We start from the raw sequence: 288358 nt of genomic DNA, 5'->3' as shown, positions 1-288358 counted from the left end.
CCCTAAATACCCAGAACAGCCAGTACTGGGCCGGGCTGAAACCAGGAGCCTGGAACTCAACCCTGCTCTGCAGCGTGGGTGCCGGGACCCAGCTAATTGAGTTATTTTCTGCTGCCTCCCTAGATGTGTGTTAGCAGGAAGCTGAACTCCGAAGCAGAGCTGGGACTTCAGCTAGGCACTCTGATACAGGATGTGGGCGTCCCAGAGCACTTGAACCCCTGTACCAGGTGCTTGCCCCTACCCTGACCTCAACTCTGAGTCTGACCCCCTGGTCCTTGGTTTGGACAGTGTGAAACACTCTTAGAGTTTCAACCAATGTTCTGAGACCATCTGACTTCTCTGTACCAGGCACTAGGATTATAAAACCAAGTGAACTAGACTCAGCCTGGGAGGACAGAGCGTGGCGAGGGCGTGACAAATGTACACACTGATGTTTAAGATGCAGGTTCGTGATGGGTATGTGCAGTCTTCACCAGTGGCTCTGGAAGTGCCCCGGAAGGGGTGATTAACTGTCAGCAGGCAGAAGGAGAAAACACAAACACTCAAGGAGTCCAGAAAGCTCAGGACCAGTTCACCACGCAAACCTGTGTTCGCTCAAACCTGGTCCTAACGTTCGTACGCAGGTACATCGTCCTCGCCTTTTCTGCAAAAATGTGATTATATCAGCAAACTCAGGGTGGCACACATCTTAGCTCTCCTCCATACTAGGTGTGTGGCGTAGGGGCAAGATTTGTGAATTTTCTTTCAAAGCCGTGTCTGTCTGGTGCCAGAAGTCCTGCTGAGGGCCCCAGCTGTGTCACAATGTGGCTGAGAGATGACATGTGCAGAAGAGGCCACGCAGGTGGGATGGCCTCGCTTTGCAACAACCCACTCTCTTGAAAACTAACTCACTTCTTGAGACAGCAATGAATCACTTCCACGAGGGCGGTGCCCCATGACCTTATGACCTTCCATTAGGCCCTACCTCTTAATGTTTCCACCACCCCAACCTTTGGGACCACACCCTGTGGCAACCCCTCAGAGGACAGCTATGCCCAGCTGGTCTTTTCAAATATGGCTTAGAATCGGATTTGTCTGCAGTGGCCATAGGTTGAAACTGCACAGATTTGGACAAGACTTTGTCATGAGCTTCCTCTAAAAGGACAGGCGACATGGCCCAGTGCCGTGAGTTCAGATCTGGGGACTCTGGACAATGAGTGTCTTCAGAATCATCCAGGTCCTGGATGACCTGGGGACCCACTGGCCTGGACAGAGGGCGGTTCTGGGGTTTGGCCCTGGAGGGTCCTCCCCTTGCAGGGGGAAGAGGAGGGTAGGGACAGTGCCTGTGTGTGGTTCCCTTAACTGCTGCCTCCGCATCCCCCTCCTTCCTCGGACTTCTTGAAGCTTTTCCTGCATTGTCTCATGCCTTCTGGCCTCCTCCTTTGAACTTGCTCTTGTTCTTTACTGTTCCAATAAAGCCCTCCTGGCAAAGGTTTCAAAGATTGACAATGTCTAGCGTTGGTTGGTAGATGAGAAAACCGCCTCAGTTCTCATTGGTGGGGGTTGGAAACAGTGTTTTCCAGCTGGAAGACGATTGGCAATATCTGGGAAAAGAGGATATGGGCAAGTCCATTGACTCACAGCTTCAATTCATGAAATTAATATGAAGATACCGGTACAGTGATGCAAAAATACTGGGCAAAAACAATCCAAAGCAGCATATCCACATCAAGATGCTCTACAGCCATTAGAATGGCAGCACTCTATACATTTTCATAGAGATGTCCAAGATGACTTACAGATGAGTCTGAGAGCAGCATACACATTCTCATCATTAACATTTGTTAGCAACACAGGGTTCTGGTGGGCCCTCCAGCCACCAGAGTCATGAGCCACATAAACCTCTTTATCGGGCACCCGCTCTCAGCTATTTTTTTTATAGCAACAGAAAGCAGATGAAGAGAGAGGCTCTCAGAACAGTCCAGTTCAGAATCTAGGCCCAGGGAGGTAGAGGATTTTGCCCTCTTCTGTGCTCAGATGCCGTGTCGGGCAGAGGGAAGAGCGTTGCACTGTGTGGCCTGGATTCCTAGACTCGTGTTAACGTTTGCAGCTCGGCTGCATCCTAGCTCAGTGACTTAGAACCCCACGTACTGCATCCAGAAAATGAGGCGAGCATCCTCCCCTCTGGGACAATCTGCTTGGGAAGGTTACATGCTACAGTTGACATCGAGGGCCGGGCTCACTCATGAATGTAAGCTCCCTTTCTCCTAAGCTGGAGTGGAGATGTGGCACTGGCTCCCTACAAACGCTTCTGAGCTGGGCTTGATACTGAGTGGGTTAGCATATTTGAATTAGACTTCTAGTAGAATTTTTCAAAAACTAACAAAATAACCATTGTCGATTTTCGAAAGCACTGTTTGTATTAAAAGATTGTGACAACTCTGTGAATATGATTTTAAAAATGAGTCATACTCTTTAAAACAAGTGAACTCTATGGTATGTGAAAAATATCTCAATGAGACGGTTCCATTCATAAAGAAAGCCTATCTGTGGAGATCAGTTTTCTGCTACTGAATTATTTGGCTGCAAAGGACCAATAAGAATGAAGTGTGGCTACACGAGAAAATGTCAGTCTTTGTGCTTTTCCTTTTTTATGTTTTCTCTGTCTTAATTCTCCCAAAGACACCTATGCCATTTTGGGGAGAATCTGGTTTATTGGTGCAAAGAGGAGAATTTGATACTTAATTCATTTTAACTTCCAAATTCTAAATTAAAGAAACTTGTTGGAAACCATTTTTTTAATTTATTTATTTATTTGAGAGGTAGCGTTACAGAGAAAGAGAGGGACAGATAGAGAGAAAGGTCTTCTTTCTACTGGTCCACTCTCCAAATGGCCATAAGGGCTGGAGCTTGGCCAGTCTGAAGCCAGGAGCTTCTTTCGGGTCTCTCTTGCAGGTGCAGGGGCCTAAGCACTTGGGCCATCTTCCACTGCTTTCCCAAGTCATAAAAGAGACCTGGATTGGAAGAGGAGCAGCTGGGATGCTGGTGCCACAGGCAGAGGCTTAGCCCACCACACCACAGTGCCAGCCCCAAAACCATTTTTTTTAAATTTATACATGGGGGCTGGTGCTGTAGCATAGCAGGTAAAGCCACTGCCTGCCATGCTAGCATCACATATGGGTGCTGGTTTGAGTCTCAGCTGCTCCACTTCTGATCCAGTTCTCTGCTATGGCCTGGGAAAGCAATAGAAGATGGCCCCAGTCCTTGGGCCCCTGCACCCGCGTGGGAGACCCAGAAGCAGCTCCTGGCTCCTTGCTTTGCTGGTTGTTGTGGCCATTTGGGGAGTGAACCAGCAGATGGAAGACTCTCTCTCTCTCTCTCTCTGCTCTCTCTCTGCCTCTCTGTACCTCTGCCTTTCAAATAAATAAATAAATCTTTAAAACAATTATACATGCAGAGTTCTACTAAAGGAAGAGGAGATGTTGATAACCCAAGGGGGCAGCTCTTCAGGAAATAAAACAGAGAGTTTATGCTCCTCATTGACAGGGAAGAGCATGGGTGGGACCAGACCACCGCATTTAAGTCCCCACCCCCAGGGAATCCAGGGAAGGGTCCCTTGGTTTGGAACTGGGTGGGAATGGATGGAGCAGGATCCTGGAGAAGATCAGGGGCCTGGGGGAGGATAAGGAGGGCTGGAAGGTCAGGCTCTTGAGGGATTGTGAAAAATGGAGGCATCTGCCTTGACCCCTTGAGTCTTCTCCACTCCCTAGACCAGACCTGCAGGCAGCCATCAGCCCTGGAGCACGCACAGGCTATGACGGTGCTGCAGAACAGGGCTGCATGTCACTGTCCCACGTGGGCCTTTCCCCATACCTGCCTGCTTGTCACCTGTGCATATGATAAGGGACATTTGCCCACTCCCCAAGACTTGGCTGGGCCCCATCTCAGCTGCCCCAAGTGCCCAATGCCATTATTCCCTTTTCAGTGGCCCACGACAGGAATAGGCCCTTGGAACAGAAATCCTTTAAGCATTGACTGGGCACGTACTCAGGTGGTGTCCAGCCCTGCCTGGCTTCCAGCAGTAACCAAAGAGCTACAGCTGTGCCTAGGTCCCTCACTGAGCACTTTTTCTAAAGGCTTTTTTGTGGGAGTCCCTAGCGATTGTTGGGCTTTTTCATCTTTTTTTCTTGTGTGGCTTTCCAAGCTCAACTCCTGCTCTGTCCAGTTCTTGCATCAGCCGCTGCTCTGCTCCCTGGCACCAAATGTAAAGCATGAAGAACCCATTCAGCTCACTTTCTGAATCATTTGATGTTTTCCAGACCGCCTAGCCTAAGGGTAGCCAAGAGGAGGAGACACAGGGATGTGACCCATATATGATTTGTCACCTCTGTCTTTACTTTGTCAGGAAAGTTTCCAGCTTGAAGAGTGGAAGAGTTGAAGGAAAGAGCAGATTCTCATCTAAAAGAAGAAAGGAGAATGCCCTGGGGAGGGGTGGGGGGCACCAAGTCTCGTTCTGACTCTCACAGAAGCCCCTGCCCCAGCACTGCCCCAATCCCCAGAAGCCTTCCCTGTCCAGAGCTGAGATTAAGATCGAGCAAAGATAAACAACTCAGCGGGGATCCGGGGCTGAGCTGCGTTCAGCACTGGCATTTATGTCCCAGTCAGACCCAGGCTTACCAAGCTGAGCCAAGCCTTGAGTTTTAAAATTATGATGAGGCTTTGTTGTGATTGTTTCCAGAGGAAGAGAGAGATGGGGAGGAGCAAGGCTGCTTTAAGTGTTCTTTCTTGACCCTGCAAAAAGTCCCCTGATGTCGGAAAGGGACACAGCTAAAGCAAACTCCTAAACAGAACATACCACAGCTGAGTAAGCATGGGCACAGCGTGTGGGTCCTCTGCAGAGGAGCCAGGGCTTTACTTGAGGGCCCAGTGTGGGGGCTGAGGTTGCAGAAGGCCACCTGCCACTCCATTTTGGATTTTCATTCAAGGGCAGGGCCTGGAATACAGAGAGAGTCTCCTCGGGACCCTGGTTGGTTGGTTCATGTCTGAACTGCTGGGTTGTCCTAAGAGAAGGTCTTCCAGGTGGCAGGCGTCCTCAGCTCATCAGCCAGCTCTCCCCTGCCCCATCTCTGGCTGATCAGAGTGAGGCTGCGAGTAGACATCTACTGTGTGTGCCTCAGCAGGGTCCACCCCCACTGCCCTCTGGGATCCCACTCCTCCAGCATTCTAAGCCTTCCATGGTTACAGCACCACCTTGCACTCCAGAAATGTACTGAGAGACTAGTTCTGAGACTTTAGAATTCTTAGGAAAAGAGGCTCATTTTCAGCTCACTTTGAAGCTGGGAGGAAGGGGACAAACACTGCTGAAAGCTACAGTTGGAAACATCTATCTGAAAGGAACATCAGCTTGGAGCTGGCTGAAAGAGACCCGCCTGGGTCCAACCGATCCTGAAGTAGGATCCACCCTCAGGACGAGTACCTTGGAGTTATATGAACCAATATGTTTCCTTTGGGTTTAAGACAGCGTGAGTTAGATGCCTTCACTTCCAACAAAAATCCTGAAAACCACAGGGCAACATCTTTGCTCTTACCCCCTGTGAAAGCTTCAGATTAAATAACAATCTTTGACTCAGACTGTACTTTCAGTTTCCTCCTTGAGCCTGGCACACATCAGTCAAATCCAGGACCCGGGACCCCTTGGGTTTGAGTGAGGCTGAGACCCTTCAGTCACCTCTGGGGGCAGGTGCCACTGAATCCCCGTCGTATCTCTGCTTCTCCCTTGATTTTGGCTATGCATCCTACACTCCCAAATTGCTCTGGATTCTTGAAATTTTTTTCTTTTTTCTTTTTTTTTTTTTTTTTTTTTTGACAGGCAGAGTGGACAGTGAGAGAGAGAGACAGAGAGAAAGGTCTTCCTTTGCCGTTGGTTCACCCTCCAATGGCCGGCGCACCGTGCTGATCCGATGGCGGGAGCCAGGTACTTATCCTGGTCTCCCATGGGGTGCGGGGACCAAGGACTTGGGCCATCCTCCACTGCACTCCCTGGCCACAGCAGAGAGCTGGCCTGGAAGAGGGGCAACCAGGACAGAATCCGGCACCCCGACCGGGACTAGAACCCGGTGTGCCGGTGCCGCAAGGGATTCTTGAATTAAGGGCCTCTGTCTACTTGTTTGGATGTCCCAGAGCTGGGCTTGACTTGGTCAGAGTTTGAACTTGCTATGAATTTGGGCACGTTCTGGCCACCCTTGAACTGCCTCCATATGGCCAAATCTATTACTCATGCAGGTGTAGCCCTAAAGACTCCTCTTGACTTCAGTGCAGTGCAGACGCAAATCCAAAGGGGGAAACCCACGGGGGACTAATCAGGATGGCTTAGAATCTGGAAAGTAGTCCTTGAAGCCAGATTCAGTAGAGTGGTGGTGTTTGGCCTAGAAAGGAGAAGATTACAGTAGAGGCATGATGTCTTTCTGCGAGTATTTGTAGGATTCTCATATAGGACTGCAGCCATTGAGTGAATGTCCCAAGGAAATGAATTTCAAGTCAATAGAAAGAGTTACTTTGAACTGATTTTGTGCACTTGAGAATTGCCCGTGACTTTAACAGGAACTTCTTGAATGTCTTCATAAGGTCTCCAGGGTCTCTGTGCAGGTCAGCAAACACTCATGGGTGGGTTCCTGCAAGTGACGTCTGGGAAGAGGCTGGGAACCGGAGTGAACCTGGGGTGAACTTTGTGGAGCCCATTACCTAGACCTAGAACAAACTCCTGGACCTCCAGAGCCAGGGGCTAAGAAGCATTGCCCACAGCTGAGCTCAGTGCCAGGGAGCTGAACTGTTTCCTTACTGGGGGAAATAAAAGGGGACTGGCCACTGTGCTAAATCGGGAGGCAGTCATCTTCATAGGACTGGAGGGAAATGGGAGCCCAGGTTTAATAATGGTAAATCTATCAAAACCAAACGGACATAGCTCACATCCTGTGGGCAATAAACATCCACAGGTGAAATTTTATGAGGTTTTAAAGGGAACTTTATGAGCTTTGAGGGAGCCTTAGTATAAACTGAAACCAGCCATGGAAAAACAATATAATGTAAACTGTGGAAAAGCAGTATCTGAAAATTCCTGTCATCGTTACCAAACCAAAGACACTGTTCAGGGGAAGAAGAAAGACGTGCTATGCTTTCTCCGTCTCTCTCGTGATTTCTGGTGGGGTAGACTCTCACCAGCCACATTTTTAGTTCATGGAGAGCAAAGGCTATTCAAGGTCTCCTGTTTCCCACGCAGCCCCTAGCACACAGCAAGTGCACATGTGTGCATATACAAACACAAATAGCATGTTTCTAAGAGCTGGAGAATAATATTTGTGAGTATTTCCACAGGTGTACATTCCCACAGGGAACCTCCCTGTCCTGGGGACTTTTCATATCACACGTAGTAAACTTGAACTCGAAGTGTTAAGAAGCTGTCCCAAGGTCACATAGCTAATAAATGACTGAACTTGGATTTGAACCCATGTATTTCTGTCCCAAGAGTCTAGGACCTTTCAGCAACATCTGTAGTTGCTAGATATTTGGATCTCGCCAACCAGTTCAGTTTCAAGAACACTCAAGAGAACCCTGATTTAGTTGTCAATTTTTTTATCGAGCAGTGTTAAAAATTGAGAAAGTTAAATCACAACAGCCTGGAAGGAAAGGCCATGATCTCCTAATGAATTGAGCTTTATGAGATGCTCCATTCTCTGACACGTGTGTGTGTGTGCATGTGTGTGCCATACTTCATGCTCTCTCTCTCCTGTGGCATCAGCACACTAGCACAATGGCCCACGTTAAGTGGCTGAATTAGACTTGTTATTGAAAGACTAACTTTATTTGTTCTTTTCTATGTGGTCCTCTGAACGCATGGCAATGATACAGGTTGTCACCTGGGTCACAGATCTGGGCAACTCTCTTCCTCTTGTTTAACCTTGATTTAACCTTTGGTGAAAGTCAGACTCTGCCACTGTCCCCTCCCCAGGTGTCCTCTTGAACATCAGACTCCTCTGCTGACAGGCCTTCTCAACACAGTTTCAGTTCTTCCACTACAGAGATTCCATCACTGGCTCCCTGGCCTGGGACCTCACTCTCAGGGGCTCCCTAAGAATAGGACCAGGCAGGGCTGTTCAGCCCCAAGAGGTGAGTAACTTGGCCTGGGAGTCTACGGTTGGAGAGTCTTCTCCCCTCGTCCCAGCTCTTCCACTGGGTTACTCTGGAGAATTTTCCTCTCTTGGGATTGCAGGTCTGTTTGTTTGTCTGTGTGCTTGTTTGTCTGTTTGTTTTTCATGTACAAGATGAGAATTTGGATAAGACATCGAAAGGGTGCTTCCAGTCTGGGCAATCTGCACTTCTCTCCCGTCTGCCTGCCCCCAGCTCCTCCCACATCAAGGCTCCTTTTGTCTAAGCAAGGCTGGAATCTGGGAATAGAGTCAATGGCAAGCTGGCTGTTGAGGAAGATGCTGTAATATGACCGTGCAGCTGTCTAGTGATTTTACATGAGTGTAGGCTCAATGCAGGGTGGGATGGCAAAGTTCACCAGACATTCTCTTGGACCGATTCTCCTTTTTCCATGAGACCAAATCATTATCCTCAAAAGCATCACTAATTGTGCGCATCCACCAGATGCTGGAAGACCCTGTCTGGGAAGCAGAGGACCCATGCTGGGGGCCCCCCACCTCACTCGGGGTTCTCCTCTGCCGATCTTCCACTGGAGGGCCTGGCTACCAGCCAGGTGATGCCCTGGGATAAATGGCTTGTCAAGGCAGCAGCCGTGGCCCAGGGAGGCGCTTGCCCCCTGCTTATCCTTTCATCTATCTTTATAGCAGTGAAACCGGCTTTCCTAGAAGCCTCCTCCACTGAGGGAAAGGTTAAGTTACAGGGTACAAGTTTAAAAAAAGTTTTGAAAAGACACGCTTGCCCTTTAATTTTAGAATAGTTACTCTGACAGCCATCAGAGCAGGGCTATTTGGTTGTCTTCTAGACAGAGAAGAAAAGGAGAGAGCTAGCAGCCTGCGCCGCCTGCTGCATAGACTTGGGTTGCTTTTTCACATACAGACCCAAAACTTCGTGAGCAGTTAACCCTCAGCAAGGGGGAGACTCCTAAACATAGAGAGGACTTAGCCAAAGCTGGTGCTGTGTATGCTTGCACTGCATTGATCAGCACTGGAGATTTCTAGAAACACATGGGTTCAAACCCAGGTTCAGTCGTTTATTAGTTATGTGACATTGAACGTTTCTAAGGTGAGCTTTGCCTACACTCTTGAAACATCCACCATAGTCCCCAGGATCTACCAGCCATTTGAACCTGTAGTGGGTGAGGCTCCCCAGACTTGGAGATTGTGTGGTAACTGTGGGCTGGGGGAGGAGGGGTTCCAGCCAGCATGTGCTCTTGCCCTTGGCGATACCATTCTGTGTTACCCCTGATGATCAGTATAAGAGCTAGAGTGAAAAGTAGAAAACGGAGGAAGGAAAGACTAAGAAGGCAAGGATACAAAGAGTCATGTGTCCAAAAAGGAAACTCAGGGAAAGACAAAATGAATATGAGTTGATTCAGGACGGATCTGCATGGAGTGGCCACAAACGAATCTTGGAGAGTAGGTAGGCGCAGAGACCCCCAGGGAGCTGACTTGGGAGAAAGAACGCCCCAAATTAGGGACACAGCCCTTGTCTTAGTCCATTTTCTGTTACAATAATAGAATCCCTGAGCCTGAGTAACTTACAAAGAAAAGAAATTGATTTCTCCCAGTCTCTGGAGGCTGTGAGATCTAATCCCGCAATGCCAGCCTTTGGCAAGGACCCTCTAGCTGCGCCAGGACGTGGACAAGGGCATCCCATGATGAAGGACCATGAGGGTGTGCATGCTGGGGTCCCTCTGCCTCTTCTCCCAAAGCCACCGGTGTAATGACATCATGGGTCTCACCCTCATGATCCCTGTTAGCTCCAATTACCTCCCAAAGGCCCTACTTGCAAGTGCCATAAACTTGAATTTGGGGGTTAAGTTTCTAACACAGGAACTTGCAGGAGAAACATGCAGACCTCTGAACAAATGTCTGTGAGTGGGAGAGCAGGAGAGAGAGTTCACAAAGCAAGTCCAGCCTGACCTCTGTCAAAGTCCAGAGATGCCGAGGGGGTCTTGCTCAGTGGTCAGCCATGGAAACAGCTGAAAAGCTGCATCTAAGGGCAACTGGGAGGGGAGGAGAGTGGGGCAGGGAGATCTGTTAAGAGGGGTTTGGGTTTGGGTGGAAGGTAAGGAGTCTAACCACCAAGGTGGGGTCCAGACTCTTGAAGAAAGAGTACCTTTGACCTGTAACAAGGCGTTATGGAGGAAGAATCAAAACAGGGAAAGGGCAGAGGGAAGCCTGCTCAGGAGCCACCTAGGCCGTCAGCTCCAGTGTGATGAGGCTGCCCCTTCTTCCTATTGACGGATTCATCCAGCTTTGAATACAAGAGTATGCCAGCATCCCAGAACCAGAGATCAACCCTGCCCCCCGCCCCACTTTAGCAGAAGCCCGGAGCCCACACCTCCTTCCCAAGCCCAGATTCCTCCCACCCCTCCATCAGTCTCTGGCACCTGAGGGCTGTGGGTCATGGGTGATGGATCTCTGTGCCCTGAGTCTCAGATCGGGCATCTCAGAGTATCCTGTGCTGTTTGCTCCTTTTTCTAGCCCAGAGTCTCCCACCTCGGCCCCTTGTGTACATGAACCCATGACTTCTCTGCTGCTGCCATTCCCTACCATCTGGGGAGCCTCTCCTGGCCTCCTCAGACGTACACCCAGGGGTGCTTCTGCTCTCAGGCCTACGTGCTCCCCCATCTGCTTTCAGAGCAGGCACGTGGAGGCCAGGGAGATGGTCATAGGGCAGACATGTGAGGGAGCAGGGAACTGCGAATGCCAGGCCTCCGAGACGGGCCGGTGTCCCCGCACATGCGCGGACACAGAGCTGCTAAGGACGGTCCTGAGCAGCTGCCGGTGCTGCTCGGCCCCAGGCAAGCATGGCACTCTGGGAATTGGGAAACGCATTTCCTGTGCCTCCAATCATTGTGGGCTCTCAGCTTAACCTGAAGCCTGTCATTTCATTTGAGAATGGGTTCAAGGTTAAGAGGATCTGTTCAACAGGAGGTTGAACAGCTCAGGTTCCATTAAATCAAGACCCAAGATGCATCCCAGCAGAACAATGGGAGGAGGCGGGCGGCTTCCTGGGCGGAGCTGGTGTCTGTCTGCAAAGGGTGAGCTGTCAACCCCTCACTCCAGAGAACCACAGGCTCCCCAGGGACCTGGGGACTGGGAGGCATCAGGGCTCAGAGAAATGATCGCAAAGCCTGGCATGAGGGCTTTGCTTAACTCTAGATTCCAAACACCCCTCCCTCGTGCTTCCAAAGGTGCCCATGACCCCCGTTCTCCTGCCAGGCCGCTCTAGGTTCCACTTATCTCTGTTCAAACCTGAAAGCCCTTCTCCAAATCCTCTTCTGTGTCATGCATCCTGACTAGGGCTTAGGGGGATGTGCAGATGAGCCAGGCACGGTCTTGGCTTTACAGAATTCGGGCCAAGATCAGGAGAAGTTCATCTGCCATAGGGGAAGTTCTACAATATGTCAGCAAAACGCTTGCTGCACATTGCTCTGCCTGCCCAGGAGCCCGACCCCAGGTGGTCTCAGGGACACATTCAGTTATCTCTGCCTGGGTCCCTTTCGCTTTCCCTTCGACAGCCAGAGCCAGGTGCTGAGCTCCCCACTCAGGGAGACGTTTCTGGTCTGAACTGCTAAGTCAGGGTGGGGAGGTGTCTGTGCAGCCTGGGGCCCAGCTTGTCCTTAGCATCCCCTGGGGAGACACAGAACTCGCCAGTCCATTTCTCTTTGTCAACAGCTTTCCTTAAAGTTAGTGGGGCTGGTGGGCTGTTGAACGGACCCCTGGGGAGACTTTAAAAATTGAAAGCCCGTCCTGGCCAGGGCCCTCACCGGATGGTGGGAGCACACAGGAGGAAACAAAAGTGCTTGTGTTAACAGAATGTCATTTCCCAACGTGATTCAGGCCCCGAAGCCGAGGCAGGAAAAGGCGAGCAAATGCCTTCCCATTCATCAGTCGGACACAGTTATTTTTAGAGCAACACCAGCTCAGCCCTGGGCTCCAAGGACCCTGCCGTGGAAGGAAATGAGGCTGGGCAGAGAGAGGCAGTCAGGAGTGGAAACCTTGCAGGCATGCACGGGGGTGGGGCGGGGGGTGGAAGATGGCAGGGCAGGCAGCCTGCCTCCCAGACTGCAGACCCTGAGCCACATCCCTTGCTGGGGCCAGACTGAAAGTGGACAGGGAGGTGATAACTTGTTAGGGGGTCAGAGGGGAACCCCTCTCTCTGGAACTGCAGTGGGCTCTTTACATCCCACTCTGGGCTCACCCACCCTTTCCTGAGTACACAGATACCACCCAACCCCACCACAGCCCGGGCTGAGGGTCAAGCAGCCTCATTCTAGACCTGGGAGAACACTGGCTAGTGCCCCTGGCTTCACTCTCACAGCCTTGAAGAGACCTGACCGGCATGGAGGCCTCCACGCCTGGGTGTGATGGGGAGCCAGCATCTAGGAGCCAGATTCTGTCCCGGTAAGCACCTACACAGCCTTTTCTAAAAGGGAAGTCTGCCCTGGGCATGGAAAGAGAACAGGTGTCCCATGTCTCCACCCATTCCTGGCCTTCTCTCCTCTCTCTGCTGTCTGTAAGGGAGAGGCGTGAGGTTGAAGATGGGGCTCGGGGTGTGGTCCCAGGCGGTGTTCCTGCCAGTTCCATTTCTTCCCTTCTCCTTTGCTCTTAATTGCCCTGCCCTGCTGCTTCTACCTCTGCAGATTTCCCAGGCCTATAAAAGATGCATAAACCACTCAGCCTGACCCTATCATAAAGCAGCCACAGCTTAGAATGGAGCCAACTCCCTTTCTTCCCACAGGGCTTTCTAGATGGGCTTCAAGGTCTATGGAAAAGCAGTTGGTCCATTACTGGCCAGGAGTTGACTCAGTTTCCATTGATAGCTCAGTTGTCTCTGAGGTTCTGCCCAGTGTTAAACCTCCTATGAGCAAAGAGTGTTGAGATAACTTCCCGCACAGTCACTGGATGGATTCCCTCAAGCAGAGGTGAGTGGTCAGGGCATTCCATTGCAGCAAGTCATCGCTGCTGCCTCCTCCCCACAGCAGAGAAAGCTCACCCAGAAAGCTGGATGGAGCCACCGGCACATTTGTAAGCAGAAGTCTCTCTGCTGCCCCCTGTTAGCACCCAAGAGACGGAGAATCTGGCTGCTTTGCCCTACAGCTGTGCAGGCAAAGGAATGCGGAAGGAAGAAAGGGAGAGACCGTTGGGTCATTTATTTTTCACCTGTACCTTTTCTCCTGAACCATCATCACAGACAAGGACTGTCTGGGCAGCAATTTTAGTGGGAGAAGTGCGCTTGACTATGTTCAAGAGCTCTCAGGATCACCTGTATAAATAGGTAAGCAGGTAGAAGGAGGTAGTGTTGCCTGGGACGTGAGGTGACCCAGTCTCAGCTCTGCCACCAGCTTCTGTCCATTGTGACATTGAATCAGTCCCTGCCTCTCCAAACCAAATGGATGAATGGCTTTGTTGGTTCAGCCTCTGGTGTGGTCCCGCTCAGCTGCATCGTAGTGGATGACATCATGGTGGAAGAGCTAGGAGAGGCCGAGGGCGGAGGGTGATACGGGAAGGCAGACAGCAAGGAAGGGCCAGACTTACTGTATTATAACAACCCGGTCTCTCAGGAACAAAGTGACCACATAAGAATTATGTTCACCCCTCCTGGAGGCACCCAATGACCTAATTACCATGCAACTAAGCCCCACCTCCTGCAGGTTCCTCCACCTCCCAGCCTCCAGCACAGGAACCTTTGGGGAATGAACACATCCAAACTATAGCACCCACTGTCCAGATGAAAAACTGAGAATCAAAGATATGAAGCAGTGGCTTAAGTGGCAATTAAGTAAGTGGCTCAAACCTGTATGTCTCAGTTGCCAGCAACCATATATTTTCCTCACACTATATGGATCAAGGACAACACCGCCTGTTTGCTTGTTTATTTTTCTTAAATGGAACATCCTTTCCAAAGTCTGTCCCTCCTCTGTACTTCATTTGTTCCCTTTCCTTAGCATTATTTGGTATTATAAAAGAGCTGCAATTCTGCCCACCTTGAGCCATGCTGGGGAAGGTAAGGAAGACTTTTGATAAGTGCCTGGCTCCGTATGCCAGCAAATCAGTCTTGTAGGAGTCACGACCAGATGATCTCATCTGCAGGCTTCTGTGTGAGCTGGGTGCCTGCAGGAGAGTGGGATGAGTCAGCCTCCAGCCCACTTCTTTGCCAAACTCCTGAAACCAACTGACTCCCGGCTCTTCTTCCCTTTGAAGCTCTATGTTGTGTTGTGCTTGGTTGTCCGGGGAGAGTCAGACTGCCCAGCTCCATGGCGAGGTCTGGGCGTAGCAGGTGGAGGCACCAGTGTGTGTTCCACTCTCTCTGCTAACCCTTCTCCCCTTTCTCTTTGGCTTGCCCTGTTATTTTCAAAAGCCATTACCCATTTCCCCATTAAGATGTATGCATTACTTTGGCTTCTTTCCAGGCTCTCAACTTTGTATCTCTGTCCTTTTTCCTCTGATCTCTGCATTCTTTTTTTTATTTAATGTCATTTTAAAAAATTTTTTTTTATTTTTTTGACAGATAGAGTTAGACAATGAGGGAGAGAGAGAGAAAGGTCTTCCTTCCATTGATTCACTCCCCAAATGGCTGCTACGGCTGGAGATACACCGATCCGGAGCCAGGAGCTTCTTCCTGGTCTCCCATGAGGGTGCAGGTGCCCAAGCACTTGGGCCATCCTCCACTGCCTTCCCAGGCCACAGCAGAGAGCCCGACTGGAAGAGGAGCAACTGGAACTAGAACCGACACCCATATGGGATGCCGGTGCTGCAGGCAGAGGATTAACCAAGTGAGCCACGGCGCCAGCCCCTCTGCCATTCCTTTCTTTCTCCTCCCTTGATGACCCATGGCTGACACCTAGGAGACAGACACCCAGCATTACACTCCCTGCAGACTGAAATCACCTTCCCATAGATGACAGCAATCTTCCTGACACCACAGGCACCAGGTGTGAGGGCTCTGCAGGGTGACTCACAAGGTACTCATTTGATGCCAGTATGACCTAGAGCTGAAAGAACTGCATCTTGGCCAACAGTGGGCATGTAGCTCAGCAGGTCAGCTGCTGCTTGGGTTGCCCTCATCCCACATCAGTAGTACCTGGGTTCATGGCCTAGCTCTGCTCCCAATTCCAGCCTCCTGCTCACACACACCCTGGGAAGCAGCAGATGATGGCTCAAGTAATTAGGGTCTTGCCACTTTTATGAGAGACCCAGGCTCCTTGCTTTGGCCTAGTCCAGTTCTAGCTTTTGTGGGCACTTGGGGGAATGAACCAGTGGATGGGAGATCTATTTCTGCCTTTCAAATAAATAAATACATTTTTAAAAAAAAAAAACCTGGTATTTCAGTGGCCTAGTCTAAGATTTATTTTAGAAATAATAAAAAGGAATTGACTCAAAGACACATTTTCTGGATATAGTCTTCAATAAGAGAGTTACCCAAGAAGACCTATTGGCTGCAATAAGTGACAGGAGTTTGCATTCCTGCTCTTTTTTCTCTGTTCTGGTACCTGAGTTAACTGTGGAGCTCCTCGGTCAAAGGGACAACAGTGGCGTCTCAGAGACTTGGCATGTGGGCAGCATTCCAAAATAAGCTGGCACTCTTCTCTCCCCTCCATTCATAAGCTCTGCTTTGGGAGAACCTTACCAAGAAGCCCCCGGAACTTACCAACCTCAAAGACTCCCATCAGTTTCCTAATAGCCCAAGAAACACCAGGTTCGAGAAATGAGGTTGGCTCAGCATCAACAAATGCCTCTTCTTGGCAAGTGGGTGAATGGCAATTGTAAAGGATCATTGGAGTAAGTAGAAGTGGTAACTAGATACACTCATCTGTGGGGGTTGGGAGGAGGCCCTTGTCTTAGCCTCAGTTACCCTTCTGACTCACCATATGACCTGTAACATTGGTGACCTGTAACATTGTTTTCATTTTCTGCGTCTTGGTTTCCACATTTATGAGATAGGCTTGTGACAAGGAGAAACTAACACATAACTGGAGAGAGAAAATGCTATGTAAACAATGTTAGAGACTCTCCTGCTGGTTGCTTGGTTCACTCGGAAGGCTCAAGATGCTTTTGATGTCAGATGAGAGGGACCAGCTGCTGGGAGATGGAGTCTGAGCTAATCCAGAGTTAACCTTCCAGAGGATCTTTGTAGATAATTTGTGATGCTTCTTTGTAGTCGAAATCCAAGACAGAGGTGGGGAATATGACCTGTGGCGTTGGCAACAGCCGTAAACTGTCCATTCTGATCAAACTGTTTTCTTTCGACTGTGTCCTTTATGTTTCTCACACTGGTCACTCTGGACAGCCTCCAGGAACCACGTGTCAGCAGGTGCTTCCGATGCTCCAAGGCTTTGCAGGTGCTTCCGACTCCTCAAGGCTTGCCTTTTAGCTGCCATCTATTTAAGCAAAGTAAGGAACGATGGCTCAATAGAGCAGAAGTTAGACAAAGTTCAGAAGGGAAAGTATTTCTGTCACCTGTGGATTTGCTGCTTAAAAGTATTGGGATAACATGACTCCCTAGCACCAGCATGGAGAAGAGCGAGCCTGGGGTGGGGGTGGGGGGTCACCAAACAAACTTACTGGACCTCGTACAACTGTCTCCCTGCGGTCCTCCCTCAGTCTCCACAGCCAGATTGGAGCAGCCTGTGGAAAAAATGCCTGTCTATTTTCAGAAACAGATAAAAGCATTCAGATTATGCAGTACAAATCTCAGCCCGAAAGCAGCTGGAAAAATCTGTTTCTTGCCACTGTCACTGACCCTTTGACCCCTCCAAGTAATGACACTCAGGCCCACTTCCCCTCCTCCCCACCTCACCCCCTCCCAGCACAGACTGACCCCTCCATGCACATCTGGTTCTTGTCTCCACTGTCAGGGCATGTAGTCCTCAGAGAACCAGTGGAGTAAGAGTTTACTTGGGTTTGAAACACGATTAGCAACTGGTTCAAGGACAAGTCCGTGTTACATCTATGTCTCTTTTCAATCTGGAGAGCCTATCACAATGCTGTCTTTTTCTCTACTCAAGGTTCACCGGGCAGGGGGCCCGGTCCCCAGCAGGCTGATGGGTCTCCTTTGCCATGAGCCACTTCAGGGTGGAACAATATTCTCTGCTGAGCAGGGCGGTCTGAGACCAGATGTCTCCCACTGCTGACCTCCCATAAGCGTGGGAGGTTTGGGAACATTGACTGGCTCGTCACTCTGGATCTCCGGTGCTGGGGATTATCTCTGGCTTTAGGGAGAAGTCTGCTCAGGGACGTCGCCACTGTCCAGGGCACTCATAATGCAATGCCATGAATCAGTTCTACTCTGAAGATGCAAAATTACAAAAATGCAATGCAATGAATCAGTTCTACTCCGAAGATGCAAAATTACAAACACAATAAAACAAGCTTATGCCTGGCGCACCAGGGAGCAAATGTCAGCCACACACACTCAGGAGGCTCACTCTCTGAGCGTATATGGGAGGGATTGGAAGCTTCACAGCTCCATACTGAAAATATGTCTGCCTTCTGCTGAACTCTACCCACAGAGAAGTTCATTAGGCACCAGACTCCTCCCATGGGAGCACTTGGCTCCCCACCCCCTTTGAGGCAATGGGCTTCCAATCCAAACTGAAGCCAAATGAAGCCACTTGCCAAAGGAGCCAGATGGCTGACTTCCCAAGAGGATGGGTCGGTCTCTGTTCCACCACCCTCGTTTCCTCCTCCAGCAGGCAAGAGCCTCTGCAAGAGGGAATGAGGGCCCATCTGTTTGGCAGGTGGATGAAGCCAAGAGTGGCTTCAAGCAGTGGAGGGACAGAGTGCAGCAGCAGAGCCGACGCCCCAGCCAAACATGTTCCAGGTGCTCAGACGTCCACAGGGAGGACGTGGACAGAAGAAGGGAACAGAGCAGACCCTGCCAAACCCTGCCAAGGCTCAAGAGTCATGTTTCTGTTTCTCTGCTTGTGCACTGAACGCTCAAATATTCTGGGAGACAAGAACCAAGGATCAAAGGGGATCATGGTTGTGACGTTTAATAAAAGCAGCAGCAGAGTGCTGGAAGGAGCGAGAATGCATGGCTCAAGTCAGGCCTTCCAGTAATGTGACTATCGCCGAGGGATTCAGACACCGGCAAAGCTTTGCTCAGGCTGCTGCACTGCCTGCAACACCCTTCACCTTCTTCTCTGCCTCTCAGCCTCCTGCTCAACCTTCAAGCCCAGTTCGAAAGTCCTCCCTTTGGTCAGGATAACCCACCAGGCCCACTCTGGCGCTGACTCTTCTGGCTCGCATCCTAGTCTATGGAATGTGGGTATGTCCCCAGCAGGATGCAAGCACCTGCGTCATAGGACAGGGCCTGTGTCTTGTTTCTGTTGTTCCCTACCCAGTCCTGGTCAAGAACCTAGCATTGAAAAGTGCTACTTAATAGTATCCTACCACTTATGGCCACAGTGGAGTCCCAAATGACAGCTTAAACCCAGTGCAGTGAAGGGTACAGATACTCCTTACAAACAAGTTAACATGAAATTTGCCATCTTAAAGTGTAAAATTCAGTGGTTTTTAGTTATATACTAAAATATCCATATAATTTAATATTTTTAAAATATTTTTAAATATACTATATTTACAATGTCATGCCACCATCATTGCCATTTAATACCAGAGCACTTTCTCCACCCCACCCCACCCCCACCAAGAAAACAGCCCTATATCCATTGAGCTCCTCATTTCCTTCTCCTCTGTCTTCCCAGACCTCCCACTAATCTATTTTCTGTCTACTCTGGATATTTCATACAAATAGAATCATATCATTTGTGTCTGGCTTCTTTCACTTAACATAATGTTTTTAAGGTTCATCTATATTGGAGCCTATATCAGTACTTAGCAGGTTTTTATTTGAGGGGGGAGGCAGAGGTAGAGGCAGAGGGAGGGAGAGAGAGTGCACTCTTATATCCTGGCTCATTTTCCAAGTGCCTGGAACAGCTGGGTCTGGACTGGGGCTAAAGCCAAGAGCCAAGAATGCAATATGATTCTACCACATGACGGGGAAGAACCCAATTATGGAGCCATCACTGCTGCCTCCCAGGATCTGCATTGTCAGGAAATGAGTCAGAAGTCAGGCCAGGGATCGAACCTGGGCGCTCCAGTATGGGACGTGGGCATCTTAGCTGCTGGGCTAAGTGCCTGCCTTCTAGCCCTTCCCTGCTCTTCATGGTCCAATAGTATTCCATTACATGATGTGCCACACACATGCTTCCACGAGTGTGCATTGGACTGCTGCCACTTTTGGGCTGTTATAACTAGTGTATTGGTGTACAAGTTTGTGTGCACATGCACATTTTCAATTCTTTTGCGTATAGATTTAGGACTGGAGTATAGGGTTGTTGGTATTTCTATGTGTAACTTTTTGAGGAACTGCCAAACTGTTTTCTTCAGCAGCTGTGTCATTTCATTCCTACCAGCAAGGTATGGGGGTTCTTAGTGCTTCAAATCCCATCAACTTCGTGACTTTTGGTTTACTTATTTTTATTATAGCCATTCTAATGGTTATAAAAACTGACATGAAATTCATTTCAGTTGTGAGCTGTGTTTTTCTCTAATGACTAATGATATTGGGAATATTTGCATGTGCTTATTGGACATTTGTTTATCTCCCTTAGAGAAATGCCTGTTCAGGTCCTGTGCCCATTTTTAAATTGGGTTGTGGTGTCTTTTTGTTATTGAGTTGTCAGAGTTCTTAATATATTTCAGATATATTAATCAGATATATGATTTTCAAGTATTTTCTCCCATTCTGTGGGCTGCTTTCAAGTTTTCTTGATTAGTAGCCTATGACATGGAAAAGTCTTTGCTTTTTGTGAAGTTCAATATACCTATTTTTTTTTGCTTGTTATTTTGGTGTCATACCAATTCAAGATCATGAAGGCTTATACCTATGCTTCCTTCTAAGACTCTCGGAGTTTTAGCTCTTATATGTAGGTCTTTGGTTTATTTTGAATTAATTTTGTATTTGGTATAAAGTGGGTGTTGAAATTAATTCTGTTTTATGTGGATATTGAGTTGTCCTAGCATCATTTGTGGAAAACACTATTCTTTCCCAACTGAATGATCTTAGCATTCTTGTTGGAAACTAACTCCTCTTTCTCTCTCCCTTCCTTCCTTTCTTCCTTCCTTCTTTCAGATTTATTTTATTTATCTGAAAGAGATAGATAGATAGATAGATAGAGATCTTCTATCTGGTGGTTCTTTCCCCAAATGGCCACAATGGCCAGGGCTAGGCCAAGCAAAAGCCAGGAGCCAGGAGATTCTTCTGGGTCTCCCATGTGGGTGCAGGGGCCCAAGGACTTTGGCCATTTGCTGCTGCTTTCTTAGGCACATTAGCAGAGAGCTAGATCAGAAGTAGAGCAGCTGGGGCTTGAACTGGTGCCCGTATGGGATGCTGGTGTTCAGACAGCGACTTTATTTGCTAAGCCACAACACCAGATCCTTCCTTATTCTTTTATAAACTGTTATTTCTTGAATTTGACACCTAAGATAAAGTCATTGGCTCATTCCTTGGATATAGACAATCTTATAGTTCCAGATTTTTAAACAAAGATTTATTTATTTTTCTAAAAGGCAGTGTGACAGAAAGAAAGGAGAGACACAGAGAAGAAGACATCTTCCCTATGCACTTCCCAAATGGGCACAACAGCCAAGGCTGGGCCAGGCTGAGACCAGAAGCCAGGAACTCCATCCCAGTCTCCCACATGGATGGCAGGGGCCCAGGCACTTGGGCCACACTCTCTGCCTTCCCAGGCATGTTAACAAGAAGATAGATTGGAAGCAGAGAAGACAGGACTGGAATTGGACTCTGATGTGGGATAACAGCTTTGCAAATGACAGCTTAACTGTGTGACACAATACTAGTCCCCAGATTTATTTTTTTAAATATAACAATATAAATATAGCATCAATCTGACTTCTTCCTACACATCCAAGGAAAGTTAACCACAACTTTCAACCTGAGAGTATAAGGCTAAAATGACTAGAAGATAAATTCATAAGTTGATTTTTTGGGAAGGAGAACACATAAATAGACAGGAGAAAGCCAAATGAAAAATGACTTTTTAACCCTCTGCAAATGGGCACATCTTGTTAGAATCCATCATCAGTTACACAAAAATGAGAGTCACTTATTGTCTGGAAGGTTGCTCAGCATTGGTAATGGGAGCAGCTTTGGAGAGAATTTCTTCTTCTCCTCCTCCCTGCCCCAATCCAGTGACCAGACATGGACTGAGCTCTGGGAGATGTGAACATGGGGTCCAAGAGGAGGGCATAGCAAGGGCAAGCTCTCGAAGGAGGGCGGAGAGGCAAAGAGCAGCAGCAGGTGCACTACGGAGGAGCACAGGAGTGAAGGTGGACTGGGCTGCTGGAGAGAGGGGCTTCTCTAGCAGAGCTGGATGTTTGAAAAGGAGTGAAAAGCCTGGGTCCTTGTTTTAAAAAATAAAATAATGTATTTTTTAAAAACACCCAGGGAGATGAAAAGTAGCACTCCTTATGCCACCTTGCTTTCTTTTGGGCCAGTCTTGACTACTGCTTTTTCTGAAGCTTCCTCTCTTCATCCCGCCCCATCCCATCCCATCCTTCTTGACCCCACACCAGCCTTCTCTGTAGAGCCAAGTCCCATTCATGCCATCTCTGAATTTCCAGATTAGACCAACACCCTCTGTTTCCCAAAGGGTAATGCCAGATGTCACATGTGAAACCTAGAATATTTGTATAGACAAAAGTCTTTCCCATCGGATAGCAAGCTCCTGAGACCAGGATCTGGGCCTTATTTATCTTTGTAAATAGTGAGCATGGACCAGCATCTGTTACTAAAAAATTGATGGACTGACTTGCAGGTACATGTAGTCAACTTACAGAAAAGAACAATGACTCAAGGTTGGCCCTAAGAAAGGATCTAGAAAATAGAGAAAGAGCTATGAAGGAAAGCACTGAATTTCTTCTGGTTGCATATGCTGAGGCTGTATTGGGAACAACTAGTCTGAACTTTCTTCCCACGTCAGCTGAACAGCTGACCACATGACAAAGGCTGGATTGCTGTGCTTTCTCCATCAGATAGAAAGAGGGGATCTGGGAGTCTTGGAACCATATTGTGATTGGAAGAAAGTGTTTCCTTCCTTCCTTGTTTTCTGCCAGGGTAGTGGTGACACAGGAAGCTACAGCAGAAGGCCGATAGGTAGCCAGGTTATCAGAATTTACCTTGTGATGGAGTTAGGAATGGGCACAGCAGTAGGTCAAAATAGAGATAGCAAAAACTAAGGAGGAGTACACACAGAATTCAAGTTCAGATCAATGAGAATTTTCCTCTGCTTATTTTTAGTATTTTCCCTATTCAAAATATTCAAGAGCTAAAAAAAAAAAAACCTCAATACCAAGAAAACAACTGAGTTTTAAAAAAATAGGCAAAGTAAAGGGGGATGTTGTGACGCTGACATCCACCAGCTGCTCCACTTCTGATCTAGCTCCTGCTAACGTGCCTGGGAAGGCAGCAGAAGGTGGCCCAAGTTCTTGGGTCTCTGCCATCCATGCTCAAGACCAGGATGGAGCTGCAGACTCCTGGCTTCAGCCTGGCCCAGACCTAGCTGTTGTGGCAAAGCAGGGAGTGAACCTGCAGATGGGAGATCTGTCTCTGTCTCTCCCTCTCTCTTTGTTGCTATGTCTGAGAGAGGTCTTCCATCTGCTGGTTCACTCCCCAAATGGCTGCAACAACCATGACTGAGCCAAGCTGAAACCAGGAGCCAGGAACTTCTTCCAGGTCTCCCATGTGGGTGCAGGGGCATTTGGGCCATTCTCTGCTGCTTTCCCGAGCATATTACCAGGGAGCTGGATCAGAAGTGGAACAGCTGGGACTCAAACTGGTGGCCATATGGGATACTGGCACAGCAGGCCTGGGCTTTAACCCACTGATCCACAGGGCCAGGCCCCGTAGATACAATTCTAACAACATAATAACGCTACCTTCCTCCCTCCCTCACTCTGCCTTTCTCCCTTTCTGCCCTCTTTCCTTTTCCCTTTCTTTCTTCTTCTTCTTAGTTTTTGATATAATATATTTTTAAATTACATTACAGTAGAAAGGCTTAATACTGCACAGAATAAGAAGTCTGACAAAGTAAAAAGCAAAAAGGCCCTAATTTAGTGGGAATATAGACAATGACTATAAACAATAGTTGAATGGAAAAATGACCATTTCACCCATATACAGTACATTTTAAAGTAATCACAGATCATAAAAACTATAGTAGTATAACATTCTTGACCAGTGGTTTGACAAAATTATAAAACAAAGTTTTACAAAGCTATATTTGATGCAGTACTGCTACACACAGCCATTTCTTTCTTCTTCCTTTCTTTTTTTTTTTTTTTTCAGTTTTAGTTCCCACATATAAAGGAGAACATGTGGTATTTGTCTTCCTGGGTCCAGCATATTTCACTTGATGTGATTTCCTCCAATCGCATTCATCCTGCAGCAAATGGTAGAATTTCTAAATTTTTATAGCTAAATAATAGTCCATTTTGTATATACACCACATTTTCTTTACCCATTCATCTAATGATGGACACCTTGGTTGGTTCCAAACTTTGCCTATTGTGAACACTGCTGCTATAAACCTGGCAGTGCAGGTATCTCTTTGAAAAACTGTGTTCAAATCTTTGGGCATATGCCCAGTAGTGGCATTGCTGGGTCATACGGCAAGTCTATTGCTAGTTCTTAAAGAAATCTCCACAGTTTTTCACAGAAGCTACACAAATTTACAGTCTCACCAACAGTGTATAAGTGTTTCCCTTTATCTACATCCTTGCCAGCATTTGTTACTCTGTGTTTTGGGTTTCAGCCATTCTGACAGAGCTGAGGTTTTGAATATTAAAAATGGGCAAAAGACTTGAATGGGCATTTCTTAAAAGAAGGCAGTGCAGTGGAGGATGGCCCAAGTGCTTGGGCCCTGCACCCCATGGGAGACCAGGATAAGCACCTGGCTCCTGCCATCAGATCAGCGCGGTGTGCTGGCCGTAGCGCGCTGGCCGCGGCAGCCACTGGAGGGTGAACCAACGGCAAAGGAAGACCTTTCTCTCTGTCTCTCTCTCTCACTGTCCACTCTGCCTGCCAAAAAAAAAAAAAAAAAGAAGAAGAAGAAGAAGAAGACACACAAATAGCCGAAACATATATGAATGAAAAAATGCTCAGCAATGTTCACCATCAGGGAAATGCTAATTAAAGCCTCAAAAAGATATCACCTCACACCTGTGAGTGTGATAATACTATCATATCTATCTATCTAGTAGCATAATAGTATGGGTATTACCAAAAAGACCAAAAATAACAAATGTTGATGAGGATGTGGAGAAATGAGAGTCCTTATACCTGTTAATTGGAATGTAAATTAGTACAATCATTATGGAAAACAGTATAGAGACACCCAGAATTTTAAAAATTACACTAACATGTGGTTCTGTAATCCCACCACTGGGTATATATCCAAAGGATGTGAAGTAAGAGAGACATTTTTACTCTCAGGGTCATCGCAGCATTATTCACAATAGACAAAGCATGAAGTCAAATGAGTGTGCATCAACAGATGAATGGACTAAACAATTAAAGTGTATTTCCCAAAGGGACACTATTCAGTCTTTAAAAAGAAGGAAATCCTATCACTTGTGACAACATGGGTGGACCTGCAGGACATTTTTTTAAGTGAAATAAGCCAGGTACAAGACTTCAAAGGTCCCATGACTTCATTTACATGTAGAGTGTTAAAACGTCAAGCTTAAACAGAATGAAGTGGTGTTGACCAGAGGCTGAGTGGTGGGGGAATTGGGGAGCTACTGCTTAAAGGCACATAAGTCAAGAGCTCCATTGTACACCATGGTGACTAGCCTTAATAACAGTGCATTGTGCACCGGAAAGTTGCTAAAGCAGTGGGTTTAAGTGTTCTCAATATGAAAAAGTATGTGAACTAATGCAGATGTTAAAGAGCTTGACTTAGCCATTCTACAGTGTATACATATGAATATATCAAAATATCATGCTGTTCACCAAAAATATATACAAGTTTTACTTGTCAATTTTTATTTTATTTTATTTTATTTTATTTTATTTAATGAACATAAATTTCCAAAGTACAGCTTATGGATTACAATAGCTTCCCCCCCATAACTTCCCTCCCACACACAACACTCCCCTCTCCCACTCCCTCTCCCCTTCCATTCACATCAAGATTAATTTTCAATTATCTTTATATACAGATGATCAATTTAGCATATATTAAGTAAAGATTTCAACATTTTGCACCCACACAGAAACACAAAGTGTAAAATATTATTTGAGTATTAGTTATAGCATTAATTAAACACCTAAGAGTAATTGTGTATTAATTACAGAGTTCAACCAATAGTTTCAAGTAGAACATAAAAAATACTAAAAGGGTAAAGTATTAAGTTCCTTTTTTTCTATTTTTTTTGTTTGTTATATAGTTTTTTTATTTAATAAATGTGAATTTACAAAGTGCAACTTTTGTATTGTTGTGGCTTCCCCCCCACAACCTCCCTCCCTCCCATGGCCCTCCCCTCTCCCACTCCCTCTCCCATCCCTCCCTTCATCGAGTTTCACTTTCAATTACCTTCATATACTGAAGATCAACTTAGTATATACCAAGCAAGAATTTCAACAGGCTGCACTCACACAATCACACAAGGTATAGGGTATTGTTCGACTTTACTTGTCAATTTAAAAAATAATTTTTCCAAGAATTAAAAATGGACATAGCACAACTAAGGAGTTTTTTTATTAGAAACAGTCATAATCTTAATGCCCTAATAAAACATTTTTACATTTTTGCATATTCTGGTTTTGTTTAAATGTATAAAATTGCTCATTCTACATGATTATAATTCTTATATTCATACAATATTAAGCTTTATATATTTTATTATTCTATCATAAGCCTTTTCTATATAACAACCCTTTTATAATCATTATTTTAAGACCTGTGTAATATTCCTAAGGTTTCACAATTATACCACTTTTTTAGACATTTTAGTATCAATTTTGACTATTATGCAAATGTTTTAAAATGTCAACTGTGTTGTTTTTTTTGTTGTTGATTTTTTCTTTAGCATAAACTCCTAGGAGAACAGCATCTAACTCAAAGGGTATAAATATTTTTATGTTTTTTTTTAAAGATTGATTTATTTTTTGAAAGTCAGAGTTACGCCGGCGCCACGGCTCAATAGGCTAATCCTCCGCCTGTGGTGCCAGCACACCGGGTTCTAGTCCCGGTCGGGGTGCCGGATTCTGTCCCAGTTGCCCCTCTTCCAGGCCAGCTCTCTGCTGTGGCCAGGGAGTGCAGTGGAGGATGGCCCAAGTCCTTGGTCCCTGCACCCATGGGAGACCAGGATAAGTACCTGGCTCCTGCCATCAGATCAGCGCAGGGCGCCGGCAGCAGCGCGCCGGCCGCAGCAGCCATTGGAGGGTGAACCAACAGCAAAAGAAAGACCTTTTTCTCTGTCCCTCTCACTGTCCACTCTGCCTGTCCAAAAAAAAAAAAAAAAAAAAAAGTCAGAGTTACACAGAGAGAGGAGAGGCAGAGGGAGAGAGAGAGAGAGGTCTTCCATCTGATGGTTCACCCCCAAGTTGACCACAACGGCTGGAGCTGTGCTGATCTGTATCCAGAAGCCAGATGCTTCTTCCCGGTTTCCCATGCGGGTGCAGGACCCAAGGACTTGGGCCATCCTCCACTGCTCTCCCAGGCCACAGCAGAGAGCAGGATTGGAAGTGGAGCAGCTGGGACTCGAACTGGTGCCCACATGGGATGCCGGCGCTTCGGGCCAGGGTGTTAACCCGCTGTGCCACAGCGCTGGCTTTATGGTTTCATTTTGTTTTTAAAGATTTTATTTATTTTTTATTTATTTGAAAGGTAGAGTTACAGTGAGAGGGAGAGAGGGAGAGACAGAGAGAAAGGTCTTCCACCCACTGGTTCATTCCCCAAATCACCACAACGGTTGGAGCTGAGCCGATCCAAAGCGGGGAGCCAGGAGCTTCTTCTGGGTCTCCTACGTGGTACAGGGGCCCAAGGACTTGGACTATCTTCCACTGCTTTCCCAGGCCATAGCAGAGAGCTAGAAAGGAAGAGGAGCAGCCAGGACTAGAACCAGCACCCATATGGAATGCCGGTGCTGCAGGTGGAGGATCAACCTACCGTGCCACAGTGCCAGCCCCTTTTTGGGTTTTGATATGCACTGTCATTTTATTTTCCAAGAGAATTATAAGAATTCATACTGACCCCAGTAATGTGTGAGTCTCCAGTGTCACCCATAACCTAACATTACCAGATGTCATATTTTTACTTCTTCTGATTTAACAATGCAAATAGACATTTCAATGTAGCTTTAATATACATTTATTTGGCTATAAAGATAAGAGAGATGAGAGGCAGACAAAGAGAGCCTTTATCCACTGGTTCACTTGCCAAATGCCTGCACTGCCCAGAACTGGGCCAGGCTGAAGTTGGGAGACAGGAACTCAATCCATAGCTTCTTGCCATGTGGGTGGCAAGAACCCAATCACTTGACCATCACTGCTGTCCCCCAGGGTCCACGTCAGCAGGAAGCTGGGACCAGGAGTCAGAGCAGACGCTGAGCGTAGGCACTGGAGTATGGGAAGTGGGTGCCTCAGCCTCCAGGCCAAAGGCGTGTCCTCTTTGCTTTCCCTCTTATAAATTCATCTCAGTTGTTTTTTTTCATCTACCTACTTGAGATCTCAATGTGTCATTTCTATTTTAATAAATAATTTATAGAGTGTCAATATCCTTAATGTGGGGACAGAAATATTTCTCCATTTTATGTTGGAGGTGCCAGTTTTCATTCTTTGAGGGTTTAAAAAGTGTTTATCCATGCCTGTCAACCTTGGTGATCCCTTGCATTGCTTTGAAATTGAGAAGCTATTTCTCCATTGATTTAGCAATGCCTCTAACCTGATTTTTGTAGCTTTGTCCTATACTTTATCCATTTATATATAATTCTTAGCCAACTGATGCTTCCTTTATGAAATATTGAGTTAAATAAATCATTTTCCAAATTTATGACCAGTGAAAACCCTGTCTTACCCTCTTGTTTATCACATTTTAAATTGACATAGTAAGATGGAGTTCTGCATTCTTTTTTGCTGTTTTGATCTATTTACCTTTTTTTTGTCATAAGACTTACGGTATTTTAATTATTTCTTTTTTCCCCATGATATCTCTGATTTTAACTATCTTGACTGGCATGTAATATGTGTTCAACTAATCTTTATTGACTTATACTAAGTCTACAGTATCTACAAATACTTGCTATGTTTCAATCTCAAGCATTCTTATTTTTTTGAGAGGCACACAACAGAAAAAGAGGGAAAGAGAGGTCTTCCACGCACTCCTTCACGCTCCAAATGCCTGCAACACACAGGGCTGGGCAAGGCTGACGCCAGGAGCCTGTAACTCCGCCCTGGCCCCCCCCCCCCCCCGTCTGGGTGGCAGAGACCCAAGCATGTGAGCTAGCGTTCACTGCCTCCCAGAATGCACTAGCAGGAAACAGGTTCAGAAGTGGAGTAGCCAGGACTCAAACCTGTACTCTATGATGCCAGTGTTCCAAGTGGTGGCTTAACTATGCCACAATGCCTGGCCCTATTCTTTAATTTAAAACATCACTTTTCATCTCTTTACTGGCTGATTGCATCACACCTAGAAATCTTTTTTTCTATCTACAGAGCATCTAGATTCATTTATTTCTTCTTTCATTTGTTACCACCTCCTTCTGAAAGGGCTGGAAGCTGAAACAGTAGAACACAGGATAGGGAACTTTCTAGCCTATTTTCACTCATTTTTTATCTCATCTCAGTCACTGCAGCTTGGCTTTGAGACAAGTATTCTCTGCAAAGGAACAGGAAGCAAGGAACACAGTTTCACCAACTTGCCCAGGGCCACATGGCCTTATGGCTCATCACTAAGTCACCTGGCTCTCAACCCATTATTCTTATATCTCTTTGATTTTGTAGACCCTAGGGTTCTGTGCCATGGTTGTCTAGGGCGTACAGCTAGTGAGCCCAGGAATGGTTTTCAAGTCAAAACCGGGCATGATGAGATTTGTTTGTAAGGGGCCCTCTGACAGATGATGCACAGTGAGATCCAAGGGACCCAGCCCCCCCCCACCCAGAACAAACTCTGGCCACCACACAGGCTGTGGGTGTAGACGCAAGGCAGGATGGAAGGATCCCAGACTCAGAGCTGATGCATGGCATCCCAGGGCAAGGGGAGAGCCCTCAAGAGCCTTTGCCTTTGAGTTTCCTAAAGGACAGCTTCTGTGATGGGCTTGAACTTGAGCAGAGAACACAGGCTTTTCAAACGCAGGCCTTGAGCTGACCGCAGAGGTGACAGGTACAATGGCAAGCGGAGACAGGGCTATAAATAGCAGCTGCAGCTGACAAGCAAACAGACAAGCCTGACCTGTGCATAGGATAGGAAGACTCAGTCTACCCCAGGGCACCCTCCCCTGCAGAGAGACCCCTCCTCCCAGAGCAGCCCTTCCCCCACCAAGAATCCTCTTGCCAGCTGAGAAAGACTGTGCAATACCAGGGCAAGAGTTGTGAGTCTGCACGGCTTTCTCCATCCTTGATCTGATGGCAAGCAGGCTCAGGGTCTGGGGACAAGGCTTCTCTGGTTCATGCTGCAGGACCACAAGGCGCTCCTTTATTTATGCCTGGTTGTCTGTCTTTGTTCACTTCTGTCTGCTTAGCCAGATTGGAAATGGTTCGCTGGAAAAAATTATGGTGCTGTCTAACATGATGTAACAAGATGTCATCTTCTAACTCCAACGCATAAAATAGATTTACAGGAAGGAGAAGAGGGAAAAAAAAAACAAAGCCCCAGGGAGCACTTGACTCAGATAAAAACCACTAGGTTTTGTTTGTGAATGTCAAAAAGCTGCATGTTATTTTACTTAGAAGAACATGAGAACAGACTGACGATTCAGGGGACACAAAAGACATAGGCTACACAGCCCGAGGAGGAGCGTGCTGAGAAAACTGAAACAGACTCGTTTTCACGTGCCATGCGTGTACAGACACACCATACACCCCACACCCGAACCACACAGACACACAAAGCCTGTGCTGCAAGCACCACACACATCTCACACACACACGAGAACATCCCACACACCCCATCCGAGCCTCACCCAGACGCAATGATCACTCACCACCCCCGGGTATCATCATAGATCCTCCAGTGTCACCCCAACGACCTGACCACCAAGGCAGACACACACACTGCACACGCGCACACACATACACATGCACACACACACATGCAAACATGCATGCACACACACGCGTGTACACACACATTATTGTCAATCAAGACTCCTTTAATGCCTGTATCACTGAGCCAGGGCAGTGAGCAGGCATTCTTGGTTTCAGCTTTTCTGATGAACACCTGCAAGACAGTCATAAACTTCCCAGAGCTCTGTTGTAGGAAGAAGCACCCTGGGAAAGTCAGAGTGGCAAGAGGGTCCGAGGTTTTGTTGTTCTCCTTAAATCTATGGAGCTTTCCACAAGGGTGCGTTCCAACCCAGTCCTAATAGAGTGTAAGGATGTGACAGGAGTAAGAAGATGAGATAGGGCTCCTGGGTCCCTTGTAGTTTGTTTTTTAAGATTTATTTATTTGAAAGGCAGAGAGTTACAGAGAGGCAGAAGCAGAGAGAGAGAGAGAGAGAGAGAGAGAGAGAGAATCTTTCATCCACTGGTTCACTCCCCAAATGGCCGCAATGGCCATAGTTGGGCCGATCTGAAACCAGGAGCCAGGAGCTTCTTCCAGGTCTCCCACACAGGTGCAGGGGCCCAAGGACTTGGGCCATCTTCTACTGCTTTCCCAGGCAATAGCAGAGAGCTGGATCGAAGTGGAGCAGCCAGGACTGGAATCGGTGCCTATATGGGATGCCGGCACTGCAGGCGGTGGCTTCACCCACTAAGCCACGGCGCCGGCCCCTCCTTTGTGTTTTACAGAGCCGTGGCGACTTCTTTCTGTGTTTGCAGCAAGTTTCTGGATATCCTGTGGGGACTGTCAGCACCTCAGTTCACACACACACAGAAACACACACACACACACACTGAAAATAATGGCACAGAGGCGAAGGGGGGCACAGGGCAACTTCCAGTCCCTTTGCTTTCAGATCTTCCTCACTCACCAGTGAGCTAAAGTCAGAGAGTGTTGGTAGAATGTTCTGCACCAAGACATGAAATAAAAACAATTGAATTAGTTTCATGCAGAGTTTCCACTGTTCTGGTAAAAATTGATTCCATATGCACGCATGAGCCATGAAATATGAACTATGTGATGTCGTTAAATGCTCTTATTTTGCATTTAAAATTGGCATTGAATAATCAAGATGAATGCTAAAATTCATGATGATCATTTTCTGTTTTTTTCAGAATTTTTAAAGATTTTTATTTTCATTTATTTAATTGATTTTTGTTATGATGATTTTAAGTGATAATTTTTCTTAGGACATTAAACAGCAAGTTTTGACATGTCATGACAAGAAGAGGGAGGCTACAGAGAAAAAGAAAAAAGCTTTCTGTGTTGGTATCCCTAACGATGCTCTTTCCTGCTGGTTCAAGAAAAGACCCCACATCTCCCCAGAAATTCTGCAGAAGGCCTGGTATGTTGTTTCTCCCACCAGAGTGTCAGCTCTGCCTAGGCAGGAGGATCTGTATTACCACTGTTGTATCCTAGGGCCCTATCCAGTGTCTGCAACACATTGGTTGAATATACAATGGTCGAATAAATTAAGTAAGCCAAGATGCCACAGGTAGCCATTCCAGGGTGGAATGAGCTAGAATGTCTGGCATGAGCAGCAAAGTTCACTCTGGATCAAGCCTGCTCCCTCTACCGCACTGCAACCATATCTTTAGTCAGCCATTTATGCGACAGACATTCATTGAAAAGTCTTTTCTGTGCCAAGCAAGGACAGATAAGCTATGGTCCTCAGCTCTAGGGAGATCCCTGTCTAGAAGTGCAGGGTATGGTGAGGGAACTCAGGGATGAGTGGACAAAAGCAGTCGAGCATCAGTAGTAGCTCAGAGAACCGTGTGCAGGGTGCAGAGGGGACGCGGGTCAGTAAGACTGTGCAGGCGCCGGGGAAACACTGGGAAGGTGGGACACTGGGTTTCCTGGCATGAACCCTGGCTGCACCGGGGCTGGTCTTCACACAGCCCAGACTGCCCCACAAGGGGCTTACGCTTTCTCATCCTGATGCCTCTCACTCCCACCTCCACCCCTTTGTAAGTGTGAAGATCCTCGTCATTTCTCTAAATTTCTTGCATCCTTCAAGAACTTACAGCCCAAATGGATCTTCCTACCTCTGAAGGCCTCTGGAGCCGTGAGCCCCTGAATGTTGTATCAGGGGTCCCCTCAGGGCTTCATGTTTACAAATCTTTTTTTTTTAAAGATGTATTTGTTTATTTAAAAGGCAGAGTTACAAAGAGTCAGAGAAAGAGAGAGAGAGAGAGATCTTCCACCTGCTGGTTCACTCCCCCCAAAAGGCAGCAATGTCCAGGGTTGGGCTGATCTGAAACAGGAGCCAGGAGTTTCTTCTAGGTCTCCCACAGGGGTGCAGGAGCCCAAAGACTTGGGCCATCTTCTACTGCTTTCCCAGGCCATAGCAGAGAGCTGGATTGGAAGTAGAGCAGCTGGGACTCAAACCGGTTCCCATAGGGGATGCTGGCACTGCAGGCAACGGCTTGATATGCCACAGCACTGGCCCATGGTATTTATAAATCTTATCTGCTGTCCTTCCCTGTCACCAACACACATGCGCACACGTGCATACACACACATATACCAAACCAGGCTGTAAGCTCCTGGAGAATGGTGAGCACCTGCAGTGCACCACAGAGCATGTAATGTGTGCCTGCTGCATCCTGGGTAAAGTAGATTCCAGTGAGATGCCCTGTGGGAGCTTACTCCCCCAAATCCTGGACTGGAGAGGCCTTCAGGTCTGATGCTCATTCCTTTAAGGAAGAGCAAGCCAGCTCTTAAGTCAGCCAGAGAGGATGGAACGTGGCCTGGGAGGGACGATCGCCCACCTTTCCCACCAAGGAAATGTGCAGAGAACCAGGCCCCCAGGCCTTTGTGTGCAAGCCACTGTGCTCAGACAGAATCATCTGACGCAGATGAAAAAGCAATTAATTAGCTAACCAAAGCTGTTTCCTCTCCACGACTAGCCTGGGCAGATGTTCGTCCTGGATTCAGCTTTTCCACGACAATCAGAACGAGTGCCAAGGCACCGAGGGAAGCTGGCAGCCGCCTGCATGGCTGAGTCCTTGCATGTCCCCTCCCACTGTGGGCACAAGACTGAGTTGCCAAAAATGAGAATTCACCCTGTGCTTCCCCTCAGATTGGGTCATGGTGGCCCAGAGCCTGAGGCTTGGAAAGTGTTACTTCCTACAGCTCAAGGCTGGCCAGCTCTTTGCAAGGACATTAGCTGCTGAAAGAAGTGATCAGAGTGGGTATTTGCACAGTGGGTTAAGACCCTGCTTGGGACACCCACTGGAGCCCGGTTCCACCTTGGGTCCTCTACTCCCTAATAGTCCACACCCTTGGAGGCAGCAGTGGTGGCGCAAGTACTTGAGAGACCCAGATTGGGTTCCTGATTCCTGGCTGCAGGCTGTCGTGGGCATTTGGGGGAATGTACTAGCTGATGCAAGATGTTCATCTGTCTCTTTCACATAAAATGAAAATAAACGTAAAAGAAGCAAGAAGTGATCAAGATGAAATCCTCCAAAGCAGATTCTGGGTTCATAATGCCACTGAGGGAATTAGCAGGCTCATTTCAAGGACTTGCATCCTTGCATACATACTGAGCAAGTACTGGGTATGTAGCCCATTCCTATAGAGAAACTCACACCATTTTTGAGAAGCAGGACTGTAGCCTAATAGGTAAGGTGGCAGGCTCTGAATTGGATCGCTAGGTCAGCCACTCCCCATGTGTCTGATCTTCGGCAAATGAAGCCACGTTTTCCTGTTCTGTACAATGAAAATGGTCAATGGGGCTTCCTTGCATTTTTTTATAGCACTCATTTTCCATGAACTTTTTGAAGACCCCTCACATACATGGATTTCAAAAATGTTTTCCATCCAAACATCTTTTAATTCTATTTCCCACAAACTCTGTGTGATACTCTTGTATGTAATGATCTTGGGCTAGTTGAGTCACAAGAGCCCAATATCTGCTTGGATAATGATGATGGTGATGGTGATATAAAAGGAGGGGTCCTTGATTTTCTGGGAGCTATGAGAGAAGCATCTGCTTGTAAGTGCAGCCTACTCCCAGTCTTAAGTCTTATCTTCCACCTCAGTGTACAAACAGGAAGGTATTTACCTGGTTGTCACTAGTAAATATTCATTGGTATTGGAAACCGGGGATAGGACACCAATGGGTGGTCTGAGAGTGAAACACATAAGGCAGGATTAGAAGCAGCCGGCTCGGGACTGTGTAGGAAAGCGGTGATGCAGCGCCCAGCCAGGAATCCAGCAAAGACCTGCGTGAAGAGGAGGTGAGGGACTGGATGTCGAGCACTGTGTGTCAGACGTAGGAAGATTTCAATCCCTGCATACTCCTACATGCTCAGTTTCCAGGGATTAAAAAGGCCAGCGCCAAGTCTCATCAGCCGGTTCCTGGGCCTCCTCCCTCGGGGGCTGCATAGTTTGGGAGCCTAAGAAGCTGCCACCGTCTGTGGCACTTGATCGGGCTGCTGTTGGGCTCCTAGACCATCCTTGGCTTTTAGGGGTCCCGTGTGTTCACATGTGTTCAGGGACATGATCATATAGGCTGATGGGGTTGTTTTCTGGAAAAGGACCAAGAGCCCTGCGGTTTCCAGTTGTCCAATGTCTCACCAAATGTTCTGGTTTCTTGCCCCATCTACCCCTTCCCACCCCTTGCTTTCCTTCCCTTTCACACTTTCAGGGACACAGGTCTCCACCGTTTATTTACATTGTACCACCTCTGCCTTGGCCGACCCAGTCACTAAACGAAATAAATCTCTTTTTATTTGATTGCTTTGTCCTGCATTATTGCTTTGCCTTTGTTATCACGGTAGCATCAGGAAACCTGGATATGATGCATGAGCTGTCAGCCTCCGCAAGTCATAAAAGGTTGCTCTCCCAAATCTCTTTCCGGCAGTTCTTCACCCACAATCTCTTCCTACCTTGAAACGCTTGCTTTTATTACTCCCTTTCTTTCCTGCCCGCGGGCCAAGCCATGTTCTACTGCTGCCAGTTTTCCTCCTGCCCCTCAGATCTGACCTTAGAGGTCATTCTCATCTCAGCCCTGATTTGTGCCAGCCGCAAGATTATCACTTTACTGAGCTCCTGTTGGCTCTCATGCGCAGAGTCCCTCAGTGAGCTGTAACATTTCCCCTGCACTCTCCCAGCGTACCCACCAGTCTTTATCTTGATGGCTGAGCCCAGGTAATAACTACTCTGCTTTCTTTATCAAGATTGTGAGCAGGCTGCTTTATTACAGGATCACTCCCCTGCCTCCTTCTCTTCGTCACCTGTACAATTGCTTTTGTGTGTGTTCGGAGTCCTGTCTCGATTTCAGATTCTCTCTGATAGGATTTTTGGATTTGCCAGCGTATGCTTTGCAATTTGATGAATCAGGGGAGAACGTTTTGGTTCTCTACTTGCCAGTGGAGATGGGGAGACACGACAGAGGAGCTGCCTGGCTCGCTCACCTCCCTCTCTGACTTTCAGAAGTGATGCTTCATACTTCTGTTCTTTGCTCCCAGGATCTGCCATAGTTCCAGCCTGCCCTGTATTGTGTATTCCTTCCAATCTGAAGCTATCTCTGGGGTGTCAAGGGCTAAGTACCAGACATGATCTGTGGAGTGATTCTCTCATGTCAGAACTCAAAGTTCCAGTTCTACCTTCCTGTCCCCCGGGAATGTTTTGACAGATTGGAACTTTCCAGTTCCCTAAATCAAAATTGAAGTAAGTTTACTTTTTAACAGCTCCCAATACCCTCTGCTTCCTGAATCTCCGTGTGCTAAATCTCTGGCTACACTTCCTGAACATCAGTAGTTCCAGGACTCCTGGGATTCCTTTGACTCGTTCCAGTCTCCCTGTCTGGTGTAGACAGTGGCCACGGGGGCAGGGGTTGATTCATGCAGTGAAACCAGGAGGTGATTTCCAGCTTGCAGTGCCGGCATCCCATATGGGCGCTGGTTCGAGTCCCAGCTGCTCCACTTCTGATCCAGCTCTCTGGTACGGCCTGGGAAAGCAGTAGAAGTTGGCCCAAGTCCTTGGGCCTGTGTGGGAGACCTGGAAGAAGCTCCAGGCTCCTGGCTATGGATCAGCCCAGCTCCAGCCATTGTGGCCATTTGGGGAGTGAACCTGTGGATGGAAGACACCTTTCTCTCTCTCTCTGCCTCTCCTTCTCTCTGTGTAACTGTAACTTTCAAATAAATAAATAAACCTTTAAAAATAAAATGACCAAAATATTTGAATAGAAAGCTTACCAAAAACTGATATAAAATAATAAATAAGCACATAAAATGATACTGAACATCATATCATTAGACACCAAAGAGATGCAAACTAAAACCATGGTGAGGTGCCACTACTTTGATATGGCTAAAATTAAGAATCCTGACCATATCAAATTTGGCAAAAACATGTGGAAGAACTAGAACTCTCACTCTACCAGTTGGAATACAAGGGGTCTCTAAAAAAATTAATGGAAATTTACATTATTTTTTAATTCTATTTTCCATGAACTTTTTGGGGTACTCTCATACCAAATGATAGAAACACTTTGGAAAACAATTTGGTAGCTGTTTTTAATGTTAAACATGCATGCATCATATGATCCAGTTACTCCATTCCTGGGTGTTTACTTACTGGAAATAAAATCAGATGTCCATACAAAGCTTTGAACAACCAAACTAATGGGAAAAGTTCAAATATCCATTAGCAGCCAATAGACAACAAACTGTGATATGTTCACATGGTGTGCTATTACTCAACAATGTAAGGGAATGAACTCTTGATACATGTAATAGCATGGATGGATCTCAAAGTGATTGTTGAGTGAAAGAAAGAAAGCCAAAAAAGAAAGGAGATATACTGTGTGGCTCCCTTCTAAGACTCTAGACAAGGCTGAGTAACCATAGTGACAAAGGAGAGGAGCAGTTGCCCAGTTATGGTGGCAGGGAAGCAGTGTGGGGGGGCACTAAGGGGTGTGAGAACCCTGCGGAGGTGATGGATGTGTTCCTGGGTTTGATTGTGGTGATGAGTTCATGGGTTCATTCGACGACCAAATTTATCAAGTCGTGCACTTAAATATGTGTAGCTTATCTGATGCCTATTATAGCTCAATACAACTGTGATTTTTTTTTAATTTTTTATTTATTTTTTATTTTTTGACAGGCAGAGTGGACAGTGAGAGAGAGAGACAGAGAGAAAGGTCTTCCTTTGCCATTGGTTCACCCTCCAATGGCCGCCGCGGCTGATCTGATGGCAGGAGCCAGGTACTTATCCTGGTCTCCCATGGGTGCAGGGACCAAGGACTTGGGTCATCCTCCACTGCACTCCCTGGCCACAGCAGAGAGCAGGCCTGGAAGAGGGGCAACTGGGACAGAATCCGGTGCCCTGACCGGGACTAGAACCTCGTGTGCTGGCGCCGCAAGGTGGAGGATTAGCCTAGTGAGCCGCGGCGCTGGCCACAACTGTGATTTTTAAAAAGAGATCTACATGTACATACAAAAGGAGAGTTATAAAGTTGAAAATAGAAGGGTTTAGAAATAACAATATAAGAACAATATTTAGAAATAGGGAGCCAAGTGCCGGAAGAACTGAAAAAAAAAAAAAAAAGGAGTCATTGCCAGATCTGAATATGGGGTGAGGGTGGGATAGGGAGTTGGTAAGGGAGAAGCAAGTGACTGTTACTGTTCAGTCTAACCTCTCAGTCCTGTTCGATTTTTTAATGATTTATTTTACTTATTTGAAAGGCAGAGTGACAGAGAGAGAGATACAGACAGAAACACAGAGAATGAGATCTTCTATCCAGTGATTCACTCCCCAAGTGGCCACAACAGTTGGGGTTGGGCCAGGCCAAAGCCAGGAGCTCAGAACTCTATGTGAGTCTCCCATTAGGGTGGCAGGGGCCCAAGAACTTGCCATTCTTCGCTGCTTTCCCAGATGTATTACCAGCAAGGTGGATCAGAAGCAGAACAGCCAGGGTTTGAACTGCTACTCCCAGATGGGCTGCCGCCATCACAGGGCGTGGCTTCCCCCACGGCACCACAATGCCAGCCCCTCTGATTCTTAAAAACGGTCCAAGTATCACATGCTTCCTGTAAACTTCTAAAAGAGAACTTTTAAAATAAAATATAACTAGGTAAGTCCTTGGAAATTACTCTGAGTGGCATTTTGGTAGATGGATGGTTGAGGAATACATCAGGAAACTAAGAAGCCCTGTAATCATCTTGGTAAAAGGAACGAACCTAGAAGCTGTCTGAATTTGGCCTCCCTTTGTCTGCTGTGTGATCCTTACTTCTTTCTCTCTGACTCCCGTTGCTCTCCCTGCAAGCCTGCCTCCTCTCCTGGGCAGGAGTCATGTTCTGGTCTCAGGCATTGCATCTGCAGGAGTCATGAGATGGCCGGAGGGGCGGACGCGTGGGCATTTGGCCATTGTAAGACAGGGGGAGGGGGAAGACAAGGCCCTAAGGCAAGGCTGGGGAGCTTCCTGGGGTGCCGTTAGCTAGTTCCATCGCTGCCAGAACTTGAATCCTACCCTAGGTTCATTCTTTACACAAACATGTATTACATGCCTCGTCCTTTATCCCCTTCAGGGAGGGCGAATGCCTGGATTCTAATTTCTGAACCTCCATCCTGGAAGCTGGCGCCTTCTGGTCATTTTCATAGAGTTTTTGCCAATTACCCATAGTCTCTGTTAATCAAATTCTTCCCTTTTGAATTCCTACATTCCTTTCTTGCCTGTGCTGTTGACATTGGCTGTGGCAATGGAATTTTCCAGTTCCATAGAAACTGCAGCCGTTTTAAGGGTATGGTTGCTCCATAAACTCTTTGTTTCTGTTACAGCCTGAGCCCTGCAGCTCTGGATGAAACAAACACTTCATAAGATGCAGGGTTTGTCTTTCAGCAGACACCGCCGGTCAAAGCAGAGATCGCCACTACACCAGCTAGCTACAAAAGCCCTCTGCACCGCGGATTAACTTGGCTTCTTCTGATTTATATTTCTTGGTATGTAAATAACTGGAAGCAACTAATGGCTGCAGAAGTAGACACTTGAGAATGGAGATAAGCTATAGTGCAAATAGTAGTGCAAGATGACCATTTAAGGCAGTGAGGCATTGTTCAGGGGAAACGCAGGATACAAGCACAGGATGATTCCATTTTTCTGAAGATGTATTTGCACATACATAGAACTAAGAATGTAAACAGTGCTTCTCTTACATGGAGGGATGTAGGGAAGATTTGTACTTAATTTTTGCTGGCCTGGCTTTTCCAATTTTTTTTTTTTCAAACGAACATGTGTTGTTTTGTAATAATGAGAAAAACAAGTTATTTAAAAACATAAATAAAAACAGCAAGATCCTGGGCAAGCACCATGTGTTTTGTTTGAATTCCACATTCTCCTTCATGGAGGGGCCGGGGAGTGGCCGGGCTGGTGGGGGCCCTGAGCCGCTGGAGGCAGGGGGAGTGGGGGCTTCTCCCAGGTAGCAGCAGAGGACATCCAAACTGAAGAGCCAGCAGATTCACGTCCCTTCCCAGAAGCCACTCCACAGCATCAGATGGGTGGTCCAGAGGATTGCCAGAACTCAAAACAGCGGCATATGGTAAAGCTGCGCTCAGAGAGCCAGGAACTCAGGAGCACGCAGCCACCCGCCAGGTACCTCCTTGGAGCCACCACTGTGCTGGGTAGCCGGGGAGGGGTCCGGGGCGGGGCGGGGGGGGGCTTCTGTGAAGGCTCTCAGTGGGCGTGGCTCAGAGGTCCTTGTCCGAGTTCGTTCCGGCTGCTGTAACAGAATGCTGTATGCTAAGGGGCCTATAAACCGCCAACACGTGTTGCCCACAGTTCCGGAGGTGGAGAAGCTCAAGGTGGCGGCCCCTTTCCTGGTTCAGCGGTGCTGCCTTCTGCTGTGCCCTCACGCTGGACAGGAGAGGGCGCTCTCTGGGGTCTCCATCCTCAGGATCTAATGTCCCCCAAGTGCCCCTCCCCACCATCACCCAGATACCTTCCCACTGGGGATTATGTTCCCGTGCCTGAATTGGAGGAGGGAGTCAGGCACTTCAGTCTGTAGCCGTCCCCAAGCAGAGCAGCCGTGCTGGGCTGAAACTGGGGGAACAAGGCCACAGCCGGTAGCGCCAGAGGTCCCCTCATCACCGAGGCCCCGCCCCCAGACCCCACCTGTCACTTTCTGCATTAATGCACGTTTGGAGATTTGATGGAGAAACCCGTGGCAAGGACGACTGCTGTGTCTCACTTTTAAAAATCTCTTAAAATTATATCAGGTACAAATATGCGGAGCACTTCAACATTTGCTGTCTTTACGGGAGTTTTGTGCATAAGATAAAGCAGGTGCTACTATCCTCTTGTCATATGACTGATAGGAGAAGTCTTTAAAAAGTTTGTGAAAAAACTATGCACGGATTTCAAAATCTCCTCTCTTTAAATTTCCTGTTCTCTTTCACAAGCTTTTTGAGATCCCCTAGTATTTACATAGTAATTGGGCCACAGCTGGGAACATGGTCCAGTACTCTTTCTACTATACTATCACGTACTCATTTATTCAGTCATCTGTTTATTGATACAGTACTTATCCTACTTGGGGCCTGTCATGGTACAATTATAGGTATATTCAGAAAGTCAGGTGTGGCCTCAGTAAGGACACTGTAGTATCTGACCTAGATCCAAAAAAAGACAAAAAGCCGCTGTCCAGGCCCCATCCCACACCAATGCAATTCGGATCTCTGCTATTCTGAAAGCTCTCCAGCCGATTCTCACGTGTAGCTGACGTCCTTGAGCGTAAGCCCAAAGCGTGACCACTCGGTTACCCCAGGACAAACAGCAGAGACTGCAAATACTTGAACCAACGGATTCCAGCAAGATTGTTCTGAGTGCTGGTTAAACCCCTGGAGCTCAGAGGTTCCTCTTTTGACAGCCATGGTCTGGGAGGGGCGGGTAGGGAGTGGGTCTGGTGGATGAGGACTTTGTAACAGGATGCCCAGCACAGGGCGTGTTCTGGGCAGCAGCCACGGGCCTAGACCCACACCTCCAGCTCCTCTCTGGGCAGAACTTGCTTCCTGGGTAAGGGCTTTGCTTAGCTCTCCATTGCTGTTACAATTTTCTGCAGTTTTTTTTATTATGTGCATAGAGGTATCTGAGAAGAAAAGAGAACTGAGAAGAAGATGGGGCTTGGTGAGGATTTTATCCAAGCTCATGCTATAACTAGCTAGGAAATCGGATCCAAGAGAGGGGAAATGACTTGAAGCAATTAGAGAACAATGCAAAACAGGACATGATTCAGTGCCAAAACACGGCTGCAGGCCACCCCTGCCTACTCAGGGTGCTTTTGAGGACTAATAGTTCCTCACCAGTCACGGGTGTGTGAGCACTTTCTTTCTAGGTTCATAGGCATTCACATTTTCACCTCCCCTGAGGCATTTAGTTGGAGCAAATTCATCAGCCCTGTTAGATGATGAGCAGTGAGAGAAAGAGAAGGGAGAGTCGACTGTGCACCTGCTACATGAGTTAATGCCTCACAGAACCGGCTCAAGGTAGGGACTCCTTCTTGTCCTCGCCGTACAGATCAGAAAACTGAGACTCGGAGAAGTTAAACGTATTTGCCTCATAGAGTTGTTAAGTGGCAGCAGAACTTGATCACTGGCTCTTTACTTAGGAGTTACGAACCCATGAGTATAAATCATAAATTCACTTCAGAGTGGCGACTTGTGGGTAATAGCACTTTATGACCCTAGACTAAGGGTTGTGTCATCGGCTACTCTCTCCTTTCATTCTTACTGTATTTGTTCTTTACTCGAGTTATTTCTTCTTTTCGTAGTTGATTGATGTGGCTAACACATGCTACATATGATCATCTAACATGCGTGGGCTTAGTGGCGAAAGACGGAGACATCAAGAAAGAGGAAATGAATCCAAGGCGAACTCGATAGCATAAAGCAGAAGCCTAGGGCAGCCCCATCTAGGGCAGAGCCGTCTTGTTATAGTACATTCCGTGCAAAATTCCAAGGCAAACTGGAAATGTAGGCTTTTTTTTTTTTTTTCAAGACATTATCAGTTGGTTCATGCATAAAAGGTATCATTGCATAAACAAACACTTAGATGACAAATGATAGAAACACACAAACGATATTTTATTCTTTTGCAAAAACCCTGGAAAAAGACTCAGGTTTCTTGGCTGGCTTGGAGTGACACTCATTTCATGTCAACACTGTGGACCAAGTGTGGCGCCTAGGTCAAAAGGACCTGGGAACCCTGGGTACAGTCATTGTTTTATCATTGTTTGTAGCCATGGGGCAGCTTCTACATGCTTACTGCTTCCTGTTTGTTCTGGGTATTGTCTCTCCTCACTAGGCAACACAATGAACCAGCCTAGGTATTGGAGAATAAGGTATTTGTATCTGATCCTATGTGTCGTGGTGCATTTTTAGAGCCTGGGGCATTTATAACTGATGCTATCTGAGGGCAAAGCCTGAATATGACTTGGGTGGCTCCGTTTGGTATTTTCCCCAGATGATTTTCAGGTTCTGTAAGACAGAGCATGCTCTCACATACCCAGCAACTGGCTAGTCAGCAGGCCAGGAGGGGGAGCGTGGGTACTGAACACATCACTCACAGCCCACAGGGGAAAATGTTGTCATCCCTGTTACACAGGAGAGAGAACGAACGGAGGGCTGTGTCGTCTCAGGCATGGCTTTGGCACCCGGGCCTGCTGGGCGGGGCTGAGCGGGCGCCTGGGCTGCTCAACTGCCCAGTTCTGCGATCTTGACCACAATCTCTGGACTGCAGCATGTTTTTTTTATTTGGTTTTTTTAAACAGTTTTATTGAGTTTTAATGGACATCCACGACACATATTTAAAGTATGAAATTCAAGTTTTGACATACGTCAAAACCTGAAACCCATGAAGCCAATATCCCATGGAGATAATCATAACCATTACCGCTAAGCGCTTTGCTCTGCTCTTAGCCTCCCCTCTCTACCCGACTCCACACTGGTCCCCCGTGACCACTGAGCTGCTTTCTGAGAGTGGTAGGCAGAAATAATGTCCCCCCCCCCCCAAGGATGCTCACGTCCCGCTCCTCCAAGGCTCGGACTGGGTTACCTTATGTGGCCAAGGGGACTCTGCAAATGACACTTTTCTGGCGGATCCCAGGCCCAACTCTGGGAGAGGGTCAGGGTGAGAGAAGAGCCATGCAGGTGGACGCAGGGTTGGTGTTTTCAGCGAGAGCTGAAGATGCTACACGGCTGACCGTGATGGCAGAGAAGGAGCCGCAAAGCCAGGAATTCAGGTGGTCTCCTGAAGCCGGAGGGCACCTGCACGCTGGCCCAGGAAAACCCAGGGCTGTACCACATTCCCCAGAGGCTGCACAGTGGCCTTCAGAAATATCCGGGCGCTCATTCTTGTCACCTCGGAATGTTCTCTGAGATGCAAAAGCGACTTTGTAGCCATAACTGAATGAACAATTTTATGGAGGGGAGATCATCCAGGGTAATGTGGCAGGTCTTGAAAGTAGCCACACTAATCCTCCACCTTGCGGCGCCGGCACACCGGGTTCTAGACCCGGTTGGGGCGCCGGATTCTGTCCCGGTTGCCCCTCTTCCAGGCCAGCTCTCTGCTATGGCCAGGGAGTGCAGTGGAGGGTGGCCCAGGTGCTTGGGCCCTGCACCCCATGGGAGACCAGGAAAAGCACCTGGATCCTGGCTCCTGCCATCGGATCAGCGCGGTGCGCCGGCTGCAGCGGCGGCCATTGGAGGGTGAACCAACAGCAAAGGAAGACCTTTCTCTCTCTGTCTCTCTCTCTCACTGTCCACTCTGCCTGTCAAAAAAAAAAAAAAAAAAAAAAAAAAAAAAAAGAAAGTAGCCACAGATGTTCTTAGGAGAGGGAGGCCAAGAGAAGTTGCACTACGGAAGCAGAGAAGCTGATGGGATGTTGGAAACAGTTCAGAGTGATGTGCTTTAAATATGGAGAATGGGGCCACAAAATACAGAAAACAGAGGCCACTCAAAGGAGAAGAGGGAGAGGACTGGCACAGCACTGCCGACTCCTCCGTTATGGGCTGGGTTAGGGCCTGAATTACTTTCCTAGGTTCTTGTCTTTTACTCAGAGAAGAATTCTAAATACAGGCCCAAACACGACAGGCAGTGTGATAAACTTCATTTACAAAGTGAGAAAAATACACAGGCGCATTAGGGCTTTATTAAAGGAGAATGGGGCCAACGACAGGGAATTATCCTACCCTGCTCTGCTCGTCCTGAGTCCCCGTGGAGGAGAGAGAGCACACTTCCATTTTTCTTGGACTTTTATGCATTTGGGAAAAAATGGAGGTGTTTCTATGGTACCAGCCCCATGTTCCAGGAAAGAGGAGGTACTTCCTGGGGAGGGGAACCCTGATTGACAGATAGATGAATGTGATAACACAAAGCAAACTAGGTGTGGCTTCCAGCTCATGGACTTAAAATTATCTATCTAATCTTTACTACATCACCTTGATGTTAGTCCAGAGAAACTGATTTTGGCCTTCTGACCTGTAGATCCATAAGATGATGAATGTGTGTGTGTGTGTTTTAAATATATATTTATTTATTTGAAAGGCACAGTTACAGAGAGGCAGAGAGAGAGGTCTTCCATCGGTTGTTTCACTCCCCAAATGGCCACGACGGCTGAAGCTGCGCTGATCCAAAGCCAGGAGCCAAAAGCCAGGAGCTTTTTCTAGGTCTCTGTGTGGGTGCAGGGGCCCAAGGACTTGGGCCATCTTCTACTGCTTTCCCAGGCCATAGCAGAGAGCTGGATCAGAAGTGGAACGGCCGGGACTAGAACCGGCACCCATATGGGATGCCCGCACTGCAGGTGATGGCCTTAACCGCTCACCACAGCGCTGGCCCCGAATGTGTATTGTTTTAAGCCACTCAGTGGTGATCTGCTACAGAAGTGAGAAGAAATGGACACACCGGGCCTCAGTTTCACATCGACACAATGACGATAATACTGGTAGGCGATTTCTGGGGTTAGAATAAGACTAAATAACTTGGTTTGTGGCACATGGAGTTCTTGTCCCATGATGCCTCTTACTCCTTGCTCTCCCACCCCCACAGCAGGTTTGCTTTGGCATAACTGAAGTTGTCCTCTAGAGGCAGCCAGCTTTAGCAGGGAAAGATTTGTTTGTCTTGTAGGCGCTCCAGTGGGAGTGCTGTGGGAGACATGAGCGCTTCTTGGGAAAGACAGAGGCCCACCACGCAATGGCAGGCCAGGCCCAGCGACCCTCAGAGCTGCTCCCTGGGAAGAGAGGACAAAGGGGCAGTGGGTTATAGTGACGGGTTTGCTTTAAAACCTAGGTGTTATTATTCTGGCATGGTGAGGACAACAGAGCAGGAGGTGACTGCCATTGAAAAGGTAGTTTGCTACTCACAATTCCCAAGAGTAGGGTGTATATCAGGCCGTGTGAGGCCCCAGGGGAAGCCCCGGGGTCGGTCAGGAGGCAGAAGTAGGAGGAAGAAAATGTAGTTTCAGGAGGAGGAGATGGCAAGGCAGGGTGAACTCCCTTGGGATAGGTTACTTTGAATACTTTTAGCAGACTCCAGGGGAAAAAAGCTATTTCTACATTTCTGGTTCATGGCCCTTTTCTTGCCTTTGGATAGGATTGTGATATCTGGAATTGTGGCAACCATATTGTAACCATGAGGTAATAAGCATTAAAAACTTCGTGCCAAGATGCTAAGGAAATCAAAGCAGAAAAATGGATAGAACACGAGTTCTTGATATCACTCTATAATTACAGAGTCAGTGCTGAGACTGCCTATTTCAGTAACTTGAGTTAAGTAACAATAAAAGCCTCTGGGGCTTAAGCTGCTGTTCACTGAGTTTTCTGTTTGCCATAGTTTGAATAGGCTATGGCTTCCATACTCACACAGATGTTTAAATGCCAAAGTCATGAGGCAGGTAGTTTCAAGAGCATGGAAACATTCCCGTCACAGTGTCTAGGTGAGCCTAGCGGGAGGTCCTTAGCTCACTGGGGGTTTGCCCTCGGAAGGTAACTCTCACAAGAGGGTTGGTTATAAAGCCGAGTGGGGCCCAGCCATTCTCTTTGCTCCCTGGCTCACTGTGTGATGGTCCCTCTACCCGCCATGATTGTCCTCCAACCTCAGCAGGTTGGAGATAGACTTGCCCACTCTTGGACTGTGAACCTCTGAAAGTGTGACCCCAGAGAAATCTCCTCCCTTTATAAGTAGCTCCTCGCAGGTATTTGGCAACAGTGATGGAAAGCTAACACACTGTCACTTGTCGCTGGAGGCGCTCCTTACTGACGGGGGTGGGGGGGTGGGGGGGTGGGAGGTGGGAGGTGGGGGGTGGGGGAGTGGGGGGGTTGGGGGGGTGGGGGGTGCATTGAGAAGCAGCAGAACTGTTTATGTCTATATTGGATGGAGGCTCATTGCCAGGGTTTTAAATTTACTTTCTGGCATTTAACAACAACAACAACAACAACAAAACCAATTCTTTAGGTCAAGTGAAATGTTGGTGCGGCAATGTAATAGTCAGGGTTTTGGCCAGAAACAAATGGTGCGTTTGGCGCAGAGAGGGTGACTGAAGAGAACTGCAAGGACATTGCAAACAAGCAGTCAGGATTAAGGGGGATTAAGAGAGGGTAATGGAGCACCCTGAGGCTGTCACGCAGGGCCCTGCCTGAAGGGACACAGGGAGGGAGAAGGCCCCAGAACTCAGTGCCAGATGAGCTGTAGATAAGAAGCTGTGACCTTAGCGGGGTATAGTCACTGCCGCCTGCAACCCCACAGGGAGGGAGCCAGGGAACACCTTGATCTGCTGCTCAGCCCGCTCTGCTGACCCCTGCCTCAGCCACCTGCTGGCTTCGTCCTGCTGGAGACAAAGGACAGGGCAGCCAGGAGGCCAGAGCAGGGCAGGTCAGCAGAACACCAGGGGCACAGAGAGCAGTCAGGATCAGATGCCACCCCTGGTCCCTGCATGCACAAATTTTCTTCTCCTTCCAAACCATTCATTCCAGCACCCAGTCTCCCGAACTGCTAAGAGGTAGCTTACTTCTCAGGAAATAAAAATCAATTATTTCAAGTGCTGTTTGAACTCCAGCATCTCATGGAGTAACGGATGCTATTGGTGCTAAGGCTCAGTCATAGAGACTTTTGCAAGCAGGGAGCCCAAGGACTCCAAGACGTGGGCTGCCCTGGGCCCCAGGTCGGCCGGCACTTGGCTTCAAGCCCCTTCTGCTCAAGAGCGCTGGAGAGAGCTGTTCCGCCTCTGTTGGCCGCGGCTTCCTGGCCCTTTTCTGGGGCCTGTTATTACTGAGCACACACCTCACCCGCTACTGTCACATTTTGAAGAGGAGAAAGCAACTGCAGAGCAAGCACCCCAACACAACAAGAACGAGAACTTGGGGTTTCCGGCTTGTCTTTGTGTCTCCCTGAGCCCTGCAGAGTGCCCTGTTCTGTGTCACCTGAAACTGCTCCCGAGGTGAACAGCTCAGCAAGGCTGAGGGACTGGCGTAGGGGTCGGGAAGGCTCCTGCTGGCAGATGGACATGCCCTCTTACATGTGTCAGTACAGAAAAGGGGATTTAAATGTTTTCCTCGTGAAAATTCGGAAGGTGATACACGCCCCTGGGTCCACTCCCAGGGGTGCACAAGAGGATACAGCAATGTGTCGGTGTGCTGGTGTCTCGCTCCTCCTCCCAGAGGCAGCCGCTGCGCTGGTTTCCTCTGTAGCCTTTGCGGAGATTCTAGGCATGCACAAGCATACTTCAAAACGTTTGTGGAAAGTGAAATTAGGGGCCGGCGCTTTGGCGCAGCAGATAAAGCCACCGCCTGCAGTGCTGGCATCCCATATGGATGCAGATCGAGTCCCGGCTGCTCCACTTCCCATCCAGCTCTCTGTTATGGCCTGGGATAGCAGTAGAAGATGGCCCAAGTCCTTGGGCCCCTGCACCCGCGTGGGAGACCTGGAGGGAGCTCCTGGCTCCTGGCTTCGGATCAGTGCAGCTCAAGCTGTTGCGGCCACCTGGGGAGTGAACCAGCGGATGGAAGACCTCTCTCTCTCTGCCTCTCCTTCTCTCTCTGTTTAACTCTGACTTTCAAATAAATAAATAAATCTTAAAAAAAAAAAGAAAGTGAAATTAAAAGCTAAGTCTATTTTGGAGCAAATTTTACAAAAATTCATGCATAGTTTTCATAAGACCTATTTTCCACAGACTTATTGAGGACCTCTTGTATAATCCTAAACAGACTCTGAAGAAGCTAAGTGGGTTTAGCACTTACGGCGTGCTTGCCGTGGGTGCTGTTCGTGCCTGTCCTGGATGGGGCACCCATCTCCCCGCTGCTGATGCTCACCGATGTCTTCTTCTTCTTCTTTTTTTTTTTTTTTTTAAGATTTATTTATTTATTTGAAAGTCAGAGTTACACAGAGAGAGGAGAAGAGAGAGAGAGAGAGAAAGGTCTTCCATCCGATGGTCCACTCCCCAGATGGCCGCAACAGCTGGAGCTGTGCTGATCCGAAGCCAGGAGCCAGGAGCTTCCTCCAGGTCTCCCATGTGGGTGCAGGGGCCCAAGGACCCGGTCCATCTTCTCCTGCTCTCCCAGGCCATAGCAGAGAGCTGGATATGAAGTGGAGCAGCCGGGTCTCGAACCAGTGCCCATATGGGATGCCAGTGCTTCAGGCCAGGGCATCAACCCACTGCGCCACAGGGCTGGCCCCACTGATGTCTTCTTTCTCCAGAGGATTTCCCTCAGCCAAACAACAATTCACACCCTCGCCTTGGGTGGCCGGAGGTCAACAGCTGGTGGAACAGGAACCTGAGATGATCAACCCCCCTGCCGTGGTGGTATCAAGGTTGGCTCAGCTGGTGGGGAAATTCATGTTGCACTCTCTCTAGGGGGTCAAGGTGAAGTTCATCTCCAGCTGAGACCAGATTCTGGCTTCATTTTTTCTCTTGCCCCCATCTTCTGCTTTGTTCACTCCCCTTCTCCTGAAAGCACTTCTGCAGAAGAATTACTGGCGATGCTGGCTCTGGCTTCCGCCTCCAGCTTCCTGCTAATGCAGGCCCTGGGGGGCTGTGGTGATGGCTCAGGTGATCGGATTGACTGTGTCTCTTTGCGTTTCAAAAAATAATAATTAAAAAGAAATCCTACTGAAAAATCATCACAAAATGGATTCTTCTTCAAGTTCTGTTTCCAGGAGACCTCCCTAAGAGAGTTGAGCCTTGGAATGAGACTTGAAAGCTGGAATCTGAGGATAGAGCCCCCAGTGGCAGGTCGGCCACAAGGACCCACACCATCGCTTCTGCAGGTGGTGTATTGGTAGTGCTGCTAGGCGGTGGCCAACGACCTGTGCGGAGCCAGGTGAGGATGCAGAAGACAGGGGGTGGACCAGATGGTGCAGCCTCTGGTTCTGGGAGGACTGGAGAAATGGCTGACTTTAAGGATCACAGACTTGGAGGCCATTGCTAAGTAAGCAACAGGTGAGAGTCTGAGGGCCTCTTTAGCCACATTGAAAGAGTTCTCATCACCCACCCCAGCCAGAGCTGGAAACTAGGTGTAGGCCTTAGCTGGAAGAGGTGTAGGATTTCAGAGGAGGCTCAATTCCCAGCCTAGGCAACTCCCCAACACCAAAGGAGGCACCTTGGTAGGGAAAGAGGAGACACTGGAGACTTGAGGTTGAGCTATCTGAGTCCATTTGCAACCCTGCAGCCCTTGGATCCCACCGAAACTTCTGGAACTGCAAAAGCGAGCCTCTGCCTTGCTGGAAGGCAGGGATCAGTCTTTCTTGGAGACTGCACAGAGGCTTCTGGTAGGTCAAATCCCATCTTGATCTGACAGGGATGTTCTGGGGAAACAGAGGGAGGGAAAGGATTGTGTTCCTCAGGGACTACAGGACCTGGTTCGCAGCAAGAAAAGTGCCAAGGTGTGGATCTAGAAGGAGTTGCACCAAGGGAGGGTGACAACACAAACCTGGGTTAGGGCAACTTACCAGTAAGAGGCAAATAACACAGTTTTTTATACCAAGGCAAGAGTTCTGAGAACCAGAGCTAATACAATGCTAGAATAGTTCTTAGAAGCTGGGAAAAGCAAATGGCCACATTAAATAAAGTAGGGATGCTGAAACTGGCAGGGTAGGATGAGGCTGTAGGAATCAAAAACTCAGGGAAGGAATATGTATGCTACGTGCACCCACCAGACAGGACCAGAACACTCCCCAGCTGACTGTGTTCCTCAGCAGGGCTGGGGCGACACTCTCTTTATCAAGATGCTCATAAGGGCTCCGGTTAGGGGCACCAAGAAGCTCAGTGGTATCTGTCCTCTGATGGTGCAAGATTCTCAAAGCACAGGACTCCGTGATAACAACGGGGAGAAGCAGGGGCAACCGTGAGAAGCAATGATGTGCTAGTGAGTTCTGTTGCTCATAACACAGTCCTAACATCAGGGCGAATTTTATAGCAAAAAGGTTTATCTTTTCTTAAAAAAAGAAGAGAGAGAGAGAGAGAGAGAGAGAATATCTTCCATCTGCTGGTTCACTTCCTAAATGGCTACAACAGCCAGATCCGTGCCAGGCTGAAACCAGAAGCCAGGAAGTCTATCCAGGTCTCTCATGTAGGTGTCAGGAGCCCAAGCACTCAGGCCATCTTACACTGCCTTCCCAGGAGCATTACCAGGAACCTGGATCAGAAGCAGAACAGCTGGGACTCGTACCAGCACTCAGACATGCGATCCTGGCATTGCAAGCAGTGGTTTAACCTGTTGCATCACAGTGCCAGCCCCCAAGAAGTTTATTTTGGTGGACAGTTCTGGACATCCAAGGTTGAGGGGCCACATCTGGTGATGACCTTGCTGGCAGAGTCCTGAGGAAGTGCAGAGTGTCACAAGGCAAGAGACAGGGAGTGTGTGTGTGTGTGCATGAGCAAGCTCACAATTACACCTGCTGCTCTCTTTCCTTTTCCTTATAGAATCACCAGTATTCAATCATGGGGGCCACACTAATGACCTTGTCTAGTCCTAATCACTCCTAAATATCATATGGATCAAGTCTCAACCCTCATATAATCTCATAATGGGATTAAATATCAACATGAGTTTCAGAGGGAATAAATCGTGTTCAAAACATAGCAAATGGCAACTTAATTACCATACTGAACAAGAAGGTCAAAGTCGCAGCCGGGGGACCTGGCCTGACCCTATGCAGCTGGCTAATAGAACACAGTATTTCTAGGACAAGATATATGGGCAGCCAGAAAGGGCATGGCTGAAATATAATCAGAACAGATCAAGACAGGATGAGTAGAGGCTGGGCTCAGACATCCCTCTGATGGAAATCATAATGGAGAGACTTGTGCCCCTGAGGAAGGACCTAGAACTCTGCAGCAAGTGTATCTAGATTTCTTTCATTCTTTCTCCAAACCGATTTGTGGTTATTTCTTTGTGCGAGTATAGACTGGGAAAAGAAGAATACCCTGCTGTTTTGAGGGATGCAGAATACAAGGCTATGTTGGTGGGGATATCCAGAAGTCCTACGTGCCATCATGTTCTTCTCCGCCTTAGAGTAGGAGCGTATTGGATTCAGATAATAAATGGAGTTGTGCCCAGGTCTGTCCTAGTGGGTCCTGTACTTCCCCAATCTCCTGAATGACAGAACCTTCACTGTCATCCTTAGCTTGTGGAGGAACAGCCACTGCATCAGCAAGATGAAGCACAGGTCCCTGGACCTGCTGTCCCTACCTCCTCGCCAACAAGCCGGCAAACAAAAGCAACACCACACCGGGGAAAGAACAGTTGCATGGACAGGCAACTTTCTGCTCGTAGTCTTGCTTAGGGCTCCATGTGCTTTCTTGTTTTCTGGCATCACGTATTCCAAAGGGACCTGAACCATCTGGCATCGCATTGGTCCGCCACACTGAAATCTCTTGTTAGTTGGATCTGATGAACAAGAAATGCAAGCCCTCTGGATGCCCCATGAGACACGTACATCCCAGAGGGACGGCAAACCTTACAAAAACTCAGGAGCTTTCTAGATTGATAAAACTTAATAATTTATTTGGGAGGTACCAAGGTATCTATTTAAATAATACTTTTTTGTGCCAAGGTTATTTGTTTATTTCACTGATGCAATAATTGTGCTTTGGGGTATGAGCTACTTCAATACATGCATGTATTATTACTCAATGACCAAGTCAGGGTGATAGGCATATCCATCACGTCAATTACTCATCCTTTTTTCTTGTGGTGAGATCCTTTGAAATCCCCTCCTCTAGCTATTTTGAAATATACAAAATCCATTATTATTTACTGTAGTTACCACCATGTAATTGAACATCAGAACCTGTTTCTCCTATCTACTTGTAATTTCATAGTCGTGGACTAATCTCTCTTTGTCTCACTCTCCCCTTGCCCTTCCCTGTAAATGATAATTAGGATTTAATTTTTTGGATATGATTTTAGACTTGGGAGAGACGCAAAAAAGAGTACAGAGCTTTTCTGCATACCCTCTATCAAGGTTCCCTTTGTGCTAATCTTGTGTTACCATCGATCACCAACAAGAAAACAAAGAAAAAGTATCTCGGTACAACACTGTTACCTAGAGCACAGATTTCATCCGGAAGGTGAGTGGCCCAGTGTGGGATCTAGGGCATGGTGGGACACTTTGTCCAGGTGCACCTGCCACCTCCTACCACTAAGACAGCAGCAAAACACAGAGGTGATGCCTTCAGGTTTAGGAATCAGCATATTTTGCCCTTGGGGGTCCTGTTGCTCCACCTACTTGGCTGATGTGGAAGGTGCTCAGAGGATTAGGGCTCCGCAGCTGGCCCACAATGGTAGGAGCAGCCCTGCCTGTTGGGCCACATCACCCCACACATCTCCTGATAGCAGAAGTGTTTGTTTGCAGCAGGAAGGTCAGCAGAGCCTCTGGCAAGTTCCAAAAGAAGTCACAGGGCGGCCCTCTAGGGCCCTGGAGCAAGGCCAGGCTAATTGTGTTATTAAAACAAACACAAACAACCGAGAGACCTTTTTATTTCACCAGTCTTAAGGATAAAATGAAGTCGAAGTCACAGGGCTAACAGGCAGAATTGGCTTTGGTTCTGCTGCTCTTCACTCCACAACGCAATTTGTAGCACGGCTGAAATTGTTGAGAGCTCTTGACCAAAATTAGAGTCGTAAAAGCTGAGTTTGGAGAGGCACGCGGGCACCCTCGCCTCCCAGGGAATTCGCAGCCACAACTTCACTTGCCTGAAGCTACCCAGCTAACACCCACAGGTCTGTGCTGAGGGGCACCGCCACCATCTTCACACTCACTCCTCTCTGTACCCTGTCGGGGACACACACACACACACACACACACACACACAGGACGGAGCAGTGGCTCTCCGCGTGGTGTGTGGCTTTATGCTGTCTGTTCCACGAGAAGGGAAACGGAAAAGGTCTTAAGCTTAAGCCTCGCCACTCAGGGGCTGAGGCTGGGGTAGGTCCGGGAACAAACACCGTGTGGGCAGCGACGGAGACAGCTGAGGGCTGTGGTGAAACCGTGGCAGGTGCGGCGGGCACGCGCGCTGGGAAGGGCCGCGCCAGCCTGCTGTCCAGCTCTGGTCACGCTCCGAACCTGCCCTGCAGTTTCGCGCATGGAATCTAAGCTTGTAATTTAAATCTCAGGTTTGTTTTCCATTCCAGGCACCGGAGGGACCTGGGTCTAGGACCTCCTCTGCATTCCGATTTTTTTTTTTTTTTTAATTTCTCTCTTCCGCAGCACGCCTCCCTCCCGCGCTGCCTCTCCAGCAGGCCCGGCGAGGAAGTAAGCGCGGCCCCTTTAAAGCAGCCCTCCAAGACCTGCGCTCGGGGTCCCCCAGGGTTGCGCGACAGGGGCGGGGCGCAGGGGACCCGGGCTTCCCACGCAGCCGGGGACGCCGCTGCGTCACGGCGCCCGCAGCCAATCAGGTTGGAGCCTGCTGGGACGCATTACTAGGGCGACGGGCGGACGCCTCCTCGCTCCGGGATGAATTAGCGGCGGGTTCTAGCCGCAGGTTGTGACCCCAGCGGAGTCCGCAGCTTGCCCACGCGCCCCCCGCGACGTCCCGCCGCGTCTCCTGCCAGTCACAGGTGGGAGGCTGGAACTGTCAGCTGGGGGTTACGGCGCGAGGAAAATGGCGCCGGCGGCCGGGGGGAACCTCCGGGTTGGCGGAGGGGGAGCTGGAGCCCGGGATTTCCCCCCCTGAGCCGTGGGCCTCCCCCGCGCTGCGGCCCCCGGTAACGGTCACTTGGCCGGGAACTTGGGGTCCTGGCGCAGGTGGCGGTGTTGCCGGCTCAGGTGAGAGGCGCCGAGGGGCCGCGCGAGCCGGGTCTGCGAGGGCGAGGTGGCCGCGGGGCAAGAGGGCCGGCTGTCCTGTCGATGGTTACCTAAGGAGCTTGGGGACCTTGCTCCTACCTGGGTGAGTCGAGGAGCCGTTTCGTCCCCAGTACAGCTCGAGCGCTGCTCCTGTTAAAGTCCCATGTGCACAGACGTCCCAGGCGGCCGACACGTGCGAGGCTTGGAGGCGCGCTGTCCAGGGCAGGGGCCAGGCCCCTCCTTACCTGTGCGTCCTCCCGGTGCCAGAGGCGGGCCCGTTCGTGCCGGCGTGGCACTGTCACCGAAGGAAAGATGGGCCCTGGCCAGGGGCTGATGGCAAGTCTGGTCTCAGGTTGTAGCCTAGCCTCCAGTTGCCCATTTGTAGAGAAGAAATGAAACCATGGGGCACTTAAATGGGGCTTAGGAACTCTTCCTCCTGGTACTTAACCTGGTTCAGGTGGGGTTCCCTTGGAAGCATTGCGTCTGCCCTTGAAGTTCCATTAACTGAGCATTGCATGACTGCAAAGGGAACTGAGGGGTTGGAATTAGGTGTAAGCCCAAGGAAAATACTGAAGATAGTGTTGGTTAAGATGTTACCAGGATGAAGTATTTATTCATTCACTTCAGGCCCTTATCAGGGCAAAGAAACACCAGGTTTTGCAATAGGAGGTTAGTTCTCAAAGTTCATGAAAAATGGAATCAAAAGTTTATTTTGATGGATAAAAGTTTTGAAATCCATGTGTAGGTTTTTCATAATACACATTTTCCATGGCCTTTTGGAAGAGTCCTTGTGTGCATGGCTTTCACATTTTGCTTGCAGCAGAATACATTTTTTCTCTTAATTATGTTTCCATGAATTTTTTGCAGTTCCCTTGTATAACTTGTGTTGGTTCTTTTTTTTAAACTGTCTTGATGAAAGTGTTTCTCTCTCTCTCTCTCTTTTTTTTTTTTTTTTGCAAAATTTGTGTTTCTTGAGAGTTAGTGGAAAGCAAATTATTTGCTTTTTTAAAAACTTAAAAAATAATTCCTATAGTTGGGGCCAACGCTGTGGCTTAGTAGGCTAAGCATCTGCCTCTGGTGCCGCATCCCATATGGGCACTGGCTGCTCCTATTCCAGTCAGCTCTCTGCTTATGGCCTGGGAAAGCAGTAGAAGATGGCCCGAGTCTTTGGGCCCCTGCACCCACATGGGAGACCCGGAGGAAGCTCCTGGCTTCAGTCTGGCCCAGCTCTGGCTGTTGTGGCCATTTGGGGAGTGAACCAGCAGATGGAAGACCTCTCTCTGTCTCTGCCCCCTCTCTGTCTGAAACTCTACCTCTCAAATAATAATAATAAAAAATTCCTCTAGCCATTGTACTGTGTGGCAGGGAAGCATAATACCATTTTCAGTGGTAGTCTCGATGTTTATGGAGCGTCTCGTTCTGGAACAGACAGCCCAGCAGCCCTCTGTGTTGGGGTGGTGAACAGCTGCTGTCTGTGGAGTGCCCACTGTGTGTCAGGCTCTGGGCAAGTGAGGCTCCTCCTCCTCAAAGGTGGAGCAAATGGCATGGTTCCACCAGGTCTTTGTGCTGGTTGTTGCTGGCAGCTGGAGACAACCCGTGAGGAAAACGCAAAGGCATCTCTTCCAGACGAGATCTACAGAGACTTGGTCAGTTGAACCTAGCGTGGAGGTTTTGTGTGGTTTCTAGGGGCCAGCAGCATTGTCTAAGCAATCTCATTGCTCTGTTGTGAGGGGGGACAAAGACAAGATATGTGAAGAGGCCTTCTAAAGTTAACAGTTCAGCGACAGTAGTTAACATTTGTTACTGCGAGTTCTGCACAGTGCTGTGACCCAGAGCCTAACTTGTGCATGGTAACAGTCATCCCGCAGCACCAGATGCATACGTTTCCTCTCCATTTCACAGATGAAGAAACTGAGGCACATGGAAGTTTAAGAAATTTGTCCAAAATCCCACAGCTTGCATTGTGATTCCAGCCTGCGATCTTAGTCACCATGCTTACTGACTTCCTGTATTACACGGGTTTGTTGTATGTGGGGGAACTATATGAATAAAAATTTCAAGGGAGTTGTTTTGTTATCTTGAAGTTGTGTCAATAATAATTGTGATTCATTCCATTTTGCATCCAGTCTTGATTGCTGTGCTGGTTAGTATTACTCTAAGTGCTGTATTCAGCCTACTTTTGATGCTTATTACTTGAAAATGTATTTCAGAACAGAGTTGTGACTCATTCCTGCCAGGAACTTAAGTCAATAATTAAGATTTCAGTTTTTATTAAATTCTTTTTTTATTTTTGTCTTTTAAAGATTTTTTATTTGTTTGAAAAGTAGAGTTACAGACAGTGAGAGGGAGAGACAGACAGAAAGGTCTTCCTTCCACTGGTTCACTCTCCACAGATGGCTGCAGCAGCCGGAGCTAAGCTGATCTGAAGCCAGGAGCCAGGATCTGCTGGGTCTCCCACGTGGGTATAGGGGCCCAAGGACTTGGCCCATCTTCCACTGCTTTCCTAGGCTATAGCAGAGAGCTGGATAGAAGTGGAGCAGCCGGGTCTCGAACTGGCGCCCACATGGAATGCCGCCACTGCAAGCCAAGGCTTTAACCCACTGCCCCACAGTGCTGGCCCCTTATTAAATTCTTTAAAAGAATAATTTACTGAGTTACTTTTTTCTTTTTTTTCAAGATTTGCTTTTTTTAAGAAATTTATTTGAAAGGCACAGTTACACAGAGAGATCAATCAATCTTCCATCCACTGGTTCACTTCCCAAATGGCCACAATGGCCAGGGCTGGGCTGGGCTGAAGCCGGGAGCCAAGAGCTTTCTCTGGTTCTCTCACATGGGTGCAGGGGCCTAAGCACATGAGTCATCCACCTCTACTTTCCCAGGCACATTAGCAAGGAGCTGGATTGGAAGAGGAGCAGCTGGATCTCGAACCAGTGCCCATATGGGATGCTGGTGTTGCAGGCAGTGGCTTTACCCACTAGGCCACAGCACCAGCCCTACTAAGTTACTTTTTTTTTTTTTTTTAATTAATTTATTTATTTGAAAGGCAGAGTTACAGAGAGGCAGAAGTTTTCCATCCCCTGGTTCACTCCCTAGTTGGCCACAATGGCTGGAGCTGGGCTGATGTGAAGCCAGGAGCTTCTTCTGGGTCTCCCATGTCCGTGCAAGGGCCCAAGGACTTGGGCCATCTGCTTCTGCTTTCCCAGGTCATAGCAGAGAGCTGGATAGGAAGTAGAGCAGCCGGTACTTAAGCTGGTGCGCATATGGGATGCTGGCACTGCAGGCGGTGGCTTTACCTGCTGTGTCACGATGCCGGGCTTTAAGTTACCTTTTTTTTTTTTTTAAAAGATTTATTTATTTATTTTGAAAGTCAGAGTTACACAGAGAGATGAGAGGGAGAGGGAGAAACAGAGAGAGAGAGAGGTCTTCCATTTGATGGTTCACTCCCCAAATGGCTGCAATGGCCAGAGTTGCGCCGATCCAGAGCCAGGAGCTCCCTCCGGGTCTCCCACTTGGGTGCCGGGGCTCAAGGACTTGGGTCATCTTCCACTGCTTTCCCAGGCTACTGCAGAGAACTGGATATGAAGTGGAGCAGCCGGGTCTCAAACCGGAGCCCACATGGGATGCCGGCGCTTTAGGCCAGGTCATTAACCCGCTGTGCCACAACGCTGGCTCCCCTAAGTTACTTTTAAAAGAAAATTATTTTGGTTAGGTTCTTTGCTTGGACATACTTGTACTATTTTTTATAGTCTTTATAGAAAAAAAGATATTATGAATAAAAGTGGCTAGGACATTCACTGAACCTTTGTGCAGTAACCCTGCCAAGTCGTTAGGATATAAAGATTAATTTCTGACTTTGTCCTGGAGAAGTTCAAAGGGGAAGCCCAAGTCCAGAAGTTTGCAGATGAGTGAATGAGACAGATAAATGATTAACTACTGCAGTGTGATAAAGATTCAAATATAATTGTGGATACAGAGCACTGTGGGAACACCTTTCTAAGGGGAGCTGTGCTGCAGCTGAGGTGGGCTGGCCAAGAGAGGAAGGAGGCCGAGGAGAAAGGAGGGCAGAGTGGAAAGCTAGGAGGAGCAGTGTGCATAGCTGTCCAGGAGTGAGACTGGACTGTGGGAGGAGTGGCTGGGAGAGCAGCCAGGAGTTAGGGCCAGGCTGTGATTCTCAGGTAAGAGACAACTCTGTCCTGGGGGCAGTGGAGACCAGAAAGGTTTGAATTTGATGAAGAACACCATCAAGTTTTTCGTTCTTGAGAGGTGATGTTGGTGATAGGTTGAGAGGCAGAATGTAAGGAGACCAGTTAGGGACGGTTTTCATACAGCACACAGGAGTGGCCCAGAGCAGTGGCTGTAGCAGAGCAGAGCTGGGTTTGCACACACATTTTGACAGTGGAATGTGTGGGCAGTTGGGTGTGAAGACGGACAGAGTTGGGGAGGGAAGTGCCTACGCGGCCAGCAGAGAAAAGAGTGGGGTTTGCTTCTTTTGTTAACCATATGGTTGGGAATTGGAGATATTGTGAATTAATGTAGGCAGAAGGATAAAGCAGGGAGTTATTTGTGACTGTGTTTAAATAGAGTGGGAAGAAGTAATGTTTCAGAGGAAATACTAGGATAATGGGCATTAGATTTTTGTCCAGAAGTCATTTAATACAGAGAAGTAATCATTGATAAATTCTCTGGTTGTAAAACTGATCACTACTGAAACTGAATTGATAATGTTATTTTTGTCAGCACCTGATACCATAACATGAAAGCAGTGTGAAATTATGCAAAGTCAAAGCGAAAACCTTGCAAAAGATGCAAGGTTTCGGGAGTCAGCCAGGGGCCTGCTCAGACCAAAGCACAGATGAACGAACTCGTGAGCAGAGTAGGCAGAGATTGCCTGAGAAGGACTTAGAAAGCATTGACCATAAAAATGATTGATAAGTTTGCTTTCAGACTTCATTAAAATTGAGAACTTCTCTTCATCTTAAGTTGCCATTAAGATAATGAACCAAACACATACTGGAAGAAGAAATTTGCAATTCATATATCTGACCAAGGACTCATACCCAGGATGTCTGTGTGTGTAAAATCAGTAAGAAAAATAATTTAATTAAAAATGCATGAAGTCTTGAACAGGCACTTTCTCATGGAGGATATTTGGCCAGTATGCATTTTATTAGTCAACAGGGAAATATGAACTAAAACTTCACTGAGATACTCCTTTGCACCTTCTAAAATGGCTAAAATTTAGAAGATGGTCAATGCTTATGTTGGGATGAATTTTGACCAACTGCATTGCTTCTGTGCTGTCATACTGGTACTGTCTCTTTGGAAAACTGTGTCCTGCTACCCATGATCCAGTAATTCCATTCCTAACTATACCCAAGAGAAATGAATATGTATATCTACTAAAAAACATGTAAAATAACTTTCATCACACCTTATTCATATCCCCGATTGGATATAACCTCAGTGTATATCAGCAGTAGAGTGGATTAATAAATTGTGATATATTTATAAACTAAAACACTACAAAGGCCGTAAAGGAGATACAAACATTAATAAGGGTAGTTTTCAGAGACTTTATGAGTCAGACCTGAGACAGTATACTGCATGATTCCATTTAAATGAAATTCAAAAATAAGTGCAACTACTAACTGGTGCTAGTGGTTACTTCTAGGTGTTGGTGGTATTGTCATTGAGAAGGAGCACAACAGAACTTTCTGGGGTGTTGAAAATGCTCCATATCTTGGGAAAGGTGGTAGTTATATGGGTATCTATACATATATAACAACTTAATCTGCCCACCTAAGATTTGTGTACTTTATTATACTTTAATTTTTTTAAAGATTTGTTTATTTGAAAGGCAGAGTTACAGAGAGGCAGAGGCAGAGGCAGAGAGAGAGAGAGAGAGAGAGAGGTCTTCCATCCGTTGGTTCACTCCCCAGATGGCTGCAATGGCTGGAGCTATACCGATCTGAAGCCAGGAGCCAGGGACTTACTGTAGGTTTCCCACACTGTGCAGGGGCCCAAGGACTTGGGCCATCTTCTACTGCTTTCCCAGGCCATAGCAGAGAGCTGAATCAGAAGTGGAGTAGCTGGGACTTGAACCAGTGTCCAAATGGAATGCCAGCACTGCAGGTAGTGGCTTTACCTGCTATGCCACAGTGCCAGCCCCTACTATAATTTTTTTAAAAGGCTCTAATAAGAGTTAATTTGGGGGCCGGTGCCATGGCGCAGTAGGTTAATCCTCTGCTTGTGGCTCTGGTGTCCCATATGGACGTGGGTTCTAGTCCCGGTTGCTTCTCTTCAGATCCAGCTCTCTGCTGTGGCCTGGGAAAGTGGTAGAGGAAGGCCCAAGTCCTTGGGCCCATGCACCCACATTGGAGACCATGAGGGAGATCCTGGCTCCTGGCTTCTGGCTTCGGATTGGCGCAGCTCCGGCTGTTGCGGCTGTTTGGGGAGTGAATCAACAGAAGGAAGACCTTTCTCTCTGACTTCTGCCTCTCCATCTATCTCTGATTCTGAGTTTCAAATAAATAAATAAAAATCTTAAAAAAAAACAAAAGTTAATTTGGTGAGGAAACCAGTGGGGATGATCATGAGAGGTGCTTTGAAAGAATTTAAGTGGTGTGAGAGACTCCAGGAAGAGCAAAATGATGAAATCCAAAAAATCCAAATTTTTTTTTATAATATGACTTATGTAATTGTCTTGCAAAAGGAAAATGTGAAATCAAGCTTATCATATCGTACTGCTTTATAGTTTGGGCCTAAAATTATGCCCCAAATCCCCAACCAATCCATTATTTCCTGATCCTGAGAATTAGTATAGAGTTCTAAGTGTAGCCTAGTTTCATAAGGGCAGCATAATACATGATAGCATTGTGAAAGTGAATCAATAATTTTCATTTCTTTTTGGGAAAATTCTAATCAGTTCTTTTTCATCCTTCTGAAATGGGGCTCTTTTTTAAGACACAGTCATCACTGTGGCCTTTCCCCGTGACTCTAATTGCTCTCCAGTGACGAGGCCTGATGGTTGGACGGCAAGGTTTTGAGTGGAGTAATGAGCTCAGAAGAGCCTTTGGTGAGCTTGCTGCAGTGGTGAGGTAATGTCCGAGAGGGCTCTGAAGTGCCCCCTGAGGCCCGAGGGGCAGCCTCCAGTGGTCGCTGACAGCGGCTGAGTAACCCCTTCACCTGCAGTCTACCTCACCTGTGTTGGGTGTCGCTGTTCTAGGAAAATGGGCAGAGGGAATACTTGTGCTTCCCTTAGTTTTTCATCTCAAATAAGAGGTCGCATCCATTTTAAGTTTCTAAGTGTCTGTAATCATTCCCTTGGGAGCACTCGAGGAGCTGGGAGGTAGTAATGTTGTTGACCTGCTGTCTACTAGTGGTGTTATAAAGAAAAAGTGGGGTGAAAGCTGGGAATAGGAGAAAAAGAGGGGAGAGACGTGAACCATGGCTGCCATTCTTTTTTTTATAGAAAGCTTTTATTTAATAAATATAAATTTCAAAAGTACAACTTATGGATTATAGTGGTTCTTCCTCCCATAACCACCCTCCTACCCGCAAACCATCCTATCTCCTACTCCCTCTCCCATCCCATTTTTCATTAAGATTCATTTTTAATTATATGCAGAAGATCAACTCTACAGTAAGTAACGATTTCAACAGTTTGCACCCACACACACACACAAAGTATAATGTACTGTTTGAAGACTAGTTTTAATTCTCACAGTACAACACATTAAGAACAGAGATCCTACATGGGGAGTAAGTGCACAGTGACTCCTGTTGTAGATTTAACAATTGACACTCTTATTTATGATGTCGGTAATCACCCGAGGCTCTTGTCATGAGCTGCCAAGGCTACGGAAGCCTCTTGAGTTCCCCAACTCTGACATTATTTAGACAAGGCCATAATCAAAGTGAAGTTCTCTCCTCCCTTTAGAGAAAGGTACCTCCTTCTTTGATGTGGCTGCCATTCTTACTGCTCTGTGGCACTAGGAGTATGGGAGAAGAAGGTCATTAACCTGCTGGAAACTTCTTCCACAGCAGTGTTTAGGGATCTCCATGAAGGAAGCCGTGGCTCTTCCCATTTCTATTGTTGTCACACAAATACTTTCCTTAAACTTTTTAAAAATTTTATTCTGTGTAGCCTTGTTAGAGAAGAAATGGTGGCATCTATGAGTGGCTTGAACATTTCTACATGCCCACCCTGAGCTTCTTGATGGGGACGGCATTGAATAGGACATGTTTTCTGTCCTTGAGCCTAATGTCTAGAGGGGGAGATGTGTCAGTGAATCAATGCCTTCAGTGAAGAGACTTCATTACCTCTAGGCTTTATTTGATGAGAAGTAGACATGGCCACTGTGAAACTGTTATGAGGTCCATAGTTAGTAGTGGTGACCCTCTCCTTCATTTTTTAGAAGTCTTCTTTATTTGAGGGTAAGGGCAGAGAGAGAGTACCCATCTGCTGGTTCACTCCCCAAATGCCCACAGTGCCTAGGGATGGGCTTGGCCTGGCCTATGAGTCTGGACCCAGGAACTCAGTCCAGGTCTCCCCTATGGAGAGCAGGGACTCAACCACTTGAGCTATTGCCGGCTGCCTCCCAGGGAGCATATTTACATGAAGCTGGAATTGGGAACAGAGTGGGCACTGGAACCCTGGCAGTCCTTTGTGGGAAGTGGATATCCCAAGTGATGTCTTAACTGCCGGGCCGAACACGCCACTGTGTGCCTTTTGTTAAGTCAGTAATAATAGCAATGATAGCATCTAGCATTTTTTGAATGCTTACTACATACCAGGTTCTGTTCTAAGGGCTTTATATTTTTAACTCCTTTAATCCTCACAGCTTTCGCTATGATCTAAATCTCTTATTGTCCTCATTTTATGTGTGATGAAAGGCCCAAAGAAGTTAAATGACATGAATTTGAAACTATGCAGCCTAGTTTGAGGGTCTGCTCTTACCTGCTTTCATCCAGTTTATACTGGGCCTGTGAGGCTCTAAGTATGAGGGACTGAGTACTTGAACAAGAGTATGCTTTGCATTACAGTGATCTCCAAAGCATATGAACATCAATGCTGAGCATAGCTTTTGGCAGCTGCTTAGTCTGTCCATAATATGGGAATTTAAAATGAGATACCTTTCTTGTATTTTTGAAACCATTTTATATATTACCATGATTGGTTTAGCACTCTTTCAGTACTCTTTCATGTTCCCTTGTATCCTTCTGGAATTCAGTGAAAATTTATTAACAGGTTTATTGCTTGTGTTGTAAGCAAATTCAAAATGGTATCTTGTGATGAAGTGCTCAAACTGGAGTTTGTGAATTACTGGGATAAGATCCTTGTTACATTAACTGCATATTTGAACTTCAGTTGTATTTCAGCATAGTTGTTCATTAAGAATAATTGGTTAAAGGAAGATTTATGCTTGCTTTGTTCAGTAAGAATGGGAGGAGATTGGAGAAGTAGATTGAAATAATCTAGAATAGTCCAGGAAGTAGCAAAGTGACCTTATTTTGCTGAGTTTATTTATGGTAGTAATGAAGCCAGTACAATTCAGCTCCTCTTGCCTTCCAGGAGGACATATATTAAAAGTCATAGTTAATCAGGATGGAGTCTTCCCTTTGCTAGACCTGGTGTGATAAGCAGTTCTTGCTGTTGGGTGGGCTGATCCAGGAGGCGTTGGATGTGGTAGTTACCAAAGCTTTGTTTATTTCCCTTTTTATTTACATTACTTTTGCACTTAAGAAAATAGAAAGGTTGTATTATTTTCAATTAAGAACTCTAAAATTTTATCCAATTTTCTCTTTTGCAGTGTACTTCAAACTTCGCAAGTGCTTTTTCTATATATGTTTGTTAGTTTTTTATAACATTTCTAGGAGATGGGTGGGTATTGATATCAGTTTCCTAGGGCTGCTATAACAAATCACCACAGGTGGGGCAAACGTGTCTGAGGGCACACAGCAGGTGAAGGGGAGCAGGGTGTGGAAAGTCCTACAGCAGGTCTATGCTTTCGCAGTCCTTGCAGGTTCAAAGATGGCCTCTAAACCATCCTGGCTGTGTGTGTCATTCAGCATTATGATGAACTGGAAGCTCTGTATAGACTCCAGCTGTGATTTTAGATATAGCTGGTTCTATCAGGACCCTCCTAAAAGACAGCAAGTTTTAGTGAAGGCAACTATTATGGGATAGCAGGCTGACTATTGTGGAGTGGTGTTTGTTAGGCAGCTAAGGGAAGATGGCAATTAAGAGGAGAGGGATCCATTACTGTCCAAGGTTTCAATAGCCATGTCCCATGTTTACATGGATTTGTTACACAGTTGTGTTTAGAGATTCCTTTTCTTGTTAAGACTTTTTGTTTTGAGGTAACTGTAGAGTCACAAGAAGTTGTATGGAATAATATACAGAGATCCTATTTTTCCCTTTACCCAGTTTTTCCCAGTGGTAACATCTTACCCAGTTTTTCCCAATGGTAACATCTTATGAAACCCGTAGGTTACTACAGTCAGAATTTTGACATTGATGCAGCCGAGATACAGAACAGTTTTGTCATCAGGATTCCTTTTGTTGCCCTTTGATTGCTTCATATAGCTGGTCTCTGATCTCTGCTAGTCACTAATCTGTTGCGCATTTCTTTTCTTTTTTCTTTTTTAAGATTTACTTATTTGTTTGGAAGGCAGAATTACAGAGAGAGAAATAGAGCTTCCATCTGCTGGTTCATTCCCCAAATGGCTACAACGGCTGGGCTGGAACAGGTTGAGTCCAGGAGCCTGGAACTCTCTCTCTTTCCCATTCGGGTGGCAGGGGCCCAAGCACATGGGCCATCTTCCTCTGCTGTTCCTGGCACATGAACAAGGTGCTGTATTGGAACTGGCACAGCCATATTGGAACTGGCGCTCATATAGGATGCCAATGTTGCAAGCAGTGGCTTAACCTGCTGTGCCACAACACCCATTTCTATAGTTTTGTCCTTGGAAGAATGTTGTATAAGTGGAATCACACAGTAGTTAACTCTGGAGATTGGCTGTTTTCACTGAGCGTAATTTCCTGGAAAGTTATTGAAGTTGTTGCATGTATCAGTTTTTTTTATTATTATTTTTCATTCTTTAGTATTCCTTAGTATCCTTAGTATTTCTTGGTATGGGTATACCCATTGAAAGACATCTGGGTTATTTCTAGTTTCCATCTGTTAGGAATAAAACTGCCATTTATGTTTGTGTGCAGGATTTTGTGTGAATGTAAGTTTTTACTTCACTGGGGTGAATACTCAGCAGTGTCCCTGTTGGGCCGGATGGCGGTTTTAGAGATGCCTAGGTTTGTTTGTGAAATCTCTATTCTCTTCATTCATCTACATATGTATTCTCATGCAGTACCATACTGTCTAGATTACTATTACTTTGCATTGAGTTTTTTTTTTTTTCAAGATTTATTTATTTACTTGAAAGGCAGAGTTACAGAGAGGCAGAGGCAAAGGCAGAGAGTGAGTGAGCGAGAGAGAGACAGAGAAAGGTCTTCCATTCATTCGTTCACTTCTCAAATGGCCACAATAGTCGGAGCTGAGTGGATCTGGAGCCAGGAGCTTCTCTTAGGTCTCCCATGTGGCTGCAGGGGCCCAAGGACTTGGGCCATCTTCCACTGCTTTCCCAAGCCATAGCAGAGAGCTGGACAGAAGTGGAGCAGTCTGGACTCGAACCAGTGTCCATATGGGATGCCGGCACTGCATGCGGCGGCTTTACCTGCTCTGCCATGGCTTTACCTGCTATGCCACAGTGCTAGCCCCTTTATTAAGTTTTGATAATAGGAAGTGTGAGTCCTACTTTGTTCTTCTTTTTCAACATTGTTTTGTTTATTCTGAGTCTCTTGAAAAGTTCAAATGAATTTTAGAGTCACTTTGTCAGTTTCTACCAAAAATGTTAGCTGGAGGTCTGACAGTCAGTGGTTTATAAAGTCAGTGAGTTATTCAGCTGTCCCCACAATTAACTTTAGAACATTTTCACCACCCCTAAAAGAAACCCAGTATCCATTACCAATGCCACCTCATTCTTCTCTCCTTCTCACTCTCTCTTGCCCTAGACAGCCACTAATTTACTTTCCTTTCTAGATTTGTCTACTCTGAAATTTTGTATTTATGGAGTCATACAATATGTGGTCTTTTGTGACTGACTTCCTTCACTTAGCACAATGTTTTCAGGGTTCATCCATGTGGTAGCAGGACTTAATTCCTTGGATGAGTAATGTTTTATTGGATGGCTATGCCAGATTTTAGGCATGTGTCAATTGATGGACAAATTGTTTCTGCTTCTTGGCTATTAAGAGTAGCATGCTGTGAACATTCATGTAGAAGTTTTATGTAGATGTCTCTTTTTGCTTTTCTTGTTTATCAGGACTAGAATTGCTGGGTCATGCGGTTACAATGTTTAACCCTTTGAGGAACTGCCAGAGTTCTCTGCAGTAGCCATATGATTTTACATTTCCACCAGCAGTGTATGCAGGTCTCCATTTCTCCTTACAAATACCTGTTACTAACTGTCTGCTATTCATGTGGGAAACATGGATGAAACTCCTGATTCCTGGCTTCGGCCTGGCCCACCCCTGGCTGTTGTGACAATCTGATGGGAGAACCAGCGGATTGATGATCTCTTTCTCTATCTCTCTCTATATATATAACTCTTTCAAACAAATAAATAAATCTTTAAAAATTTTTATTTACTTGTTTTATTTGACAGGCAGATACATGCACACACACACACACACAGAGAGAGAGAGAGAGAGAAGAAGGGAGGGAGGGAGGGAGGGGGGGAGGGAGGAAGGAAGGAAGGAAGGAAGGAATGAAGGGAGAGTTAACCTCCTATCTGTTGGCTCATACTCCAAATGCCTGGGAGCTAAGAGCCCAATCCAGGTCTCCCACTTGAGTGACCCAATCCAGGTCTCCCACTTGAGTGACCCAATCCAGGTCTCCCACTTGAGTGACTGCTGAGTCATCACCTATCATCTGCTGCTTCCCAGGCTGTGCGTCAGCACGAAGCTGGGGTTGGAGTGGAGCCAGGACCCACACATAGGCACTCTAATACGGCATGCAGGCATCCCAGTGGGAGGCTTAACCACTGCACCAAATCCCCACCCTTACTGTCTTTTTGGTTAGAAGCATTCTAGAAAAATTGTCTTCCTATTGAGTGAGAGGTGGTTTCTCATTGTGATTTTGATTTGCATTTCTCTCATGGCAAATGACATCAGGCATTCTTTCTTGTATGTATTGGGCATTTGTACCTGATTTTACATCAGGTGATTTGCCTTTTGATTATTGGGTTTCAGTATTCTAAATAAAAGTCCTTTATGATAGATACAGTTTATAAAGCTTTTCTCCCACTTTGTTGATTCTTTTTTGAAATACAGTTTATTTTTAAATGTTTATCTTATATCAGCAACCTTGCTGAACTTACTTACTAGTTCTGTGAGACTAGAGGTAGACTTCTTTTTTAAGATTTATTTATTTATTTGAGAGGTAGATTTACAGACAGAGATGGAGAGGCAGAGATAGAGAGAGAGGTCTTCCATCTTCTGGTTCGTTCCCCAGATGGCCGCAACGGCCAAGGCAGGGCCAGGCCGAAGCTTCTTCCAGGTCTCCCATGTGGGTGCAGGGGCCCAAGGAGTTGGGCCATCTTCGTTGCTTTTCCGGGCACATTAGCAGGGGGCTGGATCTGAAGCCTAGCAGCCAGGACTTGAACCGGTGCCCATATAGGGTGCCGGCATTGTAGGCAGAGGCTTAGCCAACTATGCCACAGCACCGTCCCCAAACTCAGTTTTTTAAACATATTTTTGAATTCTTTTTTTTAACACTTTGCTAAGTACTTTTGTGGCTATATTCCAGTGTTAGCCTGCAACTTTTTTTTGCCCTCTTCTGATTTCTGGGTGAGATTATGTGGAATTGGTGTTAATTCTTTAAACATTTGGTAGCAATCACTAATGAAACAGTCTGGATCAGGACATGTCTTTTTTGGAAGGTTTTAAATTATGAGTTGAGTTTACTTAATATGTCCTTACCAGGCTGATCAAAAGGTCAGTTTTAATTGTGCTTTTGAGGAACTGGACCATGGACACACAAAACTAGACTCCCTTGCTGCTGGGCCAGACTGGGAATTTCTGTTCCTCTCCAGGCTTCCATGGACATGCGTGGCTTTTGCTGACACTACTGGGTAGAAGTCCTGGTTCTCTCTAGACCTCATCACTCCTCTTGCCCCCACCCATGGGGGCGAGAAGTAGTGTCTCATTACGGCCAAATGGGAAAGACATCTGTGCTGTCCCAGTGGTCTCTACTAACATTTCTGAGCAGAGGACAAGATCTTAGGACTCCCTGGCCAGGAACTGTCGGGCCTTCTCTGATCTGTACAGGAGGAGGGGTGAGGACAGCTGGGAGGCAGGTGAGGAGACACCGTTGCAGCTTGAGGAAGGTGGGCATTTAGGTGCCTTACTTGGCCTTTGCCATTGTGGGAGGGGTGGGCCATGCTTTTTTCTGTGGTTTTTGGCTCGAATGCAGGTTAATTGCTTGTTATGCTGCTCTTTTCAGTCCTTTGGCTTGAGAACAGGGAGTTTTCATTTTTTGTCATCTTCTATTGGCATTTCTGCATTCTTGCTTTCCTCAACTATTTGTGAGACTGGAAACCACCCCTCATCCCCAGGACTCACTGGGGCCTCCTTCCATGGGTCCCGAGGTCCTTCCTTAGCCGGTCTGCTGCCTTGTCTACTTTTAGAGGCTTCTTAGGCTTGTTTTATATATGGCCAGGGACTTAGTTGGCCTTAGCCATATTATCTGCTTGATCTTGCTAGAAACAGAAGTTGGACTGAGGTTACTTTTCTGTGGAAGAAGACATAGGGTGTAAGTTGGCCAGTAAGGCACTGAAAAAGTTGGGTTTTGGGTTGGTGACTTGGAAGTGACAGTTTAACTGTACCTTTGTTTCTTTCCTCTTCTTTTTTTTTTTTTTTTAATAGAAAGCTTTTATTTAATAAACATAAATTTCAAAAGTACAACTTATGGCTGGCGCCGCAGCTCAATAGGCTAGTCCTCCGCCTGCAGTGCCGGCATACCTGGTTCTAGTCCTGGTTGGGGAGCTGGATTCTGTCCTGGTTGCCCCTCTTCCAGTCCAGCTCTCTGTTGTGGCCCAGGAGTGCAGTGGAGGATAGGCCAAGTCCTTGGGCCCTGCGCATGCATGGGAGACCAGGAAAGGTACCTGGCTCCTGGCTTCGGATCAGCACAGTGCGCTGGCCGCAGTGGCCATTGGGCGGATGGGGGCGGGGGTGAACCAACGGAAAAGGAAGCCCTTTCTCTCTGTCTCTCTCTCTCATTGTCTACTCTGTCCAAAAAAAAAAAAAAAATTACAACTTATGGATTATAGCAGTTCTTCCTCCCTCCAATAACCACCCTCCTATCCACAAACCATCCCATCTCCTACTCCCTCTCCCATCCCATTTTTCATTAAGATTCATTTTTAATTATATGCAGATCAACTCTACAGTAAGTAACGATCTCAACAGTTTGCACCCACACAGACACACAAAGTATAACGTACTGTTTGAAGACTAGTTTTAATTCTCATAGTACAACACATTAAGAACAGAGATCCTACATGGGGAGTAAGTGCACAGTGACTCCTGTTGTAGATTTAACAATTGACACTCTTGTTTATGGTGTCAGGAATCACCCGGGGCTCTTGTCATGAGCTGCCAAGGCTATGGAAGCCTCTTGAGTTCCCCAACTCTGACATTATTTAGACAAGGCCATAATCAAAGTGAAGTTCTCTCCTCCCTTTAGAGAAAGGTACCTCCTTCTTTGACGGCCCCTTTCTTTAAGCTGGGATCTCACTTGTCTTTCATTTCGGTCATTTTTTTGCCACAGTGTCTTGGTTTTCCATGCCTGAGAAACTCTCATGGGCTTTTTAGCCAGATCCAAATGCCTTAAGGGCTGATTCTGAGGTCAGAGTGCTGTTTAGGGCATTTGAGATTCTATGAGTCTGCTGTGTATCCTGCTTGCCATGTTGGATTGTTCTCTCCTTTCTAATTCTGTCAATTATTATTAGCAGATACTGGTCTTATTTATGTGATCCCTTTGACACTTAGTCCTATCTTTATGATCAATTATGAACTTAGACTGATTACTTTAACTAGTAAGATGGCATTGGTACCTGCCAATTTAACAGGATTTGGAGTCCCATGGCACGTTTCTAGCTTTACCCTTAGAGGTAAGTCCGAGTGAGCGTGGGCTGAACTGTACATTTCCTTCCTCTCTTATTCCCACTCTTATTTTTAACAAGCATCAATTTTCAGTTGAATTTAAACACCCAAGAATAATTGTGTGTTAATTGAAGAGTTCAGCCAATGTTATTAAATAGAAAAAGAAAATACTAAAAAGAATAAAATAGTATGCTATTCCTTGACAGTCAGGACAAGGGCTGATCAAGTCATTGTTTCTCATAGTGTCAGTTTCACTTCTACAGGTTTCCTTTTAGGCATTCATTTAGTTGTCATAGATCAGGGAGAACATTTGATATTTGTCCCTTTGGGACTGGCTTATTTCACTCAGCATGATGTTTTCCAACTTCCTCCATTTTGTTGCAAATGACCAGATTTCATTTTTTTTTCTTAACCACTGTGTAATATTCTATAGAGTGCATATTCCATAATTTGTTTATGCAGTCTTCTGTTGATGGGCATTTAGGTTGATTCCCTATCTTAGCTATTTTGAAATGAGCTGCAATGAAGCTGCAGATAGCTCTTTTATTTGCCAATTTAATTTCCCTTGGGTAAATTCTGAGGAGTGGATGGATGGGTCGTGTGGTAGGGCTATATTCAGGTTTCTGAGGAATCGCCATACTGTCTTCCATTGTGGCTTTACCAGTTTGCATTCCCAGCAAAAGTCGATTAGTGTGCCTTTTCCCCCACATCCTCACCAGCATCTGTTGTTAGTTGATTTCTGTATGTAAGCCATTCTAACCGGGGTGAGGTGAAACCTCATTGTGGTAATGATTTGCATTTCCCTAATGGCTAGTGGTCCTGAACATTTTTTCATGTGTCTGTTCACTGTTTGGATTTCCTTTTTTGAAAAATGTCTATTTAGGTCCTTGGACCATCTCTTAAATGGTTTTTTTGTTTTGTTGTTGTGGAGTTTCTTGATCTTTTGTAGATTCTGGCTATTAATCCTTTATCAGTTGCATAATTTGCAAATATTTTCTCCCATTCTGTCACTCCAGACAGGACTTTGTTTCTCCAGAGAGGACTCAAACTGTGCAATAGAACCACACCTTCTTTAGCTTTAAATCTCTTAAAGGTCTGACAATCCAGTGAAGTAATTTATTTCTGCATTTAGATATAAATGCATAATAAAACCAAATTCAGGTTTAGTTTGTGGTAGAGAAAACTTGTCTTAGTGAAAAATTAGTTTCATGGAGAAGGATAGTTCAGTTTTTTTCTTGTAGTTGTCAGAGATCCTAGAGGTATTGATCCTTAGCCAACAGAAGGAAAAAAGGCACTGTGCATAATGGGTGGAATGTATGTAAGAAAAACTTGTGAAAGCCTGAAATGTACTGAATGGATTTGGGGGGTCTTCAGTGGAAAACTGAGTGTTGTCTGGAGCACTTTTCATGGGTATCTGATTCTGGGGGTCTGCAGCTTCCATTGCTTTTAGGATTCTGTTGGAATGAAGAGCAATGGATTTCTTTTCATTACTCCTCAGTTCCTAAATACGTGTCTGCTCTGGAACATTTTATTAGTTGCTTAATTAATGAATTAATTAACATCCTAATCATACTCATTTTATATTTGCATGAGAGACACTAAGTTATCCTTTTGTTTGTTTGTTGTAGTTATCCTTTAGCAGCTCGAATTCCGAGGAGGCCTCACTGGGCTTGGATGCCAGTGGTAGTATTTACTATCACTGTGATTGGGCCAAGGAATTTTGTTTTTAAACATGAGCCTATTTACACACTGTGAATAAAGAATGCAGTGCTATTTTCTTTCCAAGTATATTTCAAGTAACATACTAATCACAGCACCTCATGCATTCTAAGAAATCTGTTTTGTTATTGTTGTTATTATTATTAGAATGCTGTAAGCAATGATTTTTCCATCCTGAGGCTTAATCTCTTAATCTGTAAAATGTAATAAATAAATAAAATGAGGTGATTTTTCACTTAGTTGTTAAGTCATGTTTAACTGGCAATAATTGGAAAGAATGAAATGAAGTAGCTGACAATCATTACTCTCGGAGGGAAGGATATTTTTAATATGCAGTGACCTTGCTGCTCTGAGAAAGGAAATGGAGAGTTTGACCTGGTAAGCCATTGTTAGAACAGCAGCCTGGTAATTCAGTTCAGTGAACACTGATTGCCCAACTCTTGCCTGCCTGGCTTTGTACTAGGGAGAAGCATTAGGGCTGGTAGTGTAGCTTAACAGGGGTAAGAGAATTATCATCAATTGCGGTGAACCAATTTGGAGAGTGGATTTGGGTAGATGGAAGGGTTCTAGCTGCTAAGCACCTGGCAGATTTGGACATGTTCTTCAGGGAACAGGAACCAGAAAGCGCTGGATTTTGCTTAATTGAGAAATAACCCTTTTCAGTTTCAAGGGCAGTTTTTGGGTGAGCAAAGTGAGAAGAGGGAGGAACTGGAAGGATGTCTGTTATGTAAATTGAGATCCCCACTGTGTACAGGTGTTTTACTTATGGGCTTTTTTGTAGGGGTAGGGGAAAAGGGTGCTGATGGGTGGGAGTCCTGTTTTGGTGAATTGGTTTAGTTAGAAGAGGCCAGAATTTAAGTTCCCCAGAATTTAGCAGTACTCCAAGGGAAGACCTTGGTCTACTGTGCCCTGTGTAATTGGAGGGGGGACTTGGGTTCAAGCCCAGGACATTCTTGGCTATTGTTACATTAGAATAATGAATACAAGCCTCCATGCCCTGTGAGCCATAGGGAGTTTATATGTAGATACCTGTATTTATAACTAGCATCCATTTTGATGAGAGGAAATTACTCTAAACAAAAATAACAGCCTGCCCATTGCAAATATATCTTAGAGTTTTATGGAAAACAAAACAATCCCTGTAATTTGGCATTAAAGTCAGGATGTAGGAAGCAGGGAGGGTGTGATCAGGTCTGCTTGCTTTCTTTAGGGTCTTTGGGTTCCTCTAGCCATCTTTGAACTTTGAATATCCCACATGTCCCTTTCCCATTCCTGCTGAGGTTGGGATCTAGGCTCAGATTTTGCTCTTGCTGTTCATATTCTGGCTATGGATATTACTGTGAGGAAGAAGCAGCTCCAGCAACCTAGCCTGTGTTAGATTTCACTTCCCCCTCTCCCTGTAGACTGTAGGGGTGGGACTCCCCGTGGGCTGTGACCGCATTCTGGCATTCCCATCCTAAACACAATGACCAGCACAGTTCCCTGGCCTTGGTTGCTTGTATATGAAACCAGTCAGAACTTGAATGTGGGTTCATTGTAACCTGTGTGCACAGTGAACTATCCGCTGAGCCCTGTACGTTATCCCCAAAGTCTGCTTTCTCTTGTTTTTCTCCTGTTTCTCCTACTCACAGGCTGAAGGACGGAGTTGGGACTCTTCTGGGAAGCTGGCAACAAAGGATGAGATGTGTTTTCCAGGGAAAAATTAGCTGTGATACTTCTGAACCCATGGGCAATTAACACGGCAGTTTCTAGCTACTGAACGTAATTTCTGAAAGCAGGATTGTAAACGCTTTGGGTAAGTCTGTGTAATAGTTTCCAGGCTTGAGGTTTTTAGCTTTGTGTATCTGGACATGAAGCTTTTTGAATTGATCCTAGTTGCTCCTATTTTTATTGTGTTCTGACCTGTTCTGTGCTTGCTCCATAACCTTTAGTTAAAAAATAAGCATGTATTTCTGTTAGAAGTATTGAGGGTACTTCAGAAACTTCATGGAAAATGGCATTAAAAGATAAGTTTATTTGATGCAAAATATTTTGAAATTCATGCAGTAGAAGAGTCTTCGGTGGGCGCTGCGGCTCACTAGGCTAATCCTCCACTTGTGGTGCTGGTACTCCAGGTTCTAGTCCCGGTTGGGGCACCGGTTCTGTCCCGGTTACTCCTTTTCCAGTCCAGCTCTCTGCTGTGGCCCGGGAGGGCAGTGGAGGATGGCCCAAGTGCTTGGGCCCTACACCCGCATGGGAGACCAGGAGGAAGCACCTGGCTCCTGGCTTCGGATCGGTGCAGCGCGCCAGCCATAGCGGCCATTTGGGGGATGAACCAACGGAAAAAGGAAGACCTTTCTCTCTGTCTCTCTCTCTCACTGTCTAACTCTGCCTGTCCAAAAAGAAAAAAAAAGTCTTCGAAAAACTCATGGGAAATGTGTATAATGAAAAACCTGGGGCTGGCACTGTGGCAAAGTGGGTTAAAGCACTGGCCTGAGGTGCTGGCATCCCATATGGGTGCTGGCTGCTCCACTTTGATCCAGCTCTCTGCTATGGCCTGGGAAAGCAGTAGAAGATGGCCCAAGTCCTTGGGCTCATGCACCTGCATGGGAGACCGGGAAGAGACTCCTGGCTTCGGATCGGCGCAGTTCCAGCTATTGTGGCCAATTGGGGAGTGAACCATCAGATGGAAGACCTCTCTCTCTGCCTTTCCTCTCTCTTTGTAGAACTTGACTTTCAAATAAATAAATAAATCTCTAAAAAAATAATGAAAAAGCTGCATGGATTTTAGAATTTCTTTTGCATCCAAGCACTTTATTTTTTAATTATATTTTTCATGAATTTTTTGAAGTACCCTGTATAATTTTTCCATTGTTAGAAAATAAAATGGTACATTTCAGTCAAGGAACAAGATCCAGCATTTCCCTGTTACAAATTAGGTAACGTTTTGTTTGGAATCCAGAATACTAAATGGACAGTTTTGTACAGTTCAGCCCTTAGCCCTTCTGCTGTGTGCAGTAACTTTCTTTTCTTTGAGTCTCGTAGTACACAAAATGATACTTTAGTATCCCCTGTTGGAGTGGTGAGGACTTTATGAGGAAGTGATTGGATTATATGGATAATTACTTCTCACCATGTTGTTTTCCATCTGTGGGCACATGATCTCCTTGCGTGCACTGTTCATCTGAAATCCCTCAGTATTGCCATTAGCTTCAATTTTTTTTTAGGAGGTAAAATAGCAAGGTTTACTAGGGAAGGGACATCCGTAAGGACGGATGGGCACCTTTCTAGACAGGACCTTAGAGAGTGCAGTCACTCGGACTGGGGGTGGGGATGGGGCGAGGTTACATGATAGAGTAGAGAGAATACACCTGGCCAGACCAGGTGGGCGGCTCAGCAGAGAGGCAGAGGGCTGAGCGCTCAATTTGTTGTTGTTGTTGTTGTTGTTTTTTAAATTGTATTTCAGTTATACAAGTTTCATGTATTACATATATACAGGTTTAGGAACATAGTGATACTGCCTACCTTCTCCCTTCTGCCCATGCTCCAATCCTTCTTCTTCTTCCCTCTCCCATTCCCACTCTTAATTTTTACAAAGATCCGCTTTCAGCTTACTTATCATAAGGTTAACCCTACACTACCTAAACCAGAAAAAGATACAACAGAGAAAGGGAACTGTAGACCAATATCCCTGATGAACACAGATGCAAAAATCCTCAACCAAATATTAGCTAATCGAATCCAGCAACACATCAGAGAGATCGTTCACCTGGACCAAGTGGGATTTATCCCCAGTATGCAGGGATGGTTCAACATTTGCAGATCACTCAGTGTATTACATCACATTAACAAACAGCAGCTGATAATATGTCATACCTTTATCTGAATTAAGGCCAAAATTCTATTCATATGGAATTCTAGACCTTTTTAAAAACTCTAGCTATAAATTAGTGACATTAAACCAGAGATTACAGAGTCCACCTAGGGGGCTTATAGCAAGAGCTAACCTATCTCAGTAGATGCAGAGAAAACATTTGATAAACATTCTTTCATGATGAAAACCTTAAGCAAATTGGGTATAAAAGAAACATACCTCAACACAATCAAGGCAATTTATGACAAACCCACAGCCAGCATCTTATTGAATGGGGAGAAGTTGGAAGCTTTCCATCTAAGATCTGTAACTATACAAGGATTCCCACTCTAACCATTGCTATTCAGTATACTCCTGGAAGTTTTAGCCAGAGCCATTAGGCAAGAAAAAGACATCAAAGGGTTACAAATTGGAAAGGAGGAAGTCAGACTATCCCTATTTTCAGAAAGCTAGCTTTCTAAAATGATAGCTTGTACTGGTTACCTCATTTTTTCACTGACTGCATAAGATTCCATCATGTGACCATACCATAATTCAGATATTTCTATATTGATGGACATTTGTACTATTACTTTCTTTTTTTTTTTTTTAATTTATTTATTTGACAGAGTTAGTGAGAGAGAGAGAGAGAAAAGTCTTCCTTCCGTCGGTTCACCCCCCAAAATGGCCGCTACGGCTGGAGCCACGCTGATCTGAAGCCAGGAGCCAGGTGCTTTCTCCCAGTCTCCCATGCAGGTGCAGGGCCCAAGCACTTGGGTCATCCTCCCAGGCCACAGCAGAGAGCTGGATTGGAAGAGGAGCAACCGGGACTAGAACCTGGCGCCCATATGGGATACTGGCGGAGGATTAGCCAAGTGAGCCATGGTGCCAGCCCCCTGTACTGTTACTTTCACACAGTGTTTTAGTGAACATTTTTATATTTTCTTTTGTGAATACTTTTGTAGGATAAAATATCAGAATGAAATTATTGGGTAAATATGTGTACACCATTAGAAATTGACCAGCTGTGCCAAATTGTCTTTTAAAGTACTGTGTCTGTTTTTGCTCTCAATTGTAGTATGTTGAACAGAACCTGTTATCCTATACATTCACCTTTGCTAGGTAGTATCACAGTCAGTTACAAAAAAGTAGTAGTGGGAAACATGGTCACATTGCCTTAATTTAAATTCTTTGTGTGTTACTTTTAAGTGAGCCTTTTCATATGTGGCTGTTTTGGTTCTTTGCCTGTTTTTCCTGTTGTTATATTTTATTTCTAATTCTTTGAGGCTCTTATATTTAGCATGTAATTCTTTAATTCATCTGGAATTTATTTTGATTTTATGGAATGAAAACTTCTTGGTTCTGGAGTAGATTCAAGGGCTAGTGGGCCTGGAGATTGTGTGTCTGGAAAGATTTAGAGGATAAAAATAAGTTGGTGCCTTTGGAAAGTAGTTTGTCTCAAATTTTTGAAAACACTTAATTATTGCCCAATCCTGTAAAGTATGTTGTGGTAATAAGAAGATCCTGCCAACAAAAAGACCTCTCTACCAATATAGAAGAGAAAGAAAACTTAAGTTTTTATTGTGTTTGCATATCAAATAATGCATGTGGATAGTTCCGGAGAGACTAGAAAATTTGAGATTTTTCTTTTTTCACACAGTAAGCAAAGCTTTCCCTATAAGCTTGAGAGACAAATCCAGGTGCTTTGTGATAGTTTGCTGAGTTAATTTTAGTAATATGTGTTTACAGTACCCAGGGTCAGAAGGCCTGTGACCTTGTGTTGCAAAATCTGGAGACTAAGATGATCTGATTGCTCACCAAATTAGGTTTGACCTGCTTGCTTTTTAGGGTGGCACTGTATGGTAGGCTGCAAAGTGCTCTCCACCAAAAGGGATCCAAATGCAAATCTTAGTTACCAAAAAAGACAGAGGATCTTGTGTTGGGACAGTTGCTCTGGATTATCTGCGTGGGCAGTCATAGGTACTCTTAGAAAGAGAGGCAGTGGGAGATGACACATATGCAGACGAGTTGGGGGCGGGGTGACCAAGAGGCAGCGATTATCCTGATGGGGCCACAGGCCCAGGAATTCCAGCAGCCACAAGGAGTTGCAGCCACCAGAGCAGTTCCCTGCCTGGGCCCTTTAGAGGGGCGTGGTCCTTCTGACACCTGGACTTCAGCCCATTGATGCTGATTTCCGGCCTTTGGCCTCTAGGACTGTGAGAACTGCCGCACACCCTAAGAAGAGGGATATGGGGAGGGGGGTAGTAGTCTTCCTTTCACACACAAAAAGTTTGATTTAACCATATTTGCCCTTACGTTGCTACTACTAACTGTTGCGTCTCGCCAGCTCTTTGCCAATGACTGTCATTTATTGCTTCTTAACAGATTAAACACTCTGCCAAATTACTTTAAAAAAGAAACATGACAAGTGAACTTCAGTGGTGTTTGTGAAATTGATTGGGAAATGTTTTGACTGTTTTTAAATATGGAAAGTGAATGCTTTAGAATCATTTAGATTCTTTAGAGATTTGCTCTGAATAATGCCTGTTCAGTTCTGTTAGTGAAGCTGCATGAAAGATAAATGTTCTCTTCAACAGGAAGTGTTTCAAGTTCGTAGCATTTTGTTAAAACCTACCCCCTACTTTACAAAATCTGATCGTTTTCAACTGATAGTAGAGTGTGACCAATGCTGCAATTAAATTTTTCTAATTTTTATTAACAAAATTTCTTCCACATTTTGATGATTTTGATGTAATAACCATATGTAGATGGCTTTTGTGTTGCCTGGGAAAGTTGTATTTTTTCAGTTTGCTGACAATTTCATTACTTTTCATGCTTTCTAAACAAATAATTAATTTTCTTTTACAATTCTGCTTTTGTCTATTTGAGAATTCTTTGTTTTTTCAGAATTTTTAGTTCTCATCATCACCAAACTTTGCTGTTTTTCTGTTTTCTAATCATATTTTTACTGTCATATATTTCTATATTCCTGTATTCTTTAATAATAACTGTTAACTTGATTGCTTAGTTTATATTTTAAGTTAAATATTTTATTTTTTAACATATTTATTTGAAAGGCAGAGATACAGAGACAGACCTTCCAAGCGCTAGTTTGCTTCCCAAATGCATGGTGTAGCAGGGCCCTGGGGACTTAATCTGGGTCTCCCATGTGGGTGGAAGAGACTCCTCCCACTTGAGGCATCACTGCTTTCTCCATGGTGCACCTAGCAGGAACCTGGGATGGAAACCGGAGCTAGGACTTGAATTCAGTTATTCTGTTATGGGCTGCGGTGCCCCAACCATTGTTTTCACTGCCACACACCAAATGCTTGTGCCTGCATTTGTTTTAGACGGTATATTTGAGTACAGCTTTATATGAATCCCATACTTTTGATATATGATGCTTCGATGCTTTAATTTTTTTTCTAAATATTTGGTTATGTGCATTCTAAACTTTGATGTGTCAGGCTCAGCTAGAGGGCTTATTAATAATAAGCTATAATTACTGTGATTAATAGAGGCCTTATTAAAAATATAGTTGCTCTGACTCTACTCAAGACCTACCAAATGAGAATTTCTGGGTGGGAGGTTGAGCACTTCTATTTTTAACAAATCTCCTAGCTAATCTGAATGTACACAAATGTGTGAGAACTACAATTGTTGTAATCTTTAATATTTTTCATTAACTCGACAGTTATTTAGGGAAGCGTAAAAATTCCAGATCATTAGGGTTCTTTGTTTTGAGTTTATTACTAATTCTTAATTTTATTGTGCTATAGACAGAAATTACTCTGTAAAATTACTTGAGATTTCCACTGTGATTTAATAGATAATTTGTAATTAGTTTCATTCATTTGAGATATGTCTATGGATTTTTTTCTGATTGAGGCAAAATTCACTTACCACAAAATGGACCATTTTAAAGTGAACAATTCACGGTTGTAGTACTCCCACCGATCTCTAGTTCTCAGACATTTTCATCACCACCATAGGAAACTGTACCGTTTAAGCAGTTACTCCTTTTTTCTCCCCAGCCCCTGGGAACCACCCACCTGCTTTCAGTTTTTATGAATTTAGTTATTCTATATCATATCAATGAATCAAATAATAGGAGAATGGGACCTTTGGTGTCTTTTTTCACTTAGTGCAATATTTCGAAGGTTTATCCCTTGTTGCATGTTTCAGTCCTTCATTCGTTTGAATGGCTAAGTAATATTCTGTAGTAGGTAGCTATCACAGTTCACCCATTCATTCATTGTTGAACATTTCCATTGTTTCCACTTTTTGGCTGATGTGAATAGTGCTGCTGTGAACATTGGTATGCAGATAATTTTTGGAGTACCTGTTCTCAATTCTTTTGGATATTTACCTAGAAGTGGAATTTTCCACATCCTCACCAGTACATATTGGTATTTCATTGTGGCTTTAATTTGCCTTTCTCTAATGGTAATGCCATTGAGCATCTTTCTCATGCTTATCAACCATTTCTATTTTTTGGAGAAATGTCTATTCAAGTCCTTTGCCAATTTTTGAAAGTTGTCTTTTTGTTTTTGCATTGTAAGAGTTCTTTATATATTCTGGAAACCAGACCCTTGACTTTGAAAATTTTTCTCCCAGTCTCTGGTTTCTCTTTTCACTTTCTTAATAGTGGTCTTCCAACTGCAGAAGTTTTCAGTCTTGATGTTGTTCAATGTATTTATTTTTTTTTTTCTTTTGTTGTCCCTTCTGATGTTATATCTAAGTAAGAATCTCTTGCCAAATCTGAGGTCATGAAGATTCTTACAAGGATTTATCTGTTTTGTTTAGGTAGTTGATGCATTTTGAGTGAATTTTTGTTTCTGGTGTGACTTTGAAGACAACTTCGTTTTTTGGCGTGTGGCTGTCCAGTTCTAGCACCCTTTGTCACAGAGACTGCTCTTTCTCTATTGAATGGTCTTGGCACCCTTGTTGAAAATCAGTTGGCCATAGATGCCTGGGTGTATTTTTGAACTTTTAGTTTTATTTACTTGGTGTGCAAGTCTCTCCTCATGCCAGTAGCATACTGTTTTTACTACTGTAACTGTGTTATAAATTTTGAAGTTGAGAAATGTGAATCTGCCAACTTTGTTCCTTTTCGATATTGTTTGGCTACATAGACCTCCTTGCAATTCTGTATGAGTTTCTCTGCTTAAGAAAAAAAAGGCCTTTGGGATTTTTGATAGAGATTGTTTTGAATCTGTGGATTGCTTTGAGTAGTATTACAATCTTAACAGCATTATGGTTTTCAACCTGTAAACATTGATGTACTTCCATATTTTTAGGTTTTCTTTATTTCTTTTGTTGGTGGTTTATACTTTCAGTGTGAGTTTTCCACCCAGCTTTGTTGAATTTATTCCCAGCTATTTATTCTTTTTTATGTTACTGTAAATAGAATTGTTTTTTTAATTTCCTTTTTAGTTTTTTGTTGGTGTTTAGAAGCACAGTTGATTTGTGGTTGTTGATCTTGTACTCTGCAGTCTGCTGAATTTGTTAGTGCTGGTAGTAGTGTTTTTGTGGTTTCCTAGGAATTTCCTATTCATAGGATCATGTCATATACAAATTGAGATAGATGCATTTCTTCTTTCTGATTTGAATGAACTGGTCATGGCTAGAACCTCCAGTGTGGTGTTGACTAGTGGTGGCGAGAGCAGTTGTCCTTGCTGTGTTCTGAGTTCAGGGGGAAAGCTTTCCGTCCTTCGTCCTTGAGTGCGATCTTAGTGTTGTGTTTTTCACAAATTCCCTTCTTTTTCTTTTAAAACATTATCATTTTTCTATGTGGAGTAAATTGCTAAACTTTAAAGAAGGTAATGTAAGATTTTTGCCAGTTTATAGGAAGTAGTCTACAAATTGAGAAAGTCATTTTCACATGATTTTAATTTTTATATTTAGGGCTTACATGATCCAGAATATACAGAAAGCACTTATGAAAAAGGAGCTTAAGAAGACAACACTTTCTGGCCTTGTTGAATAGAAGGTTCTGCTTTCTTTGCTTTTAACCTTCTGAACTTGTTGGAGTTGAGTTACAGCTGCTTTTGAAGGCATCGCTTTTATTGTTTAATTTACGAGGCAGAGAGATAGACAGAGACATAGACCCAGATAGAGACACTGTGTCTACTGGTTTACTCCCCACATGTACATAATGGTCAGGACTGGGATGGGTGGAACCTGGGAGCCAGGAACCCAATCCAGGTGTTCCGTGTGGGTGGCAGGGGTGCAGCTACTTGAGCACTCACTGCTGCCTCCTGGAGTTGCATTGGCAGGAAGCTAGAGTCAGGGGCTGGAGCTGCAATACCCTGATACAGAATGCAGGTGGAGGCCTTAACCATTAGGCCAAATGTTACCCAGGACTTCGCTTTTTACCACTGGTTTGTAAAAATGGACAGTTTCCATGGATTAAATCTTTTAAGATTTTATTTTTCATATGTTTATTTCTGTCTTGATTTGAGATAAATGTTTATACCTCTGCCAGTACACCCCCTGCCAACCTTCCCCCAGGCCTACACTTATTATTATTATTATTAGCTACGTCAGAGGTTGCTTAGAAAAAAATGGAAACTTTTTCCTTTTCTTATAAAATGGAAGTACTCCTAGAGTCTGACTGCATATTCTTGCATCTGGTAAACTATATTGTTACTTTTATTTTTTTGGTGGGTATTTTAATGACATTCAGATAGGTTTTATGAAAAATGTTTCTCATAGGCTGGATTTCAGAATTTTTTTTTTGCAGGGACATAGGAAGTGATAACCTTTCATATTCATTTCAGAAATTTTCATTTTTTCCAGGATATTTTTAGGAGGAAAAACTCAAGAATTCTATTAGGATGATTTTGCCTCAGTAAGTCTTTCCAGTCCCCCTACACTTTCAACCTTGTAATGGAATCTTCTGTGCCATGTTCAGCTAATGCATTCACTGAGACTTTCATGTCACAGAGATGAGGAAGAGAAAAGATTGGCTGTTGACCAGTGTGTTGCTTGGCACTGTCTTTGCATTAAATAAATACTAATTACACCTTTCTCTCCATTCCCTTTGGAATTCAGAAAACAATAAAATGATTTCTTGTTCTTAATACATCTGCTATTTGGATACAGTTTATCCATGGCCTCAGCAGTTAAAGGAGCACAGATTTTCATCTTGGAAAGATAGCTTTCATCTTGGAAAGGTATTGGAAGATAAGAATTTTCATTTATGTGATGTAATATATATCAGAGACAGTTACACTCATATATGAGAGTCCGCCAAACCCTCATGGAAAATGTGTACTGTGAAAAAAACACATTTCAAGTTTTTTGCACCAAAATAAGTATCTTATAATTCCATTTTGCTACAGATGTTTTTCAGTGTTCTTGTGAATATAAATATGTATGAGACAGCTCTCAATAAGGAGGGCAGGTTGTCTGTCGCTTATTAGTAAGAGGAACCAAAATCTGTGATTTTTTTTTTAAATTAAAACATTTGTGTGTGTGTATGTCTTTCAGATAAAGTGCAGGTAGTTGGAGGAAATCCTGGTGGGCTTGGAAGCCACTCATTTATCCTAATTTGTTTCATCTGAAAACATCCTCGTTGACTATTATCAACACGTTTTTCTCTCTCTCTCCCCGTTATAATTCTCCATAATTGTCTTCTTGAGAATTTATGAAACTCAGCAAAAGCTTTTGGGTTTATTTATTCTTCAGTGATGTGATTTACCTCCTTTTGTGGATGAGTAGATGGGTAGGGATATATTCACAGGTATTGGACATTTTCAGAAACAGCAGATTCTACCTACGTGTGTGTGTGTGTGTGTGTGTGAGAGAGAGAGAGAGAGAGAGAGAGAGAGAGAGAGAGAGAGAGAGACACTGTGTTCTGTGGTGAATTATACTGTGGACTAGACCCTTTTCCTCAGTTGTTGTAACTGTTTTAAAAGGAATCACAGTGTGTATAGTGAGGGGGAGTGGGCAGCAGATTGTTAGTGTTGCTGGAGTTCACCAACTTCAAGGTTATCCATAGTCTGGGTGTCAACTCTGCACTTCACTCAGAGCTATGACTTAACAAACCAGAGAAACTCACAAGGGAGTTATTTTTCAGAAACAAAAGACTTGGTTATTAATTCACATTGGAAAATGGACCTTTCTAGTCTGATTTCCATTTCCTCTTTGGAGTATCTTTTTGTATCGATATCTAGGTGTGTCTTACCGATAGTAATAAAGTTATTGTCTAATGTATTACACAGAGTATAATGATTTATACAGTCATAAAAAACAAAAAAAAATGTTAAGGGTTTATTGAACTCATAATCAGAGTATCATCCAATGGTATAAATGGCTCAAAGGAAATGTGACAATGAAATAATTCACAAATTTATGTGGAGGAAAGGAATGTTGAAATACATTGCAAATAGAGACAAAACTGGTCTATTGGGTAGGAGAGGCTGGGAAGTCAATTGAATGCAGTAGCTGATAGGATAAAATTTGTATGCTTCTGGTTAAGATACCTCTTTGGGATGCCATTATCCCATATAGAGGCCCTTGGGTTCACGTCTCAGCTCTGCCTTTTTTTTTTTTTTTTTTTTTTTTTTTTTTTTAAGATTCATTTATTTATTTGAAAGGCAGAGTTATAGAGAGGCAAAAGAGAAGGGCGGGGAGGGAGAGAGAGAGAGAGAGAGAGATCGATTTTTCCATCTGCTGGTTCACTGCCCAGGCCACAATGGGCAGAGCTGCACCAATCCGAAGTCAGGAGCCAGGAGCTTCTTTCAGATCTCTCATGCGGATACAGGGGTCCAAGTACTTGGGCCATCTTCCACTGCTTTCCCAGGCCACAGCTGAGAGCTGGATCGGAAGTGGAGCAGCCGGGACTCAAACTGGCACCTATATGGGATGCTGGCACTGCAGGTGGTGGCTTTACCAGCTACGCCAGGGCGTGGCCCCCTTTGCTCTGCTTTTGATTTGACCTCCTCCTGGTAGTCACTCTGAAAGCAGCAGGTGATGGCTCAAGTAGTTGGGTCCCTGACAACCATGTGGGAGACCTGGGTTGAGTTCTAGCCTGGCTTAATCCCTGCCATTGCTGGCCTTGTGATGGGGGCCTTCCCGACACAGAGGAAGAGAAGAGGCCGATCTTGGATGAAAGGCAACCCTGTCTACTTGCTTATAATTGATTTCAACATCTGCCTGTCAGCATGGTGTGACGGTGCTAGCCAGTGCCAGTCAGTGTATAGCTTACTATGTATGGGGAAGAAATATTAGGTCCATTAAGGGAAACTAGTTAAACATGAACAGTAATGATGTTCCCTTGCATAATTATATACCTATATAGCATGAGAACATCCAGTCAAATGTGTGTATATAGCCATTTAAGGGAGACAGAGGAACTAAAGACATGTATAGAGAAATACTCAGTCCTTTTGGGTAGGAATGCAACTGAGCATTCAGGTATTGTGCATTACCCTGGCAATATAAAGACGGTTTCCTGCTGAAGCCTCAGTGTCTCCTATTTCTTTTCAAGTAGTCTGCTAGTTACAGACTTTGGGGAGTGAACCAGTGGATGGAGGCTCTCTCCCTGTCCCTTTGCCTCTCTCCCCCTGTCCCTCTCTCTCTCTCTTTCTGTCCCTCTTTCCAATTCTGTTTCTCTGACTTTGAAGTAATGAATAAAAAAAGTTTATAGAAAATGTATATTAAAAAAAATTGCATGTCAGTTATTTATGGCTTCCAGAATTGTAAAATAGCTTATATAGAGCAGAATCTGATGAAAATGGGTGTGCTAGTTTTCAGTTGTGTTTTCCTGTGCATATTACTGTGATTTGTAATGAGTAAGCATCTGGACCATGTTGGTACCTGATGAACTTACAGTTGTACTGTGATCTTGTTAATGAATGAGCTTGTAAAAATAATTTGGTTTTAGTTTATTATTTGGTTATACAAAGATCAAGAATTGGATTTTCCCATTCTAGTCTTAGAATTTTCCATTTGGCATTAAGTCTTTTGGGGTAGCTAGTGGTGACTTGGAGTCTGGCTTCAAGGAGCAATAATAAATGTTATTTGACTTTTATGTTTTTCTTTTATAAACATATAATTATTAAAATTGCATAAAATTATTGGGAGGCTATACGGTGGGTTTGGAAAGCGCTCAGGCTTTAGAGTAATCTGGATTATACACTAGAACATGTAAGCATAGTACTGTGATTTTATGACCTAACTCATCAAAATCTTTATTTTAATTCCTTCTAAAACTATAATGCACATCTAAATAGAATACTTTTTGAATTAGCATGCTTGTTTACACAACTGGATGCAATATTTCTCTATTAGCTAGAATAAATGCTGAATGATTCTTTCCCTTTTTTTTTTTTTTTTTTTTTGACAGGCAGAGTGGACAGTGAGAGAGAGAGAGAGAGAGAGAAAGGTCTTTCTTTGCCGTTGGTTCACCCTCCAATGGCTGCCGTGGCCGGTGCGCTGTGGCCAGGGCACCGCGCTGATCTGATGGCAGGAGGCAGGTACTTATCCTGGTCTCCCATGGGGTGCAGGGCCCAAGCACTTGGACCATCCTCCACTGCACTCCCTGGCCACAGCAGAGAGCTGGCCTGGAAGAGGGGCAACCGGGACAGAATCCGGTGCCCCAACCGGGACTAGAACCCGGTATGCCGGGGCCGCAAGGTGGAGGATTAGCCTAGTGAGCTGCAGCGCCGGCTGATTCTTTCCTTTTAATGGTTCTTTCTTACAGTTTCTCCCAATATTTGATGTCCTCTAGTGGCCTTTCAGAAACATTTTTCAGGGACAGTAATCCATATAATGCAATCTTCAGAAGGAACATCCTAGAAATTATAACTTCTATATGCTTTGTGGAAATGGCACATTTTTTCAAAAATGATTTTATATTCCTCTCTACGTGTTATTGTTGAATTAACTCAAACTGACATGTCTAATAAGTCTCCTTCAGTTTTAAGGTTTTGATTAGTTCTCAACCAATAATGTGGAGCACTAATTGGCTGTTTAGTGATGTTTGGGGTTGTATAGTATCAGCCATGGACATGATTTCAGGAAGCTTAAGCATCAATATGGAGAAAATAATACAACAGTAGCTAACCTTTGTTGAACATTTACTCTGTTCTTGGAGCTGCTCAAAATAGTTTAATTTGTCATTTAATCCCCACTATAATCCTGAAGTAGGTCCTATTTTTAGTACTATTTCACTAGTATAGATATTAAGACCCAGAGAGAGAGGTTAAATAATTTGCCCAAGGTCACCCAGTAAGTGGTAGAAACTTATGTAAAAATAGTACTGGGTAAGTTAAGTAATTTTCAATTGTTTATGGATTGAGAGCTCTCTGGTAAAGTACTTAGTTTAGTGTCTGTGTCAGGTTACTGTGCATTACTTTTTGGGTGCATTGCTATATGGTTTGATATTTAATAATTTGTACCTGAGTTTTGCAGTTTATTTGAGTTTTGGGCACACATTAGGTATTTATATAAAGACTTATTTGACAGAATCATAATCTTACCTTCTTACTTTCCTGGAACGTTTTACTCTTTGAGACAGAGACTTTGAGACTCTTTGAGACTTAGAGAGGCACATTCCTTAGGCTCCTTCCTGTGCTTAAAAATTCATTGAGGGTATTTGTGACTTAGGTTTCTCTTGGTCTTCTGAGTCATTTACCTACCTTTTCATTGGATTTGAAGGCCAGTTTAGTGCTTGTCCTTTCAGTTTTCATGATCTAGACTACGTGGAATTTGATCTCTTCAAGCATAAGGAAATTAATGGAACCAAATTAGAGCTGACTTTTTGATAGTCTGGATTGTGCCCGTTTATGGTGTATTCAGGTCAGTGTTGTGTAGGCAGAACACAGGATGAATCTTCAGTCTTATTTGGAAAGATAAGATGAGCCTTACATAACAAGGGGATACATATGGAATATTTTTCTCATTTCTGGAAGCTTGTCTGGTATCCATTTTTGCAACCAGTTCTTTGCTGCGAAGTATTTGTGTATAGCCTGTAACTTGTATATGGATTAATGGTGACCTTGATAGGCTGACAAGCCTCTTAGGTGAAGACTTGATGTTATCCATGTGCCACCATATCGTTGCATTTAGAATGTCAATAAAAATGAATGTGAGAAGACATCAGATAGGAAGCTCTCATAATGGAAGGAGAGACACTCAGAAATACCTGGTTTTGGATTTTTATAAGTCTTGAAGGATTGACCAGGACTCTGGAGAAGAATGTTTCATAGGAAAGTAGGAGCTTAGAAAAATCCTATTTGATCCCATGTAGCTTTTGTTGAAAATGGAATAATTTCTTTAAGATTTCTTGGAATTTTATTATTTTCTCCTGCTTGTTTTTCTTATTTTTTTCTCTCCCCTCCCAAAAATTTTTCTTGCAGTGAAAAATCTCAAAGAGGTATTTGAGGAATAGGGATGAGGGATTTTGTTGCGGTCTGAGTTCTGTGGTCCAGGATTTGGGAACATAAAATGAATTGCTGGTGTGGGATACTAAAACATTAGGGAAAAGCCTGCCACAGAGGAATCTGGGAGAAAAGATGGAGATGGGAGTGAGTTTGTGAGAGTTAATGCTTGAGATTGGAGCCGAGGATGTAGTTTGTAAATAATTATTCCAAGTTAGGTTTTTATTTATAGTGGTTAAAGACTGGTGTTTTAGTACTATTTTCAAGTTCATTTAAGTGAAGTTGGCTTCTTTAGGCTGATCAGAAAGCTGATCATCATGATCAGAAATAGTTCCTAGAAGTTCACTTTCTTTAGTGTTTAAATTTGACACTTTTAATCCAAATAAAGAGCATCTGGGTGGATGCTGATAGCATTTACTGAGATTAAGAAACATTGGGAGCAATGGAACAGGTAGAGGTGGAATTCTTTACGTTGACTTTGGGTGTGTTAGTTTGAGGAAACTACTAGACACCCAAGGGTCAGGTAATGCATCCGTCAGTCTAGAGAGCAGAGGAAAGGATTGTTTATAAAGATCCGCAGAAAGGCAACCTGGAGGAAGAAGATAGAGCCTAGGATGCGACTGGTGTCTGGGTGGTAGGAAGTGCCAGCTTCTGGGGGGCCAGTAGAGGAGGAGCAGCAGGGGGACCTCAGGGAGGGCAGCAGCAGCCCTGGAGGGAGTGCCCCTTGAAAGCCAAGGGGGGATAGCATTTCACGGAGGGACGGCTGAGCCTGTGGAATACTGCCAAGGGGAGAAGAAGCATGAAGACAGAGAGATGGCCATTGAACATGGGAACATGGAAGTAGACTTTTTAACCAGAATGGTTTCAGTGGAATTGTAGAGGCGAAAGGCCGACTGTAGCTGACAGAAGAGGGGATGGGAAACGAAGAAGTGGAGACTCTGTGTGTGGTGATGATGCACCTCTCTGCCAGTTGGGGTGTATACTTTGCTACCCTAGCATGCATGTATGGGAGTCTTACAGACTCATTCAGTTAGCTCGGGGCTTGATTATCCATAAGTGGTTACAGGAAGTTATCTTAGGCCTTTGATTCCCAATTATCATTTTTTCTTTGGTTAACATTTGTTAATTTAAGGGATTATGAATTTCATAGGTGGCTCCCATTTTAGAGTAAAATTGAATGTTCAATCTGTGTTAACTTCTAGTGTTAGTATTATAATAAACTAAAACTTCAAGTATTTACCTTTTCAGGAAAGTAATTATATGCCTTGAAAATTGTGCAAAGACTATTTCATCTTGAAACACTTAAAAATTCATTTTGGTTTTTTGTAATTACAGTGTTTCAGTAAGATAGGCATCTAAATAGGGATTGAATTTGGCAGTTATGTGCATGTTCTTGTTCTAAACTAAGCACTATTTCTGTGGTTTAGATTTTTCCTTTTATAAATAGATTTTAATCAGTGTAGGTTAGATTTTTTTTCCAGGCATGTTATAATTAGCACTGGCTACAACTTAATCCTAAAATCTGTATAATAAATCTAATAACATTTTATAAATACTCTTACCATTACATGAAAGCCAGTAGGAATTATTTAGTTTTAAAAGTCTGTAGTTTATGTATTTATATAACAACGTGGAAAGGATGTATGGCTGTTTAAAAATAGGGTGATATATAGCCTGCTTGGTTCTATCACTGGGATTAATGCTACTTATATTTTTGGATTCACATTTTGTTTTGGAGTTACATGATCTTATGCTTGTATACCATGACAGTTCATTCATATATCCTTTTGAATATACTGTAGTAATGCAGTTACTGGAAGGGAATATTACTGTGGGCTGTACTTTCCCACAGTGACACATCAGCCCACTGCATTGATAAGCACATAGGCCTTTAACAATTGAGGGACAAATTGTTTGGGTTACAGGAAATTATCTGGGCATGTGGTTAAGAACTACCCCGTTTGGAGTAAGACACACTGAAGGTCCAGTCTCAGCTTTTCATTTTTCTAGGCGATCAAAAACAAGGCAAGTCCAAGAAACTCTGATAGCTCAGAGGAGCCTGGGATGACATGGTGACTCCATGTAATAGGGTATCCTGATAGGCCCCTGGTGCAGAAGAAGGACGTTAGGTGAAAGCCGAAGAACAAACTTGGGTTAATAAAAATAAAATAGTAGTGATTCATTAGTTGTGACAAATGGAACATACTAATGTAAGGTGTTAATAGGGAAGCTGGGTGCAGGATATTTGAGAATTCTGCACTATATCATTTTTTTTCCCCCTGTGAAACACACTGTTTAAGAAGTTTGTTAAGAAAAAGGAGAATATATAAAATGGAAGGTATTTTTATAGCCATCTTTGGAAAATACAGCCTATTGAGCCTTGTGATTCTGGTTAAATTACTTAACCTTGGTGCACTCAGTTTCCTGGTCTTTCATATGAGGATGTGATGTGCCAGCCTTCACGGGGCTGTGAAGATTAAAGGAGGTAATGCAACAGAGTGCTTGGCATGGTAAAAGTCCAACAGGTACTGTTAAGCAGGGGTGATGACAGCTCTTCCTTGATTTAAAAGCAATGCTTTACAAAAGCACATCCAGGCCGGTGCCGCGGCTCACTAGGCTAATCCTCCGCCTTGCGGCCCCGGCACACGGGGTTCTAGTCCCGGTCGGGGCGCCGGATTCTGTCCCGGTTGCCCCTCTTCCAGGCCAGCTCTCTGCTGTGGCCAGGGAGTGCAGTGGAGGATGGCCTGAGTACTTGGGCCCTGCACCCCATGGGAGACCAGGATAAGTACCTGGCTCCTGCCATCAGATCAGTGCGGTGCGTCGGCCACAGCCACCAGCCGTGGTGGCCATTGGAGTGTGAACCAATGGCAAAGGAAGACCTTTCTCTCTGTCTCTCTCACTGTCCACTCTGCCTGTCAAAAAATTAAAAATTAAAAAAATTAAAAAAAAGCACATCCATATAGTTTGAGCTGTAAAAAATTGGCTTCAGAAGACAGAACTAGTTTAGATCCTGCCCGCTTTGGACCTGGCCTAGTGTATCATCCACCCTTTTCAGTGATTTTTTTTTTTTTTTTTTTGTAATTTTCCCCTGCTTTCTCCATGACAGTTGGAATTTGTTTCACTGAGTGTGTGTGTGTGCATTTTAAGATTAATTTGCACATTTTAATGGAATTTTGGAGATTCCTCTTTGTGCTAACTTGCATTTAAGACAAAGAACACTTAATGGGCTTTAAAGGGAGTCTGCTTTCCTCTTTTCAAGTCTTGGAGTCTGTAGGCAGTTAGCATGTGGGAAAGCACTGAACTAGGAATTGGAGGACATGGCTTTTAAACTTGCCACTGAGCAAAGTAGTGATTTGGGTCAACTTTTTAGCCCCGTTGGAAACATTGTTTTCCCATTGGTAAAATGAGTGTTGGACAAGATTTTAGTTGTACAATTGAGTTATATTTGTATCCAAATGAGAATCCTGCTTCAGAGAAGTTGCTGTGGGGGGCCTTGCCTTTCTAAGATTGTCTTCCAAGAAAATTAGTTTCCTTTTCCACCAAGTCCAGATGACCCTGCTTGCTGATCTGTCATCTTCACAGCAAGACCCTTGTGACTTTATTTGCTTCAGAAACTCAAATGCATTTTCTGACTTTGCAGATTTGTTTACCAATTATTGAGGATAATCAGTAGAATGTGCTGAAGGCTCTGTAGGAATTTGCCATAAAGGAATTTTTAAAATACTTTAAAGTTGTTAGAGTATTATAGCCTTCTCAAAATCAATCATTCTGAGGTGAACAGGTTTCATTCCAAAATAATTTTTTCATCTATTTACTTATTCTGTGATCCTAGTTGAGATTCTTAATTTAAATTTTTAGTGTTTGTTTCAGTGTCATAGATCTCTTGGTTTTGCTATTAGCCAGTTTTATTTTATTGTAATTGTAAGTTAATAGCACTAGAAGAGTGTTGTGGGCAAGAGCTGTGTTGTCCATAGTAAAATCCCTAATACAAATCTAGTTTCTGTTTCTTCGTCTAGAGCCATAAAATTTTAATGTGACTAAAGGTAGTATGATCAGGGCATATAACTATTTACACACTTGTATGAGAGCATAACATTTAGTAACATATTTACTGGGCATTCTTTTAAAAAGTGATTCCATCTTCAAATGATTAAATTAATCTGCTTATCAGATGTGATTTTATTTTTCCAAATGTGTGGTAAATTGAATTTTAGCAGCCTGAAATTCATTCTATTTATCTTTTACTATGCTCATAGTATGTGATATCAAATTTTAAAAAATCTACTAACTTCTACTGAAGCAGAAAGTTCTTTAGAATCTGACTAATTAAATTATCTGGACATTAACAGATTGCTATGTGGTAGTAGTGGTTTTTTAAAATAATAATTTCACTTAACTCAGCCTGATCTTCCAGCAGAGTACACTTGAATCTTTTCCATGGAAAGCTTTATGATAAGAGATATATACTACTATTGGAAACCATTAACTTTTAGAAATTATCTGCAGATGTTTTCCATGCGTGGTTGACTTCATTTGGTTTGGTCCCCCTTAGCTGAATAATTCTAAACTGACTGGAAAGCTGTATGGCTGACATTTACATGTGTGGTTGGCACTTACCGAAGCAGTACACCAGATTTCCGGTAAATGGAATTTGTAGCATTTTAATTTTTCTGACAGCTTTTTTTCTTTTCATTTCTAAGGAGGCCTGCAGAGCAGTATCATCTTTTTCAACCCCTGACATTAATGGCATGTAGAAGGGAAGGTAGAAGAAACAGTTTTCATGGAACTATGGTTTCATTATACTAGGAATTAGCTTTCTGCTTTTAATAAGCTCATATTTCCATTTGTCAGAAACAGTTTCTAAATGTTTGCTTTCTTTAGTCTTTAAATTTAACACTGTTTTATTCCAATAAAACTCTTCTTATCTCATAGTTGAATGATGGTGCTGGAATTTCTCAATAAAAAGAGCATTTTACATTTTTTATGACTATTTTTAATAGTAACTAAATATTTCTCCCTTTAACCTATAGTAAGTGATTGGAATGATATATTATGCCATTTTTAGGCTAAAAGTAGTTATTTTAATTGCTTAATGCTTTAACAGATTGTTTTCTAGCTTGCCAATTAACTGCTTTCCTAAATTCTCTTTTGGAATTTGATATTTGTCATATATGTTTCATTTTTATGTAAGAGCTTGAAATTGAGTTCAGGTAAGTCAAATAATTTTTTTCAATTTTTTGAGCATATATTTTATACATGTGAGCTGATAAGCCTTTCTGTTTACTGTCAGGTAACTTTTGCTTCTTATATTTAAACTCTTTATGAATATTTAGGAGCAAGTCTTTTCTAATTTCCAAAAGCAATAAAGGCTTGTTAGAAAATATTATAGTATTAAAAATATATAATATTTTATATTCATTAAATAAAAGTTAAAAAATAAAATAAAAAGCTATAATAATAAAAATATATATAATAAACTGAAAGGTGAAAGCATTAAAATATATAATAAACTGGAACGTTGAAGTCAATCCTTATTGCCTGCAGGGTAAAGACTGAATTTATAATAGTCAAGAAAGAATATTATCACAGAAAATACTGTTGATGGCCTTAACTGACATGTTTTAAAACATTTTTAATATAAAAAGCATGAGACTTTCATTTTATATGACATTATATGTAAGTCACAGAAAATTGATTTATAAAATAATACTAAGTTCGTATTATTGACAAGTTATGAGCTTGTGCTTTTCTCACTTCAGTGTAGACTGGTAGACATTTGGACACATATTGAGGATGGGTCTTCAGTTTAGCCTTTGGGAACCATGGCCCTGACCAGTCTACCTTGTCTCACTGTCTCTAGAATCTAGTCAGTTTGCCCTCTCACCCTGGTAGACTCTTGCTTTGCTTTGACTTAGCGGATTTTGTTCATATGGTTTCCTCCTTCCTGGTTACATTCCACCTGCCCTTCCTGGTTAGTTTAAACCCTTCTTGCAGCAGGGACTACCAGCTGTCACTAGCATTCCTTTTCTTCAGAGCTGGGAGCGAGTGCTCATTTCCTACCTGACTGTGCTTTAGATGGTGGAATGTGACAGGAAATGATGTTGTGTTCCTCCATATTCCTTCATTTTCTGGCAGACGGATGTGTACCATGAGGTTACACTAGGGGAATACACAGCTGTGCACAAGCCGCCTAAGTTCCTGAATGTTCTGTGGAAGGTTGTCCCAACATTCTCCTCCTTACTATGTGAGTGCTACATCGGCAATAAATAACTATGGAGGAGGGCGTTACACATTTGGTCCTGTTTGTTACCTCAGTTACTTGGACTCTAACAACATGACTTCCTTTAGGAAGTGGTTGCATACTATTCTCGTTCACTTAGAAAATCTTTTTTTTTTTTTTCTCTCCAAGTCTGTTGACACTCACTGGGTACAAGTATTTGCTGTCTACTTTTTTTTTTTTTCAAGTCAAATACAAAATGCCAGTATGCATTTGACATGTCTTGCTCACCTAGATGGTCGGCAGGTCTTTGGAAGTAAGTGACTGTCTTCTCTTTCTTTTGTATTTCCTATGGTACAGAGCTAAGATAACTTGGTAAAAACCTGAAGGAATGAGAAGTTGGAAACAAATCTTCAGAGCAGAGATATTAGGGTCCACAATAGTGTTGAATTTGGGTCGCCTCATTTATTTTAAGTTTCCCATTAGGCTTTCTTCATTGTAAAGGAGACAATATTACAGAAAACCCACAATTTAATAAATGGGAAACAAGCATTAGTTAGTGGACTCCGGAGTGGAGAAGCCGCTCCTTTTCTTTCCTCTCACTCCCTGTCTGCCTTCTGCAAACACTGAACTTTTATAGCAAGCCGTGTTGTAGGCCTGGGGAGAGGGGGACAAGGCACAGTAGTAAATAAAGCAGGCAAGACTTTTTGCCCTCCTGGAGTTTGCAGAAAATAAATGCAATGTTTGAGATGCTAAATGTGATTAGTGTCTGGAAAAATAAGATAGGGTGTGAGGTAGAAGGATGGTGGGGGATATGGATGGTGCTCTGAGTGTGTTCTGTGGGGTTGGTGTTAAGTTCTCGATTGCAGGGCAGCGCTGTGGTACAGTAGGCTAATCCTCCGCCTGTGGTGCTGGCATCCCATATGGGTGCCGATTCAAGTCCCAGTTGTTCCACTTCTGATCCAGCTCTCTGCTGTGGCCTGGGAAAGCAGTAGAAGATGGCCCAAGCGCTTGGGCCCTTGCGACTGTGTGGGAGACAGGAGGAAGATACTGGCTCCTGACTTCTGAACGGCTTTGCTCCAGCCGTTGAGGCCATTTGGGGAGTGAACCAGCAAACGGAAGACCTTTTTCTATCTCTCTCTCTATCCCTCTCGCTGTCTGTGACTCTATTTCTCAAATAAATAAGTAAAATGTTAAAAAAAAAAAAAAGATCTCAATTGCATGGTGAGGGGAGGTCTTCTGAGAAAGTGACCTTTGGGCTGAGACTTGAACCAGTTGAGTAAACCATGTGGCCCTCTGGATAAAGAGCCTAAGCAGAGGGGCACACAGTGCCCCTCAGCCCAATGGTGGTCTGAAATGCATGTGCTTGTTGGTTACTGCTCTGAGTAAACTAAAAACCCCTGAGCTGTATGCCTGAATGGAATGGGTTTTATGTATGTGGATTATAGCATACCATTTTCTGCTATGTGAATAAAGCTGTTAATAAGAAAAACATCCATGTTTTGTGGGTCTTCAGCATCCCCGCAGGGAAAAACCCTTCTTCTCCTTACTGCTCTCTGTAGAAATAGCTGGCTGTGTAGTAGTTATTACAGTAGGTCTCATGAACTGTGTTGCATTTAGGCCCATAGCCTCTGGAACACAGTGATGGTTATGAATATTAGTAAATTTGTGCAAGATTGCTTTGGCTGTAAGTTTTTAAAAATTGCAACACTAACATCTGGTCATTTATGTGCGATCCTCCTAGCTTTCTGCTAAAGAAACACTAGATGATTGGATTCGTGCTCTGTAGGGACTGGTTTGGAGTTGAGACAGCTGACTTTGCAGCCATATCCCAACATGACAGTTGTCTGACACATTGCCCCTAGAACCCTGCTTTCTTTCTGTTTCCTTGTAATGATTTATCTTCAAAACAGCATAGCTGCTATAGGCTATCTCCCTGGGATCTTGTTTTTATTTATTTATTTATTTATTTTTATTTTTATATTTTTTTTGACAGGCAGAGTGGACAGTGAGAGAGAGAGACAGAGAGAAAGGTCTTCCTTTGCCGTTGGTTCACCCTCCAATGGCCGCCGCGGCCAGCGCGCTGCGGCCGGCGCACCGCGCTGATCCGATGGCAGGAGCCAGGAGCCAGGTGCTTTTCCTGGTCTCCCATGGGGTGCAGGGCCCAAGCACTTGGGCCATCCTCCACTGCACTCCCTGGCCACAGCAGAGAGCTGGCCTGGAAGAGGGGCAACCGGGACAGAATCCGGCGCCCCAACCGGGACTAGAACCCGGTGTGCCGGCGGCGCTAGGCGGAGGATTAGCCTAGTGAGCCGTGGCGCCGGCCGGGATCTTGTTTTTTTAAGATTCTGACTCCTAGATACTATCTTTCATTTTTCCTCTGGAAATATTTTTTAGCACCCAATAACTGTTTTCTTCGTACACCTGATTCCCACCCAACCAGGCCGCATTTAGATCCCTTTTCCTAGATTCTGAGAGTTTTAGAGCTGGCAGGAGTCCTGGAATTCAGTTGTGTAACAAGTGAGTGCAAAGCTTGTTTTGGAGTCTAAGCAATTCTGAATTCTCTCCTCAGTCTTTTTCCAATTCCATCACTATTTTCTGCAAGAAATTACAAAATGCTGCTTGTTACAGGCAGCTTCTCATTGACCCTAAGGAGAGCCTTGAGATTCTATTCCATGTTTACAGTTATGGTCCAAACTTTTCTTTCAGTCTGTTTTCTCTCTCTGCCACCTGACCAGTTTACCATTGTACTGATATTAGCAGATGACCTCATCTTCATTTGGAGTTGAAAACATTTGACTGTCTCTAGATCTAGGCCCAACTCTGCCGCTGACGTGCTCTGTGACCTTGGTAAGTATCTTAATCTGATTGAAGATGAATTTTGTGTTTCAGAGGTAAATCTGGTATCCGGATTTTCCGTCTCCACATGTATGGTCTTTCAGCAGAGACGACTGAGCTTACAAAATGGGAGTAAAATAATAGGAAATGTAATGTGATCTTGCCTTCCCCACTCCCAGTGTGGAATAAAGGGAGGAATCTCCACTCTAAGAAGTGGAGCTTCTTCATGGCCTCTCCCCACAGAGGCAAGGTACAGGACAGACTCCTGCTGTCTCCTCTGGTCCAAGGCGGAAGAGGAACTCTGCTGAGAGTGGAGGTCTATGGAAGGCAGGGGTCAGAGGGCCCTTTGGTCTCAGCCTGACTTAAGAGAACCATCAGGACTGTCTGGTTGCTTGTGTATCAGAAACTTGCCATTATGCCTAAAATGTTGCAAAAAAAGCTGGTCACACACACACTTAGATTTCAGATGAAGCATTTGTATCTAAATCCAAAGGTGTCTTAATATACCTCTGTCAGTCTACTGTGAGTAACTAATAATGGCCAGTATGTACCAACTATATGTACTGTGCACCAGTTGCTGTTGTAAGCATTTTAAAAGATATTAACTCATTCAGTTTTCTTGTCTCCTTCCTTGATGAGTAGTTACTGCTCTAATCACCCCTGTGTTCATACCATGAAATAATAGGTTGGATATTTCACAGTTATTAAGTAGCCAAGCTCAGATTCAAGCCAGTATAATTTGAACATAGGCTTCAGCTAACTTAGGGGTAGTTTGGCATTGAAGAGGAATAAATTTCATTGTAGGAGGGCTTGGGACTCAGGTTTTACATAGTCCCCTACTGATACACTAAGTTATTTTACTTCTCTGGGTTTCATCATCTGTCAAAAAGAAAAATAAAAAGTATTTCAGGGGCCAGTGCTATGGTGCAGCAGGTTGTCATGGCCTGTGGCACTGGCATCCAGTATGGCTGCTGATTTCAGTCCCAACTGTTCCACATCTGATCCAGCTTTCTGCTAATGTGCCTGAGAAAGCAGTGGAGAATGACCCAAGTCCCTGGGCCCCTGCACCCACCCAGGAGACTTGGGAGAAGCACCTGGCTCCTGGCTCCTGGCTCCTGGCTCTTGGCTCCTGGCTCCTGGCTTTGGCCTGGCCCAACCCTATTCATTGTGGCCAGTTCTGGAGTGAACCAGCAGGTGGAAGTTCTCTTTGTCTCTGTTTCTGTCTCTGTCTCTCTCTCACTCTCACTCTGTTTAAAGATTTATTTGTTTATTTGAAAGAGTTACACAGAGAGGAGAGGCAAAGAGAGAGAGAGAGAGGTCTTCCATTCGCTGGTTCACTCCCCAATTGGCCGCAACGGCTGGAGCTGCGCCAATCCAGAGCCAGGAACTTCTTCCGGGTTTCCCACGTGGGTGCAGGGGCCCAAGGACTTGGGTCATCTTCTACTGCTATCCCAGGCCATAGCAGAGAGCTGGATCAGAAGAGGAGCAGCCAGGACTAGAACCAGCGCCCATATGAGATGCCAGCGCTTCAGGCCAGGGCGTTAACCCGCTGCGCTACAGCACCGGCCCCCCCCTGCTTTCTTTCTTTAACTCTTCCTTTCAAATAAATAAATCTCAAAAGAAGTGTTTTGAGAAACTAGACTCTTAGGGCAACATTGTGGCTCAGTGGGTTAAGCCACCACCTGTGATTCTGATGTCCCATGTGAGCACTGGTTTATGTAGCAGCTGCTCCACTTCCAATCCAGCTCCCTACTAATGTACCCGGGAAAGTAGAAGAAGATGGTACAAATCCTTGGGCCGCTGCACCCACATGGGAGATCTGGGTGGAGCACTTTAAGCATCCAATTTCTTTTTATAAACCTTTTAAAAACATTTATTTATTTTATTTGAAAGTCAGAATTACAGAGAGAGATGGAAAGACAACACAGAGATCTTCCATCTGCTGGTTCACTCCCCAAATGGCCATGACGGGTAGGAGCCAGAAGTTTCAAACAAGTCTTCCACACAGATGCAGGGGCCCAAGGACTTGGGGCATCTTCTGCTTTCCCAGGTGTGGGGAAATTAGGCACAGGAGGCAATTCAAAGATGGTGGCTGAAGGGAAATTAGGCACACATGGCAATTCAAAGATGGCGCCCAAAGGAAATAAGGTGGGCGGTGTTCAAAGTCGTTTACCACCAAAGCTGATTGGCCATGCAGCATCAGGGGAGGTAACAACTGATGATGAGTGTACAGACATATGGCTGGTCCTGTAAAAAGTCACCCTGTAAAATGACCTTTTAAGTAATTGGTTGGTCCTTAAGCCCTGCCCCAGTAATCATGTGGTCTTGTGCTTTAAAAGGCTTTGCCACGTGCCAATAAATGGAGTTCTTGCTTGCTGATTTGACTTCCCACTGCGTCTGATTGTCTCCGGGATCGGGAGGCTGGGGAACGGGCAAGCGGCGCACTTACCTTTCTTCGGACCCAGTCCATCCTCGTTCAGGTGGACTAAGACCCAGCACCAAGTACATTAGTAGGAAGTTAAATGGGAAGTGGAGCAGCCGGGACTCGAAACAGTGCCCATATGAGATGCTAGCACTGTGGATGGTGGCTTTACTCACTGTGCCACAGTGCCAGCCCCAATTAAGTTTACTTATTTATTTTTATTTGAAAAGCAGAGTTACAGAGACAGAGAGGGAGGGAGGAAAGGAGAGGGAGATCTTCCATTCTCTGGTTCACTCCTCAAATGGCTAGCTGGAATGACTGGGGCTGAGCCAGGCGAAACTGGGTACCAGGAACTCAAAACATATCCTTTATGGATGGCAGGGACCCAAGTATTTGAACCATCACTGCTGCTTCCCAAGACACATGTTACCAGGAAGCTTGATTAGAAGTGGAGCTAGGACTCAAACTCAGCCACTGAGATATGCAATGCAGGTATGCCAAGCATTATCTTTACTGCTGTGCCAAATGCCTGCCCCTCAACAAGCTTGCTTTAACTCAGCATAGAAATTTTGTAAGTTCATGGGGCCAGCTCTGTGGTGTAGCAGGTAAAGTTGCCACTTGCAGTGCCAGCATACCATATGGGCGCCGGTCCGAGACTTGGCTGCTCCTCTTTCAATCCAGCTTTCTGCTATGGCCTGAGAAAGCAGTGGAGGATGGCCCAAGTCCTTTGGTCCCTGCACCCACGTGGGAGATCCAGAAGAAGCTCCTGGCTTCGGATTGGCACAGCTCCGACTGTTTCAGCCATTTGGGGACCAAACCAGCGGATGGAAGACCTTTCTTGCTCTCTCTCTCTCTCTCTCTGCCTGTCCTTCTCTCTGTGTGTAATTCTGACTTTCAAGTAAAATAAATCTTTAAAAAAAGAGATTTTATAAGTTTATCTTGTAGTCATTCGTTTGGAAACTCCCATATACAAAAATGTATTGAGCTGCTCTAACATAGTGTCTGCTAGACTCAGATACCATTAAGCTGTTTATGACATGGCTACTGTGAATTGAGATGTGCACGAAGTACAAAATACACATCAAATTTAAAAAGCTCAGTATGAAGGAATGAATATAAAGCATCTTGTTAGTAATGTAGGTTATGGGGGCTGGTGCCTTGGCTCACTTGGTTAATCCTCTGCCTGCAGTGCCGGCATCCCATGTGGGTGCCAGGTTCTGGTCCCAGTTGCTCCTCTTCCAGTCTAGCTCTCTGCTGTGACCCGGGAAGGCAGTGGAGGATGGCCCAAGCGCTTGGGCCTCTGTACCCTCATGGGAGACCAGGAGGAAGCACCTGGCTCCTGGCTTCAGATCAGCCTAGCTCTGGCCATAGTGGCCATTTTGGGGGTGAACCAATAGAAGGAAGACCTTTCTCTCTCTCTCTCTCTCACTGTCTAACTCTGTATGTCAAATAAATAAATAAAAAATAATAATGTAGGTTATGTGTCAAAATGATAAAGTTTCAAACATGGGTTAAGTGTTTTCTTTTAAAAATATAACTAAAAGATTTAAAATTAATATATATGGGTCATAATCCTACTGGGAAGGGCTGTTGTAGAGAGTTCTATGTGAGAAAAAGAATGTGTGGTTCCTATGGGTAGGAATCTGGTGAAAAAGGAAAAATAGCACAAATCTGGTAAACCTATGTATGCCTGTAAATATACTGTCTTCAATTCAGCTATAGGTGAAGTATATTTGAAAAATTAATTGAAACAATGCAGTAGTAGTAGTATAGTTAGTAGTAGTAATATATTTATTGGGCACTTACTATTTACTAGGTGCTCTTTTAGTCACTTTATGTATTTTAACTCATTTAATACTGTCACTAATACTATAAAGTAGGTACTTTTATCACTGATGGTTAAGTTAGGTTACTTGCTTTTAAGGTTCCATAGTTAGTATAGTGAATAATGAAATTAGTCTTAGATTATACAATTTGGGTCCAGATTTGGTGTTGTATTGCCTTGTTAGACCTTATGATTTGCTATACTTCTGACTCTTCTGATTTAGTATAGTTGTATGTGCATGCACAACCTGCTGTTTTTTTTTTCCAGCTTAGAAAGTGGCTTTAGTGCCTGCTTGTAATTTATATTTTGTTTGTAGATTTTTGTTAATTTCCTAAGAATGAAAAATTGTTGTTAATAGACAACACATATAAGGTTGGTTGTTTATACCTTATTTTCAGCCTGTGTATATGTCCAAATAATAACTAATAAACTTTAAATGAGTGGTGTTGAAAGGAAATACAAGGATTTACTATATAGAATTTTCTTTGCCAAGAAACCATTTAGGTTTTAATTTAAAAAAAAAAAAAATGAGTGCATGTTTTCAGTGTTGTTATTCTGAAAAGCAAATTGCAGTACTATAGCTAGGTTGAGCATACATGCCCTTTTCTTTGTTGAGTTTTTATTTGTTTGAAAGGCTGAGACAGATCGGTCTTCCCATTCATTGGTTTGCTTCCTGAATGCTCCCTGCAGCCATATCTGGGTCAGGCCAAAGCACAGCGCCTAGAACTTAATCTGGGTCTTCCACATGGGTGGCAGGAACCAAGGTACTGGGTCATTACCTGCTGTCTCCTAGACTGTGCATTGTCAGGAAGCTGGAATTGGGAGTAGAGCCAGGACTTGAGCATTGGCACTCCAAAATGGCATGTCAGTGTCCCCAGTGCAGCTTAACTGCCATGACAAATGCCCACCTGCACAACATATTTTTACTGTACATACGATGTGGATGGACCCTTGTTTATGTACTGCTGTGGTTTGGATATGGTTTGAATGTGTCCTTCAATGATTCAGGTGGTGGAACTTAGTCCTCAGTGTGGTGACATTAAGAGGTGATGAAACTTGTAAGAGATGGGCCCTCAGAGGAGGTCATTGAGAGTATGTCCTTGAAATGGATTATTGTGGTTCTTTCGAGATCCCTGGATAGTTCTTATGGGATCCCTGCTTAGTTCTTGGGAGAGCTTCCTGTCTTGACATGTGATCTCCCTCTTGCATGTGCTTCCACCAGATGCCACCTGTTAGGATGTGGTAAGCCAATGGGGCTATCCCCAGAGCTGTGGCCTGTGCCTCAAGAGATGTCAGCTGAAGAAGGCTCTTTTCCTTAAAATTACACAGCTTCAGGTATTTTGTTATTGTAATGGAAAACAGACTAACACAAGAACTGTGTTAAATTAATTTGTAACCCAAAACTTGAAAATTTGTATGTTTTATGCCGCCCCTAGGTGTGAGATGCTGTTCTTGATTCAAGAAAAGATGTCACAGATCTCTGCTCAGTAGAAATGAGAAAATAATAAATACCAATTCAACACAGTAACAGTATGTAATTGCAAATGGACAGTAAGGTTTTGTATGAGTTCTGGGAAAAGAAGGAAACTATTTTGAATTAGTAGTTTAGAAAGGGTTACTGTAGGAGGAGAGAATTCAGCTTGTGGTAGGATGAATTGAATTTTCTTAAGCAGAGCAAAGAGGATATAGGAGGAAATGCTTAGACATGAGGAGGTATAAGTTGAATTTGGGCCATGAAGAGACTTCTGCTGTGGTTAGAGGGAATGTTAGGAAGCCAAGTAGGGGAAATTATGGAAATGAATTTGGGTCTACACTATAGAAGACCTAGAATTCTGGGAGTAGGAGTTTGAGCTCCTTAAGAAGTTTTAAGTTGGGAGGGAAAAAAAAGCTTTGGGTGTATGACACTTTCTGTTTGAGTTGCTGCTTATATGTTGGCATTATAAATAAGTTATGTTCTTCACTTGAAATCCTAGATATTTTTGTTCTTTGTGATAAGAAAAACTTAGGAGCTTACTTTCTTTGTTGCTAGTTAAATCCAGTGCATGAATTATTAGCATCATCTCAGACTGGCTGGCAGAATTTTATGTCATGGAGCAGATATTTGAGACTTGTCCATTTTTAGAGATGACAGATGAGTGTTTTGTACTGACTCTAAGTTTGTAAATTTTGTGTACAATGACTTAATGTCCTTTTTTATGGGGTACACTAAAAGTCTTATTTTAAAGTTCTGGCTTATCTTGACTCCACGATCTTATTGGCCCTTTGGGGTACATTGTTTAACCTGTTGAGCCTCATATTTTTCTTTGTAAAATTGGAAAGATACCTCCCTCCCAGAGGAGGTGAGATTGTCCAGTGAATTAAGCCAGTTTAAAGAGAATGCATTCATAGCCGGCACATTATGGAGGTAGCTACTCAGTAAATTGTCTGTCATTCCTGATTTTGAAATGGTTGTTGGATAGAGACTTAATGTAGACTTTCTTATTACTTAATATTGACTTTCATGTAATGGAACTCATAAGGAAATCTGGAACTTGAGTAAAGTAACTTGGGTGAAGTCTGATTTTGTTATAATGATTTGAATTTTTAAATGTTGATAGACTAGGAGAACTAACTGATGTCTTAAATAATTTTGGGGGCCGGCGCCATGGCTCACTTGGTTAATCCTCTGCCTGTGGCGCCGCCATCCCATATGGGCGCCAGGTTCTAGTCCCAGTTGCTCCTCTTCCAGTTGAGCTCTCTACTGTGGCCCGGGAGAGCAGTGGAGGATGGCCCAAGCGTTTGGGCCCTGCACCCACATGGGAGACCAGGAGGAAGCACCTGGCTCCTGGCTTCAGAACAGTGTAGCTCTGGCCATAGCAGCCATTTTGGGGATGAACCAATGGAAGGAAGACCTTTCTCTCTGTCTCTCTCACTGTCTAACTCTATCTGTCAAATAAAAAGAAAGATTATTTCACAGCTATTTTCATTGGAACCTACATTGAAAAGTAAATTATCAAAGGACTAAGATATTTCTATGAAGTCATTTTGTTTGATGAGCTAATAGCTTACCCTGTAACTGTGGCATTGAAAGAGAGTGGAATACAGGAGGAATATTCTTTACCAAACATGTTAAGATAATGCTGTTAAGGAGATGCAATTAAACTTTTTTGTTAACTGACTTTTTCCTATTTTTGCTTGTGTCTATGAATGTTGATAAATGTATACATTTCTGTAACCCCTACCATGATGAGGACACAGACTAATTTCATTACTTCAGAATACAGCATTATAGGGTCCCTTTATGGGTACTTCCCCTCTCTAAGCCCTAATGGACATGGGTCATTTTTATGTTTCTTCCTTTATAGAATGGATTAATGGGAGCTACGAAATCAGGTAAATAATCTCAATTATGCTGTCAAATAAGATAAAATATGGAAAATCAATAAGAATTCCCATGAAGGTATTCAGAACATAGGGGCACTAAGGACCTTAAAAAATAGCTTTAGATGTATTAAGTCAGTAGATGAATATTAGTTGGACTGTTCTACCCAGTCAAGTTTGTGTAATTTTTGATAACTTTTTCTTCTCACTCAAAGGCTTTTAAACTTATTTTTAAAGACATTGTTCCCTGTGGTCCTGATTGATGGGAATCCCTGTATTATTTAATGTGTTTTGACTTCATGTTCCTTTTAAGTAAAAATGGACAATAATACCTACTGTGAAGATTGTTACGGCAATTAAATCTTATTTTAACAATTAAGTACATACCTATGAATATTAAACAGACGTGCACATAAATATATGTATCTGTGTGAGAATACTTCAGAAAGTTTGGAGAAAATGGAATTGAAAGTAAGTTTATTTTGGTACAAAAAAATTGAAATCCATTCATCGGTTTTTTCATAGTACATATTTTTCCATGAATTTTTTGGGGAGCCTTCATTTCTAAGACCTGCCTGTAGTGGGCATTCTGTCAATTCAAAAAATGTGTGTCTTATAAATAATATGGTCTACATTTACTTTGAAATGGCTTAGTAAGGGAATATCATGTCTTTGTGATATCTGGATCTTCCCTTACCCCATGAGAAAACTGATCCTTTCAGTAACTTTTTTAGAATCTTTTTTGGGGAAAATTCATCCCAAATTTCTCTGTTTGGGAGTAGAGGGAAGTATATTCAATTACTTATCTTAATGATTTCTAAAATGTGATTTTTGAGATTGATTTTTGGGCTACATGGGCTAGATCTTTGCCAACCCTAGGGCTTCCTTTTGAACTTGTATTTATAAGTCTAGTATAAGATTGATTTCTTCTCGACATTCTTGGCTTTTTCGTAAAAGCAAAGTACATAGTGTTCTGACATATATCATCTTAGGCAATAGGATATAATTGCTTTCCTACAAATTTAATTATTTAATAAAGTGCAGAAACAGATTCAGAAGATTTTGTTCTTGCCACAAATTATCATGTGCATTCTCTTTATCAGTGTTGTTTGTCTCATTATTAGTGTTCAAAATATTTATAGAATCATCAGATAATACAATTGGAAAGAACCTCTGAGATCGTCTCATCTATGAATTCTTAATTCTCTCAACTTAAAGTTTCTCTTTCATAATATTTCCAGTACTCTCTTTAGTGTCTTTAGTACTCTCTCTTGTTAATGAAATTTTTGTTCCCATAATTTAAATAAATTGATACATTTCTTAAGCTGTAATAAAAGGCTAAATAATGGAAAATAGAATATGAAGTATGATTATGCTATAAGACAGCAAGGAAAAATCTCCCACAGATACCCACAGTGCTCAAGTGAGGTGTAGTGCTGTCCCATGGAGAACCACTGATCTAGATCAAGTCTTCTTATTCTGTAGATGAAGAAAGCAGGAGTAGAGAGGAGAGGGCAGAGCAGGGATTGTTGGATGGCACTTGGTATTGCTGTCTTAGAATTACACATTTGTTACTAGTAGCACTTAGGAACAAAACTGTTTTGTAGTTTTTCAAATACTTATATGAAACCATTTTTCATTTGTACATGAGGCGGTTAACCGTGTATTATTCTCACCTTGATGCTTGTACATTGGCGCCGCTCTTGCCAAGTCGCTGGCTACAGGAAACCGGGGTGTTTTTGCAGCATGCTGTACTGTGAGCCTCTGATTCTGCCCACGCAGAGTTGCCTCTTGATTCATGGGGTTTCTCATCCCCCTGGGTCGTGTGTAGGCACTGGATGTGTGGATGCATGCGTAGTGACCCTGGAGTACCTTCTGCGGATTCAGACACACTTCTAGAGCTCCTGTGTTTCCGGTTTTATGACTTCGGACATGAGCCTATTATTTCTTTATAAAATTCTCACCTTTCCTTTTTTACGTGTTGCCGTAAGCTCAAATGAGAGTGTAAGGGAAAGTGATTGTGAGCTGTGTAATGTGTGATTTGCAAATACAGTGGTTTAGTGTTGCCTAAAGCCTAGCATCCTCCTTTTTGAGGGTTATAAAAAAAAAGATCCTATTTTAATGTTGTTTAGTGGGTATATTATTACAAAATTTCTAAAGTGAATCTTTGTTACTTCCTTGGATCTAAGAAGTTACTACCTGCCTTGGTGACATGGAATGTCACATACATTCCTCTTTTCAGCTCCTATCTCCATGTGTTCAGTCCCCAGTAATTGCACAAAAAATGAAATCCAAACCAAAACTTTTTGATTTTAGTTCTGTTACCATTATGTAGTCAAGGAAGCATCCAAGAGAAGCACACAGCCCTTGTTATATACTCTCATAGCCTATATTTCAGTATCATGATTTACTTGTTTTGGAGTGTTCTAGAAACACCCCCTGAAAAACTCAAGCAAGTTATCTGCATCAGATTCTCTACCCAAGTTCTCATTTTGCCTAATCTTACACTCTTACGTTACACTATTGGAATCAGCGCTGTGGCCATAGTGGGTGAAGCTGATGCCTGCAGTGCCAGCATCCCATATGGGCACAGGTTCATAGGCTGGCTGCTACACTTCAAATCCAGCTCTCTGCTATGGCCTGGGAAAGCAGAGGAAGATGGCCCAAGTGCTTGAGCCCCTGCACCTGCATGGGAGACCTGGAAGAAGCTCCTGGCTCCTGGGTTTGGATCAGCCCGGCTCCGGCCATTGCAGCCATTTGGGGAGTGAACCAGTAGATGGAAGACTCCCCCGCCCTCCCCGGGCAGCTTCTCCTTCTCTCTGTGTAGCTCTGACTTTCAAATAAATAAATAAATCTTTAAAAAAAAATCTGCATTTCAAGTAAAATAAATAAATCTTTTTAAAAAAAGTTACCCTATTTCTATCTTTTTTTGTTGAGATTTATTTTATTTGAAAGGCAGAGTTACAGAGAGGGAAATATGGAGAGAGAAATCTTCCATCTGCTGTTTCACTCCCCAAATGGCTGCAGTGGCCAAGCTGGGCCAGGCCAGAGCCAGGAACCAGGAGCTTCATCTGGGTCTCCCATGTTGGGTGCAGGGACCCAAGCTCTTTGGCTATCTTTCATTGCTTTTCCAGGTGTGTTAGCAAGGAGCTGGATCGGGAGTGGCACATTAGCAGGGAGCTGTATCAAAAGTAGGGCAGTGGCTGGCGCCGTGGCTCACTAGGCTAATCCTCCACTTGCGGCACCGGCACCCCGGGTTCTAGTCCTGGTCGGGGCGCCGGATTCTGTCCCGGTTGCCCCTCTTCCAGTCCAGCTCTCTGCTGTGGCCCGGGAAGGCAGTGGAGGATGGCCCAAGTGCTTGGGCCCTGCACCCACATGGGAGACCAGGAGGAAGCACCTGGCTCCTGGCTTCGGATCAGCGTGGTACGCTGGCCGAAAGCGGCCATTGGGGGGTGGACCAGCAGAAAAGGAAGACCTTTCTCTCTGTCTCTCTCTCTCACTGTCCACTCTGCTTGTTCAGAAAAAAAAAAAAAGGAGGGCAGCAAGGATTCGAACCACTGCCCATTTAGGATGCCAGCATTGTAGGCGGTGGCTTAACCCACTATGCCACAGTGCTGGTCCTCTGAGTTACAGTTTCTAAAATTGTGTGTGTGAGCGCGCGCGCATGCGAGAGAGAAAGAGAGAGAGAGAGAGAGAGAGAGAATTTAAATGAAGATTGTATGAGAACTAAGAGTAAGTCTAGATAAGAGATTCCCTTAGCAGTAAGGAAAAGGAACTGAAGCAAAAGTGAATCTGGATCTCTGTTGTCTCATCTGAGATATAAGAGTTTGTTTGCCTGGGGTCAGATGATGTCCTTTGACACCCCGTTGGGAGGAGAGGGCCAGGAAGAGGTGAAGAGAAGGACAGGAACCAACTCTCAGAGCTGCTGTTTTTATTTGCTTTACATATGGGACTTCTTGGGTGGGATTTTAGAATAAAGGGTTCTATGGCCAAAAAAGATTTGCAGATCACTAGGCTAAATGATCTCTAAAGACTCTTTGAATTCTGAATTTCCATGATATATGATTTTATAGGCAGTATGTTTTTTAAATTAACTGAATTTTCAGTGATGTCTCCCATATTGTAATGATCGCATTATACTGTTCTGAAAACTACCTACTTTTGTCCATGAAATAGCATAGTTATATTTGTAGGTCATACAAAAGATTTTTTAAAAATCCTGTGAATAGCAGTTGCTGTTCTTAGGTGTGATGAGCTTTTGTTACCAAATAATGTTCTTATTGGTGCCCATATTAACTTTGCCTCTATGTTTTTGTTTAATTTTTTTAAAGATTTATTTATTTATTTAAAAGAGTTACAAAGAGATAGATCTTCCATCTTCTGGTTCATTTCCCAGATGGCTACAATGGCCAGGTTCATCCTGGTCTCCCCCATGGATGGTGGGGGCCCAAACAATTGTTCCATCTTTGTGGCTTTTCCCAGGCCATTGGAAGGGAGCTTGATTGGAAGTGGAGCACCTGGGACTCGAACTGGCACCCATATGGGATGTTGGCGTCCCAGGTGGTAGCTTAACCCGATACGCCACAATGCCGGACTGTTTGTTAATTTTAAAAACATGCTGTATTAAACAGTTTAAAATACATGGAGAGAGCTTTAGGATAATTCTCCATCTGTTATTTATTTTGAATTTTGCTAGTGTAGGGAAAAGAAGAGTTGCAGAAGTAATGTTTTAATAGCAAAGCAGATGTTCCAGATATTAACCCTGTTATTAGATGCACAAAAAATACTTTTACACATGAATCGAAACTCAGTCATTATCTTTCAGGATAAGTCAGAAATAAAGTGTTTCTGTAACATTTGTAACATTGACCCCAAATCCATGGTTGATGAAATTCAGTCTGAAATGCTTAAAGTCAAAAATTGTTTCCCTATTTTATGAGGCCTTGAATAATAAGACATCCCCCAAATTTTAAAACTCAACCTACCATGAATAAAATTAGTGAGATCTGTAATGTGTGTGTAAGTAATGTGTTTATTGCTGTTTTCTTCATTTTTTAACATACCAACTTATTTTCTTGAATAGTAACAAAATATGATTTGTCCTTAGTTCTGTCTCATTGGCTAGACACCTGACAAATTTATTTCATGAGTGAAAATTACGCTGGATGATTTCTTTAAAGTTGAGAATGTTTCTCAAGTTTGTTTCCAGCGGAAAACCGTTTTAGGCTGCAGTTGAGTTGGTTTTGTAAAGCAGTAGTGTCTTAACTGCGTAAGAGTTACAAAGTTCTTCTGATAAACATCAGGATCTCCTCTACAGAAAAAGCCAGCCATATACATAACTTAGGATACAGTTTTAGGGGGCCAAACTCTTGAGTACAGTGCATGAATCATTTATGGGTAAACTATTCTTTGTTGGGTGAAGAGTAGATTGCAAGAGAGAAAGAGACTTAAGTTTTTTCTTCACTTTGCTTGTGTCTTTTGAAAGAAAAAAACTGTTATGAATGATATTTGTATTTGGAAAAATAGTGGTGTGTTCATTCAGTTTATACTATTCTATAATTTAAACTTTTTTTAAAGATAATGACAACTATAGTATTTTTTTTGGTAGAAATAATGTGATTGGTTTGTGTTGCTTTGAAGAATTATAATACAAAGAATTGTGATTTTGTGAAGGAAAGTCTTTTGTTAGAATTGACTTGTTAGATGCCCTCTAGATACACTGGGATTTTATTTGAGAAAAAGATTGCTGCCAGAACATCAACTCTTTATATATGATAAACGTTGGATTGGTGTCTTTACTGTTTTGTAATTATCATTAGTGGCTAACTGTACCTTCACTGATAATATATTAGTGATGGACCTTGTCCAACCTCTTGATGTAAGAAATCCTGGCTTCTGACTTTTCTCTTTGAAATAAGTGTTGTTGAGATTTTTTTCCTGTTATTGTTAGCATGTAAAAGTAATACTCTTTACACTTAGAAAATATGGGTTAAGAGGGAGGAAGACAGTCATCCACAGTTTGGTTGTACAGGAACAGCCATTGCTAATCTTTTTTGAGGGGCGCATCTGTCGCTTTTTTGGTGATTCCATTCTGTTTAGATTTTGATCTCCTGTTGTCCTCTGGCTTTACTTGCATGTTGCTTTTTCTAATATTTGAGAAATTAGTAGTTATATTTATAATTTACTTTTTTCCTTTAATATTCATGACATCTAGGATAGAGTTGGTTAGAGTTATTCATGTGTTGGTAATCCCTCAGTTAATTAATTGTCTTCCTTTTGAGCTATAATTCACATATCCCATACAATTCATGTAACTTTTGACACTTCACAGAGTTCTATAGACATCACCATTATTTACATTTAGGACCTTTTTTTCACCCCCAAACAAGTTTTATACTCATTTGTAGTTACTTCCCCTTTGCCCTATCCCCAGCCCCAAGGGACTGCTATTCTATTCCCTGTCTACAGTGCTGTCTGCTCTAGACATTTCATATAAATGAAATCATACAATAGGTGGACTTTTTTGGTAGCTTCTTTTGTCCAATATACCGTATTCAAATTCTATACATCTTGTAGCTTGTATCAATACTTCATTTCTTGTTTTGATGTAGAATACTGGCTGATAAATACACCACTTTCATTTATTTTGTAAATGAAAGTTGTTTCTACTTTTTGACTATTTTGAATAGTGTGTAATCCATACATAATACCTTTGCATTCTTTTGTGTGGACATATGTTTTTATTTCACTTGGGTATCATATCATAACTGTTTAACATTTTGAGGACTATAATATAAGTAATTTGGAAAGGAAGATTATCTTGTAGGTAACAACTAGGAGCTAGGAGACTTACTATAGCTAGTGTAATGCTTTTGCTGAAATGGTTTCATATGGTGATGTTTCACTTGGTGTGGGCGTACGTGGTTTTAACTTTTGTATCTTATGAGGAAACCTTGTGTAATAACAGGAAATGTGGAAATATAGTGTACTTGCCATTTATGCAGAAAAATGGGATGACATTTCATTTAAAAAAATCTTCCTGTTAATAATTCATACTGTTTGAAATGATTTGGAAGAAACAAAACCCCAACAGAAATCTTGAAACTTTGGAAAACTCCCTCATGACTCACCAGTCACTATACAGTGTGTATCAAAGAATAACTCAAGCGTCTGCCTATTTATGTCTTTGTCTTTTGTCTTAGCTTGAATGAGTATTCTCCTTCCTCCAGGTCAGAGCCTTGTCTATATCTTGATTGCTTCTCAGTGCCATAAACATCTGTGATGCCTTTCTAATGGAAAGAACATTCAGCTGGTCCCAGAAGGGAAATCTTAACTTCACTTTGTCACAGGTGGCCGTCTCAGTGAGCCCCATTCACTCATTCTTCATTGGTATACCAAGGGAATGATCTGACACCAAAAGATGTCAAAAGCTCTATCTGTAGACTTCAAAGATTTTACAACTGTCACACTTACTGATTTCTCATGAGTTTGACATTTAATATATGCTTGCTTTCTTGTCTTCCTCCTTCAATCTTTTTCTCCCTGTCATCCTCTCTTCCTTCTTTAAATCCATTCTTCTCTTCCCAGCCTTGGTGACATGCCATAGGAAGGCACAGGCTAATTGTTCCTTTTCTCTACAGTGTCTTGCCTGAAGATGCCTAGTATTTGATAGTGAACATATATGAGATTTTATTGTCTGTGGAATGACTGGTGCTTGTTCTTTGTTGAAATAATTGAAATAACTTGGTAAGTTTAGACAGATATGATAGCTTTTTCGTTTTCCTCACTTTTGACTAAAGTAGGCATGGGTATAGTTAGAAATGACCATTATGCTTTTGTAACTTTTAAAATGACTTTTCTGTTAGAATTTTATCCTTAAGAGACTGAGTATTATGTGTATATGTATGAACTTAGTTTTAGTGAACTCCTTTCTTGCTCTGCCTCTTCAGTTAGTTCTTTATTGATATATTTTACTGGTTAGCTCCATGACTCTTGAGGGGAAAAACAAACCATAGGCATAAACTTCAAGGAAACAGAGAGCAATTCTCTGTAGTAAATGGAATGATGGTTTTAGGGACCTTTGTTAGGCCCAGGATCCTTGCTAAAGCCACTGAGTTTTAGGTTAGCTAGGATACTTTAATCATTCCTATCTTAATTTATGTTTGCAGTGGTGTTTAATTTGTAGATGTTTACTTTGAGCTTGAAATGTAGCATATTTCTAGATTATTTCTACCTCAATATTTAATCTGCTTGGATTGTGAAAGAATAGGAATTACTGGCAAGTGAATAATTTTGCCTGTGCTTAAGCTGCTGCTTTGTCCTCTCCCCCTTTTCTCCTCTGTCTTTCCCTTTTACCCTGTCAGTGACAAATGGAAATGCTTTTTGTCTAATGCATTACAGGAAGGTTCAGTTCCTTTTGCCTGCCATCTGCAGTCACAGCCTATCCCATCCCTATCCCACCGAGGCTGCCATATATATCATTGTCAGGCATCCTTGACGGATTTCTGTTTGTTATATAAACCATATGGAATCAGAGTTCTAGAGGGAGAGTTGTCCCTCCCCCTTCCCAAAATGGTTTTTTTCAGTCAGCAGTCCATCTTGGAGAGCTGCTCATTTTAGAAACTATAGCTTGACCTTGTTCTTTGCAGCTGCATCATAGTGCTTCATGGTGGTGGGTGTGCCACAGTTTATTTAGCTTTTCTGAAGTCAGTGGACATTTATGTTTCTCCTTTTTTTCTGTTACCAACAGTGCTGCAGTGAAACATTTTTGTACATGTAGTTGAGGGCTTGATTGGATAGATGCTAGGCAGGAATCTGAGAGTAGGCATATTCAGAATTGCAGTAGCTGCTTTTCAGCTCACCCTCCAAGACCACTTTATCCTTCCCCCAGCTGTGAAGACAAGGACACTGACAGTGACTTTTAGAATATCAAGTCTTTTTTGCCAGTATGGTGAGGGAATTGACATTTTGTTGTTTGCATTTTTCTTGAAAATAGGTGAAGGTGAAAATTTCTTTATTGACCATTTGTGTGTTTTTCCTCTTGTAAACTACATAGATCTAACTGGATTCTTTATGAAGTATCAGTTTACATTATTATGTATATAACCATTTTTTTCCCAAAGGAATCTTTTATAATGAGCACAGATTTCATAAGCACAATTTTAGGAATATAGTGATTCTTCCCACCATACTCACCTTTCCACCCCCACTCCTACCCCACCCCCTCCTTCCTCTCCCATTCCCAGTCCCATTCTCCATTAAGATTCATTTCCAATTAACTTTATACACAGAAGACCAACTCTATACTTAGTAAATATTTCAACAACTTGTGCGCACACACACACACACACACACATAAACTGTTTGAGAACAAGTTTTACAGTTAATTCTCATAATACAACTCATTGAAGACAGAATCCTACATGGGAGGTAAGTACACAGTGACTCATGTTGTTAGTTTAACAATTAACACTCTGATGTATGATGTCAGTGATCACCCGAGGCTCTTGACTTGAGCTGCCAAGGTTATGGAAACCTTTTCAATCCAAAAACTCTGTCAGGAATTAGAGAAGGCCATAAGCAAAGTGCATGCTCTCTCCTCCCTTCAGAAGAGAAAAGTATATCCTTCTTTGATGGCTGCTTCTTTCCATTGAGGTCTCTCTCAGAGAGATTCTTCATGTAGGACATTTTTTGCCACTGTGTCTTGGCTTTCCATGCCTGAAATGCTCTCATGGGCTTTTCAGCCCAACCAGAATGCCTTAAGGGCTGATTCCGAGGTGAGAGTGCTTTTTAAAGTGATTGTCATTCTATGAGTCTGCTGTGTGGACTGCTTCTCTTGTTGGAACATTCTCTCCTTTAATTCTATCTGTTATTATTACCAGACACTTGATCTTATTTATATGATCTCTTTGACACTTAATCCTATCTATATGATCACTTCAGTACTTAATATGGTTACTTTAACACCTAAGATGCCATTTTTACCACTCAGCTTAATGAGATTTAGGGTCCCATGGCAGTTTTTAAACTGTACCCTTAGAAGTAAGTCTGTAGGAATGTATGCAGAACTATACTTTACGGTTATGAATTTCCTCCTCTCTCTCATTCCCACTCTTACTTTTTACAGAGATCTAGTTTCAATTGACTTTATACACATATTATTAACTCTATGTTAAGTAGAGTTTTCAGCAAATAGTATGAAATAGAGACTAAAAAAAAAAAAAAAAAACCCTGTTCTTTGACAGTCAATACAAGGATTGTTTAAGTCATTGCTTCTCAAAGTGTCAATTTCAGTTCTCCATATTTCCTTATAGGTGCTCCATTAGTTAGATCAGGGGGAACATATGCTATTTGTCCCTTTGAGACTGGCTAATTTCACTAAGTATGATGTTTTCTAGATTCATCTATTCTGTTGAAGATGATTAGATTTCTTTTTTTTATCACTGTGTATTATTCCATACAGTACATAGCCCATAATTTCTTTATCCAGTCTAAAGTTGATGGGCATTTACGTTGATTCCAAGTCTTAACTATTGTGAATTAAGCTGCAATAAACGTGGGGGTGCAGATAACCCTTTTATTTGTTGTTTTCATTTCCTTTGGGTAAAGTCCCAGGAATGGAATGGCTGGGTCATATGGTAGGTCTACATTCAGATTTCTGAGGTATCTCCAAACTGTCTATCATAGTGGTTGTACCAGTTTACATTCCCACCAACAGTGGATTAGGGTACTCTTTTCCCCACATCCTCGCCAGCATTTGTTGTTTGTTGATTTCTGTATGAAAGCCATTCTAAGGGGGGGGGGGGTGAGGGGAAACCTCATTGTAGTTTTGATTTGCATTTCCCCAAGGGCTAGTGATCCTGAACATTTTTTCATGCATCCTTTGGCCATTTGGATTTCTTCTTTTGAAAAATGTCTTTTTAAGTCCTTTGCCCATTTCTTCTAAGGGTTGTTTGTTTTGTTGTTGTGGAGTTTCTTGACTTTTTATAAATATTGATTATTAATCCTATATCAGTTGACATGGTTTGCAAATAATTTCTCCCATTCTGTCCAATACCTCTTCACTTTCCTGAATGTTTCTTTAGCAGTACAGAAGCTTCTCAAATTGATGTAATCTGATTTGTTAATTTTGGCTTTGATTGCCTGTGTCTTTGAGGTTTTCTTGCAAGAACTCTTTGCCTGTGCCAGAAGCTTCCAGAGTTTCCCCAATATTCTCTAATAATTTGATGGCATTAGCTTGTAAATGTAGTTCTTTAATCCATTTTAAATGGATTTTTGTGTAAGGTATAAGGTAGGGGTCCTGCATCATACTTCTGCATGTGGAAATCCAGTTTTCCCAGCACCATTTGTTGAAGAGACTGTCCTTGCTCCAGGGATTGGTTTTAGCTCCTTAGTCGAATATAAGTTGGTTGTAAATGCTTGTATTGATTTCTGGTATTTCTGTTCTGTTGCTTTGATCTTTACATCTATTTTTGTATCAATACCAGGCAGTTTTGAAATTATCTGCCTTGTAATATGTCTTAAAGTCTGATATCGTGATACCTCTGGCTTTGTTTTTGTTGTATAAGATTGCTTTAGCTATTTCAGGTCTCCTGTGTTTCCATATGAATTTCAACATCATTTTTTTATAGATCTGAGAGGAATGTCTTTGGTATTTTGATTGGTATCACATTGAATCTGTAAATTGCTTTTGGGAGAATGGACATTTTGATTATATTGATTCTTCCAATCCATGAACATAAAAATTTTCCATTTTTTGTGTCTTCTATTTCTTTCTTTAATGTTTATTAATACTCATCATAGAGATATTTTTTAAAAATATTTTAAAATTTTTATTTATTTATTTGACATGTAGAGTTACAGGCAGTGTGAGAGAGAGACAGAGAGAAAGGTCTTCCTTCCATTAGTTTACTCCCCAAATGGCCGCCATGGACGGAGCTACACTGATACAAAGCGAGGAGCCAGGAGCTTCTTCCCAGTCTCCCATGCAGGTGCAGGGGCCCAAGAACCCAGGCCATCCTCCACTGCCCTCCTGGGCCACAGCAGAGAGCTGAACTGGAAGAGGAGCAACTGGGACTAGAACCCAGCGCCCATATGGGATGCTGGCACTGCAGGCAGAGGATTAACCTAGTGTATCACCGCGCCGACCCCACTCTCTTCATGGAGATCTTTGACAACCTTGGTTAAATTTATTCCAAGGTATCTGATTTTTATTTTAGCTATTCTGTATGGGATTGATCTTAGAAGTTATTTCTCAACCATGGCATTGTCTATGTTTAAAAGGCTGTTGGTTTTTGTGTATTGATATTGTATCCTGCTGCTTTATCAAGCTCTTCTATGAGTTTCAGTAGTCTCTTGGTGGAGTCTTTTGCATCCCCTAAATATAGAATCATGTCATGTGCAAATAGGGATAGTTTGACTTCATCTTTCCCAATTTGTATCTCTTTGATTTCTTTTCCTTGTGGCTCTGGATGAAACTTCCAGGAGTATATTGAATAGCAATGGTGAGAGTGGGTATCCTTGTCTGGTTCCAGATATCAATGGGAATGCTTCCAACTTTTCCCCATTCAATAGGACGCTGGCCATGGGCTTGTCATAAATTGCCTTGATTGTGTTGAGGAATGTTCCTTCCATACCCAATTCGCTTAGAGTTTTCATCATGAAAAGGTGTTGTATTTTATCAAATGTGTTTTCTGTATCTATATTTATAATCATATGGTTTTTATTCTTCATTTTGTTAATGGGATGTATCACATTGATTGATTTGTTAATGTTGAACCATCCCTGCATTGCAGGAATAAATTCCATTTTGTCTGGGTGAATGATCTTTCTGATGAATGGTTGAATTCAGTTGGCTAGAATTTTGTTGAGGATTTTTGTTTCTGTGTTCATCAGGGAAATTGGTCTGTAGTTCTTTTTCCTGTTGCTTCTTTTCTGGGTTTAATTAAGGTGATGCTGGCTTTGTAGAAAGGATTTGGGAGGATTCCCTCCTTTTCAAGTGTTTTGAATAACTTGAGGATTATTGGAGTTCTTTAAATGTCTGATAGAATTCAGCAATGAAACCCTCCATTCCTGGGCTCTTTTCTTTGTTGGGAGGGATTTTATTACTGATTCAGTTTCCATCTTGATTAGGGGTCTTTTTAAGTTTTCTGTGTCTTCATGGCTCAATTTAGGTAGGTCGTATGTGTCCAAGAATCTATCCATTTCTGAAAGATTTCCCAGTTTGTTGGCATACAGTTCTTTGTAGTGATTTCTGATGATTCTTTTTATTTCTGTGCTGTCTGTTGTTACATTTCCTTTTTATATCTAATTTTTTTTATTTGGGTCTTCTTGCTCCTTTTTTTGGTTAGTTGGGACAGAGTAGACAGTGAGAGAGAGACAGAGAGAAAGGTCTTCCTTTGCCGTTGGTTCACCATACAATCGCTGCCGTGGCAGGTGCACTGTGGCCGGCGCATCGTGCTGATCCTAAGCCAGGAGCCAGGTGCTTCTCCTGGTCTCCCATGCAGGTGCAGGGCCCAAGGACTTGGGCCATCCTCCACTGCCTTCCCGGGCCATAGCAGAGAGCTGGCCTGGAAGAGGGGCAACCAGGACAGAATCCGGCGCCCCGACCAGGACTAGAACCTGGTGTGCTGGTGCCGCAGGTGGAGGATTAGCCTATTGAGCCGTGGCACCAGCCTCAATTTTGTGTATTTTTTCAGAAAACCAGCTCTTGGTTTTGCTGATCTTTTGTATTGTGTTTTTTTTTTTTGGTTTTAATATTGTTGATTTCTTCTGTAATTTTAATTATTTCTTTTCTCCTACTAGTTTGGGTTTGGTTTGCTGTTGTTTTTCTAGATCCTTGAGATGCATTGATAGCTCATTAATTTGGTGCCTTTCCAATTTCTTGATGTAGGCATCAATTGCTATAAACTTTCCTCTTAACACTGCTTTTGCTGTATCCCTAAAGTTTTGATATGTTCTGTTGTGAAGGCTTTCCACTGCAGTTTTTCTTTGTTATATTGAATTCTTGATTTCCAAGATTTCATTTTGATTTCTCTTTAAGGTCTCAATTTCGTGGGAGAAATTTTCTTTCATGTCATTTATGGATTTCGTTAGTTTGTGCATTTGCTTCAGATTACTTCTAAGTAATCCCATGATCAATTTTTTGATTTCCATTTCTGGCATTTCTTCAATCTCATCATCTTCACAATCTAGTATTGAAGTGTTTTGTTCTTTTGGTGTTGTCACATTGTCTTCCTTATTCTTGTTTCTTGAATTGGTACATTTGTTATTCGGCATTTGTGGAGATACTCATTGGTTTCTTCTTTGTTTTTTTTTCGCTGCGGCAGCTTTCATCTTTGGACTATGTCTGTGTGGAGTAGTGGAGTATGGGTGTGGTGGGTGTGGGCAAGGAGCTCTGTTCAGTTCTCCAGGGTGAATGGCATGTCTGATGTGACACACCCTTATTTGGCATGGTAAATCTCCTCTTTTTTTTTTTTTTTTTTTTTTTTTTTTTTTTTTTAAATCAGAAGGGAGGTTTGTGCTTGTCTGCTGGTGTAGACTCTGCTGAGCTCCTCTCCTCAAAGGAGACCAGTGCCTGGCCACTAGCCCCAGTGGGTATAGTATTCATTCACTCTGCTCCAAGGACCACACAAAAGTTTTGTGCAGTCCTCAGTGTAAGCTCAGATTCCTCAGCAATGCCCCTCACCAGGTAACCAGGGAGCCCTATTGGTGTGGAGCCTCCCACAGTGACTGCCCAAAGTCCCAGCCACATCGGAGCCTCAGTATTTTCACAGTCCTGGCACACATGCCTCCCACAGTCGTGAGCACCCAGCCCGCAGTCTGTTCTCCCCACCAGACTCAGGAGTCTCTGCTTGGCTTATTGCTAGGTGCCAACTGGTACAGCTGTTAGGTATGCCCAAAATGGCACTTGATCTCTATCAGCTTGTTACAGGATGCAGTTGCAGGGTGGTGGGGGAGAGGGAAAACATGCTACCCCTCCTTCTTTGTTTTTTCTCCTCTAGTTTGGCAGGTACATTAACTGCCGTGGGGCTCCAAGCTGGATTCCTTCTAGGCTCTTCCTGCAGCTTTTTCGCCAGTGGCTTGTGCTGCTGCAGTGTGGTCTCACCTCACTCTCCAGTGCTGGTGCAGAGGCTCTCGGCTGCTGGAGCCCTGAGTTGTGGGCATCCTCACCCTCCACATAGGTCCCCTGTGTCCCTCCAATTTGCATAATGTCCTTTGCTGTTTTTTCCCTAACTTTTCCCTGAGACTGCACTCTTTCTAGTTTTTTAAAACAGATTTCTCCTAGACTAGAGCAGCAAGCTCCATTCCTACTCCACCATCTTAATCCCCTTCTGTGTATAACCATTTTTTTATAAATATTATTGAAATATACAAACTGAAAAGTACATACATAAATTACAAGTGCACAGTTCAGTGAATTTTTACAAAGCAAATACATCATTTGTAGCCAGCACTCAAATCAAGAAATGGAGCATTATCAGACCCTTAGAAGCCTCCTCTGGTGTACCTTCTAGTGACTACTGCTGTGCTGCACCTCCTGATAACCATGATTCATCCATCTAATGTTGTAAAGTAATTATAGATGGGGCTAGTGTGGTAGTGTAGTAGATAAAACTGTTGCCCAGGTCGGCGCCACGGCTCAGTAGGCTAGTCCTCTGCCTGCGGCGCCGACACACCGAGTTCTAGTCCCAGTCGTGGCGCCAGATTCTGTCCCAGTTGCTCCTCTTCCAGGCCAGCTCTCTGCTATGGCCCGGGAAGGCAGTGGAGGATGGCCCAAGTGCTTGGGCCCTGCACCCGCAAGGGAGACCAGAGGAAGCACCTGACTCCTGGCTACAGATCAACGCGGTGCGCCAGCTGCAGCGGCCATTGTGGGGTGAACCAACAGAAAAAGGAAGACTTTTCTCTCTGTCTCTCTCTCTTACTGTCCACTCTGCCTGTCAAAAAATTAAAAAATTAAAAAAAAAAACACAAAAAATTGTTGCCCATATAGGCACTGGTTCACGTCTCTGCTGCTCCACTTCTGATTCAATTCCCTTCTAATAGTCTGGGGAAAGCAGCAATGACCCAAGTGCTTCGGCCCCTGCCACCCACATGAAACACCCAGAATAAGCTCCTGGCTCCTGGCTTTGACCTGGTCCCGCCTGAGCGGTTGTGGCCCTCTAGGGAGTGAACAGCAGATGGAAGAGCTCTCCCTTTGTCTCTCTCTTTCTCTCTCTTCCCTCTCTCTTTCTTTCAAATAATTAATAAATATTTTTAAAAAGTATAGGTAAGGTTTTAGATAACTATGTTTATAATATATTATTTAGATAAGTCTTTTATAGATTTTTTTTTTTTTGACAGGCAGAGTAAGAGAGAGAGAGAGACAGAGAGAAAGGTCTTCCTTTTTCCGTTGGTGCGTCCCCCAAATAGCCGCTATGGGCAGTGCGTTGCAGCCGGCACGCTGCTGCGCTGATCTGAAGCCAGGAGCCAGGTGCTTCCTCCTGGTCTCCCATGCGGGTGCAGGGCCCAAGGACCTGGGCCATCCTCCATGGCACTCCTGGGCCACAGCAGAGAGCTGGACTGGAAGAGGAGCAACCGGTATTAGAACCCCGGGGTGCCAGCACCGCAGGAGGAGGATTAGCCTAGTGAGCCACGTTGCCGGCTACTTTTATAAATTTTTATAGATAATTTTTTGTCTCCAAACATCAAGAGATTGATACTGTCATTTTGACATAACCTTAGCTGCCTTAGAAGTCTTGTTCTAAGGAATCAGCAGGCTTTGTTACTGAAATCTGTTGCTTGCTAACCGTTTTCTTCCTTGCTTTCTTTTAGGTAGATCTAACTGAAGTTTGGCCCCATTCTTCTCCTTAACTTTTAAAAATAATCAATATTGCAAGCTATGGTTTTATTTATTTGAAGTCCTCTTTAGAATTGCTTCTCATCTTGTACCTTCTTTCTGAATCTGTGTAAGTGTTGCTTCAAAAAAAGTGAAATGATGAGGTACTTTGTCCCTGTCTTGCCATTATCTGTCTTTTCTCCAAATGTGAAGATGCCGGAGTAAACTCTATATTTTCCTTTCAGCTTACTCTGCTTGCCTTATGAATGCTTGCTTGATATGGAAAGATGTCATGTGTTCTTTTTTGCTCATTTTTATTCTTTGTTTTTTCTGATGATTTGCTAATTTATTAAAGGAGTATATTTTATGTTCTTCATAATATTTTTAATATAAATTGCTAAATAATAATTTCTAATGGTTTTCTGATACCATGCTTTTATAGAGACTTGATTTTTTTAATTAATAAAATAAGCAAATATGAATAAGGTCACTAATAGTGATATTCTGCTTAGTTGATTTTAAATTAATAGTCTGTTTCTTATAAGAATATAAAATGGTTTCTGATAAAAGGCATACTATGTGATGATGCCATTGAGAATATAAGTAAAATATTGTAAGAGGAGAAAGCAATAATAATAACCATGATCTTTGTTTCTAGAATTGAATGTTAAATTTAGCTGTGAGCCTTCTGTCCTTGGAGACTCCAAAGGAAAACAAATGCAATTCTCACTGGGGGAATAAAGCAGCATGCCATTTCATCAGGCACGACTAGGGTGTTTATGCTACTGAGTTCTGAAAAACATGTCCAGAGGCCCTTGCAGGGCAGGCACACAGAGACCAGATACAAACTCCCTAACAGGAGCCTAAAGAAAACTGCAGATTTGTTCATCAGAAGGGCCTGTGCAAATGAGCACACACCTATGGACTGAAAAGAAACTAATCAGTTCATAAGTATTTCACTTACGTTTGTCAGAAAACCTAAATCAGTGTGACTTTGCCTGGATTTGACGTTTGTAAGAAGAGTAGTGCATAAAGAGTATCTGTCTTCAACTATCTAAACAATGAACATCGTTAAATTCTTTCATGTTGTAGAGTGATCCCAATAATCAAGCTATGATTGTTTTAGCTTTCTGCTAAAACATTCTTATTTTCATTGCTAAGTGATCATTTTATAATAATGACTATTACATATGCATATTTATATGCAGTGATTGCCATTAATGTTCACATTTTCATTTTAAATATTTGCTTTTGTCATTTAAATCAAGATCAACATGTTGCATTTTATTTGGAAGTAGTACTGGAAAATACATTTATCTCAATTGACTCTTAAGGATTGGTTTTGTATTTAATTAGACTATTTGATTAGAGATTATAACAGTGAAGTAATCCTATTGTAGATTAATGTGTTCTTCAAATTTTGGTAATTCAAACATTTTTAATTATAGAATAATACATATTTTTAAAAAATAGTGATGCAAAATTACATTAAAAAGTGAAAGCTATGTTCCTTTCTGGTTTCCACTAAAGGTGGTGACCACTAAAAAAAATTTTTTTTTTTTTTGACAGGCGGAGTTAGTGAGAGAAAGAGAGAGAAAGGTCTTCCTTCCGTTGGTTCACTCCCCTAATGGCTGCCATGGCCGGCACTGCGTGCCAATCTGAAGCCAGGAGCCGGGTGTTTCCTCCTGGTCTCCCACGTGGGTACAGGGCCCAAGCATTTGGGCCATCCTCCACTGCCCTCCTAGGCCACAGCAGAGAGCTGGACTGGAAGAGGAACAACTGGGACTAGTACCGGGCACCCCAACCGGAACTAGAACCCAGAGTGCCAGCGCCGCAGGCGGAGGATTAGCCAAGTGAGCCACGGCGCCAGCCAACTAAAAACATTTTTGTTGTTAATGTACCATATAATTACAAGAGTATATGGTATATGGTATGTGCACAGATAGGCTGTTGATATTCTGAAAATCACTGGTGGTGAACATATGTTTATCCACAATATTTAAAAAATAGAACACTACTTGAAAAGTGCCTTGGTGTGTCCCCCACAGCTGCTAATCTTATATGTTGGTAATTTTCTTGCTTTTCTTTAAAATTGCACCATCTGAATGTATCTTTAAACAATTTGTAGTTTTTTTATTTTTTGAAAATTCAAAAGCAAACATTAGATGCAGGCCACCAGAAGCATAGAGTCTCTGGATGGTAGTCTGACTTCAGTTTCCAGAGAGTGAATCACATCCTGTTCTGAGGAAGCTAGTGGGCAAGTTCATACACGAATGAGCCCTCATCACCATCAGGGAGTCTGCTGGCTGTCCGGTGGGAATGTATTTTCTGCTACCGAACTCATCAGGCAGGCCCTCTTGTCTCTCAGAGGTGGGTCAAAACAGAGTACTTGGGACAGATAGAATGAGGGTCCTCAGTTGACCCAGAAGCCGCATGTAAAAAGGGAAAGCAGGAATTATCATGTGGGCAACAAGCCAAGTGCGGATTAGAATTTGTACCGAATTTATGTGGCATTCTATTCTTGAGTCAGAAAGATTTTGGTGACACAGTTTTCAGGGTCTTTGAGGGTTACCCTCCCCTAATTTGGTTTGCATGTTTTCTCTGTCATCCTGAAATCTCCCTTCATCTTTGTGATTCCCTTGGATTCTTTGTTTCCTGCATCATCAACCTTTGGAGCTGGAATTAGCTTTGACACCTTGTAGGTATGGTAGTGTTTGTATGCTAACTATCCTAATGAGGGATAGAGTGACTGGTTGGAAATAATTTCCTTTAGAATTTTGTAGGCATTGTTGTGGTTCTGGTGTTGCTGCTGAGAAGTCCAAAGCTAGTCCTTTCTAGAAATTTTGTAGACTGATCTTTGTCTTCTTGGTTCTGAAAATTAATGATTCTTTTTTTTTTTTTTTGAGTGTCAGTTTCATTCATTATCCTGGCTTTCAGTGTACTGTTAATTTGGAATATCATTTTTTCCAATTCTGAAGAATCTTGAATTATTTGCTGCTGATTTCCTCACCTTCAGTTTCTCACTGCTTTCTTGGTGGGCTTTGTGTGAGCATTATTAAATTTTGGGACCTCCTTTCTTGGCCTCTGGCCTCTGATATTCTGTTTTCCATCTCTTTATCTTCTGTGTGGCTTGTGGGGTGATTTTTGTAGCTTTACTTTCATTCTTTTACTGAGTTTTTAGTTTTTGATAAACATTTTTTGGTGTTTTAAATTTCCATGGTAGTTCTTTATTTTCTGAATATTTATTTTTCTTCATCTTATTTTCCCACAAGAACATGTTTTTCTTGTTTCTTGGATGCAGAATATTTTTGTCTTTCTGAAAATGTTAAAGATGGTTTTCTTTGAGGTTTTTTTCTGCCTGAATAGTTTGTTTCCTTCAAGTATACTTTTTTCCCTACTTATTTTAGTCTCTAATGTCATGTTAGAGAGTTTTCTCATATTTCCCAGTATCTACTCATAGTTAAAAAAAAGAAATGGGTTACTTAAAAGCCAATGAGAAGCTTCCATGTAGGTGAGGCTTATGAACTTTGGGTTTCACTGTGGGGTTATTTAGGTGGACTCTTTTATTAGGAAATCCCCCAGTGTTCCTATTTCTGTCTTTTCTCATGACCTGGTCAGGTTCTCCAGAGAAGTGCTCAGTGGCTGTGTGTGGCAAGTGGCTGCCATGTTGGAAGGCACAGCTATTGAGCATTTCCAGCTCTGCAGACCTACCACTAAAGATCATGTTGCCAGACATGGAAAGCCCAGATAGTAAAACAGTTTGAGGAATCAGCAGTCACGATTTACTGTGTAGATGGTTACTTTATTAGTCCATTTTCTGTTGCTGTAATAAAATGCCTTAGACTGGGTACTTAGAAAGAAAAGAGATTTATATAACCTTCAGTTTTGGAGACTGAAAGTCAAAACAGCATGGCACCAGCTCTGGTGAGGGGCCCCTCCAGGCCTTTTATCATGGTGAACGGCACCATGGCTGGGAGATGTGGGAGGAAAGCACATCTGGCGGTGTAGGAAATCAGGGGATGTGGAGGGGCCAATCTTGCTTTTTTATAGCAACTCATGAGAACTAGGTTTGTCTCTCTGTCCCCTAACCCCCTCCCACTAAGTTTCACCTCTTAAAGGTTCCATCATCTCAACACTGCTACATGAGGACCAAACTTCCAGCACATGAACCCTTAGGAGAGCTCAAACCATAGCAGTCAGTTTATCCCACATTTTTTTTTTTTTAAAGATTTATTTATTTATTTGAAAGAGTTTAACAGGAGAGAGAGAGAGAGAGAGAGAATGAATGAGAATGAATGAATCTTCCATCTCCAAATGGTCTCAATGGCCAGGACTGGGTCAATCTGAAACCAAGAGCCAGGAGATTCATCCAGGTTTACCGTGTAGATGTTTGGGCCCAAGCACTTGGGCCATCTGCTGCTGCCTTCCCAGGTGCATCAGCAGGAGCTGGGTTGGAAGTGAAACAGCCAGGGCATGAACCAGCGCTTATATGTGATGACAGCATCACAGGTGGCAGCTTTACCCACTACATTGCAATGCCAGCCCTTATCCCACTATATTTTTTTTAGAAAACTTTTATTTAATAAATAAAAATGTCATAGGTACAGCTTTAGGAATATAGTGGTTCTTCCCCCCCATACCCACCCTCCCACCCCCACTCTTGTCCCACCTCCTACTCTGTCTCCCCTCCCATTCTTCATTAAGATTCATTTTTAATTATCTTTATATACAGAAGACCAACTCTATACTAAGTGAAGATTTCAACAGTTTGCACACACAGAGACATACAAAGTATAAAGTACTGTTTGAAGACAAGTTTTACCATTAATTCTAATAGCACAACTCATTAAGGACAGAGGTCCTACATAGGGAGCAAGTGCCTAGTGACTCCTGTTGTTGATTTAACAATTGACACTCTTATTTATGATGTCAGTGATCACCCTAGTCTCTTGTCATAAGCTGCCAAGGCTATGGAAGCCTTTTGAGTCCACAAACTCCATCAGTATTTAGACAGGGCCATAAGCAAAGTGGAAATTCTCTCCTCCCTTCAGAGGAAGGTACCTCTTTTAATCTTGTTGAACCTTTGTAAACCTTTTTTTTATTTAAATTTTGGAATAATTATTTTCTTTTTGAAAGGTTATTATCAAAATTAAGAAATAAGAGCAAAAATATGAGTATATATGACTCTAACCCAGGAATACCACTCTATAATGTGCATATAATTAAAAAAGGCAGTGAAGTTGCAGAAAAGATTTTGTAACCTCCTTGTGTTGTATCAGATGTTTCTGTTGCCTGTAGGTCTGCTCTCTGCTGTCTGTCCCAGGAGACTGACCTGTGAGATGGCACCATCATGTCCTCTTACTTTCAATTGGATTGCGTCAAGGAGAAGCCTTTGGAGGCTAGAGAAGGCTGGAAAGGGATTGAGGAGACACTGTTTGTCTAAGGCAGCCTTTTTGCAGAGGCATCTTGGGATTACTGTGTCCATCTGTTGAAATCCGTCTGTGTATTCACATACACCCTCAGCCGTACACACTTTGTGAAGGCAAACCTGAGATCATGCTATCTATAATGTTTTACAGTTGATTTTTATTTATTTAATGAATAACTCATCGCAGGCATTCTTTCATATCCGATGGTGAGTCATTTTATCCCTTTGAATGGCTGCTTAGTATTTCATTATATAGAAGTACTATAAACTATCCTTTCTGTCTATTATTGGTAGGTATTATCTCTCCTTGTTCCTATCTCAAATACTTAAGGGGACAACCTTGTACCCCTACCTTTGTGCACTTTTATGAGTATTTTTGCATGGTGGAGTTCTTGAAATAGAATTGTTAAATATGCACATTTCTGTTTGGTCAGATATTGCCGTATCACACATCTAAGAGGTAGTATTCATTTACAGCATTTATAGACTTAGTAGAGAACAGAGAAGCAGCTTTGCACCTAAGGCCTTGCTGATGTTAAATATCTTAAATATTTTTATTTTTTCTGTTAAAATAGAAGGAAATGATTCTTGATTATTATTTATGGTCATTAGTGACCATATTTTACAAAGGACAAGTCAGAGTTTTTCATTGGAAATTTGCCCAATTTAAAATGAATTTTGATTTATATTAATATTTAACATATAGTTATATATAAATAAGTGAAATTATTTAAAGCTATACTCATGTTAGATATATAAACATAAATATATATAAAAATAAGCATAAGTTAATGTTTCTTTTCCTGCTTTTTTGAAAAATCATGAGGAAATTGAGAGCTCCCCAGTCAGGGGTAGAGTGCAAGAAGTGTAACCTCAGTGTAATATGGTTGGTTTTGTGGGTACTTTATTGACTTTTAGTCTTATGAATAAATGAATTTCTTAATCACTTAAGCAATATGTTTAATTATATACCTTTATTACCTATTTTTTACTCTTTTCCCTTTACATTTTTCATTTCTCTGAATCTTGAACTCTTTCTACAGTATTTTCTAGATACAGGTTCTTTTTCTTTTTTTGACAGGTAGTTATAGACAGCGAGAGAGAGAAAGGTCTTCCGTTGGTTCACTCCCCAAATGGCCGCTACAGCTGGTGCTGCACCAATCTGAAGCCAGGAGCCAGGTGCTTCCTTTTGGTCTCCCATGCAGGTGCAGGGGCCCAAGCACTTGGGCCATCCTCCACTGCCCTCCCGGGCCACAGCAGAGAGCTGGACTGGAAGAGGAGCAACCAGGACTAGAACCCGGCACCCATATGGGATGCTGGTGCTGCAGGCGGAGGATTAACCAAGTGAGCCACAGCGCCAGCCCCCTAGTTACAGGTTTTTTATCTCACTTTTTTTGTATCAGTGGTGTCAGAGACTTAATATGTAAGAAAACCAAATCCCTTGTTTCTTTACCTGTGGGTACCACTACTATAATCAGTACTTAATTTCTGGGGTTTTTATTTAGATTCAGTGAGAACACTTGAACAAGTGAGGCACACTTGACATTAATAAGGGCTATATATAGGAAGGTCCTCTTTGAACCTCAGATTTACAAATCCTTGGTAGCATATCGATTCTCCTAAGAGGTGCCTGTGAAATAAGTAGAACAGAATAAAGACCCTTCTTGATTAGAATACTGGGCAGTTGGCCAGAGTCCTTACTATCTGAATTGTTTGCTGTCGTCACCTTTACAGGGTTCACAATTGAACTTTGAGTTTCCACAAAATTGCAGATTACGTTCATGTCATAAACCTGTGGGTTGTTCATGAATAGTTGACTCAAATATGTAAGTATCAGGAGCCTTTGTAAAGTGCCTGTCAGGTATGAGGTGCTTGAAAGGCTGTGTTTCTGCAGAATGTCTGTCTAACAGGGGCCTCGGGGAATTTTCCCAGCCTCTTCACTTGATGGATGTGATGTTGTGGTAGGACTGTGGTCATGATCATCTGCCTGTTGAGTGTTGGAGCTGCTGTTGAGGTCTCTATTGCTCTTGGCTTACAAACTTCTCTGATACCAGCATCTCTCAGTCCCAGGATTTTTTCCAACAAGTCCCTTGTGTTGTCTGATTTAAAGTCCAGAGAACGCTGTCAACAAAGAAATCTGTGTGCTGATTGAATCCTTGTTATATATATATCATACTATTTTTAACAGTTATCCCAAAACAGGAGTTGTATGCTTTGGGGACTGTCCCGTGTTATTTACATACTAAAGGTGGTATTCTTGGCTATCCTGGCCTAGTGTGGACACTTTACTCCAGGGCCTGTGCCCTTATATTTTCTCATGGCTCCTCTATGTGTATGTACCCCATGATTCAATAATATCTAATGAATTAGAGTTCCCTGATGAAGCCATACTGTTTGAAATTTCTGTGACTGCCATTTTGTTTTACTTCCTGAAATATTCTGTCTACCCCCACAGCTACTCATCCTCCCAAGAAGCCATTGCTTTCGTTAATCCCTCTTAACAGAGTTCATCTTCCTTTCCCCCCATACCTGTCACATACTTCATTTTACCTGTCTGTTCAGTGTGCATCACAGTGAGTGGCACTAATTTGTTTTGCATACTTGCTTTCCCCATTAATCTGTAAGAGCAATGCTACTTGTTAACACTTGGCTTGTTTGGTGACTAAAATGAAGATTCTATGAAGTAAAATGTGTTTCTTACTTAAGCAAGGAACTGTAGGTATCCTCGATGGATTCCATTAGTTCTTGTCAGTGTTAGACCCTCGGAGTGAGGATGCTAACACGTCGAGAGGCACACCCCAAAGACTCAGAGTCCAGACCAGCTGATGCAAAAGCAAGAGGATTTATTCGGCGTCTGTGCAGACGGGCCTCCTGAACTCGGGAGTCCAGAGAGCACCCCCAGCACAGAGCCACACGGTTTATATACCCGCGATGACCAATCAAAAGCACTATATTGTCCATGCACACAGCAGTCCAATCCGTGAGCTGATCATGTGAAAGGCATGCGTCTTCTATCCAGTCAGCTACGGGATCACATGGGAGGCATGCACACAGCAGTCCAGTCCGTGAGCTAATCATGTGAAAGGCATGCGTCTTCAATCAGCTACGGGATCACATGGGCAGCATGCACCTCGTCGCCATTTTGTTGTTTACTTCTTCAGCAGTTCCTTCCCCTGTCAGCGTCATCTTGTTCACCCTGAGGGGGACGACGTCTCGCTCCCTTCGTTCCCCTGGAGGGAGAGCAGCGTCCTGCTTCCCACACCGTTATTTGAGTATTAGGAGGCATACAAACTGGGTTAGGTCTCAGCACAGCCAGGCACAAGTGTCGCAGCTAGCTAAGCATAGGGTCCCTTATTTTTATAGCTGCACCTAATTTTAGCTTTGGGGGAAAAAGTTTAGGGCTGTAATTTTTAAACTTTAATTTTATTTGGGGCAAAGGTGACTTATTGTTTTTAATAGTGTTAGCTTAAGTCACTCCATTTTGGTTTGATTTTTAAGGTTCTTCATCAGAAAATACCCTCCCATGTTTTCATACTCTAGGAATAATACATGTAACAGAATAAAAAGTCTAGGTGAGCCATGTCTTGGTTTATTATATGCTGGGACTTACATTTTGTTTAACACTGTAATCTTAGGAACTCTAGAAGGTTAGGTACCATGAGCATGCATCAGAATCAAGGCTAACATTATGAACGAGGGAGTGACTAGGCTTGGTGAATATCCTGTTAATTTCTGAAGGGAAAGTGGTTGTTTGGGAAAATGTTGTCAGGTTATACTTGAAGTAGGCATGATTGTTTTAAGCTGGTTTACTTTTGTGTTCCTGTATTTGCCAATATAGTGGATATTCTGCTTTTAAAACTATGCTTATTTCTTTTCCAAATGGCTTCTTTTTGAATGAAACATTATTATTATACAAAAAATACACAAAATGATGATAAATGACAGCATTTGTAATTACTATTCAAAGATGTGGCCTTTTTATTTTTAAATTTTATAAGATTGGCTTTACCAGCTATTTAACCAAACTTTCTTCCAGCAGAAGTTGGCCACCTCCATTTCTTGCTCTCCCCCACATTTTGGTATGCAATACATTCTGGTTCTAGGTGCTGGGAATATTAAGATAAGAAAGGCATTAGTGGGCTGGCATTGTGGCGTAGCAGGTAAAGCCGCTGCTTGCCACACCAGAATTCCATATGGGTGCTGGTTCATATCCGGGCTGCTCCACTTCTGATCCATCTTGCTACTAATGGTCTGGGAAAGCAGTAGAAGATGGCCCAAGTGCTTGGGCTCCTGTGCCCATGTGGGAGACTAGAATGAAGCTCCTGGCTTTGGCCAGGGCCAGGGCTAGCTGTTGCAGCCATGTGGGGGGTGAATCAGAAGATAGATGATCTCTTTTTGTAATTCTGACTTTCAAAAAAATAAGTGAATCTTTAAAAAAAACACAGGGTCTGGCGCCATGGCTCACTTGGTTAATCCTCTGCTTGCAGTGGCGGCATCCCATATGGACGCCGGTTCTAGTCCCGGTTGCTCCTCTTCCAGTCCAGCTCTCTGCTGTGGCCTAGGAGGGCAGTGGAGGATGGCCCAAGTGCCTAGGCCCATGTACCCGCATGGGAGACCAGGAAGAAGCGCCTGGCTCCTGGCTTTGGATCGGTGCAGCGCTGGCTGTGGCAGCCATTTAGGGGGTGAACCAATGGAAGGAAGACCTCTCTCTCTCTCTCTCTCTCTCTCTCTCTCTCTCTGTCTATAATTCTACCTGTCAAATAAAAAAGCTGCCTATGAACTTCTACATTAATTTTTACACAAAATATTGAAAATTTGGTTTATAATTATAGCATCTTTGTTTTATAGACAATTTTTAATGTGTGTGTTTATTTATAAAAGTAATATATTGTTGAAAAAGAAGCATAGTATAGCATTTTAGATTGATAATGGAATCTAACACCAAATTAGCTGGGTTCAAATCCCAGCTATGCCATTTATTTGCTGTGTAACCTTGAGCAATTTACTTAGCCTTTTGATGCCTCAATATTCTCATATATAAAATTATAATAATTAAAATAGCTGCATCATAGGCTTGTTTTGAATGTTAAACCAACTCATGCATGTATAATACACAAAATAGTGCCTGACATATTTTATTTTATTTTATTTTATTTTATTTTATTTTTTAAAGACTTATTTGTTTATCTGAAAGGCAGGGTTAGAGAGAGAGAAGAAAAGACATAGAGAGAGATCTTCCTCCCTCTCATTCACTCCCCAAATGGCTACAACAGCCAAACCTGGGCAGATCTGAAGGCAGGAGCCAGGGACTGGGAGCATCTAGACTTGCGCCATCTTCCACTGCATTCCTTGGTGCATTAACAGGGTCCTGAATTGGAAATGTAGCAGCCAGGACTTGAACTGGTGCTACACCACAGAACCAGCCCCGCCTGGCATTTTTTAAAAGCTAGATAAATTTTAGATATTATTAAAATTGAAATATAGAATTTTCCAAATCCTAAAAGCCTAGTGAATATTGTCAGAGTTCATCTCACATAAGTTAAGTTTTAAATTCGTTTTTTAATTTATAAACAGTAAATTTCACTTTTACCTATTTTGTTCAAGGGAGTGAGAGAGCAAGTACATACACATGCACATGCATGTGCTCCCATCTGTTGATTTAATCCTCAAATGCTTGCAAAAGTTGGGACTGGGCCAGGCTGAAGCTGAGAGCTCAGAACAGTCTGGGTCGCTGATGTAGGCCGCACAGACCCACTACTTGATCTGTCATTTGTTCCCACCTAGGAGGTGAAATTGGAGTAGAGCATTAACAGCAATGAAAAGGAATTGGGAACAGAACCTTGGTACTCCAGTGTGAGATATAGGCATCCTGAGCTGCATCTTAACTGTTAAGCCAAACATCCACTCTAAACTTTACTTTTTAAAACGTCCGTCTGGGGCTGGTATATGGGTGAGTAGGTTACACTAAGGCCTGCAGCAGGTTGGAGTCCCAGCTGCTTTGCTTGCGATCCAGCTTCCTGCTTATTTCTTGGGAAAAGCAACAGAGGATGGTCCCAGTACTTTGGTTCCTGCCACCCACTGGGAAACCTAGAAGAAGTTCCTGGCTTCGTCTTGGCCCAGCCAAGACTGTTGTGCCCATTTAGGGAGTGAGCTGGTGGATGGAAGATCTTTTGTCTCTCCTCTCTGTAACTCTGCCTTTCAAGTAAATGAATAAACCTTTTAAAAAACATAAACTGCCCATTTTCTGAGTTTTTGACCAATGTGTGATCTTGTAATCACCACTGCAATCAGGAAACAATGGTTTCTTCCTCCCCCACAACTTCACTTGTGCTGTTCTTTAGTAGTCAGATCCTCTCCCCATCTCTGACCTTTGCCAGCCACTGGTCTCTCTTCCGCTCTGTGCCTTGCCTATGTGCAGAATGTCTTATACGAGAATGTCCATTAAAAGACATCCTGTCTCTTGAGGCTGGGCTTCTTCCACTTGGCAACAGTGCATTTTATGAAGCTTCCAGAGCTGCCACACTGTCTTGCATTCCCAGCACCAGTGTATGTGAGTTCTGGTTGCTCCACATCCCTTCCATCACCTGGTGTTATCAGTAGTAAGTCCCTGTTACTGAATAGTATTCCACTGTATGAACATGCTCCAGTTTGTTTATCCAATCACTCCCTTCCCAACATTTGGGTTGTTTGTAGTTTGTGGTGATTATGAGGAATGCTGCTATAAACATTTTATGTACAGGTTTTTGTGAGACCATGTTTTTGTCCTGGATGGATTATATTGTGAACGTAGACTCAATATTTTTGTTGCTGTTGTTGTTAAATTTATTTGAGAGGCATAGAGAGAGGAGAGGAGAGGAGAAGGAAATGAGCCTGAACACACGCTGCTTTTTACTGGTTAGTTCCCACATACCCACAAAGGCTAGAGCTGCACCAGGGCTGAAGCTGGAAGCTAGGAGCCAGGAGTGCAATCTGCATCTCCCACACAGGTGGCCAGAACTCATTAAGTTGAGTTATCACCTGCTGCCACCCAGGCTCTTCATTGGCAGGAAGCTGGCGTCAGGAGCCAATGCCAAGAATTGAACCCAGGGTTTTGCATTGTAACAAACTTCCAAACTATTTTCTAGAGTTGCTATGCTGTCTTGCATTCCCAAGGTAATGGTATGTGAGTTCTGGTTACTTAATTTCAGCACTCGGTGTTGTCAGTTGGTTTTTTCTTTACCTAGTTTGTCCATCAAACCCTTGATACTTGGGAGAAGGTAAAGAGTAGGACTAGATTCAAAGCAGAGTCACTGAGGGTCTCCTACGGAAGAGATGGAGAGACCATTAAGTATGTGAGAGCTTCGTAGTGTTGAGTTCCCAAACAACTGGCACAGTGCCTGACACACACAGATCCCTGTCTGCGTTTATTGAACCATTGAAGATGAGCAGGTGATTGGAAGTTTAGTGAAGAAATAGGAATAGGATGGAACATAATTTTAGATTAAATTTGGTCTGAGTAATCCTGTCATGTTCATGTGATGTGTCCTTTTATATCTGTTGAAATCTGTGATTAAGTGTATGTTTAAAAATTAAGAAGCAGTGGGTAGAAAATATTTAAATTTTTTTGTTTATTTTGTTTATTTGAAAGGCAGAGAAACAGGGAGAAAGACAGAGATCTTCTATCTGGTGGTTCACTCCCCTAATGCCTGCAACAGCCAGGACCAGGCCAGGCTGAAGACAGGAGCCTGCAACTCAATCTAGATTTTCCACACAGGTGACAGGGGCCCAGCCATCCCTGCTGCCTCCCAAGGTGCACAGTAACAGGAATCTGGCATAGGAAGCAGAGCGGGACTAAAACCCAAGCACTCTGATAGGGGGCACGGGCATCCCAAGTGGTGTGTTAACTATTGTACAAAATGCCAGTCTTGGTAGAACAGATTTAATGCTACTAGCTTGTTGTGTAGACTTAGGAAAGTCATTTTAACTCTGCTGGGTCTAAATTTCATCACTGTAAAATGAAAAGATTTTATTAGAGATTAAACTCTTTTAACTATATTTATATTTTCTAATTGCATTGTATCAGAGATTGGTAAGTGAGAAAGAAGCTTGCCAGAGCCTTTGATGTGAAGAACCACTTATGCTGGGCACAGTGTGAAGTACAGCTTCACAGGAAGTTTAGGGATGAGTGTCTACACATAGAGCATGACTGCAGGCAGGGAACAGTAGTTACAGCGTTTTCAAATTGAGGAGCAGCATTGCAGGATTGGGGGTGGGGGCAGGTATAAAGGGAAGTAGGAATTGAAAATCTTAATTTAGAAGTATGTGTTTTTTCTGTTAAGAAAAGCTTTAAATTAAAGACTAGGGTGAAGCTGTCTATAGCGTCTCTTAATGCAAAGAAGAGGACTTGAGCCTCAGAGAAAGACCAGTTGAGGAAGTGTGGGAACATTGATGTGTGAAGCCCTCTGTGAGCTCTGGGCCTGTTACTTTTCACAGGTCTTTTTCTCCACCTTTGCTTCTTCACCCCACTTCTCATGAGTTTGGATCTAGAGTTTAGCGAAAAAAAAAAAAATTCTCAGCAAAGATTTATTCTGTTTCTGTTTTGAAGGATTTTGTAGACACTCTGTCACATAAAGGTAGGTATTTAGAAATGTACCCAGTACATAAACTTGATTCTGTATTGATAAGGGATTCAACCTGTTTTATTGTTTAAGCACCACGATGTTTGAAATTTTATTTGTTTCCTATTTTGATTCTTTTTAAAAATTTCCGAGGCCTTGATCCCTGGAATATCTACTTTATTTTTGTTTTAATTCTTATTTATTTGAGAGAGGGAGAGAGAAAGCTTCCCTATCTCTGCTGGTTCATTTCCCAAATGCTTGCAATGGCTGGAACTGGGCCGGGGCTGGGGCTGGGCCAGTATCAGAGCCGGAAGCCAGTCTCCCAGTCCAGGTCTCTTACCTGGGTGGCAAGAACCCAATCGTTTGAGCCATCACTGCTGCGTTCCATCGTCTGTGTTAACAGAAAGCTGGAGTAAAGATCCAGAGGCAGATACCAAACTCTGGAACTCCTAACATGAGATGTAGGCATCTGAACTGCTAGGCCAAACACCAACCCTTCTTGTTTATTATATAAGTTGTAAGGCAATTGTTGTTTTCAGAGCTTCCAACAATTTTCCTTTCCTGAGGCAAAACATGTTTTTGCTCTAATACAATTTAGGTTATAAAATCAAATGTTTAATTACTCATTTCAAGTTGTACTTCTAACCATTTATTTTAAAATATCAATATTATATTCTGGATATGAGGACCCCCCAACTATAATTCTGTTGCAAATAACTTAATAAAGCCAGTGAGGATTCTGATTTCTACTTAACCCTTCAACTGACAAAGTGCCCAAAGATGTTATTTTACATGCTAATATAAAGAATTAACATTTAGTTTGTTAAAAACTTTAGTGTTCTGTATTATATTGCTATTGCTTTTAGATGTACTCTTAGGAAGCCATTTCACTGTTCTTTGCCCATTACATCTACTTCCGGGTAGCAAAAAAATTCTGGCATATTTTAAGAATTCATGTTAGATAACATTCTGGGAAAGAAAATACATGGTTTTATGTTATTAATAGCCTAATTTTAAGAAAAAGCCTTCTTCAAATAGACTTTCTTTCAGAGGTCAGACATCTGCTCTGTTGAGACTGTCCATTCCCAATGCACTGGCAGTTGTTAGGCCTGTGGCATTTGTGTGTGTGTGCGCACCTAGGGTCACCTCTGAAACTCTAGCTCTCATAACCTTTATTAGAGCTTTTGCCCTAGCCCTTTAATTATGCATCATCTGAAATTGAATTTGAGACATTAAATGTATACTAATAAACTATCTTTTGTGCTGTCTTTCAGAATCATGGTGTCATGGAAAGGGATTTACTTTATACTCACTCTATTTTGGGGAAGCTTTTTTGGAAGCATTTTCATGCTGGGTCCTTTCTTACCGTTGATGTTTGTAAACCCATCTTGGTACCGCTGGATCAACAACCGCCTTGTGGCAACGTGGCTCACGCTACCTGTGGTAAGTTACCACCAGACTGTCTGATTTTATTTTGTTAGAGTCAACTTGGATTGTAGAAGAACAGAAGCCCTTCTCGTTATTTAAATAAGAGTCATGTTAGACTTAAAAGGGAGAAATGTAAAAACTAGAGGCTCTGGAAATAAAAACCCTCCCCTTATCCACTCCCTCTCCCCTTCCATTCATGTCAAGATTCATTTTCGATTCTCTTTATATACAGAAGATCAGTTTAGCATACATTAAGTAAAGATTTCAACAGTTTGCTCCCACACAGAAACATAAAGTGAAAAATACTGTTTGAGTACTAGTTATAGCATTAAATCTCAATGTACAGCACACTAAGGACAAAGATCCTACATGAGGAGTAAGTGCACAGTGACTCCTGTTGTTGACTTAACAAATTGACACTCTTGTTTATGGCCTCAGTAATCACCCTAGGCTCTTGTCATGAGTTGCCAAGGCTATGGAAGCCCCCTGGGTTCACTAATTCTGATAATTTTTAGACAAGGCCATGGTCAAAGTGGAAGTTCTCTCCTCCCTTCAGAGAAAGGTACCTCCTTCTTTGATGACCCATTCTTTCCACTGGGATCTCACTTGTGGAGATCTTTCATTTAGGTTTTTTTTTTTCCCCCCAGAGTGTCTTGGCTTTCCATGCCTGAAATACTCTCATGGGCATTTCAGCCGAATCCGCCATCTCACTAGTCCCAGTGATCAATTTCTGTTCACAATTGATCGTAATGATAGGACTAAGAACCAAAGGGATCACATAAACAAGAATAGTGTCTGCAAATACTAGCTGATAGAATAAAAAAGGGAGAGAATGGTCCAACATGGGAAGTGAGATACACAGCAGACCCATAGAATGGCAAATGTCCTAACAGCACTCTGGCCTCATAATTTGTGTCTTAAATAAAGCCTCATTAAAAGCCATATTCAGATTTAAGTTTCTTCTGTATTCTTCAAGAATTTTCTGTTTCACTTTCACATTACTGAGACTTACTTAGAGTGAAATGCTCAAATCTTACAGGGGTAGATTTAAGAAATTTTATAGCATTAATGTTATTTTTACAATTCTTTTTCTTTTGAAGATTTATTTATTTATTTAAAAGTCAAAGTTACACAGAGAGACACAGAGAGAGAGTGGGAGCTTCCATTCACTGGTTCATTTCCCAAATGGCTACAAGGGCCAGGACTGGGCCAGACCTGGGCCAGGCAGAAACTAGGAGCCAAGAGCTTCTTCTGGGTCTCCCAAGTGGGTGCAGAGGCCCAAGAACTCGGGCCATCTTTTGCTGCTTTCCTAGGTGCATTTGCAGGCAGCTGGATTGGAAGGGAAGTAGCCGGGACCCAGATGGGATGCCAGTTTTGCAGGTGGCAGCTTAACACACTGTGCCATGACACCGGCTCCAGAGTCTCTTTTTTTCTTGAGCAGTGTTGCTTAGGAGCTTGCCAGTTCTTTTAACTTTTTTGAAGAACTAGCTTTAGCTTCATTACTTTTTTCTACTGTTTTCTATTGTTTTGTTGATTGTTGTTATTTATTATTTCCTTCTTTGGGTTTAATGAGCTCTTTTTCTTATTTATTTGAAAGTTGAGCTACAGAGAAGGAGAAACAGAGAGAGAGAGAAAGAAAGAGAGAGAGAAAGAAAGAGAGAGAGAAAGAGAGAGAGAGAGAGATCTTCTATCTTCTGGTTCACTCCCCAATTGGCTGCAACGGCTGGAGCTGTGCAGATCCAAAGCCAGGAGCCAGGAGCTTCTTCCAGGTCTCCGATGTGGGTGCAGGGGCCCAAGAACTTGTGCTGTGTTCTACTTCTTTCCCAGGCCATAGCAGAGAGCTGGATCAAATGAAGAGTAGCTGGAACTAGAACTGGCGCCCATATATGGATGATGGCACTGCCCACGGCGGCTTTTACCCGTTAACGCCACAGTGCCAGCCTCATTTTTAAGCTTCTTAAAGTCAAAACTTAAGCTGTTAATTTTATAATATTCTTCTAATGTGAAGATATACTTTTCTCTCTAAGCTGCATCCCCCAAATTTTGGTGTTGTATTTTTCATTATTGGTTAGTTTGAAGTATTTTCATATTACTTTTGTGATTTCTTCTTAGATCTATGGGTTATTTAGTCTTATGCAGTTTAATTTTCAGATATAACGATTTTAAGGTTATTTTATTGTTACTTTTTTAGTTTAATTACTTTGTAGTCAGAAAACTTGGTAAAATTCCACTCTTTTGAAAACTATTGAAATTTTTGAAATTTAAATTTTATATTTTATTTGAGAGCGGGAATGAATGTGTGTGTGTGTGTGTGTGTGTATACACGCACATTCAAGCCCTCTGTTCCCCAAACACCTGCAGTGGCTGGGCTGGGTGGACACCAGAAGCAAGGCACTCAATTTAGGTCTCCCATGTGAGCGGTAGGGATCCAGCTACCTGAACCATCACATGCTGTGTTCTAAGGTGTACAGTAACAGGAAGCTGGAATTGGGATAGAGCTGAGACTTGAACCCAGGCACTGTAATATGGGAGGCAAGCATCCTAAGCAGCAGCATTTTATTATCCAGGAAAATGACTACCCCTTGAGATTGGTTTTATGGCATAACATTCAAAGAGTTCTGGAGTGTAATTTGTGTTTGTAGTTGTTAGGTACAGTGTTCAACATGTCACTTTGGCCAAGAAAGTTGATAGTGGTGTTCAGATCTTCTGTAATTTTATTTCCCCCCATAGGATTCCTACTTTCAATGCAGTAGCATGGCGTGTGTGTTGAAACTGGGTATGATTGTGCCTTGTCTCATTTCTTTAACCTTGCTTTTGCTTTACATATTTTGAAGCTCGCCATTTAGGCCTATATGCATTGATGATTGATAGATACTTGAATACATTGACTTTTTCATTGTGAAATATTTCTCTTTGTGCTCTGATCATATTCTTTCTAAAGTTGTCTCTGCTATTAATATAGCCAATTTTGTTATATTTACTGTTTGAATGACATAACTTTTTTTAATCCTTTTGCTTTCATCCTATTGGGTTTTGTATTTAAAGTGTTTCATGTCAGCAGAATATAGTTGGGATTTACTCTTTTATCCAGTCTGACAGTTTGGTTATTCTGTATACCTTTACTGTAATTATTTTACTGTTATTTCTATGTGACATCTGTTTATTTTTTCTCTCTGATCCTCTTTTCCTCTTTTGTATTTATTGAATGATTTTTGTAATTCTTTGGCTCTTTAGCTGTACTTTATGTATGTATATTTGTGTGTGTGCATGCATACATATATATCATTTACATTCACATAATGCATCCTTAGTGAATCACAGCCCATTTACAGTTAATATTTACACACAGTATGCACCTTGTGTCAACATACTCCATTTATTCTCTCATCCTTTGTGTTCTTGTCATGTATATTACATTGGCTTACATAAGAAACTAATACAGTAATATAATTTTTTGACTGAGTTATGTCTTTCAAAGAAATTAAGGAAAGAATTTAGTCTTTATACATGTGTTTATCTACCTATTTTCCATTTCCATGCTCTTTCTAATCGGAGTTTCCTTTCTCTTCAGCGTATAGAAGTTCCTTTTGTTTTTCTTGTTGTGAAGTCTCCTGTAGATGAATTCTGTTCTAATTAACTTGAAACTCCATTTTACTTTCAGTCTTGAAGGATATTGTTGCTGGCAATGCAGTTTCTGGAATGGAGGCATTTTTTTCTTTCCATATTCTAAATTTCTAATTTGGTTTCCTATGTTTTGATGAAAAGTTAACCATCATTTATAATGTTGCGTCCCTTTGTGTAGAATGTAATTTTTCCTCTAGTTGCTTTTAAGATTTCTGTGTACCATTCTTTTCAGTACTTTGATTATGATAAACCTACATGTAATTTTTATTTATTTATTTTTATTTTTTGACAGGCACAGTGGACAGTGAGAGAGAGAGACAGAAAGGTCTTCCTTTGCCATTGGTTCACCCTCCAATGGCCGCCGTGGCCAGCGCGCTGTGGCCAGCGCACCGCGCTGGTCCGATGGCAGGAGCCAGGTACTTATCCTGGTCTCCCATGGGGTGCAGGGCCCAAGCACTTGGACCATCCTCCACTGCACTCCCTGGCCACAGCAGAGAGCTGGCCTGGAAGAGGGGCAACCGGGACAGAATCCGGCGCCCTGACCAGGACTAGAACCTGGTGTGCCTGTGCCGCAAGGCGGAGGATTAGCCTAGTGAGCCACGGCGCCGGCCAAACCTACATGCAATTTTAAAAAAATATTTATTTTCCTTTGTTTCATGAGATTCTTAGATCTGTAGTTTAGTTGGTTTGTGGTTTCCAAATTGGGAAATTTGGTACCATTATTTCTTGACATTACTTCTTCCTTATTCTTTCTCTCCTTCCCTTTTGTGACTATAGTTAACACGCTTTTTAGATACATTGTATTTTCACTCATGTCACAAGGTCTGTGTTCCGGTTTCCTCCTTTTTTCTCCTTTGTTTTTTATGTTGCGTAGTTTTTGTTGATCTATTTTCATATTCAGTGACCCTTTCTTCTGCCATCTCTATTATGCTGTTTTATTGATCCAGTGATTTTTTTTAAAAAATAATGTACTTTTAATGTTTGGAATTTACATTGGGTTCTTTATTGGTCCAAGGTTTTCTTGAGATTCCTCATCTGTTCATTCATACGACCATATTTTCCTTTAAATCAGCTGGGTAAGACTGTTTCCTTTTACTTTGTCAAAGCTAGAAGCAGAAGTCATCCTTCTCATTTCTTTAAGGCATTTTTTTTCTAACATTGGTGCAATGTAAAAGTAGTCAGCAGGACCCTCAATGTCCAGTACCATTTATTAAGCATCTGTCATGTAGCAAGCATTTTGCTTGGATGAAATGATGAATAGGACCCATCTGATTTCATTGAAGAGTACTTATCAGCATAAACGTTATACTTTCTAATCCTGTGAACTTGACTAAGCTACTTAGTATCTCCGTAAGCTTCTCTTCTTCTCTATCAAAAGGAATACTAATACTGCCTTATACTGCCTTTATACCTCAGAGAGTTGCTGTGATGACTAAGTGAGATCTGAATACATAGTCTTTTCAACAGAATGCCTAGCATCTAGTGAATACATGGTGAATATTTGCCATGTTATTTCTAGGGGATAGGCTAATGTGCTGTTTCAAAATTTAGTGGCTTGAATAAGGTAGAGCTGTGTTTCCACTCAGGTCCAGGTTGGCAAGGTGGCTCTGCAGCCTGATGCTGAAAAAATGAGACTCAGATCTCTGCCTTCCTGTTTTCTGCCCCACCTGGCCTCAACCTGGATCTTGTCCTCTTCAACATGGTCCAGCCTGGATTATGCCACATTTGACTTCTTCAGGAAGCCAGCAAGGTGCTTTCCTCTGGACCAGTGACTCATGTATCTAGTCCATAGCAAGTTGTACATGCTCATTTTGCTTGCTCCATTGACGAGAGCAGGTAAAAGCTTAATAGAATCCTGGAAATGTGTTTTTTTTTTTTTTTTTTTTTTTTTTTTTTTCCTGAACAGCTGTGTACATAATCCAAACTCTCTTACTCTGGAAGAAATGCAGATTTTTACTGGACAAGTCATCAGAAAAAGTCTACAATAATTGCCTTAGCATCTCTATTGCTGTTACTACTAGTAGTATTACAATTGCCATACAGTCACATCATACATCTATTGATACAACTTTAATTACATGCACTAAGATGGATGAGGGATGAGTTGACGAAGAAAAAAAAAGAAGGAATTTTCCCTTCTTCATGTGAGAAAAAATGAGAAATATGAATTGTTCTCTGCTGAGTATGATTGTTGTGTTTAAAGAGAGATCTATTTTTTTTTTTTTTAAGATTTGTTTATTTACTTGGAAGTCAGAATTAGCGAGAGGCAGAGGCAGAGAGTGAGAGAAAGAGGTCTTTCATCTGCTGGTTCACTCCCCAAATGGCTGCAATGGCCAGAGCTGGGCTGATCCAAAGCCAGGAGCCAAGAGCTTCTTCCGGGTATCCCATGCGGGTGCAGGGGCTCAAGAACTTGGGCCATCTTCCTCTGCTTTCCCAGGCCATAGCAGAAAGCTGGATTTGAAGTATAGCAGCTGGCCTGTGAACAGGCACCCATATGGGATGGCAGCACTGCAGGCGGCAGCTTTACCACCTATGCCACAGCTCTGACCCCGAGATCTCAGCTGGAGAAATAGCAGTGTGGTCCAGCCTTGGGACAAAGCTGAATTGGACCTACTAATAGTGTGCTGAGGTCTTGGGAGTTGTCGTCCTGTGAGATCTTCAAGGATCATTTCAACCATTCCTGACTTTGACCTTATTAGCTGACTTGGGAACTTAATATATGTGTAAGATCCAACTATTCTTGTACTACTTACTAAATTGGTATACATTTTTTTTTTTTTTTGACAGGCAGAGTTAGACTGTGAGAGAGAAAGAGACAGAGAGAAAGGGTTTCGTTCCATTGGTTCACCCCCCAAATGGCCACTACGGCCGGTGCTGCGCCGATCCAAAGCCAGGAGCCAGGTGCTTCCTCCTGGTCTCCCATGTGGGTGCAGGGCCCAAGCACTTGGGCCATCCTCACTGCCTTCCCAGGCCACAGCAGAGAGCTGGACTGGAAGAGGAGCAACTGGGACAGAATCGGCGCCCCAACTGGGACAAGAACCCCGGGGTGCCAGTGCCACAGGCAGAGGATTAGCTAAGTGAGCTGTGGCGCTGGCCAAATTGGTATACATTTGAAAAACATCTGTTACCCACCTGTTTGGTTCACTAGTCATGCATAGCAGGCTGAGGGAGTCTTTCAGTTAAGAAATTGATAAAAGTTGAATCATTTGTATTTAAGTTACTGAATAATTGATGTTCCAATTTTGAGATAGTGAACAAGTTCTGTTGAAAGAAATGGAGAAAAACTGTCAAGGGTGTCTTACCACTTTTAATTTCAGACATTTTATAAAAAGATTTATTTATTTATATTGAAAGAGGGAAGAGAGAGGGGTCTTCCATTTGCTGGGTCTTTCCTCAGATGGCTTGTGATGGCCGTATGGGATGCCTGTGTCACAGTCATTGGTTTTACCCATTATACTGCAGTACTGGTGCCTTATTTCATACTTTTGCTAGGTATAAAAGGAATTTTTTTTGAAGTTAATAGTAGAGCAGATCATTTTAATTCAGAAAGAATTTAATGTGAAATTTAGTTTTTTCTTCTAAGTGTGCTTTATTTTAAGCAGTTCCAAACATTAAAAATAAATAAGAATAAATGTACTTAAACTAATTATTGCTTCACAGAAATTATCATGAAATGATTTCTTTTATATCTTGTGAATTAAAATGATTTTACTGGCTGGGTTTTTTGTCATTTATTTATTTTTAAGATTTATTTATTTGAAAGGCATACTTATTGAGAGGGAGAGACAGATGTCTTCCATTTGCTGGTTCACTCCCCAAGTGGCCACAATAGCCAGGGGTAGGTCAGGCCAAAGCCAACAGCTTGGAGCTTCTTCTGGGTCTCCCATGTGGGTGCTAAGACCCAAGCACTTGGACCTTCCACTGCTTCCCCAGGCACATTAGCATGGAGCTGGACCAGAAGTGGAGGAGCTAGGACTTAACATATATAGGGTGACTTAACCCACTACACCACGACTCCAGCCCGTTGGCTTATATTTTTAAGGAGCACATTTTCAGTGTTAAGTGAGGAATAGCAGTGTATCTTTTAGAATCTTAAATGAGGCTTAGAGGCTACCTTATCTCACCCACTTCTGTATGCAGAAATCCCTTCTAGAACAGACTGCGGGGGTAACCATTCAGCCTTCCTTTGAACATGTCTGTACTAGGAAGTATGTGTCCTCATTCTTTCTCATTTTTGGACAGTTTAACCAGCAGTGCCATGGTCATACTCTGCATATACACAGAGAAATTTTTGCTTCTCAAAATTTTGAGTTATTAACCAATAGTCCAATTTTAGAACATTACCTGGGATTATGAAAATTGCTTGGAATTCTGGCTTTTCACCATAAATCATTACTTAGGAATTTAGAGCTCATTTTGTAGTTTTCCACTTTGTGGTACATGGCTATTCCATAGTCTGCTGATAGCATTCCAGTCCTACAACAAAACAGTGTTCAATAATAGATTGCTGAGTATGATTTTTTTTTACACTGTTGGCCTTAAGAAAGTGAATTATAAAACGTTAAATAGCTAGGGATTTAGGGAGCTGGGCCTATGAACTGGAGAAGCAAAGCAGACGTGGAGATGAGAAGCTACGCAGAGTGACTCTTAGGTTCAGCTAAATAAGGATTTATCAGAACGATGAGTGAGAATAAGGGGAATGATGGCTGATGGCAAAATGGATTCTCTGTGATCATGAGAAGAACCTTGCATGTTTGTATGTGTCCCTGCGTGGTGCAACATCTGGAGATAATGAACAATGTCATAGAAGAGCTCCTCAGAAATTGCTTCTGTATTTCTAATTGTAGGAGAGTCTTTGACCAATTAGCTAAAAATCAAGATGACTGTTACTCATAGTTCAAAAGAAGAAATAAGATATTATAAAATTTTATATAAGTTACTAGTTTTTTACTGAAACTGTTTTCTTCTGTACTAAAAGTAGATGAAGTAAGAGAAATGTGAGAATAATATCTTTCTAGTTTTTGAATCTGGACTATTTGAATTCTAGAGTTCTTTATAGACGTTACAACTTTATTTTTCTATAGTGTATTTGTTATTCTGCTTTTGCAGGAGCTGTACATATGTTGACTAGATATGTCTTGTCTGGTGTTGAAAATGATTAATGTGAGCTTGAAATCTAGACTGCCAAAAAGGGATGGAGATACATATAATCAGACATATTCTGATAGAACGCTGGATGTCAAAGAAGAAAATGCCCCTGGACAAATGGTCTTGAAATTTTTATTTTGGCTTTTTCTGTAATGAAAAGCAAAAATGTTGTTTAGGATCCATAGAAACAATGTTAGAAGTTGCACATAAAGGATTAGAATTGAGGATTGGGTTTTGTAAGATTTTTAGCACTTCTCTGTTTATAATATCACACAATTAATAATCAAGTTTCTTATTCCTACCAATTTTGTGAAAGAAATTCTTCATTTCAGTTCTTATCAAAAGTTGAAAATAGTAAATATAATTTGTGTGTTTTTTTTTTTTTTTTTTTGACAGGCAGAGTGGACAGTGAGAGGGAGAGACAGAGAGAAAGGTCTTCCTTTTGCCATTGGTTCACCCTCCAATGGCCAGCGCGCCGCGCTGATCCGAAGGCAGGAGCCAGGTGCTTCTCCTGGTCTCCCATGGGGTGCAGGGCCCAAGCACTTGGGCCATCCTCCACTGCACTCCCTGGCCACAGCAGAGAGCTGGCCTGGAAGGGGGGCAACTGGGACAGAATCTGGTGCCCTGACCGGGACTAGAACCCAGTGTGCCGGCGCCGCAAGGCAGAGGATTAGCCTATTGAGCCATGGCACCGGCCAGTAAATATAATTTGAAAGTAGAGTGGAGGTAAGCCAGACTAACCTGTCTAGTGATTTCACATACATTTTCTGGGCCAAGACATAGAATTCAGTGATATGTTTTGATAGTTGATGGCCCTTTAAATTTATAAGTAGAAAAAAGAATATTTCTTGCTGTGGGTCCAAGTTTGGAGCACTCTGCTATAATCATCTCTATTATGAAATCTTCCATATAGGTTCTTAACTTCCCAGAGTCTTTTTGGAATAGGAATTATAATTATTTGAGCAGTTAAAAGAACCTTTGGGAAAATTTGATGAAAAGTACAGGCATGGCTGGTGCCACAGCTCACTTGGCTAATCCTCCGCCTGCGGCGCCAGCACCCCGGGTTCTAGTCCCAGTTGGGGCGTGGGATTCTGTCCCAGTTGCTCCTCTTCCAGTCTAGCTCTCTGCTGTGGCCTGGGAAGGCAGTGAGGATGGCCCAAGTCCTTGGGCCCCTGAACCCACATGGGAGACCAGGAGGAAACACCTGGCTCCTGGCTTCGGATTGGCGCAGTGCGCTGGCCGTGGCGGCCATTTGGGGGGTGAACCAATGGAAAGAAAGGCCTTTCTCTCTGTCTCTTTCTCTCTCACTGTCTAACTCTGCCTGTCCAAAAAAAAAAAAAAAAAAAAACACGAAAAGTACAGGCATTTTGTTTTTGGCAAAGTACCTATGTGCAAATTCAGGTATATAAATGCCTGGTGTAAAGTCTAGAAGTAGCTTATAATGGAAACATTTAGAATTTCTATAGATACTTTAGGTGATCTTATTTTCCTCTGTTAGAGTGTTATTGTGACTCTATAACATTGGGCTTACAGCTTTTTTTTTTTTTTTAAAAAAAGATTTATTGATTTATTTATTTGGAAGTCAGAATTACAGAAAGAGAGGGAGAGACGAAGAGAGGGATCTTCCATCTGCTGGTTCCCTCCCCAAATGGCTGCAACAGCCACTGCTGGGCCAGGCCAGACCTGAAGCCAGGAGCTTCATCCAGGTCTCCCATGTGGGTGACACTAGCCCAAGCACCTGGCCATCTTCTGCTGCTTTCCCAGGCACATTAGCAAGGAGCTGGATGGAGCAGCTGGGACTGGAACCAGTGTCCATATGACATGCTGGCTCTGTAGACAGCAGGTTAACATGCTGTGCCATAGTATCAGCCCAAGCTTCTAATATTTATAACTTCTTTTGATTTTTCTAGTACTTTTTAAATTAAATTTTTAAAAAAGATTTATTTGTTTGAAAGGCAGAGTTACAGAGAGGCAGAGAGATAGATCCTTCATCCATTGGTTCATTCCCCGAATGGCTACAATGGCTGGAGCTGGGCCACTTAGAAGCCAGGAGCCAGGAACTTCCTCCAAGTTTCCCACATGGGTGCAGGGGCCCAGCCACTTGGGTCATTCTCTGTTGCCTTCCCAGGAGCACCAGCAGGGAGCTGGATTGGAAGTGGAGCAGCCAGGACTCGAACTGGTGCCCATATCAGATACTGGCACTGCATATCCAGTGCCAGCCCCTTAAATTAAATTTTTTTGATCTTGTTTATTATGTTTTTGAGAACTAATTATGTTATATTGTATTTTTTTAAAGCTGTTTATTGTAACAGTTATCCTGAAAAGGTAATAAAACACAAATGAGTACTTTAATGAGTAATTTTAAGTGCAGGTATCACCCAGGTCAAGAAATAGAACATTGCCAGTGCTCTAGCAAGCTACCTATCCTAATCAAAATTCATTTTTAGTAGAAGTAGCCATTAATGTGACTTGTAAGATAGTTATCACCTTTGTAATTTTACCATTTATATATTTATATAATATATATTATATCCTTATATAAAATATATTTATATGTAATATATTTATCTCTTTCTTGTGTGGCCATTCATTGTATATTTGCTTTATTGTTTGTTTTGCTTCCATCTCAACATTGTGCTTGTATATATCTTTTTTTTTAAGATTTGTTTATTTGAAAGGCAGAGTTAGAGAGACCAGAGGGAGAGACAGAGAGATCTTCCATCTGCTTGCTCACTCCCTAAATGGCCATAATGGCTGGAGCTGGGTCAGTCCACAGCCAGGAGCCAGGAGCTTCCTCCAGGTCTCCCAAGTGGGTGCATAGGCCCAAGCCTGTTGCCTTCCCAGCACTTTAACAGGGAGCTTCTCCAGAAGTGGAGCAGCCACGACTAAAACCGCCCTCGTGTGGGATGCCAATGGCACAGGCAGCAGCTACTACTATGCCACAGTGCTGGCCCCTGTGTCTATCTTCTGTGTTGTTTTATATACCTGTAGTTCATTTATTTTCATTGCTGTAGTATTTCCTACTGTTTCTGTTTGCTGCATTTTGATCAAGGTTATCATGATATTTGCCTTAGCTGCCTTTGGATTAATTTTCCCTCCATTAATAGTTGGGCCAAATATTAATCAATAAATTGATACATGTAAATAATTTGAAAATTTAAATAATTCAGATTTTCTTGTCTATTATTTTACTTTAAAGATCTCCAATCTGTAATATACTTTTCTTCTGAATATTTTAAGTGTATTATATTCCTGGCCATCAGAAAGATTGCTAAAATAAATCTAACAAATGCTTATGCATCTACAATGTTCCAGGCACACTTGAAGGGCTATGGCTGTGGCATTTTAGCAGATATGTAATTATCATATTCTTTGAATACTGTTCAAACAGTTGTGTATTTTTGTTTAAAAAAAAAGATCAAAGTACAGAAAGGTATAAAATGAAAAGTTCAACTTTTTCTCTAGCCCAATCCCTATTGTTCAATTTTTGACTATTTCTTGAAAATAAAATCATACATATCTTTATTCTTAAAAATTAGACAGTGAAATCTTACTTAAACCTTCTGAACTATTTTATTTTTAACTTAATAATATATCTTGAAGATTTCAAGGATAACTGGCATTTAAAAAGTCAGAAAACTTCAAGAAACCTAAATGAGTAGAAACATTGAAATTAGAAATAGTGCTTCATAGTCTCATTCTTCTAGATTAACTTTTCCCCTCTGATATGTTATAGAAGCAAGAGTCATGGGACACACTATACTTTTATATATTAGAAATCATAGGAAGTTTTTATATACCATGATGAATTTTATCTGTGGGAAATCTTAACTTTAAATTGCTGAAAATCTGGATTTTTTTTCCTCAGGCATTATTGGAGACTATGTTTGGTGTAAAAGTGATTATAACAGGCGATGCATTTGTTCCTGGAGAAAGAAGTGTCATTATCATGAACCATCGTACCAGAATGGACTGGATGTTCCTGTGGAATTGTCTGATGAGATATAGCTACCTCAGGCTGGAGAAAATTTGCCTCAAAGCCAGCCTCAAAAGCGTTCCTGGATTTGGTAGGTTATTCATGCATGATTTTAAGGGTTTGTTTATTTTATATACCCTAAAAGTATAGAAGAAGTTGATCAACTCTCCTTAAATATTAAGAGCCATCCTGATATTTTCCTCAATAGGCTTTTTATAAACAATACCAGTTTCTTTTTTTCCGTAGGTCGTAATAGGTGACTTTATTGTAATCATTTTTTGAAATCTCTCAACTGTGAAAGAGAAAATAAACTATTTTCAAGGAATTAAATATCTTTTCTGATGAGCATCACTTTGAAGGATATGAATTAAAAACTTCTGTAACTTTCTTGCATGTAGTGCAATTTAGGCCAGTCTGTTCTGGTCCCTTGAGTGTTCAAGTTGCTTGAAATTGACTGATTTATTCACATTCAAGCATTATACTAGGTGCGATTATTTTCTGAATTTCCCTAGTCCATCCATCTCTCTCTCTCTTTTTAAGATTTATTTATTTTAAAAGTCCGTGTTACAGAGAGAGAGGGAGAAACAGAGACTGAGATCTTCCACATGCTGGTTCACTCCTCAGATGGCCTCAACAGCCGGGGCTGGGCCTGGCTGAAGCCAGGAGGCAGGAGCTTCATCTGAGTACCCCATGTGGTTGGCAGGGGCCCCAGCACTTGGGCCTTCTTCCACTGCTTTTCCCAGGCCATTAGCAGGGAACTGGATCGGAAGTGGAACAGCAGGGACATGAGCAAGCACCCATATGGAATGTCGACATCCTAGGTGGCAGCTTTACCAGCTATACCATAACACTAGCCCCCCCTCCTTTTTGGTCTTTAAGTGGTTAAGAATACAACATCATGTTGACTATGTGATGGAGAAGTAGGAATATTTGAACATTGCATGTTAAAACTAAATTGCCCGCTTTCGCAACCTGTAAGTTGATGTGAAGCAGGGGTGAGGAACAGACTGTAACTATATTGAGACCAGTTATTCACATACGAGTTTATGAAGTTCCACAATACATCCATGACATCTACTTCTGTGGTTGGCCTTTATAACAGTTCCTATTTGAACTCTGCCTTTCTTAGCGGACTGAGATGACTTGTGATTTGTCAGGGCAAAAGACTGGTCTTATTCTCAAAGCTGACTAGTAAGGAGGTGGTAGGTGATTTATTCAGTGTATTTGAGGTTTAGTTCCCTTCATGCTCATAGTTTTCTTTCTCTTTGTCACTTTTCCAATACAGTTGCCTTACTTGGCAACTGGCTTCCCCCAGAGCAAACATCTCTGGAGAACCAGTAAGTAGCTGCAAGGGGTTTTGTGGCCCAGCCACAGAATTCATATATAGCATCACATCTGCCATGTGTTATTGGAAAAAGTAGTCAGTGCCCTCAGAGATTCTAGGGGAAGGAGCATAGACCTCATTTTTTTTTTTTTTTTTTAATATTTACTTAATGAGAGACAGAGTTACAGAGAGAAGGAGAGACAGAGAAAGGTCTTCTATCTGCTGATTCACTCCCCAAATGGCTGCAGCAGCCAGAGCTGGCCAGTCTGAAGCCACGAGTTTCTTCCGGGTCTCCCACACATGTGCAGGGGCCCAAGTACTTGGGCCATCCACCACTGCCTTCCCAGGCCATAAGCAGGGATGCTGGGTCGGAAGTGCAGCAGCCAGGACTCCATATGGGATGCTGGCACCCAGGTGGAAGCTTAACCTTGTGCGCCACAGCACTGGCACCTAGACCTCATCTTTTGATGGAATGTGTGTTAGAGATCTCAGTATTTTTCTTAAAAAAAAAAGAAAGATTTGTTTATTTATTTGAAAGGCAGAGTTACAGAGAGGCAGAGGCAGAGAGAAAGTATTCCATCCGCTGGTTATTCCCCAGATGGCCTCAATGGCCAGAGCTAGGCTGATCTGAAGCCAAGGAGCTTCTTCCGGGTCTCCCATGCGGGTGCAAGAGTCTAAGGACTTGGGCCATCTTTTACTGCTTTCCCAGGCCATAGCAGAGAGCTGGATCAGAAGTGGAGCAGCCTGGACCTGAACTGGCAACCATATGGGATGCCAACATTGCAGGCGGCAGCTTTACCCTCTACACCACAGTGCTGGCCCCGAGATCTCAGTATTTTAAAAAACTGATAGATGTCTTAAAAAAAAAAATGGCAAGAATGATAATGTTTTATTTATTACCGATTTTATATGAAGTATAGTAACAGAATATTACAGTAGTTTCATGCCAGTGAGTTTGAAAGTATGCGTAAAATTTTAAAAAGTCATATAGAAAAATGTAACTGACAAAATCGGACAACATTGGGGCCTGCATTTTGGCGCAGTGATGAGCCACTGCTTGTGATACCAGCTTCCTATTCTGACTGCTGAAGAGTCTCTGCTGTTCTGCTTTTGATCCAACTTCCTGATAATGTACCTGGGAAAGCAGTAAACAATGCCCCCAGGTACCTGGGACCTTCCAGCCCTTTTAGGAGATCCAGATGGAGTTGCTGGTTCCTGTCTTCTGCCTGGCCCAGTCCCAACCATTGTGACCTCTTGGATAGTGAGCCAGCAGATGAAGGATCTCTCTGTCTCTGTCTCTCTGCCTTTCACATAAATAAAATCTTAAAAAAAAAATCTGACATTGACAAAAAATAGAAAGTGAAATTAAAAAGTCACAGATACATTTCTGATAGAGATGAAACCCATATTTAAAAGCCTTCTCACTTTTTTCTTCACCCTTCCAAAAATTTGTAAAATCAATAAGCAGAGAAAGTTAAACTATATATCACTCATTTCTTCATCAGAAGAAGAAGAATATCATAGAGAAGCGAATTCCAAAAGAGATCCTTCTTCCCTTCCACCTTTGCATACCTGTGGGTACTAAGAGTGTGGAAAGAGCTTAACTGTAGGAACACAAACAACTTAGGAGAAATACAAAGGAAATCATCCCCAGAAAGACCAAGACTAATCCTGGTGTCACATTACTGAACAGGGCTTGAGACATCCTCCTTAACAGCACTGAGAATAGGAAAGTGAGTTGAATGACAGTATGACCAGGTGAGATGGCCTGAGAGAGGCATTCCTTCCTACATTATAGGAAGGGCACTCCTCTTAAAAGTGTGTCACGGAAGGAAACTAAGGAGCTACAGGAAGAAAAAGTGAACCAAGAAACTGCAGTTTCTCTTCAGCTCCCTGGCCCCCCAAATCCTAAACTCCCCAGAAAACTAATAATCAAAATATCTGTCCAGAAAGGAAATCTCTGTGTAGAAGAGAAGAAAAAAATACATGGTGGCACAACACTCCAAACTGAATTAAATCACTGTTCAGCAAGTATATTTAAATATGTTTTTAATTATGAACTCAATTTTTTCTTTCATCAACAGAGAGATTTTTAATTCTGTTTCTTGTTTGTCATTGGTCTTTACAAGAAATTGTGTCATCTAAGTTATCAAACTAAAATGTCAAAATTGAAGTCATTAAGTCGTTCCCCATATTCTTTTGTTATTCTCTTCATTTCTCACTATTTGTTGATCAGTCTGGCTGGAGTTTTATCAATTGTATTGGTTTCCTCCTCTCCTCCTGAAAGAGATAGCATTTAGGGGGCCAGTGCTGTGGTGCAATGGGTTAACGCCCTGGCCTGAAGCGCCGGCATTCCATATGGGCGCTGGTTCTAATCCTGGCTGCTCCTCTTCCAATCCAGCTCTCTGCTATGGCCTGGGAAAGCAATAAAAGATGGCCCAAGCTCTTAGGCCCCTGTGCCCATGTGGGAGACCCGGAGGAAGCTCCTGGCTTCTGGCTTCAGATCTGTGCAGCTCCAGCCGTTGCGGCCATCTGGGGAGTGAACCATTGAACAGAAGACCTCTTTCTCTGCCTCTCCTCTCTCTGTGTAACTCTGACTTTCAAATAAATAAATCTTTAAAAAAACAAAAAAAAGAAATAGCATTTAGTTTTATTGACTCCACCCTACTCCCAACCTGGCCATCATTTGTTTTTCTGTTTCATTGATTTTTGTTCTTATTTCCTTCTGTTTCCTGTGGGTTTCATTTGCCTTTTGTTTTTGCTTCTTGAGGTACAAGCGTGTGTGTCATTGATCTGAGATTGTTCCTTTCTAGTACAGACACTGAGGACTAGACCTTCCCTTCCAGCCCACTTGAGTTGTTTGCCTGTGTTTTGCTGTGGACTACATGTAGCCAGGGTTGGAAAGCCTTATAAAAGGGAATGCATCCTTCCTGCTTCCATCTCCCTGCCTGCAGGTGAACACAAGCTCCCACTTGTGTCTCTGCTCCGTCTGCTTCTGGTGCCTCTCCAGCATCTTCTTGTCATTCCTTTCCTCTTATGTCCAGAGTTTATTGTTTTCTTCAGGGATGATTTGTCCAGTAAGATCTTAATCCATTTACAGCAAAGCAGAAACTGCCTAAGCATCTTTCTCTTTTTTTAAGGATTCATTTTAACTGTTACGAAAATGATTTCCAGAAGCATGTTGTCCCATGAATTACCAAACAGCTAAAGGCCACAGATAGTGTTTCACTCATTTTAACCGTGCACCTGTGATTGCACAAGTCCCATGACAGGATGAAAACGCCTGATGCGGGCCTTCTCAGCCTGCTGTTTGCAGGGGTGGTTGTGGGAGCCACTGTCACCGAGGGAGAGAGCCTCTGGAAGATTTTTCCTCCTTGATAAGGGACTGGACCGCTCCTTTTCAGCCTTTAGGCATTGTGTGAGGACGTAGGTTATTATTACTGTGAGGGTTGCTTGGGGCTTCTGCAGTGGGAAGGTCCTGGGAAGCCAGAGGGTGGCGGGATAGAATGTGAAGCCTGGCTTCTGAACCAGCCTTGGGCTCAACTTCGCTTTATCTGAGAACATAAACCCAGGTTGTTTCTATGACTTCTAGATTATTATTCTGTTATTATTATAACAGAATGTAATTTGCTTTCCCCCTTTCACCAGGCTGTAAAGTATCCATTGATTTATTCACTAATTCAGTAAATTTTATTGAAGGTTTATTATGAATCAGATTTTTATGAAAACCATCAAATGAATTGTAGGAGACAGAACATATTAAGTGTGTTTAAGTTATTTTGCCTAGAACCCACACACATCTCTGCTTATTTTCAGATACATAACAATTCTACCACTAATGGAAAAGTAAGTTCTTGTATAATTGTTGGTTTTGTGGTTTTAGTTGCTAGAGTTGCTTGGCTGAGACGAGTTTTCAGGCTTTCTTTTTTTAAAAGTGTGTGTGGGGATGTTGAGAGGGCAAACCTGATGGGAAGAAAGGTTGATTCAGTTACATCATGTGCCCAGCAGCATACCCTGATTACACTTCATTCTGGATTACACAGAGAGCTAAGTAGTTTTTTAGAATGGCATTAAGATCTAAGTAACTTAACTTGGGCTTTTGTTTTGAATGTGTGTGTTGAATTTCAAACAAAGCTCAAGCCCTGAGCTATGTGGAAGTTGACAGGGTCCTTGGCTGGGAGAAATGGCTCTGGACTTTAAGGTTGTCCAGCCGATCACTTACTGAAGTTAATACAGTTGGTACCCACATTGCAGATCCTGTTGATGTGGAGCATTTCTAATGCCCACGTTCAGACTGACATTGCTGCAGGCTGCTGGACAGCCCAGATGGGAGCTAGGAGGCATATTTGCCTCTGCAACTTGCAGTACATTCAGGTCTGCAGAAAATTAAGGAATTCCTTTGCATAAGTTAATTTCATTCTAAAATTATCCGAAAATGAATGCTTTTCATCACAGGATGATTTTAAGAGCAGTAAAATAATTTAGGAGAAGCTTTAGGGCTTTCAGTTGCTTTGTTCTAAATGGAGAAGCACAAAGTATGAGGGATCTTCAGAAAGTTCATGGCAATTTAATTTTATTGGAAAAAACTATGCATGGATTAAAAAATGTCATTTTAGCACCAAAACAAACTTACCTTTTAATTCCATTTTGCATGAGCTTTTTAAAAGTCATTTGTAAATCTCATAGTGATCAGTTTTTTTGTTTTTTTTTTTTTAAAGATTCATTTTATTTATTTGAAAGGCAGAGTTACAGAGAGAGGGGAAGAGAGTCAGAGATATTCCATCTGCTGGTTCATTCCTCAAATGGCCAGTGGGCCAAAGCTAGGAGCCAGGAGCACTTGGGCTGTCCTCTGCTGCTTTCTCAGGCACATTAGCAGGGAGCTAATGTGGTACATGGTGGTAATAGTAAAAAAAGTGATGAGAGATTTGGGTGTACCTTATCATTGTTTGCTGACCTTAATTTCAACAGATAATTTGATTCCAGTGTATTCAAGTTGTTTTTTATCTCATGGTTAAGTATCTGTAAATTGAGATTATGATTTGAAGAAGAAAGACAACACTGCAAGTATCAAGGGGGAAATGAATTGACTGTTATGATATATATATATATATATATAAATTTTCTGTTAAAAAGAAAAGCTATATGGTTTTTTTCCTTTTTTTTAATCAAAATAAATCTTACAGAAATATTTTTCTTTCACTGGAAGTCAGATATTTCTGAGTGTTACACCATTGTATAATGAATACCGGGCAGGGGTATCTTACATAGCTGAAAATTGTTGTTACACAATGAAATTCATGCCAGATTCATTATTAGAAATGTTGTTAGTGATAATCTTCAACTATTACAGTCAAGTACATGGTATAGTTAGTGAACTTTATCTAAGAATATTTAGGTCTTGATTTTAGGAGGTAAGTCACTATCATTTATATATTTTTTAAGTAAGCAGAATTTTGTATCAACAAGTTGACATTCTGAGGTAAGCTTTATATAAAAATAATAATTTTAAAGTTATTGAAAATTACAATAGTAGTGCAAAGAATTTCCCTGTTTTCTTCATGCAGCTTCCTTTAATGCTAACATCATAATTAGTATGTTTTTCAAAAGAAAGAGATTAATCGTTCAAAACTGTTAGCTAAGCAACAGACTTTATTCAGATTTCACCAAGTTTTTACTCTGTTCTGGGATCCACATTGCTTTTAGTCATTTGATTTCCTTAATTTTCTTCCCTTTTTGATAGTCTGGCCTTGTTTCTTGTGGTCCTTTTGAAGAGTGCTGGTTGGACATTGTGTAGAATGTTCCTCAGTTTGGGTCTCTGATGTGTTTTCGTGATTAGACGCTGGGCTGTGGGCTTCACCTTAGAGGTGCAGGCACCTCCTCTCATCGGGGAGGTTCATGGCATCAACATGAGGCTCCCTGGTTGTGTTCCCTGTGAGCACTCATCTGAGGTGATATCTGCCAGGTCTCTCTGCTGCAGAAGTGCTGTTTCCCCTTCCCATGGCCTGGCTGCCAATAACATACCACACTTCAGGGCTCGTGGGGATTCCATCTCTTGGATTGAGGTGTATTTTTTGTATTTTTTCATGTATTTTTTGCAGTTCTGTAAACATTTGTTCATTCTCTCCATTTTGCTTCTTTATTCCACCATTTATTTATCCTGCTAGGGACTCATCAATAACCAGTATTGACACTGTTTTGTTGAAATTTTTCCAGATTTGGCCATCCAGAGTTCTTGAAGAACTGTGTCCTTTGGACATGCTCCCATCTTTTTTCTTTCACTCATTTGTTTTCTGGTACTACAGAACTCTCCAGGTTGCATTTTCCCTGCCCCAGGTCTACAGCTCAGCCCTTCTCCAAGGAGCCCTAGTTCCTTTTGTTGAGGAATGATATTAGTTTGATCAGGGCACTGAGTGTGGCCTGTGTTAGTTTCCTCTTGCTGCCTGTACCACAGATAGAGTCTAAAACAACAGAATGTCTGTTACCCTTCATGCATGTCAGAAGTCTGAGGTGTAGGTCCTGTCTGCCTGAAATCCAGACACTGGCAGCACTGATTCCTTACGTAGGCTCTGTGTAGAATCCCACAGTTGCCTTTTTCGACTACTACTGGATGCCTGCTTTCTTTGGTGAGTGCCTCTTTTTCAATTTCAAAGCAAGCGGGGCATGCTCAAGCTCTTTTCACATTGCATCACTCTGACAAAGAATCTTCCTCTTTCATTCCACTTTCAAGGATGCTTGTGATTGCATTGGGCCCACCACAAGAATCTGGGATAATCCTCTATCTTAAATATACCTCATTAGTAACCTTAATTCCCTGTTTGCCATGTAACCTAACATAATCACAATTCAGGACTTAGAATGTGGATATCTTTTTTTTTTTTTTTTTAAGATTTATTTATTTATTTGAAAGGCAGAGTTACAGAGAGAAGTAGAGACAGAGAGAGACAGGTGTTCCATCCACTGGTTGACTCCCCAGTTGGCCGCAGCGGCCGGAGCTGAGCTGATGCAAAGGCAGGAGCCAGGAGCTTCTTCCAGGTCTCCCATGTGGGTGCAGGGGCCCAAGGACTTGGGCCATCTTTTACTGCTTTTCCAGGCCATAGAAGAGAGCTGGATTGGAAGAGGAGCAGCCAGGACTAGAACCGGCGCCTATATGGAATGCCAGCGCTTAAGGCCAGGGCTTTAACCTGCTGCACCACAGTGCCGGTCCCAGAATGTGGATATCTTGAGTGTAGGTTTTTTCTGTGCACTGCATTTATTGCAGATGTGACTAGGATATCTCTCAGGCAAAGTCCTCTGAGTGTACAGAGTAAGTAATGCACTTAGTTTAGGGATTGGTTTTGCAAGGGGAATAAATAGCTCACATGGTAGATTATGTAGAAAATTGGTCAAATGGCAAATTTCATATAGTATGAAAGATAAGTTTTGATCCTACATTAGAATGAACCCTAAAATTGTCATTCCCAACCCAGAACCTTTTGCCCATGAAAGCCGTCATAAATGCATATGTCCTTAATGTCAAGCCGAAGTGTCTGTGGTCTGCAAGTAGATAAAAGAATCTCTGTCTTTGTGGAGTCTGGTGAAATTTTGCAGTAAGGGTGGTTATATCCATTTTTCCTCATTTTGTGAATTTTCAAGTTTGAAGTTACTTTAGGGTTAAGTTTACTGTAGAATATCACTTAATTGCTTGCTCATAGTTTATGCTTCGATTTCTATCTTGTATTTCAGTATAGGCACATTTGAGACTTAATGATATAGAAAATACTATAACAGGATTATTGCAGGAAAAAGGGCAGAAAATGAATTGCCATCCTCTATTCATTTTTTTAAAAGTCAGAGCCTTTATAGGAATTAATTAGAAGATGACTGTAGAAAGTAATACCTAACGTAATGTGAGCTCAAGAGACAGATTGATCTTCCCTAACTTTTTCTGTTCATTATTTAGTATCCTGGCAGAAATTGAAATTCTGAGAAGTGAAACTATTTGTTAACTGATTTCTGGATTTATTTGTATAGCCAAACTATTGTTATATACAAATAAATATAGTATTTTCTTTTGATCTTCGTGATATACATTTACAGAACATTTGCATTTGTTTATACTTTTACTCATTCTCATCCAAAATGAGGCTTTTGAGTAGCATTTCCTTGGTTGCACAACGGCCACTATTCAGAATTGAAACTTGTTGAGGGAGACGGTTGTCTGTCTCTTCCACGTTGCTTTTTGCTGCTAACGTCCTGTTCATAGTGCCATAGTAGAATCTACCTTTGAGGTTCAGGTTTTAGAGTACTAGGAGAGGAGTACAGATGTTTTTATGATTCCCTTAACTGTATTCATCTACACTAAAAATGAAAGATAAAAAATCTGAATAGACTTTTTATTGAGAAAGGATACTTAATGTTAAAAATACATTAAACAGTGCTTTCAAGCCCAACTCATAAAACTTGATAAAAGGGAATGTGAGTCTAAGAAAACTAGATTGTGACATAAATTATGGAGTAGGTTTGAACATTGCATATGCTTGGGGATTACTCACATCTGCTTTGAGAAGGCAATGCTGATAACATAAATGGGGTTTTAGAAAGAAGATAGTAGAAGCAAAGTGATGCTGACATCCACAGATCGTATCTAGAAATCTGCCAAGGCCGACGTCGCGGCTCACTAGGCTAATCCTCCGCCTGCGGCACCGGCACCCCAGATTCTAGTCCCAGTTGGGGCACCGGATTCTGTACTGGTTGCTCCTCTTCCAGTCTAGCTGTCTGCTGTGGCCCAGGAGTGCAGTGGAGGATGGCCCAAGTGCTTGGGCCCTGCACCTGCATGGGAGACCAGGAGGAAGCACCTGGCTCCTGGCTTTGGATTGGTGCAGCGCGCTGGCCTTAGTGGCCATTTGAGGGGGTGAACCAATGGAAAAGGAAGACCTTTCTCTCTGCTCTTTCTCTCTCTCACTGTCTAATTCTGCTTGTCCAAAAAAAAAAAAAAGGGGGGGGGGAAATCTGCCAAAATCCTAGCCCTCATTTGAGAAATCAAGGTTAAAGACAGAATGTCCTGTAGTGGAAAACTATTGGAAACAGAAGGCCAATTTTAGGTGAGTTCAGTGTCATTAATCAGCTCATGCAAGTATGAAATAGCATAAAAATATGTTTTTAGGATCTTTTTTTTTTTTTTTTTTTATTTTTTGATAGGCAGAGTGGACAGTGAGAGAGAGAGACAGAGAGTGAAAGGTCTTCCCTTGCCGTTGGTTCACCCTCCAATGGCCGCCGCTGCAGCCGGCGCACCGCGCTGATCCGATGGCAGGAGCCAGGATCCAGGTGCTTTTTCCTGGTCTCCCATGGGGTGCAGGGCCCAAGCACCTGGGCCATCCTCCACTGCACTCCCTGGCCATAGCAGAGAGCTGGCCTGGAAGAGGGGCAACCGGGACAGAATCCGGCGCCCCGACCGGGACTAGAACCCGGTGTGCCGGCGCCGCAAGGTGGAGGATTAGCCTATTGAGCCACGGCGCCGGCTGTTTTTAGGATCTTAACAACATCAAGAAAGATCTGAGTATTGCTTTAAACATGGACAGATTATGCACTGATACCAGTGAAATGGGATAAAAACTTTGCAAAATTTTCCTGTGGTTTTTATGAGGAAAAAAGAAAAACATCTAAAGAAAGAAAACAGTTCAAAAATGTCGGTGACATATAAATGTAACATGAGAAAGCAGAGGCTTATGGGTAGAGGAGAGAACTGAGAGACTGAATCACTCAGCCAATTTACTTCCCATTCTGGAATTTTGGGAAGAGATGCACATATTAGGAAAGTTGTATAACAAACATAAATGTTCACTTCCTGCAAGAGCAATTGGTAATCTCCCTTGGAATGGAAACATTCTACCTGCAAGTTTTGTTCAGTCTAGAAAAAAATACAAAATGAGACAGTAAAGAATTAATAAAGATTTGAGAAAGTAGAAGCTTTAAAGCGAGTCTACTACTGAAAAATGGAAAGTCTAATCTCTAAAAAATAAGTAATTCTTGAGGACAGTTAGGACTATATAAATTGGAGATTTTCAAGTTTACATTGCAGAGATGCTATTTAGTGTATTGATTTAAAATACCAGATTTGGAGAAGCTGAAATGCCTGTATTTGAAACGTAATGATACCCATTTTCAAGTTTATTGGTCCTCCAAGTGCTTCTATTTCCGCATTGATAAAGTAAGGGTAATAATTTTACAAAACACATAAAGTTGTTTGAGAATTAATTGAATTAATGAATAATGCTTAAAATAGCAACAAGCAATATAGTAAACATTCAGTAATATAATTCTAATTATACTATTTATTCATAAAAATGGCTGCTATGAAAAAGAATTGCAAGTCTTAGGTATTAATAATAGAATTGTTGAAATAAACTATTAAGACAGACATAGTTGAAGACCAGATTGGTGAATTGGATGATCAAGCTAAGGAATTTTGCTTGAACACAATGTCAGATGAGATAGAGAATAAAAGGAGTAGGAGGACAGATTCAGAAGTTTAAACATCTATCTAACAGAAATTCCAGGCCAAAATATGAGAGTAAAGAGGAGAAAAGAATATTTTATTACAATCTGGAAGGAATATTTCCAATATTAAAGGCTTAAATATTGAAAGCATTTACCTCCTATGAGCAGAATTTATGAGAAAAGTTCCATAACTTAGATTCATAGGGTGAAATTCTATGAAACCAAGGAAAAAGAGAAAGATCATAAAACTTCCAAAGGAAAATAATAGGTTATCTAAGTGAATCAAATTGATAGTAGACTTGTTACTAATCATTAAATTATAGCAGTCTGTGGAAAATAGCTTTGAAATTATGAGAGGAAAATGATTTAAACCCCAAATTCTTCATTTAGCCAAACCAGACATAAAAACTGAGAGCAAAACAAATCATTTCAAGAAAATTGCAAACTCAAAACATTTTTCAAAAGAAATTCTTTGAGGAAGACTAACAGGACATAGTCTTTATTTTTTTCCCCAAAGAAACCTTTTATTTAAGGAGTACAAATTTCATAAGTACACCTTTAGGAATATAGTGATTCTTCCCACCCTACCTGCCCTCCTACCCCTACTCCCACCTCACCTCCTCCTCCCTCTCCCATTCCCAGTCTCATTCTGCCTTAAGATTCATTTTCAGTTAACTTTATACACAGAAGACCAACTCTATACTTAGTAAAGATTTCAACAGTTTGCGTACACAAACTGAGAACAAGATTTACAGTTAATTTTCATAATACAACTCATTGAAAACAGAGGGCCTACATGGGAATTAAGTGCACAGTGATTCCTGTTGTTAATTTAACAGTTAACACTTTTAGGTATGACATTAGTGATCACCTGAGGCTCTTGACATGAGCTGCCAAGGTTATTGAAGCCTTTTGAATCCAAAAACTCCATCAGGATTTAGACAAGGCCATAAGCAAAGTGGAAGTTCTCTCCTCCCTTCAGAGAAAACTACATCCTTGTTTGGTGGCCACTTCTTTTCACTGGGGTCTCACTCACATAGATCTTTCATGTAAGACTTTTTTTTGGCACAATATCTTGTTTTTCCATGCCTGAAATGCTCTCATGGGCTTTTCAAAAGCCAGACCAGAATGTCTTAAGGGTTGATTCTGAGGTCAGAGTGTTACTTAAAGTGATTGTCATTCTATGAGTCTGCTGTGTGGACTGCTTTCCATGTTGGAACACTCTCTCCTTTTTAATTCTATCTATTATTATTGCCAGATACTTGTTATTATTTGTATGAGCCCTTTAACACTTAATCCTATCTATATGTTCACTGTACATGTAATATAATCACTTTAACATTTAAGATGGCATTAATACCACCCAGCTTAATGGGATTTAGGGTCCCATGGCAAGTTTTTAAACTGTACCCTTAGAAGTAAGTCCGTAGGAATGTATGCAGAACTACACAGCTTTACAGTTACAAACTTCCCCCTCCCTCTCTTATCCCCACTCTTTTTACTGAGTTTATTTTAATTGACTTTATACACATATGGTTAACTCTGTGTTAAAGTAAAGAATTCAGCAAATAGTATGAAGAAGAAAGAAAAAAAACCTTTTCCTTGACAATTGAGACAAGGGCTATACAAGTCATTGCTTCTCAAAGTATCAATTTTAGTTCTACAGCATTTCTTTTAGGTACTCTATTAGTTATCGCAGATCAGGGGGAACGTATGGTATTTGTTCTTTTGGGACTGGCTTATTTCACTAAGTATGTTGTTTTCTAGATTCATCCATTCTGTTTTAAATGACCAGATTTCATTTTTTTTAATTCCATAGAGAGAGTACATATCCCATGGTTTCTTTATACAGTCTTTGGTTGATGGGCATTTACGTTCCATGTCTTAACTATTGTAAATTGAGCTGCAATAAACGTGGGGGTGCAGATAACTCTTTTTTTTTTTTTTTTTTTTTTTTTTTTTTTTTTTTTTTTTGCTATTTTCATTTCCCTTGGTTAAAGTCCCAGAAGTGGAATGGCTAGGTCATATGGTAGGTCAACATTCAGATTTCTGAGGTATCTCCAAACTGTCTATCATAGTGGTTTTACCAGTTTACATTCCCACAAACAGTGGATTAGGGTATCCTTTTCCCCACATCCTCACCAGCATTTGTTGTTTGTTGATTTCTGTATGAAAGCCATTCTAAGGGGGGGGGGGGGAGTAAGGGGAAACCTCATTGTAGTTTTGATTTGCATTTCCCCAAGGGCTAGTGATCCTGAACATTTTTTCATGCATCCTTTGGCCATTTGGATTTCTTCTTTTGAAAAATGTCTTTTTAAGTCCTTTGCCCATTTCTTCTAAGGGTTGTTTGTTTTGTTGTTGTGGAGTTTCTTGACTTTTTATAAATATTGATTATTAATCCTATATCAGTTGACATGGTTTGCAAATAATTTCTCCCATTCTGTCCAATGCCTCTTCACTTTCCTGAATGTTTCTTTAGCAGTACAGAAGCTTCTCAAATTGATGTAATCTGATTTGTTAATTTTGGCTTTGATTGCCTGTGTCTTTGAGGTTTTCTTGCAAGAACTCTTTGCCTGTGCCAGAAGCTTTCAGGGTTTCCCTGATGTTCTTAGATTTAGATATTTAATCCATTTTAAATGGATTTTTGTGTAAGGTATAAGGTAGGGGTCCTGCATCATACTTCTGCATGTGGAAATCCAGTTTTCCCAGCACCATTTGTTGAAGAGACTGTCCTTGCTCCAGGGATTGGTTTTAGCTCCCGTTAGTCGAATATAAGTTGGTTGTAGATGCTTGTATTGATTTCTGACATTTCTGTTTTGTTCTATTGGTCTGTCCACATGTTGGCAAACTGTTTCTATAAAGGGTTAGGTAGCAAACCTTTTCAAGTGTGGGCCATAGTTTCTCTGTCATATCTATTTCTTTGTGTCATTGTAATACTAGAAGTGGCCATAGACAGTATACAGAACAAAGAGATATGACTGAGTTCCAAGAAAACTTTGTTATAAACCCTGAAATTTCAATTTCATTTCATCTTCTCGTATCACAAAATATTATTCAGTTGTATTATATGTTTGCAGTGAACCAGTACTACTCCCACCTGCTGAAATAATGAGTGTATTATAAACATTCATGGCAGTAGGAAAGATGAGCTCTTGTGGATATCTAAGAGATTGATCTGTAGAGCAGCCAGCACTTACAGAGACTGAGACCTTCTATTGTTACAAATCAAATCTGGTTTTAGGCAGATTGGCTTAATAGCAAAAGCATTTGACCTTTACCACAGTGTGCTTTCTTTGTCTTGCCTCAGTTGCCTCTTCCTTTTCGGTTGTCCATTATACCACCAGCCTGGTTTTCTTTTCTCGCCAGGGTCCGAGGAATTTTCTGAGAGCACATTTGGTTGGGCCTAAATAATGTGTTTGGCTCAAGCTTCTCATGCTTTTTGGTTTATTTACAACACTATAGATTGGCTGCCTTGAGCCAGGCATCTCCTACAATATTCCAAGTCATCTGGCCGGGCAGAGATGTGTGGTCATCTGAAACAGGGCTTGTTCAGAGTTCCCTCTTGATCAACAAAGTGGCTTTGCCCTAGCGAGAGTGTTGTGATCACAGTGTATGTTCTGGTGAGCCACTGTGCGATTTTCCTCTCCTTTCACATAAAATTTACAGTGGGTTGGCATTGAAAATAGCAGTTGCATTTACAGATTGACAAGTACTGAAAGAGAAGTTTTATTTTAATATTTATTTTTTATATATTTGTGAGGTAGATCTTAGAGAGAGAGAGAGATGGAGAGACAGAGAGAGAGGTCTTCTATCCACTGGTTCACTCCCCAGCTGGCTGCAATGGCTGGAGCTGTGCTATCTGAAGCCAGGAGCCAGGAGCTTTTTCTGGTCTCCCATGAGGGTGCAGGGTCCCAAGCATTTGGCCATCCTCCACTACTTTCCCAGGCCATAGCAGAGAGCTGAATTGGAAATGGAGCAGCAGGGACTTGTACCAGTGCGCATATGGGATGCCGGCACTAAAGGCGACAGCTTTACCCGCTACACCACAGCATTGGTCCCCAGAAAGAGAAATATTAAAGAATATGCTCATATATATTACCAGAGACCAGTCCTTTTCTAACTGTATGTCTGACAAAAAGTATTATCTCTTACAGGTAGCTTGGTTAAAAGGATTGTTAAAATCTTAGATGAGTTAGTGGTAAATATTAGGGAAGTTATTAAGAAATATTTTATATTAGATAGTTTTGGCTTAGAAAGATGGTTTTGAGAGTTTTAAAAAATCCTAGGGTTACCAAACACCTTTAATAAGAATGTTTTCTGGTATATGTGTTATTCATTTGATCTAAGGTTAGTGTTGAATTTATGATCTCTCATTAGATATTTATTATAGTAAATACTTTATTGTAAGACCCCCCAAGAAAAATATTGTATTCAATGATTAGTGGATTTTGGGAATAGAGTTGTATATAAATACTTGTTAAATTGATTCTAGGTTGGGCCATGCAGGCTGCTGCCTATATCTTCATTCATAGGAAGTGGAAGGATGACAAGAGCCATTTTGAAGACATGGTTGATTATTTTTGTGATATCCGTGAACCACTTCAGCTCCTCATATTCCCAGAAGGAACTGATCTCACAGGTAAGGTGGCTGGCTTCTTTGTTCAAAGAATTTTAAAACATGGAGAAACTTAGAAATCATCAAGTCTGAACAACTTGCTCCTCAGATGCAACAACTGAATACCACCAAGATTAATGGCCACCCTTAATAGACTTAGGCAGACAGAAGCACAAGACCTAGAACTCCTGGTTGCCACCCTAATGAATTTACCAGAGACAACCACCAAGAGGTCCTGTTATTTACACTTGCTTTTCTAGAACTTTATATTTTAAGGCTCAGAACCTATTTTAAAATGTCAGCTGTTGGGGCCCACACTATGGTGCAGCAGGTAAAGCTGCTGCCTGCAGTGCCAGCATCATATATGGGCACTGGTTCAAGTACCAGCTGCTCCATTTCTGATCAGTTTCCTGCTTTGGCCTTGGAAAGCAGTGGAAGTTGGTTCACGTCCTTGGTTCCCTGCACCCACATGGGAGACCCGGAAGAAGCTTCTGGCTCCTGGCTTTGGATCAGCACAGCTCTACCTGTTGTGGCCATTTGAAGAGTGAACCAGAGGATGAAAGGCCTCTCTCTCTCTCTGCGTCTGCCTCTCTTTCAAATAAATAAATTAATAAATCCATACAGGACAGGACAGAAAATCTCTCTTGTGAAAATGAAATCTTAAAGGAGATATCAAAATGAAATGAGGAATTTAGTAGAACATGAAGTTGAGATATTGAAGAGAAATCAAATTGAAATGAAGAATTCAATAGAACAAATGAAAAACACATTTGAAAGCCTTAAAAACAGAATCAGTGAGGTAGAAGAGAGAGTATCGGACTTAGAAGAGCACAGGAGAATATACAGTCAAAACAAAGAAAAGAAGAGGAAATTAGAAATCTAAAAAATATTGTTGGGAATCTACAGGATACTATTAAAAAAAACCAACATTCGGGTTCTAGGCATTTTAGTGATGTGGAATGCATCTATGGTTTCTAAGGTTTTGAGGAATCAGTAATCTTACATTTACTGCTAGGAAAGTTGTTATTATTCCATATCTTTCTTTAGGTTTGGAATAATAGTCTGTGAATTTCAGGACACAGCTGAGGATTGCAGGTTCTAACATCTGCTGTCATCAGAAAGAATTTCATGATCTCTCACAGCAGTGGAGGCCAAATTTCTGAACACTTTACTTTTTCCAAATGTATTTGCTGAATAATTGGTTTGGTTCTTCTTGGAACTTGTAAAGTTACCTCATGGAATGGAAAAAGAGACTTTTGCCAACAATTGGAACATAAACTTGACTCTTTGACTATATTCAGCCAAACCATGTTCAGATGTTTGTACATGATGTGCTAATCATGTGCCCATCCTGTTGTGGTAGGGTTCTGGTTAGTAATGTTAGAATGCCCTTTGCTTGAGCAAGACAAATATTTCACTTTGCATTGAAGGCCTAAATTATTGGGTTAAAAAAATCTCATCTGATGTATTTGATTGCTGGTTATTTCTTCTGGATGTCTAGATCCTTATATTTTGTTAGTTTTCAAGTTTTGTTTTATTAGGACTTTGTGTTTTAGTATATGAGGAGTATGCCATGGAACCTTTCATTGATTAGGGTATTTTAGGTTTTATTATATATTGACTTATAAAATCTTTTAAAAGATTTTAAAGATTTGAGTATGAATTTCAGGATACTACTATAAAACTCATTGAAAATGTCTTATTAGAAAAAATTTACAATTCCAATAAATAGGTATGGGGTTGTTATACGGGAACTTATAAAGTGTTTGTGTCTTCTCATTTAATTCAGTATTCCTAGTCCATAATTATGGAGCAGTTAACTGCCATCTGTATCAAAGAAATTTTGTACTTACTCCCTTACCTCACATCTTTCTCTTTAATGGCATCTAATGGGCTTTTGTTTTGTTTAGAAAATAGCAAGGCTCGAAGTAATGATTTTGCTGAAAAGAATGGACTTCAGAAATATGAGTATGTCTTACATCCAAGAACTACAGGCTTCACTTTTGTGGTAGACCGTCTAAGAGAAGGTAAACACTCATCTCAAACTGTACTTTTTTATGAAGGTGCAAAAGTCATTAAACTTTATCTATAGACCTTCACAATTAATAATGAATGTTTTCATAGTTTGATCACAAGAATTATGATACTGTATTTTAGATAATGTTTACCCCACATACTAAAATATGATATGTAAGAGATATTTTTATTAAATAGAATTTCTTTTCCTTTTTTCATCATTGAAAATAATAACATATAATCCTACTTAAAAATGTCTCAGTGGCAAAGCTATCTAAATGTCTTATCACTTATACTACCCATGCATTTGGCTGTTAGGATTTGAGAATATAATCATTTTCTCACCATGTTAGGTCATTATAATCTTCTACAGCTTAGGAAATAATTTTGCATTCATTATTCCACTTAGGTAACTCTGGTTGATTGATTAACTCCATTTTAGAGTTAAATAGAACAGGCATCCAAAGTTAGTAAATCTTTACAGGTCACGTGAGTCAAGGATAGAACTTCATTCAGATACTTTGTAGTTTGTGGCTCATACTGGTTCCACTTCTTTTCAGGTTATGTAAGTTCAAGGAAAACAAAGTGATTCCTTTGATAGTATCCTACCCACTTAAAGGTTTTCATTTGGGTATTTTTGTTATGTAAAAAAAAATTGTCTTTTAATATAGTTCTGCTTATGTACATGTTTATATCCACTCATATACATATCTGCATACCAATAAGAAAAGTGAACTCTGCAGAAATAATACAGAAGTGCTAATTTTACAGGAGCAATTCAAAGCCCAGTCACCTAATGAAGGCTTCTTTTTAGTACATTTTTTGCTCTCCGCTCTGATTTCTAACAAGCTGTGTTATATAGTGGTGACATCTAGGACAAATTGTCACTTTCTTCTGGTAATTGCCACCTTATTATAAAACTGCTTGTACTTAATATTGAAAGATCTAGAAAAAGCTTGAAGTTCATACTTCTTTCTCTAGATGACATCACTGTATTCCTTTAGGGTTGTAATGTGCTTTCAGATATAACCTGCCACACTGAAGCTGCTTCGCTACTAGACATTCATGATTTTGAAGAGATGTACACAGAGGTCCAAAATAACATTGGTATGGTAAACCAACAATATTGTCCCTGTTAATTTGGCTTGCTTTTGAAATTGTGTGGATACAACTGACCTGACACAGAGTAGGATTATAGTGAGTGCCCATCTACCACTAGGAGCTAATAGAGAACCATCTTTTTGAAGATTTTTCTTACATTTTATTTATTTGAAAGGCAGCATTGGGGTGAGGAGAAAGAGTTATCTTCAGCTGCTGGTTTACTCCCCAAATGGCATCAGCAGCTGGGATTGAGCCAGGCTGAAGCTAGGAGCCAAGAGCTTCTTTGTGGTCTCCTACGTTGGTGCAAGAGCCCAAGGATTGGGCCATCTTCCTCTGCCTTCCTAGGCCTGTTAGCAGGGAGATGGATTGGAAGTGGAGCAGCCAAGTCTCGAACTGACGGTCATATGGGATGCTGGCATGGCAGGTGGAGGCTTAACCTGCTGTGCCACAATCTGGCCCCAGTAGACATTTTTAAAAGTTGAGAAGCAGATGAGATCAATTCCTTCACTCATTTAATGAACCTGGAAAAATCTTCCACCAAAACAAGAAAACAGTAAAAGAGAACAGAAATTCATAAACATCACTTAAGTTGAAATAATTTTTTTAATTGAAGGTCAAACAGTCCACATTTTAATTCAAGTTCTGCTCTTATGCCTAAATTCTAAAAATGAAGAAATGAGGAATTTGATCTTTTCGCTAATCCAGTGTTAACCATTAAAGACAAAATAAGTTCCTACTAGGAAATAAAAATAAACTACCGCTGGGTAATTGTGATTAACACACCTGAAAAAAATTCTTTGGTATGTATGCAGTATGAGAATATTGCTGACTTAACATCCAGATTACACACTTACTCTTACTATCAGATACTCATATATTTGTCTCTCTCCTTTTGGTCTACTGTAGCTCTTATTTGCTCTGTAAAAGTTGGTTATGTAAGAAATAAAAGCCGTATACCAGTCATAGGTAGCTCAGTGTTCATTGTCATTGTTAAAGCATTGTAATTTCGTGGACTTTGTGCTTAGTGTACCATTTGCCTGTTGATACCTGTGGCGGTATCAGCAGTGTGTTTGTTGTCTGTGGTGGCTGTGTGTAGTGAGAACTGTAGGTGGCCAGCAGGAGCCACTGCTCTCTGTGGCATTTATCCTGGTCAGGGAGCCTCTCTCACGATTGCTTTTTAGTTACCCTTCCTAAGAGACTGCAGTTTTTAGGAGGCCAGGAAGAGAGGCAGATAAACTTGAAATAGTGAGTACATTATATACCATCGACTCCAGCCTTTGACTTTTCACTGCCGGTAAGTTTCTCTGAAATAGGATTAAATTTTACTCTCACATTAAAAAAATGTGAGTGTATAGTAGACCTTTGATATTTGCTAGAGTATTTTCTGAGATATTTTCCATTTCCCCAGCTCTGCAAATATTTTTGCAGATTAGCAGTTGATTTTCTTCTGAGGCCATGTTATCACAAATCTTTTGATTGTTATAATAAATTAAGTATGAGAAAACCTTTGTAAAATGTGGATACTAAGTGACTTGTGACTGACATCCTGAAGCAGAGCTTACTCAGATTTGCCTCAGCATGACTGTATATGATCACATGTCAGAGACCTTGGGATCTCTTCATGTTGAATATTCAAATGTCATGGCATTGCATTGGACTGTAAGTGGCATTTGCATTGGTTTCTTTGTTTTTTTCTCTCCTATCCTTGCTATCCCCTAGCAACACCTCTGCGTTTTCCATGTAGCCTAGATTTTGTCACTGTATTTAGTGAGAAAAGTCATTAAAGCCCTATGGAAACTGATCAGAGTCCTACATTTGTGCATAAAAACAGCCATCTAACATTTGTCAAGTACCTGTCATGTGCCAGATACTGAATTTGTGCCCAGGTGCTTATTTGCTTCTTTTTACCTTCCCCATGCATTGGAATCACTCGTTTAATTTTTTTTTAACTTTTATTTAGTAAATATAAATTTCCAAAGTACAGTTTATGGATTACAATGGCTTTCCCCCACCATGGTTTCCCTTCCACTCGCACTCCTCCCATCTCCCGCTCCTTCTCCCATTCCATTCACATCAAGATTCATTTTCAATTATCTTTATATACAGAAGATTGATTTAGTATATATTAAGTAAAGATTTCATCAGTTAGGACCCACACAGAAACACAAAGTGTAACATAGGTACTCAGGTCCGTGCTCGTACCATCTGTTCAGTGATGAGGTTCTGGGCTCATCGCTGCCCTCCAGCCACCTTCAAATGTGTTTCTCAGTGTCCTGAGTGGAGCGTAGTTTGCCCTGTGCTGCATCCATGGAGACTGGTTCACTCAGTTTCCACTGTGTAGTAAGTTTGCAGTTTTTTCTGTTCCAGTGCTACAAAATTTATTATTTGTAGGTTTTATATTCTTTTTCCAAGATTTCTTGGAAAAGTTTTGTTTATAGTAAGTTTTGTTTAAATGGAAAAATATACATATAAAAATTTTCTTTTTGTAAGCCATTTTTATTTTTTTATTCTTATATTTATCAGGTCCTTCTTTGTTTCTGTAATTATCAAAACAGAACAGGAAAACATGACATTCAAACTATCTGTCCTTTCAAATTGTAGATCCATCATTTTTGTGGTCAAGTATCTTAAGTAGTCTGATGATTTGATTTTCTCAGTACTTGCTCACTTTCTATAGAAGAAATAATCACTCATGGGAGACCAGGATAAGTATCTGGCTCCTGCCATCGGATCAGCACGGTGTGCCGGCTGCGGCGGCCATTGGAGGGTGAACCAACGGCAAAGGAAAACCTTTCTCTCTGTCTCTCTCTCTCACTATCCACTCTGCCTGTCAAAAAAAAAAAAAAAAGTAAAATAATATTTGTTTTTACTTATAAGAACCAATTATTTCTTGATAAAATTTTGGAAAGTTAATTATAAAAAAGAAAATAAAAGCACTCATCCATAGTGTTGCAAGTCACTTTTCAGAAACATCCCATGCCCATCTTTCGACATGGTTTTCCTCTCATATTCAATGTGTACACATTTTCGTCAGACAAAATGAGAGTGAAATCATACAACTTGTCTTGTTAAGGTCGTGGTTTTTTTTTTTTTTTATTAATTTAGCTAATTTATTTCAGACATTTTCTCCCCATCCTTAAGTTTTTCTAAGAGTAACATGTTAATGTGTACATAACATCCTGTTTGATAGAGGGACTGATATTTATTTAGTTTTATTAACAATTAAGATTGTTTGCAATTTTTCACCCTTATAAATAATACCAAAATATGCATGAATATGATTTTTAGGATAAATGTTTATTACTGAGACAAAAGTATACATTTCCTTAAGGTCTTTGAAAATAATCTTATTCTTAAGCTTTGTCCCATTTCTTTCAGCCACCCAATTCTGTTGATACTTCCATGGAGACATTTCAAGACATCCCACTTCCTATGTTTCCACAATGGCCCCATTGGTTTGAATTATCATTACTTTTCCTTTTTTCTATTTCTGATTTTCTCACTGGCCTGCTTCTGGTTTCTACTTGCTAATCCATTTCATAATTGATAATCAGTTTTTATAAAGTACTTCTGTAATGTAAACATAAATGTGTTTATTTGTTTAGAAAATGTTTCTTGGAAATCCATTCCCTTGAGATTTGTAATGTTAGAAAACCTAATTATAATGCAGTATTCTAAGAGATGTGACTCACAAGTGTCCTAAGGACATAAGAGAAAGACATAAGAATAGTGATATGAAAGAGTTGCTGTGTGAGTTGAGGATTCGAGAACAAACATCTTCCCCAGAGGACAGGTGTTTAAGCGTTTGTTTCTTCCATATTCCTTGACCACAAGTTTATAATACAGTACTCATCTTTTTAAATTCCACTACTCAGAATCCCCTTCATGCAGTGTAAGCTAAAGTATTGGAACTAATTGGCCATTCTTAATTGTGCTTTAAGAATTCTAAATTTTGCTTCTGGTTATGTCTGTCTAGGCTAAAGCCAGGAATGCTTTGCTTCTCTCTAACCTCCAAGTACTGTCTATTCTTCCTCTAAGAATCCTCTTCCAAGAGTGTGGGTGGCAGTCAGCTGGACTGACTTCTTGAATAGGACATCTAGCACAGCAGATCTTTTGTACATAGCTACCAGGGTCTGTCTGACCTCTCTCTGAAGGGGCAGTAAAGGCCCCGTCGTGTGGGTTATTAAGGGTGAAGAGTTTATTTCTCAATCCAGTGACCTACTTTGCACCTTTATCTTATTTCTGCATTTAGCAACATTTGGCACTGTTGATTCTTCATAGTCCGTCTCCCTTTGGCTTCTCATTTTCTCTTTGCTCCTGTGGCCACTTCTCAGATTCCTGTGCAGATGCTTCTCTATCCATCCCTTCATGTCTCTGTTCCTCATAAGGCTCCCCTAGGTTCTGTGTTCTTCTTTTTCCAAACATTCTGCGGGGGCCATATCACCCAGATTGTTGGCTCATTGCCCCTGTGCTGATGCCTCCTAGGTGTAATTCCAAAAGCCCTTTCTTAGTTCAGGGCCAGAGGTGTACCTTCTGCCTCTTGGAGGTCCTGCAGGCACTTCTGCTTCAGTATATCCATATACTGCATGGAACTTGTCATTCCCCCCTCAACTGCTTTTCCTCCTCTCTTCCCAAGCTAAAGTTCATTGAGTGCTTATGTGCCAGGATTATTCTAAGTACTTCATTTAATTCTGGGTTGAGGCATTATTAGCATTCTCATTCTATGCATGAAGAAACTGAGGGACAGAGAAGTTAAACAGCTATTCCAAGATTACTCAGAGCTGGGGGTCTGGCTGGAGAGCTTTTGTCTTAAGGACAATGTATCATTGGATCCATTGCTCAAGCCAGAAACCTGAGAGTCATTCTTGGCTTACCCCCTCTGCCTTGCTCACATATGATGAAATCCCAAGCAAGCCTTTCAGTTCTACTTGGAAATCTCTTTCAAATCAGTCCTTTCCTTGGCATTCTCACTGCTGTCTTGATTGGGTCTCTGTGTTATCATTCACCTGCTCAACTCTCTTCCTAGCACTGGTCTTGCTTCAGTCCTTTCTCCACGCTATCCTGGAGCATCAAGCCTTTTCCTAACTGAGGGTGGCAGCATACCAGATTAAGTGCTCAGGCACTGTAGTCAGAGACCTTGTTAGAATCAGGGCTTTTCCTGGTTTAGCAAAGTGACTGGAGAGGTCACTTTTCCTCAGGAAGGCCCAGTTTCATCATTTGTAAAATAGGAATAGTAACAGTGCCTCGTTTATAGGGCTGTTCCACATAGGCTTAGAGTGTTCATCCATTCTGATCAATGGCATAATGAGAGAGAGCTGTCTCCCCCAAGCTCAAAACATCGGGGCTACCTGTGGATTCAGAGTACATATCCTTCAGAGCATTCTCCATAAATAGCATTTTACTCTCTGAGATTTGAGTGCATGTCAGTTCACAATGAGGTGGGTTGCTCTTTGTAAAGCACCAGTTCTATAGATATTTTACATCACAAGTTAAGTACACAACCAAGGGCTTCAGCAGTAAGTAAATTTGGTAGCAGGTTTCTCCTGGGAAGTTAAAAAGCCTGGTAAAGTTGCATACATGAATTAAAGGCCTCCCTGCCTCCAAACTGAGGCTGGCCTGTATGTTTCTCAGAAAATAGTCGGGACTTTTGTGTTTTTCTCTGTCTGCTACAATGCTTAGCAAATGGTTAAGAAAAATTTTGCCCTAGGGTTACATACTATTTGTGTAACACCAGTGAGCTATCATAAATGATTACTGTTGTGAAAGTTACACCTGGGTTAAAATGATAGGGGGTCTTATGGCACCATTAATAAAAATTCTCAAAAAACATGGCTTATTATTAGCATGAAGATTACCATTTTCATGGATGAGTGAAAATTGTATAATTGTATTTTATCCATTCATACTACTTATATACCTAAAAATTAGTTTCCTCTTATATTTATATTGTTTTCTTCAGAGTAGCATGCTGAAAAATGTTGCTGACAGATAACTATGACATTTACAAAATATTTATTTTAAAAGTCAGAATTGTGGAAGAAGCTTTTGTAAGTAAAATTTGTGGAATTGCCTTTGAGTGATGACTTTTTGTAGACTGTACATTGACCATAAAGCATATTGTTACATACATTGGCGTGTTCTCCCAGGGAAAGCAGAGAGATAAACAGCAGGAGCAGAGGATGCAGGTAGCAAGGCTGCCATACGGGGCAGGGGAGCACTAAATGTTTATGTCCTCAGAAAGTTGTTAGATAGGAGAGCATTTCAGGTGAGGGTGCAAAATGTATGTAACAATACACTTTAGCTTCCTGTTCATATGAAAATCAAAATTTATTCTCAATGAAGTTGAAATTCTGGCCCGAGACGAAACCCTGTAGACCCTGAATTCAAAAATTCATCTTAACAGGAGCTTATGCCTGCTTTTTGGTTTTCATTGTGAATGCATTTTATTACTTTTTTGGGTTTGTCCAAAAAAGTTTTACCTTGTTTCCCCTTTACTCGGGACATGTATCCATTTCATTATTTATAAAGGCTATACCTTTTCCCTTTTCTCTTTATAGTTTTATTTTCCTTCATTATTCAAAATACTCTTGGCATTTTTTTTCCAGTTAGGACCTTTCCTTAACATTTAAAAAAATAAATTGATGTATGTTTTGAGTATTGCAAGGTAATGTTAAAACAGTACTAACGTTGCTGGTATCTGCATGTGTGTGTGTATGTGTGTGTGTGTATATACATGTGTATACAAACCAAGTTCATGTGCCTTCACTTTTTTTTTGAAAGATTTATTTACTTATTTGAAAGTCATAGTTGTTTTTTTTTTTTTTTTTTTTTTTTACAGGCAGAGTGGACAGTGAGAGAGAGAGACAGAGAGAAAGGTCTTCCTTTGCCGTTTGTTCACCCTCCAATGGCTGCCGCGGCTGGCGCACCGCGCCGATCCGATGGCAGGAGCCAGGTACTTATCCTGGTCTCCCATGGGGTGCAGGGCCCAAGCACTTGGGCCATCCTCCACTGCACTCCCTGGCCACAGCAGAGAGCTGGCCTGGAAGAGGGGCAACAGGGACAGAATCCGGCGCCCCAACCGGGACTAGAACCCGGTGTGCTGGCGCCACAAGGCGGAGGATTAGCCTACTGAGCCGCGGCGCCGGCCCTGAAAGTCATAGTTACACAGAGAGAGGAGAGACAGAGACAGAGACAGAGACAGAGACAGAGAGAGAGAGAGAGAGAGAGAGGTCTTCCATTCCATCTGCTGGTTCACTCCCCAATTGGCCGCAATGGCCAGAGCTGCACCAATCTGAACCCAGGAGTCAGGAGCTTCTTCCAGGTTTCCATGCGGGTGCAGGGCCCAAGGACTTAGGCCATCTTCTAGTGCTATCCCTGGCCATAGCAGAGAGCAGGATCGGAAGTAGAGCAGCCGGATTCCAGACCTGACTCCCATATGGGATGCCGGAGCTTCAGGCCAGGGCGTTAACCCACTGTGCCACAGCTCCAGCCCTAAACCCGTAACTTCACTTTTTAAAAATGAATCCTGATTGAGGCAAGTGGGCATGAGCCTAACAGTAAAGATAAACATGTTGTATATCAGAGTGACTGAGTTCAATCTGGCTTTATTCCTGACTCCAGCTTCCTGCTAATGTGTACCCTGTGAGGCAGTAGTGATGGCTCAGGTAATTGGATTCCTATGCCTCATGTAGAGACCTGAATTAAGTCGCTGGCTCCTTGGCCCCAGGAAGGAACTAACGCAGACATTTGGGAATTGAACCAGCAAATGGTAGTGTGTGTGCTCTTTTGTCTCTAATAATTTATTTATTTATTTACTTGACAGAGTTATAGACAGTGAGAGAGAGACAGAGAGAAAGGTCTTCCTTCTGTTGGTTCACTCCCCAAATGGCCACTACGGCCAGTGCTGCACCAATCCGAAGCCAGGAGCCAAGTGCTTCCTCCTGGTCTCCCATGTGGGTGCAGGGGCCCAAGCACTTGGGCCATCCTCTACTGCCCTCCAGGGCCACAGCAGAGAGCTGGACTGGAAGAGGAGCAACCAGGACTAGAACCTGGCGCCCATAAGGGATGCCGGTGCCGCAGGTGGAGAATTAACCAAGTGAGCCACGGCACCAGCCCCTCTAATAATTTTTTTAAAAGATTTATTGATTTATTTGAAAGTCAGAGTTACACAGTGAGAGGAGAGGCAGAGAGAGAGAGAGGTCTTGTATCTGCTGGTTCACTCCCCAATTGGCCACAGTGGCTGGAGCTGTACTGATCTGAAGCCAGGAGCCAGGAGCTTCTTCCAGGTCTCCCACATGGGTGCAGGGGCTCAAGGACTTGAGCCATCTTTTACTGCTTTCCTAGGCCATAGCAGAGAGCTGGATCAGAAGTGGAGCAGCTGGGACTCGAACCGGCACCCATGTGGGATGCCAGCACTGCAAGTGGCGGCTTTACCAGCTACACCACAGTGCCATCCCCTCTAATAATTTTTAAGGATAATAAAAAGTAAAAATAAATCTTGATTAAAAAAATTCCCAAAATAACATGAAACTAGATATAGAAATTATAATGAGGGGCCGGCACTGTGGCACAGCTGGTGAAAGCCCTGCCCTGAAGCACCGGCATTCCATATGGGTGCTGTTTCTAGTTCCGGCTGCTCCTCTTCCAATCCAACTCTCTTCTATGGCCTGGGATAGCAGTAGAAGATGGCCCTGCACCCACATGGAAGACCCAGAGGAAACTCCTGGCTCCTGGTTTCAGATAGGTGCAGCTCCAACCGTTGTGGCCATCTGGGGAGTGAACCAGCAGATGGAAGACCTCTCTGTAACTCTGTCTTTAAAATAAATAAAAATAAATCTTTTAAAAAATTATAATAAAAATTATATAATGAACAATGTCAGCTGACCAAAATTAGTCCTTGTGCAGTTGCCATAAGCTCACTCCTCTGTACTATGTATTGTAAGTGTTGAAAGGATGTCATTTTCTAATCCATCTGCCTGCCCCTAGCAAGGTTATCTAGGAGAATAACATGTATATATCCTCAGTGGCTCTCATTCCCTCCACACAAGAGTTTTGTTATAGTTGATCACATGGAATAAATTCCAAAGATTCTTCTGTTGGTAAGAAAGATTATTAACATTGCATTTTTCAGAAAGTACATCTATACACAAAGAAATGCATATTTTAGTTTATTTTGTGAATATTGGCCAGTTAATCCACATAATTTCATTGTGGTCCACTCATCTTTTTGTCATAGGGCATGGTAATTAAATGAAGGATTAAACCACTGATCTATATTAGTTCTTTGATCTTTACTTTGTAAAGTACATTTTCAAGTTAGAGCCTTGTTTGATTATAATAATCTAACAAGCAGCAGTCTACAGTGTGGATTCTCTTCAGTCTGCTATTTTACTTTTTACATAAAAAAAATTATGAATTTGAAAGAGTTACACGGTACAGGGTTGGAGGGAAGGAGGGTGAGAGGGATCCTCTATCTGCCGGTTCACTCCCCAAATGGCCACAGCAGCCATGGTAGGCCAGGCTGAACCAGGAACCATGGCCTTCTTCCAAGTCTCCCATCTTCAGCTGCTTTGCCTAGGCCATATACAGGAAGCTGAATTGGAAGAAGGGAAACAGGAACACAAACCAGCACTTACATGGTTTGCCAGTGTTGCAGGTGTCAGCTTCTCCATTAATGCCATAATGCCAGACCCTGCTATTTTACTTGAAAAATAACTGTCTTACATCTCTTTACAGCAAGCTTCATGTTTCTGCTGTTTTTCTTATTGCTTTACATTCTTGGTGATTTACAATGGCAGTGAGCTTTCTCTAGGCAGTTATCTTTCCTCTTGGGCAGCAAATCTGAGTTTACTTAACAAACTTTTATCAAGCTAGGTTACAAACTATTGCTATTTTGCACATTCTTCTTAAGTATCATTTAATAGGTATACCATATTGGCTATGATTTGCTGTGTTTTTTTTTTTTTTTTTTTTTTTTTACCGGCAGAGTGGATATTGAGAGAGAAAGAGAGAGAGAAAGGTCTTCCTTTGCTGTTGATTCACCCTCCAATGGCCACTGCGGCCGGCGCACCGCGCCGATCCAATGGCAGGAGCCAGGTACTTATCCTGGTCTCCCATGGGGTGCAGGGCCCAAGGACTTGGGCCATCCTCCACTGCACTCCCTGGCCACAGCAGAGAGCTGGCCTGGAAGAGGGGCAACAGGGACAGAATCCGGCGCCCCGACCGGGACTAGAACCCGGTGTGCCGGTGCCGCAAGGTGGAGGATTAGCCTAGTGAGCCGCGGCGCCAGCCTATAATTTGCTTCTATTCAGTAGAGGAGCAGGTAGGAGTATGTGGAAATTACTCATGGTCTATAATTGTAGTGCCTAAAAAGGAGTTGAAGATCTTGAGAAATGATAGGCTTTGAGCCGGTAAAGAAATTGGGAAAGAACTGTTAGGATTAGCTCTCCATGTAGCAGTGGAGACTAGCCTCTTTGGACAGTGAATGAGAGAGGTAGTCTTAGTTACCATGAAGTGTCCACCTCTAATAAAGTAGAAAATAAAAGGAATTTGGGGTAGTGGGAGCTGTGAAGGTAGTATTTATGGCTTTATAAATACTTCAGAACTGGGGAGTAAATTGTTCCTTCCTTAGTATTCTTAAAGAGTTTATTACCTTCCTAAGCAGTGTACTGCTTGTTTTCAGGTAAAATAAGATCTTTTGGCTCTGTCATCATCATGGTTATCCCAAAATATTGTCTTATTTTGAGATTTCTAACTTATGATCAGTTTAAAGTAACAGTAATTGCACATCATGTTTTTTACATATCCTTTGATCCACTAATGAGGTGTTTGCAGATTATATGTGAGGCCACATAGTAAGAGGTAGAGTGCGAGCCATCCTAATTACAGTGATCTATCCTAGGGGAAAAGTCACGGAAGAATGTCATGTTTATGTCTTTACAAATGGTTTTGAGACTTTTTAAAAAATTTTGCCTTTTGTGTATATGACTGAAAATGGTCATAATTTTATATTTGCAAATAGTGATTTGATCTGAATCAATCTGTTTCAGCAATTGTTAGCCTGTTTGCAAACTTGGATACTCAAAGTGGATATATATTTTCTAAGTTACCAGCAGTTTATATGGATTCCAGACACCAAAACCATCTTTGAACATAAAATCTGAAAAGAGTCCTTTGGGTACAGCAACTACAAGACCCTAAGAGAGGGAGTAGTATAGTTGTTGTTGTTGTTGTTTTTTATGGTGTATTTATTTATTTGAAAGGCAGAAGAGAGGCAGAGAAAGAGAATCTCCATTTTCTCATTTACTCTCCAGATGGCTGCAGTTGACAATGCTGGGCCAGGCTGGAGCCAAGAGCTTCCTCTGGGCTTCCACATGGGTAATGGGGACCTGAGTGCTTGGGCCATCTTCCATTGCTTTGCCCAAGCGCATCAGCAGGGGGCTGGATTGGAAGTGGAACAACTGGGACTCGAACCAGCGCCCACATGGGATGGCGGCATCACAGATGGCAGCTTTACTGGTACCCCACAACACAGGCTTCTTAATCCTGAGAGAATAGTTTTGTAGGAATAAAGTTGTTTGTAAGTGGAGATAGCATGTTGAGATGACTCCTACAGTGAGTTTTATGATGAGGAGGAGAGAGCTGGAGCAGTCAACAGATCCAAAAGCCACCTTAAGGATGAAGAGAGTAGAGTATTTTTAAAGCCTGAGAGGATTCAATAGAGGAAAAGCTGAAGATAAAAGGATTAATGATGGATCAGTTTTCTGAGAAATTAAGAAGGGGTATGAAGAGAAATACAGTGAAGAAGATTCCTCATTTTCTGAGGCAGGAGGCAATGTGGAAAATGAATTTTTTTGGTTTGGGAGTGAGTGTCAAGACAGGGAGAGGGGCTGTGCTGGAAGGCTCTGTTCTCTCTCAGATCAGAGGTTAGGGAATTGAGTGATAGTAGTGAGTGAGTTACAGAGGGAGTGAAGGTGATTAGTGAGATTCAAATAGTTGTCGCAGAAAATGAGAAAATGAAGCTGACCAAAGCCAAGTCAAAGTACTGCTGAGCAACAGATCAAGTCTGAGCTCAGACTCCACTTTTGGGCTCCATCCAAAGTGGTGATTTTACAGTGTACCACAGTGGCTTGCCCTCTCCTACCACCTGCAGTGCTCCCATGTCTTCTGCCTTTGACCAGCTACCTATTCTTTTATTCCCTGCTCAGGAAGATTAGTTCTTGATCTCTTCGGCTGGAAGTCCTTTCAGTGCCGCCCTCTCACCCTGACCCTGTTTTCTGCCATGTTTGAATTATGCTTAAAAATCACATAATTTGCAAATATGTATCATCCTTGCTAGATTGTAAATTTCCCTGGGTCAAATTTATAGTTCTGTAGGTGTTTCTGTTTCTTTCACTTCCCCTTTTCCTCTCTTTCCTTACCTACCCAACACCTCCCTAGAACAGTGGTACCCAATTATCCAATAAATATTGAATGAGTAATTGAGTGAAGCATGTCCACCACAACCAGTTGTTTGAGAGAGAGCAGTGACATCTAGAGGAAAGTAAAGTTTGTCATTATTCCTTACCAGCCTAATAACCCACAGGCATCAACTTGGAGAGTATTATATAACATCTTTTACCCAACAGCAGTGAAATATATTGCATTCGTAGGTAGTCTTCCTAACTTGGTGGCTCAGTATATTTAGTGGTTGGAAGCCAGTGTTGTGGTGCAACAGGGTAAACTGTTACCTGCAGTGCCAGTATCCCATCTGAGCACTTATTTGAGTCCCGACTGTTCCACTTCCAATCCAGTTTCCTGCTAATGCTTCTAGGAAAGCAGCAGAAGATGGCCCAAGTACTTGGGCTTCTATCACACCGATTGGAGACCTGGATGGAATTCCAGGCTCCAGGCTTCAGGCTGGCCCAGCCCCCTAGCTTTTGTGGGCATATGGGGAGTGAACCAGCAGATGCAATTGCTCTCTCTGTAATTCTGCCTTTCAGATAAACAAAATAGATCTCTTAAAAAAAACGATATTTAGTATTTGGCTTACTTGCCTTCTCACAGCCATTAGGAGCACATTCTAAGCATAATCTGTATGCTGTCCAACTTTGCTTATTTATACAGCTTTCACTTTGATTTTCTAATAGAATGCTAACACTGTAATATACCATACATCCAAAGAATCTTTTAAAAATGTCTTCCTGTTAGACTTCCTTTTGAACTGTTAGTTCATTTCTCTCTCAGTGACTCACTGTTCTATGTTGAAAGAACTTTGTGTACCAACTTCAACATCTTATGCTGTTGACCTTACAAGGTTTGGCTAGGAGAGGAAAACTCAGGATGAAAACATCAAAGAGGCAGCAATTACAGAAAAATGAGAATGTTAGATGTCACAGAGTATGATGGAGCAAGCCTGAGATTCTTAATGTTATACAGCCTTAAGTCCCATTGGCTAGAGGCTCATAACATTTCTATAAATTGAAGCAGATTGCTATTCTCTTGTAAAGGTCATCTTCTTCATGACTTCAGGATTTTTAATAATTTAGCTCTTTATATTCTGCTGACTATTTTTCTTCCCTATGAAGCAGTTTGTTTTATTTTATACTCTTATTAGCTATTTGGTGTTTTTGTCCAAAGTATTGGCCTGTACAAATTTAAGCTAAATTAGCCAGTAGTTATAACCAGTTATTCACTGGATATGAATGAAAAAGATTGTGACTTATTTTTAAAATAAAGCTCCATATTAAAATCTTAATTTGCATTTATAGAACTTATTTGGTCTTCATTTGAGGATTTAAACCAGAAGTTTTTCAGATGCTTCCAATGCCCCTTTTGCCATCATGGATATAGAAATACAGATTACAAGTATTGCATTTCTGTAAACTCCAACATAATGGAACTCATGGTTTCACTGGAGGAACAGCCAGAAATAGTCTTCTGCATCACTACCATAGCTGCCATTGTCCCTACCCAAGACCTGAAGTGCCTGCACTTGAATTTTTTTTCTTGTTTCAGTGAACTGGCTCTTCTGCATATGCAAGGATCTAGATTTTCCTACCTCAATCCCTGGCAAAATAAAGCTAAAACATGATAATCTCACCTAGAAAAGGGGTGCTCAGAACAGATACAATCCTCAACTGCCAGATTTGTCTGCTGAAATTGTCGATCTTTCCAACAGTATTATTTAGTGAAGGCCAGTGTGTTATTAATAAACTGGATAAAATACAGAGAAAGCAGAAAAAGAAATTTTTATAATAATCTATTTTTTAAAAGATTTATTTATTTATTTATTTATTTGAAAGTCACAGTTACCGAGGGGGAGAGAGACAGAAGGAGAGAGAGAGACCTTCCATCTACTAATTCAGTTCCCAAATTGCTACAACAGCCATGGCTGGGCCAAGATGAAGCCAAGAGCCAGGAGCTTCTTCCAGGACTCCCTTGTGGTGGCAGGAGCTCAAGCATTTGGGCCATCTTTCCCTGCTTTCCCAGGCATATTAACAGGGAGCTGGATTTGAAGTGGAGTAGCCAGGACTTGAACTGGTGCCCATATGGGATGTTGGCATTGCAGACAGTGGCTTAACCCGCTATGCCACAATGCCAGCCTCAGAAAAGAAGTCTTGACAGGCCAGATGCCATCATTGCTGTGGTAGTCTCTGCCAGTACTGTGAAGTTTCCATCCATTGGATTTTCCAGGCTCCTAAGTATTGGTCCATATCTTATATTTGATATTTTTTTTGGATAGCTACACAGAATTATAGCTTTGGTTTTATTTTTTTCCCCTGTTGAAATTATAATGCTGTAACATTTGAAATGTGCTAGAAGCTGAAGGGATAAAGGTCATTACTAGTTGTGGCCATCTCTTCTGGGAAGCCTTCTCCAGTTCTGCCAGTGAGAATTAGTCTCTCCCTTCACTGAGTCCTCTTGCAGCTTAACCGTGCTTCTGTTAAGATAACCCCAGTTTTTATTGTAATTGCATGCATGGACCTGTCGCTCCCCCTCTTCATGGAGGAACGACACTAAACCCTGCCTAGGCTTCATATCCGAGTCACGGCACCATTATGTCGCTCCCCGTCTTCGTGGAGGAACGACACAGGACCCTGCGCTGTTCTTTCATCTTCTCGGCCCTCCCCGGGTTTGCTGCTGGTTCTTCCCGGGTTGGCTACTGTCCCTTCCACCTCCGTGGAAGGGCGGTTCCCCCTGCCACATTCCCCACTTCCGCGGGGGAGCGGCACACCGCCGGCCGGCTCTCTCAGGGGCTGCACAGGTGTTCCTCAGGTGTTCCCCTTAGATGTTCCTGGTGCATGTTGTCTCTCTCCTCCTTTATAGTCCTCTTCCACCAATCCCAACTCTGCTACCCACACGCCGAGTACGCTGCTCTCCTCCAATCAGGAACAGGTCCTACAGTTTGTTGGTTGAACTGGAGGCAGCTGTGTAGAAGCTGTTTCTCCCTTCTCAGCGCTATATTGTGGGAGAGCAGATGCATAGAATAAGTCTTAATTCCAGTAACTTAGTCTAGTCCGAGTTGCTCCCCACATGGACCTCTCTTTTCCATACTATCAGCCTGTTGGCTACCCTGCACTTGATTCCTTTTTTCCACTGCCCACAGTGCACGTTATCAAAAATAGCTTTGTTGTTAACTGCAGTTATTGTTGTTCTTAGTAGCTGTTCCGGCTGGTTGGTTCACATCCAAAATGGCTTTATTATTAAGGAAGGCTTCTTAGTGACTTTAATAAATCCACTCAAGGCATCTGTATGATAGATACAGATTCCACAATCTTAAGGAAAGTTAAAAGAATATCACTGTTTTATATGGTGTAGAGTGTGATGGCATTTGACCATACCCTGATAGTGTCCTGAAAAGTTTCCTGGATTTCTTTTAAGATTTACTTATTGGGTCTGGTGCCATGGCTCACTTGGTTAATCTTCCGCCTGCGGCGCTGGCATCCCATATGGCCACTGGGTTCTAGTCCCGGTTGCTCCTCTTCCAGTTCAGCTCTCTGCTGTGGCCCGGAAGGGCAGTGGAGGATGGGCCAACTGCTTGCACCACATGGGAGACCAGTAAAAAGCACCTGGCTCCTGGCTTTGGATTGGTGTAACTCCGGTCGTAGCAGCCATTGGAAGGAAGACCTTTTCTCTGTCTCTCTCTCACTGTCTAACTCTTTCAAATAAAAAAAAAATTAAAAAAAAAAAGATTTACTTATTTATTTGAAAGTCAGAGTTACAGAAAGAGAGGGAAAGACAGAGAGAATATTCCATCCACTGGTTCAGTTCCCACATTGCTTCAACGGCTGAGGCTGGGCGAGGTTGAAGGCATGAGCTTCTTCCAAGTCTCCCCTGTGGGTAGCAGTTGCCCAAGCACTTGGCCATCTTCCACCACTTTCCTAGGCCATTAACAAGGAGGTAGATTGAAAGTAGAGGAGCTGGAGGCCAGCGCTGTGGCATAGCAGGTAAAGCCGGCACCTGCAGTGCCAGCATCCCAGGTTTGGGTCCAGGCTGCTCTACTTTCGATCCAGCTCTCTTCTATGGCCTGGGATTGCAGTAGAAGATGGCCAAGTCCTTAGGCCCCTGCAGCTTCGTGGGAGACCTGGAAGAAGCTCCTGGCTCCTGACTTCGGATCAGCGTAGCTCCAGCCATTGCGGCCAATCGGGGAATGAACCAGTGGATGGCACACCTCTCTCTCTCTCTCTGCCTCTGCCTCTCCTTCTTTCTGTGTGTAACTCTTTCAAATAAATAAATCTTTAAAAAAAAAAAAAAGAAAGTGGAGGAGCTGGGACACGAACTGGGTCACATATGGGATGCCGACATTGCAGATGGTAGTTTAACCTACCACACCGCAACACTGGCCCCTCCTGGATTTCTTGCTATCTCTCTTTAAATGGAAAGTATGTTTTCTAAATAGCAGGATTTAGTTGTAGTTGTTGATGCAGCTTAGGAAAGAAACTTTCCCTTATAGTAGTCATTCCAGCTTTTATCTTCTTTATGGCCATTGGACCTCTATAATAGTAGAATCCATACAAACTGGCAGTATTCTAGAGTCTGATATAAAGATCTTCAATGAAACAATGGGAATGCTTCCCACAGTGTTGTTTAGTGCCTGTGATTTGGGGAGGTAGGGAAGTTTGCTGAAGGAAAAACCAATTTCTATTCTGATAAGAAACCAATATTGCTCTGTTTCAAAAAAAAGGCCATTTTAAAGGACATGAATAGGATCAAGTTTTAGCTATCAGAATGATTTTTGAAATAGCCAAGTTGCAATCTCGATAAGGTAAATAAGAAATAATTGTGATCATCAAGGTGATGAGCTCATTTCTCTGTGTTTTCCGTCTCTCAGCCTTACTGCCTCCATTAAAATATAGCCATCTTCTGACATCTTCTTCCCTCTTGTCCTCTCATGTGAAAGCTGTTCATATTCCCCTGCCCTGCTGTGTGTGTGTGTGTGTGTGTATCTCATAGCTCATTACTTTCTGATGTTTTAAATTCACCGTTGACCTGCGTGCCTTGGGGTTAGCAGGGGTGTGTGTGTATGTGTGTGTATGTTTCATTTACCCTTTTGCCATCCAAGTACAGCAACTTTGACTCACCTATCAACAGACCGTTCATTCCTTCACTGCATCCTCTGCCTCAGCCTTCATTTCACTGCAGAAGAGGAAGCTCGCAGCTGGCTCAGTCTTCCATTCTAACCCTGGTTGAGACATCCTCTTAGGTAATTTCACCATCTGCACAGTAGACAGCCTAGTTTCTTCATCTCCCCGTTATCCCATACTACTTTGTACTTTAGGTCTTATCTTCTCAGCCTGCTGTACCTGTTAAGCATTAAATTAAAACATGTCACTCTCTAACCATAATTTCTTATATTCTCAGCTGTCAGTAAATCACTCCCCTTGCAGTTGTTCTTTATTCCCTTGCCATCTTTCTTCCTTTGATGCCCTCATGCTTTTTCTTTCTGTCATCCTCCTGCCTTCACTCTTTTCCCCCATCTTAATTACACTCTGTGTATCCCCCAAAACCTTAGTCCTATAGTCCATGGGTGCCACACACCTGACAGAGGTACATTCTTTTTTTTTTTTTTTTTTTTTTTTTTTTTTTTTTTTTAAGATTTATTTTACTTGAAAGGCAGAGTTGGGTGGTGGGAAATGGAGAGATTGATCTTCCATCTGCTGGTTCATTCCCCAAATGGCCAAAATGACTGGGGCTGGGCAGGCTGAAGCCAAGATCCAGGAGCTTCATCTGGGACTCCCAAGCACTTGGGCCATCTTCCGCTGCTTTCCTAGGCAGATTAGAAGGGGGCTGATTGGAAGTGGGGCACCCAGGACTCAAACCAATGTCCAAATGGAATGCCAGTGTTGCAGGCAGCAGCTTAACCCACTGCATCACAGCACCAGCCTCAGGGGTTCATTCTTGGGTCTTGTCAGCTGCTTACGTCCTCTATACCTACACTGGCATTGGGCTCTGCTGGACAAAGTCCCCCAACCTTGCAAATCACCACTAAAATAAATTCTTGATTGCTGTTTTATTCTGAATTACCACAAACTGAGTTGCTCCAACCAATATAAATTTATTCTGCGCAGTTGGAAGCTAAAAGTCTGAAATCAAGGTTGTCAGTAGATTACGCTCCCTCTGACAGCTCTGGGGAGGAAGCTCTTCTTCCCTCTTCTAGCTTCTGGTGGTTGCCAGCAATCCTGGCGTCCTGGGCAGTGGCAGCATAGCTCCAGCCTTTTTTTTTTAATCTTCTGCCTGTTTCGTGTCTATTCCTTTAAGGATGCCACTCAGAGTGGATGTAAGGCCTATTTTAATCCAGTATATCATTGTGACTGAACTAATTACATCTGAAAATACTCTATTTCCAAATTAGGTCACATGCTGAGGTTCCTGTGGGCCTGAATTTTGGGGGGCACTATTTAATCCAATAGAGTTACTTATCTCAACAGGACTCTTAGTGCTAGCTGACCGTTTTTCTGTGTTTCCCTAGCCAGCTTTTACATTCTTGGTTGTACCAACTATAAGCGTCCTTTGCTCATTACCACTCTTCAGGCCTGTCCTACCTTTGCTGTATCTTTAAGCTTTGGCTTACTTGGCATTTAACTTCATTTATATGTCTTCAATCTTTAAAAAGAAAAAAGACAACAACAACAAAAAAAAACACTATACAGTTGCAGGGGTGCTTTATTTAACTCCATTCACTACCTCCCCTGCTCTAGCTCCCCTCTAGCTCTTTAAATCTCCTTTAGACACAGGCTTCTTAGAGAAGTTGTTGGTCCCCAACCCCTCACCTTTATCCTCTCGTCACTTCACAAACCTCTGTGATCAGGTGCCCACCCCCTGGATTTCACAGACTCTGAAGTCTCCTGGATCCCAGCCCTTGCCTTTTGTCCCGTCCCTAGCACTTGACCGTGATGCACACTCCCTGCCTCTGGACGCCTTCTCTGCCTTGCAAGCAGCAGAGGATGAATGGGTGAAGAGGATGGAAGTGGGTGACTTCTGACATCTCTGAGTGTTTCTGATTTTCTGAGACTTCAGGAATCTTTGGTTCTCTGTTTATAAAACTTCTGGGAAATTTGTAGTTATTTAAATGTGGCAGAACTATTACCATGTTGAAAATACAGAATGTAACAATATTTCTCATGCAGTTACTATAATTTGAAAGTTTATTTTTAGTAACTATTTGTAATTGTAAAACTTCTCAGAAATAGAATAACACTCTAGAGCAACTTTAAGTAGAAATTACCTGCACTGAATTTAAAACCTTAGGAGCTAAAGATGCCGACTTGGATGTATTAAGTTCATCTTTTGAAGTTGTGAAGTCAAGAAATCCTCTTGTAATATAGGTTTCAAAAAGAGTAGTAGGATGGCAGAGTAATAATTATCAGAGAAAACAGTAAATTGTGTGAAAGAGTTACGCAAAACTTGGATATTTAATAATGTCATCCCTTTTGTAACATTATCTAGGGTATGAAGAACTCAGTTGTTTATAGTAAACTTCTTAAAAACAGCTCTCTTTACTCAAATAGTTGAACTCTGTTAGAAGTGGGACAATTTGGTTTTTATACAAGATTAATAATTAAAAGATAATCAGTCTTCAAATTGTTGTAGGTGTCTATTCACTTAGCCCCAGATTTCCTAGCCTAAAGACAAAGAAAGCATCATATTGATACCAAATTACCCTGTGTCGGTGCCTCCTGTGGCCTGGCTGCCAAATTTCAGCATCTGTCTCCAAATGCCCACCAGCACTTTCCAGGTGTTTCTATCTCAGGAACTCTGGCCTTCTGCTTGAAGACTGATTTGTAATCCACCTTGACCATATCAGTTCACTCCCATGAAAGCCATGGGATATAAACCTGAATGTCTGGTCCTGTGTCTGTCCTGAAGGAAGCCTCACCTGCCAGGCACTCCTTCAGCTTTCAGTTAGACTCCTCTTTAGGACTCAGACCTGGTCCCTCAGGACAAACACCCTGCTCTCATCTGTGATTTTACCACTTTCTGCTCTTGCGGTTTGGCCCTCAGACACAGCCTCCTACAATGTCATTCATGCACATACATATGGGGTGAGGAGAGGGAAGTGGATGAAAATGCATCTTGCACCTGGTAAGAGCTGCCAAGAACCAAAATCCCAGTTTTCTGAGGCCACATTCTCTTCCCATACTATTTAATCTCCCAATCTCTCTCTACCTCTTTTGGATCCAAAGTAGCAAATTAATAAAAGGCTCAGTGAAATTCAGCAAATGAATCTTCAAAAGTATTTTGTTAAATTTTTTTTTCCATTATGAATTGCTACAACCTTAATAGCTGGACAAGAAGTTGGTAAACAGTACATTTTGTAAGACTTCAAGTGATTTATTTGACAGACTGATCCTTTAGCAAATTGGCATGCTTTCCAGTTTTTCCAGAAACTAAATGTCTATGAAGATCACTTTGGACTTCCTACTGCCATATATCTTGTGACAGCTTCAGAAATACTTTTTAAATATGATATAATATCTTCCAATTGAAATATTGTTACAAATTTAGTTTTATTGAGAATAAAATGTTATCAGCTCTTGGGAATTTGTTGTAAGCAGAGCAGTCACAGTGGTTCATCTAGAATGTAGGGGTGCTGTTGAAAATCTGAGATGGGCTACGTTTAACAAAGTTTATTTGAGTAAGAAAAAGGTTCTAAAACGAGACAGCATTCTGGATGAAAGTTGGTTCTGGATGCCCTGGTTGACCACAGTGAGCAGGTTATACTTAGAGCCACAGAAAAGTGAGTGACGTACAGAAACTACCTGGCTGACTACAGTCAGCATTTGCCTTATTTGGGTATGATGTGATGAGGCATTTGTCTTTATGGATGTGGTCTGATCAGGAGGCAGCTTGTGACTGGCTGAGACTCAGCTATTTGTTTTAAGAATATATTCTTGAGCTTGTAGTTTGTTTACAAACTAACTGAGTTTGCAGGTTTGCCATATACTGAGACACTTTTGGGCTAAATTCATCATCCAACCATAGAAATAGTCTTGGGCCCAACTTAGCAGTTCAGCAGTACTCCACCCCATAGCCGGACACTGATATTTTCATTAACTTTGAGTTGGATGGATTGAGGAAAGGTTTATCCTGAGCCAGGAAAGTTACTGAGGGTGCCGTGTCACGACAGAAGTAGAGAACAGGGACAGTGTCTTGCCATCACCTAAAATTCTAGAGGAACCCTTGCTCACTAGAGACCTAAATCACACATCAGCTAAATAAAAATACACCTTTCTCCTATTTCTCTGATTCCCACATTATAAGAGTATCAATGGGATGCCTGCTTTTTAACTGTTGGACTTATTGGGATGAATCAAATTTAAATAGTACATTGAGTGTCTTCTTTAAGAACAAATAAAACAGAAAGCAAATGTGTAGGCACACAGATTATTTTATATTTAAAATTGTCTATTTTGCCGGCGCCGCGGCTCACTTGGCTAATCCTCCGCCTGCGGTGCTGGCACCCCAGGTTCTAGTCCCGGTTGGCGCACTGGATTCTGTCCCAGTTGCTCCTCTTCCAGGCCAGCTCTCTGCTGTGGTCCGGGAGTGCAGTGGAGGATGGCCCAGGTGCTTGGGCCCTGCACCCGCGTGGGAGACCAGGAGGAAGCACCTGGCTCCTGGCTTCGGATCGACGCAGCACTGGCCGAGGCAGCCATTTGGGGGTGAACCAATGTAAGGAAGTCCTTTCTCTCTGTCTCTCTCTCTCACTAACTCTGCCTGCCAAAAAATAAAATTAAATTGTCTGTTTTATCTTTGTTCTTCAAAGCTCATTATAAAATATCCAACTCTGAGGGATAAAACTTCGCCCAGGATTCCGGGCTCTCTTTAGGTCTGCCGTTGCTCTTGCAGACTTTGCTGTCCTGTGTGTTGTTTTTGACAGATATTTAATTACAAACCAGATACTTCCATGCCATTCCCATTCATCCAATGTGTATTTGCTTTTTAATTGAAGATTTTATTTATTTTTAAATAAACATTAAAGTCTGAAATTTTTTTCTTTGGTAGAAAAACAAGCATGAGTTTTTTAAATGATTCGTTTCCTTCTCATGATTGAATTTAAAAAAACCTAAGATAATTTTATGTATTTCTTTTTTTAACCAATTTTATAATGATCCTTTGTAATAAAACCTGGCATCCTAAAAGTGATTCCCACTAAGATTTCTCCCTTTTATATGGTGTTTAAAATTTTTATTTTATGAAATTATGTTGTTTTGAAAGAGATGTGATGGTTCTGATTCCTTGAGAGCAAGAGGAGTTCAAGGACAGCTACCTTTAGCATGGCCTTTCTGGGGCATTGGAAGTAATTTACAAAGTCATTTTCATGTCCCACTTTATCTAGAGACAAATGTTGGAACCTGTTGTTATTACAAGAATTCTGGGTGCTGGCTTTATGGCGTAGCAGGTAAAGCCACTACCTGCAACACCAGCATCCTGTATAGGTGTGGGTTCAAGTCCCAGCCGTTCCACTTCTGATCCAGCTCCCTGCTGATGGCCCGAGTGCTTGGCATCTGTATCCACGTGGGAGACCTGGAAGAAGCTCCTGGCTCCTGACTTTGGCCTGGCACAGCCCCAGCCACTGCAGCTATCTGGGGAGTGAACCTGTGAATGGAAGGTCTCTCTCTTTATCTCTCTCCCTGTCTCCCTCTCCAAGTCTAACTTTCAAATAAATAAAATCTTAAAAAAAAAAAAAAAAAGAATTCTGGATCTTTCTGCACATAAAGATTCTTCATCTGAATAAACTAGTAGTGATTTAACTGCATTTATGGATGAAGATGTGGCTTAAAACATCACTTAAAAATAATTTTTGCTTGCTCTTTACTCTTCACTTCCATCATTGACCTTAAAATGGCTCTAACTAGGGCTTTTGATAGAAAAAAAAAAAAAAAAGCTGTTGCCTCTTTATTCCTTAGCTGAAGCAGCTTTTATACGTGGCAGAGAAATCACATGATTTCTAAAAAGCAGACTGAATTTAAAAGAACCAAAAGTTTCATTTGCCCTACAAAAGAGACAGTAAGCCTGTTTATTGCTCATGCTTATATGAAGGTGGGCCTCATATGTATTCTGGAGTGAATAAGGCTGACTTTTACATGGAGGAGGGAAATGAATAAGCAAATTGCAAATTTATTTTGGCTTGGAAACTAACCCTAACCCTAACCCTAACCTTAACCCTAGTGTTAAAACAGATTATCTGTGTTTCACTATTTGAAACTCAGTAAGTTTCAGGAACTCATGATCTAGCAGCAGGTTGTGACTTGGAAATGTATTCAGTATGTATGGAAAACTCAAATACTTGAGCATGCAAAAAAAAAAAAAAGATCAGTTTATTTTTGCACAAATAAAGCAGCAAAATTCAAAAGTGTTAAATATCCTGTTAAAATAAGAAAAAAAATAGTAAGCACTAATGAACCAGAAAGGAAATGTCTTGCCAAGGCTAATAAGCCATCCATTACTTGTCTAAATAGTACAAATAAAATACAATATATGTTTTTTTTTTATTTTTTTAGAAAATATTTATTTATTTATTTGAAAGGCAGAGTTACAGTGAGGAAGAGAGAGGGAGAGAGGTCTTCCATCTGCTGGTTCACTCCCCAAATGGCCACAGTGGCCAGAGCTGGGCTGATCCAAAGCCAGGAGCCAGGAGCTTCTTCCAGGTCTCCTACGTGGGTGCAGGGTCCCAAGGTCTTAGCCATCTTCTACTGCTTTCCCAGGCCATAGCAGAGAGCCGGATCAGAAGTGGAGCAGCCAGAACTCGAATTGGCGCCCATATGGGATGCTGGCACTGCAGGCAGTGATTTTATCCACTAAGCCACAGCGCTAGCCCCAACAATATATGATTTATAACACCAAAGCTGCTGTGTGGTTACAAGTTTAATGTTCTGAAAATCACCCCCCCTTTTAATTCTACAATCCTTAGAAAATGTCACAGCTATTGGGGAAAAAAATGTTGAGTTACTTTCTAAATTGGAATGTGGAGATCCAGTTGCTGAACTCTCTCTATCCCATCTGTGAAATAAGAATCCTTCGCCTACAGGATTATTGTCGGGAACAAATACATGACATGGGTTTGAAGAGTTACTTTAGCTCAGGACCGGGACCACATTTAATGTTCCAGAAATGCATCATCATAATTATTGCTAATTAAGCACAATTTTTAGCTGCTGAGCTTTGAAGTTAGCATCAACTTAAGAAGTAGAATATTTGTGTTGTACCCTGTAAGGTGAATACATGAAAGGTTGTTTAGGGGGACTATTTTCATAAATAAAGCAGTATATTTCTTTAATGTTTACATTGAGGTTATCATTGTTTACAATTGCTTATAATGCTGCTACACTCAGATGCTGAGTTCAGACTGTTGTGGTAACTGACAGAGGCAGTAACCACAGCTGTTGAGGAAATAAACATGAGCTAACACAGACAGTCCTTCAACTTCCTCTGCTTTTCTGTCTCCCTTGAATACCCCCATTCAGTACAAAGCTTGGACACTGGACTTGTTTGATTTTAGAAACTTACTTCCCTTACTCCTTCTTTTAAACTGAAGACTCTAGTAAATATATCCATAAAACTATTATTTTCTAAAATTGTTCTCAACCCTTGGAAATCTCCTTTTAGGGAAACTAAAAAATGAGCTGATCTAAGTCTCCTTTAGGACAAAGAGTTACATCTTCTACTTTTGTCGATTTATGTTTCAGTGTTGCCCTGAAATGTTGCAGGGAGTTGGATCAGAAGTGGAACAGCTGGGTCTTGAATTGGAGCCCATAAAGGATGCCAGTATTACAGGCAGCACCCGCTACACCATAACGGCATCCCCTGATTATACTTTCCTTTCAAAAGAAAGTCGCATTTGAAGAAAAATTGTTCACTTAATATTGGCGGAATGATTTAATTGGAAGCTAACTTCCCATTTTTAAGAGTGTCTCTAGCCAGCTAATCAAAAATTGAAATATACTACTACTTAGATCTTAGAATGTCTGCAAACTCCATATGAAACTTTTGAAAATCTCCCTTCTGTGGTCTAAATGCATATCACCCACCCCGCCCCATTTATATCCTATTAATAGGATAGTATTAGAATGTGGGGCCTTTGGGAGCCATCCCACTCCCAGGAATTTACCCAAAGGATATGTCTCAGCATATGAAAGGGTTATCTGTACGCCCATGTTTATTGCAGCTCAATTCACAATATCTAAGATAGGAATCAACCCAGATACCCATCAACCAGTGACAGGATAAAGAAAATGTAGTATATATACACTGTGGAATATTACTCTGCTATAAAATAAAGAACTAAATCCTATCTTCAGCGACAAAAAGGATGCATCTGGAAACCATTATTCTTAGTGAAATAAGCCAGTCCCCAAAACACAAATATCATATGTTTCCCCTGATCTGTGGTAACAGTAAAAAAATGCAATATATAATTATTTGCATTGCAATCTGCATAAAATTATTCTTGTCATAAACTGTTGAGAGGAAATGGCTTAAAGTCTAAATGAGCTTACTTATTATAACCACACAGGAAATATTTACATGTTACGTTGTCATTGGTTGCATTTCATTGAAAGAAATTATGAATGACCAATTGACAAAAAAAACTGTAGGTGAAATGGTCATTTATACATTCAATTGTTGTTTGTAATCATTGTCTATTTCCCACTAAATTAGCATCTTTTTGATTTTTACTTGTTCAACTTCTTATTCAGTGAAGTATTAAGTCTTTTTATGATAATGTAAATTTAAAATTATTATTTCAAAAAACTAAAGAAAAAGAAAGGTAGAAGAAAGGAGGGAGAGAGGGAGGGGAATATCATGTTCTTAGACTTGTATCCTATTGAATCTGCTAAAAATTAATTAAAATTAACAAATGGGGAAAAAATGTGCCTTTGGGAGATGACTGGTCGTGAGGCCAGGGACCTTATGAGTGATAAGGAGACTCCAAAGAGGCCCTCCCCTCTGCTGCCAAAGGGGGACACGGGAAGACGACAGTCTCTGAACCAGGAGCCCACAGAAGAGGGGGCTTAAAAATACTCACGGGGCATTCACAATACCTCTCAGTGCCATTCTTCTGTGAACTTTCTGAAGCTTGCTCATACTGGCATCCTGATCTTGGACTTCAGCCTCCAGAGCTGTGAGAACAAATCCGTTTTGTTTTTAAGTTGCCAAGTGACCAGTTACTACTGCTGGATTAACCAGCATCTGGCAAAGTCTCTTATTTCTCAGCACAATGTACAAAGTTGTGATCTCTTTTCTGTAAGGAGTTCTGCTAATTGAAATGAAGCAGTACTTTTATAAGAAAAACCAATGAAGCAGACTTTATTGAATTTGTTTGAAGATTTGTTTTATTTATTTGAAAAGCAAAGTTACAGGGAGGAGTGGGGAGACAGAGAAAGAGGTTTTCAATCTGCTAGTATACTCCCCAAATGGTTGCAATGGCCAGGGCAGGGCCAGGGCAAAGCCAGGAGCCAGAAGCTTCATCCAGGTCTCCCCTGTGGGTGGCAGGTGCCCAAGCACTTGGGCCATCCTCCACTGCTTTCCAAGGTGCATTATCAGGGAGCTGGATCAAAAGTAGAGCAGCTGGGACTAGAACCGGTGCCCATATGGGATGCCAGTGCTGAAAGCAGTGGCTTAACCCACTATGCCATAGTGCTGACCCTTTATTGAATATTTTAAGGTACCTACAAAGTTTATGGCATATTGGAATTTTAATGTGTAGCCCCCAATTTTTTTTGAAGATTTATTTATTTAAAAGGCATAGTTAGGAGGAGAGACAGAGATCTTCTATCTGCTGGTTCACTCCCCAGATATCTACAATGGCCAGGGCTGGACCAGACCGAAGCCACTGGAGATTCTTCTGGGTCTCCCATGTGGGTGCAGGGGCCCAAGCACTGGGGCCATCTTCTGCTGCTTTCCCAGGCACATAAACAGAGAGCTGGGTTGGAAGTGGAGCAGCTAGGATTCGAACTGGCACCTATATGGGATGCCAGCACCGCAGACAGCATCTTAACCCACTGGGCCCCATCTCCTCAAATATTTTAACCAAGCATAAAATAAGTAGTGATGGTAATCTTCAGAAATAATTGTTTATTGACCTTTCTGGTTTTGTCTTTGACCTATTTTCTTTCTCTGTGATGTTCTTTAAAGATTAATTTTAATTATAGCCCTTTTGTGAGAAATTGATGATGTATTCTTTCTTCCCTGTAAAGGAAATGCATTTTCACTGTGCTGTCTGTATCACACCTACTTCTCAGCACTGAGACTCTCTCACCTCTTATTTTCTTTCTTGAGACTGCTCTGTACTATTTTATTAATGGTGCACAGCGGCCCTTTGCACCACTTTCCTTTTTGCCTGCTGCTCCATTCCTTGTGTTTTTATTAGGCCCATGCTCTGTTTGTTACAGCAGATCCTGAAGTTCTCTTAAGCTTTAATCATTCATTCAAATTTCTGATATCTTAAGTGCAGTTATGTGTCATACTCTAAACTTCAACTAACAAGATGCCTTTACCTTCTCTATTCTACTCATCCTGAATTCTCAGGGCCTCTTGAAATTGTCATGCTCATTTGCAGCTGGAACATTTACCCTAGTTTGCAGTGCCATCCTCATGGAGTCCTCTTCATTTCATTCTTTTCTACTTTATTTTTAAAGATCTATTTATTTATTTGAAAGTGCAAGTTAGAGAGAGAAAGAGAGAGAGAGAGAGATCTTCCATCAGCTAGTTCACTCTCCAAATGGCTGTGATGGTTGGGGTTGGGCCAGGCCAAAGCCAGGAACCAGGAACTCCATGAGGTTTCCTACATGGGTAGAAGGGGCCCAAGGACTTGGGCCATCTTCTGCTGCTTTTCCCTGGCCATTAGTACCCTGTGCTTGTCCAAACTCATCACCGTGAGGCTTCATTTCTGGAAAAGCTTTTCACAAACTGATAAATCACTGTTTCTCCCTAATGTCTCTCTTTTTCTTCTTTTCTGTGTATTATGTTTAGTTAGCATCAGCTTTTATTTTAATCTGTACAATAAAGGAGCGGCTCTAGTGGTGGAAAATTTTGGCATCCTGGTCATCTACTTGGAACCTTTATTTGACAGCACATTGATCCTCAGATAATACAAGCTCAGTGTAAGGTCAGCCCTGATTTCCCATCCAATGCTTGTGACACTATTTGGGAATTTAGAGAAAGATAAAATCTCTAGAATGGGGGATTGTGCAGCTTTCTTTCAGGGACAGTGAAACATGATTTATAGCATGGACTTTGAAATTGGAAATAATTGAGTTAGAATCTTAATTTCATATCTTATTAGGCTTTGTGACCTGGGCAGTATTTTTAACATCTCAGTAGTCAATTAGGATAATAGAGCTTTACCAAATATGCTTGTTATGCAGTTTCAGTGAAATAAAATAAATAAGAGAAACTTAAAATACATGACTAACAGGACAGACCCAGGAACAAACATGCAAAAAAACATTTCCTGAATGCTGAGTCTTTGCCCCAGGGAATAAATAATCAAAGAAATTCTTCAAGAAATTGTGGAATTAAAAAATAAATAAATCACGAGTTTTTAGATGGAGGCATAAACAATGAAAGAAAAAGATCTGTCACACATCAGGATCAACATGGAATTTCAGAACCCCAGCAGCAAAACCTAAAAGCCTCCAAAGTCAAAAAATTAGAACGACATCATATTGTCCAGAGCAACACTGGTAGAAAAAGTGGAGGAAGTCCTTCAAGTTGGAAGCAAAATGGTTTCCAGTGAAGAAGTCTGAATATGCTCACGTTCAGTCAAGTGTGAAGACAGGACATTCTAGGAACCTCCCCTGTGCCTGTCTTAGGGAGCTAATGAAGGATGTAATCTAACAAAATAAGGTAGATCAAAGCAGAGAAAGATACCAGATTCAGGAAAGAAGGAACACAATAGAAGAAGGGAGTCTCTAGGATGAGTATGGAGAAGGGAGATCGAGGGTAACAGCTGCACATCAGGCCTGGAAGATTTCAGTCTGCACTGCGGTCTTGATCAGAGTAGGGAGAAGTGTCTTTGAGGAGATGAGACAAATAGTTTGGCTGATGTGTTTGATACGGAGGAAGGAGAAGTGTACTGATAGAGAATTCAGACTTAGTTAATTATTAACCCCAAGGAAATGATCAGCGGAACAAGAAAGACATGTAAATACTACGACACCATTCCACTGTGTATATTTAGCTATGTCATACTAACACTGAGTATTGAACTTACTATGAATTCTGACCGTGTGGAGACTGTGGAGAACTATGGCTGGTCTCCCACGGGGAAAGCTTAAGCACACATGCCCACGAGCCTTCTGTTAGGGCAGGGTTAGCTTGACCGGGAGAGAGCAGAAATGATGTTCTCTCTGGGCTACAGCTGTGTGGCTCTTTAGCTCTCTCTTCTCTGCTTCAGTAACTTACAGGCGACAAGGACACATTGGAGGCCATCCAGTAATCAAGAAATGTTTTCTGTGTTCTTTAGAACTGACATCCCAGCTTAGGGAACAGAAGACTAAGAGAAGGTTTGAAAGCTGTCTTTTAAATCCCTGGTTGGCAAGCTTTTTCTGTCGAGGCCTTGCGTGCCACACGGTCACTCTCATAAATCAGTTCTGCCATTCTAGTGCAACTGGATGAGTGGCTCTGTGTTCCAATAAAACATTATTTATGGGCAGTGAAGTTTGAATTTCATAAAACTTTTGTGTGTCATAAAATTAGTCTTTATTTTTTCCCCAACTATGTAAAAATAAAAAATAAAAACTCTTCTTAGCTCACAGGCTGTGCAGTTGAAATTGGTCCATGGGCTGTACTTTGCTGACCTCTGCTTTAAATGTTTGAAGGATTGTTAGGTACAGAAGTTGATGAGGCTGTCATGTTTGTTTTTAGAGGACAGGCTGAGACTAAAAAGTGGGAGTCCCAAGAGTATACTTTTAAGCCTCAAATCTCAGGTAATAAGAGCATTTTTTCAAATGTGATTAAAAAGGCAGCCTCAAGGTGTCCCTGTCTTACAGTGTTCACACAGGTGGCAGCTTGCACCAGGTGACCTTAAAGCGCCTTTTTCATTCTTAGATGGACCTGTAATACAATTAAGATGAGTCATTCTAATGTTTTCCGAAATACAAGTGACTTCCCATGGGTTTTAGGATAGTGCTTTAGAAAAAAGTTATACCAAAGTGTGTGTGTGTGTGTGTGTGTGTGTTGCCTTAAGTATTTAGTTTAAACGTAGTGCCAAGGTTTGCCAAGAGTACTTTTCTAGCCTAAACATGTTTGCACACAGCAGTATTTTCTCATTTAAATTCAATCATAATCTCCAAACAGCCCTAGTTTAGACTAGCTGGAGGTATAAATTTCATTTTCATCTCATTAGGCCACCTGGAAGCTGCAATCAGTGAGTAGTCTTGACGTCAATAGTCTGCCTGCTTCATTAAAATGTTAATTTCATGGCTTTAATTCCCTTTATAAAATGTACCACTGCAGGACACTATATGCAGATTTATTCTAAAACAGACCAATTTGCATGTTGTGATTTTAGTTTCTCTCTCCAGATTTTCTCTGTGTATTGCTATTCTTAGGAACTGCTTTAGTGTTTCAGCAGTGTTCAAATACTTAAAATATTTAGATATGTAGGGCAATTTCAGCCTCACAGAATTAACTCAAAGCTGCACCTTGAAAGTAAGGTGCAATAGCAGTTTTAGTGAATGATCAAAACGAATCTAGTGCCTGAAAGAGAAATGGGTAGACAGAATGCTTTGTGTCATATGAGGCCTCTAAATTATCTCTTATATTTTCAAAATGCCAACTTAAATACCAGGTTTGCATTTTTATTCTTAAAAATACTGCAGTCTGACTGATTTCCTTAAGGGAAGGTTAATCAAAAGAGTTAACCGAGAGGCTGCTGCCAAGGAAACTAAAGTGTTCCAATCTGCACGCCCCAAAGTAACCACAGTGATTGCACTACAGCAGATCCACATAGAAAGAGTTGCGCTGTTCCAGGTCCTTGTTGGGTATGTTGGGCTTTGTTTCTCCTCTTTCCATCCTGCTGATTTTCCTGGTGACTGTTTTCTCCTTCCCTAGGCTCCTTTGTTGGCTTTTTGTCCTTTTCTGGTCTGCTATGTAAAAATCATTTCCCAAATTTCAGTCCTCACTCTTTATAGTTGAGAGAATATTTCCATGCTTATAGCTACTACTATCATCAGTTTGTTAATGATTCTAAAAACTATGCTTCTGACCAACCTGAGACTTAGCCTACCTATGTCTCCTGTAAGTGGGTTGGGAAATCTTACTTAAATATTGCTCTGTCACCTCAAATGTGATATGTCTATTGCCAAACTTGTTACTTTCTACCCACTTCTCCATTTTCTTCAATAGTGCCACCGTTCTTATATATTTTCAAGGTCAGAATGTTCCAGGAGCTGGGCACACAAAAATTTGATGTAGAAAATCAGATAGTTCATCTATTAATTTTGACAAATGCCAAAAATGCGACTCATTCAAGGCTAGTTCAGTAGATTTAAGTTCTTCATAGCCGAAGATATCCATGAGTCTGTTCCCACCAGTGATGACCTGGTGCCATTCGTGTTCCTTCAACCTCTGTAACACAGAGATTGGGGTTGGAGGGAGGAGTGTGTCTGGGGGGGGGGGGGGTAGAATTGATCAAGAATTCCTGAATCATTAAAAGGTATTAAAATGAACATAATTCTCAGGGGTTCCTGAAATTGTTCTGATCACAGGATGATAGACAGTCCAAGGTATCATCTCAGGACTATTAGCTGCCTTAGTGACGTTAAAATCACAGTTCATTAGTAGCACCCCATTGTGTGTGTCCTGGTTGGGTGGATCATGAGGGTTTTTTTTTTTTTTTTTTTGATATAACTAGGTTTATATTTCAGATGCAATAAGAAAGGAAATACCTTAATTTTTGGCCAGTCTCATACCATTACCACTGATTGTCTGAGGTAACACCAAGTAGTCATGAACAACATTAAGATCAGAGTCGCTGTGTTAAGACACAGTTTTTTATATCTCCAGTTGATACTAAAATGAAAATGGTGGTTACGGTTGAGTCACCTTCATTGTAATTAAACATTTTTCATTAAGTTATCTACTCATTTGTTTATTGAGTATCTGTAGTAAGCATTAAACTAAGGACTGTTGGCATACAGAGGTTCTATAATACTTAGAAATTACACTTTGTTTATTTGAGAAGGAGAGTTACAGACAAAGAGAAAAAGGTCTTCCATCCACCAGTTCACTCCCCAAATGGCCGCAACAGCTGGAGCTATGCCGATCCGAAGGCAGAAGCCAGGAGCTTCTTCCAGGTCTCCCAAGTGTATGCAGGGGCCCAAGCACTTGGGCCATCCTCCACTGCCTTCCCGGGCCACAGCAGAGAGCTGGATCAGAAGAGGAGCAGCCAGTACACAAACCGGTGTCCATTTTGGATGCTGGCACCACAGGCAGGGGTTTAGCCTACTATACCATTGTGCTGCCCCAGACATAATTCTCGGGAAACCTAAATAATAGAGTAAAATTTCTGAGTGAGTTGGTAAGTTTTAAAAACCACTTTTTTGAAACTGATTTTAAAAGCAGCCTACTTCCATGTGAATCACTGATGAATTCCTAAGGTGTGTGACAACTTTTGGCGTCTCAAGCATTGGTTCTTTTTTTTTTTTTTTTTTTTACAGGCAGAGTGGACAGTGAGAGAGAGACAGGTCTTCCTTTTTTTGCCGTTGGTTCACCCTCCAATGGCCACCGGTCCTAGTCCTTGGGCCCAATGACAGGAGCCAGGTACTTATCCTGGTCTCCCATGGGGTGCAGGGCCCAAGCACTTGGGCCATCCTCCACTGCACTCCCTGGCCACAGCAGAGAGCTGGCCTGGAAGAGGGGCAACAGGGACAGAATCCGGCGCCCCGACCGGGACTAGAACCCGGTGTGCCAGCGCCGCAAGGTGGAGGATTAGCCTAGTGAGCCGTGGTGCCGGCACATCAAGCATTAGTTCTTATTTAAGCATACTTGTAAAGGTCTAGAGCAGATCCTATGAGTTCTTTTAAGCCATTTTGAAGACTACTAGGATCAGGAATTACATCTTCTCAGAGACCCTGCAGGGACAGCTTAGTGTGAGACTGACTTTGACCTTGGGGATTTAGGCCAGGATTTCTAAGGCCTCTGATGAGCTACATGTGCTGCAAGATACGAAGCAAAGGGCCTCAGACCCTCTGGGCTATTTTTCTAAACTGAAAGATACCAGAATGGAATTTAAATTTTTATTTTAAATATCCAAGCCAGTGTTTCTAAGTGAATCTTATCAAAGGTACTTTTGTCACCAAGTTTTCTTTTCTTTTTTTTTTTTTTAAAGATTTTATTTAATATTTGAAAGGCAGAGTTAGAGAGAGGCAGAGACAGAGAGTCTTCCATCTGCTGGTTCACTCCCCAGATGGCTGCAACAGTTGGAGCTGGGTCGATCTGGAGCCAGGAGCCTTCTCTGGGTCTCCCACGTGGGTGCAGGGGCTCAAGGACTTGGACAGTCTTCCACTGCTTTCCCACGCCATAGCAGAGAGCTATATCGGAAGCGGAGCAGCCGGGACTGGAACTGGTGCCCATATGGGATGCTGGCACTGCAGGCAGCCACCTTACCCACTATGCCACAACACTGGGTCCACGAAGTTCTTTCTTAACTTTCTCTGTGTGATCAGTATTTTCACATAATTACCTGTTAGACTACATCTAGAAAGTGATGTGAAGAGTGTCAAGTCAGAGAGACTTGTAGTCATCGTGGGACTCTGGTTGAGCCAACTGCTATAGAACTACAAAGCATTTCTGTGTCAGAAAAAAAGGCAGTGTCCCCTGGGAGTCACAGGCATGTTCAGTAGTAGCACCATACAGATAAAACTACAGAAAGAGATGAGTGGATTCCAAGAGGATATTGCTTTATGTACGATCATCCTGTTACTTAGAACCTCTAATTTTTCTGTCAGTTTGGGTATTTAAAAAAAAAAACTTTATTGAAAGGACATTTATTGGGGCCGACTCTATGGCTTAGTGACTAAAGCTGCCGGCTGCAGTGCTGGCATCACGTATGGGTGCCAGTTTGAGTCCTGGCTGCTCCATTTCTGATCCAGCTCTCTGTGATGACCTGGGAAAGCAGTAGAAGATGGCCCAGGTTCTTGGGACTCTGCACCCATGTGGGAGACCTGGATGAAGCTCCTGGCTCTTGGCTTCTGATTTGACCAACTCCAGCCATTGTGGCCATTTTAGGAATGTACCAGTAGATGGAAAATCTCTCTGTAACGCTACCTTTCAAATAAATTAATTTAAAAAGAGTATTTATTGATATTAAATAGCAAATTTACACAAAGCAATGTAAATTCACTGACATAAAGATAATTAGCTCACCTCAGGAATGTGGTAGACCATATCATTTATCATTTCATTGCAGGTCAATGATGGAATCCTTTAAAAACTCATAGTCATAGACCGGCGCCGCAGCTCAATAGGCTAATCCTCCGCCTGTGGCGCTAGCTCACCCCGGGTTCTAGTCCCGGTCGGGGCACTGGATTCTGTCCCTGTTGCCCCTCTTCCAGGCCAGCTCTCTGCTATGGCCTGGGAGTGCAGTGGAGGATGGTCCAAGTGCTTGGGCCCTGCACCCCATGGGAGACCAGGAGAAGCACCTGGCTCCTGCCTTCGGATCAGCACAGTGCACCGGCCGCTTCACGCTGGCCGCAGCGGCCATTGGAGAGTGAGCCAACGGCAAAGGAAGACCTTTCTCTCTGTCTCTCTCTCTCTCTCACTGTCCACTCTGCCTGTTTAAAAAAAAAAAAAAAACATAGTCATAATTCTTTTTTAAAAAAATTATTTGTTTATTTATTGGAAAGGCAGAGTTATAGAAAGGCAGAGAGAGAGGTCTTCATCCACTGGTTCATTCCCTAAATGGCTGGAGCTAAGCCGATCCGAAGCCATGAGCCAGGAGTTTCTTACAGGTCTCTCATGTGGGGGCAGGGGCCCAAGGACTTGGGCCATCTTCTACTGCTTTCCCAGGCCACAGCAGAGAGCTGGATGGGAAGTGGAGCAGCTGGAACTCGAACTGGCCCCTATGTGGGATGCTGGAACTGCAAGCAGCGGCTTTACCCACTAAGCCATTTTACCCACTAATTATTTCAAAGCCAGCCTGAAATAATTCTTTAAGTATAAGTATTCATAATCATACCTAGAATAGTAATTTAAAGCTTCTCCAGTTCAGAACCAGGCAAGAAAACATCCCATAACCTAATCCTTTCTCACATCCTCAATTAGAACAGTGTGTTTCTTCCACCATAGGTGAATGTATGGTCATTAATTGATGGTTTCTTGCACTGTGTTTCAGAAATGGAAAGAATTTCATATTTGCAGTATAATAAAATTTATATATTTTTGTTTAAAATGCTTTAGCTGCAAAACTTAACATTTTTGAAAGAATTTAGAAAATTAAGACCAATTATATTCTAGGTTTTAATGTTTAAAAATTGTGTTTCTTGGGAATACAGAAGTATAATTTGAGAAAGTTCACTGCAGCCTTTTTATGCCATGGAAAGAGCCAACTAAAGCTATGAGGCAAGAAACTTGGCTTCTAAATTTAGTCCTTCTACTCACCTACCCTAAAACTCTTTGAAAAAGTCATTGAATCTCTCTCATCTCCAGTTTACCAAAGTGAAAATAAGAAATATTGAGTGTCTTTCAGTACTAAATTTTTTTTAAAGATTTATTTATTTCATTTGAAAGTCAGAAACACAGAGAGAGAAGTGGGGGGTGGTCTTCCATCCGTTGGTTCACTCCCCAATTGGCTGCAACGGCCAAAACGGTGCCGATCCAAAGCCAGGAGCTTCTTCCAGTCTCCCACGCAGGTGCAGGGGCCCAAGAGCTTGGGCCATCTTCCACTGCTTTCCCAGGCCACTGCAGAGAGCTGGATAGGAAGTGGAGCAGCGGTCTCAAACGAGCACCCATATGGGATGCTGGCGCTTCAGGCCAGGGCGTTAACCCGCTGGGCCACAGCGCCAGCCCCTGTGCTAAATTCTTGACGCTAAACCGAGACCTTTAGAATCAAGTGGACCTGGGATTTCCATGTGTCTTACTGGTTTTGTAACTGTGGACAAATTACTCAAGCTGAATCTTAAGCCTCGAGACTCGGTTCATGGGGTTATTGTGAATATTGAATAAAATAATAGGAGAAAGTACCTGACATAGCGTTTGGCTTCACTCTGTTTCCTTTCTGTTTTCTTAGTTTCCATAACACAGAAGAATCATTCCCCAGTAGGTATTTATATGAATAGTGTGTTCAAAACCACGTGGAGAATACAAAGGTGGGAAAGACACACACCCTGACCTTGAGTAGTATGTAATCTAATCAAAGAAACCGAATTGTGATAGCAGCACTTAATATAAACCAGAAGAATACTAGGTGCTGTAAGAGAAGAGCACATATAGAACTGTGGACTTTGCAGAATGAAGACACTGCGTCCATTACAACAACTCCCTGGGGTCAGAAAAAGTTGTGCCTAATCCCAGAGTTCAGACAACTTGGGATAAAATAATAGAGTGATATGAGAGTTAAGGACAGCTGAGAGGTCACAGCAAAGGTGCTCCTACAATCCAAAACTGAAATGATGCACATAAAAACCCAAAAGATTTAAAATTGTTCTCAGAATTTGTTGTCTTCCAGCTTTGAATGGGGTTTCCTGGACAAGACAGTGTTCCATAGCACTGGGTGTTACCTTTATATCCTGTTCCAAAATTTTAAACTTCAATATGCCGTTATTTGAGGCTATAGAGAAGCTAATTTAAAGCAGGTTGTTTTTTTTTTCTTTTTGCTCAAATTGTGTTTCTAGTCTGTTAATTAAGAATACTAATTACTTAGTGAAGTTCTCCGGTTCAGAAGATTACAATATTACCATTACTGGTCTTGGGCAGGGGTTCTCCGTTATTTTACTGTTTACTCCTTTTTACCCCAGTGCTTCCTTTTCTTCCCCCCATGGATCCCCTTGGATTTGTGGTGTCCCCTATATTGTACATTAAGTTCCCATATATCCCTGAGTAGTTTTTAACTCTGTTCTCTTACATCTTTGTCCTTTTATTTTGGCTTCTAAAAACATGTGTTTGTTTTTCTATAACTATTTGATGCTTTTAAATATATTTTCCATATTGGAGGTCCAGTTTCTTGTACATTTCAAGGAACTGGTTCATGCATGTGTTATCCCAGAGTAGCCTGCTTGCATGCAGTGTTGTTTATGCATTTTAGCCCACAGTGATCTTGTTCTTCTCTGAACTCAACAATGGTGCTCATTTCTATTACTCTCACTTCACTTGCCTTACAGCTTTGTGTCAGTTTCTGTGCCCTTCCTGTGTTACTATATTCACATATTTATGCCTTGGTTTCTACTAGAGTCTAAACTTCTGACACCAAGAGGTTGCTGCTATGGATTTGAATTGACCCTGGTAGCTCTAGCTAGCACAGGACCCATAATCATGACTGTAGCCACAGTTTAGTGAGCAGTTAAACCTTTTTTTAGAGTTTTGATATGGGGGATACATATCTTCTTAACAAAATGGTCAGTACATAAGGCAGTGATGGATTTAGGAAGGGTGTAGGACAAGAACTGTTTCTATATACAACTTAGTGCATGTAGCCATACCTTCTTCAGTAGGACTTCTTTTTTTGTTTTTTGTTTGTTGTTGTTGTTGTTGTTTTGTTTTGTTTTTTAAAGATTTATTTATTTGAAAGGCAGAGTTACAGAGAGAGGTAGAGACAGAGAGAGAGGTCTTCCATCCGCTGGTTCAGTCCCCAGATGGCCGCAATGGCTGGAGCTGCGCCGATCCAAAGCCAGGAGCCAGGAACTTCTTCCAGGTCTCCCACACGGGTGCAGAGGCTCAAGGACTTGGGCCATCTTCTACTGCTATCCCAGGCTATAGCAGAGAGCTGGATCGGAAGAGGAGCAGCCGGGACTAGAACCCGTGCCCATATGGGATGCTGGCGCTTCAGGTCAGGGCATTATCCTGCTGCACCACAGCACCTGCCCCCATTGCACTTTAAAAAAAATTAAAGATTATATATATATATATATATATTTGAAAGGCAGAGTTACCAACAGACAGAGAGAGATCTTACATCTGCTGCTTCACTTTCCAGATGGCTGCAATGACTGGGGCTGGGCCAGGCCAAAACCAAGAGCCTGGAAACCCATTTGACTCTCCCACATGGGTGGTAGGGACCCAAATACTTTCTCAGGCACATGAGTGGAGAGCTGGATTGGCAGTATAGCAGCACAGCGCCACGGCTCAATAGGCTAATCCTCCGCCTGCGGCGCCAGTACCCCGGGTTCTGGTCCTGGTCGGGGCACCGGATTCTGTCCTGGTTGCCCCTCTTCCAGGCCAGCTCTCTGCTATGGCCCGGGAGTGCAGTGGAGGATGGCACAAGTCCATGGGCCCTGCACCCGCATGAGCGACCAGGAGAAGTACCTGGCTCCTGCCTTTGGATCAGCGTGATGCACCCGCCATAGCGCACTGGCCACGGCAGCCATTGGAGGGTGAACCAACGGCAAAGGAAGACCTTTCTCTCTGTCTCTCTCTCTCTCTCTCTCACTGTCCACTCTGCCTGTCAAAAAAAAAAATAAATAAATAAAAAGAAAGAAAGAAAAGAAAAGCAAACAAATGAAAGGAAGTACAGCAGCAGAGACTCAAACCAGTACCCACATGAGATGCTGTGTCTCAAGTGGTGGCTTAACCCACTATAATACAACAGTTGTCCCTAACTGTTATACTTTTTGTTACATGTGATATTGTTAAAAAGTTTTAATTTATTAGTTCTTTATTTTTTTAGTAATTGCATTTTATTTAGATTTCCTTAATGAACTGTGTAAAATGGAATGTGCTAAATAAATCTCCAGCAAGGCAAAGCAATACATTATAATTAGGATTCCATTATCATTTAATTAGGCATTCTGTTATTGAATTGGTGCCTCTGGCTTTTCTGATTTCTGACTAATCCTGAAACATTCTTTTTTGTGGACAAATATTAGCCTGTAATAATTAGAGTATTCATGTAAGCTAAGGCTTTTCATTAAATCTCTTTCTGATTAAGATAGCTCCCCAAGTAGAGAATGATTTAATTTAACATGATTTATCCACTTGTATATCAAGGTCTGGTGGAAATTGTTTTTACCACAAGAGAAATAGGAATATCAAGATCATCTTTATATTCACAATCTCTCAGGTATTTAGGATCTTGTTGTATGCAAGCCTGGCTCTGATGGCACTCTGCTAGATCCAAGAGTATTGTAAGTGCTCTAAAGACTGTCATTGGAAACCATACACTGATTCTGTTTTATATTAAAATGCTGGCACTTAGAGTTAGTACATTCTTGTGTTACTTGGGTTTAGGAATCAGTTTTCATTCCAGCTAGTTGTTTAACACATTTATGGTGCCTTTTCTGTTTTACTGCAAGTTCTGTGTTATGGAAACAAGGAGATCATCGATATTTAGATATGTCTTCTGAATTAAGGGCCTCCAGGGACATAACTACAACTTTCCAACTCCTTGGACTTATCTCTTGCTTGTCCTTTTCCATCCTTCTGCTGTCCTTCCATCTTTCAATGTTGGGCATTTAATATATGCTAAATATTGAATGTGTGCTTTTTTTTTTTTTTTTTTTTGACAGGCAGAGTGGACAGTGAAAGAGAGAGACAGAGAGAAAGGTCTTCCTTTGCCGTTGGTTCACCCTCCAATGGCCGCTGCGGCTGGCGCACCGCGCTGATCCGATGGCAGGAGCCAGGAGCCAGGAGCCAGGTGCTTTTCCTGGTCTCTCATGGGGTGCAGGGCCCAAGGACTTGGGTCATCCTCCACTGCACTCCCTGGCCACAGCAGAGGGCTGGCCTGGAAGAGGGGCAACCGGGACAGAATCCGGCGCCCCAACCGGGACTAGAACCGGGTGTGCTGGCGCCGCTAGGCGGAGGATTAGCCTAGTGAGCTGCGGCGCCTGCCAGTGTTTGTGCTCTTTTTACTTCACTCTTTATCATCAACATTCCTCCCTTACTTGGTTAAAGTCTGATTTTACTATGTGTCCTTATATGAATAGTCTTCAGAAATTTCATGGAAAATGTGTTACAAAAAACTATGCACCAATATACATGTTTTTGAAATTTTATTGCTTGAGAAGTAGAAAACATATGAGCTCCCATGTGCTGGTTCATTCTCTAAAGGCCCACATGTGATAGCCAGGGCTGGGCCAGGCTGAAGCCAGAATCCTGAAGACCTCAGTTTGGGTCTTCCATGGGAAAGGGACCCAGTCCTCTGAACTCATTTGCTGCTGTCTTCCTGGGAATGCGTTGGCAGGAAGCTGGAATTAGGAGTGGAGCCAGGTCTTGAACACAGACACTACAACATGAATCCCAGTCAGAAGCTTATCCACTTGGCCAAACTCCAGCCCCAAAGCAGTATTTTAATGCCATCTTCCATGATCTTTGTCGCTCCCCCTCTTCATGGAGGAACGACACTAAACCCTGCCTAGGCTTCATATCCGAGTCACGGCCCCATTAGGTCGCTCCCCGTCTTCGTGGAGGAACGACACAGGACCCTGCGCTGTTCTTCTGTCTGCTCGGCCCTCCCCGGGTTTGCTGCTGGTTCTTCCCGGGTTGGCTACTGTCCCTTCCACCTCCGTGGAAGGGCGGTTCCCCCTGCCACATTCCCCACTTCCGCGGGGGAGCGGCACTCCGCCGGCCGGCTCTCTCGGGGGCTGCACAGGTGTTTCTTCAGATGTTCCCCTTAGATGTTCCTGGTGCATGTTGTCTCTCTCCTCCTTTATAGTCCTCTTCCACCAATCCCAACCCTGCTACCCACACGCCGAGCACGCCGCTCCCCTCCAATCAGGAGTAGGTCCTACAGTTTATTGGTTGAACTGGAGGCAGCTGTGCAGAAGCTGTTTCTCCCTTCCCAGCGCCATATTGTGGGAGAGCAGATGCACAGAACAAGTCCCAATTCCAGTAACTTAGTCTAGTCCGGGTTGCTCCCAGTTGCTCCCCACAATCTTTTTGAAGCTCCCTCCTAATTTTAGCCTTTTTCTTCTGACCTTTTGTCCAATTCCTTTTGTCATTATTGTCTCTTCCTTCTTCTCCATTCTGTGCTTGTAAGGTAATTCGCATTGCTGTCTGTGTGAATATGACTAAAGTGACATTAATTAATCATAGAAAACCAAAGCATATATTCTAATTTGGTGCACAGCGTCCCTGAAAATACTGTCCTTTTATGTGGTATCAAAGGCCATTATGAATCAAATTAAATGATTTGTCCTATTTGTAGTTCAGCTCCTGTTTTGGGGAAGGAGGTAGTGAGGTAAACAGAGCCACTGCACATCCCAATGAGGCCCCTCTGCAGCCTCAACCCCTAGTTATCAGATGCCTGAGACTCTGCCCACCCTTGCACCACCACCCCACTTTGGTCTTGAGGGAGTGGTCCTCAGTAGGGTGAAAACAGACGATGCTTTGGAGTCAGGTTGAGATTCTTCCTGGGTCTGGGCATGATTTCAGCTTCTGGAAGCAGCACAGCACAAAGAAAGGGTTAAAGCCATTTGTTTAGCCAGGAGGGTGACTAAGGAATGAGGGGAGTGGAGGTGCAGCTCTGGTGAAATGCCAGGCCCTTTGCAACAGAGACCCTGCTGAGAAGAAGTGGAAGTGAGAGCGAATGTCCCTTTGGTGAGCCGGCCAGGTTCCTCTCAGAGAACTGTCTGCACTGCTGGCAAGGCCAGCTCTGGAATTTATTTTCAAGCTGGTGGAACTCCCATGTGTCTTATGAGTGGAAAGAAAAAAACAGCAAAGAGAATGAAAAGGCTTTCTATGACGAGGTGGGTAGCTCTATTTAAAGACATCCTTGAGAACTGATTAGCGTCTACGGTAATATTTCAACTAATAATAAGGCTGCATTCCAGCCTGTGTAATGAAATTCTCTGTTATCAGAGAGAAGTGATACACAGCACAGGGAATTACATTCCAGAAGTTCAGGAAAGAATGTCAGTTTAAAAATAGCATTGTGTTTAACATTGTCAAATATGCCATAACTAGGAAACAATTCATCTCAGCCTCAGGGGGAGAGAGGCACATACTAATCTCACCAGCTCCTTAAGCCTCCAAGAGGCCCCTGTTTGTGGGTGAATGGGTCCCTAACTTCCTGTCCTCAAAGCACCCTGTAGATATCCTTGCTGTTAGCTCCCTGACCTGCTGTCAACACCACACCTACATGACCTTGGCTTCCCAGTGCGGCCTTTGAAACTTGATTATCCTAGCTTGCCTGACAACTCCTGAAGAACACCAGGGCTTGAACAGTAAGATAGCTGCAATTGCACAGATAGAGAATGGCAGCACTGAGGCTTAAAAAAGAATGCCTGATGCTCGCAGAGAGCAGAAGCATACATTCCTGTCTGCCTTCTCTCCCGAGGTCTGGAGGGTCATTCATCAGTTTCCCAGGGCAACTTCTGTGCTGCAGCCTGTGAGACCAGGTGCTATTCTTAGGCTCTCTCCCAAGCAGAAGCACCCAGAGAGGGCAGCTCAGCTCCTTTTCTGCTTAATCAGTTTACTTAGTGTACAGATATTGAAGAAGCACAGGGAACTCACCAGTGAATAGAATAGCAAAGGCCATGGCACTTACATCTTAGCAAGGGAAAAAACAGATAACTAAGTGAATATGTCAGATGATGGAAAGGCCTGAAGACAAAATGAAGTCAGGAAAGAGGGAAGCCTGCCCCTTCAAAGAGGGTAATTGGGTTCCCCTGAAAAAAGCGAGTTTGGAGGAAGAGCATTTTGTGTAGAAGGAGCAGCAAAGGTTCAAGTCATGTAAGCAGCAGCAGAAATGAAGGCAGACAGGTAACCAGTTGTGAGGGCCCTCGTCAGGGTGTTGGCATTCTCAATGAGACAGGCAGCCCCTGAGGAGGGGACACAGGTGGGATGTGGTGTCACAGCTGACAGAGGAAGGGGGCACACAGAACAGTTAGAAAGGTTTCACAGCAGTCCCCAGTGAGGGCGGTGGCAATGTGAGCTAGGGAGAAATAACTGGATTCTGGATATATTTTAAGACCAAACTATTAGATTGTCTGATGGTTTGCATGTGGAGTACAATGAGAGGAAATGATGATCGCAAGGCTTTTGGCCTGAATTGGAATAAGAACAGCGAGAGTGTGCGAGGCAGAGGTTTTGGAGGAAAAACCAGGAAGCAGTTCAGTTTACACTTGGAGATTCTTAGACACCCAGAATGAGATGTGAAATTGTTAAATCTGTGAGTCTAAAATGGGAGATCAGACTGGAATCACAGATTTGGGAGGTATCAGAACCTATTTGGTATTTAAAACTGTAAGACTGGAAGAGACCAGTTTGAGAATGAGAGTAGAAGAAAAGATCCCAGTCCTGGGGCGTGTCAGTATTTAGAGACCTGAGAACCAAGATGCCAACAAGGGGGACTTAAGAGTGGCTTGTGAGATTGGAAAAGAGCCAAGAGAATATTGTGGCCAGGAAGCCAGATGTAGAAGGCAGGAGGGAAGGAGTCAGTGTAGTGGGAGAGAGGACTGAGATCGGGAGTACAGACTGCTCAAAGTGATACAGCTGCATAAATGAGCAGAGAAACGGGTAATAGCGGAAGGAAGTGTGGGGGTCAAGAGGTGAGAAATTATAACACTTTGAGAGGCAAGACAAGAACAACTGATTTAAGGGTGTTGCTGGGCGGCCTCATTGAGTGGACAAGAAGGGATGAGCTAGAGGACATGGGTGCAAGTTTGGCCCTTCCTAAATGTGAATGTGGACAAGTGATCCCTGTAAAGAGAAGGTAAAGGGTGTGAACTCACGTGATAATAGGTGTGGCCAGAGTTTATGGAAGTTCTTTACTCGAATACTATGTCTGTGAGAAAGCAAAGGATAGTAAGGAAGCATTGGAAGTTTGAAAGAAAAGGACATGAAATCCTCAAATCTAGGCAAACAGGGCATAATTTGGACAACAGAAATTAATATGATTGCTGAGTGCAACTGGGGCCTGCTTTTGGCTAGTGGAGAGGACTTCACTAAGGACACCCATTAGCCTCCATTTCCAGCAACACTCCCTAAACTTGTTCTTGGGCACACAGCAAACCAGAAAGCCTACAGCAGCCAGAGGGGTTATGTAAATGTGTGAAGTGACAGGAAATAAAACCTCAGGATCTGGGTATTCAAATTCAGCTTGGCTTATTTGCTTTATGGGTCTGTGGTAATGAATTTATCTGGGAAAGGCAAATTATATGTTGCAAAAATACTTCAAGAGGATTAAATCAGATTACTAGGTGAATGGTTGTAAGTTTTTGAAATTGGTTCCCATCAGAATTTAATAAGTTAGTTGATAAACTTATATAAAGAGCTACAATGAGACCCTTTGCTACCTTAGGAATGGGGAGAGGCACTAGACAGAGTAGTGGTGACGGTTGGGTTAGTCTCCTGCTCAGCCCAGGTGGCCTTACCTGCATCCACTGGACTGCATGAGTCTTTAGAAGCTGTTCACAAAAGTGATTTTTGACACCACTGTCGCCCCACCCGGTGCTGTTGAACTGCTGCAGTACGTGAAGGGGTTGTTTTCTTGTTTTGGGTCATGGTGGAGGATGATTGGACAGAGGAAGGTTGCAGGCATATATTAAACCAGTTCCCAAATGTGTTAGGAGTTTCTGTATCACAGTATTGAAAAAAAAAACACCAGTTGATCCTCCAAACCTGAACTACTAAGCAGTTTAAGTGGCACACTGTCATTATAATATTTGCTTTGAATTTTACAGGGGGCATTGAAAGATATGTGGAGATGGGGCAGGGCCAAGGGTGTGTGTGTGTGTGCTGTGTAAACATGAAGCTTTGATACCTTTCTGGTAATCTAATAAATTAGAGCTATCTGCTTCTAAAATACTGACCTCAGATATATTGTATCACCTCTGTTACTTTATTTTCTTTGTCAATTCTAATTGAATCATCTGTAACTGCTTCAGAAGTATGCTGATCTAACCTTCCTTTCTAGACGGTAAGAAAAAAGGGTAGTTACTATTTGTGGCCTTGAAAGAAATTAGGATGGCAGAAATTTTAAAATTTCAGATTGTACTTGAGTAATTCCTTAGTCAGAGAATTATATAGTGCATTAGCCAGGAAAGGAATGAGTGATGCAAAACTATAATGCAAAACTTGTGGATATATTAATGTTTATTTGAACAAATAGGAAAATATTCTGTTTCCAATAAAATTCCAATACCAAAAAAAGAATCATTAAAAATGGTTTGCATGAATAACTTTTGGATTTATTTCAAACTTTAAATACTTGGGTTTGATGAGAATCCAAGCAGCTTTTCATAAAGCCGTATTTAGACTATTGCACATAGTACAAATTTGCAATATAGTATCATTTGAAATGTGTTTAGGGCAAATATCAAGAACCTTTTAAAAATAATGGCTTTTAGAAATAGAATTTACTTGCTGCAAAGTACACTCATTTTAAGTTTACATTTAGACATGTTTTGGAAAATGTTTCGAATCACAGAACTAAAACCAGTCAAAAATGTGCATCATTCCCAGAAGTTCTTCCATGTATCCCCTAGTGGTCAACCCCCTCTGAAAACCATTCCTTCCTGTCACTTAGTTTTGCCTGTTCTAGATTTTTACATAAATGACATAACATAGTAGCCGTCTGGTTTCTTTCACTTAGCAGAATGCTTCTAAGTTTCTTCCATACTGCTGCATCTATCAGTAGCTTATTCCTTGTTGTTGCTCAGTGGTATTCCATCATCATTTGTTTATCTACTCATAGACTGATAGAATGAGTTTGCTTCCAGTTTTAGGATGCTGTGTCCATGTGCATGCTGGGTGCCATACTATTATACATTCCCATTAGCAGTGTGTGACCTCCAGGTGTTCACCATCCTCACCAAAACCTGAGATTGTCAGTATTTCAAATATTAGACATTCCTATCTTATTGTAGTTTTCATTTGTATTTCCCTAAAAACTAGCAGTGTTAATTAAACTTCCTTTCCTAGGCTTATTTGCCTCACATATATCTTCTTTGGAGACAGGTTAATTCTAGTCTTTTTCCCATTTTTAAAAACTGGGTTGTTGGACAGCACCGTGGCTCAAAAGGCTAATCCTCTGCCTGGGGCGCCGGCCGCAGCGGCCACTGGGGAGTGAACCAATGGAAAAGGAAGACATTTTTCTCTCATAGTCCACTCTGCCTTTAAAAAAAAAAAAAAAAAAAAAAAAAAAAAAGCGGCGCCGGCACACCGGGTTCTAGTCCCGGTCGGGGCACCGGATTCTGTCCCGGTTGCCCCTCTTCCAGGCCAGCTCTCTGCTATGGCCAGGGAGTGCAGTGGAGGATGGCCCAGGTGCTTGGGCCCTGTACCCCATGGGAGACCAGGAAAAGCACCTGGATCCTGGCTCCTGCCATCGGATCAGCGCGGTGCGCCGGCTGCAGCGGCGGCCATTGGAGGGTGAACCAACGGCAAAGGAAGACATTTCTCTCTGTCTCTCTCTCTCACTGTCCACTCTGCCTGTCAAAAATAAAAAAAATTAAAAAAAAAAAAAACTGGGTTGTTGTCCTTCAGTTGTAAGAGTTCTCTATTTCATAAGCAGATCATTGCAGATATTTTTTTTAAATCATGCATAGTTTCTTCATGATTTTTTTTTGTTTTTTTTTTTGTTTGTTTTGTTTTAACTTTTATTTAATGAATATAAATTTCCAAAGTACGACTTATGGATTACAATGGCTTCCCCCCCATACCGTCCCTCCCACCCACAACCCTCCCCTTTCCCACTCCCTCTCCCCTTCCATTCACATCAAGATTCATTTTCAATTATCTTAATATACAGAAGATCAGCTTAGTATACATTAAGTAAGGATTTCAACAGTTTACTCCCACACAGAAACATAAAGTGAAAAATAGATTTTTTTTAAATGATGATGAAATCAGATCAGACCTATTGTCATGTTTAATCCCAGTGAGAGTCAAGTTGGGAGTTGATAATTTCTTTTTTTTTTTTTTTTTTACAGAGGATCAGTTTAGTATGCATTAAGTAAAGATTTCAACAGTTTGCACCCCCATAGAAACACAAAGTGAAATATATTGTTTGAGTTCTTGTTATAGCATTAAATCTCAATGTACAGCACATTAAGGACAGAGATCCTACATGAGGAGTAAGTGCACAGTGACTCCTGTTGTTGACTTTACCAATTGACACTCCTGTCTATGGCATCAGTAATCTCCCTATGCTCCAGTCATGAGTTTCCAAGGCTATGGAAGCCCTCTGAGTTCTCCGACACTTATCTTGTTTAGACAAGGTCATAGTCAAAGTGGAGGTTCTCTCCTCCCTTCAGAGAAAGGTACCTCCTTCTTTGAAGACCTGTTCTTTCCACTGGGATCTCACTCACAGAGATCTTTTTGCCAGAGTGTCTTGGCTTTCCATGCCTGAAATACTCTCATGGGCTTTTCAGCCAGATCCGAATGCCTTTAGGGCTGATTCTGAGGCCAGAGTGCTATCTAAGACATCTGCCATTCTATGAGTCTGCTGAGTATCTCACTTCCCATGTTGAATCACTCTCCCCTTTATCTATTCTATTTTTCATGTGCCTGTTGGCCGTTTGGATTTCCTCTTTTGTAAAATGTCTTGAGGTCCTTGGCCCATCTCTTAAGTGGGTTGTCGGTTTTGTTTTTGTGGAGTTTCTTGATTTCTTTGTAGATTCTGGTTATTAACCCTTTATCTGTTGCATAGTTTGCAAATATTTTTTCCCATTCTGTCGGTTGTCTCTTCACTCTCCTGACTGTTTCTTTTGCAGTACAGAAACTTCTCAATTTGATGCCATCCCAATAGTTGATTTTGGCTTTGACTGCCTGTGCCAATATCTTGAAGGGTTTCTCCAATGTTCTCTAATAACTTGATGGTGTCAGGTCGTAGATTTAGGTCTTTAATCCATGTTGAGTGGATTTTTGTGTAAGGTGTAAGGTAGGGGTCTTGCTTCATGCTTCTGCACATGGAAATCCAGTTTTCCCAGCACCATTTATTGAATAGACTGTCCTTGCTCCAGGAATTGGTTTTAGATCCTTGGTCAAATATAAGTTGGCTGTAGATGTTTGGGTTCATTTCTGGTGTTTCAATTCTGTTCCATTGGTCTATCCATCTGTTTCTGTACCAGTACCATGCTGTTTTGATTACAACTGCCCTGTAGTATGTCCTGAAATCTGGTATTGTGATGCCTCCGGCTTTGTTTTTGTTGTACAAGATTGCTTTAGCTATTCGAGGTCTCTTGTGCCTCCATATGAATTTCAGCATCATTTTTTCTAGATCTGAGAAGAAGGTCTTTGGTATCTTGATTGGGATTGCATTGAATCTATAAATTGCTTTTGGGAGAATGGACATTTTGATGATGTTGATTCTTCCAATCCATGAGCATGGAATATTTTTCCATTTTTTGGTATCCTCTTCTATTTCTTTCTTTAAGATTTTGTAATTCTCATCGTAGAGATCTTTAACGTCCTTGGTTAAGTTTATTCCAAGGTATTTGATTGTTTTTGTAGCTATTGTGAATGGGATTGATCTAAGCAGTCCTTTCTCAGTCATGGCATTGCTTGTGTATACAAAGGCTGTTGATTTTTGTGCATTGATTTTATATCCTGCCACTTGCCAAATTCCTCTATGAGTTCCAATAGTCTCTTAGTAGAGTTCTTTGGATCCTCTAAGTAAAGAATCATATCGTCTGCAAAGAGGGATAGTTTGACTTCTTCCTTCTCAATTTGTACTCCTTTGATTTCTTTTTCTTGTCTGATGGCTCTGGCTAAAACTTCCAGAACTATGTTAAATAGCAGTGGTGAGAGTGGGCATCCCTGCCTGGTGCCAGATTTCAGTGGAAATGCTTCCAACTTTTCCCCATTCAATAGGATGCTGGCTGTGGGTTTTTTATAAATTGCTTTGATTATATTGAGGAATGTTCCTTCTATACCCAGTTTGCTTAGAGTTTTCATCATGAAAGGGTGTTGAATTTTATCAAATGCTTTCTCTGCATCAATTGAGATAATCATATGGTGTTTCTTTTGCAGTCTGTTAATGTGGTGAATCACATTGATTGATTTGCGAATGTTGAACCATCCCTGCATACCAGGGATGAATCCCACTTGGTCTGGGTGGATGATTTTCCTGATGTGTTGTTGTACTCTATTGGCCAGAATTTTATTGAGGATTTTTGAGTCTATGTTCATCAGGGATATTGGTCTGTAATTTTCTTTCAGTGCTGCATCTTTCTCTGACTTAGGGATTAAGGTGATGCTGGCTTCATAGAAAGAATTTGGGAGGATTCCCTCTTTTTCGATTGTTCTGAATAGTTTGAGAAGAATTGGAGTTAGTTCTTCTTTAAACGTCTGGTAGAATTCAGCAGTGAATCCATCTGGTCCTGGGCTTTTCTTTGTTGGGAGGGCCTTTATTACTGTTTCAATTTCTGTTTCAGTTATGGGTCTATTTAGGTTTTCTATGTCTTCATGGTTCAATTTTGGTAGATAGCATGTGTCCAGGAATGTATCCATTTCTGATAGATTTTCCTGTTTGCTGGCATACAGGTCCTTGTAGTAATTTCTGATGATTCTTTTTATTTCTGTGGTGTCTGTTGTTACGTTTCCTTTTTCATCTCTGATTTTATTGATTTGGGTCTTTTCTCTTCTTTTTTTAGTTAGTTGGGCCAATGGGGTGTCAATTTTGTTTATTTTTTCAAAAAACCAGCTTCTCGCTTGGCTGCTTTTTGTAGTGTTTTTTTGGATTCAATCCTGTTAATTTCTTCTCTGGTTTTAATTATTTCTCTTCTCCTACTGGGTTTGGTTTGCTGCAGTTTTTCTAGGTCCTTGAGATGTGCTGAAAGCTCATTTATTTGGTACCTTTCCAATTTCTTGATATAGGCACCTATTGCTATAAATTTGCCTCTCAATACTGCTTTTGCTGTATCCCATAAGTTTTGATATGTTGTGTTGTTGTCTTCATTTACTTCCAGAAAGTTTTTGATTTCTCTTTTGATTTCTTGAATGACCCAGTGTTCATTCAGGAGCATGTTGTTCAGTCTCCATGTGTTTGCATACTTTCTGGGGTTTCCTGAGTTGCTAATTTCCAGCTTCATTCCGCTGTGGTCTGAGAAGCTGCATGGTATGATTCTAATTTTTTTTAAATTTGCTGAGACTTGCTTTATGGCCTAGTATGTGATCAATCCTAGAGAAGGTTCCATGCACTGCTGAGAAGAATGTGAAGTCTGTAGATGTAGGGTTGAAAGTTCTGTAGATATCTGTTAGATCCATTTGGGCAACAGTGTCAATTAAATCTGCTGTTTCCTTGTTGATCTTCTGTCCGGATGATCTGTCTATTTCTGAGAGTGGAGTATTGAAGTCCCCCAGTACTATTGTATTGGGGTCTAAGTCTCCCTTTAAGTCCCTTAACATATCTTTTAAATAGACCGGTGCCCTGTAATTAGGTGCATATACATTTATAATAGTTACATCTTCCTGTTGAATTGTACCCTTAATCATTATATAGTGTCCCTCTTTGTCTCTCTCAACAGTTTTTGTATTAAAGTTTATTTTGTCTGATATTAATATAGCTACACCTGCTTTTTTTTGGTTTCTGTTGGCATGGAATATCTTTTTCCAACCTTTCACTTTCAGTCTGCATGCCTCTTTGGTAGAGAGATGTGTTTCTTGTAGGCAACAAATAGTTGGGTTGTGTTCTGTGAGCCAGTCAGCCAAACGGTGTCTTTTAACTGGACAGTTCAGACCATTAATGTTCAATGTGACAATTGATACGTAGTGACTTTGCCCTGCCATTTTCCTGGAAATATTTTCTAGTATATGCTTTGAGCTTCCCATGCTCTTTTACTGGTAGGTGTTCTTCCTTTCCCTTCTTTCATATTGATGGCCGTGTTTCTGTGTTTCTGAGTGTAGCACATCTTTAAGTATCTTTTGCAGGGCCGGACGAGTGGCCACAAAGTCTTTCAATTTCTGTTTGCTATGAAAGGTCTTTATTTCACCTTCATTCACAAATGAGAGCTTGGCAGGATATAATATTCTGGGCTGGCAATTTTTCTCTTAGCACCTGTGCTATGTCTCGCCATTCCCTCCTAGCCTGTAGTGTTTCTGATGAGAAGTCTGCTGTGAGTCTGATTGGAGATCCTTTGAGAGTAATCTGACGTTTCTCTCTTGCACATTTTAGGATCTTTTCTTTATGTTTCACTGTGGTAAGTTTAATTACCACGTGTCGTGGTGAGGATCTCTTTTGGTCATGTTTATTGGGGGTTCTATGAGCTTCCTGTACTAGGATGTCTCTGTCCTTCTCCAAACCTGGAAAGTTCTCTGCTAGTATCTCACTAAAAAAGGCCTTCTAATCCTTTCTCTCTCTCCATGCCTTCAGGAACTCCTAGAACCCGAATGTTGGTTTTTTTAATAGTATCCTGAAGATTCCCAACAATGTTTTTTAGCTTTCTAATTTCCTCTTCTTTTCTTTGGTTTGACTGTATGTTTTCCTGTGCTCTATCTTCTAAGTCCGACATTCTCTCTTCTGCTTCACCCATTCTGTTTTTAAGGCTTTCTAATGTGTTTGTCATTTGATCTATTGAGCTCCTCATTTCATTTTGATTTCTCTTCACTATCACACTTTCCTGCTCTACTAGTTTCTGTGTTTCATTTTGATTCTTCCTTAAAATTTCATTTTCACGAGAGAGATTTTCAATCCTGTCCAATAAGGATTTCTGTAGTTCAAGGATTTGCTTTTGAAAACTTCTAATTGTTCTTATCATAAATTTTTTGAAATCCGTATCTTGCATTTCTTCTATCTCATCTTCATAATCTTGGTTTGGGGCATTTTGTTTATTTGGAGGCATCATAGTGTCATCGTTGATCTTGTTCCCTCGATTTCTGTGTTTGTTGCTTGGCATAGTTAATTCTTCTTTCGTCACTGTGCGTTTTTTTGTTTTTTTTTTTCTTTTTTAAATTTTTTTTTTAATTTTATACTATGTCCGTGTTAAGTGGACTGCCTGCTGTTGGAGGAGCCTTGGAGGCTTGAGATGGGTGTGGCCTGAGAGCTCTGCTTGGTTCTTCCTGGTTAAGGGTGTGCAAAGGTGACACCCTCAGGTTATGCGTGGTAAATCTCTCTATTTATTTATTTATTTTATTTATTCAGGAGGTAAGTAACACCGCATGGCATGGCTGTGCAGAATTGATGGTATTTAGCTTCCAGTCTCTGGCTTCTACCCAAAGAGTCTGTTTAGGCTCCTCTGGACTCCCACTGGGTTGCCTAGGCTACTGAATTGTAGTGACTCAGTTCCTTAGCTCTCCCCTGTTGATATGTAAATCCAGAGAGGGGGCCTGCTCTTTGTCTCTTGTGAGTTCTTCAAGCCTTGCAGCCTTGCAACCTTTGCAAGGTTAGCGTAGGGGAAAGAGAAACCCCCAAGCTTTTTTTTTTTTTTTTTTCCTTCTTTCCGGTAGTGAGTTTGCTGCACTTTCCGGCCCCCCTCTAGATTCTGACCCCCGTTTCCCCGCCAATGTCTCGGGTTATTGAGCTCACCTCCCCTTCCAGCGCCGATGTGTGGACTCGGAGCCCTGGACGTCGCAACTCTCCCCGCTGTTGTCTGTGTGACATGCACTCCCCTTCCCACACTGGTGCGCAGACCCTGCGGCTTCCGCGGCACCCGCGTCTCCCGCGGCTCGGCTTCCGCGCGGTGGATGACTTTGTTCTCCCAGTAGGTCCTCCGATTCACAGCCACTCGATCCAGAAGAGTTTCCTCTGCAATATTTTCCTGGTTCTTTTTTCTGAGGCTACCATAACTCCCCTTTTATTAAACTAAATTTTCCCGGACTATCGGTGCGCGCCCTCACTATTCCGCCATCTTGGCTCCGCCCCCCAGATCATTGCAGATATTATCTCCTAACCTGTGCCTGTTCATTTCATTAATCTTGCCTCACCCTGAGTCAGCATGTCAATTTTGATGAATACAGTTTCTCCACTTTTATTCTTTTTGTTTGTTGCTTAGCCAGAGTCACAAAGAATTTCTTTTAGAATTTTCATAGTTTTTAAGCTTTTACATTTATTTTTGCTAATAACCCATTTCAGGTTAATTTTTACATGTGGAATAAACATCAAACTCTGTTTGATGTTACATGTATATATCCAATTGTTTCAGCCCCATTTGTTGAAGAGACCATCTTTTCTCCACTAAGTTACCCAAGAAATTTCACTGGAAATGAATTAGCCATATAAGTGTAGGATGTGTTTCTGCTGTTCTGTTTCATTTTTCTATATATCTGGCTTCCCTTTGTGTGCCACATTAAGTTGGTAGTGAGAGCTAAAAATCAGGTAGTATCAGGTAGTAGCTAAAAATTGCTGTATTACCCTAATTCCTTTATATATATAAAATGAAGAATCAGTTTGTTAATGTATAGAAAGAAGCACACCAGGAGTTTTGATTAGTACTGCTTTGAATATGTAGATCAATTTAAAGGATAAATGTCATTTTAATATTGATTCTTCAGTCTATGCACATGGTATACCTCTACATTTATTTCTCTTAACAGTGTTTAATAGTGTCCGACTTGCACATATTAAATTTACCACCAAGAATTTCATAAATTTGATGTTATAAGTGGTATTCCAATGTTCATTCGCTACTAGTATAAATAAATGGATTTTTTAAAAAGATTTACTTATTGGGAAGGCAGAGTTAGAGAGGGAGAGATGTCCCTACTGTCTGCTTGTTCACTCTCCAAATGGCCACAATGACCAAGGCTGGGCCAGGCTGAACTCACTTCTTGTCTCCCACATGGGAGACAGGGACCCAAGTACTTGTGCCTGGGAAAGTTGCAGAAGACGGCCCATTAGTAGGGAGCTGGATCAGGACTGCAGCAGCTTGGACTTGAACCAGCACTTCTATGGGATGTCAGGTGTCATCCCACTGTGCCACAAAACCCCAGAAATTGATTTTTTTTTTATGGTCTATTGAATGATTTGAGAGTAAAGGTAGCTTTACTTTTCCTTTTCAATCTGTAGGACTTTATCACTACAGTAGGGCAAAGGGAAACAAACTTAGCATACTCTAACAACTGCTATCATATTAACATCACACACATTTGTGGCCCTTAGATATGTGGGATTGAGAAATTCAGGCTAATTTTTCAAGCACACCTTCCTAGCTAACCCCTGAATGAGCATCTCTGCCCTTGTACACTGCTAGGAGTAGGGAAAAGGCTGAGAAGCACGTCTTCACATACTGCTTAAAAAAGCCTTGCTATTCAGTATAACCTTAGCTGAGTGAATACTGGTATTGAAACTCAGCCATGTGGTTCTAAGATCACAGTTCTAAGTGTGCAGCCCACCGTATTCTCTTGCCCTCCCCACTGTTCTGCAGGTGAAGGTTTCTATGATTGGGAAACTTCACTAGACATTCCAGTACTAATGAGGCTGATACTTTACTCATGCACCTATGTTTGGTTAATTCCAATTCAACAGCAAAAAAGAAACAGCTGGGCTGAATTGAAGGTCAGAGAGGCCTCTCATCAATCTAGCCTGGGTACATAATTCTGTCAATAAGTTGGGTATGTCACATGTAGCAAGAAATGATTTTCATTGCTAAATTTAGAAACCACCCAGACCTTCAGGCAAAACTGTGATGTCTGCCTTATTCCCTCCCAAATCCCAGTCACTTTGTACCCTCTTGCTATCCCAGTTAGTACTCCTACCTAACAAGATTGCTCTCCCACATCCCAAAGTAGGAATACACTCTTTTCAGTACCCTAAGTAAGTCTTGCATTATGAGAAAGTTATAGCAACTAGTTAATTATAATTGAGTAATTCATTCTTTCACGTGAATTAGAGCATCAAATTTTCACTTTAAATACATTTTATAATGATGTTAGCCACCTTCTTTGATCACTTAGAAAAGATGATCTCCATGAGTCCTCCCAGAGGGTGTGTCTGTTTTGAAAGTCCACACAGAGAGCCCAGCCCCAAAACACAACTTCCTATTGCTTTTTCTGCGTAGAACTATACCCATCACCCAATTTTCTCCCAGTTTCCCGCTCCAACCTCCATATCAGATCATGACCCCTGGAGTGCCTGTTATCCTGACCACATAATTGAGAATCTCTGAGAGCAAACCCAGGACTTATTATTTTCAATCATTTCCTCCACAGACTACTAGGCCATTGGAGTTGGGAACCATGGCTGCCCTCCTCAGCTAAGGAACAGGTCTCTGCGATTGCCAGTAACTGCCATCAAATGTCTGCCCCACATTCAACATAGATACTTGCCACTCACCTACACAGGCATATGCTCTCTGTTTGGTATTTTGAAAAACAAAAGAATAAAATCACCTATTTATAAGTCAAAACTATAATAAAACTTTTGAAGAAGTTTCTTTCCCCAGAATCAAGATTACAAGCAAAGCAATCCCTAACATTTTACTGTATTTATTTTTTAGGCTGCTACAGCAAAATTATCACAAACTTGGTGACTTAAAACAATAGGAAGGCTGGAGTTGTGGCATAGCAGGTAAAGCTGCCACCTGTAACACCAGCATCCCACGTGGGTGCCAATTCAAGTCCCAACTGCCCCACTTCCCATCCAGCTCATGTGCCTGGGAAACAGCAAAGGATGGGAACATGAGGGAGACCTGGAGGAAGCTCCTGGCTTTGACCTGGCCTTTGTGACCATTTGGGAGTGAGCCAGCAGATGGAAGATCCCTCTGCAACTGTACCTTTCAAGTAGATAAGACTTATTTTTAAAAAGTATATGAAAAGTTTGTATTGTCACAGTTCTGGAAGCCAGAAGTCTGAAATCATGGTGCTGGCAGGACCACAAAACCTTCCCAAAGCTCCAGGAGCAAATTCTCCCTTATCTTTTCCAGCTTCTGGTAGCTCCTGGCATCCTTTAGCTGGCCCTGCACAACTTCCCTCTGCCTCTATCCTCTTGTGGCTCCGTGTGCCCTTTTCTGTCTAAGGACATTCCCTTTGGAATTAGACCATAAGTAACCAAGTACGATCTCATCTCAGTCCATCTACCTTATGTCCAAAAAGGGCACATTCTTTTAGGGTGATCATTCACCCTTCTGCATATGTACTCACTTACCTCCTTAATGATTGTTCCCGCAGCTTAAAGTTCAGTATCAATAGCTACTCAACCAGATGTTGACCCTTCATACACTGTAACTGAAATCAAACAGAAAGTTCCGTCTTACTAAGGTGGCTATTTTATATTGTTGTAGAATAAATGTTTATGTCCCCCTAAAATTCAATTTTGTGAAAGCCTAAATCCCTGTTGTGATGTTGTAGTAGAACCTTTGGAGGTAATTAGCTCATAATGGTGAAACCCCTGTGAATAAGCCCTTATATAAACAAACAAGGCCGTCACTCTCTGCTCTCTACTATGTAGAAATACAACAAGTGATTGCCGCTTCAAACCAGACACCAGATCTATGAGAACTGAGTGTTCATTGTATACACCACCAGTCTCTGGGTTATTACAGTAGCCCTACCTGACAGATCCATACACCAGTTCATTGAATTGGATCCCTAGGTGGAAGCACTTTTCTTTCACTACTCCCTGTCTCCTAATGAGTATTTGCAAAGAAAGAATCTGCCTCTTACTCCCTGGTTTACCTTAGTGGTCCCCAAGCCTCTTTTGCTTCAATGGAGCCGTTATTTACTTAGGAAATGACTGGCTAGATTATCAGTCCTGACCTCTCCTTTCTGATGAAACCCAACAGCTTACTACAAAGTAAATATACATGCTTAACAGAACCCAAACCCCCATTCACTGCATTGCTGCTTTGGGAATTTTGTCGACACTGAGGAATTTCTAGATGGTAAAGTTTGAGAAACATTTAGAAGAGCCTTTTATTCCTGTCTTAGATAAGAAAGTCCAGACAATTGATTCTAGATTCCTCAGGATGCCGAAATCCCCAAGAGGTTTCTGCTGGGAAAAGCATAAGGGAAATTGTAGTTATTCAAAACTAGAACTTGTAAGTTGATGAATGTCAACGGCCACCCCTATAGTATTCTGATGGTTGTAAAGCACTGAGAGTGCTTGGGTTAATTTCCAGCGTAGTGTAACATTAGCACCTGGCTTTGACATAGGCTAAGGGAGCAAAAAAGGTACAGAAAAACCAGCAACACGTCACCTGTTTTGGCCAGAAGTTGGTATATGATATTACCATCATATCACTATATCTGGGATGTTCTGTTCCTGGAAACCTATGTTTCTGTACTACATACAGTCTCTCTCTCTCTCTCATATATATATATAAGATGACATATGTATATATGTCATCCCACATACTATATTAAGAGTAGCACTTCCTGTTGTTTTGCCATCTCAGAAGGACCAGACACTTCTTTCTGCAGTTGAGCTATACCTAACCTGATTCTCAATCCTCTTAGTGGAAAAGAGGGAACAGTTCCTCAGATTATCCCTTCTTCCCAGCCTTTGCACAGATGAAGAACTGGGCATACAGGAGGCCTATGTTTGAGAATTCACTGTTTGAACTTTTGAATAATCCCTTTACCACCACCATGACTGCTCTCTGTTTTAATAAGTCTTCTAAAGTATAGAACTGAAGAGTGAATTCGGACTGTTTCTACTAAACAGTACGAAGGTCATGAAATGTATTCCCTGGTAGGACATTTAATTGGTTGTTTTGGGGAGAAGAGTATGAGGTTATTGTAGAGGGCAGAAGTGAGAGACAGTCTTAGAATAGACACAGTCAGGCTCAGAAATCTCCCCACACACCATCCCTGCTCCAGAAGGTCTTGAAGATTAGTAAGCCTGTATCGCAGAATGCATAGAGCTGGGTTGCAGTCATCCTGGTTGATGAGAAAAACCTTGTTTTAGCAAGATCCTCAATCCTTAGTCAAGCTGAGGCCAGTTTACTGAATGTGAATTTTGGTTTGTGAGTAATGGAAAAAAGATAACTTAATTCTTGAGTCATTTAAGGAGAAAGCTAATCCAGGAAGTGTAGCACAAGGCTAAGGCAGCATGACAGCAGCCTTGAGACCAGAACGACTCCCGATGCAGAACAGAGCTGTCATCACATCAACAGGCATTCAGCTTTTACTTTGCAGTTGGACTGCTTGCCCCCACCCACTTGACAGTACACCATCCTCACTAATTGTCAAAGGAGAAAAGAGTGAAATTGCCAGTAACTGTTACATGCAAAATCACAAAGACAATAATGAGGGGGAATAGCAACATTAGACTTTGCTTTGGGGCATATCTTTATAGGTTTAAGCCATATTACTATTACTGGATATTTTCCAGATTTACCAGATTGTAGTTTAGAGATTCTGCTCATGTACAAAGTGGATGGTAGGGCCTAGCTTCCAGATCTGTGGAGCAGCCAATTAGGCTTTGTTTACAAGTGGATAACAGGCAAATTACATAATTTCCACTCATTTACACTTTCTGTAAAACTAACAGACCTACTCAAGATAGTGTTCATAATGTGCTTACGAGATGAAAATATGTAGTACAAGATTAAGTGAAACTCTACATAGAGACAACAGAGTCTTTTCATTTATTACAGAATTCATTTCGCTACTAAACATAGTAGACTGCCTTTGCACACTGGTTAGCAAGAAGCACCTTTGTTTTCCTCTAGCCCTCCAAGGGCAGTGTTATTCCCATTTTGCAGATGAGGCTCTGAGTCCCTGAGAGTTAAGTAACTTGCTCAAGGTCAATGCATGGGTACAAACCTAGGTCACGCTATAGCTGCCAGCTCCTATAAAGAGCTGCCCATTTGAAAGGCATGGGAGACAGGTCTAGAGCTGTTTCACTGTGGTCCTCCCGCAGTGCCTGTGGCCGTGTCAACACTGCACCAGAGGGATAATACCTTGGGAGTTGTTAGGATACACAAAAGTGACCATGTACCCTGATGATTTACAGGAGTAAGGATCTTCTACTGTTATGAGTGTACCCCAAAAACGTCTACAGCCCTGTTTGGCACTGTAAGACTTGCTGAATGAATAATGCCCAGCCCATAGCAGGCACTTGGTACACAGCATCGCCAGTTGCCCTCAGTCAGTGCTAAGGTCAAAGCACGCAGGCTAATCATCTGCGGTTCCCAGTCCCCTTCACTTCAGAGGCCAACAAGGGAGCAGGCTGTGCATGTGCTGACACATGCAATCCTAATCTGTTAGTGATTTCTGTCTGGCTGTTTTGGCAACATCTAACAAGTTTGTTGAGCCCGACACTAAAATAAAATACATTGTTTGTCGCTTTGCATTCACAATGACTTTTTGATGTGTTATACTAGTTTAACACATCCTCTTCCTTTTAAAGAATGATAATAAAAACAAAGAAGACATTAGTTTTTTGAAATTGGCTGAAAAAAATCCATGTCACCAACAATGCAGTCCACAGATGCACAGGTTTAAGCAGCAGTTACACTAAATAAGAGCTGGGAATTGTGTAAAAATTAAAAACTAGTACGCTTTGCCTATCCTTTTACTTAAATAGCACATTATGTTGTATTCATTGCTGTCCATTTTTCCTGTGCAATTTATATTCTAAAACTCCCTGGAGTTGAAGAAAGACATGGATGTGAGTACAGCTGCTAGGCTGGCCTGCCCATACCTGGGTACTAAATAAAAAGTAAATTTATTCTGGGGCAAGAAATAATTATTACTTTTTATTTCCTGTAACTTTCCTCTCCTATTTCCTTTTAGATTCCTCTCTTTTTTTTCTAATTTCCAAGATGAGTAGCTGGGCCTTTTTAGTAATGAAGCATGTTAGAGCTGAAGTTTTTCTTTTGAATACAGCTCTGACTCTATCCCTTACATTCTCTTAGTCATTCCCTATTAGGTAGTTCAGAATTTTCCTTTCAGTCTCATCCAAGGGTTATCTTTAAAACAACTTGAATGGGATATATTTTGTTTTAATGAAATTTTTGAGTGTATGAATTGTAAAATCTCCATTTTCATAAAATATATATAAATCTTGCCCCCAAGTAAATAATCATTTTATAAATGTCCATTAATTTTTAGGAACATGTCAGTCTGTACAGATCTGTTAACTCAAATTTATTGATAATTACCCAATTCCTTTAATTATTTCTTATATAGTGCAATTTTCTATTTAATGGAGAAAACCTAAAGCCTACACATGATTTTATTATTTTTGTTTCTGTTTGCATTTCTGACCTTTTTTTCCTTTTAGTATTCGACAGCTAAGACTGGTTCATACAGGTGTTGTGTATGTGTTTACATTTACTTAAAACATTTATTTGAGAGGCAGAGTGACAGAAAACTCCCATCCACTGGTTCTCGCCCCAAATGCTTACAATGGCCAGGACCAAAGCCAGGAACTCAGTCATGTGAGCCATCAGCAGCAGAGCCAGGACTCGCATCTAAGTACTCTGATATGGGGTGTGGACATCCTCACCAGCATCTTAATATCTAGGTCAAACAAACTCCCATGCAGGTGTTCAGTTAATAATTTACTCAGAAAAACTGACCCTATGAATATATGCTGAAAATATATTTGATAAAGTCAAGCCACTCCCTAATGAGAATTAGAAAAAATAAATATAATTCTGTTGCAGTATGCATATTTCAGATGTAAATGTTACAAATGCTACAGTACTAAAACCACATTTTGGTTGAATTCAAAACTGCCCATTTTGTCACTAAATCAATGCTAATGAAAGCAATAAAAATTGAACATAAAACTGTTTTTGCTGCTGATTAGTCAAAATGAGTCTAAAAAAATCTAGAATTAGAATTTGTTGAGTCCAAGATAATGTATAATAGCTTTTCTCTATTCTAGTGGCAATTGCCTAAAAACAGAAATAGGAAAACATCAATTCACAATAGTGACAGAAATTATGAACTGTTCAGGAATACTTTGTAAAAGAAACTCACAGAAGCCGTGTAAAGAAAACTTAGATCTGATTAGAAGAAAATAAAAGACATGCCCTTTTCCTAGATGACAAGACAGTATAAAAATGTCTTTTCTTCCAAAATGGTAATGTGACTATAAGGCAACTCTGATTTCAAGATGTGATCTTCTTAGGGGGAGAGCAGGCAGTGTGGTATTGGTTTTTTTTGGAGTTGAATTAGATATTCTTACAGTTTATGTAGTTAAATATTCAACACAGTTGACCAGGAGGAGCCAAGTATGGTATGAAACAGAATACAAAGGCAGACTTGCTTTTCCAGATATGGAGTCACTAAGGAGATCAGTGGAGCATAACAGAGGAGAGAGACAAGTTATCTTTATATTTGAAAATGTAGTGTATGACCAAGCTGGTATTTCAGTACTATGGAAAAAGTGGAGTTATCTAGAAAATGTGATGTCTATGTAAAAGAATTTAAAAGGAGGGGTCCGGTGCCATGGCTCACTTGGATAATCCTCCGCCCGTGGCACTGGCATCTCATATGGGCGCCGGTTCTAGTCCCAGTTGCTCCACTTCCAGTCCAGCTCTTTGCTGTGGCCCTGGAGGGCAGTGGAGGGTGGCCCAAGTGCTTAGGCTCCTGCACCCTCATGGGAGACCACGAGGAAGCACTGGCTCCTGGCTTCGGATCGGCACAGTGCTGGCTGTAGCGGCCATTTGGGGAGTGAACCAACAGAAGGAAGACCTTTCTGTCTCTCTCACTGTCTATAACTCTACCAGTCAAAAAAAATTTTTAAAAGGGAAATATGAAATACACATACAATGTGGGTTCAAGGGAGACAAGACAGAAATCCAAAAGCTGTAACAGAAGGAAAATTTTGAGTATTTACAATACAGTATATAGAAAAGTAATAATCTGTCATAAAGAAGGAGCTTTGCCAATTGACTGGGAGAAAAACAACCTGTAGGAATGGATAAAGGAAATGGAGCAAATCCAATAAAAGAAATTCACTAGTGGCCAGGTGACAAATTTAGTATAAAATATTTTCAACATATATGATACAGGGTAGACATCTTTACTATGTCAGGAACTGTTATAAATCCATAAGATAGCATATAACTGAATTCTCAAAAAATGCCACACCCCCTGATATCTCATAGGGCAACCTGAATCATGAATGTGTTCCTGAAGCAGTCTGATGGGGGAGGGGAGTGTCATGATTCACTCTGGTCAGTCCCATAAAGGCTTGGCTTCGGTGCTATGGGAGAGGAGGGGACTGGGTATTAGAGAATAAAGCACAGTGTGCCTACAGGAGCTGTTCAGGAGGTGAGGTGCCTGCTATTGTTGTTTATAAAATGTCCTTGAAGTATCAAATTTTTCCCTGATCCAGGAGAAGGCAAGGTTTATGACACTTGCTACGAAGCATAATATACAGTAGCAGAATTATTTTTGCTTTTATTTTTAATTCATTATGTATATTAAAATACTCATATTTCAGGCCTTCTTACTTAACCTAGACTTTTTTAAATTTTAGAAATGATCAATGAAATAAATTGGTGGTATAATAATTACTTCAAATAACTAGGAACTGATATTCATCTTTTATATAGGAGAGTTCCAAGAACTGTCATTTCAGTTTGACATTACTTACTTTTTCAAACTCTGGCCTTAGCATGTGCATACTGTTATTCACATTTTTGCCTTAGAGGATCTATTAATGCAACAGTGTTGCTAAGTTGTGGAAAATGTTGGCATGCTTTCATCCTATCAAGAAAATGAAACTTGTTTTGAAGATCCAGAGAGCCAGTGCCCATTGCAAGAGATATTCAGCATGGAAATAGCAGATTTAGGATAGAAATGTGAAAATAGAGGTCTCTAAAAATCTGTAAAGAACAGAATTAGCCCAGATAAGCAAAGATACTATCTTTAGTTTCACCTCATTAGCTGAAAGTTGATTTTTAAGCCCAGGATTGTTCTTTCCCTGAAAAAGATTGGAGTAATACCTTTTACTTAAAAAAAAAAAAAAAAAAAAAAAAAAGGCAGGTGTCCAGTGACTGGAGCATCAGATTCAAACTCTGAATACCATAGGAGAATTATTTACTGTCCATGCTTAGCTTAAAATGCCCAAGGGCTGAAGGAGGAGTAGTGCCCAGGTCAGTCCTCTCAACAGCTTTGCTTCTGTGCTAAGAGTGGGCTGCATGCTAGAGAATAAGCCACAACGTGCCTCTAATAGTTTTGCTCTTTCTCCCAAAGATGAAGAAATCTAAAGAAGGAAGGCAAGGGATAAGTCAAAACATAAATTCAACTTCAAGTAGTAAAGGCAACTGTCCATCTAGAGGAATAATGACTACACTACCAAGACTCAGAGCACATTTCTCCAAGTTCTTCCAATGGATCCTCACAAAATCCCAAGAGAGTAGGTACTAGGACATGCCGAGGTCATAGAGCTGATCAGAGTTGTGATGGGGAACCATCTGACTCCCCTCTTTGTGCTATAAGTGTTCAACTAATACAGAGGGGAAAATGAAAACAAAGGCATTTCTCTAACCAAAAAATGGCACTACTTGATTTTTAACACCAGTTGATTTCAAATGCTTCACATGTTCTCTCCTGTTTTGAAGCTGAAAGGTTATCTTACTAATGGTAATTGTAGTCTAAATGAGGAATGGTCAGCTGGCCTTACCAAGGCAACAGCACGCAGAACTTGAAATTCAGTAATCTATCTGGCAGGCTAATTTTTTTAAGTTGATAATCTTGTGTGGCCTGCACATGATGTTATAAATACCCAAATGGCTCTTGGCATAAAAAAAATGTTCCCTTTCCCTGTAATCAATCAGGATCTACTCATTCAAGTCTATTCTTCCAGTGAGGTTAACTTTAAGATGCAATGATTTTGAACAGCCCTTGTCTCTACTGTTGAGGAACAGTGTGTGTGTGTGTGTAAGTTGTTGAACTCTGTACTTAGTATACAGTTGTTCTTCTGTGTATAAATTTAATCAAAAATGGATCTTAGTGGAGAGTGGGACTGGGAATGGGAGAGGGAGGAGGGCGGGTATGGTGGGAAGAATCACTATATTCCTAAAGGTGTTCTTATGAAATGCATGGTTTATATTCCTTAAATAAAAGATTCCTTTGGGGGGGAGTCTGTTCTTCAGAGTATGTGACTAGTGTCATGCCTTATCAGCCATGTTCAATTATCTGTGTCAAAGTGGCACTGGGAATGAGTGCTTATTAATTAAATCCAACTTCTATCACTTTTGGAGTATTATTCTAAGTCTGAAAATCAGTGTTCAAGATCAAGAGTTTCAGCATTTTATTAGAACACAAATGCATCCTAAGGTGTGTAGTTACAGTTAGAGGTTTGGATCTGGCTAATATAAAATAATTTAATTTTTTAAAAATATATTAAAAAGAAAATGTTACATTCCACATAAACTTGATTATGGAATAGGAATTTTCAGATACTTCTATTAAAGAGCCTTGGGCTTAAAAAAAAAATACTCCTCTATGTACTATTCTGTCATTGAACAGTTGGCTCGGCTTCTTTAGCAGTCATGAACAAGCCAGGATTTCTTCACGCCAATGTGCCCTAAGAGACTACAAAAGCTTCTTTGAGCTCATTCCTTTGAAATATACAAACATGTGAGGATTTGACGCTCTCCTCTTCCCAATGAGCTATTCCCATGGATGGGATCTTCTGATAACAGTGGGTTCAGTGTCATAGGTTTGGGAGACACTCTCTTCTGTAATATACATTTGTGAATTCAGCCATGGCTTTTAAACTCATGTTGGTTACTTAAACATGGATAAAGTGCTCAAAATTCCCTCAGTCTTAATTTGAGACTAAAAAATGATATTTGAAATATTAAGCAAGTGCTTTGTTCTTCTAGGGAAACATCTACGGATCCATGCAGCTGTGTTTGTTCCTATAGAGTGAAATAAGCAGTGAAGTGTGAAACTTTACAGTAGACCCAGTATTCACAACAGAACAAATCTACAGTCTAAGCCCTTGATAATAAGCAGAGGACAGGCAGATAGCATGTGGATGTGTAACTGAAGCCATCTGAACAGCATTGCAGCCTTTCTAAAATAGCTTTTACTGATGGCAGCCATCTGAATTTTCATATTTAAAAGTCTGTTGTCTTCAGACCAAACAATTTAAAGGCAGTATAAATCCTAATTGTAGGAGCTTTTTTTTTTCTTGATACACGTTTCACCCTATTATAAATTGGTAAATCAAACAAAACAACATCTCAGCGGCTGATTCTCTTCCCCTTGTTGTGCCGTGCATCTGAGTCAGCTCATGCAAGTCACGCTGACTCCCTGCCCTCTGGAAGCTCGCCTGGTTCTCCGTGGCTGGAGACCACGGACCAGGAGGTCTAGAGTGGGATCATGTGGGACGTTCGCTCCTCTACTGCAGTGTTCGGGTCTCTCCCACTTAGAATAGGAGAAGAGTTACCTGTGGCTTTGTGTTGTCTGGACACATTTACTTAACGTAAAGTTTAAATATTCAACAAGACAGTTGACTGACACCCTTCTGCACATGAAAGCCTTTTGCTCCCTCCTCCTCTCATGGTTTGGAGTGAACACATTTCTTAGTCTCTGCAATGCTTATGGGAAGCTTAATATCAGCTCAGTTCCTTTTTTACTTCTTTGTCTTTTCATATTGAACACTGCAGTGTTGTTCTGGACTTGCTTATAAATAGGTCATTTTTTTTATTTATATTTGACAGACAGAGAGAAAGGTCTTCCTTCTGTTGGTTCACTCCCCAGGTGGCCGCAACAGCCGGAGCTGTGCCAATCCAAAGCCAGGAGCCTCCTCCCAGTCTCCCATGCAGGTGCAGGAGCCAAAGGACTTGGGCCATCTTTTACTGCTTTCCCAGGCCACAGCAGAGAGCTGGACTGGAAGTGGAGCAACCGGGACTAGAACTGGCACCCATATGGGATGCCGGCACCGCAGGTGGAGGATTAACTTCGAGGCCAGCGCCGTGGCGCACTATCATTTTAATTATGTCAACATTACAAAGTCCCATGTTTAAAACAGATGTTTTTAAGATACTCTATTGCCTCCACCCCAAGATTGCTGGATCAAGAATTCATAGAACAAGTTGAAAGTGTATAATATAGAACAAGTCATTCTCACTAGATGTAGAAGTCATAGTAGATGCTAACCTTTAAGAACTTATGTGCCAAGCAGTATGCAAAGAGCTTGCTATAAATAATAAAGTGTGAAACATAATTACTTAACTAAGTTGTTGTAGCAACTCAATGTAGAATAATTATATCTGACAGTTTTAAATGAGAAGATACTTGGTAGACCATAAAAATATTGGTCATACACATATTTCTGGAAACTTTTTAGCACAAGGCATTGCGCTGGGCACTTGCCTCTAAGTTGCTTGGGCATCTAGAAGTGGCACAGGGTGGTAGGTGAGTGCCAGGTGAGCATTTACAGAGGGCAAGGCTGCTTGGAGCCTCGGTGCTTAAAGAAGCTCTTTTCAGAGCCCTTTGTAGTAAAGCACTTTTCTCTTAGAAAGCTTTCTATTGGCAATACCATCATCGTCATCTCAAAATTGTTATTCATGTGGTAAACATTTTAATGCCAACAACACACAGGGATGTGCACGCACACACACCCTTACTATCAGTAAGAAATTAAACTGTGCTTCTTTCCTCTTAACACCAGTAAAAAAAAAAAAAAAAAAAAAAAAAGTTCATAGTGTTTTGATACCAATTTGTAATAACACAGCACTATATTTGATCAGTAAGTATTAAGAACCACCTGTAAGAGAAAGGCTGGCTGGGGTGTATGAATAAACTCTTTATAAATAATACTTATAAAGCAGTTATAAATAACCGTTTCACGACTACATGTAAGAGTGATGTGGAATGGCTGAGTGGAAAGACAGAGGTGACTCCATGGGGAAAGACCAGTCCGAGGTATGAGGTGAGTAACCGTGAGCGAGCAGGCAGGGCTTGGGCAGAGGTGGAGGCAGAAGCACTGACTACAGAGCAGTGTGGTGGGTAAATGAAAGAGCCTCCTTCTGAATCAGGCTTGTTGGCGTATGTGGCCAGAGGTCAGGACACCTTAGTTTCTCCATTGAGAAGGAAAACGGGAGGAGGTGGATGGAGTTAAACAGCAAATAACACAAGGATTCTGGCTATGGTTGGCAGGCAAAAATGAATGGGCTGTGAGGTCTGCAGATGGAAGAGGTGCTACAACATGAAACCAGCTGTGTCATCAAGCAAAAGCCTGGTCCATTATGACTTAGCACGTGTATCCCTTTGGTTCCAGAGTGGCAAATCACTGTTTCTGGGAATGGGGATAATTTTCTTCTAAATGTCTTTGTGGTAATTAGCAAGCAGAAAAAAAGGAAAACAACACTTCAAATGGCTGGTGGGGCCCAGGAACACCAGTCCCCAGCTCCTTGTCCATGGAGTGTGCTCTGTGCCGGCTGCTCAGTGGTTTGGTTCTGCCCTGCAGTGGGAGTCTGCACTATTGTCCAGACTGATCAGTGCTCATTCCCTGTTTTCATCTTTTCAAACCCAGGTAGGAACCTCGATGCTGTCCATGACATCACCGTGGCATATCCCCACAACATCCCCCAAACAGAGAAGCACCTGCTGCACGGGAACTTTCCCAAGGAAATCCACTTTCACGTCCACCGACATCCGATAGACACCCTCCCCACGTCCAAGGAAGACCTTCAGCTCTGGTGCCACAAGCGGTGGGAGGAGAAAGAAGAGAGGCTGCGGTCCTTCTATCAGGGGGAGAAGAATTTTTACTTTACTGGACAGAGTCTGGTTCCCCCTTGCAAGTCTGAGCTCAGGGTCCTTGTGGTCAAGCTGCTGTCTATACTGTATTGGACCCTGTTCAGCCCTGCCATGTGCCTCCTCATATACCTGTACAGTCTTGTCCGGTGGTATTTTATAATCACCATTGTGATCTTCGTTCTGCAAGAGAGAATATTTGGTGGACTGGAGATCATCGAACTTGCATGTTACCGTTTTTTACACAAACAGCCACATTTAAACTCAAAGAAAAATGAGTAGGATTGTAAGGCTCACAGGGCAAGAGCCAGGGGATACTTTGGAAATGTTCTAAGCCTTTGTAAACCGAAATGCATTTTTGCATGACTGTGTCAGATATTTCTTACTACCATCTGATTTGTTAAAGATATTTTGCACTTAATTTTGTGGGGAAAATATTGCTACACACACAATTTTTTTTTTTTTTTTTTAGATCTTGAATGTAATTTCGATACTACGTATGTAGCAGGGAGTGACTACTATGAAATAACTCCAGCCAGAATATTATTAAACAGTCATCAGGCTCTTGACAGACAAGGTACACATTAGTTTTTCTTAAAGGCCCAAACCTATTTCCTAACTGACTCCCCAGACCACAGGTAGATCTGAAATGCCTGAGCCCTGGCTCAGAGCACACATCTCCTGGAGGCCAGCACTGTTCTTCCCAGCGCCCAGCCCCCTCCCTTGACATCGTCCTCGTTCCTTTCTAGCCAGTCAGACCCAGCCCATCCTTTCCTAAGATCAGAGGCAGAACCGTCTTCCCCCTAAACACATCAGATGCTTTGAGAGGAAGCCCTGCGTTATTCTTAATACCTTGTGCTGATGGAGCCATCACAAGACCACCTGTGCCCTTCTCTCCTATGGAAACTCAGACCTGGACATGTCTCAGGGAGCAACCACAGGCTCTCCACTTTGAAACTTTAGCTTGAACTTTAAAAGATAGGAACTGATACAGGTTAGGTTCTTCACTTACACTCAATCTTGCATGCTTAGCGGTTTCCTTACAGCGTGTTGGCAGGTGTTACAAGTGGTATTCATGAAGTCAAACTTTTTTAAAGAAACACTTAGAACATGCTGTTACTGCAGTAAGAAACTATCTTTTTGAGATTTCTTTAAAACCTACCAAAAAAGGAAGATTATTGTGTCTTCCATGTGTGCATGGGTATCTAACTTCTGCAGAGACAACAACAGCAAATCGCTTGTAAAAAGGGCAGCAAATTGCTTGCAGAAATAATATATCCTAAATGATTCAGCCTTTGTAGCCGTGACAGATTCTAAAACCAAAGTGATAACCCCACAACGCATCCTGTTTAATGATACAAGGGATCTCTCTTTCCAGCGTTAGGCTTCTTTCAGTCGCACTATTTAAAGCCACTTTGGACGAGTTGTTCCCCCTCAGTATTCCTGTCATTTGGAGTCAGTGGGAAGCCCAGCGGCTCAGTAGCCAGTCTCCTCCTCAGCCAACAGCAGCCTGTGGTCGGGTTTCTACTCCAGCAGAGCGCACACCCTCGTCCCATAAAAGGGATGGTGGTCAGGGCTGCCAAACCCAAGAGGCAATGAAAGCCTTCAGCTGTTAGAAACCTGTCAGCTTCACTCCCGCGTTAAGCCAGCCTCCACAGCTACTTGTTGTTGAATGTACCCTGGGCATGCATCACACTTCGTTTTTTGCTTGTCAGTGACTTTTACCCAGCCAGTGAGTCCTGCCTTGCCACAGAAGGTCAACACTGGTGAGCTGAACTCCGTGAGCAGAGTCTGAGAAAGCACGGCTGGGGCCGGAAACTGCGACACATCGTTTTTATTGCAAAGTGTTAGCTAGTGCTTCTACCAGGACGCACCGACCCACATTTACTTGGTCTCTCCAAGCTGTTTTTAATCCTGCTGGGAGCTTACTAATTAATATGCAGCTCTGTTCCCAGGCCACCCTTTTCACTTAATGGTGTTTCAGGTTTAAAAAAAAAAAAAAAAAAAAAAATTTTTTTCCCTTCCCTTCATAAGAGAGCTACTTTAAGTGTCCGTCAGCCTTCCCTGGGTTATATTTAAACACAGAAATAGCTGAGCCATCAGGATAGCGTCTGTCCCAAGAGGAGGGCACAGCCAGCCTTCTCCCAGTGTGCCTGTGACGCAGCCCCGCCCCTGCACGCTCATGAGGCTTCTTGCTCAAGGTGTGGCCCGCCCAGCGGCAGTCCGCTGTGCCTGAGGAAGCGCCAAAGGGAACATCATTGTGATCATCTAACACGGGTCTCAGATAAAAGCAGACTGTATTTCACCTGCCCAGATTCACCCTCATAAAGCACCCAAGCTGGAGGATAGAGACCTTTTGTACTCACTCTAAGAATTTGAAATGGCAACTCCAAAAAGAAGCGTCCCTCCTTTTTGTGGGTTTTGTTTTTATTGGCAATTATTTCGCTCTTTGCGTCTTAAAAATTAACTGTACAGATAATGATTGACCTAGAACCCTGAAATTGATCCTCACGTGTCGGGTGTGAATTCCCTTAGCTTCAAGAGTTGGGACTGGCCTCAGGAATTACGGCGTCCACACCTTGCCCCCTGTGACTGTGGACTGAGCAAGCTCTGCTACGTCTTAATGCAGCCAGACATGACTCCGACTCCATGCCTGTTCAGGCCCTCAGAGGCAGACTCTGGACTTTGTGCACAGTGCTGTCTGTCTCTGAAGTGTTCTCAGTGGAGGGGGTGTGCTTCATTTACAGTGCACATAAAACAAACCCACAGGGAGGGACACTGATGAGGTCACAGGTTCTCAGACCCCGCGTCTTTGTTGGAAACAAGCCCAGATAACTCCAAAATTCAGAGTACATGGTCAAAGGTTTAAAAAAATCAGTGTTAGAACGAGCCCGTGACTTAAGAATCCTAGTAGAATACTTGCTTGGCTGTTAATGCTGCGAAAACACAGATTAGAGGGAAAGAACTTCCACTTGAGTCACTTGGAGATTAGCGGCTCGTGTCAAAAATCGGATGCTGGCAGCCATGACTGAAGGCTGCAGAAAGGGAGGCGTTCCCAAGCCCTGACAGAGACCCTCCTGTGAGGACACTCACTGGGGAGCCTGTGGGTGTTCACTTGTTTACATTTCTTTCTATAAATAATGTGCTCCAGTGCCTTAGTTACAGGTCCCTTTCTTCCCTTGCTCCAAGGGTTCTGCAGCGCATTTCTTAGGTAAAGCTTCCTTTTTGCTACTCGCTGGGAGGGCAGTGGGCTCCAAACATGGGCCATCCCGTCAGGGCCAGTGTGAGAGGAGCGCTGGGGGCGGAGCGAGCGGTTGCCCCGGTGTTGCTTTTCATGCTGTAGCAAAGGAATGGTTTTGCCACAGGTGAGTTTCTGATTGGCTATGGCCCTAAAGTTGCCCTGCACCTCCCTCAAACGTTGCTTTCAAAAGAGAATCTTGGTTTTGGTAATTGATTTTTTAAAAAAGATCATTATGTGTAAAACATCAAGTTGTAAAAACGACTCACAGGATGGCCTTAGTTTTTCAGCGTCCACTGGTATGTTTGTGAGTTGTGTTACTGTAACCTCCTACGTCCCAGAATAAAGTGGAGTAAATTAAATACTTCATGTGTGCATTACTTTGTTGTTCTTGCTGGAGTGATGAGAACTAGTTTCTCCCACCTGTCACAGCATTACAATATGTAGTGTTCAGAAAGACCTGGTTCTTTAGGGCCCTTCCTTCCCTGGGTTTATGAAAAAAAAAAAAAAAAATCCTAGGCTAAAGCAAGTCCTGCCTCTGTAACTGAACAGGGCCAGGGCCAGGGCCACAGTAAATTACAGGCTCAGTCGCAGTCAACAGAACTTGATTTTCCTCCATCTCTCAGTGCAGCCCAGCACAGCGCAGCCCAGCCCAGCCGTTGGGGACCATCTGGTCGTTCCCCAAATGTGGGATCTCTGGGCAGATGGGTCCCTGTGTACCTGCCTCGCCTCACGGTCAGGGAGTATGTGTGTTTGACTAAGAAAGCAAACCTTGATCAAAACCTGACATGTGTACAACCAGACTGACACACAGGAAAACCCGGGGGTGGGGGGGAGGGACATGTGTCCCCTGGGAAACAGGCGTGCAGCACCGGAAGAGCATGGATCTGGCCCCAGGACAGCCGAGCACAAGGGCTGGGCCTCGGGCTTGCAGCAGACTGGTGTTAGACCATTTAAGCCGAGGGAGAGGTGAGCAAGGCCTTTCTGGCCACCCACTGTCCTCAGCGTGACTGGTCTCACTGATGGAGCATATGAGGGGTTCCAACCATGTCTGCAAGGCGAGTTTCTGATGAGGGTGCTTCAGATGCCGGCTGGGAAGCCCCCCGGGTGAGTGCACTCGTCATGCCAGTATTCTTACTCTAGATCCTGCCTGTGGTGACTTAACTTGCAGGACCCACGTGGTGGCCCGATGCCCTCAGCACTGCTCTGGGCCCTGGCAGAAAGCGGGAGAAACTGCTTCTCCAGAAACAATCTAATCCAGGTCTCTGTGCTAGCTCCCAGACCATCGCTGCCCACGAATGTGCTGTGGGTTACATCCCTGGGTCACTCCCTGCACCTGCAGCCAGGGCTGGAGCTTGTTCCTCTGACACGCAGACTGCTGGGGATGAGGGGAGAATTTTAAAACAAAAATAAGAGATTGTTTCTGAGAATAGGATGAATGGATACTGGACAGCCGAATGACCACAGATGTCCACTCCAAGTGTTAAACTCCCAGAACCTCCCAGTGGAGGCTGGAGCAAAGGAACATGATGTCCAGAGAGGGCTCCAGGCCCGCCCAGGGACAGAGGCCCTGCAGAGGCTCAGCCGTCTTCTCTGTCGACTCCAGCAGCTGTTTGGGAGCCCAGGGGCTCTCTCAAGCTGGGGACACCCAAGCTCACCAACAGTCGCTGCACCAGTTTCAGCAGCTAATCATCGTGTGTGTTTGCCTTTGGGGAGTTGGAGTGGAAATGCTGCAGCTCTGACTCTCTCTCCCTGTTGGCTGATGCAGGCTCAGGATCGTCACTCTTCCCTCCTCCTCCCTCCTGGACATTCAAGGTGCCGCCACCATCCAGGGCTTCCCTTTGCGGGGCAGGGCAGCCCTTCCTTGCATTCTGCCCAACACCCGCACTGTCTCAACCTAGGCGTGTCCACTCAGCAACTCCCGCTCCCCAGGCAGTCTCACCATGCTGGAGCCATTGATCTCACCGCGCGATTCCATCACGCACCTCCCTTCCCACAACCCTCAGGGCTTCCTACTGACTTCCTGTTGGACAGTGTAGATCCAGTGCCTCCCAGCCCAACTTGACCATGTTCCTCTCAGTCTCAGCATAACTCTTGCCCAGACCTCCTGACCCCTTGCATCTTTTCCTCACGTATGAAAACAGTTTCCTTAACCAATCCAAGTCCAGACAAATCTCATCTTTTCTCTGAAGCTTTTCCTGATCAGTCTAACCTGAAACCCCCTCCTGCTCTTGTTGTAGCTGATATTTCTCTGTAGTTCTCACTCGCCTGCACTGCATACTATCTCGTGTTATAGTCATTTTTCAGTCTTATCACCCCGGCTGGATTATAGCTTCTGGAAAGCCAAGATAAAGGTCTGTAGTCATTTCTCTCATCCCAAACAGTGTTCAGGCCAGCCATTCTTTTTGCACAATAATTTTTTTTTTTATTTTTTGCCAGGCAGAGTTAGACAGTGAGAGAGAGAGACAGAGAAAGATCTTCCTTCCGTTGGTTCACTTCCCCTAATGGCCACTACAGCCGGCGCTGCACCGATCCGAAGCCAGGAGCCAGGTGCTTCCTCCTGGTCTCCCATGCAGGGCCCAAGCACTTGGGGCCATCCTCCACTGCCCTCCCGGGCCACAGCAGAGAGCTGGACTGGAAGAGGAGCAACCGGGACAGAACCAGCGCCCCAACCGGGACTAGAACCCGGGGTGCTGGCGCCGCAGGCAGAGGATTAGCCAAGTGAGCCACAGCGCTGGCCTTTACACAATAAATTCTTAATGGTGATTCCTTGGAAGTCATGCAGAAAGCATCCTGTTCAGAATGCGGAGTGTAGAAATTTTTAACTAAATAAAAATAAGCGGTGGGGGATTTGGCCTAAGAGTTAAGAAGCACTTTGAGATGCCCACATACCCTAGAGAGCCTGAGTCTGCTCCTGGCCCAGCTTACTGCTAATGCACACGGAAGGCAGCGGGTGATGACACAAGAACTAGGAGTCCTGCCACACACGTGGGAGACCCGGACGGAGTTCTATGCTCCTGGCATCAGCCTGGACCAGTCCTGGTTGATGCAGGCATTTAGGGAGTGAACAAGCAGATGGAAGATCTCTCTGTCTCTATGTCTTTTTTGTTAAGACTTATTTCTATTTATTTGAAAGAGTTACACAGCAAGAGAAGGAGAGGCAGAGATAGAGAGGTCTTCCATCTGCTGGTTCACTCCCCAAGTGGCCACAACAACTGGAGCTGCGCTGATCCACAGCCAGGAGCCAGGAGCTTCTTCCAGGTCTCGCATGTGAGTGCAGGGGCCCAGGCACTGGGGCCATCTTCTACTGCTCTCCCAGGTGCACTAGCAGGGAGCTGGAACTGAAGTGGAGCAGCCAGCACAATAACCGGCACTCACATGGGATGCTGGCACCACAGGCGGCAGGTTTACCCACTGCGCCACAGTGCCGGCCCTGTATGTCTTTCAAAATAAATATAGAGAAACAACAATAATTTAGACACAAATCCAAATCTGGAAAATCAGATTTTGGGGGGACAAGAATAAAATCATTTTTGATAGATACAATTTATCAAAATATATTGGTACCTGAATTATAAAAGTCGACTCAAACTGTGTGCTCTCAAGAAGCCCTGTCCAACTGATCTCACCATCCTCCAGTTATCCCTGTGGAGGAGACTTCACCAATATCCATCATAACTGTCATGATCTCATAGTAACTGTGTCTTATAATCTCTATTCTAGAAATCAATTCCAAAAAAACACACTGGCATAAAAAATTATTAGACATGCACCAACTCTTCATTGTAGTTCTACTTGTAAGAATATAATTCTAGATACACTCTATCCCTTGGTATAACTATGACTGAGCTCATTGCAGCTCTCTAGGGGCAGAAGGAACAAATACATCCATGGATCAGGATGTTATCTCCCAAAACACGGTACTAAGTGGAAAAAGCAAGCTGGAGAACACCACACCTTCTTCATCAAAGAAGGTGAGGCCACACAGATCCATACCTGGTCCACAATTTGAGCAATAACAAGAATAACTGAAGTAGACTTAAATACAACTATGGTAAAAGCCAAGAGTTAATGACACTCAAAAATAACAGTGATTCATTTGGATGATACAAAATAACTAAATCATTATTCTGAAAATGGGCACCTAAAGGAAAATAAGTTAACATTTACCCTTCCTTTATTATGATTTATGTCTCAAGCTAACTAATGCATGAAGGAAACTTTCTCCCAATAGAAGTGTTCCAGATCCCCAGAAATAAAGCCACACCTTGACAGTCAGGAATGTCAAGAACACACACCGGGCAAAGGGTATTCAACAAATGGCACAGAAAACCACATATCCACATGGAAAAAAGAAACAGGAAATTGGACTCCCATCATACACAAAAATTAGCTCAAAAGATTACAAACTTAAAAAAAACCCTGAAACTCTAAAAGTACTAGAAGACACAGAAAATTTTCTTGACATTGGTCTTAGCAATGATCTCATCAATATAACACCAAAAGCACAGGCAATGAAATAAAAAAATAGACAGTCAACGGAAAGAAAAGGCAATCGATGGAATGAGAATATTTAGAAACCACATATCTGATAATGATATGCAATAACTACTCAATAAGAAAAACCAAATAACGCAAATAGATGAGCAGATACCCCTCCGAAGATGACATTCCAATGGCCAGCCATAGGGAAAGGTGCTCAACACCATCAATCACCCAGGGAAATGCAGTCAAAACTACAAGACGCAACTTCACGCGTGCCAGTTGGCTAGTATGAACAAAAAGATCGGCTAGGGTGTACAGAAACTGCAACCTGTTGGAACCCATTCACATTGTCGGTGGGGATGTAAACTGGCACAGCCACTGTGGCCGCAGTGCAGAAGTTTCTCGAAAAATTAAAACTAGAACTCTCCTATGATCCAGCAATCCCTCCCCTGGATAAACCAGTATATGCACAAGAAATGAAATCCGCATCTCAGAGACACCCGCACCCCCACGTTAACATTGCAGCGTTCAGCATGGCCATCAAAGCGGGGCTCAACCCAAACGCTCATCAGCGGACGAATGGATGAACGCGCAGACGCAATGGAACACAGCTCAGCCTTAGAAAAGAAGGAAATCCCGCTACCTGTGCTACATGGACCAACCTGGAGGACACAGGCTAAGTGAAGTCAGTCAGAAGGAGGAGGCAAGGCTTACCTCAGAGCAAGCTTGGGAGCTCCAGGAGTGAGAACGCAGCATGTCTCCCTGATGGCCCGCAAAGGGTGACGCAAAGGATCGCATCACTCAGAGCAAGCAGCTTCCAGGCTGCTTCCACAGACCCGACGCCGGCTCTCTGATGTTGATGCAGGCAGCGGCTCGGCCGAAGCCCGGTGGTCTCGGTGCGGGGAGCAGCCTCTGCCCTTCTGTCTCCCACCATATTGTGTCTGCCCACTGGGCTCTGTAGGGGCTCAGGGACCTTGCTGGAGTGGGCTGCTCCCCTTCGGCCTGTCCTGGGGCTTCCAGGAGAAGCAGCAGCCCTTCAGCAGGGCCGGGAAATCTCAGCTAAACCGGAGTTAAATACTCCTGGCGCTGGTCCCACCAATGGGATCTCTCCAAAGCTCTCCCTCCAAACATTCTCCCTGGAAGTCCTTTGCCAGGAACTCCCAAGCACCCCTGCTTTGGGGGAGCAAGTTAGTGGGAAGCAGGGAACATGGGAGCAGGGCTCCTGGCTGGCCTCACGCTCAGCGTCCACCTCTCCGCTGCAAGAGCTCACCAACCAAGTGCATCTGAACCACCTGCAGAGCTTTGTAACCTGCCCGGGCCCCACCCCCACGGTGGATTTACCTCTCAGCTGTGCAGCCTAACCCGCCAAGCCTGTAGCACTCCCCAGGTGATTCTAGTGAGTAGCCAACAAGCCCCCTGTTCTGAGATCTCAGACTTGGGGCATCTCTAGGCCTCTGATTGTTCCTTGTTTATAAAGCGTGTCTTGGGTCTTAGATGTTCTGGAAGCTGAGTGATGTATCACTGGGCTTCTTTCAGGAAATAGCTGTTATCTGCACACTGAATCTGGGACCCAGGCCTCGGAGCGACCGGGGAGGGAGGAAAGATAAGTAAGCCTGTTCTTTGCCCTTAGCACACACAGGTGAGATTGTCAGGTATGCACACCCGTCCATGCACATGAGCACACACACACACACTCCTTCCTTCCCATCGTTGATGAAGCACCACCTTCCAGAAGGTAAAGTCAGCTGGACAGAATGCAGAGGGTGGATAAGAGAGGACATCAGTGTGGGCTCAGGCAAGGCTGGGGACTCACGACCACCGGTCCTCTGCCCAGGGCTGTCACAGGCAGTGGCTGGCAGTGCAGCTTCCGCAAAGTGTTGCAAAATGACAAATGACCACAGCTTGTTTCCTGTAACCGTTTACACCCCTCCTCCTGACAACGGGAATCTTCCATGCTATGGGCTGGCCGGAAAAAGGATCCCTCTTCTCCTTCCGCGTGATGGAAACCACCACGGGGAAATCGCCATAATGGGCAGCACCTGCCAGGGATGGGTGCGGCTGACTCAGCTCCCCCGGCTGGCCCCTGGGGTGCAGGGAGTGGGCTATGGCAGGGGATGGATTGTTCAGAGGGTGTGGGTGCCCAGGGACAAATGTGAGGTTGGGCGTGCAGCCAGATGACAGCCGGCGCGGGGCTTTGAGGAAGCATGAGATCACTCGGGGAAGCAGAGGGGCGCAGCCAAGACCATCTCCCCCCGCCCACCATCTCCTGGGGAGATGACTTCACTCCCGTGGAGGCTGCAGTGCCTGGAAGCAGGCCGGAAAGTCACCAAGGATGAGAAGTCCTGCTTCCTTCTAAGGAGGTTGCTGGGGAAACCTTGGCTACAACCCGGGCAGCTGCACTGAACCTGCCCCCCAGAAGGGTCCCACATTCCGTTCAGTGCTCCACTATCCCCATCTGGAAATTCTGGGTCGTTTTTGAACAAGAACCCTCATATTTATTTTCCTTTTGCTTCAGGCCCACGACTTACGTGGCCAGTCCTAACCAGAGGATATGGCAGACCTGGTCAAGACTGATGTAGGATTAGCTTCTGGCTGGGCATGGAAATCACCTGGGATTACCTTTTTTTGTGGGAGCAGCCCACCTGCTCCGCCCACCCCCAAAGGGAGATAGACACCCTCCCCGGGTGACTCTCCTGCAGGTGACTCCTGCAGCGCCAGGCTGGAGGAGTCTGATGAGGAGAAATGGTTCTGCCATGCTTGTGATGCTTGTGGCCGGCAAGAAGTCCTGGCTGGACTGCGGGGCACCTGCTGGCAGGAAGCTCTCTCCATGCAGCCCTGCACCATGGTGCTCACAGCCTGCCCAGGAGGCCTCTGTCCTGTCTCCAGGGGCCACATGCACCTGTGTACTGGACACACAGCTAGTGTACAAGAAACAGTTCCCTCCCACATCCATCAGAGCGCAAAATCCACCGGCTAGCTCCCTCCTTGACCCCGGAGGTCAAACGCCTCCTGCTTCCCCAGCCCTGACTGCTCTGACTCCCTGCTCCCACTGCCGGGGATGCTGAAGCGTCTGCTGTCCCTGAGCTCCAGCGCACACTGAGACGACAGGGACGGCACAGCCCTTCTGAGCCTGGCTTCCTCATGGGCTGTTTCAGTTGTCCTGTTATCTCGCAGAAACGCACACGTGCACTGCTCTTGCCTGTCTACTCTGGGAGGTGATTAAGAACCTTCCTTCCCTGCTCGGAGAGAAACAGGCATCGTGCACCCCAGTGGGACCCAGGCCCAGTGAGGGCGGGGGCAGGCACTGTGGTAAGAAGGCGGGTGATGGAAACGTTCCAAGATCCCAGCAGTGCCCAAAGCATTGGAGGGTGGCAGGGGTAGGTCTTCTTAAGTTGTTATACTCCATTTGGTCAGAATATTCTAGAAAAGCAGGTAAACTTTCTAGAACATTCTTTAAAAAAGTGTTTTTATCCTGAGGCCTCTTTATACCCTTCAAAATGACTGAGGACTGTGGGTTATTTTGTCAGTACTCACTGTGGCAAATATTTTAAATATTTTAATAATTAACATTTAATAATTTTAATATTTACTTAATTTGCATTAATAAATGTACTTATCATGGTGTATATTTAAAAGAATAAGCTTATAACATATTAGCATCAGTTATCCATTTTTTCTGAACAATAACTACATTTCCCAAAACAAAACAGCAAATTAGTGAGAAGCGCAGCATAGTTTCACATTTCGTCAGTCTTGTTAATGTCTGGGTTGCTGAAAGACAGCTGAATTCTCACAGTCTGTGATCTCATTCTGTGGTCACTGTGTTAGATACCACATGCCATGTCACCTCGGGAACACCCCACTCTACGTTTGAGAGAGAATGAATGAGAAAAGTGGCCAATTCCTTAGTGTTCCCCCAGAACCACCCGGTCAGCGGGAAGAGCACAGACGGAATGCAGCTGTGACCTAATGGGTCCCTTTAAAGGTCCTGGGAGCCAACAGGGGGCCCTACTGTCAGAACCGTTACCTGGCACGTCCACTTTCCCTGGCGTGTGATTTGACAGCTAGAGCTATGGACGAGAGAGGAGAGTGGGCGGACACAGGGCCACAGTCCTAGCTCTCCGATCTCAACAATGTAACTCAGAGCAAGTCCCTTCTCTCTCTCAGCCTTGTCTCTCCTCTGTAAATTGATGGCATTGAACTGTGTCCATGGATCTCAACCCAATCTGAGAGCTGACTCTGCTCCAGAACCATCATCAGAATATCGGTGGGTGGGGCCAGTGTCGGCACCCGGAAACATTCCCCACGTGGCACATGGCAAAAACCCAGGAGCCAACCCAAAGGCACCCCAAGTGTCAAAGCTGGAACAATTTGAGCAAAAAAAATAAATAATGATAAAAATAGATTATAACCCACAGAACAAAAGAAATACCCATCAATCCATAGTGATATAAATAAATACATGGGGCGAAGGAACTAGTCTTCCTTATGGTATCGTTCCAATTGATGCACGTAGAAGAAAAGATGGAAATGGCGACCCCTGGCAAACTGCCCGGGAATAGCTGTTCCAGGCAAGACTCACTGGAGAAGGGCATCCATTCTCACAGTTCAGAGGCTTATCGCCCACAGCACAGAGCCTGGGTTTGAATCCCTTCTCTGGCTCCTGACTCCTGCTTTCCGCTGTGGCGGACTGTGGGAGGCCGTAGGGATGGCTCAGGTAAATGGGTTCTTGCCACCCGTGTGGGACACCTAAAGAGCATCCCCAGGTTCCAGCTTGGGCCCTGGCTCAGCTCCTGCCAATGCGCACATTTGAGTAAACGTGCGTAAACTAGCAAACAGGAGCATTCTCTACTTCTCTCCCCCTGCCTCTCAAATCATCACAGTCATTACTGCAGCATCGTAAATTCAGTGAGTCAATACGTTCATGATGAGAAACAGGATGTGCGCACAGCCTCAGAGCACCTTCCCGTGAGGTCTTCATCAATTACAAGGGGAAAATGGTGACTTTTTGGTGATGAATGCTGTGAAACACCACCTTAGTCAAGGGACAAGGTCAGTGTCACCACGCTAAGACACCATGATGTCCTGCACTCACCACCCCCCCCCCCCGAAAGGTACAACCTCATCCTTGCCAAAAACTTTTAACCTTAATTTAATCATGAAAAACTTTAGAGAATCCCAAATTCAGAGGCATCTTGTAAAGCAACTCACCAATACACTTTAAGAGTCAAGGTTAGCAAAAACAAAAGGAGAACAAGGGGGCGGGGTGTTTAAAATGCTGCTTGGGACAGTCACATCCCATATCAGAGTGCCTGGGTTCAAGTCCCAGCTCTGCTTCTGGTTCTAGCTTCCTGCTACTGCACACCCTGGGAGGCAGCAGGTGCTCAAGCACTTGGGTCCCTGCCACCAACAGGGGAGCCTCAGGTGGCGTTTTAGGCACCTGGCTTTGGTTGTTGGCTGGCCAAGTTCTAGCTGTTGCGGGCATTAGATATAGCAAACCAACAGAAAGGATATCGCTGTCTCAGTCTCTCCTTGTATATCTGACTTTCAAATACACTTTCAGAAATAAGTAAATAAAGTTGAGAGAGAGAAAGCGAGCGAGAAGGGGAGACCAAGGCCTTGAAGATAGAGGAGAGGAAGGACACATCATCACTAAATGCAAAGTGGGATTCTGGCAAAATCTGCATCTGCTCTTGAAGTTAGTTCTATTCCTGCATCGGTCATAGCTTCTGGATTTGATGAGTGGCGTTGCTCTGTGTGATGGAAACCTGGGTTGCTAAGGGTGGGGCACGCTCCTGCCTGAGAGTCTCTGCCCCCTACCTCCTTCTGCCAGGAGCGTTCCTTCCTCAGATGCCCACGTGCTTTCTCACCCATTCCCTCCCCAACTTCACGCAAATGTGCTACAGTCTGAATGTCTTCAGTTTTTCCGTGGCAGGACCACGTCACTCAGCCGGGCCACGTGCCCTCCACTGACTTCAGGAAACCTCCCCACAATCCTCTTATTGAGACGAGACGGGAAATACCAAGGGGAGGGGAGGCCGGCCAGTGCGTCATCCTTCATGGCTGGATGAAAAGAAGGTCAGGGGACAGGAGCCGTGAACGGGGCCTGCAGACCTCCGGAGGACGGTGTTGTGAGGCTGCACAAAGGGCGGCTTCTACCCGGGGCAGGGTCACATCAGGCCTGGGCAGTGGCACAAGTCAACAGCATTCTCCCACAGCTCACCCCTGGGGCCAAACGTTCCCAACTCCACCGGGTCAGGGAGCAGGGCACAAGACCCACGGTGCACCCACAGCTGTCCCGGGCAGAAGGCGTGCCTATTGTGCAGACAGGAGGGGACCAGACCCTGGCAAGGAATTTTACAGAAAACCAAAGAAAACCCATTACCCTTTTCCATCCAGTCTTGAATTTGAATCTCGAGGCATTCCATCATGGAGGGAAGCTGGGCCACGTACATGAGCTCCGTCTCCCAGGTGTGGAACCGACGACTGGCTTCCGAATCACAACCACATTCCAGGAGCTCTTGCTCTACCCCAGTGCTGGGCACTTCATGTGAATTGCCTTTTCGAATGCTCATTATAACTCCATGAGGCAGCTTGGGCTTTCTATTGCAATGCAGCAGCAAAAGCTCTAATCACTTAAAATAGCAAGAACCATCCATTATCCGGTGATCCTGTGGGCTGCCAGGGCACCCCTTCTGCTTCACGTGCTGCTCACGGGCCCCTGGGATCGCTGGAAGGCCTGCCACGGCCTCTGTCACGTGGCTGGCAGGTGGTGCTGGCCGCTGGCTGGGAGCTCCGTGGGGCTCTCGGCTCCTCCAACGTCTGCCTGGGCTTCCTCACAGGGTGCTGATTAAGATTCTAGGATGAAATATTCCAGGGATCGAGCTCCAGCAGGCGGATGCTCACCAAACCTCCAATGGCATCATGTTCAGCAAAGCTCGTCTCAGATGCACACCCAGTGAGTGAGGAAGGGGATTCCCAAGGGCGGTGACAGGGTGCACTGGGGACCACCCACAGAGAGTCTACCACAGATAGGCACTGGTGCCACCTCCGCTCTACAGGGAGAGAGCTGAAGTGCAGAGGGGTGAAGGGACGTGACCCATGTCCCAGAGTTACTGCTGGGCACAGTGAGCTGAGATTGGCAGATTTGGCTCCAGGGCCCCTGCTCTCAGCCCTGCCTGTTTGGGGGAGTTGCTTGTAATGGTAAGGCTACCTGCAGAGCCCCATCATATCGCTGTGCCCCCGTCCTCAGCCACCCATCCCAGCATTCTGCTGCTTCTGCTGCCATCTCCCATCTTCCCCGCCATGGCTGCCTGCCTGTGTCCCCCTTGCTCCCTGGAATGCTGAGGTCACCCACCTTGGTGCAAGATGTTCTCAGAAGTCCCAGGGAGCAGCAGAGGTTCAGGCCCCTGCAGTTGGCAGCTGTGGAGCAAATGGACACTCATAGCCTGGACTCTACCCTACACGGGGTTGCAGCCAGTCAGGGTTCCAGGTGCTGTTACAAGGGACCCAGAGGAATGATGAGGCTACTGACCCCTCTGTGGTTGCTGTGAATCCTCGTGTGTCCCTGGATTTTGTGGCCCAGAGTCAGGGCCAGCACTGACTCTGCCTCTACTTAACTCTATGGAGGTCTGGCCTGGGTCACTTCCCATCTGCAGGCCTCCAATGCTCATGGCATCACGATGAGATTAGGCTGGGCGAGCCCTTTTATGAGCCTCTTCCAGGTGCTAGAAGAAGTGTACAGGAGACTGGTCAAAGTCAGTAGGAGAATTGTGGAGAATCAAGTAGCTCCAAAATGAGGTCGTGTTGCTTAACAGGAGGCCAAAGGAGGCGATCGAGGGGGAAGGCTCAGGGCTGCATGCTCACTCTCTCAGTCCACCAGCACTTGCTGAGTCTACTCTGAGCTGGAGTGTGAATGGTGCTGATGAGGAGATCAGTGGTTTGGAGGCAAAGGGAGCTCCAGCATGGTAGGAGGGGAGGGAGGCAGGGCCAGTTCATGCACAGCCTTGCAGGGTACTGCAGAAATGTATATTGCACACAGTGCGTGTATTCGAGAGATGCCATGGGGGTAACATGATCTGGTTTGTTTTCAATCAAGAGATTAGAGCCAGCATAGTGTCACAGCAGCTTAATCCGTCACCTGCAATATTGGCATCCCATATGGGTGCTGGTTCAAGTCCCAGCTGTTCCACTTCCAATCCAGCTCCCTGCTAATTTGCCTGGGAAAGCAGTGGAGGATGGCCCACGTGCTTGGGCCCCTGCACCCACAGGGGAGGCCTGGATGAAGCTCCTGGCTCTGGCTTCGGCCTGCTGTGAACTAGCAGATGAAAGTGCTGTGCTTGCTCTCTCTCCCTCTCTCTCTGAAACTCTTCCTTTCAAATAAATAAAAATAAATCTCTTTAAATCAAGAGTGTTGCCCAGTGTTGCATGGGCTGTATTGGTGAAGCATGGAACCGGAGAGGTAAGCTTACCCCAAGTTCAGGAACGACCCGGGGCTAAGGCAAGTATTTGCCATATGCAAAGGAGCACCAGCACCTTTCACTCCCTGAGCCTCTGCCAACTGGCTACAGGTCTGTGGCTGGTGGCTGCACCCTCCCCCAGCTTCCTTTCCTACCTCCCTCCTTGGTAGAAAGTGAAGCACCTGCCCCTTCCATTACAGGTCAGCCGCCAGCGCTCAGTGATCAGCCCTGCACGCCTCCTCCTCAGCTCTGCTTCTTTGCCTTCCTGTGCACTGTTGACCATTCCCTGACACAACCTGACTTTCAGGGAGCAACGGCTCTGTCCTGCCTGGCAAGTCAAGCTCAAGCCAAGTTCATGTCTTCACCAGAGACTCAAAGTGATGATGGTCCATGGGTAGACCTCAAATTTCCCGAGGGCAGATGGATGTCATGGAGAGAGCCCAGGCCCTGGGCCCAGTCCAATGTGGATTCAGCCCCAGCATCACTGTGGGTCTATTGCCTGGCACTGGGCAGAGCTCAAGGCTGCTGGGCCTTCCTGAGCCTCCTCATGGAAAACGGGGACAATGATACCTAGTTCAGGACCATCATAGGGATGATTCTGTAACAGACAGGAAGTGCACAATACAGCACAGAAGTCGAGTTTTAGCCAGAGAAACTAGGCAAGGGGAAGAGATAAATAAATATAAGTATTAAAGGAGGAAATCAAATTATCCCTGTTTGTATAATTCTACATCTAGAAAAACCTACAGGCCCCACCAAATGACTACTAGAAATGATCAATAAATTCAGGAAAGTTTCAGAATACAAAATCAACATCCACAAACCAGTAGCATTTTTATATTCAGTAGTGAACTCACTGAGAAAGAAATGATAAGAGCTACCCCATGCATCCTAGTCAGAAAAAGAGAGGAAAAGCAAAGAAATTCTCTGGCATAAATTTAACCAAGGATGTTAGAGATTTCAACAATGAAAAATGCAAAACAATAATGAAAGAAATCAAAGAAGACACAAAAATTGGAAAGACCTCCTATGTTCATGGATTGGGAGAATTAATATTATGAAAAGCCACTTCCAAACTGAATGCAAGCCCAATCAAAATACTAATGGTATTCTTCATGGAAGTAGAAAAATAAATACTCCTAAAATTCAATGAAAGCACAGAAGACACAAATTGGCCAAAGTCATCAAACAAAAACAATGAAGCTGGGGGCACCTCAATACTTGACTCCAAGACATATGGCAGAACTATTATAACCAAAACAGCATGAAACTGGCATGAAAACAGACACATAGACCAACAGGACAGGACAGCCCCAAAGTGAGTCCATTCATCTACAGGCAACTTATTTTCAACAAAAGAACAAAAGACATACCCTGGACAAAGGACAAGACATACCCTGGGAAAAGGACAGTCTCTTTAATAAAAGGTGCTGGAAAACTGGAGAACCAGATCCAGAAGACTGAAATTTCACCACCACCACTTCTCACCTGTACAAAAATCCATTCATGGGTCAAACATCTAAATGTAAGACTTGAAACTATGAAAGTACAAGAATAAAACATAGGGAAATGCTTTAAAACATTGGCATAGGCAAAACTTTTTGGGTAAGACCCCAAAGGCACAGGCAAAAAAATGTAAAACTAGACAAATGGAATTATATCAAACTAACATAATTTTGCACAGAAAATAATCAACAGGGTGAAGATACAACCAACTGAATGGGAGGAAATATTTGCAAACTATTCATCTGACAGTATTAGTATCTAAAATATATGAGAAACTAAGAAAACCCAGCAACAAAACACCGTTTTAGGAAACAGGTAAATGATATACATAGGCATTTCTCACAAAAGAAATACAAATGACCAAGAAATAAATGAGAAATGCTCAATATCATTAGCAAATCAAACCACAAATAGATATCATCTTGTTCCAGGTAGAATGGCTATTATCAAAAAGACAAAAAATAATAAAATCTGGCAAGGACGTAGAAAAAAGAAAACCATTATATGCTATGAAAGGAATGCAAATTAAAACAGCCATTATGGAGGTTCCTCAAAAGACTAAAATTATACCTACTCTATGACCCAGCTGTCCCATTTCTAGGTATAGGAAATGAAATCAGAATACCAAGGAGATACCTACACTCCCATAGTCACTCTAGCACTATTCACAGTAGCTAAGTAGGAAATCTACTTGGTGTTCATCAATGGATGAATGGATAAGAGGAATCTCTCTCTCTCTCTCTCTCTCTCTCACACACACACACACACACTGGAACATTATTCAATCATAAAAGAATGAAATGGCATTTGCAGTGAAATGGGTAGAACTGGAGATCTCCATGTTAAGAGAAATAAGTCAGACATGGAAGTATAAATATTGTATGTTCTCTATCGTATGTGGAGGTTTTAAAATGCCAACCTGAACTTAAATGGTGACTACTGGAGTCTAGGAAGAGGAGAGTAGGGACAATGGGCATCAAAACACCGTCAGACTGGAGTAACAAGTTCTAGTGCCCCACAGCACAGGGAGGTAACGATAGTTCACAACAACGTATTACACACTGTGAAGAACTGTAAGAATGGAGCTAGTCAAATCCAAACATAAAAAAGATAATGAAATGGGAATTGCTAATTACCTGATTTGATCAATTTACATTGTATGCATGTGCTGAAATATTGAGCTATTCCCATAAAAATGTACAAAGTATCACATGTTAATCAAAAAGCAAACACACAAACAGACACATGATACATACATATGAAAAAAGATTTATGCTTTTGGTAACTAGCATAAGCTGTGCCTTTACCATCTTACATTTCAGATTTGCTTCTACAACTAAAACTTGGGATTCCTACAACTGAAATTGTACATGCACATGACATGGTTTAACTGACCATGAGGTGGAATAACTCCCTTCCAGAGCGGTCTGAAGTCAATTTTCCAAACCAGCTCTGTTTCACTTATGATTTGGTCCCCAAATTCATGCAGGAGTTTAAACTTAAATTTGTAAGTTAATGGCATTAAGAGGGGGCAAACTTAAGCCAATGATGGTGTTGGGTGGTGGAACCGAATGGATTCTTCCCCTGGATGAGTCCCTCGTCAGACCACAGGCCTGCACCATGCCTTTTGGACTTTGAACCTCCAAAACGATGAGCTAACCAAAGCTCTCCCTCAAACATGTGTTGTCTCAGGAACTTCCCAAGAGGAGGGAAAAGCTGACCTCCCCAGCCCCCTCCGTCCCCACATTCACAGATCCCTGTGGAGGGATGGCACAAGGAGCTCCCGTGTCACCTGCCACATCATGGCACAGGTGGGACGAGGGAAACTGAAGCAGATAAAGGATTTACCTAGATCTGCACAGTGAGGTGTGGCAGGGCTGGGATTGGCACTTGGGTTTTCTGTTCTTGGATAGCCCCATCTCTTGAATGGCCTTGGAAGAGTGAATGGAAGCATATGAAGTGGGACCGGACTCCCAAGCCCATTCTTTCTCTGATTCCCAGCGCTGGGTTGACCCGATGATGCCTAAAGGGTATTTTGTAGAATTATTCTGGTCCCAAACTTCTCATAAGAGGTCTACAGAGATCCAGCTTGGCTCTCACACTCTGGCTCCTGACTTCCTCTGTCCAGTCAGCATGTATGGGTTCCTTCTATAGTATTAAAATAGTATACACTGAGAACTTGGAGTATGCCAGACTCTGCATGTGTTTCTCGTTTATTCTAATAATCTGAGTGAGATAAGTATTACAATGAGGAACAAAGGCTCATCGGAAAGAAGCTTGCTAAAGGACACTTTGCTAGATGGTATCATGTTGATTGGGTTAAGCAAGAGCTATACTCCCAGAATTCCTTTCTGTAAATGCCTTCAGGTTGTAGGGTACATAGAGTCAGCCGAATGCAACTGGTGTGAGATTTGGAAGGCAGAAGTGGAGCAGTAGCCTTTACCATCTGGAGATCGTCATGGGTACAAAGGGTGTCAGACGGATGCAAGGCATCTGGCCAGCGTTGGCTTGTCCCATCTGGGCATCACATATAGCTTTCACCCTGACTACTGATCCTCCTGAGCAAGAGTGGCCCATGGGCTCACAGAGAAGGGAACGAGACAGAGCAGTTTTCCCTTGGCCTCTCCATGAACCCCCCTTGGTTGTCCCACGCGGTAGGTGGAGAAACACAGGACCACAAGTTACGACCATTGTACTGTCACGAGGAATCACCTCCAGCGGAACTTTGGTTCCTTAAAGACCCACACAGAAAGAGAGGCAGGCATCTTGGAACCTCACCTCACACACCCATGGTGTCCTCACACCAGAGGAAAAACCTCTGCTGATGCCCAGACCTATCATCGCACAAGCACCCTCAGCAGTAAGGAAATGCATTTTCCCAGGCCAGGGTGGGAGAGAGTCTGCAACAGGAGGCAAGCTGGGCACAGAACAGGCCACCTGGGCTCATCTGGAGTCCCCAGAGTGATTGCCTAGGGCACATCCTGCTCCGCCCAGGTCGGGCGGGCTAGTGCCAGGTTCCTCCGTAACCCGCAGGGGAAGAGACAAGGCATAGCAGCCTTGGAGCTGAAGGAGCTCCAGAGCCAAGAACAGAACCACTGAGGCCTCAGATATCCGGTGCCTCAGACTTAGGACGGAGGTTTTAGCTCCTTTAGCTCTGCATACCCTGGTCTCTGTAAAGTGTGACACGGAGAAGCCATTCAGCTCTGTAGGAAGGAGGTGGGACACGAAAACCTGTCCAGGCAGAACTCGAGACTCGAGCACCTGTTAATGTCACTGAGCTCACCTTCCTCCCTGCAAAATGGGCTGATGACGCTCACTTCCCAGGTGAACGTTTGAAAACGGTAACTGCAAGCGTGCCTCCGAGCCCTTTCCTAATGGAAAGGCTAAGCCCGATCCTTCATAAATACAAGGTCGCTGGAGATAGGCGGAGGAACTGGCCCAGGACTCTGGCCATACAGTCCACCCTGGGTTCTGCCTCTGGTCACGAGCACGGCCTCGAGGTCTCATCTTTGGAGGGGGCAGGAGCCCGCGCTGCTCCCCCAGGCCATGTTTCCACACCCTGACTCTCACACATGCCTCTCTGGCAGCAGAGGAGGGTCATGAGACACGGCCTGCCACATTTCTGGGCATGGGAGTGGATTCCGCAGTCAGACTCAAGTAAGTGCAATGCTGGGAAGTGTTCCTTCCTGTTTAGCAAAACCTGGAAGTCAGGAAGCCCACTGGAGGCCTTGGGGGAATCTTCTGCCCCTGCAGATCAAGGTGGGAACCATTTCTTCTCTTCCTCTTCATTTCTTCTCAGGTTACCGAGTTGGATTTTCCAACCCCCTTTCTTCTTCCTTTTTCCCCAGCCTCCCAGCACTACTTCTTCTTTCCTGTGACCCTCTCCTGTTCTCTCCCTCCTCCTCTGTGTCTCCTCCTATCATTATTAGCAAATCAAAGCTGACCTTAGAACTGACAACCAGAGAGGGAAGGTGACTTGTCCAAGGCCACACACCAGCAGCTCTGGTTGGTGTACCAGTCACGCCGCCCCTGGGAACTGTCAAACCACCTCTTCTCCTTAAACGTTCTATAAACACAACTATGGAACTGAATGAAGGGAGCCTTCCAAAGACCACCAGGGATGCTGAGAGCCTGTGCTCACGGGGAATTCCTGATCAGTAGCTTGTAACCTGGAGGAGGGGGCCTTGTCATGAGAAAGGCAAGGGCAAAGGCAAGGGGAAGATGGTCACAGTGGAAGAAAATCAAGACAGAAATGGTTGGATAGGGTGGGTGTGAAATTAAGCACCGACAAAACCCGAAAAAGGAAAGCAGCAGGCAAAGTAAAATTGTTTTCCGTGAACGACGATAAAATTGTGGAATCTGTTGTTCCTTCCAGGCTTGTAGTTCTTAACTTATCATCTTGCGTCAGCTGCATTTCAGCCCCCAAAACTGAAAAGGGGTCTCTGGTACTGAATATGCAAACAGTGGGAAGATTGGGGGTGGGTGGCTGATGCGTGTGCCTCCTTAGGCTGCTGCAATGACCGTGGGCAGGGCGCTGACCTCCCAGAGTCACATCGCAGTCACACACAGCTCTGCAGGGGTAACTGCCCCTGGGTCACCCTGCTTTTGCGAGCAAGTGCAGAGCTGGGAAAAGCACTTGGCCTCCCTCAGATGTGAATGGTCCCCGGGATTAATCGTCACAGCTGAGCAGTTGTGCAAAAGTACGCCACTGATCGCAAAAGCAGCCAGTCAAGGCCTGTACTGTTCTTGGCTTGAAAGAAGAAGGCTCCGGAGACTCCAAGCCTCATTTGCCCCAACAACTGTTGTGCTGGCTGAGTTAGTTCAGGACACAGGAGGCTCCTCTTTGGGTTTTATTAGCAGTGCTGGGAAGCTTATTAAATACCAGAACATGGATGCTGTTTGAACCACGAAGCTGCTTCTCATTAGATATGTGGGCCTCGGGTCAAATAGTGCCTGATCTGTGGATTTGCCCCAAGAACTCTGGCATGAGGAGAATGGCAGGAAACTGGAAGAATTACATTTGCATAACTCAAACAGGCCTTATGGGAACTCGGTACGGGGTCTTTAAGGCAGTCATTAAACCTTCTAATGCCAGGATTAAAAATTCTCTTTCCCAATGGAAAGTTGGCCCTTCAGCTTCAAGAGGGGTCCTCCAGAGAAGACAAGGAATGTACCACAAGCAGGAGTAGGGGGATGGGCGGTGGGATATCAAAGACTTATGCTTCACCTTGATCAAGATAAGGACCCCAGGGCCGGTATTGTGGTGTAGCTGGTAAAGCTGCTGCCTGCAATGTCAGCATATTGTACAAGCATTGCTTCTTGTTCCAGTTGCTCCATTTCCAATCCAGTTCCCTCCTAATGGCCTGGGAAAAGCAGCAGAAGATGGCCCAAGTGCTTGGGCCCCTGCCACCCATGTGAGAGACCCAGAAGCAGCTCCTGGCTCCTGATTTCTGCCTGGTCCAGCCCTGTTGTGGCCATCAAGGGAGTGAACCAGCAGATGGGAGATCTTTCTCTCTCTCCCTCTCCCTCTTTCTAATAAATACATAAATCTTAAAACACATACCCACACACACATGGATCACAATCCCTAACTGTCAAAGAGAAGTTGGGCAAATGTACTGTGCATGCGCTGTTCTGACCTGGGGTAGAAGGCATAATAGAATAATCCATGCAGTGCTCAGGCTGACTTGCCCCAATTGGTAGAGTTGGAAACATACCAGGGGATTCCAATTCAATCCCATCAAGGTGGCATGTGCCAATGCCATCTCACTATTCCAAGTGATCAATTTCAGTTCACAATTGATCATAATGAAAGGACTAAGAGTCAAAGGGAGCACATAAACAAGTCTAGTATCTGCTAACACCAACCGATAGAATAAATAAAGGGGAGAGTGATCCAACATGGGAAGTGAGATACTCAGCAGACTCATAGAATGGCGGATGTCCTAAATAGCACTCTGGCCTCAGAATCAGCCCTAAAGGCACTCGGATCTGGCTGAAAAGCCCATGAGAGTATTTCAGGCATGGAAAGCCAAGACACTCTGGCAAAAAGATCTCTGTGAGTGAGATCCCAGTGGAAAGAACAGGTCTTCAACGAGGGAGGTGCCTTTCTCTGAAGGGAGGAGAGAACCTCCACTTTGACTATGACCTTGTCTAAACAAGATAAGAGTCGGAGAACTCAAGGGGCTTCCATAGCCTTGGAAACTCATAACTGGTGCATAGGGAGATTACTGATGCCATAAATAGGAGTGTCAATTGGTAAAGTCAACAACAGGAGTCACTGTGCACTTACTCCTCATGTAGGATCTCTGTCCTTAACGTGCTGTACACTGAGGCTTAATGCTATAACAAGTACTCAAACAATATATTTCACTTTGTGTTTCTATGGGGGTGCAAACGATTGAAATCTTTACTTAATGTACACTAAACTGATCTTCTGTAAAAAAAAAAAAAAGAAATTATCAATTCCCAACTTGACTCTCACTGGGATTAAACATGACAATAGGTCTGATCTGATTTCATCATCATTTAAAAAAAATCATCTATTATTTTTCACTTTATGTTTCTGTGTGGGAGCAAACTGTTGAAATCCTTACTTAAGGTATACTAAGCTGATCTTCTGTATATTAAGATAATCGAAAATGAATCTTGATGTGAATGGAAGGGGAGAGGGAGTGGGAAAGGGGAGGGTTGTGGGTGGGAGGGACGGTATGGGGGGGAAGCCATTGTAACACATGAGTCGTACTTTGGAAATTTATATTCATTAAATAAAAGATTAAAAAAAAAAGAATAATCCATGCAGATGCCCAGCTCCCACACGGGAATAACATAAGGGCTATGTTATAGATAACATAAGGGTATGGAAGCTCTAGCCATAGAGATCAGTGCGTATTCGTTGGGGGGAAATATCTCCTTTCTCTTGTACCAGTCTGAACCCTAACGGATCGGGAGAGTGGGATTCCCACAACATTGGAATCCTTCCCTGATCTGCTGCTGACTGGGCTGTGACTCTGTCAGCAATGAAACCGCCCCTGGGCCCCAAAGTAGAGCACCTCTTGTCATCAGTCAGCTGCTGTCCGTGACCTCTCGGGGAGTGCCACAAGGGGGAATGCCATCAACTGCTAGAGACACATGCGTGTGGCCCGGCGTGTTGGGAGCGGCAGCCTTCTTGGGCCTTTCTTGTCGGCTCAGTCTCTGCCCCTCAACCTTCCTCCATATTCACTTCCTCCAGTTTGCCCTCTGCTTGCCAACACCTCTCTGCACTCTTCACACACACACACACACACACACTTCCTGTGTGCTGTCCTCATGACCACTGCTCCCTCCCTTCCTCGCTCCTTTCCTCTATGTCCCCTTCAAGACCGGAAGGACCTGCCAGAGAGGACTCTTGACTTCACCTAGTCTCTTGCTCTCCACACAGCAGGAACGGACAGACAGCTTGTTGGCTGACAAATCTGAACACAGACTTGGAATGTGCGCATCCCCTGGCAGGTGCTGGTCTTTCTCTGCTTGATAACTCTTCATCCTGCGGATACCACCACAAATAATAAACAGCAAATTTATTGCTTCCAATTTGCATACTGCCCCTCCCCCCAGTGCTCCTCAAAGCCCTTTCACTTACTCCTCACAATAACCTTATTCATCTGAATGCTTAACACACACAGGCATGGAAGGGGGGACCTGCAGGGGAACTGACCGGATGGGATGGTTCTATGTCCTTCTAAATGCTCGTGTCCATGGCCAAGGCCAGTGCATGTGCAGGAAGCAAGGGCCAGCAGCTGCGCACAGCAGTAGGGTCCACGAGACCGGGCCTGTGTACAAACACAGCTGCCTCTTGGTGAGGGCCTCTCGGGTTTGCCCCAGGGAAACTGTTAGAAACTCAGCCTCTCAGGCCCACATCTGGAGACCATTTCACATCCAGCTCACACCTCCGGGCAAAGCACATTTTATTGTGCTGTGCGTGCTGGTCTGTCCCACATTCCCAGCTCGTCCGGGTCAGAATGAGAAGCAGGCGCGTTGACTCACAGGAGCGCGTTTGCTCTCCCAGCTCCTCTGCACCTGCTCCCTTCTGGGCCATGAATCCAGCCGTTTCCACAGCAAACAGTCGCAAACAGCCGGAAAGGGACCAGCACTTCCGGTGCAGTAGGAGGGGCCGGGAAGGAGCTGCAAACACTTTGGCGAGGCCCCTTTCCATACAGATGTTTTTAGCCATAAACCAGGGGGAAGTGCAAAGCGAGGAGTGGGCCAGGCTACTAATGACACAGCCTGTGAAGCGCATTAGGCCGAGGCTCAGCAGTGACTCAGAACTCCCCTAAGGGCTGCTCTCCGCTATACCAGGAGCTTTCTCCAGCTGGGCCTGGAGGCCTCAGGGAAGCTGGGTGCAGCACCCAGGAAACTGGTGCTGAAGAGACAGCCCCTGGGTGCACAAAGACTGCGCACCTAAATTCCCAAACCCACGCTTCGTCGTCGTGGGATAGGTCTGCATTCCTTCACTCTTTTGTTTTTTCCCAGAGGAAAGTTTTCAGATTTATGACTGAACCGACCTTCTGGTGCACGGCATAGAAAGGAAGAGAAAAACCAGATTCCCAACCTATCTGTGCCATCGGGAGCCAGTGGAGATGTTTGACAATGGCCTTGATGCAACGGAGCCATGCCTGCCAGCTCACATGCAACTCAGCACAGGCTCCGCGTGGCTCACCTCCAACGACTCCTCTGACTTTATCGCCAGTTCTCACCATCTGAGCTCACTGAGGAATCGGATGAGTTTGCTTTTGGTCCTTAGCTGAGGGTTGCTTGATCGTGGAAGTCATTGTGAAAAGACGGGACAAGGAATGGTGTCAGCGGCACACACCGTGCCGGTGGAGGAGGCTGCAGCGACGTAACTATTCACAGGGGGTAGGATTTGGGTGTAGATAGAGAGATAGAAAGAAGGAAAAACATGATGCAGTTCAGGGAACAGCATCAGCTAGGAAGGGCACGGAGTGTCTGCCCAGGGGACAACCAAGAGCCTGGTGTTCTGGAGTGTGGCACGATTTTAAACATCAGAGGGAGGAAATTTGATATGAGAGATGGCACTGGAATTGTTGGTGAGACTCAGACCAGGAAAGGCCCCAAGTGGCAGGAATAGGAAATGATTCACAGAATATTTAAAATATGAATTAGTTAGCATTTTTAAAATAAATTAAGAGATCTCATAAACAAAGCCGGGTTCTCACAGTTTAGGAAAATCTGAAAGGTATGGCAGTTTGGGGTCTCCCTTGACTGTGTGGTAGTAGCTGCACCTAGCAGGACAAGCATCCCCTAATCTGCCCCGGTCCTCACCATTCCCTATTGTGGCCCTTTATCTACTCATGCTCAGCTTGCTCCTCTCTGTCATCCACCTGCCCTTCACGGTGTGGGTTCCTGATCTCTGCTTTACGCCGAGGAGACACCAGCAATGCCAATGGCAGGGGACCAATTGCTGCAAGTTGTGTTTAGAAAAATATCCTAAGAGCAGTGAAAACTGCAACCTGCAGCCAGCGAGGCCAGGAAGGGGGTCCTGAGAGACCTTGCAGAAGGGAGAACACGACGGCGGAGAAGCCAGGGGTTGGAAAGAAGGGCAGACTGGGAAGATGCCGAGAAGGAGAACCGGAAAGGACAGTGGTTGGGAAAAAGCAGGGAGGGAAAGAGCGGAGCCGAAGCGAACTGCAGAATTTCAAGACCAGGAGGTGGGGCAGAAGGTGGAGGTGTTCAAGGGGGCAGAGGGGAGCTGAGCTGGGCTCCAGGAGAGGCTGGGGGTCCTCCTGGGGCCTGGGGCATGGACAGCCCTGGGCAAGAGTGAGAGTGTCCGGCCTAGGCCTTGGCATCCGGACTCCAGCGAGCTGGTGATGGTCCCTTCAGTGAGGACAGCAGTGGCTCTCACCACGCAGGGCCTCCCGGTTCAGACGTCCACACGTGTCTCCTCGCTGGGTCTCAGTTCCTAGTCGTGCCTGTGTTGTGAGGTTATTTGACGGTGGCTGTGCCTCCCCTGGATGCCAGACAGAAGAGACTGGCTGGGATTCGCTCCTGCCTGTAGCCTTAGCCTCAGGGCCACTTGAACAAGTGAAAGAACGAATAGATGGATGCTCCCATCCAAACTCAGTGTAATGTGCAACTGTCTATGCATAACTGCTGTAGGTACACACACGTGCTGTTTTACATACGGAACAACTTGGAAAGACTGCCACACACGACACTAGTAACAGACCTGGACAGAGGCTGGGGACAGGGTCTGGGGCGTTCACCCTCTCTTTCCTGCTTTTACAACAAGAAGAAAGGTTCACAAGTGGGTCATACTAATCACATCATTCCGTAACTCTCGTCTGCTGGGTAACATGGTGGGCATTTGTTCGTGTCTGCCTCTCCTTGAGTTTGCCTGCCTATGGGCTGCAGGGGTGGATCCACACTTGCATTAGGGTTAGGGGATGCCGCTGTGACCCCTCTGCTCCCAGAAGTTGTATTGGGTTCTTGAGAGAAAGAGGCCTGTATCATAGGCAGCTGGGCTCCAACCATTACTGGGTGCTGGGTGATCCTAGTAGGCAGCCTGGGGTTCCCATCAAAACCCTGCATAGTGGGGCTTTTTGGCCTCTTGCGCCAAGGATTGATGATTGATTGTATCAGCTATACAACTCGAGGGCCACCTCCACACCCTTTCCTGCTAATCTCCCCTCCTGCAAACCCTAAGCAGGGCCCAGACCTCCTAGCCCCTGGCCAAGCGGGCCTCAGACAGGAGACCGTGGAAGCTCTGATCTGGGGGTCAGAAGCTCAGGGTACAGCCTTGGCTCTCCCAGCTGCTCCTGCAACCTCTCTGGGCTGATTCTGTGCTTTGGATTCCTACAGTGTATACTGCAGCCTAGTCTGGTATGTAAACCAACTGCAACTGACCTACGAGTGTTTTTGTGACAAGTAGCTGAGCGCCAGCCAATCACAGGCTGCCCACAGCCGGTGCCATGGAAAAAACTCCAGATGCTTCCCCAGCACAGACTGTTTCTGCCCATTACTTGCATCTATGAGGTGCACCTTACGAGTAGGTGGGATACTCAGGTTTTCTGATCAAGATTTGGTCCCAGGAAGGCTCTATGCACCTGGCCTTTGCTATTCTTGCCTTTTCTTTTTATGATGTCTTTACCTTGCCTCCGACCTGTGAGGCCTCTGGGGCAGGAGACAGCTTCCTGCCTCATTCCCAACCCCAGTGATGCCTCAGCTTTGTATCCATGAAAAATACTGGGAATGAGGTGTTTGTGTTTGTGTTGGCCACTCAGTGGTAGACAAGGAGCAGAAGGTGTCTGACCTCTACTCCAATGTCAAACGGCTTTTGTTTCTGCCTTCATCCAGGGCAGTTGCTCTTTCCCTGGCACCGGGTTTCCTGTTCTTCCAATGTCTTCAGGATTTTTTCTGGTGAAAACAGCAGGGTCTGGGAACTGGCTGCAGTTTTGTGCTGGGCTTCCCATGGGAGCAGATATCCCAAATTTTAAGCCTACTGCCACCAATGTATGGTCTTCTGCCTGCCCCGTCTTTCTCGAAAGCACCTGGTGAAAGGTCATGGTAAGGAGCTTGATTCAGAGACAGTGAGTTATCCGAAATCCAAAAATGAACAGCTAGTAAAGCTGCTGCTTCTCAATGGTGCTGGAACAACTGGATATGCATATGTATATGACAAATTTTAATCCATACATCACACCATATCCAAAAATTAACTCAAAATGGGTCATGGTCCTATATATCTAAAACTGTATAATTATATATAGAATCATATGAAAGACCTAATCATAGTATCTAAACCTATATAATCTCAAGGAGAAAACATACAAATCTTTTTTTAGATAGGCAAATACTTTTTCACAAAATCTAACACCAAGAACGTGATCCATAAAAGAAAAAATGAATCTGACTTCACACAACAAAAAACTTCTGCTTTTCAAAGCACATTACTAAAAAATGGAAAAGACAAGTCACAGATTGGGAGAAAGTGTTTGAAAAAATAAATCTGATAAAGAACTGTGTACAGAATATATAAAGGACCCTGAAATTTCAGTAATAAGGGAACAAAAATTAAATTTAAAAATGGGCAAAAGGTTTGAATTGACATTTATCAAAGAAGATAAATGGAGGGCAAACAAACATCTGAAAAGATATTCAACATCATTAGTGGTTAGGTAAATGCCAATTAAAATCACTAGAATAGAAATACAAATTAAACCCCTACAGTGAAATACCACTATACATCTATGGAACAGTTAAAATTTGAAAGATTGACCATGCCAAATTTTGGTGAAAACATAGAAAAAATGGAATCTTCCTATGAAACTATAAAATAGTATGACCACTCTGGAAAATAATTTGACAATTTCTTCAAATATTAACATACATCTCTCTTATGTGATTTAGCCATTGTACTCCTAAGTATTTACCAAGAGAAATAAAAATATATATCTGTAACAAAGACTTGTACACAACTGTGTGTAGCAGGTGACTGGACAAACAAATTTGAGCATAACCATACAGATGGAATTCTACTCAACAGTCAAAGGGAATGAAGGGCTGGCGTTCGGTCCAGCAACGAAGATGCCCACATATCACATTGGAAAGCGTGCATTCAAGTCCCTGCTTTGCTCCTGATTCCAGCCTTGCCAATGGTCAACCTTGAAGGCAGCAGGTGATGGCTCAAGGGGTTGGGTCCCTGACACCCACTTGGGGACCTGGACTGAGTTCCTGGCTCCTGGCTTTCCTGATCCAGCCCTGCTATGGCAGACATTTGAGGAGTGAATCAAAGAGAGCCTTCTGTCTGCCTGCTTGTCTTTCTCTTTGCCTTTTAAATAATAACAGCAAAAGGAGAGAACATGGATGAATCTCAAAATAATTATGATGAATGTAGAAACTGAAGAACATGAAATATATTACATTTATATAAAATTCTAGAAAATTCTAATCTATATAAGAGTACTTCAAAAAGTTCATGGAAAATAGAATTAAAGATAAATTTAATTTGGTGCAAAAGTTTTCTTAAATCCATGCATAGCTTTCTTTATAATATATATTTTCCTTAAACTTTGAACATCCCTCATATGCAAATATTTCAATGGTTTTTGCATCAGAATAAACATCTTTTAACTTCATTTTCCATGAACTTTTTGAAGTACTGTTGCAGTGATAGAAAACAAGTCAGTGTTTGCTTAGGGATAGGGGTTAGGGAGAACAGGGAGGAGAAATCACAGAGGAAAATGTGGACGTATTGGGGGGATGACAGATGTATTTATTATCTTGATGTGATAGTGGTTCCACAGGTATATACACATGTCAAAATGTATTAAACATCTCACTAAATGTAAATGGACTAAACTTGCCAGTCTAAATAGAAATTGTTGACTTGAAATGAACAAAATTCTGTTGTATCCTGTAGACAAGAAACAAAAAATAAAGACTCTAAAGGGTAAAGGGATGGAAAAATATATCAGTGACGCATGAACAAAGAACAATCCTATGTAGCCATAGTAACCAGGACAAAATAGACACAGTTTGAGAGCATGAGAAAGAGCGTTCCACAAATCCAAACCATCGGCGAGTTTGGATTTAGCACATTCCACACATCTCATAATTCTTAAATCATAAACAGCCTGTAAGGATGTGGAGAATTTCTTTTTTTTTTTTTTTTGACAGGCAGAGTGGACAGTGAGAGAGAGAGACACAGAGAAAGGTCTTCCTTTGCCGTTGGTTCACCCTCCAATGGCCTGTGGCCGGCGCACTGCAGCCGGTGCACCACGCTGATCCGATGGCAGGAGCCAGGTACTTCTCCTGGTCTCCCATGGGGTGCAGGGCCCAAGCACTTGGGCCATCCTCCACTGCACTCCCTGGCCATAGCAGAGAGCTGGCCTGGAAGAGGGGCAACCGGGACAGAATCTGGCACCCTGACCGGGACTAGAACCTGTTGTGCTGGCGCTAGTGAGCCACAGCGCCGGCCTGGATGTGGAGAATTTCAACACCACTAGTAACAAGCCTGATTTAAGCAGGCTCATGAAGAATTCTGCACTTGTCAATTAGAGAATGCATTTTGTTCTCAAATACACTTGGAACAAATGATTCTATCTATCTATCTATCTATCTATCTATCTATCTCCATTTATCTATCTATCTGGTCTACCTGTTCATCCATCCATCCATCCACTCGATCACCCATTTGTCTCAATGAAACATTTACAAAAATATGAATGAGCAAAACAAACCCCAATTACTTTAGAAGAATCAGTATCATGCTGGTCATAGTCTCTGATCACAACATAATTAACTCAGAAGTCTGTGAAGAAAAAAATAACATAAATTTCATGTTTCTGGAAGTTAAAACACACACACACACATTTCTGAACAAGTTATGGATAAAAGAACCACAATGGAAATTAGCAAATTTTTGTAACAGCTTTAGTAAAAAATATTATGTTGAAAAGTTATGCAATGAGTTAAAGATGGAAATCCTATATTAGAAAATAATGGAGGCTTAAAATTAATGAATTAATATAAAATTTAAGAATAAGAAAAGGAACAATAGAGTAAATCCAAATGCAGAGAGAAAGAAGCAATAACATCAAGAATGGAAATTAATAGAACAGAACATAAAAGTAAACTAGAGAAACTCAATTAAGCCCACATCTGGTTTTTTGAAGAGATGAATAAGATTTAAAAAAAAGTCTCCAGTAAGATTTATCAAGGCAAAAAGAGGAGGCATGAGTGCACAATTATAAAAACAGAAATACAGATTTTTAAAAAGAATTATGAATAATTTTATATGAATATATTTACAAATTGAGAAAAAGTAGGCCATATCCAGAGAAAATATAAACACAATATTGGTCAAGGAGGAATATAAAACCCAAATATGCATTTAAATAATCAATTACCTATAAAAACAAGGAATGCTCACCATATGGCTCATTAGGTTATCTGCTCTACTTCCTTCCCCAGACAAAATCCCAGGACTAGATAGACCCTTTCTTGAAAAAAAAAAAACACCTTTTAAATTTATTTGAAAAGTAGGGGATGCGGAGAGAGAGAGAGAGAGAGAGAAAGAGAGAGAGAGAGAGAATCTTCCATCCACTGGTTCACTCCCCAAATGGCCACAATGGCCAGGGCTATGATGTTGGGTCGAATCCAGGAGCCCGGAGCTGCTGCTTCTGGGTCTCCCATGTGGGCTGCAGGGGCCCAGGCCCTTGGGCCATCTCCTGCTGCTTTCCCAGGTGTATTAGCAGGGACCTGGATTGGAAGTGGAGCAGCTGGGTCTTGAACCAGTGCCCACATGGGATGCCAGCATCACAAGTGATGGCTTAAGCTGCTATGCCACAATGCTGGCTCCACTAGACCTTTCTCAAAGAGTTGAGAAGCAGATGAGATTAGTTCCTTCACTCATTTAATGAAGCTGGAAAAATCTTCCACCAAAGCAAGAAAGCAGTAAAAGAGAAGGGAAATTCATAAACATCTGTTTAAAAATGTAAGTGTTCGGTTTGTTATCTTAGCACCTCTTCCCATTCCAGCTTCCTGTGCACCCTGGAAAGCAGCAGGTAATGCCTAAGATAAGTTTTCTGCCACCCATCTGAGAGACCCAGATTGGGTTGTAGGCTCCTGGTGTTTTTTTTTTTTTTTTTTTGACAGAGTTATAGACAGAGAGATAGAGAGGACAGAGAGAAAGGTCTTACATCCGTTGGTTCACTCCCCAAATGGCCACTACGGCCAGCACTGTGCCGATCCAAAGCCAGGAGCCAGGTGCTTCTTCCTGGTCTCCCATGCGGGTGCAGGAGCCCAAGCACTTGGGTCATCCTCCACTGCTATCCCAGGCCACTTCAGAGAGCTGGGCTGGAAGAGAAGCAACCAGAACTAGAACCTGGCACCCATATGGGATGCCAGCACCACAGGCAGAGGATTAACCAAGTGGGCCACTGTCCTTAATGTGTTGTACAATGTAAATTAATGCTATAACTAGTACTCAAACAGTACTTCACACTTTGTGTTTCTGTGTGGGTGCAAACTGTTGAAATCTTTACTTAATATATACTAGATCGATCTTCTGTATATAAAGATAATTGAAAATGAATCTTGATGTGAATGGAATGGGAGAGGGAGCGGGAGATGGGAGGGTTGCGGATGGGAGGGAAGGTATGCGGGGGAGGGGGAAGCCACTGTAATCCAAAAGCTGTACTTTGGAAATTTATATTTATTAAATAAAAGTTAAAAATGTAAGTGCAAAAATCTTGATCAAAATATCAGATAAAGAAATTAATTTGGGGTGGGTACTTGGCATAGTGGTTAAGACGCTGCCTAAGGGTCTCCTGTCTCACATCTGAACACCTGGATTTCACTCCTTCCTCTGGAGTCTGATTCCAGTTTCTTGCTGATGTAGCCCTGGGAGACAGTGGTGATGGCTGGAGGAACTGCTCTCGGCTACCAACCCGAGAGACATGGACTGAGTTTCCAACATCAGCTCCGGCCAGCCCCAGCTGTTACAGACATTTGATAAATGACCCCGTGGATGGCAGCTCTGCCTTTCAAACCACAAAAATTTAAAAAGAAATTCATTCATACATAGAAGAAATATTTCATGACTGAATATAGCTCAGGAATATAAAGATGATGTAATATTAGATAATCTGTTCATGTAATTCACTACATGGACAGTTGAAATGGTATTTTACTATCTCAATAGATGCAGAAAGAGCACTTGTTATGACCCGATATCCCATCTTTTTTTTTTTTTAAGATTTCATTTATTTATTTGAGATGTAGTTAGAGAGAGAGAGAGAGAGAGGTCTTCCAGCTGCTGGTTCATTCCCTAAATGGTGGCAATGGCAGCTACTGGACTGATCCAAAAGCCAGGAGCTAGGAACTTCTGGGTCCCCCGCATGGGTGCAGGGTCCCAAGCACTTGGGCCATCTTCTGCTGCTTTCCCAGGCCATAGCAGAGAGCTGGATCAGAAGAGGAGCAGCCAGGACACAAACGGGCACCCAATGGGATGCTGGTGCCATAGGCAGAGGTTTAGCCTACTATACCACAGTGCCACCCGCAACCCCTCCCCCAATATGCATTCTTAATAAAAATCATTGACTACTGAGGAGAAGAAAACCTCCTTTACCAAACAAATAATATCCAGTCATAACCTCAGGCAACTTCATACTCAAGGAAACACCAAGACTCCTGTCATAATCGGGGTGAGATAAGAACCCTAGGTCCAAGCTAGAGCAGTGAGATAAGAAAAAGAAATAAAAGTCTAAGGAAAGACAGGAAGAAACATTTTCACAGATAACATAACCGTGTGCCTACAGTCTGAAAACAGAAGTGAGTAGACATTTCTGCATTTTACTATAAAAATAATATGCATACACACAATATTTATACCTATCTTTTTATTCATCAGTGACACTGAATAGAAAGATAATTTTTATAAATAATTAAAACCAAATAGTGAACGGCTTGGATAAAGCCAGTTGCTGTAGCTGCCAGTCGGTGGTGGAAAACAATGGAAATGGATTCTTGCACCAACTGCTGTGATGGAAGCGTGGCAGGTGTTTTTGTTTCTTTGTTTGTTTTTGGCTAAATGCTGCTACTATTCTGCATAGACTCCATGCGTGGGGTTCAGTGTTTCCTAGGGTCTAGGTCACTAGGTGGTACAAGCCCCCCAGAATACTTGGGGCATTGAAGTATCAGGGTTGAAGTTAAATTCTGAATGATGGGTTCTATCACCCTGGAGCATAAACTCCAGGCTTGAAGATCAATGCCTCCTAGAGGTTGAAGGCCCTAGCAGCAGTGATGTTGGCTCCCAAAATATTCCGGGGGGCTGGGGGTACCAGAGAAAGGTCCTGAGTCCATGCATCAACTGAGTCCTCTGGATTTGCTGAAAACTTAGTGACAGTACTGCCCCCTAATGGCCAGATACCCTAGGTGCAGTAGTTAAAAAATAATTGGGGCACCTGATTATGATGCACCCCATATAGAGAGCCACCTGAAGGGGGCCGCCAAAGCGGGCTGGAGCAAGAAACCCCACCTTTGGGTACCAAAAGGAGATCTTGGGATGCTGCATCTCATCTAATACAAGGTATTCAAGTCACAGGTCTAGGCTGAACTGGGCTCCTGCAGAGCCACGTCCACTTTTGTCTTCCCAGGTTGAGAGAGACTTTTCATCTGGATACGACTCTGTATTCATTCCTATGGACTCACTCCTAAGGGTACAGTTTCACAAACTGGCTGTGGGACCCGAGACACCCACTCTGAGCTTGGTGGTAAAAATAGCATTGCAGGTGTTGGATAATATAGACAGAGCCGTAGGGTGCTCCATCATGGGAGGCAGTGCAGGCTCCTGGACAGGCGATGGCTGTAACTCAATCACAGTACCTCAGAATCAGCCCGGGAGGCATTCTGGTGGGGCTGAAAAGCCCTCAGCGGGGTTTCAAGTGTGGAAATCTGAGACACTGGAGCGAGGAATGTCCCTGCATGGAGGACCCCCTTGGTCCATGCTCCAATGCAAGAAAGTCAGGCATCAAGAAAGGTAGTCGTTAAAGAGAGATCGCCCCCTCCAAAGGGAGGAGAATTCCCACTCTGCCCATGGCCCTGTCTGAGGATTCCGGAGGCTACGCCTCTCCCATCAGGACTGCTGGGTGGTTACTAACAACACGAGTAAGAGTAGAAAGTGGTAATTCACTAAGCCGACAGCAGGAGTCACTGTGTACTAACGTCCCAGCAGAACCCCTGATTTTCAAACAGCTTGACGATCATGGAAGTCGATGGTAACTTTGCTCTCAAAGATTCACTTTGCCTTTAGTACGTCCAATATAAGAGGCGCGTGTTTCTCACCAGTTCTGGTGATGTCTAAGTGTCCGACGCCTTTGCTTTTGGAACATATTTGCTATCAACCCTGAGTACTTCTCTGCAGTCAATTGCTCCTAAGTTTAAGTTGTTTGTTACGATGTTAACAAGCAGTGAGGCAGACCCCAGTTTGGACCACTGTCCTACTGAAGTGCAAGATAGAGCAGGTCCCCAAGTTTGGCAGGGAATACTTGGATGGGCCACACATGGTGACCCGTCAGAGTCCTCTTACTGGACAAGACATTCGCTCATCGGCACCAGCAGCAGGGGTCTGATCTATGAAGAACCTTTGGAAAATCCAGATGCCAAGTGGTTTCCTGAGGCAGTAGCTTTTTGAAGGAAGGAGCTGGAAAAGCCAGTAACGCCACAGTGGCTATCACACAGGTCACAGATGCTCAGGCACTGCCTTCTAGCACCGAGGCTAAAAAGGCTGCACTTACTGCTCACAACTAGGAAAAGCCCAAGCACTCGCAATGCATGCAGACTCCAAGGCTGTTCCTGTGTTCCACACACACCCCCACACATGCAGAATTTGGAGAGAAAGAGGCCTCCTGATGGCAAAGAACTCTCCCACCAAATACGGAAAAGAGATTTTAGCTCTCCTCAGGCAGTACTGGGACACCTGCAAGTGACTGTCACGCACTGCAGGGGACATCAGAAGAAAGGCAGTCATGTGAGCAAAGGAAACACACTTGCAGGTGAGTGAGCCAATGAGCTGCTGCCCAGGAGATTTTAGAAATGGCTTTACTGCCTCAGCCTGCAGAGATAACTAAACACCTTTTCTATAATGAGCCTGTGAGAGAAGGGCTCACCTACGAGGTTACACTGCACACGCCAATAGGTGGTGGCTGTTAAATCATGAGGTCATGCTCTCGGTGGAAAATTACTAAGGAAACACGTAACTCTACCCATCTGGGAAGAGGGACTTCAATGCGAATTTCTCGGGTATCTGGAGGAAAAGGACTGCATATGTTATAAGAAAACTAACTCAGTCCTCTCCCCTCTGTTTGCAAAATGACCCTAGCAGTCACTCAGCTATCAGTCCACCCATCTCACTCCTGTACAAAGGAGAGGCACATGTCTGGGTAAAGACTGGCAGAAACACTGCAAGGATATGCTCTCAGTAAACAATGACACATGCCACTCTACTGATACTTCACAGGATGGACAGGAGCTTTTCCAACCTGAACAAAGACCCAAGACACGGGACCACAGGCAGCTAGATAGGTCTGTTCAGCTGGAAGTCACAGCCCCCATGGAATTCGATCCTCTACCTGTCAATCAAAATACCCCATTTCCCAGGATGCATCTGCTTCATCTGTGACCTGAAGAGGACACCATGAAGATACGGATACTGAGCTCCACATGGGACTTGGGGAGATGCCATCTAATTCCCAGGTAGCTTCACAACTGGAGGCACGATCCCCAAGCCCAAAAAAGTGACCGACAACTGGGAGAACTCTCTCTCTCTCTCTTCCACCATGGACCACGGCTGGAGGAGCAGCTCAGTGCTCTGTCTCCCCTTTCCTACTCCTGCTTTTGAGCATCTTCTGGCCCAATGGCTACCCATGCAGGGCATTTGTAGGGGGCAAACCATGCTCACGTGTGTGTGTGTGTGTGTGAGAGAGAGAGAGAGAGAGAGAGCTCACTCTCTCACCTTTTAAATAAATTTTATCACTTTGTGCACTTCATTGGTGTCAGCTCTTAGAATGTGTGGCTTTGTTGTGACAACAGCCTCTGTAAAAATCATTGCCCCTCCCGCTTTGTGCGCATCAGCTGTTGGTGCCTATGGTGCCGTAGTTTCTGTACAAATGTGCACGAGGTTTTCTGGGGCTCTCGGTCAGCTCTGCACAGTGCCCGCTGTGGCTGAGTCCCCCAGCCCTGTGGAGGGCAGCTGTGTCAGCAGTGGACGCCCACAGACCCTGTTTGGGGCCAGGTGCTGCAATAGCTGTCCCAGTTGCCACAGTGGCTCCCACTCCTGCTAACCTGGGTTCCCCTTCTCATGCATCCTGGGGACCTTCTGGGTGTTTATCTGGAGGGTCTGATGGTGACGAGAGCTGGGGAGGGGAGGAACAGACCTATTTCCTTCCTAGGAACACTCCATCCATCTCTGGCTTGAGGTCTGCTGGCAAAGGCCACACCACCAGGCCTCTGCCTGTGAAAATCTCCAGCCTAGAGGAGGGCACTGATCTTAGGGTCACAGTGACTCCCAAGTGTCAGGGGAACCTGCCACGTGACCTCCTCTTCCCCACGGCGGAGGGACCTCCGACAGCTGTGTATTCCTAGAACCCACCTGAGGCTTCTCTTGTCAGGCAGCCCCAGAAACCCATGCTCACTTCGGGTCCATGCTTGGTGGGCATCGGTCCATCCTAGAAACAGGCTCTGGCCTCCCGTGGGAAGGCAGGCAGGGCAGGCACTGTGTCTGGTGGGAGGTGGCTTTCTCTATGAGTCTGCAAAGTAGGAGCTGCCACCATAGCAGGTGGATTTCTGAACTCAGAATGGCTGGCTCCTCAGTATCTTACTCTCAGACATCACAAACATCCCACTGGCCATCCCCGTTTGAATGTCCAGTTAATCATCAGCTCCTCCTGTGTGTCTGACCTCACTCTTCCCGTGCTGTTTGCTTCAGTGTGGATGGTGGGGCCCAAGGAGTGCAAGGGACAGAGCAGCCTGAGCTTGCACTGAGGGATAACCATACTGCCTGAGATTCGGCATGAGGATCAAAGAGCTTCAGACAATGCCTGGCACGCAGCAGGTGACTTCTAAATGTTTGCTGTTCTCACAATCACATAGAAGAAGCCACCTCGCCTCTCAGAAACTCAGTTCCTTGCCAGTAAAAGGAGGTGCTCAGGCTCTAACAGTAGAATTTGAGGATGAACCGAGAGGGCCTGCAATGAGCAGTGCAACATGGTGCCAGCACACAGCAGCTGCTTGGGAAAGCAAACTCCCTTCCGTTCCCCTTTGCCATGTCCATATCAAGGCCACACCATCCAGCAACAGAGTTTATCTTAAGTAAGCAGGAGCACTGTTCCCAGAGGGAAGTGTGCTTAGCAGGCCAGAGCCAGGGCGGGAGCAAGAGCCATCTGAGCTTGCCTGGAACCGACAGGTCCAAGGGCAGCACAGCCCCCTCACTTCCTTCTTTTTAAGCCTGACTGGGGGGCACAGGGCTTGGGCTCTGGCCCTAGCCTGACCTGTGGGCCACTGGACAGAGCTGGGCAGCTCTCAGAGATCTTCCTGGCTTCTCTTGTGTCATGAGAGAGTTGGGACAGGAGATGTCCACCTTGGCCCACTTCTGGCCAGCAACCCCCTGCTGGTCCCCACCCAGGGCCTGTCCTCCTCCTCTTCCTCACTCTAGCGGCTCTCCCAGTCACCTCTCCCTCCATTGATACCATGCTTCAGCTCACGGCCATCAGGGTTTCATTATTCTCTGGCCCGGCCCAGCTTACTCATCCTCCTGATGCATTTCTCTGCTCTGCCTGATGAATGGTGAGGATGTGACATCTCCATGGCAACAGATGTTGATCCCGCAGTTGCTTAGCAATCTGCTGCAGGATGATGTAAGCCACACTCTGGTTTCCTAAGGGGCCTGGCATCCTTTGATGTGTCTGTACCACTGGGCTGGAGGGAGTAGGATGTTTTTCCTCTGCTTTGACCCTTTTTATGGAAATGTAGAAAGCCAAAGGAAGTGGAATTTTACCATCGGGATGAGAACGTCACCATAAGGAGAGTAATGTGCTGGGAGTCAGAGAACTGGGTTAGCAGCAGGGATGAGATAAGGAGGGTGATGTGCTCCTCTGGAGGCCAGGGCCGAAACTGCTGGGCAAAGACGAGTGCCCAGGGCTCTGCTGCTCTACTGAGTGCTGCTGCGACAGGCCCCCAAGAGACGAGCCCTGCTCCCCCCGCAGTACCCCTCCCACGTGTGGGGCCTGGGGCAAGAGTTGAAACTGAGGCCACATACTATGTACAACCTGAAATAAGTACAATTGTAAACTGAGTCAACAGATTGTCAAATGAAGTATATTCTACCCTGGGACCTTGGCCAACACAGTGTCTCTCCCGATGCGGTCTACACCCTAATCCCCCAAATCTGTCAATGTATTCTGTTAGACCAAGGCTGTGGGCAGAGTTAAGTCACTAGTCTGTGCATTAGGGATGTCATACACTGGATCAGGTGGGCGGGGTCTCGTCATCACAAGGATCTTTAGGAGCGGAAGACGGAGACAGAGGAGATGGTCAGAGCGCTGTGGCTTGAGAAAGCCCTGAGCGCCACCACTGGCTTTGAACGTGGAAGGAGCCACAAGGGCAGGAGCGCAGGTGGCCTCCAGAAGTTGGGAGAGGCAAGAAAGTGGATTCGTCTCGGAGTCTCCAGAACAGAAGGCAGCCCCTTCCCCCCAAGACACCCAGAGAGGCCTAGGAGGCCATGACACTTGTGACAACTGTCACTGTGGCACTAGGACAGTGTTGTCACATGCCCTGTGGGTGGGCCATGGACGTGCTGCTCAAGGGCCTGGCCCTGGAGATGGACTTTTTTGCTTGAGTCTAAGGCAGGCCTGGTCCTACCTCTGCCGCCAGCACACACCCCTTCAGTGCAAAGCCACAGGGAGAGAAGACGTTCAAGCAAATGAAATGAGCAAAACCTTACCTGCTACCTGCATGCCCCAGTCCCGCTGTGCCACCGGCAGGGGAGGGAGGGCGGCTCTCCGGTGCTAGAAGAAATGTGTGTGCATGGGGCCAGTGCCACTGGGGCCCTTGCTCTCCTGACCCTGCCACCAGTGGTCCCTGTGCCTCGGGTCTTCACCTGTGAGATGAACTTCAGCAATGGCCCGGGTATGGATTTGGTCTCTCCCTTTCTGTGCCTGTCCAGTCAATCAGTAAACTGGCGTAGTACTGGGGTCCATTCTGAGCACTGGCGAACTACAAAGGAATCAATGGGAAAAGGTTTTCTCCCATGTACTCGTCATCCTGCGCCTGCAGAGTCCTGTAAGTTCAGAGTCCTGTCCACTCCAGGAAGCCTTCCGTGCCCAAGGCCAGGTCTGCTCAGCCCTCTCTGGCTATAGTGCTTTTGTACCTTTTGTATATAGTGACCATTATGCATATTTAGCACAAGCATACTTTGTTCAGGGACCAAGCCTCTGATTCCTAAATAGGCGAAGGAGAGTGTAGACACATTGTAGGCCTCACTGAAATACAGCTAGTCTGTTGGTGGTGCATTGGTGTGCTTGGGGCTGGGAAAGCTGGTTACATACACAAGTGGAAGCCTGGAATAACACTTGGGCTTGCCTTGTCTGCTGAGTGCAATGGCTTGCTTGGCTTTGATAGCCCACCGGACTCTTTGCCTGGCACCCTTGTGCACCTGTGGGTATGCTTGCTCATCCCTCTGCAGTCTCTGTGTAGACCAATAAACACTCCAAGCATAAAAGTGTAACATAGCACATTGAAAATAAAATTTCAGGAGAGTCCAAGATGGTGACTGAGCAACTGGCTCCAGTGACCACTCCCCACAGAGACCCCAATGGGAACAGCTCTGCACACACCAAGCCACCTTTGCAAGAACTGCAGAAACCAGGGGAGAGACCACAGTGCCCTACCTTGTTATAATCATAAGAAAAGTTGCATTGAAAAATTGCAAGCATTACCGTCCCCAGCTCCAAGTAGCCCAACATAGAGATGCCTCCAAGCAAACTGTAGCCCAGTGCCAGGCCCATTGCAAAAAAGGCAGTCGCACTCAGCACCCAGGTCCATACATGTGCAGGGAGTATTTGGAGCCCCCACAGTCAGCTGGCCTCCAACAACCCTCTGTAAACCCCCAGAAAGCCAGACTCCAGCTTTGTGGAGAGGCCAGGACAGGGAGTTTAGGGCAGTGCCTCGTGGCTCAGAGCAGGGTTCTGTGTCAGCACCTGAACCCACTGAGGCCCAAAGGCCCTGGCCCCACACTGGTGCTCACGGACTGACTCTCTACACTTGCCTGCCATCAGTACAAGATCTCTGCTCCCAGGGTACAGACTTATTTTGCTGTACGCCCCTGCCAGCCTTGGATGTCCTGGGCTGAAACCTTAGGTATTTTGTAGGGACCTGTGACGATGGGAACCAGGTATAATGGGCCTGGGGCCAGTCAGGGCACCCAGGGGGCTGCCTTTAGTACTTTGTCCAAGCTTGGGAAGACAGCAAGGGGTCACAGTAGAGGGACTTAGTGCTGGGTTGGGTAAGTCCAATTCTGAGCGAGGCAGATCCTAATGGTTTCGGTTCTTAGATGGGTACCTGTGGGCAGTCTCTGGGCTTGCCCCACCATTAGGAAGAAACTTGTGCCCTGGAGACATAAACTTGTTTTGGGGTATATCACTACCACCTCCCTCAGACAAGCTGGGTACCTCAAGACTGCAGAGTGGTTACTGTGAGACACAGGTGTGACGCAGCAAGGGTCTGAGTAACTGAGAGGCTAGCCTGCCTGTACGACCCCTCCTATCACCTCGAGCAGACAGTAAGGAATCTCAGGACTACCTGGGCACTCACTGCAAGGTGGATAAACCCGGCACTGGGCAAATGGAAGTGGCTCCCGTTGCCAGGCCACTGCCTGCAGACAGAGTCTCTGAATGTGCTTCAGTGTCCAGGGGGGTTCTTGGGTTCTGGCTGAGCCATATTCTCACCTAGGCAGCACCACAGGAGCTTCTAGGAGCGGCACCTGCCAGGGAGGCCCCCCTCTCCCTTAACAGCAGACAGGCCACAGCAGGGTGGGCTTTGCTGCTACTCCTAGGTTGCACTGATCTTGGTGGGTTGAGGTCAAGTTCCAGGTGAAATCTAGCATTTGGCATTCTGGGACACAGAACAAGGAATGCTGAGGCTACTCCAGGCTTATGGGAAAAGTCTATCCCTGTGTAAATACATTTCCAATTTCTACTGAGCAACACCTCCACTGCAAATTTGGGGCTAATTTTGTTAGGCTAAATCAGTTAACACATATTGACGGGGTACCTGGAGTAAACCACAACTTAGGGTGCTATCTAGTCCTGAAATGGCAGAGGCATCTATAGGCTCAGAGAATTGAACAGACTGTTCAGAATTTCTAGAGGGACAGCCACAAACAAAGCCAGATTGCTATAATTAATTCTTTAATGTGTAGATTACAGTGTGTCTCAAGAAGCATGAAGAACTTCCAGGAAAACAGACTCACCTAAAGAACAAAAGAAGATACCAGAAAGCAACCATCTAGGAACTGAAATATCCAAATGTTTGGATAAAGATTTCAAAGCAGCTACTTTAAGGAAATTTGATGAAATGAAAGAGAACACAGAAATGGTTCAATATTCTGACAGAAGCATTTGATAGAGAGATAGAAGTAATTAAACAAAATCAAGAAGATGTCTTTCAACTGAAAATCATACCAAGCAAAATGTAAAATGTGGTGGAAGGCATTACCTTCTTTGGCGGAATAATCAAACAGAACAGAGTCACTGAGCTAAAAGGCAGGCTATTTAAAAATATACAGTCGGAGCTGAAAAGAGAAAAAAACAGAAATTAAGAAAGCTTATAGAAAATATGAAATAGCATGAAAACAGCAAATATTTGATACATGGAGGTACAAGAGAGACTTGAGAATGCCAAAAGGATATAGAATATATTCAAAGAGTTAATAACATGAACTTCCCAAACCCAGTACTCCCTAGGAACTGGAAGGCAAAGGCCCCCAGTCATACTCAACCCAACCAAGTGGACTCCAAGGAATATTGTAGTCAAGATCTCCAAGGCTAAACATGAACAGAGGATTCCCAGAGCTTCAAGAGAAAATAAGCATCTAACACACGAAGGGGCCCCAATTTGCCTGACAGCAGACTTCTCAGAAAAAAATCTTAGGGACCAGGAGGGAGGGAGAGGAGAACTCCAAAGGACTGTGGGAAAAATTGCCAGCCAAGAATAACATATGAGGTAAAGCTATCCTCCTGATATGAGGGAAACATGAAGACATTTCCAGATAAACAAACCTGAGGAATTTATCAACACCAGACCTAGGATTCAGGGATGCTAAAGGGAGTTCTGCAGACTGAAAGAAGGAGATGCTAACACGAAAGAAGGTATCACAAGGTACCACATTCACTAGTGAGACAGAGTATGCAAACAAATTTACAAAGCTTTAATATGAGCAAGGTGTGCACATCGTTTATCTCTTCATTATAAAGGCTAAGAAGTTATAATCCGTATATTAACATAATGAGGCAGGTACCATATAGAAAGAGATAAAATGCACAAGATACTTCACCTCTAAGAGCATACATAGACTAAGAGCAAAAGGACAGGATAACGTAGTCCATGCAAGTGGAACCCCAAAGAGAGCAGCGGCCACACTTCTGTCAGATAAAATAGATTTTAAATCAATAGCAATGTAGAGAGACCAAGAGGACATTGTAGAATGGGAAAGGGCTCAATCAAGTAAGAGGAAATTGCAGTTATAAATGTATATATATATGTACTCAAGACCTGAAGGGAGAGGTAGACTCCAATACAACCATACTAGGGGACTGTATAGTCCACTGTCAGAAGTGGACAGATCCTCTACACAGAAAACCAGCAAAGACAGGGCAGAGTTAAATTGTACCCTCCATCAGCTGGACCTAACAGACATCTGCAGAGCTTTCTACCCAACAGCTACAGAACACACATTCCTCCCAATAGCACATGGAACATTTTCCAGGTTGGATCATATGGTAGGACATAAAACAAATCTTAACACAGTTAAAAGAGCAGAAATCATTTTGAGTATCTTTTTTTTTTTTACCACAACGCAAGCGCTGTGGTGCAGCAGGTTGATCTGCTGTCTGCAGCACTGGCATCCTATAGAGGTGCTGGTTCAAGTCCCAGCTACTCCACTTCCAATCCAACTTCCTGCTAATGTTCCTGGGAAAGTAGCAGAGGATGGCCCAAATGCTTGGGTCCCTGAACCCATGTAGGAGACCTAGATGAAGCTCTGGGCTCCTGGCTGCATCTGGCCTAGTCTTAGTCATTGTGGTCATTTGAGGAGTGAACCAATGGATGGAAGATCTCTTTTCTAGTCTCTCCACCTCCCTCCCTCCCTCCCTCTCCCTCTCCCTTCCCTCTCCCTCTCCCTCTCACTATAACTCTATCCTGTCTGTTCCACTTCCAATCCAGCTCCCTGTTCATGCACCTGTGAAATCAGCAGAGGATGGCCCAAGTACTTTGGCCCCTGCATCCACGTAGGAGACCCAGAAAGAAGCCCCCAGTTTCTGGCTTTGGCTTGGCCCAGGCCTGGACATTGTGGCCACTTAAGGAGTGAATCCATGAATGGAAGATTTCTCTCTCTCTCTCTCTCTCTCTTCCTCTCTAACTATGCCCTCCAAATAAGTAAATAAATATGGAAATCCATATAGTATACCATATCAACAGAATGAAGGACAAAAATTATGTGATCAATGAAATGGTAAAAATTTGAGTAACTGGATTTAGAACTTGTTTAAATTTTTTTGTTCTTTAGTTTGTGTTCCCCTGCTGTTTGATTTATTCTAGTGGTGGTGTTTTTTTTTTTAAGATTTATTGTTTCTTTGAAAGTCAGAGTTAGAAGGAGGGAGAGAGGGGGAGAGGGAGAGGGAGAGGGAGAGGGAGAGGGAGAGAGAGAGAGAGAGAGAGAGAGATATCTTCCATCTGCTAGTTCACTCCCCAGATGGCCATAGTGGGGCTGGGCCAGGCCAAAAGCCAGAGCCAGGAGTTTCTTCTAGGTCTCCCACAGGAGTATCAGGGGTCCAAGCACTTGAGCCATCTTCTGCAGCTTTCCCAGGCCTTTAGCAGGGTGCTGGACTGGAAGTGGAGCAGCTGAGACATGAACCAGTGCCCATATGGGATGTCGGCATCACAGGCAGTGGCTTAACCAACTATGCAAAATGCTGGCCTGTCACTGTGCACCTGCTCCCCATGTAGGACCTCTGTCCTTAATGTGTTGTACTATGCGAATTAACGGTAAAACTGCTACCCAAACAGTACTCTATACTTTGTGTGTCTGTGTGGGTGCAAACTGTTGAAATCTTTACTTAGTTGATAGTAAGTTGATCTTCTGTATATAAAGATAATTGAAAATTAATCATGATGAAGAATGGGATGGGAGAGGGAGTGAGAGATGGGATGGTTGCAGGAGGGAGGGAGGTTATGGGGGGAAAGCTGCTATAATCCAAAAGTTGTACTTTGGAAATTTATATTTATTAAATAAAAGTTGAAAAAAATGGGCTTAAAAACTGCAAAACCAGTAAAATTGGATCTGGAAAACTGTTAGGCTTAAAACTAATTTGGTCTTCCTCACCCTTCTTGTTGTGTAAAGATTTGAGATGATAGAAAGTCTGGGTGCTAATTACAATGAAAATTAAAATGCAGCAGGACAGCATCACACACCAGCTGGTTTTTTACAGCCTATGTGATAAAGTAAAATACTGTTGAAATACTGTATGCTAAAGGTAAGATTTTAAAGTTTGAAAAAAATTTTATAGTAACTTGGAAAATTTTGATATGGGAATGAGGGAGATTTGTTTTTAAAAGGTAATTTTTATCCTGACAAGGACTATTTAAAAAAATTTTTGTTACTGAAATTTTAAAGTAAATATGTTACATACACTTAGAAAGTAAAATAAGCATTATACTGAATAGTGAATTATTTGGTGTGTAATTTTATTTTATTCTTTAATTTAGTGAAGTAAAATGGAAGAATGTAAAGGATTCTGAAAACTGTTTTTTTTTTTTGACAGGCAGAGTTAGTGAGAGAGAGAGAGAGAGAGAGAGAGACAGAGACAGAGACAGAGAGAGACAGAGAGAAAGGTCTTCCTTCTGTTGGTTCACTCCCAAATGTCCGCTATGGCCGGCACGCTGTGCCCATCCAAAGCCAGGAGCCAGGTACTTCCTCCAGATCTCCCATGCAGATGCAGGGCCCAAGCACTTGGGCCATCCTCCACTGCCTTCCTGGGCCACAGCAGAAAGCTGGACTGGAAGAGGAGCAACAAGGACAGAACTCGGCGCCCTGACTGGGACTAGAACCCGGGGTGCCAGTGCCGCAGGCAGAGGATTAGCCAAGTGAGCCGCGACGCTGGCCCTGAAAACTGAGTTTTAGAGATGCTGTGTTTCTGAGTAGCCTAAGCCACAAAGGGTTTTTAACTGAGGCTTGATAAACTTGTTTTGGTGTGATTCTCTTCCCTTACTCCATGCCTCATCCCTAAAATAGTAAGATCCTTGGAATCACAAGGCCCTTGTTTTCCAATGCCAATCACTTGGGAAGCTGGGGTTTGGGTCCTGCCGCCGCCATGGCTTCTGTTTCTCAGAAGTGAGTGTTTGCAGACAGCCAATCTCTAACTTCTCATCTTCTTTCCAATCACTGCCTTTTCTTTTTCTTTATTGTCAAGGCTGCTGACTTATAGGGATGTGATTTCTATTGTGTGTTGTTTAACCAGAGCAAGTGCCTTGATGTTATTTCACATAAGTGTTTGCTTAACCTTCTTATGGGATGACAACGAGTTGCCGTTGGATTGCAGCCTGCTGGAGGAGAGGCGAATTGGGTAATAGATCCTTTTCTTCTGGAAGGGTGTGTTTATGCTGTTCACTATATAAGATCCTCTCTGTGTGTTGAAATATCGAAGTGTCATTTTTTTGTCTCCAATAAATTGTTACTTTAATAAAAAATTATGTGATCATTTCAATAGATGCAGAAAATGCATATGATAAAATTCAACATCTCTCCATGATAAGAACTGATCAAATTAAGTATAGAAGGAACAGCCTCAACATAATAAAGATGGGGAAAAGCTTAAGGCTTAAGGCTTTTTTCCTAAGAGCTGGGACAAGGATGTCCACTTTCACCACTTTTATTCAACATAGTATTAGAAGTTCTAGATAGAGCAATTGGTAAGAGAAAGAAATAAAGGAAATGAAGGACATTGAAGTTGGAAAGGAGAAATTAAGATTGTCACTGCTTGTAGATGATATGACCTTACATATATATAGAAAATGCAAAAGATGCCACAAAAAGGTATGAGAACTAAAACCAATAGCAAATTTTCAGGATACAAAGTCAATGTATGAAAATCAATAGCATTGTTGTAAACCAATAGTGAATTATCTGAAAAAGGAATCAATAATCCCATTTCCAATATATACAAAAAAATGGAAATAAACTTAACCACAGAGGTGAAAGATCTTTACAATAAAAACTGTAAACCAAAGGCAAAAGAAATTGAAAAGGACACAAGAGGAAAAGATACCCCATGTTCATGTATTGGAAGAATCAATATCATTAAAATGTTCATATTACCAAAAACAATTGCAGATTCATTGTAATCCTTATGTCAAAATCTGAATATTTTTCACAAAAAGAAAAATACAACTAAAATTTGTATGGAACTGTAAAAACACCCTGAATAGCCAAAGCAATCTTGGCTATTAACAAAGAAGAAGGCCAAATACCCCCCTGATTTTAAAATATATTACAAAGTTACAGTAATGAAAACCCCATGGTATTGCCATAGAAACAGATCCATAGACCAATGGAACTGAACAGAGACCACAGCAATAAACTTGTGCACCTTTTAGCAACTGATCTTTAATAAATGGGACAAGAACATATGCTGGAAAAGGATAGTTTTCTTAATAAATGATGCTGGGAAAATTGGATACCCACATGCGGAAGATTGAAATTAAATCCATATCTCCCACCTTGTACAAAAATCAGTTCAAAATGGATGAAAAACATGAATGTGAGGCCAGAAATTTTGAAAATATTAGAAGAAACACAGGGAAAATACTTTATGACATTGGAATGGGCAAGGATTTTCTAGATAGACCTCAAAAGTACAAGAAAAAAAAAGCAAAAATAGACAAGTGTGATTTCACAAAGAATTTTGAACAGCAAAGGATACAACTGACAGAGTGAAAAAATAACCCACACAATGGAGAAAATATCTGACAAGGAATGAATATCCAGACATCATCAGGAACTCAAACAACTCAACAACAAAACAACAAAAAGAATCCCAAATAATCCAATTTAACAAGCACAGTAGACCTAAACAAACATTTCTCAAAGAAGGATACACAATCACTAACAGATGCATGAAAATATTCTCAACATCACTAGTCACCAGGGAAATTCAAATCAAAACCACAATGAGATATCTGCTCCCTCCAGGAAGGCTGGATATTATCAAAAGACAAAAGGTAACAAATGTTGGTGAGGATGTGACGAAAGTGAATTAGTATAATCATGGTGGAAAACAGTATGGAGCAGCATCAAAAAACTAAAAACGGATCGACTATATGATTCACTGACCCAATTACTGGATATATACCCAAGGAAACTGACATCTGTCTGTCAAAAAGACATCTGTACTCCCATGATTATCGCATCACCATTCACAGTAGCCAAGAAATGGAAACAACCTAAGTCTTTGTCCACTAATGAATGGACAAAGACAATGTGGTACACTTACACAGTGGAATATTACTCAGTCATAAACAGGATGTTGCTGTTTG

At 43.2% G+C, this 288358-nt stretch overlaps 1 protein-coding gene and 1 long non-coding RNA gene across 22 annotated transcripts; one reads left to right on the top strand and one right to left on the bottom strand.

Annotated features, from left to right (window-relative positions):
* Positions 1 to 53531: 53531 nt before the first annotated feature.
* LCLAT1 (lysocardiolipin acyltransferase 1) lies at positions 53532 to 241909 on the top strand. Of its 21 annotated transcripts, XM_089326596.1 has the most exons (9): positions 54415 to 54586; positions 74385 to 74548; positions 97901 to 98041; positions 137752 to 137920; positions 146639 to 146797; positions 150546 to 150744; positions 166946 to 167092; positions 168979 to 169095; positions 238089 to 241909. In XM_089326596.1, exons 5-9 carry the CDS (start codon positions 146663 to 146665, stop codon positions 238589 to 238591), a joined length of 1101 nt encoding a protein of 366 aa, XP_089182722.1. In that variant the 5' UTR covers positions 54415 to 54586; positions 74385 to 74548; positions 97901 to 98041; positions 137752 to 137920; positions 146639 to 146662; the 3' UTR covers positions 238592 to 241909. The 21 variants fall into 21 exon arrangements, with proteins under 21 accessions (XP_089182726.1, XP_089182725.1, XP_089182724.1 ...); XM_089326598.1 differs by lacking the exons at positions 54415 to 54586; positions 146639 to 146797 and adding an exon at positions 53825 to 54142; XM_089326595.1 differs by lacking the exon at positions 97901 to 98041.
* Positions 212058 to 246886, bottom strand: LOC149128157 (uncharacterized). Its single transcript, XR_016229508.1, has 3 exons — positions 246747 to 246886; positions 226779 to 226858; positions 212058 to 212194 (listed from the first exon to the last, which is right to left on the bottom strand). It is a non-coding gene; the product is annotated as an uncharacterized LOC149128157 (long non-coding RNA).
* Between the last annotated feature and the right edge of the window lie 41472 nt (positions 246887 to 288358).

The sequence above is a fragment of the Oryctolagus cuniculus genome, chromosome 2 (genome assembly GCF_051225735.1).
Source record: "Oryctolagus cuniculus isolate XC-2025 breed Fujian yellow rabbit chromosome 2, ASM5122573v1, whole genome shotgun sequence".
NCBI lineage: Eukaryota > Metazoa > Chordata > Mammalia > Lagomorpha > Leporidae > Oryctolagus > Oryctolagus cuniculus.
The sequence above is the reverse complement of the archived record's forward strand: the minus strand, read 5'-3'. Positions and strand labels throughout refer to the sequence as shown.

Bases quoted from the DNA above. Each gene is read 5' to 3' on its own strand.
- LCLAT1 (XM_089326600.1), top strand. From the start codon at position 137,756: ATGGTGTCATGGAAAGGGATTTACTTTATACTCACTCTATTTTGGGGA. The intron at 137,921-150,545 runs GTAAGTTACCAC...TTTTTTCCTCAG, and splicing joins CGTGGCTCACGCTACCTGTG to GCATTATTGGAGACTATGTT. The intron at 167,093-168,978 runs GTAAGGTGGCTG...TGTTTTGTTTAG, and splicing joins AGAAGGAACTGATCTCACAG to AAAATAGCAAGGCTCGAAGT.